At 38.8% G+C, this 239023-nt stretch overlaps 1 protein-coding gene across 2 annotated transcripts; it reads left to right on the forward strand.

The window, feature by feature from the left end:
- Positions 1 to 5199: 5199 nt before the first annotated feature.
- PLD1 (phospholipase D1) lies at positions 5200 to 197527 on the forward strand. Of its 2 annotated transcripts, XM_069472930.1 has the most exons (27): positions 45633 to 45671; positions 78047 to 78237; positions 78476 to 78603; positions 80477 to 80622; positions 80837 to 80945; positions 83723 to 83788; positions 90257 to 90315; positions 91329 to 91421; positions 99255 to 99407; positions 102060 to 102209; positions 102911 to 102994; positions 111339 to 111420; positions 118231 to 118341; positions 121491 to 121691; positions 122711 to 122924; positions 123517 to 123630; positions 131246 to 131374; positions 132081 to 132199; positions 133906 to 134019; positions 144981 to 145091; positions 148094 to 148182; positions 163309 to 163422; positions 165913 to 165962; positions 177992 to 178126; positions 185631 to 185784; positions 193093 to 193210; positions 194827 to 196639. In XM_069472930.1, exons 2-27 carry the CDS (start codon positions 78078 to 78080, stop codon positions 195049 to 195051), a joined length of 3228 nt encoding a protein of 1075 aa, XP_069329031.1. In that variant the 5' UTR covers positions 45633 to 45671; positions 78047 to 78077; the 3' UTR covers positions 195052 to 196639. The 2 variants fall into 2 exon arrangements, with proteins under 2 accessions (XP_069329030.1, XP_069329031.1); XM_069472929.1 differs by lacking the exons at positions 45633 to 45671; positions 123517 to 123630 and adding an exon at positions 5200 to 5284 and having other exon boundaries at positions 194827 to 197527.
- The last annotated feature ends 41496 nt before the right edge of the window (positions 197528 to 239023 follow it).

Genomic DNA, 239023 nt, shown 5'->3' on the forward strand with positions numbered 1-239023 from the left:
AAAGTCAGATTATGTCACTCTTCTGCCCAAAGCTTTTCACATCAGTTAATCTAAAATTCAACTCCATACCCTTAGAAACTTTCTCCCGCCACCCCTCTGACTCCATATTCTATCACTGCTCTCTTGGCGCACACCGCTCTATTCACCCTTGCCTCCTTGCTGGTATGTGAACATACCACACATTCCTACCTCATGGCCCCTGTACATCCGAGTTCCTCTGCCTGGATGCTCCTTCCCCAGACATCTGCAAGGCTTGCTCCTTTTATTCTGCTCCAATGTCACCTTCTCTGTCAGTCTCCCATCCCCATCCCGGAAGCCTTGTCTTTTATGTAATTCTGCTTTGTATTTCTTCATAAGACTCATCACCTCCTGACATATTTTACATCTGTTCCACTTCAGAAAAGCAGGGGCTTCATCTGTTTTGTACACACAGTATCCTCAGCTACTAAAATAATACCAGCAACATAGGGGCTTTCATGAATGTATGAATGAATGCATGCTTACACTTTAAAGTTGATAATACATTAATATAGTTGGATAAAATATTTCAGCTTTGAAAAATATGTTGTTTTCCTTTATTTTGGGCTCCTAGAGCTGTTACTTTCTTGAGATCATTTTTTGTTGTGAAGTTTATGGATTGTTTTGGAAACTGAATTCAGTTGCTTTTGTAGTTATTTTAATAGAATTGTAGCAACCAACTGGCATATGATTGTATTATTCTGAACAAGTATTCATTTTTTTTTTTTTTTTTTTTAGACAGAGTCTCACTCTGTTGCCCAGGCTAGAGTGCCATGGCATCAGCCTAGCTCACAGCAACCTCAAACTCCCGGGCTCAAGCAATCCTACTGCCTCAGTTTCCAGAGTAGCTGGGACTACAGGCATGCGCCACCATGCCCGGCTAATTTTTTCTATATATTTTTAGTTGTCCAGATAATTTCTTTCTATTTTTTAGTAGAGGCGGGATCTCGCTCTTGCTCAGGCTGGTCTCGAACTCCTGAGCTCAAATGATCCACCCGCCTTGGCCTCCCAGAGTTCTAGGATTACAGGCATGAGCCACTACGCCCGGCCTGAACAAGTATTCATTTTTAAATGTCTTTTTGCATGTTTGCTTGCTTAGTCATTATGCTAGTTTATGCAAATGTGCAAATCCATGAAAATGAACACAATTCTAAAAGGTATGTAAACATTGAAAATACAGAGATACTTTTTTTTTTTTTTTTTTTTTTTGAGACAGAGTCTCACTCTGTTGCCCAGGCTAGAGTGAGTGCCGTGGCGTCAGCCTAGCTCACAGCAACCTCAAACTCCTGAGCTCAAGCGATCCTCCTGTCTCAGCCTCCCGAGTAGCTGGGACTACAGGCAGGCGCCACCATGCCCGGCTAATTTTTTCTATATATATTTTTAGCTGTCCATATAATTTCTTTCTATTTTTAGTAGAGGTGGGGTCTCGCTCTTGCTCAGGCTGGTCTCGAACTCCTGAGCTCAAACGATCCGCCCACCTCGGCCTCCCAGAGTGCTAGGATTACAGGCGTGAGCCACCGCGCCCGGCCTAGAGATACTTTAAATGTCATTTGATAGGAGCAGTTGAGTCTCCTTGGGCTTGTTGGATATGAAAAAGCTTCACAGAGACTGGTCATGGGTGATGAGAAGACTCCTCTCTGTTGAAGCTGGGGCTGTAGGCGTCAGTGCGGGCCCTTTTTAGTCACATGGTGGACAGCCCACAAGATGACCGTTGCTGGGAGCAATGGTGAAACATTTGAATGGTCCACAGGAAGCTAAAATGAAGATACAGAGACACAATACTTCTGTACACTTTGCAATATCCACTCTGTTTCTCATCCTTTCTGGTCTTAGCCACTGTCCCTTTTGTTTGTTTGTTTGTTTAATTTCGAGCCTCACTAACTACACTGCCCTCATCTTTCACTCTGCCCCCGTTATGGTGGCTGAAGTGACTTACATCAGCAGGTGACTGAGGATAAAATATCTTGCTCTATACTTCCTGTCTCCAGAGAAACGTGTGCAGTGGTTCATTAATTAACATTAATAATTAGATGTTTGTGAATGAATGAATGAAATGAATGGCTGCTCATCAGGGGACTGTCAGGTGGACTAAGGACACAGGAGTCATGCCCGTTATGTCAGTGAGGGTTATTGAGGACAAACAATGAGTGCAGACTCTCACTTTCTGAAGGAAAAGGGCGCCAGGGGCTCACAGAATCAAGGCAAGGCAGGCGAACAGCAGGAACCATGTAAGTGCCAAAAGAATTTCTAAAAAATCAGGAAGCAGCCAAGTCTCTGGCTGGTCATCCTGGTTAGGGCAAAGCTGTTCTGGGACTGCCTGTCTGTGCTCAGTGAGCCCAACCCCAAACATCACCAGCTCCCTCGCTCCTGGAGATTCAGTCCACCTGGCCCCTGGGGTGAATGGGATGGTAGTGAGAACATAGAGGAACGATCCGCCCTTTGTATTAGAAGTTGCTGCCCAAAATTGCCTCTTGCCAGGACTGTGCCCATTTGGGGAAAGATAATTTTCTATAAGAAAATAGAACTGTCAAAAAAGATGATATATACTGGTATCCCAAAATAACCTAGGTGACCTGGATGGCAGTGTACATATAAAATGTACCATAAGGGAAATCTGGTGGAGCACCATTGATATGTAAATTTTATAGAATAGTGCTATTTCTGTTGAAAGCATTATTGCAAATTTAACAAAAAGAGTAATAATTTGCCATAAGAAAAAAAAGCGCAATGGACATAAATAGATCATTCTCAGTAAATGGTATAAATAATCAATGAAAAAATAATACTCAGCTTTACTAATTATCAGAGAAATGCTGAATAAGATATGATTTTGATCCTTGACATTTTCAAGTTATAAAAAATGCAACACTTAATACTGGAAGGTATTTTTGCAGCATCACACAGAGCCTTAAAAATGTTTATAAATGTTGATCCAGTATTGCTACTTTTAGGAATCTATCCTAAGAATTTAGAGATCTCAACAAAGATGACATATCCACAGTATTCATTCCAGCATAATATGTAAACTGCAAAAAAGGTCGGGAAATATCCTGAAAGCCATCAATAGATAAATGATTGTAATATTCTTCAACCATTAAAATTTATATTTTAAAGGAAATTTTAATGATGGTAAAAAATACTCAATTTATAAATATTCAGTGAGATAAGCAGGATTTTAAACTATCTGTATAGCAGTGTTAATTTTGTAACAACCCTTGATACATAGGGAAAAAAAAAGGAAATATGTGGGAATCAGAGGTGATTTTACTTAGATTTTTTTTGTGTGCCCTCTAAAGCTTTGTATTTTTGTAAAATCTAAATTTAAAAACCATTAAAAGAACATATATTACTTTACACCCAGAAGAAAAGATAAAATTTAAAAGGATTTAGAATACCACTTTGATAAAAAAAAAAAAAGTCAAATGAATATTGAGATGAATATATAGCAGAACCTCTTAGTTATTTTTTCTCGACATCTCTGAAGATATGAAAAATTTAAAAAAAAATCACAAAATCTCTCAGGAAAGTAGAAATATTATACACAAAGTTATCCTATTTCTAAAACTTAACGTTTGGCAGTCCATACCTTAAATTTATCTCTAAACACCATATGGTATTTTTCTATTTTATTTCTCTGTCTCAGGTAAGCAGATATTCAGTTATTGTGAGGGCACTTAAATAATTTTATTTCTAACTATAGTTAATAGAAAGATCTATTGTTTCAGGCTAGCGCCAAATGTTTTAATAATGACACTCAAGAATTAGGGATGCAATTTTATAGCCTGCTGCTTCTCAACCCAAAGCGTTATGATTTCTAAAGGCAAGCTTGTAAGAGTGCAGTTACTTGTGCGCATAATACTTATCAAATCATCTGTGACTAATAAAACTTGAGAAAGAGGAGAGGAAAGAGAGTATTCAGCCATTCTGTAACATGCTTGTCTTAAACTTGCCAAACTCCTCTTAGGCAATACTCTGTTTGCTCAGAGGGCCATGTGTTTAATTGTAAAAATCTGTCAGTATGATAGGATTCAAAAGACATCAATCATTTCTGTCAACAAGGAAAGAGTGATGGCTGTGTGACTCTTCTACCATTAGGAAAAGATGTGCTCAAGAGAGAAAAATGCAGTCTAGGGAGGGCTGAGCAACTATAGGTTACAGGAAAACTGAGTTCCAGACTATAATTTCACCCCCTCCCCTATTTGGGGCTGGAATATTATATTTTTCATTTCATGTAATGCCATGTGTGCCGTAAGACATTATGTAACACGGTCAGTCTCGGCTGTGTAATATCCACTAAATGCTTTAAAGTGGCTGACGTTATTGGCAGTTTGGTGTATGGGGAGGCTATTGCTTCCTTTGGCTTCGGCAGGATGCAATATTGTGTAATGAGGTTGAAATTGGCCTCTATTCAAAATTATATTCCAAAAAGGCTGCTATTCAAGCCACATGACAACTAGTTCTCTTTTTCTTAAGACTTTATTCTAAGTGGACTAAAAATGGCAAAATTGCTGTTTGGACAGTTCCATGGGTGGAATGAGAATTTTCCATGTTTTACTCCCAATTTACCATTTTATACAAGATTTCTGACTTATACTTAATTTTAGAGACATCAAGACACAAATTCCCGTCTCCTTCGATTTAAGCTTGTGACCTTAGGCTGGTTACCTCACTATTCTGAGCCTCCGTTTCCTTACCTGTAAATTCATAATAAAACTACTTTAGGGAGGTGCAAGAAGGCTTATAGATGACGTCAACAGTGCTTCTATTTTTTAATTATATCACCTCAGGCAAGTTATTTTACCTTTTGATTTGCTGTTTCCTTCCTTGTAAATTGGCCCAGTCGCGGCCACTACCTGCAGTAGCCGAGAATTAGATACTACAGGCAAAGTTCCTAGAATGGTGCCTGGGCACTTGGCGGCTCCAGAATACTGAATAATGATAATGCTAGCGAACATTCCCTGGGTTGGTGCGGTTGAGTATTGAAAGAGAGAATAAGAAACCGGGGCCAGGAGAGGCCCGCCGCAGAGTCCTGCACGGCGGGGCGGCCGGCCTGCGCCGCGACGCCCCGGGACCGGGCACCGCCTCGCCCCACCCCTGCCAAGCCAGGACGAATCCGGGCGGCGAGTTCCAGGCAGCCGCGCGGCGCGGAGTCCCCCTCCGGCTCTCCCTCCCTTCCTCCTCCTGAGCCTCCAGCTGTGCCAGCTGCGCCCGAGCCCCGAGAGCCCGCCACGATCGCTCAGGTGCTAGCGCCCCCCTTGCCCTGCAGGTAGGAGCCGCGCGGAGCCGGGCTCACCGAGCTGCCGCAGGGGCCGGGTTTCCGCGGCTCTCGCCCTCGGTCCCTCCTCCCGCCAGCCCCGGGCAGCTGGCCGCTCCCCGCCCAGTTTGGACGGGACTTTAGCAGCTGCGTCGGCGGCGGCTTCCCTGGCGTTCCCCGGGGGCCTCCTGTGCTCGCCTTCGGGCCAATTCCTGCAGTCAATGCAGACAACTTGGGCGCGCACTTTTGCCGAGGGCGGCTACCCGGAGCGCAGAGCTGCGCCGGCTCTAGGCGGAGGTTGGGGGCGTCCTCTGCAGGGTGCACCCTCGCACCCCGCTGCTGCGGGCCCCCAGTGCAGTGTGTCTGGTGCCCCCAGGTCACCTCGCGCGCCCTTAGTTCACGTGCGCTGTAGATGACTGGGATGGCGGGCGCGATGGGACCGGCATCCCGTACCAACCAGGAAGTGCTGTGTTCCAGGGCGTAGAGCCCAGCCGGCCAGAGCACTGTCCTGGGCGTGTGGCCACACAGCTGCTAGCCCAGGCACCCGCGAGGTGATAGGATGACGCCGAGGTGGGGCGAGAGGGCCCGGGGGCTAGGAGCGGGGCGTGTGTTAAGGCACTTGTTCTTCTCACTCCGGTTCAAGGTATTTGGGACCTAGGTCTCAACTCCAGGAGTGCGGTCCTCCGACCCTCCCGCAAGACTTTGTGATGCCCTTCAGAACCGCCCTTTTAGACTCAGTGCTGAGCTACTGCCACGCCTACGTTTGCTCCTCCTCCTAATCTGGGATTATTGCCTTCTTTACTTCCTCTATGGAGCTCTAAATGCAAATAGATTCTTAAGGACCGCAACACTTTCTGCCTTTGATCATCCCTAGGTCTCTACTCAGAATGGGGAATTCTGTTAAATTTATCAGCCAGGCCTGCCAGTTTCATTTAAGATAACCCTTTGTGGACCTCCGAGGGCCTCTGGGAGACTAGGTACCCAGAGACCTTTGAAGTATGTTAAATGGGTTAATTAATGGTAGTGCAAAGAAAACTTGAATGAAAAGAATCCGCGGTTTGAACTGTTAACAAACACCACATTTACACACTGCCTATTTGAGTTAGAATCTCTTTCAGTATTAAATGTTTTGTGACATAGATACAAGTGAATTTGTACACAGCCTTTAAGTGTTGTTTGGGGACTTTTTAACTAATTGTATAAGCTCTCAGTCTGTTTTTTCAAGAACCAGTACAATTAATAATCCATATAAAAAGTGCGAGTACTAAGGCTTTGAGGAAAAAGTGTCTTTACCATATTTGTCTCTGATGTTGGAATATGTACGTACCATGGTAAGTGCTGTACAACGCTTATTTAGGTTTGTTGCTTCATTTATAGCTAGGTAGTGGAGAACCCTGCTTCTTGGAAGTTGTCTGATTACTTAGTGTGCGTTTCTTAATTAAAAATTATAGTCATAAAATTCATTTACCTTTAACTCTTACAAGATTTTATAAAAAGTTTATTTCACTTTTATTGTGATAAAATACACACAACATAAAATTTACCATCCTAGCCATTTTTCAGTGTATATGTAGCAGCATTAAATACATTCACATCATTGTCCTACCATCACCACCGTCCAGCCACGAAATTCTTTCCATCTTTCTTACAGGGTTTTAATAACATTTTTTTTTTTTTTGAGACAGAGTGTCGCTTTGTCGCCCTGGCTAAAGTGAGTGCGTGGCGTCAGCCTAGCTCACAGCAACCTCAAACTCCTGGGCTTAAGTGATCCTACTGCCTCAGCCTCCCGAGTAGCTGGGACTACAGGCATGCGCCACCATGCCCGGCTAATTTTTTCTATGTATATTTTAGTTGGCCAGATAATTTCTTTCTATTTTTTTAGTAGAGACGGGGTTTCGCTCTTGTTCAGGCTGATCTCGAACTCCCGACCTCGAGCAATCCACCCACCTCGGCCTCCCAGAGTGCTAGGATTACAGGCGTGAGCCACCGCGCCCCGGCCTTAATAACATTTTAATGATAATGATTGAGTTGTAGGCTTTAGTTTTCTCACTAAGCAAGGTGTGAGTTCCTTTTCCATAGCTTTAGAGAAATGCACTTTTAAAGAGGAGAGGTAAAAAGCCATAGCCAGACGGTTCTGTAAATCTTATCTCCATGAAGAAAGGTCTAATGTAGTACTATTTGAGGATGAGCTTGTGAGCTATTTAAATTTGTGTGTAAGGGTATTGTGAGGTTTAGCTATCAAGAGGAAGGAACAGGTAAGGGAGTTATTGCTGTTTATCATTTCCTTCCCTGAATAGCCAACAGACAAATACAATAGTTTTGTCTCCTTTAGCATACAGTAGTACCTATTTATTATAAATTATGCTTGTGCTCAGGTCGTGGTTGTGCCTTTTTAGTAATTAAAAGCAGTTTTGATCAAGCTAGCTGCTGGTTGTAGCAATTTCTTGTCCATCACAAGTGTTTCCTGGAGACTGATGCTAGAGGACCCTGCACTTAAGATATGGCTCTTTAAACTTGCAGTTAGGCTGAGTCATTGTGTTCACAAGAAAAGCTGTAGCTGTGCAAGGCCTGGTTTTATGTTTATGATCCTTTAAGTCTTTGCAACACAAAATAAAATTTATTTGCTAGGGTGTGGTTAGAAGTTGTTGCAGGGTTAAAATGAGGAACGTGTAAACCTAAATTTCCCATAAGCCTGTGTCATTTCTGATTACAAAGGGAATCATACAAATCGAATCTTATGCTTCAGTGGGAACACATTCCAATGTATTAGTTTCCCTAAATTCACAGTGCGTGTGAAATCTGGATCCCAGATGTTTTAGTGCTGGGTTATTAAACAACAGTGTGTGTTATGTAAGTGTTTCATACTGTCACAGTTTTTTTTTTTTCCTTTCTGTTTTGAAGCTTTCTTAATTTTTAAATTTATTGAACAAACATTACAGTGACAGAATAAAATGACTTATTTCCTTAATAAACACTTACATGGTGCTTACTTTATGCCGGGCACTAGTCTAAGCATTTTATAAATGTGAACACATTTTATCCTTAAAACACATAAAGTAGGTAAGCTTATTATGCCCATTGTATAGATGAGATGAGGCAAGTTGAAGCACAGTGAGATCACACAACTAGTCCATGGCAGAACTGGGTTTCCACCCCAGGCAGCCTGCACCAAGAGTTTTGGCATTGCTGTCTGTCCAGAAAAACATAACTTTGAATTCCATCCCCCCAAACACATGAATTTTTTCCAGGTTTTTTAATAACCATTTTGTTCTTATTCTTAGGGATAAGTAATTTGACATAATTGCAAGCTGAGTGCAACTCAGTAAGTTCAACTCTATCAGTTCAATTCCTTTATTTCCCAGAAGAAGAAGTTAAGGTGGAGCGTGGTTATGTCCAGTTGTGGGAGAGCTGGGCCAGGGTCCTGGAGACCCTCTGTTGGGCCAGGCCTTAACTCTTGATTGGAAGAGGTTGGGCCAGGGATCCTGGGAGGCTCTGGGGAGGCCTGGGCTGTATCAGGGAGGGGGTGGGCAGTATTTGCCAACCAGGAGGGAAGCACTTCAATATTTTAATAATTGTTATGACCACACTGGAGCAATTCTGCTAAATAAGAGCCCAGGTTCTGGGCGACTCTGGGCCACAGGATGTCTTGCTTCCTAGAGCTCCAGAATCCTGGATTCCTTCCCCAGTTACTGCTAATGCCCTGTGACCCTGGGCACCCCTTTGGATGAGGGGAATATTTATCCTGTACTCAATCATTTTTTGACCTTTTGGATCTAGAGTTGGGAACCTTTTGAAAGCCACTGACGCACAAAAGAAAATCAGCCAAAAGCTACATGAAAATAAAAATAACTTTGTTTAACCAATTCTTTTGTTGAGAGAGAGAGAGAGAGAAGGAGGAGGAGGGAGGAGAAGGGGTGGAGGGAGGACGAGAGACTTCTCAGGGCATAAACTTTTGAACTATATATTAAGAACAGAAAAATAAGTGTTTGGAATTTAACAGTGATTGTTTTCAAAGTAGCTTTTACAGAAAATACATTTGGATGAAGGAGAATAGGAATAATCATGGGAAAAGGAGAGTGGTGAGAAACAAATGCAGAGCGGAGGCATTGGCAGAGGGCCACGGGTGTGGAAGATGAGGTGCTAAAACCTTTGTCAGTCCTTTGTAATAAACCCAATGTCAGTGTGTCTCTGGACAATGCCTTCAAAGTGTCAAGAGCAGTTGGAAATGGCCTTTCCTTTGGTTTATCTTGAAGTGATCTTAATGTTGTTTAAACTGTGGCTAATTAACAAGGCAAATAAGATACAAGGGAGCTCTTAGCCCCTGCTTGGGATCTTCATAACAATCTAGTCTGGTTTGGTTTATGCCACTTTTTTGTGGGAGGACTTTATACATAGTATGATATGAGATCACTGGATTGGCAATTGTTTTGTTTATTATCTGTCTTCCCTGGGAGAGGGCAAGGTCCTTGAGGTCACAGACTGTGTTTTGTTATTGTTGTGTCTCTAGTGTCCATTGTAGTACACAATGGATGTGAGCTGAACGAAAGGGTGCATTGCATGGATGAAGGGGGTTGGTGTGATTCATTTTACTCAAATATATAGGTATTTCTGGAAAAGAATTTTTAATGGTCAGTGTTTTACTTATTTTTTGTTATGCTGTGCCATTTAACTATTCTTAAAAATAAATTCATAGATGTGGAATGGATAGTCTGTGGCATTTTGGATTGGCAGCTGTACGCATTGACCCTTTTCTACAGTGTTTCCTACCCAAGTTCTGATGAAGGAGTCCTTTAAAATAAAGAGATTGAGAAGGTAGCAATGGGTTGAGATTGGGGTTCTATGGCTTGGAGCAGAAAAACGATTCCAGATGTGTGAGGCAGTGGCAGTGGTGGTATGAAAAGTGGAAAATTTGATCAAAGGGGCTAAGAATAGAAAAAAATAAATTAAAGATGAGATTTTAGATATTGCTTTTAAAGTTGCACCATTATTCCTGCTTTGGAAGAAAAATAGGTAAGCTGAGGTAAGGCAAGAGTACAGGATTTGGGGATGAAGTATATTTTTGGTACTAACATCACTGTGATGTCAAAAATATTTTTTAAAAGGCAGGAGGAATGTGTTGGAAATACAGCCAGAATCCTACTATCCCAAGGGAAAAAAACTACCTGTAAGGATATCATAAATGGTAATCATTTTAAAGCTAGGAACATGGAGCAAAGGCTCTCACCCTAACCTCCACTCCAACCGCAGTTCCACCCCCAAAACTGCTACCGCCTTGGCTGGAAATGCAGGGTGGTGGGCCAGGGACTGAGCAAGCCAAGTCTGTGAGGCTTGTAAAGGGTCAGCTGGGCTCCTCGCAAGGTCCTCGCTGGGAAGAGTAATGACCACTGCCTCAGCCTAACAACCAGGGAGCTTGCATTCAGGTTCTGAGGACTCTAGCACTGCATGGCAAGGAACATAATCCTTCTATGCCTTCGTTTCCCCACCTGCAAAATGGAGATGAATTAGTAGTACCTATCTCACAGGATTGTTTAAAGACTGAAGAAAGTAATGCCTGTAAAGTGTTTGGCATAGAGCCTGGAACATGGAAATGACACATCAAATGTTAGGGTCCCTTCTTTCACTCCCCTCTCTTCTCCACCCCAAATCCAGCAGGAGCGACACCCACAAAAATCAAGCAAACTGGATTTAATGCTAGAGTAGGTATCAAGATGTGGCTCTATGGGAATACGGAGGAAGGGGAAATTAATTTTGTCTGGGAGAAATTCTTGAGTGTGAATGGAGTTCCATGAGACCCTGGTGAAGGGAAGCAGTGGGAAGACTTCTGGAGACAGAGCTGGTTACAGCCAGAGACAGTGCGCTGTATGCCTGTAATAGTTACACTTGCAGGATATGTGTTTTGATGTTAGCCAGAAAATTTGATTTTTCTTAATTCGTAAGTACACCGTAGCATTTAATAGGAGAATCATGATCATCACTCTTTATCAATGGTGTATATATAGAGGTACATTTAAAAGATGCATTTAGACTACAGTGTGTACTCTCAAGGTTTAAGAGTGAACTAGCTCATGCTATGTTGGAAAAACACTCCTCCCGCTGCATTCTTTAGCTTCACATTAAATAAGAGGAGGGTATCCTGGCACTGTTAGCTCTATAGGGATGTGGGTAATGTATACGTGCATGAATTGCAGATGGGAGTGTAGACTGCTAATACCTTAGACCACCAGTTTCCACTTTTATTAAACAAAACTGTGGTTACTATTGCCCTTTCCTACCCCTAAGAGCCATTTTTCTGAATGAGCTCTTCTGTGAAATTCCAGTTTGTTCTTGAGGATTCCTAGATCAGCACAGCAAGCAGCTGCTTCCTTCATCGCCCCTCTCTGCCCACCTGCTGGCAGCAGTTGGCCTCAGCTGAGACCCTGGGATCCTAGGAGCAGATGTGAAGGCCCTGCTATACCTTTAGTACAGGGAACAGACGACTAAGACCCAGAAAGGGGAAAGGAAAGGAAAGACAGCAAACTGTTTTTTTAAAACTTTTGCCAGCAGTGTGCTAGAACTGGCTCACATTGAGAGCTGATTTTTGCATTTTGGGAATTTTGTGAACTCGTCATTAAACACACTGTTATTCAAAATTAAATTATCTAAAGTTTAGATTTTAAACTTACATTAAATAAATTATATTAGAAACAAAGTTAATAAATGCCCAAATCTATCACTTACTATTTTACCAAATTTACTGCTATCTCGGCTCTTTTTGTTATTTTTGACTATTGTTTCTATATGGGGAAGATACTAAAACTACTACACATCTCTTCCCAAACTGGATCTTCTAGTGATGTCCTGTCGGTAGCTTGGAATTGGCTATGGTGGGAATATTTACACCATGGAAATTGGCAAACACTACAGTTCAGGCTTCTCCTCCACTCCTAGCTGGTTGTTAAGCATTTATCAGCACACCCTGGCTTTGCCCATGTGGAACATTGGAGCTTCTCCACCCTCTCCTTCTTTCCCATTGTGACTGATGAGATGTAGCCAATGCTTTTCTTTAAATTGTCACAATAGTTCTGAATTTGGGGATGTGGTTGGGGGGAAAGGAATATATTTAGCTATGCAATGTTCTTATCTCTCTTTTCCTATTAGGTGGTACAGTTATGATTGGGACCACAAGTTTTAGATCTCACCTGCACTCAGTTTAATCCTTGATTTTATTCTTTGTGTAGAGATAGGAGTCTTCCTCCCCCCACCCCCACCCCAAAGAGCTTGCCGTCCCTCCTTCCCCATCACAGTAGTTCTAAGGTCTGGCTAAATAAAATCACCTGGGAACTTATTAAAATACAGATTCCCAGGTTCCACTACATACCTATTAAATGAGGCTTCTTGGGGGATGAAACTCAAAGTAGTGTTTTGTAAGCTCTCTTGGGATTTTGATGATCACTCCATTTTCCAGCTTGGTCCCTCCCATGGGCTCTTGCAGCCCAGCCCTGGCACCTGTGTATCTTGCTCAGCATCAGGTCACCTGGGCTGCTGGAACCTGGTCACATTGCATAGTAGCCTTGATGTTTATGCTTGGACTCAAATTCTGACCCTGTAAAATTTGGTATTCAGAGGCTGCTCTTTGCCCCATTAGCCTGTCATTCATCCCAGGGCCTGATTCCCTGTGCTCAGTTCTTTTGGAGCCTAGATTCCTACCTATGGAGACTAGCGGAGAGTCAGATGTGCTAGGTTTTATTTCCATTTTAGCATCTGCATGACCTTGATACAACTCGGTTCTCATCTTTCTGAACTACGGTTGCCCATCTCCAGGGATTGTCAGGACAGTTCTGTTTCGGGAGCACACCAAGCTCCTTCCATCTTAGGGCCTTTGCTTCGTACTGCTCCCTTTGCCTGGAGTACCCTTCTCTTAAGTTTTTGCATGGCTTGCTTTTTTTTTTTTTTTTCTCTTTGTCATTTGGATCAATGACAAAGTGGTGAAGTGTTATCTCCTTGGAAAGGTTTTCCCTGATCATTGAAATCTGCCTCCCCTCACAGTCCACATTACTCTGCCTGCTGCCTCATCCTGTCCCAGCCTGTCACCTAGGGGTATTTTCATGCCAGCACTTACTACAGTGATCTACAATTCTTCTTCCTGTCTTATTTTCTTTATCGAGTTTTCTACACGAGAAGATATGCTTCACGAGAGCGAGAACTTGCCTGATACCTTGCAGGTGCTCACTAACTACTTGTTAAATGCATGCCTCTCCAAATCACTATATAAGTGTATGATATTAGTGTGAACCCTGGGTTCTCAAGCGATTCATCTGTTTTTCTAATTGTTCTTTTCTAATCTCACAGATGTTAGTGTGTTTATGACGGTGATTCATTGCTGAGATATTACTGTACTTTGGAATGAGTATTGCTGTCAACTGACAAGAAATAAAATCTGTAGATTCCTATGTGAATGCCACCTTTTATTTTGAGGGAGCTTATCAGGACTTGTTTTAGTTGCACCTATTTGTTATGTGAGTGAATAATCTGGGATAGAATGGATTGATCAAATATAAAAGTAATATAAAATAAACATGATTGATTTGGGGAAACTCCTGCTTCCTCCCTTTTTTGAGTTCTACCAAAGGTGGTTTTTGGCGGGGTATTGGGGGCTTGAGGAGAGTGAATTACTTTGTAAGGCATCAGGAGGTCAGAAATGCATGTTGGAGACGTTTTTCCTGTCTGATCTCACTAGAAGACATGGGGTAGATTTGACTAATGGTAAAGTAATTTTTGTACATCTCTTGCCAACAAGGTCAGTAAGGTTGGCACTGAGAGGCTTCATCATGTATTTGTGCAATATATTGTCCCTGCTCATGCTGGTGTTGCAGAATTGGATTCAGCACAGAGGTTTTTGGTGCCATTAGGGTGTTCAGCATGTGCTAGTGAGTCTAAGATGTGGTTCCAGCTACTTAAAATCTAGTGCAGTCATCCAAAGGCAGGACTGAACTGTACAGCAGAATCCCGCTCGGCCACCTGAAATGGGCTGGTATTTTGTAATGATAGTATGCTCTATTAAGAGTTTTCCTTGGTAGTGATTTTCAAAGTGCTCTGTTTCAGGGGCAGTGCTATGTTCTGAATGTTTTGTCCCTCCCAAATTCATATGTTGAAATTCTCACTCCCAACGTGATGGTATTAGGAGGTGAGGCCTTTGGGAGGTGATTGGGCCATGCTGGCTCTGCCCTCATGGATGGAATTAGTGCCCTTATATTAATAAAACAGGCTGGACAGAGACTCCTGGCTCTTTCCACCATGTGAGGTTACAGCAAAAAGACAGCCATGTAGGAAGTGGGTTCTTACCAGACACCAAATCTGTCGGCACGTTAATGGAGGACTTCCCAGACTCTAGAACTGTGATAAATGAATGTCTGTTGTTTATAAACCACACAGTCAGTGGAATTTTGTTGTAGTAGCCTGAACAGATTAAGAGGAGGTGGGCTAGGATTGGAGTAGGGATTGGGGCCAGGGACGTAGAAAGTGGAATTCTGGAGCATCTCTAAACTCCACATTGAATCAGAACATCTCATTAAAAAAATCCATTATATATTTGAATTTTAAAAATTATCTATTTTAGTTTTACAGAAAAGTTGGCAAGATAGTACAGAGAGTTCCCAAGGGGTACACGGTTTCCTCTATTAACATCTTACATTGCTATATGGTACATTTGTTACAATTAATAAACAAATATTGATGTACTGTTAACTAAAATCCATACTGTATTCAGATTTCCTTAGTTTTCCTCAAATGTCCACGTCCTATTACAGTATCTTATCCAGGATACCACACTGCATTTAGTAGTCACGTCTTCTCGGGCTCCTCTTGTTATTGTGGTTTCTCAGCCATTCTTTGTTTTTGATGACCAGTTTTGAGGAGTAGTGGCTAGGTATTTTGTAGAATGTCCCTCAACTGAGATTTTTATAATGTTTTCCTCATAACTAGATTGGGATTATAGGTTTGAGAAGGAAGTTCACAGAGGTAAAATACTGTTTTCACATCATATCAAGGGCACATACATAATGTCAACATGACTTCTCACTGATAATGTTGACCTTGATCATCTGACTGAGTTAGTTTATTATTTTCTTCTGTTGTGAAGTTACTTCCCGGTGCACCCTGGCCTCTCAACACTGTACTCTTTGGAAGGAAGTCACTATGCACAGCCCACACTTTTGAAATGGGTAGTTCTACTCCACCTCCTAGAGGGAAGAGTAGTTACACAAATTATTTGGAATTCTTCTGCATGAAAGGTTTATCTATTCATTTATATATTAATTCAATTACTTATTTATATCAGTGTGGATTCATGGATATTTATCTTATACTTTAGGTTGTAATACAGTATCATTTTATTCATTTATATTTGGCTTTTTAAGGATTTTTATTTGAACAAAAAATTTTGCTGTTTAAAAATGTTAGAAAACTATTATTCTATGTATTTTTCTTTTGCTACTTTTTTCCCTTTTTTGCTTTAAATATCCTATTATTTACTTATTCATTGGGGACAATAAAAAGCAAATTACCATTTAGACTTTACATTTTTATTTTATTTTTTGCAGGTGTCAAGTTAAAATGTAGGTATTTGTTTTTTGAAGCAGAAATCTAAAGGCATTTTTTCCTCTATTGCATTCTAAGCTTGCATTCAGTACTTTAAATTATTTCTGGGATCACCTATAGAGAGACTTATAGTTATTTGTCTTCCCAAAACCTCTTAGGAAGTTTAATAACATACAGGGCTTAGAAATAATTTTTGGTCTTTTTTTCAGATTTTCTTTAAATATGCAGAAACTTTGAAAATGCTACTCAATGTATTCTACTTTTTCTTACTGCTGAAAGAATGATAGACTTGCTACAGGAGCCCCCAAGTCAGCATTCCATGCTTTCAGTTTTGTAAAACAAATTTATTTTGTGGAATTTTTTTTCTACTAAAGAATACAATTAAATAAACTTTATGCAGACTTATGTTTCAACTCTTTTTAAAGCATCTAAAAGTGTAACATATAGTACATCCTTAAATGCTTATTGGCCTGGCTTAAAATATAAGGAAAATGTCATAAAAAGATTTCATTCTTTACTTCTCTTAATATTATAGATTTTCTTTTGTATTTCATTAATTTTGTTCAAAAAACCAAAATGAACAAACACAGAAAGACTTCAGAAAGCGTAGTTGCAGGCAAGTCCCTTTTTTTAAAAAAGGAAAATTGTGGGCAATTTTACTCTGAGAACAGATAATATGGCCAAAGAGGCCAGAAAGATGCTCACGAATCAGGTGTTGGTCAGTGGCTTACTGTGTGGTGGGCTACCCATGCAGCCTTTGTGCTCCAATGCCTCACTGAAGACTCCATCCTCCTAATAAAGAGTGTGAGGCCCATCCCAGCATGGCCAAGTTCACTTGGGCCTGGGTGTGGGTCAGGTCTGGAGAGGGTCAGGTAACATGCCCAGAGCTTGGCCTTGGGTTCTAGTTGGACAGACCTGAAGAGTTTTCTGTTGTGATCAAATAAAGGATAACAGTGTTTTTTTTTTTTTTGTTTTTTTTTTTTTTTTTTGAGACAGAGTCTCACTCTGTTGCCCAGGCTAGAGTGAGTGCCGTGGCGTCAGCCTAGCTCACAGCAACCTCAAACTCCTGAGCTCAAGCGATCCTCCTGTCTCAGCCTCCCGAGTAGCTGGGACTACAGGCATGCGCCACCATGCCCAGCTAATTTTTTCTATATATATTTTTAGCTGTCCATATAATTTCTTTCTATTTTTAGTAGAGGTGGGGTCTCGCTCTTGCTCAGGCTGGTCTCGAACTCCTGAGCTCAAACGATCCGCCCACCTCGGCCTCCCAGAGTGCTAGGATTACAGGAGTGAGCCACCGCGCCCGGCCTGGATAACAGTGTTAATTTAGAACATGTTGAGAGTCACTGTTGTAATTCGTGGTAATTAAGCACAAGTTAAACATAAAGGATAAGCACTTCACATAATTGACTGTAATTAGAATTATTTCAACACAACCAAAGCAAAAGTCACTTCTCATTCTTTTTCTCTTTCCTGTGTCAAACCAAATGCCCATATTGAAAGTGTCTCCTGATTCCATCTAGAATTTATTTCTCAGTTTATTTGTTTATTCACTAAGTAATAGGCCCTTCATATTATAACTTCTATACAGCAAAGGTTTACTTACAGCCTGATTTACTAGGGCCAAGGACTCAGGAGTCTGTGAAATTTGTCTATAATTTAAAATTGACCATGTGTTCAATGAGTAGGAATGACTAGAAACTATGAATATAGTTTAACTTCTTTGTCGTGGTACACGACCAAGCTGGGCCTGGGATTGGGGAGCGAGAACATTGCTGCAGATAAGGCCTGGCCTTCCTATGGCTTTGTGGTCCTCTTGGCTACAGCCCAGAGCTGATGTGGAGCAAGTGAGTTGTCACAGCCCCAGGGTAGAAAGGTCTCTAGATCCATTGCTCAAGGCTGTAAAAATGGGTTTAGAATTACTTTAGTAAAGAAAGGTGATTGTAATTCACTGAGCACTCCCTCATCATTTAGCTCTGTATTGCATCCCACAGCATTTTAATCAGTCTTTTTTGATCCTGTCCAGCCCTCTTTCCTAGCATTGCTGATTGTACGGTAGCACAATCTTTCTTAATTATGAGTGAGTTTTACCTGGATTCAGTGGCCTAAGAACTTTTTCCTTCCCTTTAAAGCTTCTTTAGATTTCACATTTCAAGGGTCAGTGATACTAATCTTTATCTATCGTTTTACAAATGAGTCACAGGAAAATGAGTTTGGAAATTATTGTCACATGACAGCCATCATGAAACTTATAAGGGAAAATGGTACTTAGCAAGTTATAAGCCTCTTACAAATTCTAAAGATTGAAGAAAAAAGAAAAAAACTCTCAAAAAATTTAGCCAACTTTAGTCAGTTTTAAATAGGAAGCCCAATATAAATAAGTGATAAATTTAAAAATCTTATTCACATCGGTACATGCCAGCTTTTTTCACATTATTAATATATTTGCGTATACTTTGGTCAAAAGCTGCTACTTAACAAATATGCATTCAAAAGAAAGATGTCCATAATATGGTATAGTATATTTTTAAAAAGATGACCTTCTAAGTTTGCCTCTGAAACCATCCTGGGAGCATAATTTACTGTTTTATTGAATCCTGTGAGAAGTTTGAACACAAAATTCAGTGGCTAATCAATCTTCAGTTCCTCTAGGGTCTCTCCTTTTAGACAAAAAGGGCATCTCTTAGTAAATCTTTTCAGCCAGCTCAACCAATTCATCCTTTTGAAGTCATGGGTTGAAAATGACCTGATTTGTTAATTGTATAATCTGCCATTATAAGGTAATTTAAATGAATTTTCTATTCCAGATAGCTGTTTATGCATATATTCAAATAGTTTGAATTCACTATTAGAAACTGTGGACATGCTGAAAAGAACCGTAGTCTGGTCGTCCGGGTAACCCAAGTTCCGGTTTGGCTCTGCAACTAACTTAGCGTGACCCTGGGCAATTTATTTCAGGAAATTCCACCAGTGCTCTTGTCTGTTTCAGGGCCTGCCTCTGGAGCTGGAGATGAATTAACTTTAATACTGGTCACTGCTCTCCGGAGATTTACAGTCTAGTGCAGTGGTTCTCACACTCCACTGTGCACCAGGAACGCCTGGAGGGCTCATCAGTACAGAGTGCTGGGCCTCACCCTGGAGCTTCTAATTCAGTAGGTCTGGGCTGGGCAGAGAATTCGCATTTCTAACTGGCTTCCAGATAATGCTGATGCTGCTGGTTTGGGGACTACAATTTGAGAACCACTGATCTGATGGCTTAGCTGACACATCAGGAAACACAATTCAAAGATTAAATGCTGTGAAATAAGTATCATGCAGTGGGAAACAGGGTGTGGAGAAGTGGGGCAAAAGATGAATGAACAACTGGAGATCGGAGAAGGCCTGATGGAAGAGGGAGAGGTTAAGTGGGATCTTGAGGAGTGGATAAAACCTTGACAGGTGGGGCATTTAGGGGATGCAGTCTCCTGCTGGGAGGGAGCGTGTAGAAGGCCTGTGGGAGTGGGGGTGTGTCTAGCATAGGGGAGTGTAATGTTGGCAGGGAATAAGGAACAATCAGGAACAGATTTGAGAAAGAGAGAGCTGGAAAGTTAAACTAACACGTTATTGGGTTTTGGACTTGGCAGCAAGGGAAGAACGATCAGAGCTATGCTTAAGAAGGGCAGCCCTGGCTTTGTGGTGAATGGTGTGGGAAGGGAGCGAATGATTTCAGAAGAACCACTTAGGAATTACTGGGGCAGCTCAACCCAGAAGCAGGGGTGGGCTGAAGAAGAGCGTGGAGGTGGGAAGTTACAGTTGTATGATGCATCTGCAGCAGAAGCCACAGATTTGGTAGTTGATTGGTTCCTGGGAGTGAGGGAGAAGGAAGAGTAAAGGAGGATTGAGGATTTAGAATCTGAGTTGTTGGGGAAGAGTGGTGGTGGTGGCCGGATCCCTCGGGGGAAATGGGTTGGATAAGAAAACAAACCTCCTGGGGCCTTGGTTTCTTTAGGAGGAGACTGGACACTAGATGCTCTTAAATGTTTCTGTTTGTGTGATTGTAATCAATGGTTTGAGGGTTGTTGGTTGTCTGAAATATTACATAGTTGTAAAAAAGTCAATGGCTTATATATAACAGGCACTCATAAATCTGTTGATTGGTTGATCCTTGTTAATCATAAGCTCTGAAATATTTACATCTGCAAATAGCCTTCTTTTTGAGCTCTTCATTTTGCTTATGGTTTTCTTAGTGTATTGACTTACTCTTCCTCCCATTTTATGTACTAAGAATATCAACATTTTTTGGATATGTGTTCTAAGTATATATTTTAAATAAGTATAGCAGATATTTTAAACACCTCTTTGGCTGTTTCTTACATCATAATAATCATACCATGTATAGAGATATTTGTACAGAATCCTGTCTTTCCCACTGGATTATAAACTCCTTTGAGGCAAGGAACATATCCTACTCATTTTTGTCTTTCTCATTGTACTCATCATAAATACTTGTAAAAAGTGGCCAGCTAATGTTTGAGGAATTGGATTGAATCATTGAGTAAAAGTAAATTACTATCTGTTCTTTAGAGAAAGACAAAATGTCTCCGACAATAAAGAGTAATAGTTTGAAGGGAAATGAAAGTCCATGTATCCTGGGAGGTAGAAAGAGGAATCATGTTTAATTCAGTAGACTCTCAGGACTAGAACAGAGATATTCATGGACACTTTGGGGACCAGAATCAGAAGCCCATAAAAAGTAGGATAGTGTTCAGCTCTTTCCTAATTTAGCCATTGAAAACCTTGGGCCAGGCCCTTCTACTCTGGTCCTCAGTTTCCTCCTTTGTGAGATTGAAGTTGTAGTAAAGTACAGATTTTTAGAACTCGCTGAATATACTTTTGGGAAGAATTCCAAGCAGAGGGAACAGCATGAGCAAAGCATCAGAGGTGGTTAGGGGGATGTGTGTTCTTTGTGACCAAGTGTGATAAGCTAGGAAATTAAGCAGGAGAGGCCTTGTTTCAGAGGGCTGTCTATGTAAGTTAAGGAACTTGGATCCTATCTTACGGTGATAGGGAGTGTCTTGTGCAGAGACTTGTGCCAGGTGGTGTAACTGGGAATACCATCCAGGGAGCCGGGGTGAAAGACCAGGGAGAGTTAGAGGGAAGGAGGCAAAGCAAAGAAGGCATCGTTGAGGTGGCCATTGCTATAGGCAACCGATTGCTTGATTCCAAGGGTTGTCTGAGAAGTTTTATGAAATCCATGTCAGCATAGGTCACCTAGAGAAAAAAGAGAGAAGCTTTCATACATGTTTCTTATCTCCCACTGATTAAAGGTGGCCCCACTTCTGGGTTGCACCTGTCTGACTGACAGGTGGGTTCCCATGGGTGACACATGAAGCAGCAACAGAGGAGTCTAAGGGAGAGAGGCCCTGTCAGGTTGCACTTGTGTGAAGCTGACTGGATTATTCATGGAACTGGCTGCTGTAGCAATGCAGAAATAAGAGGTGAGCTTGAGAGAGTTTGAAGCTTTGCATAAAAGAAGGCCAATACAGGGAACTATTGAGAGATTTTAAACAAAGGAACACCTAATCCGTTATATAATGGTTGCTGGTAGGTGTTTAACAACCAGAAAAGTGTGTGTGTGTGTGTGTGTGTGTGTGTACATGTATACATATATCTATTATAAATTTTACTGATATAAAAAATGTGTAGCACACAATTTACAAATAATAATAAAATATACAATACTCTTTATCATAAAGTCCACATAGCTAATTGATTCTGACAGGTTTCTGTTAGTTTTTGCTGAACTCTTACATCCATAGCCAACCTATGGTTGCCATTAATGAAAGAGGGTATTGATGTTTTCCTTTTACATTATTGTCTAAGATGAAAGTGAAGCAAAAAATGTGTATCCCAGAATTTTACTTGTTCATTAAACATCTTCTTTATGAATTGGATAGCTATTTTAATACTAGAAGAATGTCTCAATTTTTTTGGTTTTGTTTTGTTCAGTGTAACTACTGCAAGGACCATACATTTTATTAACATTTTATCCATCACTTTCTTAAGCCTAGACAATCAATGAAACAGATATCAACCTGTGATTTATAGTGTTTCCCAATTTCAGCGTGAAAATACTCCCATCATGGACAATTTCAGGTTTCGGGAAATTGGGAAGAGGTGTGCAATAGCATAACATTATACAGTATTTCCACATACAGTAGTCCTTTCTTATCCAAGGGGGATGCATTCCAGGACCCCCAGGAGCTGCCTGAAACCTCAATAGTACCGAACCCTATATGCACATGGTTTTTCATTTACATACAAACTGTGATAAATTTTATCAATTAGTTACAATAAGAGATTAACAATAACTAATAATAAAATAGAGCAATTATAACAATATACCATAATAAAAGTTTTGTGAATGTGTTCTCTCTCAATCTCAAAATATCTTTTTGTACTGTATTCATCCTCCTTCTTCTTCTTGTGATGATAAAATGTCTGTGTGATGACATGAAGTGAGGTAAGCGACCTAGGCATTGTGATATAAATGGAAATTCCAGAAATAAGCAATTCATGAGTTTTAAATTGTGTACTGTTTTGAGCAGCATGATGAAATCTTGCTCTGTCCTGTTCTGTCCCGCCTGGTGGTCCTTAGTCACTCAGTAGCCACCTTGGTTATCTGATCGACTGCAGTGATATCACAGTGCTTGTGTTCAAGTAAACCTTATTTTACTTAATAATGTCCCCAAAGTGTAAGAATAGTGATGTAATATTTTCAGACCACAGTTGACTACAAGAAAATGAAAGCTTGGAAAACGATATCTCAGATATCATTGGACTACTCTAAAGATAAAATAGACATAAGTAACCTCAAGAACACAGATATTAGTAAAATGTAGTAAAGCAATAAATAAGCGATACATTTTGAATGTATATTACCTTTCAATTGAGTATAATTTATTTCATTGAGCTTATATGATTTAATTTTTAATAATTTCTACATTTAACAACTGACTCAGAAAATTCCTGAAAATGTACCAATCAGCTCTCAGGAGCCTGTACCAGTCAGCCCAGGACACCACTGGAGTTATATTTTTAGAAGGTCCCTTTGGTATCTATCTGTAGAAATATTTTGAAGTGGGGAAAGAATACTTGAGCCAGAGCTATAGTAGGAGCGAAAATAGGAGACAGATGTAAGTAATGTCTTCAGACCCTGCCAGCGTGAGAGTGCAAATGAAGTCAGGTTAATCGAGATCCTGCAACTTTCACTGGTTTGTGTTCCCACCTGGATATGTAGGACCTTTAATAAAAATCTTCTCCAGTTGTCTTTGGTGATATCTTGGGGACGTCTCACATGTGTTTTCAGAGCCCAACTCCCTTGGCGGTCTTTTGCTCTGGCTTCCTTGTTGATGACTGTGGACCAAAAGGCTTTGTGGGTGAGACCGCAGCCCGGCCATAGCTAGTGTCCTCCTGAAGAATGGGATTTGTGCCAAGGAAGTCACGTGCCAGGCCTTGTTTTCCCAAGGTTGTGAATCTGGATGCTGGGACTTGCTGTGTGCCCTGCAGAAATGTCTCTGGCTTTCTTTGTCACCAGGAGCCTGAAGTTGCTGAGTCTGTTTTTCCATGACTCACGGAGGCAAGGGGAAAGACAGCCCTCTCCACTTCTTCCTGCAGCTACTGGCTGCAGTGGCCTCAGCCATTCTGGGGCTGGGCAGGGAAACAGCCCCTCTTCCCTCTCCTAGCTTGCCCCCTGGAAGCTCAGAAAGACTTTTCTGTCTGAAAGCCCCCTGTGCCCCTTGCATAGCGGGTGCGGTTGAATGCCTGAAGGCAGGACCCCCTCATCCATCCGTACTCCCAGAGTGCAATAATCTCATTTTGGAGCCATCCAGCCTCCGCTACTCTTAGGAGATGAAATAAAGTGGAGTGGGTGAATTGACGGAAGTGGCCTGGGTGCATGGCGTGGCCAGTAACAGAAGTACAGAATATGGGGGTTGGGGCATATGTGGCTATGGGACACGGACAGAGGATGGAATTGGGATGTGAGGTAAAGAAGCCTGATCATGTTCAGATTTGGCCTGGATAAAATAGTGTCTGTGGGACAGTTCAGTGGTCCTGGGCATTCGGAAGAAAGAGAAGAAAGGAATGGTGGCATTGGGAGTAGTGGAGTCAAGTAATAGATATGAGACTCCCCTCCCCAGGAGGATGTAGAATGAGAAGAGACTTAGTTGACAGGTAGACTAGGTAGAGTTCAGAACCCCAAGGAACACCAGGATTCTAGGGATGGTGCTGGGAAAAGGAGCCCAGAACCAGAGAGGAATGTTCAGGAAACTCTGAAAGGAAGGAAATGGCACAAACAAAGGGGCTGAGGCACAAGGATTGATTGCAGTGCAGCCCATACTGTGACCAGTTTGACCCATTGTGTTTATGCTCACAGTTTCCCGAGTTTATCTATTCAGGGTTATGATTATGTTAACCTCACCTCCCCTCCTCCCTCTAAAACAAGGAGTTAAAACACTTAGCAGTATCATGGATGACCCAGGGTAAGAAAGACATCCGACACTTTTGTACCATGTCAATACCTGGATCCAACCTTTTATAGTCAGTGTGAGGAGAAAACAAATTGACTTGAGACTGAAGGTATGGGAAATGTCAGCTTTTTCCTGTTTGATATTTCTCGCTGTGTTTTCCATATGAATCACTTCATTTCCCCCTTGGTCACGGGCCTGATATTTTTTCCCCCCACACTTGTCAGCTGCCTAGTGTGTCAGGCAGCTTTTCACTGTGACACAGAGACACAATAGAGCTCAAGCTGGCAAGGTTGCTGCCAAAAGCGTGTGTCACTCTTGGTGGTCATGTTCACAAGCATCCAGAAAGCCCAGTGCTGCTGAACTGAATTACAGGCTTCAAAATGACCAAGCAGTTTGCATTCAGCAAAAAATATACCCCAGACATGTTCAAGGCTTGTTGGTTTGGGTAAAATTAGATGACTCCAACATGAAAAGACAGAGCCTATCTAAAAAGATAGTGAGTTTTTTTTTTTCTTTTCCCAGCACAAATCTCTCGAATAAGTGGATTTGGATGTAACCACAAAATTGCCATACAAAATTTTATTCCGTGGGAATTAAAGTTCATGGCTTTGTGAAGGCATTTATTGCAGGCTGTGAAAACTTTTCTCATATCCTTTTGCCAAAGCACAGAAGCATGGAGAAATAAGGATGGGCTTTGACTGTGGTTGTTTGTCTCTTCTAATACTTTTAAACACTTAATGTGTCCCCACACACAAAGCAGTGAAATTAGATATAGCTATTCCTGATAACGTAACCACTTAGATGTAGAAGGCTACTGCTAAGGGAATAGGAAAATAGAATCATTCTTATGTCAGTTAGGAATTCTGTTTTGCTATTGATACAAGTATGAGAGACTCCCAGAGAGTGGCTCTATTTCTCATGTAAAAACAGTCCGGAAATCAGCTGAGAGCTGGCATTGTGGCCCCAGGAATCATTAGCCTCTCCAGGGCTTTCCAGTCTACCATCTCCAGGGTGTGGCCCTCGCCTGAGATGGCTGCTACAGCTCCCAATGTCATGTTTACAGTACAGGCAGAGAATGGAGGAAGAGGGGAAGAAGGGTGTGCCACCTCCCTTTGTGGGACCTGCCTCATAATTCCAACACTCCCACTCACATCTCATTGGCCAGCGCTTACTCACCTAGCCACACCTCACTACAGGTGTATTTACTTCATTCCACATCTCTAAATTATAATAAATCTCATTTTTTGAAAAAATTAACTCACAGTCTTCTCTTTTCTTGGCCATTATTGCAAGAGATTGGGAGAGAGCTAGTGCTAGAGTGAGATTCTTTAGTGTCTTTCTGGATGATTTCAGGCTAAGAGGTCTTCCTCTGTGTCCTCCCAACAGTACTAACTGTAACATCATGAACCAGTCAGGGTTACGAGAAAGGCAGAATTAGTAGGTTATGTGTATTAAGGGATTTATTACCAGGAATTGGCTTACTCATTCGCAGGGCTGGCTAAGAGCCTGGAATCCACAGGGCGAGCAGTCAGGCCGGAAAACCACGAGCACGCTGGAACCCCAAGAGTAGGAGCTGAAGTGTGGAGTGTCTGAATTCAGGGAGGGCATAAGTTCTCTTTTAAAGGACTTTCAGCTGATTTCAACAGTCTTACTCAGGGTAATCTCCCTAATTAAAGCCAGCCGATTAGATACCTTACATCTGCAGAAGCCTTTCACAGCAGCACTAGATTAGTATTTGATGGTCTAACTAGGACAAGGTGTGTGTGTGCTGCCTCCCTTCTTTACTCCAGCTCTCAGGAGAACATAGCCCTTGTAGTTGACTCAACTGGAAACACACAAGAAAGGGAATTCTGGGCAATGTAGTTCAGCCCAGCCTAGTCGATTCACCACACACTATTGTTTAGTTGTCATGTAGAGAGAGACATGGGTAGAAACAAGTCAGTATTTCTTCATTCTGATATCTGGTAGAAGTGGATGATGCTATCATTATTGACTAAAATGAGGATCTGGTATTAATTGTGCACCTTATTTATTTTTCTGCTTTGTTCTCCATTTATCATAGATAGTTAAGACTTTATTTTTGGTGTTTTCATTATGTAAGTGAAGAGTTTTGAGGATCAACAGCCATTACGAACTCATCACAATTAACAGTACTTAAAATCTGCTTCTAAAACTAATGGAAAGATGTCCAAGTTTTTAATAGCACAATTTTTTTCTTCTCATTTGTGCCTTTTTTGTCTTCTGGATAGAGAAATACTAATGGACCTTTTCTTTCTTTACTAAACCAATAATAACTTCTATAATTAAAGCAAAAACCAGTAGCATTGCAAATCTGTTTTTACTGATGAGACTGAAATGCTCATTAATCTTTTATTGAAAGAGCTCTCTGTAGTCTTTGTTTTAAAAAAAATTATAGCTTTATTGAGATATAATTCACATACCATAAAGTTTGCTGTTTTAGAATATACAATTCAGTGGTTTTTAGTATATTCACAAAATTGATCATCACTACCTAGTTGTAGGACTTCTACATTCTTTCACATTAAATGTACATGTGGGTGTTTTAAGACAAGTGAAGAATTTGAAAAACTCAATCCTGTTGTCTCAGATTTAAATTCACTTGAAAACAGAAATTGGTGACTTTTGGTAAGGGTAGAATTGCAAACATTTGGCCTTAATTTTGTGAGGAGAATACATACAGGGTCTTTGTTTCATGATTTTAAACCATGTTTAAGTATATTCTTCCTTCAGATGTAATTCACAGTCAGGGCTTTTCTTCGTTTGTTCAGCACGTATTTGTTGGAGCTTTGTTTTGTGCCAGGCACTGGCAGTCCAAGTCAAGCGAGACTTTCTCAGAAACCTTGCGATCAGGTGGGTGGAGAGATTGGTGAAGCCGTTGGCCTTTCTAATGCCACGTTGACTGTACACTCGGGAGGCACGAAGCCACCAGGAGTTAGCACACGCTGTGCCAGGACCCCGTATCTGCGGATTTGCAGGAGGGAAATGACTGCATCGGTAAAAGAGATGCTGAGAACGCGTCTGAACATTCCATGAGAGACCCAGGTTTTCTTGGGGGTTGCTTTTATAGCAGATAATGGGAGACATTGCTAAGCTCTGGAAGTGGACGTGGATCCTACGGAGTGCGGTGACTGTCACTGCAGTACAGTGAAACTTGAACTGAAGGGTTCCAACTGCCCCGCAGTTTGCAGCTTCACGTCTCTGCTTCAGTGTCACCGTCTTTGACCACGTATCTGAAAAGGAATCCTGTCCTGCTGCATCATTTTGCTCTACTTTCTGTGTTTTCTGAGCGCTGATATATATTTTTACACGTTTTGTTATTGCAGCTCCCCGTCTCCCACGTCTCCCACCAGTCCCGTAAAAATGAAGGCCCGTGAGAGCAGACGTTTTGTTTTGTTTGCTGCACTCTCTCAACTACGATGTCTAGTGCAGTGTCTGGCACGTTGTCCCGTGCATGAATGAGGGTGCTAGAAAAGGTGAAAATTACAGGATTCTGTTTATATGGTCCCCTTATGCAAGCAGTAATTAATTTTCACGGTATGTACTCCAGATCTTTAGGTGTGTATTTATTTGTGGAGGATATTAGGTGAGTCTGGTTTCTCATTGCAAAACAACAGACTGAAATTTGAATCCATCTTACCTTTTCCCTTTCTAAACCTCAGTATGAAGCTGAAAATAGCAAGGAATGTGCTCATTGGCCTGATTTAAAATGGATGCTTTCCAGCCTCAATTAGACTGTAAGCTTCATGGGAGCAAAGGAATTGTCTGTTCACTTTTGTGTTTGCAAAGTCTAGAACATTCATTACCTGGCACACAGAGGGCAGCAAATAAACTTCCACACACCTCACTCTCTCTTGCTCTCTCTCTCTCCCTCTCACCTTACTCCCTCTCCCTCAACCTTGCTTCTTTCTTCTCCAAGAAAACAAGCCACAGGACTGAACTCCCTCAGCATCCCCTTAGCCTCCAAGCATTTCCATCTGCCCTTTGTCTTCTCTGTCTCAGACCTCTTGAAAATTCTTCTATGTGTGTTTTCTTTCTTTTATGGGACTTCCTGTGGGACCCTCCCACTTTCAGACATGAAGCCTTTTAATCACTTTTAAATAGTTCCCTTCAGCTTACAGAATGCCCCGGTCTCTCCCAATGCCCAGACCTCCTCTGGCTTTCCTTCCTTTTTTGGCCAACCTGGTTGAAAGAGGTTCCAGGGACTGCGGTCTCCTGGTGTATGTCAGAGCACTCTTCCTCCCTCCTCTAGTCCTCTTGAAACTGCCCCAGGCACATCCCCATGGGCTCTGAATTAGCCACCCCGTGGTCTCACCTCAGTGTCCAGCTACTCCATTGCCCATCCCCATCCTCTCAAGGTTGGCACTGTGACACACACCCCCTTTGGCTTTGCACACATCTGGCCAAAACCTCCTTGCTTAAGTAAGACATGTGGTCTTTGACCTTCCTGCCTCCCTGCACCCCGCTCCCCCCCCCAGCCCGCTGTTTGGCTGGTTACTAAATCTTTCCAAAGTGCCTTCTTCCCAATGCTGCTGTTGCCACTGCTCAGGTGGGCGCTCGCCTCGGTAACACTGCTGCTTCTGTACCTCCAGCTTTGCTGAGTGATCTTTCTGAAACACGGTTAGGTATGTTATTCCACAGCTTAAATCCTCCTATGCGCCCCATCACCTAAGACTGGATCTAAGACTCCCTAGGATGGCATTCAAGCCCCTTCTCAAGGTGGCTGACTTGCAATTTTTAACCTTATTTTCAGCCTCCCAATAAACATAAGCACATCCTCCCCCTATCTGTATCTCTATCTGTCTCTATCTCTATCTCTATCTCTATCTCTCTGCAGGGTTTTCAGTGCCAGAAAATGCCATGTGCTCTCTTGCTTGGGGATCTTTGAATAGGATGCCCTTCCTCCCTGTCTGCTTATGGATAGAAACATCCCATACCTTGGTGGAGTCTGCCCTGGCCACCGTTTTCCCTGCGTGCTGAATCATCTCTGTTCCCCTCCATGTTTGCACAGCTCTGTTTGTGCACAGTGTACTTTTGTTGCTCGGGCCATGCAGACTGCCTTCTCCATGGGTTTGCCAGCCTTTTGAGGAAAGTGTCTGTCTTATTCATTCTTGAATCCTCAGTGCCTAGCAGAGTGCATTGCATATGGTAGGTATTCAGTAGATGTTGGAGTAAAAGAATCAAATTCAAATAAACAGTTTCATTAGCACCTTCAAACTAACCCGTCTAATGACAGCAGAGAATTTAAGCTCAAACAAGTCATCAGAGTTGGCAGTCGAAGTGCTATATATAGATAGAACTTAATAAACGCTCTTCTTTGTCTTCTTAAGCCATCCATGACGGTGCAGTGTTTTTACAAATGTGGAGAACCACAGGCAGATGTGTTAGAATGCTTTTGTCCAGGAATAAACTGAGTTTCGTCATCATCTTGATAGTACTTTCCTGGGTCAGTTTTTAGAACAATTCAACAAATGTATAATAAAAATTTGTTATTTTGTGTGGTTTTTTGTTTGTTTGTTGTTGTTGTTGTTGTTGTTGTATTGCCTGTTGGTTTTGGGTTTTGTTTGGGAAGCTAATAGAGAGACAGGCTGTTAGCAAGCCAGATGCAAACTGCTTGGTTTATTGAAATACTAACTGAGTGGATTCAGTTATATGAGTGATCCAGGAATCCCATGTATTAAGGAAAAATTCATCCCTCCCACCTGTGTGATGTTGTTTCCGTCTGAACCTGGACTGGTTTTCTCAGCAGTTGGTAAACTGATAATCCCGTGTCTTACTGTATCACCCGTCTCAGCAGTGCACAGGCCCTCAAATCCTCATTTCAGCCCTTCCAAAAAGAAAATGCAGATGCACTCACAAACACAAAGGTTCATTTTGTTCTTGAGGCTGACAATCATAATAGTTTTTTAAAAATGTTTTTCTTCCCCCTTTTTTTAAAAAGTCAGTTCTACTGTTATCTAAATTTCCTTAAATTATCAGGGAAAAAATATTTTCTTTTCCCAAATGAGAATCCAGGGATAGCACACTTGCTGCTCCATAGGAGGTATCTGACCTTTAACTTGTATCAATCTTCCTTGTTTCTACCTTCCTCCTGCCAAACCACACCTATACACACCACAGATGAACATTAACAAGGGAAAAATGGCCTTAATATTATTTTCTGGGGATGGAGACATCTAAATGAGTTAAAACATATGCAAATATACTGTAGCTTCCTTTCCCAGTGGTCCATAAATCCATAACATTTTCTCTTGGGTTAATAATATGGTCATCAGGTTTTTCTTAGTTGCTGCATTTTGTACAACCTGTACAACCAGCTCTTGCAGTGTAAGAGAAGCATCAGCCACTTGGGGGCACCCAGGTATTTATTTGATGAAAAAAATAAAAAAGAAATTGCCAAGGGAAAGGAATTTGATCTCAAAAAAGAAGGGGGGAAATACTCAGGGCAGATAGTCTAGTCCAGCATAACTGATCCTGAAATTAGGCCTGTGTTGAAAAGAGATGACCATGTCTTACGGACGTCAGCGAAACCCTGGCCAGGTCCCTGTGAGTGGGTACTTCTCACAGGCATGCAGCCTCGGAGGCCTCAGAGGAGGCCAGGGGTGGAAAAGCAGAATGGGCAGTAGTAATTGGCAAGAGTGGTCAGCTATAAGCTTCCCCAGGGCAGTGACCATGTCTGTTTTACTCTCTGGGTGCCTAGCATGCTGCTGAAGAGACGTGCACTCAATAATATTGTGTAATGAATGGCCGAGTGGATGGATTGAGTGAATGTACACAGCATCTAACAAGGAACGAGTGGACACTGGGAGGTTTAAAGCGATGATGACCTATCAGTGAAGGGAGTTAGCATGAGGCATAGCTACGAGGCATTGCATGTATTGAAAGATATATTTGATTGGGTAGTGTTTGCATGAGAGACAAAAATTGTAGGGGAATTCTCATGTTACCTATTCAAGTTGAAATTTTGTCAGGTTGAGATATTTTGTTATATCTACTAAATGGTATATGTAAAGGCTTGTTGATTTGTAATTTGAGTGAGTAATCGGACAACACGGAAGCTCAAACAACATGGAAGCTCAAATTACAAATTTTATGGTACCATCCTGTACACATTTAGGATTATAATGTTGCTTGAGGCCTAAGAAATTCTGAAATGCTGTTTGAATCCTCAAATAATATTCAATTACGTTAAAAATATTTTTAGTGTTGCTAATTCTTTATCCTATTATAATTCCTTACATTAGAATAATTCTAATCCAATTAACTAATTTTCATTTTAATACTTTGGATATGCAAGTAACTGCTTAGGCAGCTCAGTTGCTGCATTTACTCCCACCGCTGGGTAGACAGGATTCTGTAATGCAGAATTGGTCTGACCAGCCGTTTCCAGATGGACTCAGGGGTGGGATGTTCCTGAGTTCAGAAAGACAAGCTTACTGGGTCTTTTATTCAGCTTTCTAGACTCAGAAATTTACTTTTCTTAATTCAGCCAGGGATGAATGAACCCTTTACATTTGCTTAAAATCAGATTCATTGGGGATTATTAATGACCACGATAACATTTTATTTGTCCTCAGAAATTATAATTTCCAAATAGTCTGGGATCGTTTGTTGGTGGTAAAATATTCTTTTACCAGGAAAATCTGCCATAAAACTACATTAACGTCACAAGATGGCTTGGAGAGAACAGAGCAGAATAAAGGGAGGCTGGTGGTCTTAATCCTAAAGTACCATTTCCAACTTGGAAATTCAATCCCAGGAGCATTTATTGAGTGCCTGCTGCATGTAAAGGAAAAGAAGCTGGCAGTTATTGAGCCCTTTCTATGTGTTGAACACTGTGCCTAGTGCTTTGACACTCTTGTTTTTTTACATGCTCGTTGCATTTAATTTCATTTAATGGGTAAATTACCATTGAGAGTGTAGGGCTCAAAGAAGCAGCCTCTGCCCTAAAAGACATTCTGGACCTGTGCTGTCCACTAGCCACAGGAGGCTATCAGGCAATTGAAATGTGCTCTGAGTGTAAAATACACACTGGATTTCTAAGACTCGGTACAAAAGAAATGTAAAATATCTCATTAATAGTTTTTATATAGGTCACATGTTGAAATTACGTAGTATTTAGGATAGATTAGGTTAAAATATCACTAAAACTATTTTCACCTGTTTCATTTTACTTTTTAATATGGCTACTAGAAAATTTAAAATTACATATGCAGCTCACATTTGTAACTCAGGCTGTATTCTGTTGTACAGTACTGCTATAGAGGTAAGATATAAACATGAATTGCTAGGATCTCTGTTCTCTTCCAATCTTAGGATGAGTATTTAAATTGGGGTAATAAATGTTTTGAAGGATAATTTGTCACTATCCCACCATCATAAAATCTGGACCTCTGTAGGAAGTCCTTAGTATTAGACACAAAACTGAGCTTAATATAGGTGCACCTAAATTAATCGCATTTAATTTTTCCTTATGATTCCCTCTAAAATATGTATTTATGTTGTCAATAGCTGTTTGCTGACTGTAATATGCCAGGCACTATGTGAGGCATCCAGTACAAAGATAAATCATATGGGGTTTCAGATTCAAATATTAGATGATTATCTCTAGGGGAAGACATTCTATAGGTATCTAGTGGGTATGATGCCAGATACAAAGTGATAGATGGCTTACATGTCACAGGTAAAGAGGCTTGGTGGTTCCGGAGGAGTGTAGCCACTGGCTTGGCGTCTGTGTCTGAGCTGGAGCCCGAAGAAAAATAGGATGTCCGTGGGCAGAGACTGTGCAGTGGGGTGGATGGTGGGGGGAGATTACCCGGGGGAGGGAGAAGCAAGAACAAAAGCCCCGAGGTGAGACAAGTGGGTCTTTAGGAGGAAAAGGGGGTAATTCATTTGGGATAAGATGTGTGTGGTGGAGAATAGTTAGGGACTGGACTTTAATAGTGGAAGACGTGCTAGGGAATCTGGACTTTTTCCTGAGTACTTAAATGCCGTTGAAAGTGTATTACCTTAAAATGATTTCTTAACTACTCAGTTAGCACTCCTTCTAAATTCTGGATGCCTGAAAGAGTGCTGGTGTCTTTTTTTTTTTTTTTTCTTCTTTCTGATGGCAAGGCATCTTAGTGCTTAACTGTTTTTTAAAAAAATAAATTCTCTTGAAATAATATTTTGAGTCTAGTTTTTGTTGGATCCTCCAAATGTGATTCTTTTGTTCCAAGTAGCAACATGTTCTCTTTAGGGGTGAGAAATATAAGATACAAAGAGATGTGCTGAGACAAGAGGATAAATTTTTCTCTTGTAGCCAATTTGTTGATATATGTGAAAAATCACACTAGCTCTTCATGTCTTATATTTACCATTCCATGAAAAAAATCACTTCTATAGAAATTATTTTTAAGAACATGAAGGCAGATAATACCCTTGGGTCTTGAAAAAGCCAAATTGTACACGAATTGTCCAAACAGAGAGAATTATAGAGGCTGGAAGTCCTGGAAATGAGGGCTAGTGTCACAGTTAAGAGGGTGGACTTAGGGGTCAGACATCTGGGTTCAAATCCCATCTATATCATCCACTAACTGTTCTCTTCCTTCTTCTAATAACCCCACATCAACAATTTTGCCCCCAATCCTTTGACTCTGCCAGCTTTTTACTCCCCATCAATGCCCCAAGGAGTCTGACTTTCCCCTTTACTCACCTTATATTCATGGTCCCTTGTGATCACTGTTTGCCTGTCTCCTCTCTCTGTGCTCCTCTCCTGCGAACCCCACTCCTGGTTAAATCAGGGTTATACAGGTGTAACTCTGCACTTTCCCCAAAATAGCTAAGCATGCCTGGAACACACACGCGCACAATTCTGATGATATTAAATTGGTGATCACTCTACGTCCCCCACCTCTACTGACACTAGCAATCTTTGGCAACCCTACCACGTTCCATAGTAAACTCAGTCTCTCACTCACCTAGGTGACTATTTCACACCTTTGCCTCTTTCTTCAAACCTCTAGCATCCCCTCCCAGACTCTCAGCTACAGATATTGCTGCTTATTTCACTGGGAAACTAGAAGCAATCGAGAAAACTACCTCATTTCCCCACTACCAAGTCCTCCCAGATCCACTCATCCTTCTGTTCCCATCCCCTGCTCTTTACTGCGGACAAACTGTGTGTTCCCCTGGTTGAGTCCATCCCACCCCAGTGCACCCGGTCTGCTGCTCTTGCCTGTTTAGAGCTCTGCTTCCTCAGTTTCCGTCCACTAGCTTTATTAAAGTTCCTTTTTTTGCTGGACCCTTCTCATTTTTCAGACATTTTATATCTTCCCTCTTTAAAAATACCGCCCACCCCTTAATCTTTTATCTCCTCCTAGACTTGCCTCATATCTCTGTTTCCCTTTAAAACAAAACTCTTTGAACAAGTTGTCTGTTCTCACTGTCTCCAATTCCTTTCCGTACACTCTCCCCCAACAGCATCTAGTTAGGAACATTTCAAACATGCAGGAAAGTTGAAAGAATTTCAAAGTGAACACCCACAAACCACCACCTGGATTCTACAATTAATGTTTTGCTTTATTGCTTGGACACACTTCTTGTCATCCTTTAACCGCCCCCCCTATCCTTTCATCAACCCATCTTATGTTTTAGATTCATTTGAAAGTAAATTTGCAGGCATTAGCACACTCCTAAACATTTCAGTGTACAATTATTAATTTGGTTCAATATTTGTTTATAGTCCTCTTTTGAAGTAAAATTTATACACATTGAAAAGCACAAATCTTAAGTGTATCATTGAATTCTGCCCAATGCATGTACCACTTCTGCCGCCCAAACCCTGGTCAAGATACAGAACATGACCATTGCTATAGAAAGTTCCTTCTTGCCCCTTCCCAATCAATCTCCAGCCCACTCTCCCATGCCCTGCCATAGGCAGTCACTGTTTTGACTTTTTCCCACCATATATTATTTTTGCCTTTCTAGAAATTTATCAAAATTGAATTATAAGTATGTACTCTTTAGTGTAGGCTTCTTTCACTCAGTATAATGTTTTTGAGATTCATTCATATCACGTGTATCAACAATTCATTCCTTTCTATTGCTGAGTATTATTCCACTATTGACTATATATCATTTTTCTATTGATGAATATCTAGGTTGTTTCCAGGTTTTGGCTTTATGAATAAACTTTCCATGAACAAGCACAAAAGTCTTTTTGTGGATATGTTTTCTTTTCTCTTAGGTAAATACTTAAGGGAGGAAATTACTGGGTTGTAGGGTAGGTGTGTGTTTAGTTTTGTAAGGAACTGTTAGAGCTTTTTAAAAAATGGTTGTAGTTTTTTATACTCCAACCAACAGTGTGTGAGAGTTCAGCTTGTTCTGCGTCCTTACCAGAATTTGGGTTTGACAGTCGTTTTAATGCTTCTGGTGAGGATGTAGAAGTATCTCATTTTGCTTTTTATTTTAATTTACCTCACGAATAGTAACACTGAGCACTTTTCACTAGTTTACCATCCTTTGTGAACTGTCCAGTCAAATCTTTTGCTTACATTTTACTGAATTGTAGGCATTCATGATATATCCTAGATATCAGTCCTTTGTCAGATATAAAATTTGCATATATTTTCTCCCAGGCTGTGGCTTACTTATTCATTTTTTTTAATGGTGTCTTTTGGCGAACAGAATTTTTTTTTGAGACAGGGTCTTGCTCTGTCTAGAGTACAGTGGCATCATCATATCTTACTGCAACTTCAAACTTCCAAGCTCAATGGTCCTCCTGTCTCAGCCTTCCGAGTAGCTGGGACTAGTCGTGTGCCACCATGCCTGGCTAATTTTTCTATTTTTTTGTAGAGATGGGATCTTGCTCTTGCTCAGGCTGGTCTCGAACTCTGGCCTTAAGTGATCATCCCACCTTAGCCTCCCAATGTGCTAGGATTACTGGTGTGAGCCACCGTGCCCAGCTGAGCAGAGATTTTTAACTTTGATTAAGTCTAATTTTCCTTTATTGCTTTCTGTACCATATCTAAAAGCTTTATAGTTTTAGCTTTTACATTTATGTCTATGATTTATCTCAATTAATTTTTGTGTATGATATGAGGTCAGGGTTGAGATTTATTTATTTTTACCATGTAGATATTTAGTTCTTTTAGCAGCACTTGTTGAAAAGCCTTTTCTTTCTCTATCAGGTTTCTGTGTCACCTTTGTGAAAATCAAATAAACGTGTAAGTGTAGGTTTATTTCTGAGCTCTTTATTGTGTCCCATTGATCTATTTGTTGAGCCTATACTGGTACCACCCTGTCTTGATTACTGTAGACTGACTATGAAATCTTGAACTCAGGTACTGTAAGTCCTTCAACTTTGGTTTTATTTTTTACAGTTGCTTTGGATATTCTAAGTTCCTTGTATTTCTATACACATTTTAGAATGAGCTTGTCAATATCTATGAAAAAGCTCAGTGAGATAATAATTGGGATTGTGTTGAATATATAGAGAGAAATTTGTGGAGAACAGACAATTTACCAATAGTCTTCTAATCCCTGAACATGGTATATCCACTTGTTTAGGTCTTTAACTTCTTTCAGCAATGTCTTCTAGTCACATCCTCATTTGAACCCACTTTTTTTAGGCTTTTGTGTCTACGATTCCCCGGAACCCACTCCTGAGGTCACCAGTGACCTCCATGTTTCTGTATCCAATGGTCAGTTCTCAGTCTTCCTCTTTCTGAATCTCTCAGCTCCTTTGACATAACCGATCACTCTCTCCTCAAAGCACTTTGTTCAACTGGCTTCTGTCTCACCATGTTCTCCTGGCTTTCCTCCCACCTCATTGGCAGCTGCTTTTTGGCCTCTTTTGCTGGATCCTTCTCTTCTTCCCTATTTTTAAATGTTGGAGAGCCCTGAGCCTCAGTCCTCAGACATCTCTCCTTTATCTACCATCAGTCAGTGTTGTGGTGAAAATGTGTTATTTAAACCCAACTACCATGTTTAAAGCCATCTGACTCCCAATTTTGTATCCCAGTCCTAAAACTCAGACTTATGTACCCAAAACCCAGACTTAAATATCCAACTTCCTACTGCTCTTCATTTGGTTATCTCAAAGTTCTCTCACACCTAACCCACCCCAAATGTGTTCTTCTTTTTTTTTTTTTTTATTTATTTTTTGTTTGTTTTTCAGCTCATTAAGGGGGTACAAAAGATCAGGCTATATACATTGCCCATGCCTCCCCATCCCCCCCAGTCAGAACTTCAAGCGTGTCCATTCCCCAGGCAGTGCGCATCGCACTTCAAGTAGGTATACACCCATCCCTTCCACCCAGCCCTGACCTCTATCCAATACCCAATTGGTGTTAATCCCAAATGTGCACTCAGGGAAACCAGTTTGCTGGTGAGTACATGTGGTGCTTATTTTTCCATTCTTGGGATACTTCACTTAATAGAATGGGTTCCAGCTCTCTCCAGGAGAACCAAAGAGATGCCATATCGCCATTATTTCTAATAGCTGAGTAATATTCCATGGTATACATATACCACACAAAATGTGTTCTTTTTTTTTTTTTTTTTTTTTTTTTTTTTTTATTTCATCTTGTTATGGGGGATACAGAATTTCAGGTTACATACGTTGCTCCTGTTCCGCCTTTCCCCCCAAGCCAGAGCTCCAGACGTGTCTGTTCCCCAGGTCGTGCGCGTTGCACCCATCATGTAGGTATATATCCCTCCCTTCCCCACCCCCCCTTCCCGAGTCAGCACCTTCAAGTGTTACCACTCCCCAAACGGTGCACAATGCACTCATTGTGTAGGCATACCCCCATCCCCTCCCCCGCCCCCCACCTCAGTCTGACATCCAATTGGTGTTGTTCCCAGATGTGTATTTAGGTGATGATCAGGGAAACCAATTTTCTGGTGAGTACTTGTTTTGTGATGTGATGCTTGTTTTTCCATTCTTGGGATACTTCACTTAATATAATGGGTTCCAATTCTCTCCAGGAGAACCATAGAGATGTCGTATCTTCATCATTCCTTATAGCTGAGTAATATTCCATGGTATACATATACCACAGCTTACTAATCCAATCATGTATTGATGGGAAAATGTGTTCTTGATTTGCGCCTAACGCTTACTGCTTCTCTTCACTACCCACCACCCACCATGTTCCTCAGCTCAGTAATTGGACTTTTCTCCCTGTTGCTCACACACTTATCTTAGCATCTTCCTTGACACTTCTCTTTCTTTTACGCTCAGCATCACAAGCCCCATCAGAAAATCTTGTTGGCTCTATCTTGATGGTCTATCTGAGATCTGACTACTCACCATTATTCTCTCCCCCCTGGACTACCGTGATGTTCTCCTAAGCAGTCTGCTTTCTTTCTGTCTATTCTTTACCTATCCAATTGAGTAATCTTATAAAATGTCACTCTGTTTCACTCCCCTGCTTAAAACCTTCCAGGGTCTTCCCATTATATTTAGGGGGGAAAATGGGGCAATGGTTTACAAAGCCTGACAAGATTAGACCTCCCTGTCCTCTCTTACTACATCCTCTACTGTTGCCCTTCCTTTTACAACACTCTGACTACACTGGCCATTTTGTTGTTCTTGAACATGACGAGTTTGTTTAGGCCTCTGGGCCTTTGCAGATTCTGTTTTCTTCTGCCTGGAACCTTTTCTCCAGATAATTACATGGTTTGCTACCTTACTTCATTCAGGTCTCTGCTGAAGTGTCATCTGCCCAGAAAGGCCTCTCTGACCACCCTGTCTAAGGAATGTGCCACCTCCCTCTCCCCATCACTCTCCAGTCCCTTGCTCTGCTTGGGGTTTCTTCACAGAACTTAGCATTATCTGGTTTTATATTTATTTGTTTTAATTTTTGATAGTTCATCCTCTAATAGAATATAAGCTCCCTGAAGATAGGGACTTTCTGCTTTGCATCATTCATACTGATAGCCATGCCTGTCACATAGTAGATGCTCAATAAATAAATATTGACTGAATGACCTTGGGCAATTTAAACTTTCTGGCTACATTTTCATCATTTGAGAAATGGGGAAAATAATGTTATTTACCTCATAGAGCAGATATGAATGTCACCTAAGATGTTGGGTGTAAGAAGATATTATGGCAATAGTGTTGCTGTTACAATTATCATTAAGTAATATAAATGATTTAAATCTCTTATAATCAATCAAATATATATATACATACATACATACATATGAATGCTATGTAAGTTGGAATCTGTCTGTTTTATGCTTTTTACAATGGTTGATTTAGAGGTATAATTAGTGACCCATAGTTATTGATAACTAGGTCGGAAGAAGTAGATATAAGTACATGAAAAGTTATATTCCATAACCAATCCAAACAAAATAGAAAAAAAGTCACAAGGCATAATTAGTTGTCTGATGAATTTGCTGCTGCTGGTTATGATTGCTGTAGGTGTTCAGTGGTTTCTTTTAAGTTGGGGGGATTTGAACCCTTTGCCGTCAGGGGGTCAGGGGGAAGGGCACCACTGGGGATTAGGGCACAAGCCCAAAGAGGAGGACGAGCCAGACAGTTAGAAGAATGAAATGAACCAGTTTGGCTGGAAGGAGAGGTCTTGTGAGAAGGCAGTTTGAGAGCAATGCAAAGAAAACAGGGTAGGAACTAAAGCAAGTGGCTTCAGGCTAACCAGCCAGGGCAACAGGAAGCCCTTCCTTACACAGATTTGGTAAGCAAGGAAGGAAGTGCTTCTGGGCAATTAGGAAAGAAGGTGAATTATCAAAGTCTTGTTGCTGCTGGGTTGAGTCCCCTCTTCCCCGACAGTGCAGATGGCCTGGTGTGCAGTGGGTGGGTGTGCTGTATCCAGAGACGGGCAGCAGGGGGGCCGGCTCTTCTGTTGCTGGGGCCCACAAACCAATTCTGAACTCTCTTTTTACCCACAAGAATTCTCACTCTACTTTTTAGGTGACTGACTAGAAGGCGAATGACAACGTATACTATGGCTCCCTATTGAAGAAAAGAAAGAAAGAAAAGAATAGGGAAACTTGGAAAGTAAAGATCCATCAATGAACATAATAACTTACATTTTAACATGCATATTAAGAAATAGCTTGTTTTTCAGCAAAATATCCTGTATTGTGTCAGAGTAGTCATATAAAGCCACGTTCTCGTTATTGTATAAAAGGAAGGCTTGCATTCTGTGGGCGAGGCTGAAGTAGTCTGTGAACTGATCATGTTATTAAAAAAGACTGGTTGTCTAGTCAACCTTGAGATAAAATTTGCTTGAAATTATACAGTTTTGTGTAAAATTACAGTAACCTAAAAGGGTGCCAGCACAAGTACCTTAGGTTTTTTTTATTGAGTTACAAAATGTTGTGACATTTTAGAGGATTAGAATAGATTTCAAAGCAATTTGTAGTAATTAAGAAAATGACCCTATAAAAGTAAGAGAAGCAAAATAAAACAAAATATAGACAGGAGCCATGACAGATGTCCCAGAATAGGGAATAAATGTGAAGACAATGAGCGCGTTGTCATTACTGCAGCCCTGGCAACACGCGTCACAGATTAAATAATGAATGCCAGTTGGTGGGTACAGAGAGGAGAGGACAGAGCGCCCATTGTTTCAGCTCTTCCATCTAATTTCAAACTAATTGTTTAAGTAAAGGTTTCTGTTTTGGTTATAGCCAATGGAAAATTAAACAGCTGAAATACTGTAAATCTTGTAATTCACCCTGGATCACCAATCAGAACTAAATAAAAGAGCTTTGGGCAAAGAAAGAAATTAAATTGTTAGCCTTGCCCGGAAATGGAAGCCTCAAGAGAAGCACGACTCAGTCATTTGCTTCTGCACCCACTGCGCCTTCCTCTCCCGGTCGGGTTCTAGCTCGGGTGGTATGAGGGAGAGGCTCTTTTTCGCACTCTTCTGTGCCCATGACCACAGCTCCATAGAGTGGGGTGACAGACGCCACCATCCACTCCGAGGCTGGCACAGTGCTGGGGCCCAAGAAGCGCTGTCTTCTTAGATGATAGCTTCTGCTGAGTTCAAGGCAGGTTTGGTTTGCCTGCGTTTTCCAATCGGGGTTAACTGTGATGAGCCAGTGAGCTAATGAGCGGGAAAGCACTTTACTTACACAAATGAGGGATTACTACTTTTATTATTTTAGGGTGTGGATCATGTGGTGGAAAAAACACAAAATCAGAAGTCCTGGGTTTGCATCCTGGATCTGAATGCTGGCTTCATCTCATACTAGGGTCCCCCTTTTTGAAATGCCATTTTTAAGTGTCTACCTGTGGCTTATTTTTCTCCCTTTTACGTCAGATGTTCCTTACTTTTTTTATGTGCCATGGGGACCTCTTTGACATTCTAATGAAGCTAAAGAATCATTCTACAGAATAATGTTTAACAGCTAAAATTAAATGCATAAAATTAAAATGCATAGGATTAAAAAGGAAACCAATTATACTGACATAAAGTTGTCAATATACTAAGTAAATATGTAATATTGTAATATATGCCCTTTATTAAAATGCATTACTTACCTATATCTAGTGGTAGGTCTAATAATTTCAAAGTCTGTAATTTCAAAGTAGTGATGAGTGAATTGATACTTTGCAATAACTATAACGTGATATGAAAAGATATTTTACTTTTCTATTAATGAGAAGTCACAGGAAGAGCTAATTTTACTGTGGATTTTTGGCCTACATTTCTAATAGAAAGAAATGATAAATTTCAGTGGGAGGTTAGTAGAAATAAAAATAAAATTTTTTTCTACCCACATCCTGAATTCTGTCTGACATTGTCAGAACCTCTTGCCTTAAAACTTCACCCTTTCCTTGTATGCCGTGCTTTCGCCAGGGGCAAGCTCTGCACCCCACTGGCCCCCAGCTGCACCTGCCCTTTCTGTGCTGGTGACTCCTAGACGTGCACCTCCCCTCTCAGAGGACCGGAGCACCAGGCCTGCATCTCCTGGGGCTTCTGGACATGCACCCTGGGTGGCCCACAGGACCTCAAACCCAGCCTCCCAAAGCAAACTCCTTGGCTTGGCCATCCCACCCCACCTTCTCCTACCAGCCTGCTCTTCCTCCTTGTTCTCTAGCTCTGTGAATGGCATCAGCCACCACACAGCTCAGCCCCAAGGGAGCGAGCGGGCACACTGCTGCCAGGGCTACGATACCAGTCTCCTCGTTAAAGCTTGTGAAAGTGTGAACTTGTACATTTTAAAGCACTGGTTTGTCCTTGCCTTTACCTGCAATGCCTTCTAATTGTTTTCTTACCCAACAAGGCCTAGCTCCTCCCACTTACCTTTTCAACCTACACATCTGGTCATTTTCTGCTTAAAAATCCCCTGATGGCGATTCTTTGTCTCCTTGATGTGACATCAGAGGACTCCTTCTTTCTTCACAGCATTTTTTTCCTGCCAGTCCTTCAGTCTCACCAAGCTCCCTAGAAGCAGTGCCTCCCGGCCCCCTCCTCAACTCCCCCTTGGGGGCTGAGCAAGTGCCTGGGGACCCCCTCCCTCCCTTATCACCCTCAGGTCTCAGTTCTGTGGCCGCTTCTCTGGAAGACCTTCCTGAGGACTGTTCCCAGTGCAGTCCTTGTCCACTTACCCGCCTCCCTTGCATTTGTCCAGGGCCTGGCAGGGTTTCACAAGTGGTACGCACTCAGGAAGACAATGATTAAAATATATAATTAGGAGCCCTGACTTGGGTTCTAATCTCAGTTCCACTTCTAACTGTGAGATCTTGGCAAGGTACTTACCCTTTGGATGCCTCCGTTTGTTCGTCTGTAAAACTGGTATAATAATAGGATGGTGAGGTTTAAATGAGTTAATACTTACAAAGCACTTTAGAACCAAACTTGGCACAAAGTAAGAGCTTAAATAATAGCTATCCTTATTTGTTTTAGTTTTAGTAATGTGGCTTGGGCTCATTCAAACCTCAATCCTACTATACTTTATTTTTGCTGGGATTTTATTAAAGAGCGTGGTCACTTTATTAAAGACTGTAGTGTAATTTGGGGCCCAGTATTTAACTGTTCTTCATCTTCGTTGAGGTTAATATCAGATACTGATATTAGCAGGATTGATCTGTATGAGACTAAAGGAAATAATTTTTGACAGAAAGAGTAGAGAAATCCTGGGGATACAGATTTTTAACATAATGATGGAGACATAGTCCCATAGCAGTTTATCTAGCTGAGTTAGGGATTTATCTATATTTCTTCCATTTCAAAGATTGTGTTGATTTCACAGGAATATTTCTTGCAGCTCTTTGAGCAGAGGAGAGAGGATTTCCCTGGGCATATATGTTTGTAAACCAGATCCTCATAAAAGGGAGGGTTTTGAATATAATTACATTTTGTGCATGAGTATTTTCTTATCTTCTAAAAATATTACACTCTGTAGGGGAAAAAAGTTTTAATGATCCTGAATCACACATGATTTTTGATCCTTCTCTCTCTCTCTCTCTCTCTCTTTTCTTCCAACATCAAAGTATTATTTCCCCCTGAGGCTTGTTCTACTCTCCTGGCCTTCTCTTGGTTTCGCCAGCAGGTGGAGTACTAGCTCCTTTTTAAGTCATCAGCCCTGCGCCTCAGGGCCAGCTTTCTCTCTGAGGGGATTGTCTTACCACCCCCACCCACCCCCCATCCCCGTCCCCAACAGCCCCCACCTTGTTCTAAAGGGCCCCCAGGAGATGCTGTTGAGCCCTGACCTCAGAGTGGCGGGGGTGGGGGGGGAGTAGGGAGGGTGTAAGGTGAGTGTCAGATCTGAAATAGTCTCTAGGGTGTACGTGGCTGACCTTCTTGAAACAATGGCTTATGTTTCATAGGTTTTGAGTAACTTGAATTTTACCAGAAATACACGTAAATCTATTTAGCAACAAGTGAATCAAGTTTTTCTTGCCGTATTTGGTCTAGTCTTATGGTTTAGAAGAAACAATAATTGAAGTTAGGAAACCTTGACTATTATGTTAAAATAGGTCTTATTTATAGTAGAAATCATGGAATCAAATCACTAGAATTGAAACTGTTGTTGGAGGTGAAAACTAGGGGAAAATTATGTTTACTGTAAACATATTGTGTTAGAAAGCTGAGCATAGATTCTTATTCTTTCTTAAGCTGGAACATTATTGACTGTGTGTTTAAGATTTAACCGCCTTAAGAAAATTTTCCATTACATTTTTCTAGAATGAAAAGTAAATTTAAATTTCTTATTTTGAAACCATAGTGAGTGATATCAAGTTCTATTTTATTTATTTTATTTTGCTTTTAGACATTTATTGTATTGTGTATTGAGGAAAAGGAATAGGAGGCAAATGCCTGCTACATGGCAAGAACATACATTTAGCTATGCTTTGCAACTTTTTATCTTCTAGGCTAGCAGTAATGACATTTAAAACAATAATTTTTGGTATGTCATGCTCCACAATGCACATGTATGTTATGGCCATCAAACATGTAAACATCAAGATATTTGGAGGAGTCTAATTATTTAAGTTCCATTTTAAAAGGCAACAAAAAGATCTATTTTTCAAAGATACATCTTAGATTACAAATGTATTCTAAATGTGGGTGGTGAAACTGAATTATAAGAATGCTTTTAAGATCTACAGACACCAAATCAGAATCAGAAGTTAGAAGATTCTTTGACAAAGTTTTCTCTTGAAAATGTATTAATTTTTGGACTTCAGTGATTTTTGAGGTTTTAGGCTTATTTCATGCTATAAAAAATCTGAGAATAGTGATAGTATGTAAGTTTGATTCTCAGAAACAACTTTATATGTCCCTCTTATACAATGTGAAATTACAGTGCTATATGTTCCATAACTACTACCCAGCTTGGACAATATAAAAGTCATTTCATGGCCCTAATGGACAGCAGACTGTATTCCCCTTGTTTAAAAATAAATCAGTCTCTTTAATACAGTATCTGAGGAAAAAGAAGGTAATGAGAGTGCTCTTTGTTTGAGTTTCTGCTACAGTTTTCGGGTTTTCTTGGGCAGCAAAAATGAAGCCTGAAGCCTTAGCTCATTCTGTACGTGGGTTTCAGTTCTCACAGCAGCCTAGTGTCTATTTAACATATGGGGAGTGGTTTCAAGTTCATTACTGAAGCTTATAGGCTAAAGTGCTTTGTGGGCTCGGCTACAACTTAAGTTGCCTTTAGGGAGTTGCCAAAACCGGGCTTGGGAACAGGACGGCTTTCCCTGTTTATGTGGGTTCTTAGGGTAGTCAGTTTTTTCCCCCTCTCAGCTATCAGCTGCTTTGGAGGTTAGTTCATAGTAAGGATTCCTTCTTTAAAGTAATATGGAGCAACTACTTTCACGGGGACACCAGGTTAGTAAATAACATTTTGAACTTTCTGCTGCATGTGTCAGATTTTCTTTCTGTGCTCATGGGAGATGATTTGACAGGCAGGATAGCAGTTTTGCTGCTACTGCATTCTTTTAGAAAATAACGTGAGTTTGTTGATCCCATGAAGGTTTGGGGCTTTATGTTTCTCCTTATAATATACGCACTGTTTGATAGTATTAAATGCAAATGGAAGCCAAGAAGAAATGACATATATATGTTGGATTTGCAGTCTAGAAGTTTGTACTCATTTGTAAGCATTTCAGTTCCTTTTTTTGTAATTATTTTGTGTCCTCCCATTAAATCTTCTAGGTGTAACTATGATTTTATACTCAGTTGACTTTATGTTTTTGAACATTAAGCAGCAGTATGTCACGCTCCAGCTAGCGATGTCATTCCTCACCACACTTGTCTGGTGTACGGTTTTCCCTTGGGCCTACTCCATGGAATTACAATGAACCAGAATATCACTTTAATTTTCTCTTTGAAAAGTCTGGCACTTTTCTAGAATGCCTCAATTGATTCGGGCAGAGTGTGCGGGTAGATTAAGTCTGGTTGAAACCCTTTGTCAGTTGTCACTGTTTTTATTCTTAAATGACTCTTCGGAATGTGAGATTATCCTAGGAGTAAATAACTGTAAAAATGGGGTGTGACTTGTAAAACATAAAAATATTGTTAATAGTAATTAAGAAATTAAGTCAATAAAATTAAGTACCAGGAAAAAATCTTCCTTAATCTCATTAATTTAAAGATCTAGAAAGCAATTTTACCTTTGTTAATCTGCACCAGAGCAGTCTGGCGTGAAATTGTCCCGTAAGAATAGTTCACTTTCATGATGTCTTAAAGTTTGCAACCCTTTATGAATGATAGCTTCTTTTGCTTTTATGTTATTTTAAGTATGCTTTGGTTCAGGGTAACGTACTAATGTTTTAAAATATGCTAATATGCTTCTCTTATTGTCATTTTATTCTCCTCTTTTATTATCCCCCTGGGAAATTTAATGTACCAGAAAGGGTCTGTTCTTTCATGTTCTCTGTTTTAAAAAAATTAAGGGAGAAAGGAGATAGAAATAGGTACTTAAAAAAATCTTGAGGTGATATGCTAAAGTTTAAGGATCCCATTTCCCATCTATGCTGAGGCTGAAGTTGTAAAGTTATGTCTGCATGGCATTTCAGGGCTACAAATTGACTGTCTTTTATATCCCTGTGACACAATTGGACAGCTATATTATTGCCCCTGCCTCCTCCGCAGATATTTTCTTTAACAGCAAATCCGTTAGGTCATTTTAGTTTTTCACAAAGTACAAAGATTGCTATGACTTTACTATGCTTTATATATATGTTGTATGTATATACACACACACACAATTGCACATACATGCTATTATGCAATTATTAATTATAAATGCTATTAATTTAAATTTTAAGGAGAAACTTTTGTCAACCTGTTTGAAGCTGCCTGATGATTTTAAGGAGAAGTGTTAAGACATTTCACTCATTAATTACTTGTTTGTGTTTAATGGGTATGGGTTAAAGTCTTTAAAAAGCTTACACAAAACTAATTTGTATCTTGTAGATCTCAGTTTCTGTGTTCCCAAGTGCTTCATAGCCTTTTCATCTAGAGATGATAACAAAGCAAAATACCACTGATTAGAAACAGAAATAAACAATGTGACAAAGGATAGGATAAGAGGGAAACTCCCTAAAATCCAGATTTTGGGGTTTTCCCAGAGCATACACACATTAAAATAAGTTTTCTCCAAAAGTGAGGAGAAAAAAATCAAGGATTGTAAGGTGTTCAAAATCTGTAAACTTGGGATAAAGTCTCTAAGCAAATCTTAGGGTATTCGTGATTTCAGGTATGGAACACACATTGCAATTCTTGTTCTCATCTTGCTGGACTGGTTTGGTTTTGTTACATCTCTGCCTTTTGGCTAAAATCAAGTAGAGACAGGCATATTTCCTATTCCTTGCCATCTAAGTTGATCTTTGTGCTGATTAATTTTTATTCAACATGCTTTCTTGTTGATATCCAAAGTGCTCTAGATGTCTTAAGCATCTCAGACAGCTTATGAACCTAGCCCGTGACCCAGTAGCATGTGATACCAATTAACCTCACTAATTTAAAGATCTAGAGAGCAATTTTACCTTTGTTAACTGCCGCTGAAGCAGTCTGGCATGAAATTGTCCTGTAAGAGTAGTTCAATTTCATGATGTCTTAAAGTTTGCAACGCTTTATGAGTGGTAATTTCTTTTGCTTTTATGTTATTTTAAGTATGCTTTAGTTTTTAAAATGAATCTGAGTTTCAAAGTTGGAGACAAATCCTTAGGTAAACTTTTTCAACTCAATTCGCTCACACCCGAAATATTCAAAAAATTGAATGGCATTAGAAGATCAAGACTCTGAGGAAAGAAATGAATAACTAAAAGTATTAATAGTTGCGATATTAGAGATGGGTTTTCTGACTGCTGAGCCTTGATAGATTTGCACCTGATCCTCAAATTCCATTCACACCCCACATCACTCCCCATTCCCATTCATAGTCTTCACCTTCTCAGCACATGGTTTGGGAGGTGTAGGCTCTTGCTCTGCAGTTCATGGCCTTGTCAGACTCATGCAGTGACTACAATGAACAGTGCCACGCCTGCCTGTTCCATGCCTCCTGGTTCTTGCCCTTCATTCTGCCCACTTATGGTGCTGGTGTGCATGGGCCTTGTGCTTCTGTATGAGAAAGTGCAGGAGATTCTGATGCTACCCACCCTAGAAATTCACTATTCTAGTGATGACAGTAAATACTAACTTCCCAGAAGGATTACAGAAGCTGAGGACAGATTATACTCCTGGAGTTTATTTGACCTCCTCAGTTCTCTGTTTCATTCTGAAGAACCCAATTTAAGTTTGACCTGCAATTTCTTGGAGGGCAGGGTGGTAGTAGGAGTCATAGTAGGAGTAGTAGAGTAGTGGTAAAAGTAATAATAAAGAATACTCAAAAGGCATTTCTGAAGTGCAATTGCTGTTCTAAGTCTCCTGTTTAATCCTCACAGCAACCCTAAGGAGTCAATTGCCTTTATTATCCCCATTTTACAGTTGAGGAAGCCATCCCAGAAAGGTTAAGTAAGTTGACCCAAGTCAGAGAAACTAGTAAGTAGCAGTGAGAGTGTTGTGCCTCAGGGGCTGTGGTGGGGAAAAACTGGTAAATTAATATTTTCAGATAATATAATGCAATATTTATTATCAAGAAGCAACTATATAGCTACTGACATCCATGCTGCTCTTCATATGGAAGATGCTCTGTTAACCTATTGCCAACCAGCAAGGCAAGCCATTTGTGTCCTTTTTCTGTTGGGAGGGGGTGGAAGGCTTGTTCTCTGCTTTCTTACCTGTTCTGCTGGTGACCAATGGCAAGAACCTGGTGACTAGTGGCAGGTAATAGATGTTGCCCCTGGTTGGTAAACGAGACCATTGGTGACCAGTCTACATGGGGAATAAGCCCACTGCTTAAGCTCATCTTGGAACTCTTGAGACTTTTTAAGGCTAAAATAATAAAGCCACTAAAGCTAAGAATTTGGACCTTCTGATTGTTTAGTTTTAGTTTGGCCTGTATGAGTGGCCTCTTTATTCCTGTTCAGAATGTCTTCCTGCTGATAATCAAAGCTCTGGTTATTTTGTCAGTCTTGTAGGCTCTCTGAAGCTTAGCGGAAAGCCAACATTATGAGACATGTATTTTCCTTTAGAAACATAAATGTGCATTTCAAAAATGTTGGGCCAATAACTTACATTAGATTTTGCTAAAATTTAAACATGTGACAAATAAGCTTGGAATCTTTAAAAATATATAACAATGTAACCTAGATAGATTAAGGAGCTAAGGCTATAAAAAAAAAAATGAAAGAAAAGAAACCAAACAATAAAAATTCTGATCTTTGGATGGGGAAGAACTTTCTCTTCCCAAAATCAATACAGAAAATCACAAAAGGAAAAGGTCAATAGATTTTAATTTTCTAGGTAGAGGTGTAAAAGCTTTAAATACAAAACTGTTCATTGAAGCATTATTTATTATCATGAAAAGTTGGAAATAATGAAAACATACAGTAGAAGATGAAAATTGCATGATGGGCTATTATAATTTTATTAATGAATAAATTATAATAGGAGGAAATGGTGATGATGGATCTTTTTTTTCCCCCCCAGAGACTGAGTCTTGCTCTGTTGCCCAGGCTGGAGTGTAGTGCTGTGATCATAGCTCACTGCAGCTTTGAACTCCTGGGCTCAAGCAATCCTCCCACCTCAGCCTCCAAAGTAGCTGGGACTACAGCCATGCACCACCACACCCCGCTAATTTTTTTTTTAATTTTTTGTAGAGACAGGGTCTCACTATGTTGTCTAGGCTGGTCTTGAACTCCTGGCCTCAAGCAATCCTCCTGCCTTGGCCTCCCAAAGTGCTGGGATTATAGGCATGAGCCATCATGCTCAGCCAGTGATGATAGATCTTTAAGTTAAAATGCTGGACATTAAACAATTTGTACTGAATGTGTTTAAAATATATCTATCTATGTATGTGTTATGCTTACGGAGACCACAGAAAGCATGATCACCTTAATTTAACAGAGGTCTAGGGGTTATTTTGAAGGTGGGATTTCTGATGGTTTATATTTTCTTATTATACTTTTCTGCATATTGGTATTTTTAAACATGATTACTTTATATTTATAAAAAATAAAGGAAATATTCATGGAGGAAAAAATGAGAACAAGATAGACCAAAATTTAATAGTAGACTTACATTATTCATAATCTATTTAAGGTAGCGGCTCTAAGAATGGTTTTAATTTCCAAAAATTTTTTGTAAGTTTAAGGTTTCCTTTTATAAGAATTCATTATTTTATAACAAAGATTAGAATAGATTAGGAGTGACAGGGTAGAGTTGAGGCAAGATCAATTTTTATAAAGGACACGATAATTTTACTTTGGAGAACAATTATTTTGCTGCACTTATACATTATGTTGGGAAACTGGCTTTTTTATTTGTCTGAATCAGGCTTAAAATTTTAGTTAGATGTTATGGATAATCAAATTATAAGGTATATAATTTATTTAACAAGGAATATGGGAGGAAGCTCACTGAAATACTTGAAACATCAGTACAGGAAAGATACCTTGAGGGATTTTCTATGTATCCAGATGTCTGGATAACACTTTTTTGGTCAAAAAGCAGTTGATGATATGTAAAAAGGGACAAGTCAACATACTAAGACAATCCTTAGAAGAGATGATTTGACTGGAATAATGAAGATGGAAGAAAACCTTGGAGTAGCTGATTTCCATCTTCTTCCTCTTCATTTTATAGATGAAGTCACTGAAGCCCAGACTGATTGAGTCCCCAAGGCCACAGGGTTCTGGTAGACTTGATTGGAGCCTTTTGGGGTCCTTTGATTCCCCCACCGATGCTCTTTATAATATCCTATTCTGCCCATTTTAACACATTTTAGTGAGGATGAATGAAATTATATTTCCATTTATCTTAGGCTGGTAAAAATTAAAAGCTAATACCATTCAGCACTTGGCCTAATGATGTTTGAGAAAAAGGCAGAAGGCTGATTCCTGCTTCCAAGGAAAACCTCCCAACTTCACATGCATGGCCATTGTTCTCACCACTGTTGTCTGAACATTCTGTCCTCGGGTATAGGTTTACTTAACACACATCTGGTTTCCATGTTTGTTCTGGAAGGCAGAAGCCACATGGAGCGACTAGAGAACACTTGATACTGAGCCCCAGAGATCATTTTTTTAGCACCTTTATTGATATTATATAATTTACAGATCATAAAGTTAACCTTTTTAAAGTGTACAATTCAATATTTTTAGAATATTTACAGTCATGTGACCATCACTATAATCCATTTTTTGAATGTTTTCACCATTCCAAAAAGAAACTTTATACCCACTCTCCCTTCCCACTTCTTTTCCTTCCCCCAGCCCTAAGCAGCCCTTGTTTCACTTTCCACCTCTCTAGATTCACCCATTCTGAACATCCCATATGAATAGAAACAGAATCATACAATGAGCAAGAATCCTGGAAATTTTAATTTGATGCTCAAAGACCACTTAGGCAAATATGACCTGGTTCCTGCGTAGCCCCCTCTTCCCAACAGCGTCCTGAAGTGTAAGATTAAGAACAAACTCAATCAGTGTTGCCACCTATTTTATTAGATTAAATGATTTGTTTTTGTCTTCTGGAGTCCCTAATTTTTTAACTATTTAAAGTTAAAAATAAAAAGGAATATATATCTATTAAGACTGCTGTAGGCTATATTGCAAAATTGTTGAGTTAGACCATTGATTATTAGTCGCAACTTTGAGCGAATTACTTGACTTCTGTAAGACTCAATTTCCTTATCTGCAAAATGGAGATGATAATAGTATTTACCTTAGAGGGTTCTTGTAAAAATTAAATGAAATAATGTATATAAAAGGCCTACCACGGTGCCTGATGCATTATGTGTTGAACGAATGTTAGCTATTGTTGTTATGAGTCATTGAAAATAACCATAGAATGTTATTTTATTTCATTTTTTATGAGTTTATTTATGCTCTGCTAAAGATTTGAATTGGCTTTTAAGAATATTTGCATACCATTAAACATATACACATATCTACACACACAGGGGAATAAAATATTAAAACCAGGGATCAGGAATGATAGTATTAGTAGAAATATAATATTAGTGGAAATAATAACAATAGTAATACTAGCCAATATTTACATGGAAGGTTTTTAATGAGCATTTCTTTTAGTGTCTATCCTTGTGAGTTGAGGCAATAGTGACAAATCAGAAATGGGTGGAAACTACCAAATGAGAGCTCCAGGCTGAGAGGGACCTTTGATGGTTTTTAGTCCACCCTCACACCTGTGCATAATAAGACTTTGCCACAGATGACAACTGGGTGTGGTGTGGCATTGGAACTCAGAGTGAAGGGTGAGTTCACCAACTCACAATATGTATAGGTACCACTTATACATATTGGCACTTAGTATTAGCTAAGTTAGAATTAGAACCCAAACTAACTCCAAAATTGTATAATTAGGATGTAAAATTGCCTACTCTAGGCAACCAGTTTCCTTGTTAACAGTTCTGTTTTATAGAATGTTCTTACACATGTTAAACTGAAATGTACACTTTGAAGGCCCCCAAACCCCCACCCCAAGAATCACAGTAGCTTCTACGTGGAGAACCAAACACCTAATTAAACAGTCCTTCAGATATCTGAAAACAGTTATCATGGCCCTCACTTTCTTGCTCAAACATCCAGTGTCACATTTATTGTTCTTTAGATACTCCAACCCACTGCACCTCTTCCTTTTTCCTGGAATAGGCTTTCCATTCAGGTGTGCTCAGTCAACTTTTAAGTGGTCTTCAAGATTTCTTTTCAATGTGCCCCACCAGCGACAAACTTCCCCAACTCCCAGATTGAGCAGCTACTCCTCTGGGTTCCTGCTACTCTTCTGTTCATACTCTGAGAATTTGCTGTGTCCTCCCCTGGACTGTGAGCCCCTGAGGGTGTGCTCTGTTTACCTCTGTGCTCCTAAACCCCTTCCCAGCACCTGACACATGGTAACTGCTCAAAAAAGTGGAAGAGAGAGTGTTGATCTTACTTTTTGTAGATGCCTAACTATGTCTGATTTTAGAGAGGTAGAAACTATAAGAAGTGTTTTTGGATACCAACTGTGTAGGCAAACCTTGATTAACTGAGAGCTGAAGCAGATAAAAAGCCTATGGCTTCTCCGAGACCAAAAGTAAACATCTTCTGGGGGGAATAAGATTGTGAAGATCTTTCATTTGGTTTTTGCATCATTTATTTTGGCTTGTAAATGAAAAAATGCCCACTAATATCCTGATGGAAGTAAAGGGCTTGTCTGTTGGGCAAGGTTGATACCTACCACACCTTTGCTAAATTTAGATTAAATGATTGTAACATTTGACAATGTGGTTGAATGACAAAGTTCACAGTAAACTTATTACCATTGTTCAAATAAATGCTGATAAGAAGATACAGTCCTAAGTTATGCTTCTGTTTTAATCTGTTTTTCATGGAGTATGTATAGAGATTTTTCCTTTAAAGCATGGACAGAGGGTTAATTTAAGAAAAAGTATATTAACTGGGACAACAAAGGAGCCTACCTACATCTGAAGGAAAGAATGTGGATCTCACCAAGGATTTGCTGTAATTCATAAAAACTGGTCCACATCTTGAATGGATTAATTAGGGGCCCAACTGGAACATTCTACATGGAATGAATCCAGGTACTGGCGGTGTTATCTGGGAGTCTCAGGACTCCCCATGTGCCTACTCTGAGAGCTGGACTAAATACCTCCCCACTCTGTGGATCTTAAGAAACACTGCTTCTTGACACCTGAGTTTGAATTTGCCAGTCCTCTCCATCCATCACAAGTCTTTGCCTCCCATCCTCATTGTTACGACACCAGAAACCTCAGTAAAGCCATCTTCTTTGCCTTCCTTTTCACCGCTCTGGTTTTGCTCTGGTGGAGGCCTGGGGGGCCACTTCTGCTCTGAGTAGTCCCCAGAGGTCTGGCCTAGATCTGATAGAGGAAGAGCCAGGTGTGGAATTTTAAAGTTGAAGGGTGTGTATTCTGAGACCAAGAAGGAGGCTGTTCTGGAGAGTGCTGATGGGGGTGACCCAGGGGCTGATGGAGCACTTTTTGTTTTAGGAAGCTCTGCATTTCCAAAGACATTTTTTTTTTATTTCAGCATATTATGGGGGTCTTGGATAGAGCTGGAACCCATTCTACTAAGTGAAGTATCCCAAGAATGGAAAAGTAAGCATCGCATGTGCTCTCCAAAGACGTTTTTTACTGTTGGATGGCTCAGTGTGTTAGAAAGTTCTCTTTTATGCTGAAGTTGACGTGGGCCTCTCTAGAATATCCAATCGTGTGTTCCAGCTCTATCCTTTGGAGCTATGGAGGAAGTACCTCCTTACACCCATAGGTCTTGGTATGTTTGAAAGGCCTCTCATTTTTGTTCGGCCTAGAAGCTCCAGATTTATTCAGCCATTTCTCAGAGTATCCTGATTTTTAGACTCTTGTTCAACCCAGTCCCTATTCTCTGACCATCTGTGGTTTGTGCTTGTTGTTGTTCTGTGGTCTTCAGACTGAACACAATGCTCTAAATGTAGACCCAACAGTGGGCTGGGATTAGTAGCTACTGTCCTGAGATACCACTTTTCTGATAATGTAGCCTAAGAATTTATCAGATATTAATAATAATATTAACATGTGCCCCTTTTTTTAACAGTTATTGTTGTCAAGGCAATGTATTAAAGTGCCTTATACATGTTATGCCATTTCATTTTCACAACAGTGCTATGGTCGGCACAGTAATGTATTTCCTTGATTCTAGGACACTAGTAATGATAAGATACACCATTAACTAAAGTTGAACTTTTTAGGGAAAAATAGAGCAAGGAAAATTCCATCACATTAAATGTAGATGTAAAATGCAATAGTCATGCCAATTTCAGAAAAGTTAAAATATGTGTGTGCTGGGCAAAGGGGGACAGAACGCACTTTTTACAATCAAAGAAACATGCTATGTCCATTTTCTAGATAAGAAAACCAACACTTAAGGAATTTGTCTGATTGCCACAGTATAGGATTCAGAGCCAGCTCTAACTGTAGCACATGCTCCAGCCACTCACCATGCTCCCTCCCAAGTAGCCCTGATGTGATGTTGGCTGACCCCAAATTCCCAGGGCTTTCTCATAAGAAGAGCTGCCAGTCTAGGTAACCACCAGCCTTTGCTTGTGTGTGTGTGTGTGTGTGTGTGTGTGTGTGTGTTAAGATGAAGTGTATATGTACATATTTATCCTGTTAAATTTTGTCTTTTTTGTTTAGCAGTGAACAACTTTGTGTATGTTTCTATCTCCATATTTTTAAAGTGTGACACCAGTTCAAAAGTATAAATGTTTTTGTGGCTCTACAAACCTACTACTAAATTTTTCATGAGAATGGTGTATCCATGAGCAATGCCACCAGAAATGAGGTTGGATTAGCATAATTGTTACTAGTTTTTAATAAGATCCATTACTGGTCTCATGTGGACTGGGAATTTGGGTCTGTTGTGGGAAGCTCATGCATGTGACTCTCTCCTGGGATTCCTCAGGCCCCTACAAGTCCCCATCCTAGGCTGTCTTAGGCCTGTGGCTTCCCAGCCAGTACTCCTTTGATAGTTAATATGTGACTCCTGGTTATAGTGGCCTCTGGCCTTTGCTTTGAGTCAGACCCCTTGGGGCTGAAATGCCTTAAACTTTGCCCTGCTTCCCACTTGCTTTCCGGCTTTGAGCATACTCACTTCCTTCATTTTCCTTTATTGTAAACCCCTGGGTCACTTGATGCAGTTTGTAGAAAATCTCTGAAACCAGAGGGTGATTCATGACAACTACAGAATAAGAGAGTTGAGAATTAAAAGCAATTCTTTTCATAGTTTGTTCTATGGTTGTTGAAGGAGGGATATCTTGCAAACTTTTTAGCGGATACCTGGATGATTAATTAGCAAGAAATCTATTCTAATTGTTCTAGTTCTCCCTAGATGAAGACTCGGAGGGTGACAGTAGAAAGTGTTAAGAATGTGTCATTCAAGGCTTTAAGGAAAAGAAACTGTCTAGTAGATTTCAAATGACAAAAAGGATAAAACTCAAAGAAGAGAAAGAATTTTAAACCGTATCCTGTGTCATTCTCTTAGTCCTGGGAAGTTTAGGGTTGGAAATAGGAAACAAATGTAATTTATTTTTCATTTTTAAAATGGGAATAAAGAAAAAAGTCGAATATACATCTTACCTTCCACTAAGTCTGCTTTGGGTTATGCATGGCTTTTACAGGTGGAGTTATTAGGGTTTTATAACTCTATTTAAATGGGTAAGAAATATTGAGCAAAATGAACTCCATCAGATGCTTCCTTAGATTCTAATAGTCCAACATAACTCGTATTTCTTGTGACAGGATGGCTACTGTCCTGTCCTTCTGAGACAAACATGTAGGCCACTTTCTGTCTGAATGTGTGCCACTTAAAACAAAAACCATAAACTTTACTGAAAAAACTCAAGTTTAAATCCAGTTTAAGTTTAAGTTAACTTTAGTGTTGTATGTGCTCGAAAAATGTGTAAATATGCAAAAGAATAAAGCAACCTTGAAAAGAATTAATTCCTGAATTGTGAAGGAAGATGGTGATATCATATAGATGTTGAGTTTTATTAATCCATAGGGCAGCTCTACTCTGATGATTCAGAGCCAAAGACTTAATATGTTTTTATTTGCTACAGGATAAAGACATGGGTTTGGAAATTTTAGAAGGGGATGGAACCATTGGTACACTCCCTGTAGATTCAGTTATTGCCTCTATCATCAGTTATCTGGGGATCTTTATAGGTGCTTTATAAATATTCTTATGTCCACTATCCAGGAGATGGAAAGTCCTGATACAGCCATAGAAAGCTGGCTTTGTTCTATCTGAGTAGGACTCTTCTGTCATATTTTCCTTCTCAGATTTTCTTTCCTGTCATAAAGGAAAGGCATCGTTTTGGAGGTAGTCTAAACCGGTATCTTTCAAGCTGATGTGCATATGCATCACCTGGATAGCTTGGTTTCTGGAGTGTGGTCAAGAGTCTGCATTTCCAGTGAGCTCCTGGGTGGTATCCATGCTGTTAGTCCATGGACCACACTTGGAGTAGCAGGGCTCTCTAAGTTTCTACTGTTAACGCATCTGTCAGGCAGACAGGTGGTGGAAAAAGGTGAGCAATAAATAAAACAAACATGAAATGGAGGAGCCTCGAATGTTCATTGATCGCTGTGATTACTTTGGCCAGTTTCCAGTCAAGTTCAGATAGGCAGCAGTGCACATTGATTAAGAACTTGGGCCCTGCAGTCCTCTGCCTGCCACCCAGCTGCTGAGTCACACGGGCACGCTACTCACCTCTCTGAACCTCAGGTTCGAATTTGTGACACGCTAGTAACATGAAAACCTGCTTGACAGGTTATTGTCATGATTAAATGATATAATGTATATAAAATACTTAGTGCTTGCTAAATATTAGCTATCATTAGTAATAATCTAGGAAGCATTTATTGAACACCTACTGCATGCCTGGCATATTAAGGTCGGTGTGTAAAGATTAAAAGCCATCTCTTTAATTTCAGTGCGTATTTAACTGGTTTATTTGGGAGTCCCCAGAGTTGAGATAAGGTCTAAAACTGTTGACTCCAAGGCCAGAGACCTTTCTGCCTAGTTCTGTTTACATGCTCATTGGCTATTTCTTATGCCAAGTAGACATATTAAAGCAAAGCTGGTTTCAGCTTTAAGTGAAACCCATGCACTGAGTCATAGTGGGTTTAACATGTTTTAGCTTTTAAAACTGAGTGACTTATATTTGGTTCCTTCTGTTCCAGTGAGTTATCTCTGCGAATGGAAATTAAAGGGCAAGTTTTCATTTTGCTTTGTTTCTTTATCAGCTGAACTGTTTTGCCTGAGCATCTGGAACTGAGCGATATCGAACAGGCACAATCCATTTCTACTCTGGTAGATCAAATTCTGAGCATATACTTGCCTTCCTCTTTTGGTATCTATCTTTTAAAGTGATTTTAAAATGATTCTGTCTTTGCACGAACTAACTTGTTTTTCTAATAAGAGACTGAAATATGTGCACCTTGCCTCTTTCCAACCATCAGCCAGCACAAAAGGCATGTGTGCCTTCAAAAAGCTGGATATTCCTGCTTTTTATCCACCTTTGGTGCCTTTCTTTAGAACCCTGGCTTGAAAAAGAAATGATCACTGACCCAGAATTTCTCTTTTATTTATCTAATTGTTTTTTCTCGTTATTGAGACTCACATGCTTTTTCTGAACTTAACACTAGTTCTTTGTGATACATACTTTTGTAATGTTTTAAAAAGATACTAGTCTGGGAGAAACTCTCCCACTGTGGCTTTTGTAATTAACTCCCTGAGCAAGGTCTTCAGAAAGTGGAAACAGTGGAATTAAAGTAATATTCAGTGTAGACATTGACAGATTGCTTTCTTTAAGTGTTTCGACAATGTCTTTTTCCTTTTTCTTTTTTATTATAAGTAGCAATTTGTCCATTTTTGTTGCAAGAAATGTAAAAATGATTTTTGCTTCTGGTTATTCCTTTGTAGGATCAAGGAAAATTACCTGCTCTTCCTTCAAATATTAATATATGTTGATTTATTTTTATAAATCTGCTATTCTTCCTATGCCTTTGCTGATATTTTTTTCTTTTCTTTTTTTTTTTTTTTTTTTTGAGACAGGGTCTCTCTCTGTTGCCTGGGGTAGAGTGCAGTGGTGTCACCACAGCTCACTGCAACTTCTAACTACTGGCCTCAATCGATCCTCCTGCCTCAGCCTCCCGAGTAGTTGGGATTATAGACATGGGCCACCCTACTAAGCTAATTTTTGCATTTTTTGTAGAGACAGGGTCTCACTATGTTGACCAGGCTGGTCTCATGAATTCCTGGCCTCAAGTGATCCTCCGGCCTCAGCCTCCTAAAGTGCTGGGATTACAGGCATGGGCCACCATGCCCAGCCTGCTTTTGCAAGTTGTTTAAAAACAACTCTATTGGGATAAAATTCACCCATTTAAAGTGAAAAATTCAATGGTTTTTAGCATATTGACAGAGTTGTCCTTCCAGATTTTTGCTAGTACATTTTTCTCTTCTCTTTCTACTGTGTATGCCTAAGACCCTCCATACTACCATTGCTTTAATGAATTTTGCTACTACTTATAGTTTTGGGCAGATACAGGTAACATAACAATTTATTTTTAAAAACTAACTTAAGGCACTTCCTGATTACATTGTGGCTTTTTATTAACTTTATATCAATGCCAGTTTGACAATGAATTAATAATCTATAAACGATGCCCATGCGTGGCATGTTCTTCATCACTTCTCTTATCTTTTCTTCTCCCTAAACTTCAACCTCTGCACACATCCAGGTTAGCTTGTTTACCTTAAACATTGAGTTGTTTCTCAAATGTGACAGAACTGAACTCTGATGGCTCCATTACAGCATTACTTCACTCGGCTGAAACTCATCTGGAAATCATCGTGCACTGTAGCAACTTTATAAGGAGAGAAGAACTGGTTTTCTATTTAGCAGAGTATCTTTATATTTGTGAGAGAACACTATTGTTTAGCTGGGTAATAAAAATAATACAAGCAAATGAAAGTGATGTTCTTTATCCTACAAAATCCTATTTTGGGCAGCCCAAACTTATTTTAACTAAAAACTTTAGCTCTAGTATCAGAGAATCAAGACCACTCTGGGGAGAGGCAAAGTCTAAATGTCTTAACATCACTTGTCTTGTGCTCTATGTTCAGGTACGTTGCACCTTTTTTTTTTTTTTTTTGGTTTGTTTGTTTTCTCAAACCTGTCTTGGTTATGGAGAAGAAATATAGTGGTCAGATGGACAAGACATTTAGAATTTGGCAGGATTTATTAATTGATTGGATAAAGAGAATTAAGGAAAGAGAATTACTAAAGATGAGTTCCAGGATTCTGATTTGTGCAGTTGGGTAGATGGTATTTCCAATTTATTCAGGAAGGAATCATAGGAAGAGGAAATGTTTTGTGGTTAGAAGATGATGAATTCTGTTTTGAGCATATTAAGTTGAGATTATTTATGGATCACCCGATGGGGACGTTCATAGGCAGTTAGATATATAGGTCTGAAGCTCAGGAAAAAGAACACAGTTGGAAACACTCCCTGAGAGTCCAGTAGACACTAGTGGCTGGCAATACAGAGGTGGCCTCTGTCTCCAGGGGGCTCCCAGTCTTCCAGGGGAGACATAGGCCAAGTGGAAAGGAATGTACTCAATGGTGGTGTCACCTGGGAGCCATAGAAGCACCGGGGAAAGGAAATATCAGCATGTATTAATATTTTAACCATTAGAGTGGATGAGATATCCCTGAGAAGTGTGTAGAAAAAGGATAATTCCAGGACCCTGATTATTAGCAAGTATATGTTGAGCACAAGAACAGCATCAAAGAAGACTCCATCTCAGTCAGCAGAGAGAGAGGAGGAAAACTAGAAGAGTATAGGAACATGGAAGCCAAGGGAAGAGACACTTAAGAAGGACAGAGTCAAGAGTTGAGCCACAGAAAGGTTAAGTGAGGTAAGAATGGGGAGGTGTCCTTCAGATTTTGAAATGTGCAGGAAGAGATGAACTTTGATGAGGGCTGTTTGGTGGAGTGTGGAGGTGGAGGCCAGTGACAGCAGGCTGAAGAGTAAGGGAGGAGTGATGAAATAGGAGCAGTAGATGACTTTCTTAGGAAGCTGGCCTTGGAAGGGGGGAGAGAGACATCGTAGGAAAGTCCTGTAAATGCCAGTCTGTGCAGTCAAGTGCTTTTCTCCAGCCATGTTTAGAAGCCTTGGGGTAGATACCAAGAAGGCGAATGGTTGGATTGGCTCGGGATTGAATTTTTCCAGATGACTACAACAGAAAGTCCATGGGACATACAAATGGAGATTTTGGGCAAGAGAAGAGAGCGTTGGGCCATGCACTCAGCCAGATGAGCAGGGGCATGAAGTGTTGAAGGGGCTGACAGAGACTTAACAGCTTGTTGGAGATACAGTGGTTGCTGGGTATCAAGGGTGTTCTTGGATGAAAGTTGCCTACACAGCTGTCCGCCAGATAGCATGGTGACTTCTTAGTTTTAATAACGAGTGAGTTACAGGGCAGATCTCTGGCCATTTTGTCATAAACCCTACATTTGAGATGTTTTGCAGGCTTGGGGGCAGTTTATAACGCCACTAATATTCATGTGCATTCATCACACCAGAAGGTAATGGAAGAGATATCTCTATCATTCTGGCTGTATTATTTCCTTTTCTAGCTTTATTTCTTTTGTTAAAATTAACCAGAATTGACTTATGTTCATTCTAATAAGTAGTTTAGTTAGGTACAAGTCAAGAGGACTGGTTTCCAAATACCAGGTTTCAGTGAGGAGAGTTTACAGAGAATTGTATACCTCTGAATACAAAGGCAGTGGAGAAAGCAGGGAACATGAAGCTCAGGGGTCAGGATTTGAGTCTCAGACCTACCATGTACACAGTATGACCTTAATCATTTTGAGTCATTGCTTCTTCAGATGAAAAGAGGGTTAAAAATAATACTGTTTGCTCTATAGGATTATTAGGAAAATTCAATTAGATGTATACATAAAAAATGCTTGGTAATCAGAAAGCATTATGCACACGTTCTTTTCTGTTCTGCCCAAATCGTGAGCCATTCTAATTCTTATTCATGTTCCTTCATTCCTCATTTGGTCCACACACAATGACTGAGAGCCCAGTAGACCAGAGTGACTCAGGATGTAGAGATGGCCTCTCCCTGAGAAGTGAACTCAGAGAACTCAGAATCTTCCAGAGGAGACAGAGGCCAAGTGGAAAGGAATACACTCAATGGATGTGCTTGGATGCCACAGAAGCACTGGGAAAAGGCATCTGAACCAGGCTTGGGTGTCAGGGGAGGAGGCTCCCTGGAGGTGGTGGCACCTGAGAAGAGTCTGAATGGACCATAGGAGTCAATCAGTGAAAGAAGAGGATTGGAGGAAAGTGAAGCTGCGGAGGGAGCAAGCAGCCTTTGAAAGGCCGAGCGGTTGGAGGGTGTGGAGCATGTCTGGTTCAGTCCAGCTGAGCAGGGAAACATAATACCTTAACAGCTTGTCTGTGAGTCACAGTGAGAGAGAAGTGACAGGTAGACGGGAACATACGTGTAATCGAGATGCTAGAGAATGTTTTAAGTGGTGAAGGGGGAAAGCCACAGGAGCAGGAAAAGTCGAGGGAGTTGATTGAAGGAGTAATGAGAGGAGGGTCAGAAACAAGCACAGGTGGGAGACAGGAGGGGCAGAGGAGGGGCCCTCTCCCAAGGTTTTGGTGGGGAAGGAGCCAAATACATGAATAAGGTGAGGGGTATTGAAAGAGTTTCACTTTTAACCTCCTTATTCAGGGTGAAGTGAAATGCATAAGGTCATTTTATATCCCCAGTGCCTAGCATGGTGCTCAGCACCTAGTGGGTGCACAGTAAATGCCGGTTGAGTGAGTTACCAGCGTCCTGAGAGGCTCTGGAGAAGCCCGGCAAAGCAGAGCGACTAGAAAGCAAGATGGCTTGTCGGTCGGCTGGCGCACGCTGACTCCTTCCAGTTCCTCAAAGCCTGCCTTTCAACTTGCCATTTCTTGTTAGCATTGATGCAATCCGTGTGCTTCTGACCTTCGGGAATGTCACAGGAGGCAGGTCTCTTGAAAATAGCTCTGTTCCTTAACACCATGCATGGAAAGGCGGTTTCTTGACCAAGGACCAAACTGAGTTCTTTCCAAGCGAGGCTGGCAGCCTGTCCACACCCACTAAGCAGAGTCTGGGTGCAGCTTAGACAAGAGCAGTTTATCCTGCCTGTCTGGTTGTCTTTCTTACACATTTTGGGGAGGGTTCAAAGCTGCATTATATGGAAAGAATTCAGCCCTGAAACAAACTTGTATAGGCAAGCAGAGCGCAAATGAGTAGCGGGTTCTAGTGTTGCCTCTGCTTTGTCTGTGTGGCTCTGGGCCTCTGTCTTGTGAGTGCATTGAAGGGGGTTGGTCCAGATGAATGCCTAGATCATCATATGTACTCGGCGTTAGTGACAGGGCTTTGTATCCATTGGTTTCCTCAGTCTTACCCTGTGTTTGCCACTAAATACATGAGCCATACAGGTTTATTGAATTAAATTGCATTAATTTCTATTCCTTCTAACACACACCCACATACCCACACAGATGCACACAAAGTAAAATAGTGCTTACTGATTATGTAATTCCATTCCTTTATTTAATTTATTTTTTCTCAACAAATACTAAAGATATGAGATAGAACAGACTAGATTTCTTTAAGAGACTGGGAGAATCTTAAAGCTTCTGAAGTGTAGGGTAGGAAGAGTTAGGGGACCTGTGCAGGCTCAGAGAAGGTAGGCTGGGATCACAGAGCAATGTTTGTTATGGGGATGGAACTGGGACATTTGGACACAAGTTCAATTTATGTTATTCTGGGTTCTCAAGGAGCTCACAACTAGCTCAGTAAGAGGGAAAGAGCTGTAAACAGATACGTGTCAGATTTGTATGAGGGAGACCAAAGGAATGACAAACCATGAAGTCCTCTTTGTACTCCTTGCTAATCATTTGCTAATTGCATTCTCTGCCCACCCTCCCTCCACAGAGGTACCACTCTTCTGAAGTTGTTGTATATCCTTTCATTAATTGCTTTTTATATAATACTTCTATATCTGTTTATCCATAGACAACATGCAGGATTGCTCTGTGTTTTTTAATCTTAAACAAAAACTTCAAGCTGGCTTTTTTTGTTGTTGCCAAACTTTGTGTTGAGGTTTATTCATGTTGATACATGTAGTTCTGATGGATTTGTTTTCTCAGCTGTATAGAATTTCATTAAGAAAATATCAGTCATTTGTCCATTCTCTGATAGATGGATATTTTCAGTTGTCCACCTTCCTTTATGGTGAACAGTACTTGAGTGCCCATTTGAGTATGTCTTTTTCTACCCCCATGGGGAAGGTGTTTTGTGAATATACTTAGATGAAGAATTGCTGGGTGGTGGGTTCTGCCATTTTCAAGTTCATGAAGATGTCACGAAATTGCCTTCTCAGTGGTTTATTTCCATTCATACTCCTACTAGCAGTGCATGAGAGTTCCATTTCCTCACCAAATTATTGTCACTTCAGACTTGCAAAATCTTTACCAATCCAATGGATATAAAATGGCATGTCATTGTTGTTTCAGTATGACTTCCCTGATTACTGGAAATGTTGAGTATGTTGAAAGTGTTATTAGCAATTTAGAATTGATCTTCTGTGAGCTGTCTATTATACTCCTGGCCTATTTTCTATTGTATTTTTGGACCTTTTTCTTATATTTACAAAAGTTCTTTATATATTCTACTTATGTCTTCTCCCAATCTGGGCTTCTTTACATTTTTTTGTTTAATTTTGCCATTTGTCTAATAGAAGTTTTAAACTTCAGTGTAGTTGAATTTATCAGCTTTTCCTTTATGGTTTGTACTTTTTATGTCATATTAATATTCCTTCCTGACTCTCAGGTCTTAAGGACATTCTTCGTGTTTTATTTCAAATGTTTAAAATTTTGTTATTCACATTTAGATCCTTAATACTAAAAAAATTTGTTCACATTTAGGACTGTAATATGGAAACTATTCTTATGGGAACTGTAAGGTGGAGAACTACTTTTATTTTATATTTCTTTATGAATTTCCAGTAATCTCAATATTATTTATTAAAGAGTCCCTTCTTCCCCACTAATTTTTTCATGCCACTCTGTTGTATACCAAGAACCCAATATTTTCATGGGTTTGTTTTGGGGGTCTCTGTTTGGTTCTATTTGTCTGTCTATTTCTTTCCCAATACTGTACAATTTTAATTTCTCCAGGTATATAATAATTCTGGATCAATCTGAAAGGGCAAGTCTTATTTGCTTATTCTTATAATTTTTCTGTTGTGAATTTTAAGATCATTGTCAAGTTCTGTGAGAAATTCTTTGCAATTTGAATTAGTAGATTAGTTTGGGGCAAAGCAACATTTATTTGTTCATTCAATACCACACTTATTGAGCTTTTAGGATGCTGTTTTACTGTTGTGTGGCCTCCATTTATTACTAATAAGAAAGTTAGTGGTCACTAGTACAGTTCTCCTAAATGCAGTAAGTTATTTTTGTCTGGCTGTTTTTTTTTTCCCCCTTTATATGTCAGCAGCTTGACTTTGATGTACCTAGGTGTGATTTTCTTTTGTATTTAGTCCTACTTGGGATTCACCGAACTCCTTCAATCTGTAAATTTATTTCTTTCACCAAATTTGATGAATTTTTTGGCCATTATCTCATCAAACATTTTTTTTTTTCTGCTCCATTTTCTCTTTACCTTGTCCTTCTGGGATTCAAATTATATGTATGTTAGGTTTTTAAAAATATATTATTACATAGGTCGCTAAGACTCTGTTCATTTTTTAAAAATCTTTCCCCCTTCTGTTTGTTCTTTAGATTGGATAATTTCTATTGGTCTATCTTCAAGCTCACTGACTCTTTCTTCTGTCATTGCCATTCTGCCCATCTAGCAATTTTTTTCCTTTTTCTGGTGGGATTTTCTATTTATTTATTCATCAAAAACATATTGTCCTTTAGATTCTTAAGCTTTATTATAATAGTTGCTTTAAAATCCTTGTCAGGTAATTTCAAAATATTAGGGTCAGTCTCCATTTCAGAATGGATTACATTTTTTTTTTTTTGTTTCTTCTATGTCTGATCATTTTAGGTAGCATTGTGACTGATATGTTGCAGAAACTCTGTATTCAGTTATGTTTCTTTCAAGAGTTTTTTTTTTTTTTTTTTTAAAGCAGGTATTTAACTTGCTTGGCTTCAAACTCTAAACTCTGTCTCTCCCATGGTGGGCAGCAGCTGAAATATCTGTTAAAGTCATTTTAGTACTAGCTGAGTTGCTTTGTAATGTACCCCTATGCCTATGTAATTCAAGGTTCAGCCAATTCAGAATTTGGGGCTCCCCCTCTACAGCTCACTCCTTTCCAGAACTTCTGACCTCACTTTTCAGCTGCTATGATTGCTGTGAAGTTTGTTTTTTGGTTCTTCAAGCCAGTAAGACTATGAATGGATTTTTCTATCTGAGTTTTAGTCACCCAAGTTGACATGGTCTGGGGCCAGTCCTTACACAAAAACAATGTCATTTATGTCTCCAAATGTAGTTTGCCCTCTAGTTTCTGCTTGATTTTGTTTGTTCTTCAAGCAGTTATTTTTTATATTTTGTCCATAATTTATAGTTGTTATCTGTGAGATGGTTGATCTAATAGGAGCTCCTCCTCTATTACTGAAAGCCAGAAGTTGTGATCATGGATACGTTTTATATAAAGTTTTTCACTTTTGATGCTATCACAATTCCATATAGTTTCTTCCCACAGCTGCTGGGTGTGGTTCTTTTACCTTCCTTTAAATAGATAGTGTAAGGCCAGGCATGGTGGCTCAAGCTTGTAATCCTAGCACTTTGTGAGGCCAAGGCAGGAGGATCCCTTGAGGCCAGGAGTTTGAGACCAGCCTGAGCAAAAGTGAGATCCCCCTCCCCCATCTCTACAAAAAAAAAAAAAAAAAAAAAGACAAATTAGCTGGGCGTGGTGGCATGTTCCTGTAGACCCAGCTGCTCGGAAGGTTAAGGCAGGAGGATAACTGGAGCCCAGAAATTTGAAGTTGTTGTGAGCTAGGATGACACCACTTCACTCTAGTCCAGGCAACAGAGAGAGAGAGAGACCCTGTCTCAAAACAGAAAAAAAAATATATATATATATTAAATAAATAAATAGTGTAGCTCTTTGAGGCTCTAGGTTTTGGGTAGAAGTTTCACTTCCAGGTCCTGCCTTCCATAGTCCTAGGGTTATATCTCCTAACAGTCGTGTTGGGGAACAGAACTGTAATCACAGACCTTTTATCTAAGATCAAAACCCTTTGGGCCCCTGCAGCTTCAATTCCAGTGTACTCATCAGACTTTAATTTGTTTCTTCATTCTTGGATACTGCGGGTTTTCCATCATGTTGTTTTTATTGCTGCTGTCACTGCTGTTATTCTTGAGTAAATATTTTCTAAAAACGACTACAATTCATTCAACAATTCTATGTTGTTTTCAGTTAAAGGGGAGTATATGTATTAGCCTAATCTATTTTGTTTCCAGAAGTCTGCGGCTGTGTTTTCTATAGTGGACAACATCAGACCGTCCCCAGGATCTATCTCTTGCTGCCAGTTCCTGTGCTTAGAAGGGAAGTAATTCTGGTATGAATATATGGACTTTGGACAGAGGTCTTATTTATGACTTTTTAAATAGCTGGAGGCATAGGAGCAACTAACATTATTTTAGTATCTTGTGTAGCCCAAGCGCTAAGCCACTCAATATTACTTCCATTTTAGGCATTAGGAGACTGAGACTCAGAGATCTGTAAATAACTTGTTTTAGCATAAGGAGAATCAGATTTCAAGTTATTTCACTCAAAATCACGTATCTATCATGGTACTATACTGCTTCAACAAACATTTTTTGTAATTATAAAGATGGGAAAAAATTGAAATTGTGCTATGTCTACCAGCAGTTGTGTCAACATTTGAGAGCTAACTAGCACTGGACCAAGTTTAGAGGAGATCACACATGTGTGTTTGCCAGATCCATTCTTCTCATAGGTGAAATACATGGGTTATCGCTGAAAACACTCCCTGTACTGCCAAAACTCACACTAACAGAGGCTGTTTGCCCGTTGCTTTGGAGGCAAGCAAAAGAAAGGAATGCATGAATATTCTATTCTTGGACATAAAGAAATTGAGTATTTATTTAACATTGAACATGTTTAGAAGTCTGACCACAGTTTTTAGCAACATTAACCACCTTTCTTTTAATAAAGAAGAATTTTCCCTTTGAGAGCCTTCTTAATTTAATCCAGTAATTGTACAAAGTTTCTCACTTATACCTAATAAACTTATTAACAGGCTTTGAAATTAGGAATGGCTGTCCAATGTTTTCTCTGCAAATACAGACGTTTATAATGTGCATTGTCATTAATAGAGGAAGGAATAAATCTACTTAGATGTTGGCTCAGATCCTCACCTAAATGCCTTTGGCAACTGGGCTGGGTTTTTATCTTCTGGGTGGGGTCGCTTAGACTGTGCTGTTTTTTCCCAACATTTAGTGATGCTGAGAGAGGAGTTTTTCTTATAATATTGCAAAGTGCTAATTAAGATATTTTTATTTTCAGTTTTTAGATGAGGAAGCTGAGCACTAACTACAGTGATTTTGCCCAGGTTAGTCAAGGCAAAAATAGGAGCAAATTAGATAGTTGACTGCCATCAGATGGTTGTGAGATTGAGCAAGTCATTTAACCTGTCTGTGCCTTCAGTTTCCTTGCCTATAAAAAGGGGATAATAATACCAGCTACTTCACAGGTCTGTTGTAAGGACGGATTGAGTTAATGCATGCAAAGCACCTGGGTCACTGCCTGGCACATAGTAAGAAAGATGCAAATTTACTTTATGTTATTACGTTAACTTCAACACAAAATGGATTTCTGCAGGAGGCAGGATGATTCAGTAAAAAAACAAACAAGCAAAAAAACGGTGAGCTTTGGAATCCTGTTCCAACTCCATTCTAGCCCAAGTTTCCTGCATAGAGCCTGAGCGAAGGTTGCATAGTAGCTTTACTGGGAGCAGCAAAAGTGAGAGGTGAAGAGAAGAGAGGCAGGGAGAATGCAAGGCGGTGGGTTGCCTGGCTGGCCACAGCTTCACAAGAAAAGCAGCCTGTTGCTCTGTCCCGTAGGGCATCTTCCAGATAGGCTGTGTGTGGTACCAGTGTGCTCAGCACAGTCAGGGCGAGGAAGCGAGGGGAGAGGCATGCATCTGCCAGCAACTTAGCTAGCCCCAGTCTCACAGGTCGTGTGACTTGGTTCCCTGTGCTCTCCCTACAACTCCCCACACCCACAACACACACGACTCCTGAGGAAGCGAGATCACACGCTCCCAGCGCAGCACGGCAGGATGAGCTAGTGCCTTTGAGGGTCTGGGCGGAAGTGAGTGCAGTCTGCCTGCCCTAAAGGCTGCGCTGAAGCTCTGCCCTCACCCCGGAGGAGGCTGAGAGGCTGAGATGGCTGGTGGTGACAGAAGAGATGACAGTGATGGTGACAGGGATCTCCTTGAGCACAGGCCAGGGAGGCAGGTGGGACAAAGTGCACCTGGGGGGTCCATGCGCTGGGACCTGTCCTGCCACTCACAACTGTGCAGCCTCCATAAGCTCCTGTGGCCCCATACCCTCGATTCTAGAAAGAGATTGTTGGGAGGACTAGAAGTAAAACGTGATATGTGCTTTTCAGTGTAGGCACTCAATAAATGACAGATAATATTTTCCTAACCACCAATACTTGAAATAGAGGTCAATTTCCCCTAATACTTGTATTTGCTTCTAGAAACAAAGTTTGAATTCAAAGATATGACTAATATAGACTAAAAGAAGCCGGTACCACTGCAAAGAGGATACTATTTAAATTTAGGACATATCAAAGGAAATGACTAAGAAAGCTCATGCCAGAGAACAGATGCTTTGGATGTTTTTAAGAGGCCATCCCAGGAGGTCAAAGGATTTAGGGAAAATCAAGAGAATCAGGAAATGATTTTCATGCTAAAAAGATGTGACTTATATCCTAATTCAGTAGGGGTAATGAAACAGCTGTCTGCAAGGTGATCTTCTCTGGAAACAATGACATCTTGTGGAATTTATTTGTTGCTCCATGTCAGAAAGCAGCCCTGGTTTTCTTGGGTTAATATTAAAAGTGGCTGTCCTCACAGCCACTTTTAGCAGAAGTATCTTAATAGCATATTTAATACTATACAGGTTGACAAGATTAGCTAATGGCAGAGATAACAGAAATTTTAGGAACCATGTAAACATTTTGCTTTATGTCATTATAGATTTGGTTTTTAGCTGGGAAAAAGGAGGACACAGCTTTCAACTCCTGTTCTGCGGGCACAATGGGTCCAGATTATTTAGCACCAATCAGGATACCTCAAAGAGAAAAGCAGCTTTAGTGTTAGGCCAAATGGAGGGTTGGATGAGAAAGCAGGAGAGAAGGATAAGTAAGTAGAAGACTACTGGGCTTTGAGGGTCTAGAGATCAGACTGGTGAGGCACTCAGAGGGAAGACAGTGTTTGGGAAGAAAACTTCTATGTCTTAGAACCACAGACATAATGGCAGGCTGGACTCATAGGCTATGGACAGTAAGAGGGGCTGTGTGATTGCACATCACAGTAGCTCCTTTTCTTGACACAGGTGCAGGTGGAAGACAGAGGCAGAACAGCTGTGTGGCTTTAGGGTCTGCCAGAGCTGGGCTGAGAGCTGGCTTGCTGACTTTCTGACTGTTGCCTGGCACAGACTGTCTCGTTATCTGTAAGGTGGGAGCAATGGTAGTGCCTCCTCATGAAGTTGTGAGGATTACTTGATATGGTGCATGAAAAGCTCTCAGCAAAAGCCTGGTACACAAGAAGAGTCGGTAGCAGCTTGCTGAGAGCTGTGATTACATTGGCAGCCTGTTTCTTACGTGTTGCACTCCTCTCAGGGGTTCTCTCAACCAGAAGCTTTTACACTTGAGAGTACCTGTGGTGTATGAGAGAAATAGTACCTCTGTGTGGCATTCACTGGATAACCTGGAGCTGGCAGGGTTCTCTGTGGACAGCTCACTGATTAAGTCACTTCGTCAACAAATATTTGTCAATCAGGTGCTCAGCTAGGTGTCTGTGGTGAGCAGTCATAGCTCTAGCCCTCCTCCCCCAGGAGTGGTCCTGCTTAGTGGAAAGATGGGCTTATCAGCACACCAGCACTTATTGGAGCTCAGTGGACATGGCTTCTTAACCTAAGGGTCTTGAGGGGACATCCATAAACCTATGAAAATATATGCAAAATACTGTTTGTGACCTCATGTTCATTTTTTTCTGGGGTTGTGCGTTCATAGGTTTCATCAAAGTCACAAAGGCGGCTGGACCCCAAAGGGAGCAGGAGCCACTGTAGTGGAAACAAGTGGACAATATTATGAAGGTGCAAAGTAAGAATTGCACAGCTCGTTGGGGAGAGCAGGTGGGTTGAGGCCAGGGAGACTTGCAAGGAAAAGGAAGGGCATTAACTGGATCTGACTGGTTAATGCCTTCTGGGATCATTTTTGCAGGGGAAGACTTACTGGTTTCTACGATCAGTAGCATAATCCAGAAATATCAGGATTGGTTGAATGGGAGAGATCCATTCTTAGAGTAGCCTCACCAGAAAGTCAGCTTCTAAGTGGTATGTTAATCCTGATGGAAGGCAGGATACTTCCTAGTCTGTCAGCCGTGAAAAATACTGAAATAAAAGAAATTCTCCTGAGATTATTTTTCAGGGGTCACCTTTTAACAGAATTAAAGGTGATACTAGCAACCAAAATTATCTTTGCCTGTAGATATATATTGATGATGACATTTGCTTCTCACAGCATCCTGAAGGAGGAAACATGGCACTATTTCCATTTTGCACATGGCTGGCACTTGCCCGGGTTACACTGAGAATAGAATGGTCGTGGGTCATCTGACCTTTCCCTTACACCACTGACACTTAATTTTCTGTCCAAGGTACATGATAGGGCCTCCATTGATAACTGTGGAAATGATGTTCTTTTTTAAAAAATTCAAAGATCAATGTAAACATCAAGAGGATTTTTTAAATGTATTTTCTCAAAATGTATAGTCTGGAATGCAAAATATGGTAATACACATTTACTTCATTCAAAGTCAGCTAAACTCAAAAAATATTTATCTAAGGCTCACTATATCATTAAGGGATTGAGTTTATACTTGAATACACATTTATGATTTTTGTGTTTCAGGGAGCATCAAGTCAGTTCCAGATAAATAATTGGCATATGATGTGTCTCGAAGGGTTATAGATTATGGATCCTCTAATTTCATCATAATGAAAAATGAGAAAAGATATCTCAATGACTCAGTTTGGTTTTAAACAATGTAATCATAATTCATTTCATATTCATATATTATGATATGATTTTTGGCTCAGGAATCCATGGCATTTATTTCTCTTGGTAGTACAAATAGCATATAGAAAAAAATGAAAGAACTTTGCATATTATGTTAGAAAGGAAGCAGGAAGTAAATCACAATTGTTTTCACAGAATGAATGTTGGTTTTTGTTGTTGCTGTTGTTCCTTTTTAAATTGTTTTACTTTAAAAATACATAAAATAAGGAGTAAAAGTCTCCCAGTGATCATCCCTCCTCCCACACCGTCCCACCTCTGGTTTGTTAAATAGCTGGACTTTGAAGTCAGATCAACCAAAGTTGATCACCAGCTCCATCACTTCCCAGCCGTGTAGCCCTGAGCAAGTTTCCTACCTTCTCTAAGCTATTCATCTTAAAAATGTGAGTTACAATGGGACTCGGCTCCTAAGGTTATTATGAAGATTAAATGAGAACATGAAATTAACCTCTTTATACAGTGCCTGGCATATAACATATATTTAGCAAATATTAGCAAATGTTAATATTTCATAACAATAATTATAGCTGATAATATTATTATTGTATTTTGGATAAGGCACTGTTTATGTATTTGCTATCTAAAAAGGAAAATATCTGCTTCTCTTTGATGTTCTACTTCCCAATCTTGTCGAAAATTGAGATCAGAAGAAAACTCTAGATGTCTCTGATTTCATCACTGAGTAACTAGAGGTCATTAAATGTTCCCTGCGAAGATTTTTAATTCTAGTATTCAAAATCAGAAAAAAAAAAAGCTCTTATTTTCTTCCCAGATACAGATGCAAACTGAAATAAAACACAGCTGCTCTTATCTCTCCATGGCACCATCTCTTCGTGGTACCGAGAGAGATAATGATCTTGCAGTGTAATTTCATAAGGAGGTAACAAAATCAATTACATTATCTCAAGTGTAAACACTGCAGGCCTTATCCCATTGCTGGTTAAGATAGGCTGTAACTGTGGCAGCTGCTCACTCCCATTATAGATTATTTTAGATGAAAGAAAACATTGACTAAAAAATGAAGATTTGACAATGTAGGAGTGTAGATGGTCTTACAGCTTGCTACTCAAGAATGAAACCAGCAATACACTTGTTGGATGAAAAGTCAGCACAAAACAGCCAGGGATGCAAGTGAAGGTAGAGATGGACAAATCACTTGATTCGTCTTCTATGATTAAATGGTAAAGTCTTCACAAAAGCATGAACAAATCTGCAAACGCTTTGAGTCCATGAAGTTTCATGTGATCTTATACAATTTTATGAACCATAAAAAAAGGCTAAGAAGAAATTCAGGACACTATTGAGATATGTTGTTTTCATAATTGTAATAACTATGTGATTAATATGATCCCTTCCAAGGTATGCTGATTAGATAATCAAGGTGATTAAATCTTTTGTTGTTACAGAACCTAAACTTTATATAAAATATTAATTTAAATCTATAGACATACAAGCCCATCAAATAAAATCAATAATTATGAACCTCTATAACCAAGAACATAAGATTTTAGAGCCAGACAAATCTGCTTTATAAACTCCACACTGATGCAAGTTGAGTGACCTTGGATAAGTTACTTAGCTAAATCTCTCAGAATAATCAAACCTACCAGATAGGGTCATGGTGAGCACTAAATAACATAACGGTACTAAAACTGTATTTAGCACATAACGAACACTTGATGATAAACGATAAGAATCTTTCTTTGTTTCTTTTCTCACTCTTCCTTAAATTTAACACAAGTTAACATAGTTCTTTTCTCTCTCTCTGAAATAAGATATTTATTTAAGCTTGATCCACTGGCTCTGTGCTATTTATCCCAATTTGTCTTACAATGTTTAGGTTGGTCTCTGTATATCTTAAAATTAACACACATTTTTAACATTAGAATTTTGTCCAAAAGGAAGGTCATTTCAAGTAACCCTTGTTTTTCTTCACTAACCTAAGAAGGTTGGCAAGGTTAACCATAAGTCTATTTAATCAATAAAAAAATACCTAAAGTCTTTAAAAATTAACAAGCAGCAATGATATAATTTCTTACTTGTTTTTCCTTGTCTCATTTCCTCTAAAGTTTTCATTACCTTATATTTTAAATAAAGCAAAATCTGACTCATGGTTGGCATCTAATAAGTGTTTGTTGAATAACAGGAAAAGAAATAAATATTTTAATTGTGACCAAAGTCAATGGCTCCTCCATGGAGGCTGAAAAGAGACCTTAATTAAATTACCCAGGTTAGAAAAACATTCTGCCGCCTGCTTTTCTTACTTGAATGCAAAATTATTTGGATTAATTTCTTGGGATAGGGGAAGAGTTAAAGAAATTAAATTATAAGGGGAGGCTGAACAATTTTATGGCATCTTTTATCTACAATTAGGATTTTAGTGTTAAAGGGACCTTAAAGATGAAATGGCACAAACTCCTTAATTTACAGATGAGGAAACCAAGACCTTGGGAGTTTACGTGGCTTCATCCTGTGGTGTCTGAGCTGCAGGAGGAGTCCATTTCTTTGCATTAGAGTTAGCTCCTAAAGGGTCTTGTCCCAGGGTATTTGTTAATCTCAACACTTCTGTCTATTCCAGGGTACTTAGTATCCACAAAAAATAGGCAGCAAGATAAAGCCTGTGGTTGAGAACAATGGCCTTTGGGTCAGAGAAACCTGAATTCAAATCCCTTCTCCACCACTTACTAACTGTGTGACCTTGTACAGCTGTGGTCCCCAGACTCCAGGCCACAGATGGGTACCAATCCATGGCCTGTCAGGAGCTGGGCCACACAGCAGGAGGTGAGCAGTGAAGGTGAGCAGCGAGTGAAGCTTCACGTGTATTTACAGACACTTCCCATTGCTGGCATCACCACCAGAGCTCCGCCTCCTGTCACATCACTGGTGGCGTTAGATTCTCACAGGAGCATGAACCCTGCTGTACACAGTGCATGTGAGGGATCTAGGTTGCGCATTCCATGTAAGAATCTAATGCCTGATGATCTGAGGTAGAGCCGAGGCAGTGATCCTAGCGCTGGGGAGTGGCTGCAAATACAGGCTATCTTTAGCAGAGAGGTCTGACTACACGGAGACCATAATAAATCGCTTGAAGACTCATATCAAAACTCTATCAGTGAGTGGCAAGTGACAAGTAAGCCACATCTGGTGGCAGGCTTTATAGTGGCAAGTGAGTTGATGTACTGCAATTGTACAGCTGCATCTTGTAGCAGGCTTTAAGTCAGAATCCGACACTTATTTTAGTCCGTGCATGGCCTGCCCATTATTTTATTGAAGACTTCCACCCACGCCTCTTTCCTGCACTGTTGTGCACTTGTCTCAGTCACAGTTTTGGTAAGCCCACAAGCTAACCTTAGCAAAAATGAGTAAAAAACAAACGTCACTTAAGAGCTTCTTTGAAAAGGGGAAAAGACCCAATGATGAGACAGCAGAAGACTCCAAGACTGCCAACAAAATGAAAGCTGCATTTAAAAGAAAATATCAAGAGTCCTACTTAAATTACAGGTTCATTGCAACAGGTGATTCACATTCTCTAAGCCCACTTTGTATAATATGTGGTGGCCAGCTGTCCAGTGAAGCCATGAAACCTTTAAAACTGCTTTGCCACATGGATACCAATCACCCTGCATTAAAATACAAATCTTTCAAGTTTTTCAAAAGGAAGAAAGTGAACACAAAGAACAGAAGCAATTATTGAAGGCCACCACTTCATCAGCTGTGCCTGCACTGAGAACATCATGCTCAGTGGCTAACCGCATTGCTGAAGCTAAGAAGCCTTTTCCTATCTGTGAAGAGTTGATCCTGCCTGCTGCTAAGGACATTTGCCATGAACTCTTAGGAGAGGCTACAGTTCAAAAGGTGACACGTGTTCCCCTTTCCACTAGTACCTTAACTAGATGAATTGATGAAATAGAGGATACTGAGGCACAATTGTTACAGAGGATTAACAAGTCACTGTGGTACACAATCCAGGTTGGCGAGTCTACCAATGTTGACAACGAGGCAACAATGCTTGCTTTTGTGCGATATACGTATGTCTGGCCAGCCAGGACTGGCCTCCTTCACTTCTATCTTTGAATTTTCAAATGAGATCTTTTCCTACCAGACATAGGACAGGTTTTAGAGACCTGTTGAGTTATAGTAAGCGCTGTCCATGTTTGCCTAAGACTCTTTCTTAGTTAGCATTTCCCTCATAGCCACCTAGCTTTTCCATAGCACCTGTGGGAGAGAACCCAGCTAAGTGTTACCCCTCAGCATATTCCATTCTCAGGAAGCTCAAGACCTGGGAAGAGGCCAGGGATGAACGTGGGGTTATGTAGCTTATTTCCCTCACTCACATCAGGCACTCCTTGATCACAGGGTCCCTCCCGCCTCACTTGTCTTTACATTTTCGTCCATTGCATCTCACACATCGTGGACGCTCAGTAAATATTTGTGTTCGTGGTCATAAATGAACATGTGCCGAAGAGTTACTGGTCTGAGAGTCCTTTCGTTTTACAGCCTGGTTGTAACAGAGATATTTCTACATCAGGCAATACGGACTTTTCATCCAACTCTGATGACAGTGTGCAAAGCTTAAATCTCAGTATTTTACGTGAAAAATAAAATCTATATGAATTCTTTTGCCCTGGGTACTGATGTGCAATGACTTGTGTTATTAAATGTCAGAATGAAATAGAACTAGTTTTCTTTTAAAAAGGTGAGAAATATAATTCTAGCACCTCAGGTATCTTTCAGAACAGGTGTATTAATCATTTTCCTTTCAAGACATGTATGTCAGGATACTTCATGTAAAGTCGTGGCCAAAATCTCATATCTCAAAGAGGTAATATAATATACAGTTTGCTTGGAATATTATCTACAGAGAAAATGTAGAAAGGTTATGCTGTCATAAAAATATTTCTAAATCTGCATGTTGAGATATGTGAAATATCCTAATTTTCTTTAGGAAATATTTAGAGTTGCTTATTTTACATGATATTTTGTCTTTATCTCTATTTATTACAGGTAAGAATCAATTTCTTTCTCTGAATAAGCATTCCCAAACTAATCTCCCTTGAATCTCTCCTCAGTTATCCAAGTTAATAAAATTGAATGAGAGAAATGTTGACATTTATTCACTATGGTGTTTCTTTTCCTTTCTTGTTTGTTCAATTAAGTGCTTTATTCCATTTTAATTTACAAGCTAGGAATCCTTTAAATGTTGAACAGGAACATGAATTAAAAGATTGTTTGGGCTGGGCATGGTGGCTCATGCCTGTAATCCTGGCACTTTGGGAGGCTGAGGCAGGAGGATTGCTTGAGGCCGGGAGTTCAAAATCAGCTTGAGCAAGAGTGAGACGCTGTCTCTATGAAAAATAGAAAAATTAGTCAGGCGGGTGTCACACGCTTGTAGTCCAAGCTATTTGGGAGGCTGAGGCAGGAGGATTGCTTGAGCCCAGGAGTTTGAGGTTGCAGTGAACTATTATGATGCCACTGCACTCTAGCCTGGATGACAGAGCAAGACCGTGTCTTAAAAAAAAAGAAAAAAAAAAAAAGATTGTTTGGGATAACTGAGGCTCATCCAGAGCTAGTTGAATTGCTTCTATCTGCTGTACCTAAGCCTAGATTCAAATTGGGTAGCAGGGTTTTATTTGACCAAAATAAAAAGCCTTTGTAACCCTTTTCTTCTTTCCTAGTCCCTCTGCTTTTACTCTATCAAAAGCTAACATGTCGCTGAAAAACGAGCCAAGGGTAAATACCTCTACACTGCAGAAAATTGCTGCTGACATGAGTAATCTGATAGAAAATCTGGACACACGGGAACTCCACTTTGAGGGACAGGAGGTGGAATACGATGTGTCTCCCGGCGATCCCAAGACACAGGAAGGTAAAGACTGATGATCTGAGGAGGAAGAAAACAGTTCATTGGGGTTGGCTGGCAGAGCACAAATTTGAAATAACCAGCAAATGATTGGTATTCCTTGCAGGTATCATAATCCTGGGGTGAGAGAGTTTTATAAGAGGCTTACTTGTTTTAACACATTATGATTCTTAAAAGAATGCCTCTAAAAGGCAAGTTATGCTAATATTACATATTGCAATAACTTTATTTACTTATTTTTTAGTGTATATCCCTTTTTCTGCTATTTATAACACTCAAGGATTTAAGGAGCCTAATATACAGACGTATCTCTCTGGCTGTCCAATAAAAGCACAAGTTCTGGAAGTGGAACGCTTCACATCTACAACAAGGGTCAGCGTTTATGGACTCCCTTTTTATTTGTCAATATATGTGGATTAGTACATTGCCTCCATTTTCCTTCTTCCTAGCTATGACCATATTTTTAGGCTTTTGTTTGTTTTTCTATCCCTTCTAAGTCCTTATCACCTCCCGAGTTTTGCTTCCTTCCCATTTTACCTTTATTCTCATACTCCTCTTCTTCCATTCTGGACAATACTCTTCCTTTTTAAAAGACATTTAAGGCAACTTATCAGTTTAATAAGTTGCAAAGTGCCTCTCCTAATCCTCTTCTCTCCCCAATTTTCTGTTTCATTTGGATTCTTGAGGCATGTTCATTCCACCTAGAATGGCAGGTAGGGTCACAAGGAAAAGTTTAGCATTGCTAATGCTTGTTTAGCAAGAAAATGTTAGTGTTACCTGGCTCTTAAAAGAAAAAAAAAAAAAAGCCAGGATGCTGAATTGGCCAGTGCCGTTACCCAAAAGTACTGCTGAGAGCATTCTGCTGGCACACCCTGCCTCTGTGACTTGTTCCTAGAACGCCAGCCTTTAGTCCTCATTCAAATGTTCTTTTCATCGGACACCGAAAAGGCACTGGAGTAGAATGTCTTCAACAGGCACAGCTATGCCCTTTGAAATGGACTGGAGCCAGAGAAGCTATTGGGTAGTTACGTTTGCTCAGTTCCTGCCTGGATTTCGTACTTGTCAAGTCTGGAGGCGGGAATGTTGCTGCAGGGTGGTGGCCTTTGTCCCTTCAGGTTAAGCTCTAACCCTGGTAGAGTAAGACCACTATTGGCTGCTGCCTCAGCCAGTAATAATAATAACCTCCTGTCAGGGGCAGGCTTTGCCTTCCCGTCCTCCGTGCCATTTGGAGGGTGGCTTGTGCTGCCCTGTTTTCCTGACAGTTTTGCCGGATACTCTGTCCTGACCTACCTGTACGTGCACTGACTCCCAATCACTCCCACCGTGGTGTCTGGCCTTTGCCTTAGGCTTTTCTTATGAGTTGTGTCATGTCTCCCCGATACACCACTGAGCACAACCCAGCCCGAAAGCTCTCTCAGATCACCTTTGTCTTCTTACTTTGCCTACCAACTTTTAGACTGAGAGGCAGTAACATTTGGGGTTAAATGCACAGACTAGAGCAAGACTGCATGGTTTAATTCCTGTCTTTGCTTTGTGATCTCGGGAAAGTTATTCAATCTCTCTGTTTCTCAGTTTCCTCATCCAAATAATGGATAAAGTAGTGCTTATCTTATAGGTTTGTTATGAGGATTTAATAATAATAATATATAGTATTATATTATACAAGTATGCCATATATACTCATTACTACAGCATGTCTCCCCACCTACCCTTCCTGAACACAGTGGTGCCTCAGTGTAGGGGGGCAAGACTGGACCTTGAAGTGTGTTTCAGAAGTGGAAGGGGAGGAGGCATGTCATGCCATTTGTGAAGGACAAAAGGCCCAATATAGTGTTCTTGGCGTCCATTACCTCCTGCTTCTCTGTCACCCCCACCAATTGCCTGTCCACTCCTGGTATTTGTGGACTAGAGCCCTGAAGGCTAATTAGGGTCTTCGCTCATTGTCTCCTTTACCTGGCTTCTGGTTTCAGGGGTGTGTGTGTGTATTAGAAGGATAGGATTTGTAGTAGTTTGTCTTTGATGTGATTCAAAGTTTGTCTTATGTAATTTATCAGGCGAACATTTAAGAGAATATTATTTATGTAATCAGTTGTTTTTGAAAAAAATTGCTTAAGTACCTACATAAAATAAGTAAGCTAGACTTAAGTATACTTCCATGTTACTTATTAATTAACTGTTGTTCATTGAGAGCTTTGGAATTTTTGTTGTTATCTAAAATACCAACGATTTTTATTTATCACTGTAGGTACCGAGTGTCAATCTTTATACTATTGAATTAACACATGGGGAATTTAAATGGCAAGTTAAGAGGAAATTCAAGCACTTTGAAGAATTTCACAGAGAGCTGCTTAAGTACAAAGCCTTTATCCGAATCCCCATTCCCACCAGAAGGTAACCGTTTCAGAATTAATTATAAAGTTATCCTGGTATACAAGTTGAATGGAAAGTGTATTTCACTCATATTATAGTCTAACTAGTCCATTTTTGGTAGATATTTTTAATTAAATAAGCTCTTTTAAAAATAAGCCATATCATGAAAGATATAACAAGAATCATAGTCCAAGAATAATCTAATAAATGTTTGCATTGTGTGTGTGTGTTTTAGACACACATTTAGAAGACAAAATGTTAAAGGGGAGGAGCCCCGAGAGATGCCCAGTTTGCCCCGTTCATCTGAAAACCAGATTAGAGAAGAACAATTCTTTGGTAGAAGGGTAAGTCCTTTCACTGTTCCGTTGTTTTTTTTTTTTTTTTTTTCGCTGTTTCTTTTTTTTTTTTTTTTTTTTTTTAATTTTTTGTTTGTTTTTCAGCTCATCAAGGGGGTACAAAAGATCAGGCTATATACATTGCCCATGCCTCCCCATCCCCCCGAGTCTGAGCTTTAGTTGTGTCCATTTCCTAGACAGTGCACATCACTCTCATCATGTAGGTGTGCACTCCTCCCCTCCCCCCACCCCATCCCCCCCCAGAGAGAACTTCAAACGTGTCCATTCCCCAGGCAGTGCGCATCGCACTCATCAAGTAGGTATACACCCATCCCTTCCACCCAGCCCCGACCTCTGTCCAATACCCAATTGGTGTGAATCCCAAATGTGCTCTCAGGGAAACCAGTTTGCTGGTGAGTACATGTAGTGCTTGTTTTTCCATTCTTGGGATACTTCACTTAATAGAATGGGTTCCAGCTTACTCCAGGAGAACCAAAGAGATGCCATATCGCCATCATTTCTGATAGCTGAGTAATATTCCATGGTATACATATACCACATTTTGCTAATCCATTCATGAATCGATGGGCATTTGGGTTGTTTCCATATCTTTGCGATTGTGAATTGTGCTGCTATAAACATTCGGGTGCAGGTGTCTTTTTTATAGAATGACTTTTGTTCTTCTGGGTAGATGCCCAGTAATGGGATTGCTGGATCGAATGGTAGGTCTACTTGAATCTGTTTAAGGTATCTCCACATTGCTTTCCACAGGGGCTGCACTAGTTTACAGTCCCACCAGCAGTGTATGAGAGTACCTGTCTCTCCACACCCACGCCAACTAAAACAGGACACACAGCTCTCACCCCTCACAAAAATCAAATCACGGTGGTTAACAGACTTAAACCTTAGGTCAGAAACTATTAGAATTCTAGAAGAAAACGTAGGAAAGACTCTTACAGACATTGGCCTAGGCAAAGAATTTATGAAGAAGACCCCTAAGGCAATCACAGCAGCAACAAAAATAAATAAATGGGACCTGATCAAATTAAAAAGCTTCTGCACAGCCAAAGAAACAGTCACAAGAGTAAATAGACAACCTACAGAATGGGAAAAAATTTTCGCATACTACACATCAGATAAAGGACTGATAACAAGAATCTATTTAGAACTCAGGAAAATCAGTAAGAAAAAATCGAACAACCCTATCAAAAAGTGGGCAAAGGACATGAATAGAAATTTTTCAAAAGAAGATATAAAAATGGCTAACAAACATATGAAAAAGTGTTCAACATCTCTAATCATCAGGGAAATGCAAATCAAAACCACAATGAGATATCACTTAACTCCAGTGAGAACGGCCTTTATCAAAAAGTCCCAAAACTATACATGTTGGCGTGGGTGTGTTCCGTTGTTTTGAACATAATTTTGCAGCACTGTATGCAGCGTTGTAGAAACACATCATCCACCGAGGGGTGGAGTCGGTCTGGCTGCAACTTCTCTCACTCGCTGGTCAATCACCCAGCCTGGTTTAGTTTTTCTGGAACTACTTAGACATCCCCTTCCTCCCTAAGCCATGGAGAGACTGCATTTGTCTAGAAGAGGAAGAGTGTTGTTAGAGCTTAGGTTATGAAGAAGCCGCCCGCCTTGCAGGAACCTCCCCAGGCTGGTTGTGAGTCAAAGATTGAACTCATCGTTGTGAGTTTTGAGATCTACCTTTTAAAATCATATATTTCCATACATTTGCTTCAGTATTGGTAGTAACTCATCGTAAATATATGTAAAACCTCATTCCTAAACTGTGGGTGGGGCGGTTTGGGTCTGAGAAGGGCAGGATGGAGTACGGCCATACGCAGCTCCAGGACAGAAGGTACAGGAGGAGGGACACTTTGCCCGCTCTGCTTCAGTGACTGGCCCTGCCCCGGGTGGAAGATTTTCTCTTTTTCACTAGAAAATTTACAAGTAATCTGGTAATTTCTGTCAGCTCTGTTTTATAATCTGAAACTTCCATGTTTCAGACAGGATGTTGGATTTCTCCTTTGTAGTTGTCATCTTGTTTAAAATCTTTTCAGGAGTTTGGACCAAATATTTTCCAAGTTACCTAGACATATAAAATGATACAGTTTTGGGTTACTGTGTGCACATATGTGAGTTCAACTGAAAATGACTATGGCTGTTAACACTTAGAGATTCAGCAAAAAGATGCTGGATTTTGTGTCATGGTCAATATGATTGACATATGTTGCTCTACAGTCCCAAGCCTCATTTCTCCCCTCCAAACACACACACACACACACACACACACACACACTTTTACATATATAAAATTCAGTGCATTTTACTAGAAAATTTTTTTTTAACCTCTCCCCTTTTTTTCCTGCAAAGCTGTTTATAGTGTATCCTCCAGTAAATTTAATGTTAGAGTAGAAAAAAATACAAGTTTTTGATAAAATCAACAAATGGCTTAAAACTACCTACTTTGGGCAAGTCCTGTTCTAATAGCTATGGAGGATTAAAAGAATATGTAGTTCAGGGCTGGTCAGCAGTTCACAGAAGACCTAAGCATGTAGAAAGTTAAATAGCAAGAAGAGATTTAAATGATAGTTCAAGAGAACTATGGAAATCACACCTTAAGGTATTCAGGATTCCTTTTCCAGTGATTATATTAATCAATAATTGAATAACTTACAGAAGTTAAGATGAAATGATGATCTCATTATTGTCACTGCTGTTTTGTTTTTTAATGAATATGAGCCTGTTAACCATTACCTAAAATATTTGCATTACAGAAACAACTGGAAGATTACTTGACAAAGATACTAAAAATGCCCATGTACAGAAACTATCATGCCACAGTAAGTACTAGTGAGTGATTTAACTTTGAAGTAATTTGTAATGTAGTAAATTGACAGCTAAATTTTGGATGTTTTTTTTAACATAAGTGCTTGTATCCACCTCTACACTATTCCTTGAATTAAAATAAATTAAATGAATACAAAATTGATTTGACGGTAAAGATTCAGTCTACGGTGATATAATGCTATTTTAAAAATTTTGAATAGAACTTAATATGTCTGTAACAGTAGATTTAAATCAACTTGATATGCTACCATACGCCAGATTATCTAGAAATCAACCTCTTCTCTCTTCAGCCTTCTAGAATAATCCCCAAAAGCATTTCTAGCTCCAAAGAACAAATGTTGAGCAGTAAGTGATGAAAACAGTTGGGCAGAGTTGAATGCCCAGAGATTATGTGGCACAGGGCGGTCGCCATCTGATTGGCCTGTGATGCCTGTCAAAGGCCTGTCTTTTTTTTTTCTTTTTTCTCTTCTTTTTTCTTTTTCTTTTTCTTTTTTTTTTTTTTTTTCCGAGACAGGGTCTTCCTCTGTTGCCTGGGGCTAGAGTGCAGAAGCATCATCACAGCTCACTGCAACCTCAAATTCCTGGGCTCCAGCCATCCTCCTAAGGCCTGTCTTTTCATGTGAAAGTGAGAAGCATGGGAAAAGCTGGGGAAAGGAAAAACTTTTGAGAAATCTGAGAAGAGAGAAAAGAGGTGGTGGGGCTTAGAAGAGCCACAGAGATTAAGCTTGGGAGGCACACAGCGGGCAAGCAGGCGGGAGCGGACTTTGCAGTGTCAGCAAACAGTGAGCTCTGCCCTCTTAGAGGCCCTTGAATGGGGGCGGGGAGATGTTTTTAAACGGTTAGTCTTCAATTATCCAGAGGTCTGTATAACTGAGAATATACTAGATTATTATATTTATGTCTGCATATATATAACTTGTGTTGCCGTGGGGGTTATATGTGTGCATACAATGTATGTGCAGAACTCAAGAGTTGCTGCAGTTGTGATTTGGCCTCTAATGTAGAGAATGGCACCACATGAACACATAAACAGAAAGAGGGAAGACCTCAGTGTATTTTGGAGAGAAAGGGAGGGTGCCCTGGCTCTGCAGAGTTTCTGGAGCAGGAGCTGCCCTCCTGCAGCGTGTTATTTGGAGGCTGGTTCCCTTCATACACAGCTGACCTGGGTCCAGCCACCGCCTGTCTTCTGCAGCAGCTCGGCCGGAACGTTCGAGGGACTTGGAGGAGCTTCTGTGGCTTCGTGATCCTAGAAAAGAGTTTTCTCAGAAAAATAGGAATTTGAGTTCAACCAGAGGATCTCAAGAGAAGGATGATAGGAGGGGTTTCTACCCTTCTATTAATAGGACACGGGAACTCGCAGGGAACTCGTATTGTATCGTTGAAATAATATAATGAATAAGGATTCTACTGCTATTGTTTCTAAAAATGCTGCCTCCTGTTGTGTTCTCTGAAATCCGACCTGCTGTTTTCTTTAATAGGGAATTATTTAAATGTGTTCTAGTGCCCATATGCAATAATTTTCCTTTTCTTTTACTTTTCTGCCTTCCTGTGACTTTACTTTTACTTTTTCTTTTGGCTTTAGAACAATACTTGGTGAGTTCACTCTTCTCTTTCCATGTATGTTACTACATTTTGGATTCTAATGTTGACTAAAGAATGTTTACACTGTTAAAATGTTCATTTTAATAACTTTTCCAGTCATAAAAATCTTTTCAGAGTGAAGCCATATTGTATTTAGAAATCCCTGAGTCCCTTGCAGACGTTTCCTTTGGACAGGAAAGCCTCTCTGGCAACTGGCTGAATAGATTTTCCTCCTCATTTTCGATGCCTACCGAGATTATTCTCTCCAGAGCTGAAGTCTCCAAATGATTCAAGCATAGGATACAATTTGACACATACTATTTCTCTAACATTATTTTTCTTTCACACTAAATGTAACCTGACCTCATATTTGTGTAATTAGATTGGCATCTATGTATTTTCTTCAATAATTGTGAGAACTTTTAAAAATCCCATCTGCAAAAAGCACATTAAAAAGTTATTTTTACATATACACATATAATACATTTATACTTTATAAGTATGAAACAAACCTATTTTAAATTCATTCAGGTCCTTAAACAGATAGAATCATTGATCACAGGTCAAGGGCCTGTATAGATATGTCCTTAATCTCTCTGGGACCATCCAAATCTGTATTTGGAATATGTACTTTTACCAAATAGCTCAGGTGATTTTCATCATCAGGAGAGTTCGAGAATTAAACTAAAATGTTATCGTCAGCTTAGAAATGTCTTGGTAAAGTTGCACCACTTTAAGAAGTAGAGATAGATTTATTATTACAATATTTGTATAATAGGATTTTCTCAAAAGGAATTGGGTTTAGACTTCAAAGCACTATTTTTTTTAAATGGCTTTTAAAAGCCATTGTTCCTCTCACTTTCATATGGTCATTGGTTTGTACCCAGACAACTACCTTTTTTTCCAGGATTATGAGGACTTCCTTTGTTTTTAATTCCTTTTATTCCTTCTCGTGAGAGTATCCAGGTGTTTTAGTGTATTGAGCATCAGTTTCCTCAGTGATTATTGGTAATTCGTTCAGTTTTCTTTGCTCATTTGTAAAATTGGGACAAATGTATTTCACCTTTTCTCTAAGCATAAATATATATAAAAAAATACAGCAATATCTGAGTTGTACGATATCATAAAAAAATCTCAGACAGGAATTCCTTTTGTGTTCTGAAATTGTGTTAGTGGTGGCTACAGTGAAGAGCCCACTAGCTGGGCATTTTAATTAGTAACTGGAAAATGTTTATCTTTCAGGGAATTAAAAGGAAGAGGAATAAGGAATAGAAAATATACTTTTTTCTTACTTAAGATTAAAATCTAGAAATGGAACAAAATGCACAATTTCCAAGAGCAGGGCCTTAAACTGATAGGATCATATCCCTACCTTGAAGTAAATAATTTAGCTCCCTCCTATGACTCAGATTCCTAATTTCCAAAATGGTGATTAGCTTGAAATCTTAATACAACATCCCACAGATCAATAACACTGGGTTAACCTCACTCTTGTTTTGTAGGATGAGTAACTTTAACGGAGGAAAGAGTAGGTAAAGAACAAAGATGCACACAGTGTTTCCATTCCCGCAGAGAAAAGCTGTAGGGAGTAACCTTGGGCCTTTGTCCAGCCTCCCAGTTTCCCCCATAGATTAGATACCTTCTTCTTTCCCTGCCTTTCCTGGAATAGCAGAGTCCACCTTCCACCCTCACTACAAGGGAATTGCCCAACCCTATACTATTGTCTTCCTCATTGGAAGATAATTTGGATAATTTCCAACTTGGGCACTCACTTGAATTTTAGCTACCTGAGAAGTAAAAGGAGGCTTTGAAAGTCACTGTCCCTTTATAATACAAAGATGAGTGGAAGGGCAGTGTGTACAGGATTGCCAAGTAATTGCTAGGGTTTGGTGTCACTGCCAGAGTTTGTTGCTTTTCTCTTGGTATGGAAACTTTTTTGCTTCTCCGTTTCTCTTAACTTTTTTAGCATCCAATTCGTAAGTCACATTATAATTTTTTACTTGAGACCACTTTCCACCTAGTGCCAAGAACATTATTAAATTGCATTTTCCACAAATTCTTTGCCGAAAAACAAAGACAAAAAGGTATTGATTAGCACATTACTCAAGACATAAATGGAAAAGCCCTATGAAATACTCTTAGTCTAAATTTGATCTTTAAATTCTCATTCCTGAGAATCACCTCCCCAAATGGAGAATGGAACTCTTATCACTGAGAAGTTTGGACAACACTATCTTTGTTAAATTTCAGACTTTTAAATTGGTTTTTCCTCTCAGTTATCTTTGACACATTTACTTTCAATTTGATGAATCTGTTTTAGAACAATGTTTATTGCCAGAGATTTTTTTTTCTATAATAGGGCTATTTTCTTCTTGAAATCTCTCTTTAGTCAAACTTTACTAAGACATTAGGATAAATTAAATTTCATAGTAATGTACAATTTTTAATTTTCTATATTACTAGTGTATGATTTTTTATGTAGATGAAATTCTTTACACTTAGCAATTTTGTTATGATATTCTAAAGTTAAAATTTCTGAATGATTTCAGAGACTATTTCTGTTGTTAACTATTTGATGATAAGAGCTAATGTGAATAAGAAAATACCCAGATATTAAATAAGTGGTTTTCTTGATTTTTGTTTTCATTTCCTATTCTCCCCAATTGTTCTGTGACTTTGCATAAATTATTTACACCTCTGTAGTAGTTTCTCCAAATGTTAACTAGGATTGACATTATCTGTCTGCTCCCTAGAGATAAAATGAGAAGCTATGGTTTAACATTTTAAAACATTTTGGACTCTATGGGTGACAGTCTGAGCATCATTTCTAATAAATCATGGGTTACTACATCTTCTGATTAGAAAGGATTTTAACAAATTAGATAAAAAATGCATGGTACTGAATGAATCATCATGTTTTATATAAGAAATGAAATTTAAAGATCCTGACTTTTAAAATCCTTATTTTAAAAAATGCCTTGTGAAATTATGTTTGATTTAGGAATTTTAAATATATTTAAGTCCTTTTGAATTTTAAAAACTTACTTTCTGCAAGTAACCTTAAGGAAAGAAATGCAAGCATTTCATTGACTCTCCCAAGGACTGACAGCTCTGAGGTATTTGTAATGTTTTTACAAGTTTAATATAATATTAGATATAGCCAATCAAATATAAAACTTTGAAGGAAAACTTTCGTTTTGTTAATACCATTTACAAGCCTGGATCAAATGTCCCTTCCTTTGTGACATCATATCAGTTAGGAGATGGTCACTGTCCCGTTACTCTATCACTCTATAATTACTTTCACATGTAACTGGTGTGGTTCCCCCACATACCTTTGTTGAGGCGGAGTGTTTTCCAAGTTCAGTCTCCCCTCTGTCTGCTTCCTGAGGCTGGGAGAATATCTTTTTTGTCTTTGTGTTTCTATCAAGGCTGTTACTGACATAGGGTAGGGACCATCGGAAGATCCGAACTTACTTAGGGCTGCTCTAAAAAAAATCTGTATATTGGGAACAATATGGTGTTTAACTCTAGTTGTTTCAAGGATTGTTGAGGTAAATCCCCTGCATATGCTAAGCATTACATAATGTTGATTTTTTTTTTTTTTTTTTACCTCCATGCCCTCACTAGTTAGAATATTCAAGGAATTTAATCTGAGTAAGATAAATGTTAAATATCTTTTCGGCTTTGCAGCTTAGCTTTGAGGTACTGACTTTGGTCTAACTTCAGATTGAATCTATCCCTTGTTAGTTATGTCATTTTGGATAATTTACTTAACTTCTCTAAACCAGGGATTGGCAAATTAGGGCCCATGGACCAGATCTAGCCCATTACCTGTTTTTGTATGTTCTGTAAGCTAAGAATAGTTTGTATATTTTTAAGTGGTTGAAAAATCAAAGTAAGAATAATATTTTCTCATACATGAAAATTAGGATATATTCATATTTTCTATCTATAAATACGGTTTCGTTGGAGCTCAGCCACACTCATGGCTGCTTTCATGCTATAATGAAAGGGTTGAGTAGTTGCAACAGAGACTGTATGGCCTACAAAAGCCCAAAATATTTGCAGTCTAACCCTTTGCAGGAAAAAATTTGCCTACTCCTGCTCTAAACCTCAGTTTCCTCTTCTGTACAATAAGTAAAATAGCACGTGCTTCAAAGGGGTTTGTGATAATGCATGAAAAATGCTTAGCACAGTGCCAATACATAATAAGCACTCACTAAATATAGCCATAGCTGTTGTTATTATAAGATTTATAGTTTTTTATCTTCTAGTGATTTATACAGTGAAGGGGGGCCTAACATTCTCTTCATTTTCACTCATTAAAAAGAATTCTTTCAGTTAAACTTGTTCAAAGATCTCCCCAGTCTCTTTTCAACCTGCATTGCTGCTTAGTTTTCCATTACTCTCCTTCATCTTATTCACTGTAGCCCAACTGTACATCCTATCGCCTTCTTAGACCTTCTGTTCCATTCCTCCTTTCATCTCCATTTCCACATGCCCAAGTTCAGCCCATCTTCCAGAGCCTGCACCAATGTCACTCCCTCCTTGAATTCTTTTACTATTTGTGTGTACACTATGCCACACAACCCCCTCCCCTCACAACAAAAACAGACACAAAAGAATAGTGGGAATAAACTCTCTCTCTCCACGACATTCTTATCTCTATATCTTAGGGCAATATCACTTTCTTTGATGTCTTAATTATTTATATGCTTCTAATATGCACTCTTTCAGGGCAATACCGTTATTACTGGTAAGTGTAGTCTGTAGAGTATACCAAATAGTGTTGACACATAACAGTACCTAATAGATTTTTTTATGCATATATTTTATTTTTCTGCTGTCTCAAGTTGGATTTTTTTTCCTCTTTTCAGACAGAATTCCTTGATATAAGCCAGCTGTCTTTTATCCGTGATTTGGGACCAAAGGGCATGTAAGTTCCAAGAAACCTTTAAAGAGAAATGTGAAAAGCTGATCAGCATTAGCATGTGATTTGGTGGCATGCCATGGTGATGGGGCCTCCCTGGCTTTACTGCCGGCTTCTTTTCTCCCCGATAGAGTTAGAGCAACTGAGTGGGTCTGTTCATACAAAATAGAGCATCTTCTACAATGGTAGCAACTACTTCACTGTCTTTCTTGTGGGCTTTCAGCACAGATTCCCTCTAACCCAATACCGGTAGCAAGTGTGGTATGTGGGAGAATGCATTAACAATTGAATATATAAAATCTCTCTTCTAATCGCTTACGAAAATTAATTGTTTGTCACTCATTTTGATGACTATTTAAAAATAATATGATATAAAATATATGTTGAGTAACCAGATGGAAAATACTTAATAATTATTTTCCTTCACAGTATTAGAGCTTGATAATATAAAGAGCTCAACTTTTACAATTTTGTTCTTTTTGTTCTTTAAGAGCATTGTTAGTAGTTATTTAAAAAAAATTTTTCTTTTGTTTAGCCATTGTTATTGCTTTTCCTTGTCACATCTTTCGAAATCAAGATTTTACGACCTTCAAGGCCAGTAGCTTTGTTCCACTTCCTTTGGCGTGGCTCAGTTGCTAGAACTCTATGTGAAGGGATGCAGCAATGCCCCGCCATGGACTCAACAGCAGCTCAACCATGCCCATGCAGACATGTGGAAGGGTATGGGGTCTTTTAGAGCCATGAGCCAGGATGCTTAAGGTCCTGCGTTGTGCACGACAGAATTATGCTGCCCCAAATGGCAAAAAAGCTATTTCTGACCAAGATGCTTTAAGATTAGTTGCTAGAGTACCCAGACTAATAGATATGACACTAAGTTAGCTGAGGGTGAAGGAGGAGATTGTGGGGAGAAAAGTCAAGCAAGAATGAGATGGTTTATTTAGTCACAAATTGTGAGGCTGTGCAAGCAAAGTGAGAGCTGGAAATTTGAAGATGATAAGTTAATTTGATGTCTCTTTCAGAGAAGGTATGATAATGAAAAGATCCGGAGGACACAGAATACCAGGTTTGAATTGCTGTGGCCAGGGAAGAGCCTGCTACAGGTGGTCAAAAAGGTAGGATTTAATGAGTTTGGGTGTTTGTTTGTTTTGATAAACTGGGTATTTGGGAGAGGTTTACATACCAGTTCTAAGTTATAAATCCTCTGAAATCCATGGTGAGCAAATTTTTAATTATATTTTAAAATCTAAGTTCCATTATTCATTTAAATATTCTATGTAAGACTGGACTTGTAGGTAGAGAGTACAGATTATTTACATAAAACCCAATGGACATAGAACTCAAAAGCTGGTCTGCCAAAAAAGATGTACAAATGGCCAATAAGCATATAAAAAGATGCTCAACATCAGTAGTCATTAGGAAAATGTAAATCAAATCCACAGTAAGATAGAATTTTACACCTACTAGGATGGCTATAATAAAAAAGATGGACAATAACAAATGTTGGACATTGGAACCTCAGATATTGCTGGGGAAATATAAAATGGTGTAGCCACTTTGGAAAACCGTCTGGCAGTTCTTTCAAATGTTAAACATGGAGTTACCATATGCCCCAGCAATTCTACTCCTAGGTACTCATCCAGGAGAATTGAAAAAAATATGTCCACACCAAAATTAGCAGCATTATTCATAATAGCCCCCCCCAAAAGTAAACAACTAAACAACTAAAATGGTCATAAATTGGTGAATGGATAAACAAAATGTGTTACTTCCATACAGTGGACTATTATTCATCCATAAAAAGGAATGAAGACTACTGATGGGTGGGGTTTCTTTTTGGAGTGATGTGAAAGTGTTCTGAAATTAGATGGTAGTGATGGTTGTACATCTCTGTGAATATGCTAAAAACCATTGGATTGTATACTTGTAAAAGTAAGTTTTATGGTATGTGAATTACATCTGAATAAAAATTTAAAATTTAAATTAAAAAGGGAATGAAGTACTGTTGTGTGCTACAACATGGATAACCTTTGAAAACATTATGATAACCAAGAAAAAAGTCAGGTACAAAAAGCCACATATTATATGATTCCATTTATATTAAATGTCCAGAATAGACAAATCTGTAGAACAGAAGTAGATAAGTGGTTTCCAGGGGCTAAGAGGAGGTTTCTTTTTGTTAATTTAATTCTGCTAATGGGCATGGGATTTCTTTTTGGGGTGATGAAAATATTCTGGAATTAGATAGTGGTAATGGTTATACAACTTCATGAATATACTAAAAACCAGTGAACACACTTAAAAAAAACTAAAAAACAGCTAAAATTGGGCAGACTTAGGGATAATTTTAGAGTTACATTTGTGAAAAATGTATATCATGGTAAGTGTGATATAGACAGGAAACTTTATTTTATAACTTATGTCTTAACCAACTGTAGCCTCCTTAACGAGTAATATTCTCATCTGATCCTTATGTATGTCCTCCAAGTCTTGTACATAATAGACAATAACTATTTGTTACAATAATAATGTACTGGGATTTGGAAAAACTATTAAAACACTATTAACAAATAAGATATAAATACTTTATATCTATATATAATATTTCCCCCAACTTGAAGATAAGTGAATTTATGTGTAAAAATGGAATTGAGCTATGTATATATTAAAAAATATATAAAATTAATAGTGGGATCTACCGTTAAACATACTGATGTAAAATATGCTACCATTCCATGTCTAGAGAGCTTGAAAAGAAATATGTTACCAACAAAAATACCATTAAGTTGGGCTTTTACTGTGTGGACTTTGAAAGGATAGAAGAAATTACAAGGAAAAGATCAGAAGATTAAGCTCAAGAAAATGAAAATTTTTGTTACAAAAAACAATTTTACTAAAATAAAAAGGGAAATGATATACTAGAAGAAGTATTCGCTTTCAAATAAACTTCTCTAACTTGTATAAACTCTGGGTATAAGGAACATCACAGGAAATCCAGAGTCCCACTTGAGGCATCTTCTCACCACAAATTGTACAGAGCCAGAGAATACCCAGACCAAATGCCAAGCAGGGAGAGAATGGAATATAAGCCAACCTGCTCCTGCCCCTGGTTCTTGCCCCATACGGTGCCTGTCTTGAGGCTGGTCATCCTAGCCCACTGGGCCCTGGCGCAGGTTCCTTCTGACCAGTGCTCCCCAGTCATTAACTGCCCAAGGTAGCTGCAATGTGCCAACCACAGCGTTTCCGACTTTAAGCACCTGTGGTTCTTTGACCAAAGACTCTCTGGGCTGCCAGAGCCCTCCTGCATGTGTGCAGAGCAGCCTGGAAGTGTCAACAACCCCAGGCCAGCAAGTCCTCAGCCAAGAGCTGACAGGAGCCCAGCTCCCTGAGTTGAGACGATTCTGCAGCATATTGGGCACTATCTCTCAGAGCTCCCCAGCTGGCTTATAGCCCCATTGCCTATAATAAAATGCATGAAAAAACTCCATTTGGGGCTCCCTTCCTTGCTTTTTATTCTTGTCTTTCTTCTGATCCCTACTGGTGCTTCTTGGCACCATCTCCCTATTAAGATTCTTCATAAACTACTTTATACACATACTTCCTTATCTGAGAGTTTATTCTGGGACAACCCAACCTAAGGCATCTACTCAAGGAATGGAAGCCTTGGTCTGGTTCATTCAGACATTTATTGTCTAATGTATGCCAGGTTGCATTCCAGGTACTGTAAAGACAGTCCCTGCCCTCATAGAATACTATTAGAGGCGAAATGCAGGCACTAAGCCGACAAGCAATGTAAGTGATTAAATTCAGGTAGCAATAAGAGCTTTGAAGAAAAAAATGGAATCATAAGGGATATGGGATTGGAGAGGGTGACTTAGCTCCAGAGGTCAAGGAAAGGCTCTCTGAGGAACTGACTTTAGAGTCTAACCTCTATAAGCAGAAGCAGTCAGGAAAGATGGGGGGAAATTTTTGTTACATAAAAGAAATATGCCTCCTCTTTTTTTAACTTTGGATTAAATCATGGTTCAACAGGATAATCTAAAAAGATATGATCCTCTCTGGAATGAAATGTGCCATCATTTTAAATTGTGTAAATCTTTCTGTGAAGATTAAAGCCTTGGTTGGTTCCATATGACAAGTATTTCCTGAATCACATTTGTGGAATTTAAAGTATCAGAAATCACATATAGACGATACCGTATAGCTGACAAAACTAGTTTAGAAAGTTTCTCACCATAGACAACTATTGTATTAATGTCTAAATAGGAGTTACTTTTAAAGGTGACACCTGTTCGTAACTCCATTTTTCTTCTTTTGTTCCCATAAACAACATCCTGATCATTTTTTAATTTATTCTATTTTGACAAATTGAGATAAGGGAAACAGGGTGATTAAACTTTCAATCAAGTCTCATGATGACCTTATCTCAGAGATGAGTAAAAAGAAGGAAAAAGAAAATAAGACACACAGAGGAAACATATCTTCCTAAATGGAAAACATCTGCTGAAACAGCACATTTATTGAGAAAATTCTCTGTACCTGGTAGTGGGCTAGATGTTAAGTTTCTCATCTCAAATAATGTTTTAAGAGAAAAAGGTATATAGATGTTAAGAAATAAATTTAGCATTTACTTTACTGAACTATGAGCTATACCAAGAATTAAAATTTTTAGGTAGTGGCAATGTCTAAATGGTTTCATTTACCCTCTGAGACTGATTGGTGCAACCATTATTTGGGTGGCATGGTGGCTTTGCCTGAAGACTTGCTCTGGGCTGCTAGATTATTTTAGGCACTGGGCAGATAGTGGTGGACATGACAGCCACGTTCCCTGTTCCCATGGATCTTACACTCTAGTGCAGGAGACAGACAATAAATAAGCAGACACGTAAATACTTCCAGATGTGCTACAAAGAAGCTAAAGCAGGACAACATGATGGAGTAAAGTTGGGGTGGGGAACAGTCGAGGATCTGGAAGAAAGAGTTTCTAAGCAGAAGACCAACAAATATAGAGCCCCAAAGAGCAAGCTTGGCAAGTCTGAAGAACAGTCAGACCAATATGGTGGGAGAGAACAGCAGGAGATGAGTCTAGGAAGGGGAGGGCTGGTTCAAGTGGGCCCATCTGCATTTTAATGCCATGGCAAGTAGTAGCACAAGCAGGAAGCATCTTGTTAGAACAGACCATAATCTCCCATGGTTTATAAAAAGGGTAGTCATAATAGCTCACATTTATTGAGGCCAGGCACTGTGCTAAGCAACGTGCATGAATCATCTCAGTTAATCCTTTACAAATCAATGGGACATTGCTGTCATGTCCTCATGTTATATGTCCCATATTATTCTCATGGTATAGATTTAGACATCAGGCTCAATTGCCCAAATACACACAAGCATGAGAGTGGCAGAGCTGGAATTGGAGCCCAGGGAGGCTGACGTGAGGGTGGGTGCTTGATCCCTGTGCAGCTGATGCTGACTCTCAGAACACTGTTGACAGATTCCTTTCTTGATGCTTATCTTCCTGTTAAAGAAAAAAAGAACTATTGACAAAAGAGAGAAAGGGAAGAAATCAGAGGAATTTTCATGAATGGCATAATTAAGAAGACCTTTAAGTAAAGGCCAGGGGTCAATTTACCCCTATAGCTAATGACTATTAAGAGGACAAATCCAAAACACTAATGAAAGAAATTGAAGAGAACACAAACAAGTGGAAAGACACCATATGCTTATGTATTAGAAGAATTTATGTTGTTAAAATGACCATACTATCCAAAGCAATCTACAATTCAATGCAATCCCTATCAAAATACCAATGACATTCTTCGGAGAAATAGGAAAAAAACCCTAAATTTGTGTGGAACCACAAAAGACCCTGAATAGCCAAAGCAATCCTGAGAAAAAATAACAAAGCTGGAGGCATCACACTACCTGATTTCAAAATATGCTACAAAGCTATAGTAAACAAAACAGCATAGTATTGGCATAAAAACAAACACATAGAACAATGGAACAGAATGTAGAACCCAGAATTAAATCCATGCATTTATAGCCAACTCATATTTGACAAAGGAGCCAAGAACATACATTGGGGAAAGGACATTCTTTTCAATATCTAGCTAGGAAAACTAGATATCCATTTGCAGAGAATAAAACTAGACCGCTGTCTGTCAACATATACATAAATCAACTCAAAATAGATTAAAGACTTAATAATAAGACCCAAAGCTATAAAACTGCTAGAAGAAACATAGGAGAAATGCTTCAGGACATTGGTCTAGGCAGGAATTTTATGGCTAAGGCTTCAAAAGTACAGGCAACAAAAACAAAAATAGAAAAATGGGACTATCTTAAACTAAAAAGCTTCTGAACAGCAAAGGAAACAATCAACAGAGTGAAGAGACAACCTGTAGAATAGCAGAAAATATTTGCAAATTATTCATCCAACATCCAGGGACTAATATCCAAAATATGCAAGGAACTCAAACAACATCAAAAAAACAAATAATCCCATTGAAAAGTGGGCAAAGGATCTGAATAGACATTTTTTGAAAAGAAGACATATAAATGGCCAACAGGTATATAAAAAAATGCTCAACATCACTAATCATCAGGGAAATTTAAATCAAAACCACAATGAGATATCATCTCACCCCAGTTGGAATGGCTATTATCAAAAAGACAAAAAATAACAAATGCTGGTTAGGATGCAGAGAAAAGGGAGGTCTTGTACACTGTTGATGGGAGTATAAACTAGTTCAGCCATTATAGAAAACGGTATGGAAGTTTCTCAGAAAAATAAAACTAGAACAATTACTTACATATCGTCCAGCAATCCCACTGCTGGGTATTTATTAAAAGGAAGGAAGTTGGTGTATCAAAGGGATACCTGCACCCCCCTGTTTATTGCAGCACTATTCACAATAACCAAGAGATGGAATCAACCTAAGTGTCCATCAACGGATGAATGTATAAAGAAATGTGATGTATATACCCAATGGAATATTATTCAGCCATAAAAAGAATGAGATCCTGACATTTGAAGCAACATGGGTGGGACTGGAGATCATTATGTTAAGTGAAAAGCCAAGCAGAGAAAGACAAATATCACATGATTTCATTCATTTGTAGATTTATCATAGATTTATTTTAAATCCTGAGTTCCCAGGCTATATTTACAATATTCAGGTGTTCCAACCTTACTAGAATACATAATATAGAAATACATAGAGTGCTTTACTTTGGCATGTGATATTACTTTATTTAGTTATCGATCAATTCATTTGATCGCTATACAATTGCAGGTAAATATGAATACATGGTGTTACATGCAGCATGATAAAGTTACCATTTGCATTCACTTTAAATGGATCCTATCTCTGTTCGCTTGCTCTTGTCATGTCAGCATCATGCCTGTCATCTATAATACACCCTTACTCATCAAAATGTGGCCGTTGCATAGCCATCACCTAAGAGCTTGTTAGAAATGCAGTCTCAGGCTAGCCCTACTGAATCAGAATCTATATTTTAACAAGATCCCCAGGTGATGTATATGCACATTAAAGTGTGAGCATAGCTATTGTGTATCATTGCAGCAAATTGCTAACCTGCCACACTCTGTCACTCTTTCTTGTGGTACCTTTTTTTCTAAAACATAGTTCCAATACCATTTTTGTCCTATTGCCTAGCCAGGGCATGAGGAGTCCCTTATTTCATAAGCACCTTGGTGTTTTCGTTAAAAGCACAGATTATCAGACCGTTTCAAAGGATCTAGGGTGGGGCTTGGGAATCTGTTATTTTTAAGAAGCATCTCAAGAGATTCTGACTATTAGGCAAGCTTAGGAAACACTGGTTCCATGGTATGAAATCAGCCTCCTTTGCATGGCTTTCAGACCCCCTCAGCGTGGCCTTTGCCCATTTCCCCCTCTCTCTTACTCCCTGAGCCCCTGGCCACACCAAACTGTTCTCTCAACACATGCAGCATTTCCACACCTTAGTTCCTGTGCCAACTCTTCCGTCCATGTGGGATGGACACCTTGGCCCTCCCCTGCTTTGGGCTCTAATCGTTGGGCTCCTTCAGACACCACCTCTTCTGGAGAATGCCACTAGCTCATCCTTTCAGAAGTAAAGACTCCCTCTTCCTTGCACCCACCACTTTTTGCTTTTCTCTTTTAGTACCAGTCCTGTTCAGCATAGAATTACTGTTTAGTGCCCTCACTAGCCTTGTAAGCTCCTTTGAAAACGTAATTCCATGTCTGATTTGTCTTTGTGCTATTCCCAATTTTACTCTAACTCTCAGCTTATCACTGTACATTTCCATTATGAAGCTCTTAAGTATGTATTAAATTGAATGGAAAATGCTTTTAAGAGATGTTCGCATCCAGTTAAAGGTCCTTAAGTCCACAAAAATTTTGAAATGAACAACAGGACATGTGGAATATTGGATGCTAACTGGATTTTTTTAAATTTTTTATTGATACATAATAATTGTACATAAGGGTGGTGGGAAGGGGTAATGAAGAGGTGTTGGTGAAGGGGTAATTCTGCTAACTGGATTTTTTAAAGGGAGATTTTACTTACCAGTAGACTTATTTGCCTCTTGCATAATAGCAAACATCAGCCCATTCCATTCTTCCAACAGCCAAGGGGCTCCTTTTATACATCCTGAGAGCACTACTTGCCAGTACCAGAGACATTCTTCTAGGTGTTACCATTAGTGTTTAAAGAGCTACTGAATTATTTTGACTTGTTTGGTGCCAGTACATCTTAGAAACACATAAAAGAAAAGTTTTGGTTTGGTTTTTTCATAGTGATTTTTAAAAAATAAATCCCCTATGTAAAAAGTGAATTTATGTCTACGGTCTGCTAGAGTGATTACTTAAGATTTGTCATTATAATTAGGTCATTTGTTTCAGTTATTCAATACAATTTTAAAAGTACTTCTTGCTTTCTTACAGATGGTTAATAGTAAAAGATTCCTTTTTACTGTATATGAAACCAGACAGCGGTGCCATTGCCTTCGTCCTACTGGTAGATAAAGAATTCAGAATTAAGGTGGGGAGGAAGGACACAGAAATAAAATATGGACTCCGAATTGATAATCTTTCAAGGTAGATATTTCAAATATTTAAAAAGGATTTCTACAAAAATCTCTTAAAAACAAAGTTTTTCTCTAAACCTTAAGTAAAGAGGTAAAATAATTGAAATGCTAGAAAATTGTAATTTAGAACTCATCCTCAATCAAAAGTGATGAAACTACTTTTTGCCTCTTTAAATTTTTAAGAATAGAATAGCCTATGTGCAACAGAGTCAGAATAAACAATCCCATGTGTAGATGGATGCCTACCTTAACAAAATTACTACTCGATTTGCTGAGTTACCAAACAGATAAATTAGAGTGGCAGTTTGCATTTAAAAAAAATAAAATACAATTTTACCTTATAAATCAGTACGCTTTAATTAACAAAACATTTAAAAAGTGATTTGATTTACAAAAATTCTTTTTACATACACATTGAAGAAAGATATCTTAAAAGAATACTCATGTACATTGTTTATAGATATTTTTAATCTATAATTTTTTAGTGAGTAATGTGCGTGTTTTGACATATATGTTTCTCTCTGGAAGATTGTATGTGTGTGTGTATATCTCTCTCTATATACATATATGCATTTGCCTCTACATAGTTCACCCTAATGTACATGAACAAATATACATTTCTCTTTTTACACATAGTTACATATATATATATATATATATCCCTACTAATATTTGTGTGTGTGTGTGTGTGTGTGTGTGTGTTGTAAAAAGATGCTGAACTTCCTAACATTCTCTGAGAGTAGAACGTTCAGGATTGTTATTGGAAATGCAATGGCACTGCCATTAAACCCTCCTCCTGGTACTGCATTCCTATTTTCCAGCAAGGCACACAAGTCAGGCCACACTTCACGTTGGTCCCTGTCACAGTTCCTTTATTGGCCACCTTCTCTGCATTTCCCACCCTCACTCACTTGTGGGCCATTGCCAAATGAATCCGTTCAAATCCATGTTTCACCAGCATCCTTCCTGATATAAGTGCTCCCTGTCATTTTATAAAATAAGCCCAAATTCCTCCATTTGTAATTTAAGGGCATTTATTTCTTTATTTTCAAACCCTCCCTAATGCAGCCTTTCCTGTTCTATGGAGGCAGCTCTCTCTACCATCTCTTCTCATGTATTTTTTTTTCCTGCCTCTTCCCCTTTACTCTTCCTATCTTCATGTTTGGAATGTTCTTTTTTTTTTCCCTTGACTCTGATTCATATCCTGTGATAGGGCCTCTGCTTGTCATTATCTCCTCCACAGAGTCTTCTTCTCAAAACTGATTTTCAGAGGCATTTCCACTCAGTCGAAGTAGTGTTTGCAAGATGGTTCAAGCCCAGGCCCCTTCCGTGCCCTCTTGCCTCAGCCCCAGAAATTCATGCATCCTTCACCATACCGGATGGGGGACACACCTCCCCTCTCAGCTCCAACATGTCTCACCTCCCCTGGCCCCACACGCCAGCAGCATCGGCTTTGGACAAAGGCCAGCATCCATCTCTGGCATATGGAGGAAAGCAGTTTGGACATCTCTAATCTTTATAAATGATTATTTTAGAATCTGTGGACACAGCCCCTTCTCTGTTTTCTCAACAGGATCATTGCAAGTGTCTTCGAAAAAACAAACTCTCTCTCCTCACCCGCAGTCCTCTTCCTATTTTGGTGTGGAGTAGATTTCTGCACACATGGCAGGGATACAGCTGGCTCTGATACCCCATTTTGCTTTGAACTTCAACTGTGGATAACTTATTTTCCCCTGTTGGTATTAGGTACCAATTCTGATGTTGAGCATCAAGAAAACTTTCTGTAATCTACTAATCTACTGAGTTTTCTGTTTTCAGGATTTGTAAATCTGTAACAGTTTAGGATAGTTTAGTCATCAGTGACAGAAAAATCCGATGCAAACTGGCTTATACCAGAGAGTGAATCAGCCACCTTGGGCATGGCTGATTCTGATGCTCAAGCTATGTCATTGAGACATGTTCCCTGCCATTCTCAGCCCTGTCTTCTGTGGATCTGCTCTGTCCTCAGACTGGTCCCTCGTGACAGCAAGATGGCTGCCTCCCACACTCACACCAAATTCAGCGGAGGGGAGAGTTTCTTCCTGGCATTCCTGAACAAGTCCTTGGATTCACTCTCACTCATTGGGTGGAACTGGCTTATGCACTCATGCCCGAACCACTTTCTGGGATCTGGGGGATGGAATATGCCATTTTGCTTAGCTTTGGTGGACTCAGAGAAGGGAAGGGATGACTCTATTAAAGCACAATCAGAATATTTCTGGAAGCCAAGGGAATGCACACTAGACAGCACAAGGGGAAATGTCCTCTGGAGGAGCAAATAACTCTAACTAACACTTAGAAGTAGGAACTTGCCATACACCGCTGTCATTGTCTTCCTTGTGCCTGGCACAGCTCTAGGGCTGTAATAAGTACCTTTACGCATGTTTGCATGAGTGAGTGAGTGAATAGGTAATTTGAACATTTATTTTTGTTATATTGAATATTTTTAGAAATCCTGCCAAAATTTTTTAGAAGCCTACTTTTTTGATACTCTTTGCCTAAATTTTTCAATTTGTGTTTGCTACACTACCAAATAAAATAGAGAACATTTAATCCTTAAATTTGTTTTGGGAGATAGGACACAGAGTGACCATTCTTTTCCACATTTTGCCTTTCTTTATAGGACACTTATTTTAAAATGCAACAGCTATAGGCATGCTCGGTGGTGGGCAGGGGCTATAGAAGAATTCATCCAGAAACATGGCACCAACTTTCTCAAAGATCATCGATTTGGGTCGTATGCTGCTATCCAAGAGAACATTTTAGCTAAATGGTACGATATTTTTGCTCTAAACCTGTTAAGGTAATCATAGCATCTAATATTATAGTGGTCTAAATTCACCTGGAATCAATTTTCAAAACTGTGAAAAGATACTATGCATTATACTTAACAAGAAACTTTATTTCGGAGGCAGTTATGGTACTACCTGATCATAGATTAGTTTTCCAAGTTTATTTTTATTTCCACAGTGAGGCTAACTAGCTTTGGATTTTGAAGTTTGATTTTTAAAGCTAACTTCATACATTTTCTTAATGATGCAAATGGAAGGTTTATTTAAGTTATTAGCCATAATTTTAGGAAAAAGCATTTACTTATTCGATATTTCTTTTAAATGCAATCGTGCTTGGCAAGTTTTTCTACCCATGGATTGGAAACTGGGCTGTTTTCATTCTCAGAAGAAAAACCGTGTGTGAGTTCAACAGGATGGGAGAATTCATCAGGCCCCTCTGATGATGGGTTCAATTAATTCCTTGTTCTCTAAGCAGAGAAGAATCAGTACATCTGTCTAGTTACTGCCTTCCTAGGTAGCAGAGAGAAGGTATTATTTTCAATCCTTGTTTACCAGCTACATGAAGTAACTGGTTTTGTACAGACTCTAGGCAGTAGCTTCCACGTTCTGCTTTCCCATAGGATATGTTTCTTTTCTTTTTCTTTGTGAAAAAAAAAAATGAAACAACAAATTTGTCTTTCAGGTATGTTAATGCCAAAGGATATTTTGAAGATGTGGCAAATGCGATGGAAGAGGCAGAAGAGGAGATTTTTATCACAGATTGGTGGTTAGTATTTGCCCATGCGAATTCTGTCTGGAGTCTCTATGTTTAGAAACGTACAATCGTGTAGTGTTGTTCAAGAATCATGCAGTATTAAAACCAGCAGTACCTATGGGTGGTTTGGCCAAAATCTCAACCAATTAACTAGTAGCCTTCAATGAAAAGCCTTTTCAAAAAACTTGACCTCCAAATATATTCTTAAAATATTTAGCTTGAACAATTTTGTTTTTGCCCTTGCATTTATAAGCAGACATCTAAATATTCATTTTAGTAAAGGTTATGCTGCAATGCAAATATAGTTGTACAGGTAATGGAAAATAATCTTCTGTGGGTATCTTTTTCTCATTTAGGTATGTCCATCACCAGACCTAGTGAATATACTTCTTCTGAATTGTCCCTTTGATGTTGAAATAGTTCCATTTGCCTTTTACTATTAAAATGTCCTCTGTAAAGACTAGGCCTGGTCAGCTCTTCTACAGATACATCAGGTTTCAATTTCTGACCCCCTTAAAAAACATCCATGAGACTTATGATGCTTATTAAAGTTACTGGAAGTCTTGTATCTAAAATTAATTTAACTCTCGGGAAATTTTAATCCTGGAATTGGTGTAGGCTTTGTAGTCTTACTTCAGTTCCAATTACCCATCTGCTTGGACAGTTAAAACCCACTGCAGATGCTAACATTGGCTACAATGGAAATGAAAATGTCTAAAATGTGCTTTCCTTCTAGGAACTCAGTTGCCTGAAATGCCCCCTACTTTTTTCTGTCCTGTTTCCTTCCACAGTTTATATACCATATATATAAACTGTGAATAGATCATCATAATTCTCTTTTAATTCTAGATTTTGGAGGCAGGGGATAGTAATAGGAATATGAACCTATCTTCTTCCACTGTTTTGTTTCACTGATATGGAAATCTGTAATTCTAGGACATGCTTACTTGACCTTGGCAAAATGGACATTTTTAGCCAGATAATTATTTGCTGGGGGTGGGGGGGGACAGTTTCCTGTGCATTGTAGGATGTTTAGCAGCATCTCTGGCCTTTACCCATTAGATGCCAGTAACAAGCTCCCAATGTGACAACCAAAATGTCTTCAGACATTGCCAGATGTCCCCTGGTTCGAGCTGGGGTTGGGGACCGAATCTCTCTTGGTTGAGAATCACTGATCTGTAGTCAATAGATAAAGTACGTAGTTGTCAGCATGCTCCTCTTTTTGGAGGAGCTTAATCCTGGTCTTTATACTCTTGCCAAATTTTATCATTTCAGTCAGTTACCAGGAAGAAAAAAGTTTCATACTTAGGAGCTATTTCTGTGAGTACATATTTTGTAAACACTTATGAGAATAAATTCAGGCTTAATGTAGTATTATATTCTTTTAAAAGTATTTCTGAAAGTTTGGTGAAGACATGAGAGAAGCTAAAAATAGTTTTTCCATTGAGCCCATATTGTCATGAAAATAATATCTCTTTTCAAGGTTCTGAACACTAAAATAGGGACTCTCATTTAAAGAGCTGAAGAGATGGAACTCTGAATGTTTTCTCTCCTACTTTCAGCAAGAGAATTAATCAGGCAGGGGGTTATTTCTTTTCCGTGACTGAGCTAGGATAACATCTTATTACAACACACCCTTTGAAATAAAGCCTTCAGAGTAAGTTCCCTCATAACAAGTGAAGAAAATTCTTGTCATGCAAAGACAAAAGTGCAAAAGGGAGTATTCAGAAACTTAACCAAACCCCATTATGTTTAGATCTGACAGTGTGAGGCTGTCTACCACAGCTTCTGTACTGAGTCTGTATGTTAAATGTGTCCAAAATAAACAGGATTAATAAAACAGAAGAACAGAGAAGAAAAACAATGAACAGAGGTATTTAAAAGAGGGAATTTGTAAAGGGAAGAAAAACAGAAGAGACAAAGGTTGGGCTGGAGACAAAGATTATAAAGAAAAAATCAGCATTGTATTATTGACTGGCTTGCAAGCAGAAAATTCTAGGTGAAAGAATACATCTTCTAAATGTATTTAAGTTGGTTTTAAATGAAACTTTAAGTTGATTTTGATGTTATTAGTGTTTTTCAAATGGGGGGTTGAGCTTCTTTAGTAATTATTTATTAAAATAATTTTGTGGGTTTTGACCAGCATTGTTTTTTAAGACTGGCATGGGATAGAAAAGAGAAGGGTAGGGAAGAGAAAGGAAGGGTGCAATGTAAGCATGAGTAAGGGTTACTAGCTTTCCAAACCTTTATTTCAGTAATAGATAGATAGATATGCAGGGTGTTGGTTTGGGTGTATAATGTATTTCTTTCTGTGGGTCATGGCCCAAAAAGTTTGAAAGCCATTGACTTTCAAAAATTTGAAAAAGTTTTTTTTTGTAAAGGACCAGAGAGTAAATATTTTAAACTTTTCAAGTCATGAATGGTCTACAAAAAACATTCTTTGTTTTGGTGAAACCCTTTAAAAATATAAAAAACAGTCTTAGCTCACAGGTTCTACTAAAACAGTCTATGGGCAACATTTGGCTTGTGCACTATAGTTTGCTGGCACTTATCTTAGAATGTAGATTTAATTTACTATATTTTATCAATGTTAAGAGATAAATGTGTGTTTAACTTTTTAAGAAACTGACAATGTGTTTTCCAATGTTGTACCATTTTACATTCCCACAGGCAATGTATGAGAGTTATGATTCTTCCACATAATTGCTAGCACTTGGTATTGTGAGTCTTCATTCCAGAGGGTATACAGCAGTATATTTCATTATGATTTTAACTTGTATCAGCAGCATCTTTCCATGTTGAGTATATTTTCATACAGTGTTTGGACATTTGTCTAATTTTTTTGGACATATATTGCTCAAATCTTTTCCCTCTTTTCTTTATTGGATTTTTTTGTCCTCTTACTCAGTTGTGAGAGATCTTTATACATTCTAAAGTATTTGTTCCATTTTATTTGGGTCCCCATGATTTCTGTCAAGAAATTCTCCGTCACTTGAATGACTGTTCCCCTATAAGTAACGTGTTATTTTCTTCTGAGTGCTTTCCGCATTATTCCTCTGTCTTGTTGGTTATGATGTTTGAGTTTATCCTGTTTGGATCTCTAAGCTTCCTGAATTCATAGTTTTATATCTTTTGCCAAATTTGAGAAATTCTCAGCCATTATTTCTTCAGATATGTTTCCCTGAACTTTCCTCTTTCTCCTTTCCTTCTGAGTCTCCAATAACACAAACAGTGTCTTTTAGTATTGTCTCCCAGTTTCAGAGGCTCTGTTTCTTTTTTTCCAACCTTTTTTCTCTTTTTTTTTTTTTTTTTTTGAGACAGAGTCTCACTCTGTTGCCCAGGCTAGAGTGAGTGCCGTGGCGTCAGCCTAGCTCACAGCAACCTCAGACTCCTCGGCTTAAGCGATCCTACTGCCTCAGCCTCCCGAGTAGCTGGGACTACAGGCATGCACCACCATGCCCGGCTAATTTTTTCTATATATATTTTTAGCTGTCCATATAATTTCTTTCTATTTTTAGTAGAGATGGGGTCTCGCTCTTGCTCAGGCTGGTCTCGAACTCCTGAGCTCAAAACGATCCGCCCACCTCGGCCTCCCAGAGTGCTAGGATTACAGGCGTGAGCCACCGCGCCCGGCCAAACCTTTTTTCTCTTTGTTGTTCAAATTGGATAATTTCTATTTATCTTTCTTCAAATTCACTGACTCTTTCCTTTGTCGTTTCCATTCTGGTATTGAACCTATCCAGTGAGATTTGTTTGTTTTTCTTTTCAGTTTTTTTTTTTTTTTTTTTTTTTTTTGGTATTTGTGTTTTTTTACTTTGAAAATTTCAATTTAGTTCTTCTTTATATCTTTTATTTCTTTCATAGGACTTTCTGTCTTTCCATTTATTTCAAGAGTGTGCACCCTTATTTTGGGGGGGACATTTTAATAATATCTAATAATTATTTGAAGTAGATAATTCTATATATTCATGTCATCTTGCATTGTCATGTGTTGGTTCTCTTTTCCATGCGAGATGAGATTTTTCTGGTTCTTTGTGTACCGAGTACTTTTGAATTGTATTCTAGGAAATTTTAATATTATGTTATAAGAGTCTGAGTCTTGTTTAAATCCTATGGAGAATATTGAAATTTTTTTTCAAAAATAGCAGGCAGTTTACCCGTTTAAGTTCAGGCAGAAAGTGCTAACCAGCCTTTTGTGGGTAGTGTTTTAATGTCAGTTTCGGTTTTTTTTTAAAGCCTTCGCAGTGCTATTCAGATCCGTCTCATAGCTGTGCCACCTAGTGGCCAATCTGGGACATAAGTGGTGGTCTATTTCTTAGTTTAGTTCTCAACCTCTTTAATGTGATGTTTAGGATCAAATCCAGCTACGAAGTGAGCCAGAAGATCATAAATAACTTTATGAGATTGCTTTCCGGAGCTCCTCCCTCTCCTTTCTAGTTTCCTGTGGCTTCCTTCTTTAGTCTTCTAGCTGGAACAGTGGGTTTTATTTATTCTGCTCTGCCACATGCTTTCTGTGTGGGCAACCATGTCCACAGCCAAGCCATGAGTATTTACATCACTCTCTTGGGAATCACAGCACTTCCAGCTGGAGAGAAAAGCTCCTCTCTCTGAGAGTTTTTGGTGCCTGTGAGCCCTCCACTAGCAACCCCTGTCACTGCCAGAAGATCCTTTTCTTTCTCCTCAAGTCTGACCTAGAGGACTTTTGGAGTTTTCTATGTGCCAATGCCCAGTTCCAGATTTTCCCTCTAGGCCAAGGAAGCAGAGAGAGAAAAATGGCAAACTCACCACTGGTTATGTAGTACTTCAAATTCTGTTCTTCTTCAACATTAAGTCTTCCAATTCATGAATACTATGTATCCTTCCATTTATTCATCTTATTTAATTTTTCTTGGCAATGTTTTGTATCTTTTTCTGTATAGGTCTTACACATATTTTGTTAATTTATCACTGAATACCTTATATTTTTTGTTATCATTGTAAATGACATTTTTAAAATTCATTTTCCAGTTGTATATTGCAATTATACAGAACTAGCAATGCAATTGATTTTTGTGTGTTGACTGTATATCTTGTGACCTTGCTAACTTCACTTATGAGTGCTAATAGCTTTTTGTGGATTCCTTAGGATCCCTATAGATGATCACGCAATCTAGGAATAAAGACAGTTTTACTTCTCCCTTTCTAATATGTATTCCTTATATTTTATTTTCTTTCCTCATTGCATTAGCTAGTATCACCAGTAAAATGTTAAACAGAAGTGATGAGAATGGACATCCATGCCTTATTTTCAATCTTAGAATGCAAGCATTCAGTTTTTTCCCTTATGTATGATGTTAGAGGTAGGTTTTTTACAGATGCCCTTTAATATACTTCTGGAATTTGTTTCTATTTATAATTTGTTGAGAGTTTTTTTTAATGTGAATGGGTATTGAATTTTATTAAATTTTTTTGCATTTAGTGAAATGATCATTTTTCTCCTTTTTATTTAATGTGAATTACACTGATTGATTTTCAACTTTTAAACCAACCTTATTTTCCTAGGATAACCCCACTTGATCATGATCTAGTATCCTTTTGTAAGCTATTGAGTTTTTGGTAAAGATTTTTTACTTCTATGATCATAAAGGATATTGTTCTGTAGTTTTCTTTTTTTGCATTGTCTTTGTTTGGTTTTGGTATCACAATAATGCTGGCCTCATTTAATGATAAAGTAAGTGTTCCCTCTTCTGTTGTTTCCTGAAAGAATTTTGGTAGGATTGATATTATTTCTTCCTTAAATATTTGATAAAATTCACCTTATTAAATTGTCAGAGTCTGTAGTTTTCCCTGTGGCAAAGTTTTAACTTATGAATTCAATTTTTTAGTAGATATAGGGTCAGACAGACCCTATATGTAATAATTTCTTTTTATTTTCATTTTGGAAACATTTTATTCAAGACATTTGTTCATTTCATCTAAAGTATCATAAATATTGTCCTAAAGTTATTTAAAATATTCCTTATTATCCATTTAATACCATTTTAGTGTCTATAGGCCCTACAGTAATTTCCTGTCTTTTACTAATATTTTCATTGTTCTTTTTTTTTTCTTAGTCTTACTAGAAGTTTACCAATTTTATTGATATTTCAAAGAGCTAACTTCTGGTTTCATTGAATTTTTTTGTTGTTTTTCTGTTTTATATTTCATTGATTTCCACTCTTGTCTTTATTATTCCCTTTCTTTTTACTTTGGGTTTAATTTGTTCTTCTTTTTCTATCTTTTTAAGATGGAAGCTCTGGTCATTAATTTTAAATAATTTTTATATTTTTCTTATGAGCACTTAAAGTCATAAAATCTTCTAAGTAGTGCATTTATTTAGATGTATGTTTTAACATCTCTGAAATCAAGATGCATCTTATGCTTAATAACATCTTACAGTTCTAATTGTCATAATTTTTTCTTTCTTAGTTGTATATGCAAAAATGATGCCTCTTATAATCATTGGTGTCCTAGACTCAGTGAAATGTTCTTTTGCACTTTATCTAATAATTGCTTAGTAAAAATCCTGACATAATCATGCTTGGTGAGTTACAGCTGCTTTCTCCTTGCCTTGTGGCCATGCTTTATGGTTTGTTTATAGCATGAATATCAGTTTTGTTTATCAGTCATTATCCTCAAAATTAAGGGCTCCTTGAGAATTATCTTAAAATTCTACAAAATATCTAGTAGAATGCTCTGCATACATTGTACACAAGGCTTGTAGATTAAACACAGTAAATGATGAAAAAGACTTAATTGCACAATATAGTATTAACAGTACCCCCAAAACTGAGGCTCTCTGAGTTTATAATTGATGTGCACATCAAAAAATTTTAAGTGTGTCTATGTTGTCGGATACCCCCCACCTTCAGTGAATTAGCAGTGCACAGTGATGCACTTTTCTACTTAAAACAGACCTCTTTTTAATTGTTCTTTGAACTTTTCCTATCAATTGCTGTGTTTTATTTATTTGTTTGTTTAGACATAGATTATCTTTGAGTTTGTTTCCTACTCTAAATTAAATAAGCAAGTATCACTGTACACATTCCTCCATTTGTCTGTTTCCTTATTTATCTTACCCAATATGTGTTTCCGTTAGAAACTTATTTCTGCATTTTTATTTTTTTAAACTGAATTAAATAGAGCATAAAAATGATTTCTTTTAATCTCTTTAGCTCCTTAAAACCCTGTTGTTTTCACATGCTAGAGGACTTCCTGGCAAGGTGATATTCCAGTCTAGAATCCTGTAAGGCTTTAATCCTTACACAGTCTACTTCTGCTCCCCCAGGTATAGCAGATCAGCAGAGGAAGGTTTTTTTACTGTTCATGTTTCTTCATTGTAGGGGAGTTACATCACAGATAGATTTAACTCAGACACTGACCTTAGAAGCCAATCCTAGGGGAAAAAGTGACTTCGCTGTACTCTTAGCTGCCTTATGGAACTACTAAAAGTAGAAGAGCCCAGGAGTTCATTCTTGCACTGGATACATTTTATATATCAGCATACCTTCCTTCTTCCCTGCTCAGAAAGCCCCAAGTTCCCATGGACATGGCTCCTTGGTATAGAAAGTCAGCATGTATGTGTATCAGTTAGAATGCTTTCAGTTTGGCGTAACAGAATGCTCAACTGAGAGGGCTTAAACAAGGAGGATTTGTTTGTCTCATTTAATGAAAAATACAAAGTTAGGCAATCCTAAGGTTGGTGGAGTGATCTAGTGATTCTGGGCTATGGTTTTCTCCTTAGAATTTCAATTTTGCTGCACCTCTCTAAGCATCATGCTCTCATATAACGTCCATCCTAAAGCTGGAAGTATGGCAGGGCTTTCTCCTTGGGAGTGTGTGTGTGTGTGTGTGTGTGTGTGTGTGTGTGTGTTTCATCAAGGAGGAATAGCTTTCCCATTAATCTCATGTGTACCTCCTCATGTATCTCATTGTCCAGGATTGTGTCACATCACACTCTAGTTGCACAGGAGAAAGCAAGTATGTAGAATATTCAGACTCTGTAGTGGGAGATGGGCTCTGACAGCAAGGAAGAGAAGACGGAGAATGGCTATTGAGTGGGCAGTCAGCAGAATCTGCATATGTGTATATGAGTACATGGGTGGGCAGGAGAAAGAGAGAGAGACAGAGAAAGAGAGGAGAAATCAAGATTGACTTTTTGTATGGACACAGACTGTTTCCCATATGAAGTTGTACTTGGATCTGTAGCAAAACTTTGAATGACCCACCACAGTGAAGAGTAATGGCATTTGGGGAAAAATTGCCTTTGCTTCCTATGACACAATCAGAACTTTATATTCCGTTTTAGTTACTTGAAATCTTGGTTTTGTGATTTCAGGCTGAGTCCAGAAATCTTCCTGAAACGCCCAGTGGTTGAAGGAAATCGTTGGAGGTTGGACTGCATTCTTAAACGAAAAGCAGTATGTACTTTCCCAACAAATGCTAATATAATTTTTTAAATATTCATTGCCTCTGAAATACCTTTTCTTCTTAAAGCCATTTTGAAAAGAAACTTTGTATCTTAGAGTTAGACAAAAAGTAGGATAAGTAATGTTTTCCAGTTCATTTGGTTCTATTTTTTTCCTATTACTTTTTTTTTTTTTTGAGACAGAGTCTTGCTTTGTTGCCCTGGCTAGAGTGAGTGCCGTGGCGTCAGCCTAGCTCACAGCAACCTCAAACTCCTGGGCTTAAGCGATCCTACTGCCTCAGCCTCCCGAGTAGCTGGGACTACAAGCACGCGCCACCATGCCCGGCTAATTTTTTTCTATATATATTTTAGTTGTCCATATAGTTTCTTTCTATTTTTAGTAGAGACGGGGTCTCGCTCTTGCTCAGGCTGGTCTCGAACTCCTGACCTTAAACGATCCACCCACCTCGGCCTCCCAGAGTGCTAGGATTACAGGCGTGAGCCACCGCGCCCGGCCTTCCTATTACTTTTGAATGATAAATATTTTAGCTTAATTCACAGCATGGATTATGTTAGCATCTCTATTTTTTGTTTCTTAATCAGTTATGGGCAGTTAATTTTATAGGCAAAAAAGTTGTAATAAAATTTCATCAGTGAATAATAGAGGATAAAATTAAACATAGCATTTCATTTTATTCATTATTTTGCCATTTAAGCAAAAGACAAAGTCATCTGGAGAATGGTTTCAGTCATATGAGACCAAGCTGGTATAGAAGAATATCAAAGAGGGGTGGATAGTAACAATTGGTGGTGTTTTGGTTCCAGTTTTCAGAAAGTTCATGGTAATAATGTGGAACTGTTTCCTGTGCAGTTGACCCTGTACATTCTAGGTGAGCACTGAGTGTGCTTTTTAAATTATAAAAAGTATATAAATGAGCAATATAGGCTCACCAGTGACTACGTTCATATTTCTCGTGATTTTTCCTAATGTAATGGACCCTCAACCAAATTAAATTAGGTTAAGTTAGAAATAGATCTATATGTATTATTAAGCAGGTCCAAATTAGGCAGTGCTAAACATTTTACTATTAATATTATTTGAAACTATCTTAACCTTTTTTTAATTCTATCATTAAACATGCTAGCAGAACTTGTAGATCCTGAATAATTGGGAATAGCAGCATTTTTCTATTTCTCACATCTTTCACTCATTTCTTCTTTCCTATCCTCTATATTCTACTACACTTTTCCCCACTCACTTTCCCCTTCTTTTTCAATGTTTTTGTCCCATGCCTTTACTTTAGGATTTCTGGGAGTGGCCGTAGATATACTCAGACCCCGCTGCTAATATTGAGGGCAAAAGAAGTTGATAATCTTTATCATTTTGAACAACATCACTTTGACAGATAGTATAATATGTTGTATCAATAGAATTCCAGTTACAAAATTGGAAATTCTGATTCTGAAAACATTATTTATATATTCATTAGATAATTCAGTACATGGTGATTAATACTATCTCTTATGGGCCAAGTACTACATTAATCCCTAAGGATGCCACAGTGAATAGGATTCCAGCTCAGCCCATGGAGAGCCTGCTGAAAGACTCATGTCCTGGGCTCAGTCCTAACCTTGCCAAACTTCTTTCTACCTATTGAATGGGCTATAACTTTCTCCATGTTTCTCTCTGTGAAATGGTACCTTTTCCATTTTCCCTCAAGATTCCATTTTAGTAAGTTTTTCCAGCCTTGCCTAGCAATCTTCACTCATACTAGTAAACTCTCTCCTTACTGTACTTAGTCAATACTTCACTGTTTTAGGTTTCAGTCAAAATGTGCTTATTGAATGTCTACTATGTGCAGGGCATTTGGCTAATCGTATGAGGATGTATGTAAATAAAAGTCATGATTCTTAAGTGGAAGGAGCTTAAAAGTCGACACAAGTATCAACTGGGTACAGTGGCAGTGCCACAATTCAAAGGCAGGAGAGCACTGGGAAGGTCTGGTCGGGGAGACTCTCACAACATGAGGGGCGTAGGACATTTAGGATAGGCAAACATTTTTAAAAGGGAAGGAAGAAATTTCTAGGTGTGGTAAATGTTATGAGGAAACAGGAAGATGACAAGGTTGATTACACCTGAGTGTGAGCATAGGCAGGACTGGGGATCAAGTTGGAGCAGCTGGTTGCAGCTAGGATGTGGGGGCTTTGTGAGTCAAGCCAGTGGTTTGATCTTTAGGGCAGACAGTGGGGAGACACCGTGGGGGCGGGAGGTCTGGTGAAGGAGGGGTGACCTGATCAAAATGGTGCATTGGGAAGTTGAATCTGGTAGTGAGAACAGGTGGAAGAACTCAGATTTGCAAAGCTAAATTTTGGAACACTTGAGTGTGAGTTGTCTACAGGTCATATAAGTAAACTTGAGAACGCTAGTAAACGCATAAGCAGCGCTCATAGGTATAGGAAGATCCTGCAGGATAGCTCACCTCTTGTTAGCTGTGTTTGTCTCCTGTTGGCGTATCTATCTGGTCTGCCTTTTCTATCACTAGTGTGGCTTCTCCTTGCCTTTATGGTCCATGATCCCTGGCGAGGTCCCTGATGAACACTGAGGCCAAGTAGACATTACTGCCTGATGACAGTGCTCCGTTTCCATTTCATCCACTTCCTGAAGCTTGTCATTTTTGAGTTGTGGGTAATGATTTTTAAAATTTCCTAAAGAAATAGTAATACTATTAAAGATTAATTTCTCGGTGGTACATTTAGCGGAATTGCTCTTCCTTAATCTCACTACGCCATATTATTACTTTGGTCATAAATTTCTTAACACTCAGATCATTCCAAATTGACATTTCATATGCACATAAACACTGCATCACATAAATAATTTAGTTTCTGAAAGCCATGCACTAGCTTCGCAAAGTATGAGATTGAAACATAGATTGATTAAAATGAATGATTTCTTTTCCCTTCTGATTGTGCAGATTTTTTGAGAGGAGTTTAGGAAGCATCTCTGCCTCATTGCCAACATAGAGGCATACATAATGGCTGTTTCTTAAGAAAAAATACAATATTTTGTTACTCTGGTAATAACTATGTTGATATTTTCCTATTTCTTTGACCTTCTGATATGTGATGTCACTATTTAAAATAGTAAGCCAGTTTTGAGAGGCAGATTGTTTGCAATTCAAAGAAATCAGCATCCCAGGGTTTTCCACAGTTCTGCACTTATTATACTACGAGGTGAGGTAAGTTGCATCATAGCTATGATAACCGTATCCTTGCACCCCAATTGTGTATATTTCAACCCTGGAAATATGTGATATTTCTTATGAGATTTACACTGAAAGGATCTTCAAATGTAGTAATCTGGAGACTAACAGAAAAAGATTTAGGTCCTCAGGGGCATTTGCCTTAAGGTTGATTTCTTTCCATCCTGGACCACAAGCCATACACTAGAGTTGCAGTTGATGACCAGTAAGAGGGAAAGATGTCCAGGTTTGAGAACAAGACAAATCTTTTACTTTTAATTTTCCTAATATATTACACCCTCTGGAGAAGTCCTTGGCAAGTGATAAAATTAGTGATTACACTTGGGGGTGGGGGGGTGAGCTATCCTCAGGCAGTGGACAGACTTGGCTGCGTTTAGAAAATATTTTGACCACACTACTTGGAACAATCAGAGAAAAACCTGGCTAAGAAACAAAGTCTCTTCGATTTCCACTGCAAAAAAAAATTTATTTTCCATTATCTTCTGATGTATTTTGTATATCTAAGACAACTAAAAATTCCTACCATTGATAGTGTTAGGTCTGCTCTACTTGATGGGAAACTAATTAGAAAAGAGGACAGAACTTCATCTTTTGAAACTCATGTTTCATGAAGCTTATTGTCTGGAACCTTTGGGTCAGTTGAGTTCAGCAGAGATAAGAATCATGGCATTGCACAGTCAACTCCAGGCCATCTGTTTTCCTACTTCTCCTATTGATATTTACTTCCCTTTCTCTAAGAAAAAAGTAATTTTCCCAGAGACACTAGAAGGCATTAGTAAAACATGGAATGTTTCAAAAGTATATTTTTAAAATTACAGAATTAACATTGGTCCTTTTTTTTTTTTTTAAGTTGGCTTTCATTTTGCAGGAATATTTCCCACATTTTATATAAAACTGGGCTATTGCAACCTGGCAAATGCCTTCATTCCTAAGGAATGATTTTCCTTTGCTCTTTATAGTTAGAGTTTACAATAGGGTTATAATACCTTGACCAAAAGAAGAGAAATTTATTGTTTCATTATCACAGAAATCTTGTCATTAATTATTTATTGTGGCTATGGGTATAAGTAAATACCTGTAAACCACATAAAAATGAACTTTTTATATTTAATTACTTCCTTATTAATCATTTGTATTTAAACTAAAAAGACTTAAAAGTCTCTACCCTGTTTCCTTTAGAGTTAATTTATTTCAATGAGAAAAGACATAGCATAGAGGAATATGTCCGGTATTAATAAGTGGAGAGTAATAATATAATTCATTAGTGTTAACATCGCTATTATTTCAAAAATCCATTAGTTATGCAAGTGAATGAAAAACTGTAGGATTCAGGCCAAGTTCCTAATTTGCAACTACTACCCTTCATGAGTAACAATGTCTCAAGCCTAAGAAGCAGAATTTCATCCATTTAAAACAAATGAATCATGATAAAAGATGTCAGGTGTAATGTTCTATAATTTAGGTTGAAATTTTAGGTTTTACATTTTGTATCCTGTCTTTTAATGGGAGACTGTTTTTTTGTAACTATTATGTAGTGCTGAATCCTAAAATATTCAGATAGCAAAATAGATCTGAACCATAGAGGCAAAAAATAAAAGAATCTTCTATAATAGTTTTCCTTTAGAGCTCTCCATCAGTGGTTCATTTTAGAGTACTCACTGGCCAGACCATTAAAATTAATCTTTTCACTCCTCGCTTACACTTTCTTATTTCTTTACTCAAAGCTGTACTTACATACTTGATTGCAATAGTAGTGGCATAATCATAATAAGTAATACGGTTCAAAGGCCAGCTGTTAACCAGAGAAATAGAATGACATATACATTCTTTTTGATCCCGTATTATTCAGACAAGAATGAGTTTTCTCCACCTACTCAAATCCCCTGAATGCACACCAGAATGTAAATCTTGTGTGTCCCTCCAAAAATGTATACATTTTTCAGATATTATTACTAACCCCAAGAAAGACAGTGTTAGTATTTTGAAGTGATGTTTTATTGTAAGGATTTTAAAAGCCAAAACATGCTTGTTGGTATTAGCAGAATATTATCGGGAAACTACAAGTGTGTTTGGTTTGCTCCAATATCTTATATCCTGTGATCTAGATTCTAAAACCTAAAAATATTAACTCCTATGTTATTTCACATTGTATAGAAAATTACAAAATTTTTCAGTTTAACCCCGTAAGAGTTCTTAAATTTTGGTTCAGATTTCCATTATGAACAATGAGTAATTACCATGGATTATTAGTTTAAACTGTAACTAAAATACTCTTTGTCATTTTAGTTTATTGGATATACCTGCATCTGTTATATCTAGAAACTATTGTGAAAAAATTCTTGCCTTTAATCCCTAGAATATTAAATGTCTAGGTATACTTTAGATACATAATCCAATATATATGCTATATATTTCAGAATGCTTTCAGAGCTGCTGGGTAAAATGAATGCAAATTAAAATGGTTCAATCTGCACAGAAATACTGAGGATTCACACTAAAAATTAAAAAAGCAATCCACAGAATGGGGGTAAATAAGACAGTTTCCTAGAGGAAATATGCTCTGAACTGTGTGTTGGTATGCTGGGGGGATCCATATGAGTGAGCAGGGAGCAGGGGAGGAGCATTCTGTGTGGGACAGTTTAGTGAAGGCTAAGAGCCTGTCACCAACCAGAGCTAGTATGGAAAATACTAGTGCTTTTCTATACTACCAGCTACTGGACATTGTCATTTTGATGATTAATACTAATAATGTTTTTTGTATAGCATGTGAGAGTCTCCCAGGTACTTTTGATTTAATTTGACCCCATTAAATGGGTCACAATGGCCTTGTCTATTTTCTTTTAGGTCCATCATCTAAGGGTGGATCAATGTTAATTTGTGTGTCCATTTTATACTGCTAAAACTCAGGGATTTTTGAATATTAGACAAGCTTCTGAAAAAGTCCTTTCACTAGTGAAACAGGCATTGATGATCTCATTTTGGGTTAAGAGGATGAACCAGCACATTCATCTTTGAAAATTAAGAAATGTTTTATTCCACTTAAATAATTTTTTTTCAATAAAGAAAAATTATATGAACAATACCCCCTGAAACATTTAAGGGATATTTAGCATAATTTACCGCATCAAAGTTTCTCATCACTGTTATTTCAACTAGTTGAGATATAATATGAGTAAACACGCAAAAGAACTCTAATCCTGTAACATGAATCTGGTCAAAACTTAGTGTGTTAGGGAATGTTAAAAGTTGTAAGACTCTCAGACACTTTTAGCGACTGAGATTACAATTTCAACATTCTGGATCTACAATTAGTCAAATATTGACTCTCTTTCTTGGTATGACAAGTTGTAAGAATGAAAGAGAGGTAAATTTTTATTTTTGATATTAGTGTTTCAGTGCCCACTTACTTATGTGTCCCCTCCTTGTATGGCCTTTTTTATTAAATACTTTATTATACTTGTTTATAAAAGAAAGTACAGTGCAGAGAAAGGAAAAAGAAAATGAAAATCATAGCTTCCTTCCAGAGATACTCATTCCTCCATGTGTTTTCCTCATGACAGCAACAAGGGGTGAGGATCTTCATCATGCTCTACAAGGAGGTGGAGCTTGCTCTTGGAATCAATAGCGAATACAGCAAGAGGACCTTAATGCGTCTGCACCCCAACATAAAGGTACTCGGGTTAATCCTTGTGACCAGTGTTTTTTCTTTATTATTCTGCAGGACTTTTTCAGATGTGTTTTTCTCTAACAGTGGTAATCTATAGAATTCCCTAATGTATGTTTGAGAAAATAGCATTGAGTTCTCAAAAATAAAACACAATATACTTTCTTATACTCCCTACATTGATGGGAGTCACGTTTTTGTTTCTCTGACCCTGATAATTGAAAGTGACAGTTTAGCCAAGAACATACTTTTTGCAGTTGTTTTAATATTCAAGAGACCTATCGAGTTCTCACACTCTTCATTAGGATTATCCTGGAACCTCTTAGCTGTGATCTCCCTGTGACATCCCCTCATCACTGATAGCAGCAAAGAGATCTCTTCTAGGATTTAAAGTGCTTTATTATTATTTGTTTTTTAGAATTCAATAGAACCTAGTGTAAAATATTAATGAAGTAAATAAACATGATAAGCAATTTTAAAAAGCTTTGCTATTTTATCAAAGACCTAAAACTTATCAATAGATATCACCCAATCATTGAGATAGAAGACTTAATGAACCAATAAATCTCCAGCAAACTTAAAATATATAACAATCATGTATTTCACTTGGTTAAAAAAATGAAAGTGTTTTTCCTCCAGAGAATGAGTTATTGAGTTGTATAATTTCTAAACATTATTCATTCACCAAATTTCTATCAAGCACCTACTAAGGATGTAATTTTGTGACATCCACAACCAAAAGGGGTGAGGATGGAGCTGTTAAAGGAGCAGAGTTTTTGTATGTTATTGAAGTTAAGCTAGCATAAGTTTGAATTGAAGTGTTACAACTTTAGGATGTTAAATGTAATCCCCATGGTATCCACAAAGAAAATAGCTATAGAGTATACACAAAAGGAAATGAGAAAGGAATTTAAATATTTCACTACGAAAAAATCAACTAAACACAAAAGAGACAGTAGTACAGGAAATCAGAGACCAAAAAAGCTATAAGGCTTATAGAAAACAAATAGCAAAATGATAGAAATAAGTTCCTTCCTATCAATAATTATTTTAAATGTAAATGGAATGAATTCTCTAAGCAAAAGATGGAAACTGGTAGAATGGATTTATAAAAACATGATCCCACTATGTGGTATCTGCAAGAGATTCACCTCAGATGCAGAGTCACAAATAGGTTGAAAATGAAAGACGGAAAGGGTATTCCATACAAATAGTAACCAAAAGAGAGTAGGGGCGGCTAAACTAATACCAGACAAAGTAGATTTTAAGTCAAAAAAATTACAAGAGACAAAGAAGGACATTATATATTAATATAAGGTTATATATGGCAAGAAGATATAAAATTACAAACATTTATGTACCTAATAAGAGACCACCAAAATATACGAAGCAAAAATGACAGAATTGAAGGGATAAAAAGCTAGTTCTACAACAGCAGTTGGAAACTCCAACACCCCACTCTCAATAATGGATAGAACAACCAGACAGAAGATAAGTAAGGAAATAGAGAATTTGAACGACAGAGTAAACAAACTAGATCCAATGGATGTACACAGGACGCCCTACCTGGTGATAACAGAATACACATTCTTCTCAAGTGCACATGGGACGTTTTCCAGGAAAGACCATCTGTTAGGCCATCAAATAAGTTCTAATAGATTTTAAAAGGTAGAAATCATACAACATCTGTTTGACCACAACAGGATGAAGGTAAAAATCAATAACAGAAAAAAAAAACTAGAAAATTCACAAATTTGTGGAAATTAAATAGCACACTGTTAAACAATGGATCCAAGAGAAAACACAAAGGAAATAGAAAATACTTAGAGACAAACAAAAATGAAATAATGTACCAAAACTTAGCACACAGCAAAAGCAGTGCAAAGGGGGACATTTATAGGTATAAATAACTTTACAACTTAAGGAACTAGAAAAAGAAGAACAGACTAAACCCAAAACTAGCACAAGGAAGGAAATCAAGGTTAGAGCAGAAGTAAACAAAATGGAGAAATAGAAAATCAATAAAACCAAAAGTTGGTTCTTTGAAAAGATCAACAATTGACAAACCTTTAGCTAGATGGACTAAGGAAACAAAAGACTCAGTTTACTAAAATCAGGAATGAAAGTGGGGACAATTACTACCAATTCTACAGCAATAAAAAGGACCCTAAGAGATTACTATAAACAATTGTATACCAACAAATTGGATAACCTAGATGAAATATTCAAATACCTAGAAACATGAAACCTACCAAGACTAAACCATAAAGAAATATAAAATCTAAATAGACATATAACTAGTAAGGAGATTGATAAGTAATCAAAAATCTCCCATAAGAGAAAAGTCCAGTACCTGATGGCTTCACCAATTAATTCTACTGACCATTTAAAGGAGAACTAACACCAATGCTTCTCAAACTTTAAAAACTGAAGAGGAGGAAAGACTCTCTAACTCATTAAGTGTATTCTTAAAACTAGTTAAGGTGGTAAGTTTATGTTATGTTTATTCTACCACAATTTTAAAAAGTGTTATTTTTTTTTTTAAAAAAAACAGTTGCCAAAGTTTTTGTAATCATTCTACTTAAGGGCATGAGATAGAATAGGTCAGACTAGGGTCATTTAGAGAATTCTGTTTAAATGCAGGAGATTACTAGCTTCTCAAAATACCTTTTAAATAGATAGCTGCCAAAATATCTCTATGCCTATATTTGTATGCTTAGTATTTCAACCCAATGGCTGCCAAAATATCAATATAATTTATTAAAAATTTCCTATACATAAATTTTGGTTAAATATTTTTAGGTTTTTTTTTTTTTTAAAAAATACCAAACATAACATAATCCTTATAGGAGGAAGAGGGAACCAGCTATCAGATTGAGCTGACTTGTATCTAATGTGTCACTACACTTCAAGCTAAGTGGCAGCCACCCCCCCAAATACAGTGTCTGGGCAGGGTCTTAAAAAGTAAACAGGAGTCTTCCTGTACTAAATACTGAGAATGAAATTAGAAGTTTGGAGGATTTTCTTTGGTGTATACATTGCACATTTTGGTATTTGAATTGTAGAAAATGCATTCAGGAAGAAAGCAGATCTATTTTATTATGAGAGGAAAGGCCTTTTAAAAGCATATTACAGTGAGATTTTTTCCTTCTCAAGGTGATGAGACACCCGGATCATGTGTCGTCCAGCGTCTATCTGTGGGCTCATCATGAGAAGCTTGTCATCATCGACCAATCAGTGGCCTTTGTGGGAGGGATTGACCTGGCATATGGAAGGTGGGACGACAATGAGCACAGACTCACAGACGTGGGCAGCGTGAAGCGAGTCACTTCGGGACCATCTCTGGGTTCCCTCCCAGTAAGTAAGCTTCACCTCTCTGGGACTGCATAGAATGAACATAATTTGTATAAGTATGTATTAATAGCATGACTGATTGATTAATTGAATAAGAGGTGGCATCTTCCTGGAGGGGTAAAGAACACTGAGTCAAAGGTGAGGCAGACCTGGTGTCTAATACCAGCCTCACCACCTAGCTAGCTGTAGCTCAGCATCACTTAGTCTGTTTCTTCTAAGAAGAGAAAACGGATTCAACAGGATGTTTGCTATCACATACTCAGCTCCTTTGTTTTGCATTTAAATTAAAGAGTTTCTATTTGGAAAACGTTCATAACCAAAATGTGTAGCAATCAAGATTCGGGTTAAATAACAGTAAAAAGTCTTATTAAAAGTAGTTGCCAGGGTTTTTGGAGACTTTCGACTTAAAGACATGAAAAATCAGCATAGGTCAGTGTGGGGTCATTTAGAGAGAATTCTATTTAAGCAACAAGTGAATAACTTTTCAAAGTACCTTTTAAATCAAGAGCTTGCCAAAATATCTATATGTGTATATCAGTCTGCTTGCTGCCAAAATATGAATACACTTATTAAAAATTTTAATGGTCCATCTTATTTACTGCTGGATATATTGGTGACTTTTCTGGGAAAATAGCAATTTATTAATAGTAGGTAATAGGGAAAATGATCAAGAAAAGACACATTGTTCACTTGATGTTTATCAGAGGAAGACGTTCAGGAGCTCAATAGTGACCATAGGTCATGTAATTGTATTTGAGATAAAAAGGTTAATTGGGATAAAATTTTAATAATTTGGCCTACTGAAGGACCACAGTGCAACTCCTGGTATTCCTTTGGTAGTGCTTTAATAGCTCACAAGAATTCACCACTTTCCCGTAGCTGACCTCGGACATTATTGCATGTCTGTTATAGAGTCTCCATCATTTGTAAACTTTATACCTCAGCTCTACTTGAATTTCAGAACCACATTGCAGCATATCTTATGCAGTGTCCTTTTTTAAAAAAAAAAATGATTTTCTCAGGCTGCAACAACACAATCTATGGAATCCTTACACCGCAAAGATAAAAATGAACCTGGTAAAAGTCTGCCCATCCTGAACAGTGTTGATGATATGGATTCCAGACTGAAAGGAGTGGGAAAGCCAAGGAGGTTCTCCAAGTTTAGCCTCTACAGGCAGCTCTACAAGCACCACCTGCACGACGCAGATAGCATCAGCAGCATCGAAAGCACCTCCAGTAAGTCATGGCCTCTGCCAGAATTTACCTCAACTACACTCTGTTCCTCCATAGCCAGACACTACATATCTGATTTTAAAATCTCTTTTTCTATAACGGAGTAGAATGAGCAATGTTGAAAGGTCGTTGTATCATCCTATTCAATATCATGCCATTTATGGCTTTGTTTGCCTCATTTTAGAACAGATTTATTGTTTTATTCACACAAAATAGTCATAACAAGCACAATTCATGCTTCTGTTGGTAGCAGAATGACTAAGGGTTTCTAAAATATGCCAAGCTATAAAGGCAAAAGAAAGGTATTAGATGTACTTTATAAACTTTTCTTAGAAGAAATTTCATTTCTCTTCCCATCCAGAAATACATCAAGCTTATATCATCAAACATAAGATTTTCTACACCTTATAAATTTACCAGTCTTTTAAAATCTGTCTTAAAGCCCTGCAACTTTCTGTTGCACAGAATCTCATGACTGATTTTATAGCTCTGCCTGGTTGTAAAAATGATCAAGCTTGCTTTTCAGTTTAGAAAACTTGATATATATATGTATATATTTCTTGGTAAAAAAAAAAGAACTTCTCAATTTCTCCAGGTTATTTTAATCACTATAGAAGTCATCAGAATTTAATCCATGGTTTAAAACCGCACTTCAAACTCTTTCGCCCTTCCAGTGAGTCTGAGCAGGGGCTCACTAGACCCAGCGTTGGTAAGTGCTGTGTGAAGTGGCAGAACCTCCTTAGGCTTGAGCTTTTGTTGCATTGTGTGCTGCATGGGCATAGTGAGTGTGTTTCTGGACTGGCTTTGTGTTTGCACAGTTTTCATGCCACGTACATTATTGAGAGCCTGCTCTGTGCAAAGTATTGGGTAGTACACAAGATCCCTACTTCCTAAGAACCCACACTCCAGCAGTGAAGATAAAACATGCCTAGTAACTGAACAGTGCATGGCACACGCAATTAGGTAGTGTCCTGCAAGTTCTGCGGAAGGTGGCAGGACTTCCTCTGAGACGATCCAGAAAGACTTTTTGACGAAGGACATTAGGTCTGGAAGTAATTTGATTGGGGTAGGTGAGGATAGGAAAACATTGCTGGTGAAGGAGATGAGTCGAGCAAAGGTGCTAGATTGGGAAGGCACCAACTGCTTTTACATATTAGAAAATACATCATCCAGCTAAGACACAGTTTTTGATGTAAGACTAGGAAGATATATTATACAATAGTCACATTGGGGAGTTGGACCTTTATTTGGTTAAAAATCTGGAAGGCCTTTGAATGGTGGTGTCATGCATGCTCTGTGAATTTTCAGAAATTATAATCTGATAGCCTTTTGTAAGAAAAACCAGGCACTTGAGGAGTGAATTAATTAGAGCCCAAATTGTGGTGGTGGGAATTAAGAAGGATTTGGTAACTGATCAGATACAGGAATATGTAATCATCATAATAAACAACTATAGTAAAATTATAAGCTAACGTTTACCAGGTGCAGACTCTGCCTATTGTTGCCCGAGCACTTGCAGTGCCTGATAGTAATATTATCTCCTTTTTACACATGAGGAAACTCAGGGTTAGAGGTAATAAGTGAATTGCCCAATGACGTTCCCACTCTTCAGTCTCCCAGTGCTCATGATTCAGCTTTGTGATTTAGGAGAAATACAGATTACTGTAGCGTGACCTTTTGGCTAGAAGCCAAGGCCAAGTTTCTCATGTACTGTTTAGGAGATGAGGGAGTTAGAGCCCAACTGATGTGCATGGATGTGGGTCATTTGTGGCCAACAGGTGCTAATAAACCTGATAAATAAAGCTGGACCTTAAGGAGTGGTTCCCAGAATTCTTTAGTCTAGGAATCCTGTGTTTTCAAAAGTTCATTAATTAATACATATAATAAACTAAATCTCTAATGTAATTATTACATAAATCTGTATTTTATAAATCATAACAACATTTATATACATTTTAAACTAGAAAACATGTATGAGGAAACATTTTATTTATTGAGAACATAGTACTTGCTGCATATGTGGATTCAGGGACAACTCCTGGTGATTCCTATGCTCAATGGAGCTTCACTGTCCTGGGAACCAGGAAACCTCTGGGAAGTCCAGGCAGCCAGGTGAAGGTGCACGCAGTTGCAGACATTAAAGGTAAAGGGTTATAAACAGGTCCAGATGGTGCCTTGTCATTCCAGTGTGTGGCTTTGCTGCTTTAGAATTGAAATTAAGAATGAAATGGAGGAATGAGGTTGCCAACCCATGAAGTTAAAGGGCCTGAATTATGGCTGAGTGTTAGTGTTGCTGACAATAGGACTGGACGCAAGCGGAAAAGATGTGAGTCAGGTGCTGAATACACGAAGTAACTCAGGCCAACATCAGGCTCAGAAGGGTGATACACAGTGATCAGAGGACACGGACGTGTATGGTTGATGGAAAGTATCCTTGACATCTATTCACAATCCCCTCACTAATAAACTGTATACAAGTCTAGTGCAGCATTGTTAGAGAGAGAGACAGAGAACAGCCTAAATGTCAATGAGTAGGGGAATGGTGAGGAACACAATGAATGGTTAATCCCTCTGATAGAATTGGGCAACCATTAAAATCTGTAATTAGGGATACAAAAATAAATGTAGAAGATTCATTTATTTAAGTATTTATTGAGCTCCTGTAACATGCCAATCACTGTTCTAGGTGCCAGAGATGTAGCAAACAAAATGGATGAAATGCAGGTAACTAGTTGTGGGGTAGGGATGGGAACTGTATACACAAACAGACGGTCAAACGCAATATACTCTGTGGTGATAAATATCATGGAGAACAACAGATCAGGATCAGGGAGGAAGGCAGAGGGGAGGAGTTACTATTTTATAAAGGATGGTCAGAAGATGCTTCTCTAATGGGGTGAGTTTTCAACAGAGATTAAAGGAAGAGAGAATAAGAAACTGTCTGGCTGGGGGAGGGCGTTGCAGACAGAAGGACTAGCAAGTGTAAAGGGCCATGAGGCAGGAGGGCTGTGTGTTCCAGAAATGCGGCTGTAGCGGGGTGGGCTGGGGGAGAGTGACGGAGCAAACTCAGGGAGGTGGGCCTGGGGGATTATGTGAGGGCTTGCGGACGTTGTAAGAATGTGGGCTCTGAGTGAGATAGGAAGTCATCAGATGGACTTGAGCAAAGGGCAGACCGGGTCTGACTTACATTTCAACAGGATCATTCTTCAGAGCAGACCAGGGTGGCAAATAGTGACCCTGCAGGTACTGAACACATTTTGAGGGTCACACTGACCACATTTGCCAATGCCCCAGATATGGGATGTGAAAGAAGGAGAAGACTCCAAGCCTTTGGCCCCACTGGAAAGGTGGAATTTCCATGAGCTAAAATGGGAAGGCTGCAGGAAGAACAAGGACAGATCAGGAGTCTGAGGGTGATTACCACTGTCAAAATATGCACCTGAGAGAGGCTGGCAAAGGATGCTAAACGATGCTGTGTTAGGAAGGTGGAACTTGAGGTGATTTATTTTTTTTCCATTTTGTTGGTACTGTTTTCATATTGCTCTTACAATCAAACATAAATACAAATTTAATTTTTTAATATAAAAGTTAATTTACTTGAAAAGCCAAATGATGGCAGGGACCTTCTAGAGCAGTGCTTTCCAGAGTCTACTCCTTGGCCCCTGGAGTTACTAGAAGGCTCTGCAGACATCAAAGCAGGTGGACTGCAGGATTCTCCCACTGCTGCCGGTACCTGCTTCAACCAGAACAATCCCGTTTGTATCTGCTTTGTATACTGTAGTTCCTTGGGAATTTGTTTTGGAAAAAAGTGTAAGGTTCTACTGAAAATAATGAAAGCAGTTTAAAGAGCAAGGCTCTACATTTAAATCATGTCATGACTTAAACACATGTTGCCTTATAAAACTTGAAGCCCAAATCAAGCATGGAGTAGCTCTTCATTAGAAATCTAAGACTGAGTATTACCTTGAGCTAATGACTTCCTTTCCTGTGAATGTGAACAGGGTTAGCCTCTCTGCAGTGTCTGCTTCACTTGACTGCGAAAGACCATGTGGAACTGGGCTCCTAATAAACCTTCCCGGAGTTACACAGAAATCAGTGCAGAGTGTGCATGCTACATCACTGTAGGTTTCTAAGTAGAAAAACTGCACTGAACATGTGGTTAGTAACCATAGTAGATTTTTGTGATATATATTTTAATTCAAAATCATTCAGCGATCATCAAAGATTTTTTTTTTCTTTTCAGAATTACGTAGGAAGAGGGAGAATTTCGGATTGACATTGCTTTTGGTACTATCTATTTTAAAAGGATTGAATTTTACTCCTCTTATATTCAGCAACTGTATGCTGATCTTTTCCTTTTAAGCAATTTAAATACATAAGTGAGGGGAAAATTATTTTTGCAATTTAATTGAGGCAGGTTTTTCAAATTTGAATATCTGATCATAAGGGATAACCAATAGTAAGTTAAGCCATTGCTAAACTCTGTTCTCAGGGATGCAGTGTATGGGACTCATTTTGTGTTGTCAGAAATCTTATTTTCTAACAAGTGAACATTAGTTTTAAATATTTTACAAACCTAGTACCTTAGTAATTCATCAAGGGAAGACACTGCTGCTGCCAAGAGTCATCGGTGGAGCCTCCCCACAGCTGTAATACAGGTCCATAAAACCTTACCCACAATTCCAATATCCAGAAAGTTTTGAAAACAAAAAAATTTTTTTTTTAATATAACTCATTGAGGACCTGTATTAGAACTGGCCTTGAACATAAGTAGAAATTCAGCAGGTAGAGACTGAGAAGGGAGAAAAACAGATATTTCGGGTGGATGTTATATATTAAGGCACAGATAGAGGAAATGGCAAAAGTATTTATTTCAGCACCTCAGACCTGAGTGTGGAATGTGGTGAGTACATAGAGGTCCATGATCTCTTATACAAAGTCGTTGGAATCAGATGCACTTCAGAAACCAGAAGGTTCTGGATTTTAGAAAGGTAGTACACGACCCAAACCCCATATTATGTTATGCTCCCAGCAGGGTCCAGGAAACACCTGGAATGTATGCAAACCATTTATATTTGTGCAACACCAAGTGAGATCAATAAAGATAATCAATAATCTCTTGTCAGTTCAGGTCAAGTTTTGCTAACACATGAGCTATGAAAAAAGGTTTGGATTTTCAGAGCTTTTGGAGTTTTGGAATTGTGTTTGTTAAGGGTTAGCTAATTGTGTAGATCAAGGTGGTAGGGTATACCCATACCAACTTATGGAGGGCCTTGAAAGTCAGGCTGGGACATTGCAGCTCATCCACTAAATGTTGGAGAATCCCCTGGGAGTTGGGGTTTGAGGGTGAGATTTTACAAAGGTTGCACTAGAGACCCAGGGAGTCTGACCGGCTTGTGCCATTGGGCCCAAGAATGAAGGCAATGGGAGGAACTTTCTCTAAAAGAAGAATAAGCAGAACTTCAATATGATTTGGGTGGTGGTGCTGGGGAGGTGGGTGGAGAAGTCAGTGCAGAAGGGAGGGGCCGAAGGTGATGCAGAGGTTTGAGCTTGGGTGACTGTGAGTGGAAAGCAGAAATCTCAAGGAGGGACTTGATTTTGTGGGGATGATAATAATTTTCGCATTAGATATAATTTTAAAATCCTGGTGGGACAACTAGGTAAACAATGTCAAGTGAGGCACTGGATGTGACTGCAGATCTGGGGCCCCAAACAAGCCAGGCCTAGAGGTGTACATTTAGGGATTGTGTTAGGGAGTGAAATAGTCTATTAACAGGCCACCTTTCTGATTGTATAAAGCCAGGAGAAAAAGGAAATCTTGTTAGTGAGCAGGGGCTAGGAAGAAAGAACAAGAAGAGTAGGCTGGAGAAATGGTTAGAAGAATGGAACCTTGGAAGCCAAGAGAAGAGAAAAGGAGGAGGACATGGCAAGGTCAGAAGACACCAGGCAAGGAGTGGGAAGGCACCCTTGTCATAAACTTTAGCAGCCAGAATCTGGGCCCCTGAAAGAGGAGGATGCAGAAAATCGGCATAACAAACCTGTGTGAAAAGACAAGGCAGATGCAATTATGAAATCATCTGGGAGCCAGATACAGCCTAACGAGAGACTCTCGGGTCCGAATTACAGAGGCTAAAAGTCTTCTGGACCTGCTCACAGGTGCTTATGCAATGCTGAGCACTCATCGCAGGGGCTAGTATTTGGCTCTGTTGCCTTAAGAGTTAATTTGTCCTGAAGAAGACCCTGATTTATTTGGAAGAGTTGTTAGGACATGGCTAAAAACAAGAAAAAATTTGAATGATGAGCTGGTTGAATTTAATTAGTACCAAGATAATTTTCTGACACCAAGAATTTGCTTTGTTCTCTTTTCCTTGTCATAACCAGTCGTTAGGTGAAAGTTAATTTTTAAACAAGTGTAGGTGTGTTTATGTAAAGCCTTAGCTTAGAGTTTCTCAATTGATGAAAACAAATTTTATATATATATTTTTTCTTAATTTGGAATTTGACCCATTATTTATCTCATTTTTTTGTTCTTTTTCTCACTTTCTTTTTTTTTTTTTTTTTCTTTTAACAAACTTCCATGCTTACTATAGAGAGCCTACAGGTGAACAAACAGACCTACCTGTACTTTGGTCTTTCAGTCTTACACAGCAGGAAAATAATCACTGGGAGAAGTCAACAGATGTCTGTTTTTAACATTATTTGATTTTGCTAATCTTTGGCACATTAAGCCATTTTTCTTTTAGAGAAAATTTCAATAACCTTTGAAATGTTAGTTATTCAGTTTGAGGTAGATCACGTGTGATCATTGCATAAAAACATTTGTTCTGCAAATGTTTATCGATTGACTTGATGCCAGGAGCTACACCAGGCAGTGGGGGGATACAGTCCCCACTCCTGGGGATGTTATAGACTAATGGGGGTGGGGGGCATCCTTACAAAATTGTATCCCAGAGTCAGAGGCATTGGGGTGTGCAGTTGCTAATGGGACGACAGCAGTGCTAGTGACTGCCTGTCCCCACAGGGATCTGGGAGGTCTCTCTAGGGCAGGTGGTAGCTAATGTGGCTCTTGGAGGATAATTAGGAGATTAGGCCAAGAGGGAGGAAGAGCATTCCAGGCAGAAGGAGTAACATGCCAACTGCATGGAGGCATGACAGAGCAGGCCTGTCATAATACAGTGAAAATGTACAATGCATGGGGCCTAGGGTTAGGTTTGTTTGGAGAAACAAAGCCCAGAAAGATGGATTGGTGCCAGTTTGGGAAGTGCCTTCTATGGATACTAAGCCCCTAGGACTTGAACCTCCTATAGGCAGTAGGTGATCCTAGAAGGCTTTTAAGTAATGAGATTGCATTTTACAAAGACAGTTCTGGGACAGTGTTGTGGGGAGGGGGGAGTCAATGCAGTCCTCTCACTGGCTACTGCAAGCAGTACCATTCATTCATTCAACAAATGTTTTGCATCCAATGTCTACTTGTTAAGCACCTGTTTTGTGCCAAGTGCTGCCTTTGTGATTTGTAGTTCTGCTGTTTTCCCACTTCATTGTCTTTATGGTCAGCATAGTCCCTAAACTTAAAAATTGTTTTAGTCGAAGTGTTTACCCTTAAGTAAAATGGTCTTGGCAAGTTCTTTGTGAAATGCTACAGTAGATTGCTGCTTTTGCACCTATATCATAAGCTTCTGCCTGCTGTTATAATTTTTATGAATGCCATTTACAATGAGGGGAATATAGAATGTTTGAGCCCAAAGGACCTTAGCTGTTATCTAGGCCAAATTCTTCCTTTTACACATAAGCAGTTAATTCCAGAGCTGGAACCTGGAACCTGTCTGTAAATTTGAGGTTCTTGCTTTATGAGATGTAAAAGACAAGAATTATGATAGCATTGGGTATGCATCATACTGGCTTAGGAAAGAGAAGTGGTATGACATCTTTCTTGCCTCTGCGTCTCAGGTTTCTCCACCCTCACCTGGCTTTACTGCTCTCTCATAGTCCTGTCTCATGAGTCCTTTATTCACAGTTAATCCTGTGATTGGTTCTCCCAGTGATCTGGTGGGTGGTGAGAATAAGCTGCTCAACTGCCTGAGAAGGTTAAATTTCATTATCTAATGAGAAACCTTGTTATGGCCCCAACCACCCACTAAAAATAAACTTGTGAGAGTTGTAAAACCTTTTTAGCCCTAACCTCTATTAGAACGGATGGATGCTGCCCTAGTTATGAGTCATAAGAAGTTAAGAAGTTTTTAGATGTTTAATAAACGAGAGGTGAGCCCTGCTCTCTGGGGCCCACCTGAACCACAGTCTCTGAGGGGGTCTTGCTGCATTCACAGACACGGGCTCCATCCGCAGCTTACAGACAGGTGTGGGAGAGCTACACGGGGAAACCAGATTCTGGCATGGAAAGGACTACTGCAATTTTGTCTTCAAAGACTGGGTTCAACTTGATAAGCCTTTTGCTGGTGAGTATGATGGTGGTGGGGTACTGGTTGTATTTTGTCTTTTTCTTTTGACCATCTCAACAAGTATGCATGTATATGATCTAAATGCCTTTTGTTTTACTTTGTTTTTATTTTTGAAAATTTTGTAAAACTTTGGAGACATAATTTAGTTATTAGTCATAAACTTAAGGACTTGTCCTTGTAGTTACAATAAGAAAAGAACACAAAATAGAGCTGACCTGTCTGAAACCTCCAGGTTTCTTATAGGCATATTTTGGGGGTTATAATTTATAATTCTCCGAGACATGGTAGCCTTCCTTTGATCGTCTTATTTTCTGCTAATCCTCTCCATTCTCCAGCATTAAAAGGGCATATTTCCAGATTATTATTGTGCTTAATATGTCTAAGAGAAGATGGAGATTGCACTGCCTGCCACTGTTTCAACAGGATAAGCAATCTATATATATAATATCAAGTACACAGCCTTAGATAATTTGTACCAACTCACACCTTGCTTTGTCTAGTGATTATCTAACACTAAGTGACATGGAAATATATTTGAGGCGGGTGCCTGGGAGACTATATAAATGTTGTTCTACCCAAGCTAAGAAATATACGCCTACTAGGCATTAACACATTTCCTGTTAGGTATCATAGTTGGAGCCAGAGGGCTTCTGTCCCCAGCACAGACGTTAATGGCTGACCCGTGCCTGGCACATCTGGGCAGATTTCATTGACAGGTACTCTACCCCCCGGATGCCTTGGCATGATATTGCCTCTGCGGTCCACGGGAAGGCGGCGCGTGACGTGGCACGCCACTTCATCCAGCGCTGGAACTTCACAAAGGTACTTGGATGTTGTTGTCATGATTCAGTCCGCATGAAGAGAGTGAGGTCTAGCCAGAGACGTCAGAGGGGTAGAAGAAGGGGCTGCTGTGCCCACAGCTATGCCACCATCTACTGTTGTGGGCATCGCTGTCAGGGCGGCTGGGCCTCTAAACAAAAACGGACACATTCCTGAACTTTCACATCACAGACAATTCAGAGTACAGAGGGGTAGATATCAGGGCCTATCTTTTTAATCCTTTTAACATCTTGGATTCTTAGTGTTGATTATGCATTTAGTGGCCTGGGCTCAGGAGTCAAGTGGAGGGCTATTATAGGGAGCCTGGTTTAGAGGAGAGGGCTCAAGCCTTAAAGTCCCTCCTAATCCAGAAATTGCTCTAGGTTCTTATTGGTCCAGGATTTGAGAGTTGGTTCTGAGCAAAGCAAACAGTAAAGGAAGGTGAAGCCATTTTTCTTTTCTCCAGATTGTGTCCTCATTACTAGTCAGAACTTAACCTAACTTAACTAACATTCCTAGTTGAGTAAATATCATCCGGGTATTGTTAAGGATCCACTTTATTTATTTGAAATGACTATGAGCCATTTTCCCCCTGATAATTTAGAAAATGGTTTAGTGTGATCAACAATTTAGAGTTTCACTTTATTTTTCATTCTCATAAACAGTATAAGGATTTAGTAGAAGCTCTAATGGAAATATTTTGAACAAAAATTTAGGGGAGATGGGTGAATAAAAGGAATGCTACTTTTAACCTACTGTACTAGCAAAGATAAAAAAACTTCTACATTTACAGCTGGGCTTGGGGATTTTTGTGATCTTTTACCCTGCTCCCGGGAAGATAAATTGGTACAACACCAGTAAGTTTTTTTTAAAGTATGCAACCTTTGATCCAGAAAAACATTTCCAGCTATTCAAGCTAAAGAAGTAATCCAATAGGGTAACTTACTTTTATATTGTTTCTAATAATTCAAGTGAAATTAGAAATAACTGAAGTGTTCATTAATAGAAATTTATTAAATAAATGATTCTTTTATACCATTTTACTATGTAGTTATTAAAAACAATGATGTAGTGCTATATTGATGTGGCAAGATATCTACAATATAGCAAAAATTAGTTTATAAAACAATAATCCCATATTTGCAATTATATGCCTCTATAGCTATAGATTATCTTTAATCCTTCTTTACTAATGTAGAATTATATACACTTGCTACAAAGGTAAAAGAAGGAAATATGGGAAATAGAAAACAAATATAAATGATCTATAGCCCTTCACTTAGAAACGTCTACTGTTAACAGTTTTCTTATTCTTTTTCAAATGAACAAAATTTCTTTTTCTTTTTTTGAGACAGAGTCTCATTCTGTCACCCCGGCTAGAATGCAGTGGCATCATCATAGCTCACTGCAACCTCAAACTTCTGACCTTGAGCGATCCTCCTGCCTCGGCCTCCGAGAGTGCTAGGATTACAGGCATGAGCCACCGTGCCCGGCCCCGAATTTCTCTTATAATCACAAAATAGGGAAGAATGGATCTCTTTTCTCATTTGAATTTTTTTTTTTTTAAGACTAGCCAAGTGCAGTAGTGAGGAGCAGGGAAAGTACAAGGACAAGGAGTTCAATCTGTAACTGTGAACAATCAAGTGAGATAACTCACTACTTTCGGACCAGCCTCGTTTGAATTTTTTATCTCTTTTTCTTTATTTTAGATTATGAAATCAAAATATCGGTCCCTTTCTTATCCTTTTCTGCTTCCAAAGTCTCAAACAACAGCCCATGACTTGAGATATCAGGTGCCTGGATCTGTCCACGCCAATGTACAGGTAAGTCTGGCTTTTCTTTTTGACAAAGTGCCACTAGGTAAAATTACTCTTATTGGACTAAGTGCCTATTACATTGGCTTCAGGTTTTTCAGTGACAACTTTTCCAAAACAAATCTGGATGGACCTTTTAGAATTCAGTATTATATTTCCCGTGTTAATTGAATTTAAATCACTCTCTTTAAAAAACGCTTTTGTAAATATAATAAATTCACATCCTCAGAAAATGCCATAGTCAAGGAAAGGCTATTCCTCTAATTCCTGTTGAAGTGACCCTGGCAACGTGATACACAGTAAACTTGAGCCTGATACTGCTTAAGCACCAGGAATGCAGCTGAACCTTAGCAGCTAGGAAGCTAGTTATAGTTCAGTCTAATTTTAGTTCCTAATTAACCAAATGCCTTTTAGAGGCTCTTTTAATGGAATAAGGAATTTACTTAATAGAGTCACAAAATTTTACCGCATCCAATTTAACCATCTCAAACTACAAAAAAATAACAGTCAAACCCAGTGGGGCTCTGAGGCTTATCCAGGTAGTTATCAATAGTGTTAGAGCTTGAAATTCTAGTCTAGCCTAGTGTTACCCAATCTGCTCCCTTTACCAACTACAGTTCAAGTATCTTGAGGACGGGTGAACTTTGGCATTGCCTTTTGTTCAGAGTCATCACTCCCAGCATCGAAAGCATTGTGTAAATGAAGATCCAGGAGTCTGCTACTGTTGCATGTCACCAATATGAGCTTATGTCATGCAGACCGGACCTTACTGAATGTAATTATGTAAATGAAGTGCATACATCAGTTACTTTGCACCATGTGCAAGTAGAGGTGTGCATCTATAAGAAATACAGACATTCCAGACCATAGATCAAATAATAGAACATTAAAAAAAGAGTGATAAACCAAGAGAAGTACCCGTAGCGAATATTTAGTCATCCCAGACTAAGAAGAAAACTAATTTAAACTTGGAGGCACAGATAGCTGTGATTTATGTGTAAGTTGATAAATATTTTATGAACCTGTTTAATTTTATTCCACATGGAGGAGGAAAAATTACCCGTGCTAGAAGATAAAATAAGAACCTTGGTATTAGAAAAATATTAACAAGAGAATTTAAGATTTGAATTTGCATTAAAATTGATGTGGTAGTCAAGTTATCAACATTAGCTGATGTTAATTAAGTATCTGTTGAAAACATATTGCAGGGAATTGTGTATTTTTATGATCGATGAAAGATGTTTCAGCCTAGTGCTGCATATGCATATATTTTCCACGCCACTGCTGGTAAAGCCAGGACTTACATATTCTCATCCTGCTTCCCTGGTAAGGCAGATAGATGCTCTATAAAATGCTTCTTTTTGTTCATCTTCTCCATGTCACTGGATGTCATGTCAGAGATGGGACTAGATCAGATGATCCCTTCTGATAAACTCCTATGTTTATCTTTGGTATGTTCAGGTGGCCTCGACTCAGAAATCTACAAAGCCAATTTATTTAAAAGGACATTTACCAAGACTCACGCATTCATTCATTCAGCCAACATGTTTATTAAGTGCCATCTGTTTGCACAGTGAAGCCATCAAAGCACATTTGGGTGCTGAGGGGGCAGACGGAAAAGAAGTTCTCTGCCTCTGGAAACTTAGTTAGCTGGGGAGAGAAAGCTGTGATGTTGAATAGTTCAGTTACTAGGGCAAGGCGTAGTCTTTGACTCAATGCCAGTTTGAAGGTATGGGCCCCCACACTGTGAGAGTTTGGCAAACCGGAGGGACAGATCTGGGTGTACACTCTCAGGAAGAATCTCACCTGCTCAGAAGACAGGAGGATCCACTGCAGCAAACCATGTGCTCTGGGAGAGGGGGTCCATGACGTTAGATGGCAGAAGGCCAGATGGGGGTGCCCGGAGTGCTAGCCAGGTGAATTTGGGCCCAGGCCTGGTCTTTTTTATGAAAACTAACCTAGGACAGAGTTTTCCAAACTGGATTTTGCCTGTGAAATACTGATAACTATTCCACAAAAAAGATTTCTATGGACAGATAAGTTTTTGCAATGGACTTCTTAGTGTTTTTGTTATGCTAATGAGTACTACAAAACCACTAGGAGGGGATGTGGTGTGAGCACTTCCCAGGCTTATTTGACAGAGGCTCTCTCATTTTATTTCTTCTCTTCTGCTTCCATCTCTCTGAACAAACATTTTGGGACCAAAAGCGTACACACATGAAGAACTTCTTAGACTAGAGACAGAATGAAGGCAAGGGGACGAGTGAAGAGGCCGTGACAGCAATGCCGGCTTATAGCTAAGGCCGACACTAGAAGTGAAAGGGAGGGACAAATAGGAGGGATTTTTGAGGAAAGAGACAAAGCAGCATAGTGACTAGAAACTGACTGGAAATTTGGGCAGAGGAAGGAGTGTAAAGATAATTAGTTCAGTGTCACTGATGGAGTCTCCAGAGAAGCACAGCACCTGTAGCATGACTGCCGGGTCAGGGCCCTGACTGACCCCACAGAGGAACTCAGGTAGCTCCTGTAGTACATCCAGTTCTGGGTATATACAATTTGCAGCATGATAATGTGTATCATAAAGAACCTGAAAGTGTCTCTAGGCAGAGCTTCTGGAAATATAGGAAAATTGTCCAGCTAAATATAATAAAATACATTCTAAAACTCTCGTGTCAGCAAAGCACAATGTGGTGTGTGTGGTCTGAAGATTCTACACAACATGTGGCCTCAGCAAGTCATTTCCCCTCCCTGAGCTTCGTTCTCTCATCTGAAAGGTTTGTGTTGGTGTGAATCAGATCTGAGGGCCCTTCAGTATGTAAAGGGAAGTTTCGCACTCAGTATTTTAATAAATGAGGTGCTATTAACGTTGTAAGTATTAATTACCTCTTAGTTAGTCCTACTGATATAATTGTAATCCCTCAAAAAATAAAACTCAAATGTCCACCACAGATATACCTCTTAATTTTTTAAGTAGTTATTATGATGTTTATTACTAAATGGAAATAGAAGCCATTGCTCAGAATTTGTGCCTTGATAATCAAGCTTATTTCTGTGGATCTTTGAGAGCAAGGAAAAACCTCTAAGTAAATTAAAACATAATAGCTACATGTAGTCATACAGCAATGATAAGACAAAAATTAGAAGGCAGGGTAAGAGTTAAGAAAATAGGACATCACGGATGAACACTTAAATTCCAAGGGTATAAGATTATAATTTCTTTTATCCCTCTGGTACTCAAAACCTAATGTTTCTATAGTTAACTTTTTATTATCTTAGTTCATAAAGTAAAATCTACCTCTAGACTGACTGAGGTTAAGGCCTACCAGGTAGGGAATGCGCTGCACACTTTCAGGAGCCGACGTTTGTGGCCCACATTAGGCCATAGCTTAGCTTTAGGACTCTCCCGTGTCTAGACCCCTTCAAACCTTTACCTAATTTTGTATTTGTAAATTTATATTTCTTTTTGTTAAAAAGGCCTCCCTAAATTTTAAAAATGTTACTCCCAGCAAACCCTGGAGCCCTGCTCATTTTCAGTAGACGTTTTTCAGAAATGCTGAAATAACTCTAGTTGTGAAAATGGTGGACACAGCCAGGAAATACATCTTTTTGAAGACAGGAAAGTCTGAGATGGCTAGAAGCTTTTTTTACAAAAAAATTACCCTGCTGCATTTCTTCTTTTCTATAAAGTTTTGACCATTGTTTTAATTTCTTCTTATTATTTACTAGCTCTAAATGTTATTTATGTTGTTCCAGACTGTATGTCAGGAATGTATGGTGCTTAGAGGGTGAGAGGGTAGAGGGTAGAGGGTAGAGGCTTAGAGGGTAATCTAGTCCAATCTCTGATTTTCCAAAAAATCCAAAAGTGCTCAGGGAAATAGAGACCTGACTATGTGGTAGGCTACTTAATTTTTAAAGGGTTTATTGTCACATTTTCAAACATTTCACTCTTAGCTATCATGTGGCAATAACTAAATGATTGTTATACACTCAGTTGAGAAATGTAATAAAATTCTTCCTTCGGTTTATTGTTCTTTAACATTGATTTTAACATAGTTTTTTTAAAGCCATGCTAAGAGATATGTTTATTTTTTTATTTACCTTTTATTAATACATAATATTTGTACACATTTATGGGGTACATGTGATATTGGTTACATGCATAGATCCAGTCAGGGTATTTGGGGTACCCATGACCTCGAGTATTTCTCATTTCTGTGTGTTGGGAACATTCAGTTCTCTTTTCTAGCTATTTTGAAATATATAATACATTGTAGTCAACTATAGTCACCCTACTCTGCTATCAAACATTAAAACTTATTCCTTCTATTTAACTGGATGTTTGCACCCATTAACCAACCTCTCTGTATAGCCTGCCCCCACCCACACACCCTTCCCAGCCTCTGGTATCTATCATGCTGCTCTCTACTTCCATGAGATCAACTTTTTTTATCTTCCACATATGAGTGAGAACAAGATTTTAACATAGTTTTTAACATAGTTTATTATGCATAACATAAATTAGAGACCTTGGCTTATATAATTGTAAAGGAGCAATACAATACAGCAATTAAGAGGTAAATTCTAGAGCCAGACTGTGTTATAAAACCCCAGCTCTGCTACATACTAGCTATGTAACCTTTCGAAAATTACTTCACTTCTCAATATGTGTTTCATTCATCTATAAAACAAGGATAATAATAGTATCTGCCTCATAGGATTGTGGTGATGGTTAAATAAACTAATACATGCAAAGCATTTAGAAGAATACACTAGTTTGCGTTCTGCCAAAAACAGACTTCAAGTTTTCCCTAGTGTTTCAAAAGTTTGCAACAAAGAAGTTGACATTTCTCTGGGTAGGTCACCAGGCTAGTTCTAGATAAAAATTTTTATACCACGTATTTATGGAAATGGAGAGAAAAGGCATTTGACATAATAAAGTACATAATAGACAAAATTCAAGTTATTCTTTCATCTGCAGAGTGTTTTAATATGAATTCATGGGGCGCACACTGCTGGTAATTCCACAGCCAGCCAGGGAGAGGGGAGCCAGGCAGAATGGGTGCCTGCTCTCACCAGCACGAATTGCTGCTTCTGAAAAAGTCATCCAGACCTGCGAGCTGACTTCAGCAGCTTCTACTGTACTTTTAAAATAATCTTGGCTGTTTCCCCTCAATGCTGGGCATTCTCAGAAGCCTGCCAAGAGCACTCAGAGAAGACACGGCAGGAAAAAGCTGGAGTAAGAGAGGAAGTGGGAGAGGTGGTTGTGAAACTGCAGAGTATATAAAGGAACTTGTTTTCTCGCTAATAAGAATAAACTAGGTTTCCAAATCCTCTCATTGCCATTTAAGATGCATTACCAAGTCAGAGGTTATTTGACATGTCTATTAAGGTGAAAGAAAATGCCTGATGCCATGTCAGCATCAACATGGGAGCAATCCTTTTTATTAAATTGGATAGCTTATAGTAGGCACCATTCCTTAGACAATCATGCTGAGAATGCCAACCTATACTGAGGAAAATATCTCCACTGGAATCATGTCTTCAATTGTGTAGATATGAAAGGAAGGAAGGGAGAGAGGGAAGAAGGAAAAAAAAAAAGAAGAGAAAATTTATGGGCAAATGTAAATGGCATCCAAATTATACTACTGGAAAAATTTGTTCTGACACTTGGGCTAAATGTCCAAATGGCACTCCAAAGGATCTATTAGATTTCAAAGGAGAGAAAAATGTTTCGACTGCAGAACAGTGTGAGAGAATAAAGTGAGTAGGTGGGGGAAAAGGAATCCACTTTACTCATTTCCATGGAAGTGACTTACCATGGGAGGTGTTTTCCACGTGGGACCAGGTCTTCATTGCCCTAACAGATGTATGAGTGTCACCACAGGTCCCAGCTGGCGGAAGCTGATATGGCGCTTACTCTGTGCCCAGCACTGCGCTAAGTTGTTTGTGGATTATCTCATTTATATTCACCAGTCTATGAGCTGTGCAGCCCCAGTTTTTTACAGACGAGGAAACCAAGACGTTGAGAGGGTAAAATAACAGTAAGTGGTAGGGATGAGACATGACTCTAAGCAGTAACTATAACTACGGAGGCAGTTTTCAGTTAGACCAGGATGGTTGTAACCACTCAGGGTCTGACAAAGCTGCAAGTCGTGTTTGACTTTTGGTATCATCTTCTGTTGCCACAGCCCCAAATCCCCTCTTGCTTCTTTCTGGCTCCCAGGAGCCCCCAAGTCTACCAGTTTTTCTTTCTCCTTAAGTACTTGTCTTCAAAAATTTTCTTTCTTTCCATCAGCCTCAAGCACTTCTCCCTTTTGTCCAGACAAAAGGATCATCCTGTGTGAATAACTGCACACTGTGGTATGAATGGCTGACGCTAAACTATAGAAAAGTGGTTATTGAAAAAAGAGCTTGGTAGGATGAGGCAGATTCCTGAACTAGGTCAGTTTCATAATGTTCCTTGCCTGCTGTTCTCCTCAATACAGACTGGAAGAATACGGCCCAACGATCTGAGTACTTCCCTTCTCTCCCTTCTCTCCCCGACCCACCTGTGAGTGTCTGTACAGATGCCAGCCTCTGCTTCAGGGGCATATAAAAAAGTGCTTTTGTCCTAAACAGTCTATGTTTCATGATTGACTTGGAATCTTAGAGAAATAACAAGGAATTAATGTATGTGCTGAATCTGTAGGGAATAAAAGCATTATAATAAAAACATTGCGATAAAAGCAAGGAAAGGAATTTAGGACAAATACTAAGAAAGTTCTGGAAGTTCCTCTTCAGTAAGATATTTCTGTTATTTGGCCCATAAATATAACTCAGCCCCTAGTACGGAAGGGGATTAGGACTTGTGGTTAAAGAGAGGCTATATTTTAAGTAAAAAAATAGGACACAGTACAAAGGAAAATGACTGGTCCAAGTTACAATTTTGAGGCTAGACCGTAAAATCAGAAATATGCCAATTTTTTATACTTTAAAATTATGTATTCAAACTCGAGGTTTGAAAAGTATGGGTTAGGGCCGGGCGCGGTGGCTCACGCCTGTAATCCTAGCACTCTGGGAGGCCGAGGCGGGTGGATCGCTCGAGGTCAGGAGTTCGAGACCAGCCTGAGCAAGAGTGAGACCCCGTCTCTACTAAAAATAGAAAGAAATTATATGGACAACTAAAATATATATATACAAAAAAAAATTAGCCGGGCATGGTGGCGCATGCCTGTAGTCCCAGCTACTCGGGAGGCTGAGGCAGTAGGATCGCTTGAGCCCAGGAGTTTGAGGTTGCTGTGAGCTAGACTGACGCCACGGCACTCACTCTAGCCTGGGCAACAGAGTGAGACTCTGTCTCAAAAAAAAAAAAAAAGAAAAGAAAAGTATGGGTTAGATTTGAATCTCAGCACATTTGGGACAGTAAGATAAGCCACATTTTTGTATGCGAGGAAGGAGTTTGAGGCTCATCTCAGTCACATTGTTTTAAAACAGAAATGCAAGACTAGTTGGTCAGGTCAGTGAAGAAAAAGAAGAGAGTAAATCTTAATATTTAAAACAAACAAAAAGTCAATCAAAGTGTGTTTGACTTGTTTGACTATTGATAAAACTTTCTAGACCATCAAGCATTCAAAGCAGTTCAGTTGATTTTTACATAACCTCAGGGTTGCATGGTGTAAGAGTGCAGGCAGAGCAAGAAGGAAATTCATATTTTCAGTTTATCCTGTGGTGACAGGGAATTTTAACTAATTAGAATCATAGTGAATAATAATCCCAAGTGGGTTTTTTTTCTGTGTTGCTTAAAAGATATGTTTCAAGTTTAGCCAAAAATAATGACTTTTTAAAATTAAATGAGTTTCATTGTGAGTAAAGGATATGGGTTCAGACTCAGACAGTGAGACGGATGATGCTGATGCCCCCCAGGAGGTGGCCCCCCTGTCACAGACGGCCTTACAGGCATCGGGGAGGCCCCTCCCCTTTTACTTATGCTGTTCCACAGGCTGATACATAAAATGGTCTTCTTTTGGCTGACAGTTTTGCTTATTTTAAACATTTAAATGCTTCCAGAAAGGGAAATGTTTATTATTGTCCTTCACAGGGAAAATGTCAAATCCATGACCTTCACGCTTCTGCTTTCATGCAGCCATTGGTAATCAACCTCAGATTCCTCCCCTAGTCTTCCAGGTTCTGAGAATCCTCCTCAACATGGCTGTCCAGGAAGCCACTCTGAATCCATTGGATGTGACATGCGAGTCAACACCTGCTTAACACTCCTAATTTACGTCTTATGTGAATGAGTTTATTGAATCTCTGAAGCAGAGCACATCTCGAGAGTGAGAAAGGAAAGAAACTGTAAGGGTTTTGGATTTGGGGGAAAGACCCAAATGTTACCAGGGCTGTTTATAAACTTTGCCTATAACTTTACAGAGGTAGGCATACCATGGATGGAATATCTAGTACTAAGTGCCACATACCATTGTTAGCACTTTGTGTTTGTTATGCCATTTCTTCTTCGCAGCAGCTTTGGGGGAGGGGGACAGAGAGAGAAAGAGAGAGAGAGCGAGAGCAAGAGAGAGGAGTTTTCAGTATACAGTGGCGGAAACTGAGCCTCCGTGATGTTGAAATGACTTTTCCAAAGCGAAAGAGCTAGTAAATGCAGAGCTATAACACAGATCTCCAGAGTGTCTATCTTTCCAGTATACTCAGCAATTATATACGTTGTTTCCAGGTTATATAGAATTAGATCAGGATGCGTGGTTTGTGGCATAAAATCTTCTCCAGCTGACTTGCATTTTCAGAGCCCTGCTCCTTAGCAACAAAACTCAACATTGATTTGAATGGACTAAGAATTCAAAATTCTATTTGTTCAGCCTTTGTTATTTCTGCTGATGAATGATAATGCAGTTCCTTAGAGATGATGTAAAATCAAGATATTTTTCCAGTATGGATCATATTTATCTAAATTTTCCTTGTGAGTATTCTGTGATATTTAACTATTCATGTTCATGATTAAATTTTGAAATATCATTGCACATATTCATCTGATAAAATCAAATAAAATGCTTTGAGGGGAGATTCTTTGTAATAAGGTAACTGGATAAAGAAATAACATAATTGAGGATGGCACAATGAATGATTTTTAGTAAGTACTAGGTTAGAATTTCAGTAGCGTTACTGATGCAATTTTAAACTTATTGATTAAAGCAAGAATTTTACCTGACCTTTTTTATATAGCAGACATAGAGCTGATTATGTGTTGGATTACTTTGTATATTCATAATAAGTGTGGGGCCATTGTTTTTGTTTTCAATTTCAGTTGACCTGATTAGGGACAGTTTCAACATTCATTTCAAATTAGGACTAGCAAATCTATTCCTACAGTGATTCTTCTGTGATGTCATGTTATTGTTTAAGGACCTACTATATGCCAACATCATACTGCAGTACTAGTTAGATTACAAAAAAAAAAAAAAAAAATGACACCAAATGGTTGCTTGGTGTTGGGAAAGCCTTCCTTCCACCTCCTCTAGTCCTCACTCCCTTGCTTAGCCATGGTCTGCTCTGACATGACCCGCCACTGTTCAATGAATCCTCTAATGCTCTCATTAATTATAACATATACACTATGCTTAATAGGTGCCAGGCCTCCTGCTACACATTTCACAGTAATTCATTTAATTGTCTCTACAGCCCTATAAAGTAGAACTCTGGTTTATAGAACAAAAATCTGAGGCAACAAAGAGGTTAAGAAACGTGACCATGATCAACATCCAGTAGGTAGTTGAGCTCAGCTTTGAACCAAGGCAGTCCTGCTCTGCATCAGTGTCTTTAACCTGTATTCAGGTGTCTGAGCTGGAAACTTGTGTAATCCAGGTGCAGTAGATGAATGTCTGAATGGAGGGATACAGTACAAGTGCTGAGAAAGGAGAAAATCTGACAAATCCTCCAAAGAATAAACAGAATCAGATGTGAGACTGGATAGAGACTCTGGGAAAAGAGGCATACCAAAGACCCCCCAAAGGTCACTTCCTTTAAAGACTGATAAAACGATGGTACGCCCCGGGCCCATGGGGTATTTGAGATGGGGAATGGGTTAGGGAAAACAGTCATGAGCTCAGCTTTGATCCATTTAATCTGAGGTGATGGGGTCAACTCCAAATTGACTGGTATGACACACAGATCTGATGAAATGGCAAAACACTGTGGCATGGTGAATAGACATGGGATATGGAATGAGAAGAGACAACTTCAAAGTCTGATGCCTGTGTTAGTACCCCGTGACACCACGCAAGTTACTTCACTTCTCTGAGCCTCAGTTTTCTTTCTTACGATTAGTTTCCTACTGTCATCACCATGAGAAAGTTTAGGTTAAAGAGACATGCCAAGAAACAGACAGCTAATTAAAGGCAGAATAAAGATTACATGCCTAAATGAACTATCTTTTAGAATGTATTAGTCAGAACAATGTCTATTGGAGAGAAAAAGAATAATCACATTATTAAGTCAGAGCTAGGATGACAATACCACATGGTCCAAACCAGGATCCTTTTCAGAGTGAAAGTACTATTAATAAATACACCAGAACAACAGGCATTCTGGTGTAATTGTGGGACTGTCACAGTAAAAGAATACAAATGGTCACCCTACTCATAGCCACCAGAAGAGTTACTTTTGAAATATTCTTTGTAGAAATCACACCCAGTGGTTTCCAGTTTTGGATGAAAATAATCCTGGTGGAAGAGGGTATATTCAGGATGTGCTTTCCAGCTGGGCTACTTCCTTGTGGACTGTGTCCAAGGACAAGTTCCTTTCTCACCTCTTCCTCAGCAGCATTCCCCTCACCCCTACTCTCCCTTGGCTCACGCATCACACTAAAGCCACTGTAATCATTCAGTTGTGTCTGGAAGAAAAAGAGTGACTTTATTGCATTAAGATGTCCGGTGTCATCTCCATTGTCTTATGTTTGTTCGTTTTTGATTGCTGCCTTGCAGTTGCTCCGTTCTGCTGCTGATTGGTCTGCTGGTATAAAGTACCATGAAGAGTCCATCCACAACGCTTACATCCATGTGATAGAGAACAGCAAGCACTATATCTATATTGAAGTAAGTCCTGCTGGCGTAAATTCATGTGAGAAACTGCCTTCCCATATATATCACACTGGGACCGCAGGGTCCCTAAACGCAGGACCTGCCATATTAATAAGCTTATGCTGAGATGTGAAGAAGTGCTGATTCATTCATATCACCTGAATTGTGACCTCCCCAGCATACCTGAAATTTGCTCTGCATTGTCATTAACTGGACTATAATGAGAGTTTCCCAAATCCTTGCTATTAAAATGCAACTCATTATAATATTATTAGCCAGAAGTACCTCAGTATGCTGAGGTTTTGATTTGGCTTAGCTTGGAGAGTTTAACACATTAACTGCCATGTGAGTTGTATTTAACTCGCGACAGTTTTGAGCCTGGGGCCTTGTGAAGCATATGTAACTCACATGTCTCTTCACCTTGGGAACCATGCGAACTAATTTTCAAGTTGCATATAATTCATGCACAGAAAACAATAAAAAAATAACAAATTTTTCATTAAATTAGAAAGGATCATTTTATTTTCAAAGTTTTTCTTCTATTTTCGTAATGAAACACCATGGTCCCAGGGAAAACTTTTTTTTTTCTAGTGCAGGAGTTAATATGTTAAGTGTGAGGCATGTGCTATTTCAGGAGAGCACACACAGGAGTAAGTTACTAAAATAGAGACCACTGGATGACTCTGATTTGGGGATGGTAGAGTAGGAAGAATGCAGGGAAAAAAACTAGGAAAGGAGCCAGGCACGGTGGCACACGCATCTATAGTCTTAGCTACTGAAGAGCCCAGCAGTTCAAGGGTGCAGTATTCAAGCTTGGGTGACAAAGCAAGACCCCTTTTCTAGGAAGGAAGGGAGGAAGGGAGGAAGAGGGGAGGGGGAGGGAGGGAGGAAGGAAAAGAAAGAATGTGAAAACATTAAAGGCAGGTACCACTGTCTTCAATCCTGTGTGAAGTACTGTTCATGATAAAGCTTTTTCAGATCCCAGAGTTTGTGTTCAGAGCATATGAGAAAATCTGGGGACACTGAGTTTAATTTGGGAACTTAAATTATGCTTCAAAGCAGATATAAAAATAGTTCAGAGCACTCAGAAAACCCTGAGAAAATAAAAATCACAATAATGGAAAAAATAAATCAGAGCACGTATCCTTTCTATATTCTAGTCTTTGCTTTCCCATTGAATTATAAAAAATATATAGGGGAGATAAATTAGCTGGGAAAATCATTCTAGTACTATTTTCCTTGCCCCGAGTCCTGGCCCCCTCCCCCTCTAAGCAGTGACAATTCGTTAAATTGAAGCTTTGTTTATTTCATGGGCCTGGAGTGAGAAGGTTAATTAAAAATATTAGCAGGCTCAATGCAATGTGGTATCCCAGATGGGATCATGCAGTAGATATAGGACATTAGTGAAAAATTAGTGAACTCTGCATAAAGTCTGGAGTTTAGTAATACTATTAGTATTACATATTTTGACAATTATACCATAGTAATGTAAGATGTTAAGGCTGGCTCCCCCATTACCCAGAATCATTTTGCTTTATCTTTTTTTAGTAGCATTAATATCAGCTTTTCTTTTTAATGTGATCATAATATTAAATGAGGATAGCAATGCCATGTAAGTACACATGGTTGGGGTCATAGACTTGGTTGACACCCCTCTAGCCAATGTAAATGTTCAGCATTCACCCCATTCTTCCAAAAAAGGAGAAGTAAAGGACAGTCCGTGTTTGCAGATGCTGAGGAATGCTAAGCTTCTTTGTAGTATGAATTCAGAAAAATAATCATGGTTTGGTTACCACTGAGATTTTGATTGTTTGATGCCCTAAGGAGAGACACATTCTCAAATGAGTTTCTGCACTGTCTTCTTGTAAGTTTGTCTTCTGGAGGCATTTTACAGATTTATGCACTGACAAGTAAAAACCTGCATAATCATAAAAATGGTAATGCTGCAACGGGAAGTGATACTCATATTTTGAGTTATTGTTTATATATCCATTTACTTTGAGATAATTAGCAAATATTACTTGTGCCAATTGTCCTTATAAATTACAGATGTATTAATATTGTAACAATCTGTATTCCATTTGAACATATAATATTTATAATATCCATACCAATTTCTAATATTCCTTTATGCTGCAACAAAATCTTTTACACCATTATGATAATGTCGTACCTGGTTTTCTATTAATAGTAGCAGTTTTTGAAGAATTAATCATAGAGACATGATTCTCTAAGTACTGCTACTATTCATGTATCTGTAAAACATTCTTTGAAACAGTTACTAGAAAACATTTATTCATAGGTACATGAATAGCAGCAGTACTTAGAAGAAACAATTAATAAAAATATTTCTTTTTCCATTTTATTGGTTTATATATATTATAACCATCCACAAAAGACCACATATTGTACAATTTCATTTATGTGAATATCCCCGTGTATAATACATATATGTGCAACATACAAAAGAGATTTGAAGCTACTTAAAATTGAAATACAGAGATAATAATAAGAGATCCAAACAAACATGACAAGGTTAAAGCACATACTAGGAAATAATGGAGAAAGTATGAAGAAAATTAGACCAGGCTTCTGCCATCTACCCTGTTAAAAAAGAAAACTAGAATGTTTGCCAATATAGAATTTTAAATCATATGTATTTATACAATGTGTGAATCTAAACAAACTTAATTTCCCTCTTGATTAAATTTGGAATGTTCCTAAGCATTCTAAGAATGTCATTCTACAAGGAATTCCCATAGTGAAATAATAGTGTAGGCTCCCAATTGACTAAGATGTTATAAGTGATATGACCTGGAAATGCTCGAGACCCGGAGTGAGACACACCTGCTCTTATTCTGGCATTTATTTTCCTGACATGATTTCAGTGATCTGAACATGTTTGCTGTGTGAAACATTTTTTAAAAATATCAATGTATTTTTTATTTATCACATTTTCCTTATATATGTACTACTGAGAAAAAACTTACATGTTTTGTCCTATTTATTTCTCATAGAACCAGTTTTTCATAAGCTGTTCTGATGACAAAGTCGTGTTCAACAAGGTAGGCGATGCCATCGCCCAGAGGATCCTGAAGGCTCACAGGTAACGTTTTTGGCCCTTGGTTAGGAGTTGTTGGGGCAGATGCTCTTGTGTTTACTACTAAAATGACTTTTGAAAGCCCATTTTTAAAGTGCTGCCACTTCCTAGCAGGGTTGAATTTGGTTCAGCTGGCAGTATGTTATTGATTCCTTTAATTTGAGTCAATTACTGAGAATTTTTGAGTCCCTTTTTGAGGGAATTTAAATTCTTCCAGGGCACAATCATTTTTTCCTGGCCGGTCTCTTTCCCATGCATGAGGTTTATGATTTGATTTATTTAATGGCAGACAGTGAACTGTGTCCACTTGAAAAACAAAGTGAAACAGACATAATATTTTGCTGTGGGTTATATTTAAATTCTTGTTACCATCTGTCTTATTTCTTCAGCTCATGGGATTATTTCTTTAATAACAGTTTTATTGAGATTGAATTCACATACTGTACAACCCACCCACTTAAACTGTGCAATTCAATGATTTTTTATTATATTCACAGAGTTGCATAACCATCACCTAATCAATTTTCAAATATTTCCATCACTCTAGAAAGAAACCCTATTAGCTGTCATTACCCCTCCCCTCCTTCCCTTAGCCCCTGGAAACCACTAATATACTTTCTTTTTCTATAGATTTGCTTGGTGTGGATATTTCATATAAATGAAATCATGTAATATGTGGTCTTTTAGGACTGACTTCTTTCATTTAGCATAATGTTCTCAAGGTTCAGCTATGTTACAGCATGTATCAGTATTTCTTTCCTTTTTATTACCAGATAATATTCCATTATATGGATATACCACATTTTATTTATCCATTCATCAGTGGGTGGACATTTGGGTTGCTTGCACTTTTTTGGCTATAACGAATAATGTGGCTATAAACCTTCTGTACCAGTTTTTCTGCAGGCGTATGTTTTCATTTTTTTAGGGGTAGAATTACCAGTAACTCCATGTTTAACATTTTGAGGAAATGCAAGACTGTCTTCCAAAGTGGATATACCATTTTACATTCCCACAGTGTATATGTGCTCCAATTTCTCTGTATCATTGCCAATTATTATTATTATTGCTCTGTTTGATTATAGTCAACATAGTAGATCTTAAATGGTATCTCATTGTGGTTTTGATTTAAATTTCCCTATTGAGCATCTTTTTGTGTGCTTATTATCTATGGAGAAATGTCTATTCAAATCCCTTGCTCGTTTGTTCATTGGGTTCTTTGACTTTTTATTGTTGAATTGTAAGAGTTCTTTACATACTCTGGATGCAAGTCTCATATCATATATATGATTTGAAAATATTTTTCCTATTCAGTGGGTTGTCTTTTAACTTTCTTGATGATATCATTTGAAACACAAAAGTTTTTTATTTTGATAAAATCCAATTTATTTATTTTTTTAATCACTTGTGCTTTTGGTGTCACATCTAAGAAACTACTGATTAATCCAGGATTATGAAGATTTATGCTTCTCAGAATTTTATAGTTTTAGCTCTCATACTTAGGTCTTTGATAGATTCTGTTGCTTTTTGTGTATTATGTGAGTTAGGGGCCCAACTTCATTCTTTTGCATGTGGATATAGAGTCATCCTCGCACCATTTATTAAAAAGACTATTCTTTCCCCATAGAATTGCTTTAGCACCTTTTTATGGCTGTAAAAGTAGCAAAATACACAAAGAAACAAGAGCATTATGTTTCATTATTCTAAGTCATTGAATGCACACAGTCAAGAATAAATACATACACATTTGGGAATTAAAACATTTTTCGACTTCCAGTGTCATGTGGTTTTTTGATATCTTTCTTTCACATATGTGGGGATTTTCAGACTTAAGGACATTTTATAACAGTAACTATCAGCATTTTATATGATTCATAGTTAATACCTACATTATCTCACTGAATCTTCACAACTACTCTTGAATGTAGGTCAAGTAGTTGTTATTGTTGTTGCTGTCCTCATTTTTAGAATTTAAAACTGAGATTTAAGAGGTTATGCGACTTGTCTAGGCTAACAGAAATAGGGAAAAACAGCTTTGAGCCCAAATCTTTGGATTTTTGACCCAGTGCCTCCCCTCACACCACGTGACTCCAATTCATTGACGGGTGGAATTAAAGACTTATTCAGCGTTTCCCCAGGCTGAGGCAAGTGTGTTGGGCCTTCCTCCACTGACCAGTCTTTGGATGCAGGCTGACCCCCGGGAGAGAGAATGACCTTGAGTGAGGCAGGTCCCTCTGGCCTGTGGAGGGCAATACCTGGAGAGGACTTCACTGTGAGTGAGTCATTGGCAGCCAACACTCTCAGCAGCTGAGAGGATGGCTGTCTTGACCCTGTGGTAACGGGCTCTAGCAGCAAACCACACCATCCACCACATTCTTCAGGGTGTACAGGGGGTCTCACCCTTGACTACACATCAAAATCACTGTTGGACTTTTACAAAATTACAGAGAGCTTGACTCAGCTCCAGGCTTACTGGATTATAATTTCCTGGATGGGGCCCAGGCACCTGTATTTTATAATGTTCCACAGCTGACTCCAGGGCACAGCCAAAATTGCTTAGTCCTCATCTAGAACAGTGTATGTATATGGCCATAAATATTAATCATGGTCTGTGATTTTACAAGTGACTTTTATCCTTTGCATGCTCATATCTTTTTTAAATTTCAAAATATTGATATTAAGGGAGTACAAATGTTTTTGTTACATGGATACCTTGTATAATGCTTAAGTTGGGGCATTTAGTGTGCCCATCACAATAATAGTGTTCATTATACCTGATAGGTAAGTTTTTATCCCTCACTCCCCTCCTAACCTCCCCACTTCTTGGTTTCCAATGTCCTTTACATCTCTTTGTACCCATATGTGCCCACAATTTAGCTCCCACTTATTAGTGAGAACGTGTGCTGTTTGTTTTCCCATTCCTGAGATACTTTACTTAGGGTAAGTGAAGTTCCATCCAAGTTGCTGCAAAAGACATTATTTCATTCCTTTTTATGGGTGAGTAGTACTACATATACCACACTTTCTTTATCCACTCATGAGTTGATAGGCGCTTAGGTTGATTTCTTATCTTTGCAATTGTGAATTGTGCTGCAATAAACATTCAAGTACAGGTGTCTTTTTTATAGAATGACTTCTTTTCTATTGGGGAGATACCCAGTAGTGGGATTACTGGACTGAATGGTAATTCTACATTTATTTCTTTGAGGAATCTCCATACTATTTTCCATAGTGGTTGTACTAATTTGCACTCCCACCAATAGTGTATGAGCGTTCCTCTCTCTCTGCATCCACACCAGCATCTATTGTTTTTTGACTTTTTAATAATGGCAATTCTGATAGGGGGTAAGGTGGTATCTCATTGTGGCTTTAATTTGCATTTCCCTGATGATTAGTGACATGGAGCATTTTTTTCATATATTTTTTGGCCATTTGCATATCTTCTTTTGAAAAAGTTCCATTGATGTCTTTACCTACTTTTTTTTTTATTTCAGCTTATTATGGGGGTAAAAAGTTCAAGTTATATATATTGCCCATGTACCGCCCATCCCCCTGAGTCAGAGCTTCAAGCGTGTCCATTCCCCAGACAATGCACATTGCACTCATCATGTAGTTATACCCCTATCCTTTCCCCCCACCCCCCATCTCCCCGAGTCAGCACCTTCAAGCGTGACCATTCCCCAGACGGTGCTCAACGCACTCATCATGTAGGCATACACCCATCCCCTCCCCCCACCCCCCACTTCAGTCTGATATCCAATTGGTGTCATTCCCAAATGTGCATTTAGGTGATGATCAGGGAAACCAATTTGCTGGTGAGTATTCAAGTAGACCTACCATTTGATCCATCAATCCCATTATTGGGCATCTACCCAAAGGAACAAAAGTCATTCTGTGACAAAGACACCTGTAGCCGAATGTTTATAGCAGCACAATTCACAATTGCAAAGATGTGGAAACAACCCAAATGCTCATCAATTCATGAATGGATTAGTAAATTGTGGTATATGTATACCAAGGAGTATTACTCAGCTATAAGAAATAACGGTGATATGGCATCTCTTTGGGTCTCCTGGAGAGAGTTGGAACCCATTCTATTGTTTAGTATCCCAAGAATGGAAAAACAAGCACCACATGTATTTACCTACTTTTTAATAGGATTGTTTGTTTTTTTCTTGCTGATTTGTTTGCATTCTTTGTAGATTCTGGATATTAGCCCTTTATCAGACATACAGGTTGCGAATATTTTCTGGCATTCTGCAGGTTGTCTATTTACTCTGTTGATTATTTCGTTTGCTGTGCAGAGGCTTTTTAATTTAATTAAGTTCCATTTATATATTTTTGTTATTGGTGTAATTGCCTTTGGGGTCTTAGTCATAAATTCTTTGCCTAAGCCAATGTCTAAAAGAGTTTTTCCTATGTTTTCTTCTAGAATTTTTATGATTTTTTGCCTTACATTTAAGTTTTTTATCCATCTTGAATTAATTTTTGTATATGGCAAGAGATAGGAATCCTGTTTCATTCTTCTGCATGTGGCTATCCAATTTTCCTGGTACCATTTATTGAATAGGGCTTCCTTTCTCTAGTGTATGTTGTTGTCTTCTTTGCCAAAGATCAGTTGGTTATAGGTACATGGGTTTATTTCTGCATTCTGTACTTTGTTCCATTGGTCTATGTCTCTACTTTTATATCAGTACCATGTTGTTTTGGTTACTACAGCCTTGTAGTATATTGTTAAGTCCAGTAATGTGATGCCTCCAGATTTGTTCTTTCTGCTTGAGATTGCTTTGGCTGTTCAGGCTCTCTTTTGGTTCCAAATGAAGCTTAGAAATATTTTTCTAGATCTGTGAAATATGACATTGGTATTTTGAGAGGGATTTCTTTGAATCTGCAAATCACTTTGAGCATTATGAACATTTTAACAATGTTGATTTTACCAACCCATCAGTGTTTTGTAGCTCTCCTTGTAGAGATCTTGCACCTCCTTGGTTAAGTATATTCCTAGGTATTTTATTTTCTTTGTAGCTCTTGTAAATGTTACTGACTCTTTGATTTGATTCTCAGTTTGATTGTTTTTAGTATATAGAAGTGCTACTGATTTATGTACATTGATTTTGTAATCTGAGACTTTGCTGGATTTATTTATCAATTCTAGGAGTCTTTTGGAGGAGTTTGGGGGATTTTCTAAATACAAGATAATATCATCAGCAAACAGGGCTAGTTTGACCTTCTCTTTCCCAATTTGGATACCCTCTATTTCTTTCTATTGCCTGATTGGCTAGGACTTCCATCATTATGTTGAATAGAAGTGGGGACAATGGGCATCCTTGTCTTCTTCCAGTTCTTAGAAGCAATGCTTTCAACTTTTTCCTATTCAGTATGATGTTGGCTGTGAGTTTGTCATATAAGGCTTTTATAATTTTGAGGTATGTTCCTTCTGTGCCTAGTTTGTTAAGGGTTGTAATCATGAAAGTGTACTGGATTTTATCAAATGCTTTTCTGCAGCAATTGAGATGATTATGTGGTCTTTGTTTTTGCTTCTGTTTATATAGTGAATCATTTTTATTGATTTGCATATCTTGAACAATCCCTGCATCCTTGAGATGAAACCCACTTGATCATGGTGAATTCTCTCTTTGATGTGCTGTTGAATTTGGTTTGTTAGTATTTCATGAGGATTTTTGTATCTATGTTCATAAGGGATTTTGGTCTATAGTTTTTGTTGCTGTGTCCTTTCCTGACTTTGGTATCAAGGTGATTCTGGCTTCACAGAATGAGTTAAAGAGGATTTCCTTCTTCTTGATGTTATGAAATAATTCTGTAGGATAGGTGGCAGTTCTTTGTAGGTCTGGTAGAATTCAACTGTGAATTCATCTGATCTGGGCCTTTTTTTGGTTGGGATATTTTTTTTTTTTATTACTGCTTCGATCTTGTTCCTCATTATTGCTTTGTTCAGGATTTTTATTTCTTTCTGACTTCTTATCTTTTTAAAGGAAATTACCATAGGATCTGTTTCTGAGATGACTTAAAAACAGTCTTGTTTACAGCTAAACATACATGTACACACAGAAATTTCTCAAATCTTTGCCAGTCTCTCAATTCTATGGGGTAATTTATGTCTAATTTACAAAATTTTGTCTGATTTACAAACTTACATTATCTTCCTGTCAAATCCTCCATTTTCATTTATGCAGTTGTATCTACTTTATCTATAAAGGACATTTGGCAAAAGAGAAAAATATTTTTTTATGAAATTTAAGTAAATCACAGAAATACATTAAGTTGACAAATGAGCTCTTTGGGCTGAGCAGTGAATCATGAGCTTTGGAGCTGTGATCAGCTCGTACATGGAATAGGATGAATCTCAACTTCACCTATCCCAGTTATTAGTTCCCTATAGTGCATGGCTTAATAAGTACCTATGAGGTTTGTTTTTAATGTGTTGAGGAGCCTGAAAGATATTTTTCTTTAGCATATTAATATTAAAATAAGGAATATATAAATATATTTTTAATTAAAACATTTCAATTTATAGCACAAATATTAATTCTGAAACAGTTGATTTGAATATTGTACTTCTTTTTAAACCTTGCTTACATTTAGAGCGAGTAGCATATTTCTGGATGATGAATATCCTGGAGATGCTATGATAATTTAAAAATCTGGATTTCTTCTAAAAATCATAAAATCTTAGTATTTGCTGGCTGACAGGAACTTCAAGATATTTTCTGATTGAACATTCCCCAGTGATCCTGTGAGCTGCTTCTGAAAGGAGAAGGGATCTGTGATAAAAGCGTATGGTGAGGTGGCACCTGTGGAAGATTGCATCTCATGCTGGGAGGTTCTCAGAGCACATTAGAGACTCTGGCAATTTCAAGCTTACTTTGTAGAAAATGGGTAATGAGGCCACCAATTTTCAAATTAACTGTGTGTCATTTAGCTCTGCTCTCTCAATAGTTTCACTTTTTTTGACAGTCACATTTCAAAGTGGTACATACATCACATGTTCAGACTTTTATTGGATACACACACATCCTGAAAACGTATTTTATGTTTTCCCCTTCTTTGCATGTACACATTATTGCTCATCTCCTATGTTAATTGTGGCTATAAAATATTATCTTCACTTAATTTCAAACCTGTGAGCTTATGTTCCCAGGCAAGATAAAGGCTGAATTAAAAAGCTCATTTTGTGGTTGCCTGTAGGGGGCACTTCTTTTTCACTAATTTGGGGTCATATGTCATACTCAAGCTAACCCCTTTCTTCCTTCATAGATTTCTCTGCTCTCTACTCTTCTGAGACTCAGAACTCCCCTGCCAAAGTCACATTCTTAGCAACAAGTATAATTTGGCTGTTGAAGAAAAAAGAATAGAACACAGCACGAAGCAGATGGAGGGAAATGACGGCAGTCGGCAGGACAGACCAAAGAACACAGGCTCTCTTCCAGGTCCCGCCCCACCCCTGGAGAGATCTGAGTCTTTACAAGGCCAACTCCCTCAGCTGGGCTGTCTTTATTTTTCCACCAGCACTGGAGTCCAGCCTCACACCAATTCCCCTGAGCAATTTTTCTGTTGCCTTTACTTTCTCCTCTAGTTCCTTCTCAGAAGCCATAATTCCTTACAGAAACAGGTTTTTACAAGTCCTCCATATTCTGATCCATGACCTAGAGCCTCAGACAGATGTTCATCCTGTGCTGAACTCAACAGCAGCCAAGGGAATCACTGCAGAAAACAAAATCTCTGCTCTAATAAGTAAAACTGTCTCAGAGTTGAGACCAGCTCCCAACCCACTTGAAACTTGTCTTTGACAACTTGAACATAATGGATCAGGGAGGAAAAAATCATAATCCGTAGTCTAAAACTGTTTTATACCATGTTTGAATAAGCCAAAAGATAAAATAGGACCAACTGATTTAGGTAGAACATTTTAAAACACTGTTTGCCATGAATGAGTGGTTTCTGAAGATGATCTCAGGTCTTTGCTTATGAAAACTTGACATGCGTCATTTTTTTGCCTTGGTAGAAAGTCAGGAAGTGAGAAAGTACATTTTACGCACTATTGTCACCAAAAAGTTGACACATATGATGAAAATAGGCAGTTGACTTAATGTCTGTGGGTTTTAATATTAAACCACACTGAAAAATATACTACTAAAATACATTAAAAATAACACAATTTTGTAAATTGCTCATGCTTCTTATCACTGTAGAAGAGCTACAGTTTGACCATAAGTGGGTGGTATGGGGACTACCCTACTGGGAAATCTGAAATTATTGGAGATGTGGGTCTCTGCAGCCCTGTTATCCACAGATATGTGACCTTCTGAGCTTATGAGTTTGCTTTTCTGACACTCTGTTTCATCACCATCGAGGACAATAATAATAACTGCCCTACCTAGCTCATATGGATATATGTGAATGCAGTTTGTAAATTGTAAAGCACCAGTTCATGTAAGAAATTATTACAGCATTTCCAGGATATTCATCATCTGGAAATATGCTACTCACTGTAAATGTAAGCAAGGTTTAAAAAGAAGTACAATATTCAAATCAACTGTTTCAAAATTCATATTTGTGCTATAAATGGAAATGTTTTAATTAAAAATATATTTATATATTCCTTATTTTAAATTACTAGGTGGCTACTGCTGGATAAGAAAACTTGCTTTGGTTTCTTTCCACTGGCTCTTGTGCATCCTGTGACAGGGACAGGCACATGATAAAAACACTGCTTTCTAGAGATGTCCTGCCAGGAACCTATAGCTGACTCCTCCTAGGAATCAAATTTTAGATTCCCCATTATTGATCTGATAACCATCTCCCCCAAAAATAGAAAATAAAATAAAAGGTATTCTGAGTTCAGTGTTATTTTGTTTTGTTTTAATTTTTATCACTATTTACTTTGTTGTTCTTTGAAGGTATGCAAGCTTTCTAATTGAAATCACTGGTTGTTAATCAAATAAAAATGTTACCAGATAGTTTTTGAGTCTTTCCACATGATAAGTGCTTTACCTGTGTTACTTCATTCAATCTTCATATCAATCTTATGGGGTTGGATGCATAATTACCCCATTCTACAGATGAGGCAGCTGAGGCCTAGTGAGGTTAAGTGGCTTAGCCAAGTCATATGGCTATTGATGGGTGAAACTGGGGCTAAAACCTAAAAACCATGTCTTTAGGACTTCAACATGTGTTTTTCACCTGTAAGATACAAAGCTTCCCTCACTCCAAGGGAAGCAGAAATTTTCTAATGCTAAGCCTCCTAGAAATCTATGAATAATATTTTACTTTAAAATTTAGAAAATCAGGTGAATGTTTTATTTTTTTAAAATAATTGCTTAATAGGTAAAAATTTCTTAGGTTTAAAGAAAAAAAAAATCTATGTATCCTATAATCACCATATCCTATAATTTTATACCAAGCTGAAAAGACATGCTGGGCATGTTTCAGAAGCATTATCTTAAAGAAATTTAAACTTCAGTTATAATAAAAAGAATAAAAAACCTTTTAACTAAGTATACCAATTACTGGTTTCACATTTTTTCTTACGGAGATAACTTCCAAGCTCTATAAAATTCCTAGAGAAGAGGTTACATTGGGCCACAGATGACAACAGATCATGGCAAGAGAACTTTTGATTTAGATCATTTAATTGCTTTTAATCTGTTCCAAAAATTGTATAAATGATAATCTCAGCAGATAGAGACATGTAAAGATTAACACAGGGCAGGGGCCAGCAATCATCTTGAGCCTGAGCATGTGTGCTGGCAGAGAGAGGAAGGAAGAGAGAGATTCAGAAAGAAAAATGAGAATGAAACTGGCTAGGTTTTATATGACCTTATTTGGGGGCCACTAAGGGATATATATCTCTCCCAAAGGTTATCAAGTCCAGGGTGAAGTCTAAGTCAAACATGCGGGGCTAACCGTCAGCACTCTCACATTTGAAAGCTAGCTATTTTCAAAAGCTAACCAGTGAAAACATTATATGTATGTTTCTACAGCATATATTATATGTTATGATCTATAAAGTCACACAAATAATAATTTGGTGCTAAACAGAGCCAGCATTTCTAGTGGACTAGCAATATAGATAGGGAAACTGAAGCCCTAAAACATCTGCATTTAAAAGATTTGCCAAACACAAAATAAAAAGGGTTATGTCCCAAACCGCTAAGAAGCTACAGATCCAATTCCAACACAATTGATACCACCACAGGATAAAGTTCTCTTTATATACACACAAAAATACCCACTAAGCCCTAACCACAATTCTTATTTCTGACAGTATTCACTGCTGCAAAATCTACAATGAGAAGATTTATAGCAGCTCTTGAAGTTTATGGTAATGAAATATGACCTATAAATCTCAAATTCTCAAAAAATAAAGTGTCTTGTCACGAGAGAAGCACGTTGAGCTTCTTTGAGACCTTACAGATCCTGAGACCCAGTCGTGAGTGGACTGTGCTTCCCCTAACTGCCCTCCATGCTGGGAGGGACCAAGGGGTGAAGGAGGCAGGGGCTTGCATGTCACCACTCTGACCCATCTACGTGGTGAATTAGTTCTCTGCTTTTAAACGTACAAGCAGCGTTAAAAATACTAATCTTAAAAAGCCCACACTCTCAGCACACCCCAAAAAAATCACTCTTTTTAATTTTATATTTCCTTTTTTGACCAAGTACATATTTCTCTCTTCTTTTGAATTGTGACTTATTTTCTTTTCCTGTAACTCACCTGAATTTCTGGCTCAAGTCTCATTTCCACACAATAGGAGAAAATTTAGTTTAGGCACTTCCTGATAAATGTGGCCAAATTCAGTGATTTCTCATTATTTCTTCTTGGTATTCAGGATCCTTGCCTCCCCTCCTTCCACATCCCCATCCTTGGGCTAGATGCTGAGGGGCCCTATGTCTTTGGAAAGGGCCTTCCAGATCTTAGTATTGCTTTCCTCAGCCTGTTCGGCCATCTGCTTAATGTAACTTGGGGACATAAGACTTCTCCTTTCAGACTTGCCTGTCTGCCATTTCTCCTGTGTTCCTGCCACAAGCATGTGCTGCTGGACTGTACCCTCCATGTTTCTCTGAGGCTCACCTAGAGGCAAGGCTCAGACCTTCATGGCTCTCATAGCCTCACATTTGAAGGGGAGTGGGATCTTCCTTAGTTTCCCTGGAATTCTGCTTGAGGCCAAAGGACTGAGTCCCTGCACTGAGTCTTGCTCTTATTTCTTTACACTCCTGCCTCGGTTTAGAGAATCTCTCTCTAGTTCTCTGAATCTAAGAAGTTGACATCTTTGTGCCCTGGTTCCTTTGTGAGGGGGCCACCCAAGGAGTAATGCCTGCTTCATATGTCCAGGCACAGCATGGGGGATGTGAACACATTTAAGGGGAAAATGATTTAATATTTCATAGTATCAGTCTGTTACACTTGTATTGTCTTATAATTGTAACTTTGCATTGGGGCCATTTTAACACAGTACCAGGAGTATTTTGCAACTGAGCCATCATAGTGGTCCTTCTCGGTAGTTGTAAAATGCTCATTCCATTGAATGACTATAACATAATTTAGTTATCCATCCCTCTATTATTGGACATGTGTTTCCAATTTTTAACTATTATATATAGGACTGCATAAGAGTTAGTGAAATTTGAAAGAATTACTTATATTAACAAGAAGCCTGAAAATTCAATTTTATAAAATTGCTCTGAATTAATCTGGATGAAGCAACTGCCTGCATGATGGTATTTACCTGTGACTTAGTGATTATTTATGATCTTAAAAGCAAGATCGTAAATAATTTTGCGCATTGGAGGCTCGGGTCCCTACCCTAAGCCGACTGCTATCATTTGCACAGCCCCAGTGGGGTGAGGACACAGTGTTTCAGAAGGAGATTAGAATCCCCAGCGGCTGGGACCGTTGCCTTCTCTGGGTTGGATCAAGGAGGCAGATCGGACATACTGTCCCACAGAATTTTCTCTTTATTGGCTTACATTCAACCACAACGTTAATGGTTTGAAATTCCAGAGCCCTTTTTTCTACAGCAGTAAAAAAATCTAAAGAGTTTCTGCTAGTTTGCTGAACACAGTTTAAAATTTTCATCATTCAGGAAATTTATGAACTACTGCATTGCAAAATAGCAAAGTCCTTGATATGGAACTGAAAGTCCTAATAACAAGAAAATATGAATATTCTTATTCCTATAAACTAAAATTTGCAAGAATGTTTTATAAGATTTTTATAGGACATTTCTCAACATCCCACATATGAGATCTCCATTTTGTAGTCATTTTCGCTTCAAAAAAACACAGAGATAAATGGAACCATCTCTTACAAACAACATCACAAAGATTTGGTGTTCAAGACTAGCAATACCACTTCTAAGATTTTTCCAACAAATGTAAAAAATGACATATGTGAGTCAGTGTAAATATCAAAATAGTTAATTCAAAATAGCAAAAAACTTGGAAACAATTTAAATGCCTATCAATAGAGAACTGGTTTAAATATTAAGGTACAGACATATGGCAGAATACTATGCCCCTGTTATTAAAAAATAAGTAAGTCTTTATGTTTTGATGTGGAAGGATTTCCAAGATACCCTGTTAAATGATAAAAATAATGTTCAGAAAAATGTTTATAGTGTCCTAACAGTTGTGTAGGAGGAAAGAATATCTATATATGCTTATAAATTCATAGATTGTTTCTATAAGAACATCGAAGAAACTGGTAACAGGAATTGTCCTCAGGGAGGGGAAACAGGTCCTGGGGACAAAGGAGTGAAAGAGATTTTTTTTTACCATATAATCTTCTAACTGTTAAATTTTTTACTATAAGCATATGTTACCCATTAGAAAATAATTTATTTGGCAGTCCCTCAAAATGCTAAATGTAAAATAACCATATGACCCAGTGATTCCATTCCTGAGTATATACCCAAAAGAACTGAAAACAGGGAGTGCAGCACATACAATTCATTGATATTGATAGCAGTATTATTGTTATATTATAATTATTATATTATAGTAATAGTAATAATTACTATTATCACGATAGCCAAAAGGTGGAAACAACCCAAGTGCCCATGAACAGATGAATAAAATGGAAAATTTTGTATTATATATTTTACCACAATAAAAAATTCAAATACAATGTAAATTAAAGAAAAAAGTCCTGTGCAGTTTCCCCTCTTCTCTGCCACAGATTTTCCCAGAAACATTCTTCCAGCGTGACCCCATACTCCCAAAACAAATAGTGCTGAGTGCATGGTATGTGCAAGGGTCCTCCATTGGGCACTGCTAAAAACAGACAGATATGTGGACAGGTGGGCTGTGTTTCAAGGGAGCTTATCACATAGACCAGGCAGCAGACGGAGGTAAAGCAGAAAGAGTGCGGAACAGACGTTCTGGCCGTGAGCTACGAGTGCAGAGGTGAGAGTAAACCAAGTCTGACGGGAAGATCCAGGATGGCTGGACAGAGGAAGTAGCCTTGAAGGTGACCTGGGAGACGTGGGATTCATTCGAGGCTCAGAGAGCTGATGAGCCGGGTTGCCCTGGTCTGGAGGTGAACCTCTGCACAAAGGGCAGAGTCAGTCTCCTGCTGCTATGTGCGCAGGTGAGGGTCCCTCCGTAAGATGACTCTGGAAAGGGAGTCGAGGCCCAATGCTGTCAATTTTGAAGTGTCCGGGCTTTTAAATGCTGGCTGTGGGGAAATAGCTTAGCTATTCTTTCTGTTTTTTTCCGCTATCTTATTTACCATTTACCTTTTACCCTTACCCTGTAAGCCTTTTACCCTTATCAAGCAGCAACCTTTAACAGTTTACATGTTTTTATTGTTTTCTTTCCAACTCAAACTATGTTTGCCATCTAGTGATTAATCCATGTCATTACAACGACCTACTTAAAATTCCTTGTTTCTTAGCACTTCAGCCAAACTCAGTCCTCCAACTTTCCATTCCTTTGGCAGTCGCTTCTGCCCTGAACTTCATTTTCCACATGCTGTTATATGTACATTGACAAGCAGAGACATCAGTAATAAAAATCTGATCCCTCAGAGAGTAGTAATAATATTCACATGAAAAAGATGTAGCTGTTTAGGAGAAAATGAGCTTTAAAAACTAAGTACTAGGAAAAGTTTAAGTAGGCTCAGATTTAAAAATTAAGTAGCAGCAACACCTTTGTGTGAGTATACACCACTCAGATACACTGGCAAGATTCGCTAACCACAGTGGATAGCACATTCATTTCCAGGCTTTTTCTTCTTTCTGTATATCTTAAAAATGGATACAAAGACTCTAATGTTTCTGACTCCAAATAACCAGTACCTATTAGAACATAATTCTTCAAATTTCTGAATTTCTGAATGCAGGTCAAAGTGGGGAGCTATATTTTCTTCTCCTGTTGTTATATCATTAGGTAGAATTCCTTTTCCTTCAAAGATTGCCATTAATCAATTGGGAGAGTGGATCATGAAATAATGTGTTATATGTGCAAGGGATTTAAAAATAAACATTAGTCCCTCAGAATTCTTAAAGAGCCAAGGGTAATATTTTACAGCTGAAACCTCAGAGTTTCTAAATACATAATTTTGGAAAATATACTAGATCTAGTATGTCCTTTTTCCTGTGAGATCTAGGCTGTGGGAACTCATTTGCTCAACAATTATTAACTGAATGCACACTATTTGCCAGACTGATTTTGGTACTGTGGATATAACTTGTTACACATGTTTTTTATATATATATATATATATATATATATATATATATATAACTATTATGATACCATCTTTTTAAAAAACTTTGTTATAATCTCCCTCCCCTTTTGATGAGATCCAAGCAAGGCTTCCTTACACTGAATTTTGTCTTACAAAGGATTATGCTATAGAAAGTTAATGGGTAAAGTTTCTGCTTTACTGTCAAGTTCAGCGTATTGTTCAGGCTATGAATTGATAGCCCCGATAATAGCTTCTGGCCTCCACTCCAACAGCACCCTCCCCCTGCCCCAAGCCCTGAAATGTGATAGAATGTATTGTAGGAAGCCATTCACTCAGTCTCTAAAACTGTGTGAACCACTTGGCTGTCATTTTAAACTAATGCTTTATCTTTTTTTGGTGAATTTCTCTGCATCTGAATGTTTTAGGGAAAGCAAGAAATACCGTGTGTATGTTGTGATACCACTTCTGCCAGGATTTGAAGGGGACATTTCAACCGGTGGAGGAAATGCTCTACAGGCAATAATGCACTTCAACTACAGGTACCAAAATTCTAAATTGTCTGTTTTGAGCTTTCAATCAGTCATGCATATAAGCAGGTGAAGGAAACGGCAATGTTTCTTCACATCCATTCAGTGGCGTGTTGAACAAATGAACACCTTTTATTTTACTCCCAAATCTTGTCCTATTTCCTAGTTGATAAAATTCAAATAAAGCCTAAAATTATAAAATGGTGGGCCTAGTACACATGACAAATACAAAGTATAAAAACTAAAACAGTAGTCTGCCTTTATGTTCATTGTCTATTTATGTATATGTATTTAATATAATGTTGACTTTATCTTTAAGTGGTTAGTTACTGAGCGTTACATATTCTTTGCAGTAAGTAGAGAAAAGAAAAAAATTAAATGCCTAAAATGGTATGATTTGCATCTGTTTGGTTATGATGGTTTAGACAGCAAGTCCTCCAGCAAGGTTGATAATGATAGCCTCTGTTAGTAAATGAAGCATGAAGAGTCTTTCCTGTCTCTTGGCATTTTCATTCTTTGTTCACTACCACATCTTTGTTAAGATTTTAGAGGAAATCCTGTGCTTGATATTTTAAGAAGCCGAGTTCTCATATTCAATAAAAAAAGGCACACTTGGGTTCCCCTGAGGTTTCAGACGTGGCCAGTGGAGCACTGTGAAGAGGGTTGGGAGGTACCAGCAGGGCAGCAGGGGTAGAGTAGCAGCGTAGAAGGGCACAGAAAGGCACTGGAAAGGGAACAGAAGCAAAGAAGTGAGTGGGCAAGGCCTGGGCATGAATCCAGCTCCCAGTTAGAAGCTCTGGGTCCTGAGATATGAGAGAGCCCAACTCGGTAACACACTCTCAGTAAGTCAGAGCAAAGACTAGAACCTGGATGTTTTCTTTTAATATCTCTTGTTTTTCTGAATGGCCTGTAGTTTCTCACCTTTCTAATCACATCCTTTTGAAAGGTGGGAGAGGAAAAATGAGACCTTACAAAAAAACACTCCGTGTGCAAAGCAGATAAGGGTTCAGGGCCTTGGTCAAATTGGGGGTGGCAGCTTAGATGCCCTCCTACTTGGAACCCCTTGTCAAAAATACCCCCTGCAGAATCTGTGCACCGTTTGAGTGCACCGTTGTGGTGGAATTTTTTATTTTAATCCTCTTGTTTCTCACCAACTTTTCAAGTTTGTATTCATCTGTCTGCCAGGGTTTCAAGTAAAGTTTTTTTTGTTTGTTTCCTCTAGAATAATTTTGCCTGGTTACAGTATGAGAGAACTTTAACTGTGCTTTGGTCGAAGATTTGCCCATTTCTAATGTTATCTGATTTGTAACATGACAAACAAAGCTTTCCAAGTATTTAAGGCACTGACATGATGTTTAATTGAATTGTGTCCACTTCATTTGCCATTCTAATATTAATTTTGGAATATTGTCAATTATAATTATTTTCTATGACTATTTTCTTGAGTTTGAACCAGCTGAATGAAATACCATGTTTGGCTTTTGTTCCGCAACCAAAACTATAAGCTTTTATTATGCAAAAGCATCTCTATTTGCTGGCATCATCTTTAATAATATCAGCATTTCCCAGGCATACCTATATTTTTGATTACTTTTATAGAGCAAGCACATGGAACATAGAATTTTTGGTTTTGTTAGGCTTTATAATTCATTGACTATTATCAAAGTCTTAAGAAACAAAATCATTAGCAGAGTGAGTTCAGGCTGTATTTTTCACTTTTAAGGGGTTTTGCTGGGCCGGGCGCGGTGGCTCACGCCTGTAATCCTAGCACTCTGGGAGGCCGAGGCGGGTGGATCGCTCGAGGTCAGGAGTTCGAGACCTGCCTGAGCAAGAGTGAGACCCCGTCTCTACTAAAAATAGAAAGAAATTATCTGGCCAACTAAAATATATATTTACAAAAAATTAGCCGGGCATGGTGGCACATGCCTGTAGTCCCAGCTACTCGGGAGGCTGAGGCAGTAGGATCGCTTAAGTCCAGGAGTTTGAGGTTGCTGTGAGCTAGGCTGATGCCACGGCACTCACTCTAGCCCGGGCAACAAAGCGAGACTCTGTCTCAAAAAAAAAAAAAAAAAAAAAAGGGGTTTTGCTGACTTTACAGAGACAGCCCATTATAATAGTTTAATTCCTAAATTATTCTGCTAAGTGTTTGCCCTTTTTACCTCTGAAAGCAGTGTGATTCTGAAAGTATTCTTATCTACTGACACATTCTAAATTTATCTTTGCTGTCACCAAATTTTGTAAGAGGGAAAGTTCATTCATAACCTATCTTTTTTTCTAATAGCTTCTGTTTCTGAAATCTAACATCAATTTTATAACTTTTCCATTTATCCATCTCAAAACAACTATCTTCTCTCATCAGTAACATTACAAAAGTGATATTCATATAATTTTTTTTTGGCTTTTAAAAATGTATGTAATATCTTCTCATAGAAGTACTTGTTCTGTTTTTACTTGTCTTGGGATTAAACCTAGAGAGATAATTATTTCTTTCCATATTTTCAGAACCATGTGCAGAGGAGAAAATTCCATCCTTGGACAGTTAAAAACCGAGCGTAAGTAACTGCTCTTTTTTTTTCCTCATATGGTTGTTTTTCAGTACGAATATGAGGTATCCATAATCATTAATGTTTTCAGTGTGATTATAGAATTCTGCTCATAAAAGGTACCCCACAAAATAATCAACTGAGATAAAGCTTTTATTCTCATTTAGTTGCCCAAACTAATGTTCAAATGAATACACCAGGACTTGAGATGTATACATAGGTCGTAAAAAATTAGTGTCTTCATAATTTTTATTTATTTTTTTATTATTTATTTATAACAATTCTGTTGCTGATAACTGAGATTTGTGAGGCATTTAACAGAGACCCTGCATGTGTATTCTCCACTGATCCTGTACCATAATCCTGGAGAGTAGGCAGGACAGGTGTCATCCCCGCTTTAAAGATGAGGAAAGAAATGCTATGTGGTCACAGGTATTTATGTGGCTTCCTATATATGCAGAAATTCCAGAGGTCTTACAACACTTTTTTATATTTAGGGAACAAAGCCTATCATACAGCTACTTTGCTGCCACCCACATTTGACTAACCTTTAAGAGTTTTGTACTAGAAGTAGATAGGGAAGAAAAAACAACAGAAATATCTTTCACTTCCATAGTTCTTCATACTTTTCAAGCGGAAATTTCTCAGATATCTTCTTAACTGATCCTCCTACCTAAGTCTTGGCTACAATATATTGTAACTACGGGTTTACTTCTCTATATCTCCCTGAGTTAACTGAGTTCAGCAAATAGTAGGTGCTCAATAATGGTCTGTAATCCTGTGTGGTAGGTACAAACTAACCTGGAGTCAGAACCCAAGTTGAATGACTTCCAGTTCAAATTGGATCCAGATTATGAAAACTTGGGCAGCTACACTAAAAAGACTAGATTTTACCTAGAACACAAGAGGAGACTGGTGGAAGCCTCTGAGTCCCTGGAATGAACTCATCAAAATGGTGTTTATATGACGATTCACTTACTCTCGGTTAGCAGGGTGGAGAGAGGCTCATGGCAGGCAAGAGACAATGGTGCATTGGTAATGGAAAAGGAGGATCATGTGTGGATCAGACTCTGAAGGAAGACTCTGAGGGGATGTGGGAGCAGGAGAGTAAGGGAAGTGTCAGATGATTCTAAGAGTTTCAACCCAAGTGACCAAGAGAATGGAGCTCCGCAAAGAGTTCTGGAGAAGCCAGAAGGAGCCGTCATAATCACATGATGCCATGTGATATGGCCTTCAGATATGATATAAACCTCAATTGAATTTTTTGAAGAAATATTTTGTTTTATACTGGTAGCCCCTAAATGGGGTACACTGGATAATGTATTGAAATGTGGGGAGAAAATATTAGACCTTCCAAGTATGTATATTTTTAACTTAAAAATAAGGAATTCGGTCATTAGCAGGAATGGCAGTGTAAGGATCTCTAAAAATACACCCCTCCATAAAAGCAACAAAAATATTGGCAAAAATTATCAAAATCAACATTTTCAGTTTTCAATTTTCAGTTGATTCTGGAAATTAACCAAAGATTTGTAACAATACAAGGAGTTAATTCAAGAAAAACAACTGAATCTCAGTGAACAGCAGACTTTGTGGCATTTTTACTTGCCATAGACCCACACCCCCCTCTCCTCAACTCCATAATAGTCTTAAAAATCAATTCCTGCTCAATCATGATGAAAATCAGACACCCAGCAGTGCCTAGCCATCGGAGAAAGCAGAATAGGCTGGAAGCTTCCATCCCCAGGCAATTCTCAGAGTATTATCGTTATTTGACCCGGTCTGGCAATTCTCTTTAAACCACCATTCAAAGAACTAGTATTTATTTCACCTGACTCAGAACTTGCTTAGTATAAATAGCCTTTTGCCTGGGTATTTATCAAAAACAATCAGCAGCAACAATTATTTAACATCACAGCTGCCTGAGGCAGTGATAACAGTTGAGCGAACAAGAAGCTGACTAAAAAAACTTAAAAGGAAAAGCTGGGGAAAGAGAATCATAGGGGCCATTAGAAAGCTCCAACATATTCCTGGGAATGTAAAAGGCTATGGGTAAGGGTAGGGCTGTGTGTATGCCCAGGGCTATGCACATGCTTAGGAAAAACTTGAGAAGGCCCTAAGCTCACACCTCTGGCTAACTTTGAGGCATTGTGCAAGCAGAAAGTGAAGCCTAAGGCAGAATTATAAACTGCATGCCTGAGCATTTTTAAGGCAGGCCCCGCTCCCCACATACAGAGACCCTCAGTAAAAGTGTGAGAGACTCATTTGCTCCAGGCATTGAAGAAATCATATAAAGTAGGTCTCTGGCCACAATGGTATGAAATTATAACAAAAGGAAATTTTGGAAATTTACAAATAGGTGGAAATTAAACAACACACTTCTAAATAATCATAGAATCAAAGAAAATACTTCAAAGGACAGTAGAAAATATTTTGAGATGGATGAAAATGAAAGCATATCAAAACTTATAAGAGACAGCTAAAGCAATGCTTAGAGGGAAATTTATAGCTATCAACATTTGTATTAAAAAAGAAGAATGATCTCAAATCAATAACCTAACCTTAAATCTTAAGAAACTAGAAAAAGAAGAGCAAACTAAACCCAAAGCAAACAGAATGAAAGAAATAATGTAGATTGAAGGGGAAAGAAATGCGATAATAGAAAAACAACAGGGAAAATCAGAGGAACCATCATGACCCAAATGAGGTTTTATCCAGGAATGCATGATTGGTTTAATGTCTGAAAATCAATCAATGTAATGCACCATGTTAATAGAATAGAGGACAAAAACCACACATGATCGTCTCAGTAGCCACAGAAAAAGCATTTGACAAGATCCAAAACCTTTCATGATAAAAAAAACCTTCAACAAACTAGGGATAGTTTATGAGGTTCTCAACCTCATAAAAGTCATCTACAAATAACCCACAGCTAATACATCTTAATGATGAAAGACTGAAAGTTTTCCCTCCTATGATCAGTGACAAGATGAGAATGTCCACTCTCAACATTGTACTAGAGGTTTTAGCCAGGACAATTGGGCAAGAAAAATAAATTTTTAAAAAATTGGAGGAGGAAAGGGAGGAGTAAAACGATCTCTATTTACAATTGACATGATATTGTACATAGAAAATTCTAAGGAATTCATACACACAATTACAGATAATAAATCAGTCTAGCAATATTGCAGAATAGACGATCCACATACAAAAATCAGTTCATTTTTATACACTAGCAATGAATAAGCTAAAAATGAAATTAAGAAAACAATTCAATTTACAATGGCTTCAGAAAGAATAAAATACTTAGGAATAAATTTAACAAAAGTAGTGTAATATTTGTACATGGAAAATTACAAAATATCATTGAAAGAAATTAAGGCAAAGTTAAAGAAATGGAAGGATATTCTATGTTAAGGGATTGGAAGACTTAACATTGTTAAGATGGCAATATTTCCCAAATTGATCTATAGATTCAGCACAATCCCTATCAAAATCTAACAGCCTTTTTTTGCAGAAATTGACAAGATAATCCTAAAATTCATGTGGAATTTCAAGGCAGTTAGCATTTCCAAAACAGTCTTGAATAAGAAGAACAAATTGGAGGACTTACACTCCTGACTTCAAAACTTGCAACAAACCTACAATAACAGATCAGTGGAGTAGCACTGAGAATCCAGAAAGAACCCTTATGACTACGGTCAATTGGATTTCAGCAAAAGTGCCATGACAATTCAATGGAGAAAGAAATCTTTCAACAAATGGTTCTAGATACAACTAGAAATCCACATAAAAAACAAAATTGAAGTGTACCCCTACCTCATACCATATACAAAAATTAACTCAACATAGATCAAAACCCTTAATGGAAGAGCTAAAATTATAAATCTCCTAGAATAAAACACAGGAATAAATCATTGTGACCTTGGGGGATTAAGCAGTGGTTTCTTGGTTTTTATATCAAAGGCCCAAGCAAACATATAAAAAATAGATAAATTGTATTTCATCAAACATGAAAGATTCTGTGCTTCAATTAATATAACCAAGAAAGTGGAAAAAAAGCACACAATAGGAGAAAATGTTTGCAAATCATTTATATAATATGGGACTAGTGTCCAGAATATATAAATAATTCTTCCAATTCAATAATAAAAAGAAAAATAACCCAATTAAAAAATGGATAAAAGATCAAATTAGACATTTTTCCAAAGATACCTAAATGGTCAATAAACACATGAAAAAAACATTCAACATCACCAGTCATGGGACAATTCAAATCAAAACCACAGTGAGGGGGTGGGGGGAGGGGATGGGTGTATACCTACATGATGAGTGTGATGCGCACTGTCTGGGGAATGGACACGCTTGAAGTTCTGACTCGGGGGAATGGGGGTGGGGGGAGGGGATGTGTGTATACCTACATGATGAGTGCCATGTGCACTGTCTGGGGAATGGACATGCTTGAAGCTCAGACTCGGGGGCATGGGGGGACATGAGCAATATATATAACCTGAACTTTTGTACCCCCATAATAAGCTGAAATAAAAAAAAAAAAACCACAGTGAGATAAAACTTCATACCTTCACATCCACCAGGATGGCTACAATAATAATAATATAAAGTATTGGCAAGGATGTGAAAATAGTGGAACCGCATATATCACTGTTGGGAATGCAAAATGGTACAACTTCTTTGGAAAAACAGTTTGGTAGTTCCTCAAAAGTTAAACAAAATTACCCTGTAACTCAGCAATTCTACTCTTTAGTGTATACTCAAGAGTATTGAAAAACATATGCCCACACAAAAACTTGTATATGAATGTTCATAGCAGCATTATTCAGAATAGCCAAAAAATAAAAACAACCCAGTGTTATTAACTGATGAATATATAAACAAAACGTGGCATATCCATACAGTGGAGTATTATTTAGATATAAAAAGGAATGTACTGATACATGCCACAACATGCATGAACCTTGAAAACATTACACTAAGTTAAAGAAACCAGGCACAAAACGCCATATATTGTCTGATTCCATTTTTATGAAATGCCTTTAGTAGGCAAATTTGTAGAGGTAGTAAGGATTAGTGGTTGCTAGGGTCTGGGGGAGTGGAATGGGGAGTGACGGTTGAGTATGGGATTTCTTTGGGGGTGATAAAATGTTTTAAAATCAGGTAGCGGTGATGGTTATACAGCTTTATGAATATAGCATTTTTAAAAACCTATTGAATTGTAAAGGAAAGAATTTTATGCTAAAATTTATAAATTTTAAGAATTTTAAAATTCTTTGGAAGTTTTAAAAATAAGGACAAACTTTTAGTACATGTATATAATTTTAACATATATATATACACACACGTACACATTGGTGGTGTTTGTTCAGTAATTTTCTACTGATGGTCTGCTCAATCTATAAAACTTCAGAAAACCACTTTAAACCTAAGACATGTACATCACCAATAACAAATGCTTCCAAAAGCTGTATCTAATTTTATCCAGGACAGAGGAGATTACCATATTATTCTCTCTATCTATATTTTCTAATGGGTTAAAATGAAGATGACAGTGAATGAGTAAGTCTATAAAAGACATATTGATAAAACAAAATTGGGAAAGTCATTCAGTGCTGGCAGTGGCTTGTAAAAATGTAAAGGTGAGGTTATAGGAGAATAAAAAGTCAAAACAAGCTTATTATTTAGTTTCTTAACAATAAAAAAGTCCTGAGCTTGATACAAAGCATTTCCTTTGGCCCTGGACTCTGTTCCAAGCCTTTGCCTATTCAGGGGGAAAAAAGTGGATTTTAATGCAAGAAGTAATTTCAGTGTTAAGCCCATTTATGAAAAGATTTCCAAGTACCCTGGGAACAAGTCAAAATAAGGCATCTCAGTGGGGAAAATGTTCACATTCTAAACATGGAGAGAACAGATTAATTACATAATGCCCTTTCCTGAAGTACAAGGTTGTATTGTTTTGTTTTTGTATAAGTAGTGGGTTTTAAATACATGAACTAACTAATCTCTAATTGGATAGAAAAATATAGTTCTCTACTGTTTTAATTATTTAGAATAACAAAACTGCTGCAACGAATATGTTAAAATTCCCGAAAAGAAAAATAGCAGCTATTAATGTATAATTATCTGATACTCTAGTCTTCAGAGATTTAATGTTTAAAGCATTTCTTTATCGTTTTTATAATTTTTGTGAATTATAGCATTTTAGCAACCAATTTAGTACAATTTAAGATAAGGGCCACAGGCCTTTAATCAGGATTAGGAATGTACATACACAAAGTGTTACAAGTTTTCAAGTAACAACTGTAAAAGCTCTTGATGTCCTTCCACAAAATCTCCTTATCAACATTGAGTCTATTGTACTGAATTTCTCTCCATCTGAGGTACACATATACCAGTGCTCACAACATATATGTCCTGGGACCTGTGTAAATCTCCAGATTCTCAAAATACCTCCATGACATATAATTGGAACTCTCTCTGCTACTTGCCCATCTATTGTTTTATATGTTTTTTCATTTTTTTTATTTCAGGAAATTATGGGGTACAAACATTTTGGTTACATGTTATGACTTTGCCACACCCCAATCATGATTTGAGATGTGCCCTTTCCCCCACTTCAATGCTCACTGCATCCATTCATTGTGAGTTTACCCACTCCCAACCTCCTACCCCCAAAGAATATTACTACTGTGTGAGCACCTTAGTGTTGATCAGTCAGCGCCAGTTTGATGGCGAGTACATGTGGTGCCTTCCATTCTTGTGATACCTCACTTCAGAAGATGAGTTCAAGTTCTATCCAGGAGAATATTAGAGGTGCTAGATCACCATCGTTGCTTATAATTGAGTAGTATTTCATTGTGTGTATATATATATATATATATATATACCATATTTTATTAACCCACTCATGGACTGACGGGCACTTGGGTTGTTTCCACATCTTTGCAATTGTGAATTGTGCTGCCATAAACATTCAAGTGCAGATGTCTTTATCATAGAATGACTTTTGTTCCTTCGGGTAGATGTCCAATAGTGCTATTGCTGGATCAAATGGTAATTCTACTTATAGGTCTTTGAAGTGTCTCCAAATTCTTTTCCACAGAGGTTGCACTAATTTGCAGTCCCACCAGCAGTGCTAAGAGTGTCCCTATCTCTCCATATCCTCGCCAGCATTTGTTGCTTTGAGATTTTTTTTTTATTTCAGCATATTATGGGGGTACAAAAGTTTAGGTTATGTATATTGCCCATTTCCCCCCCAACCTACCCCCCTGAGTCAGAGCTTCAAGTGTGTCCATTCCTGCTTTGGGATTTTTTGATACAGGTCAATTGACTGGAGTTAGGTGATATCTCATTGTGGTTTTGATTTGCATTTCCCTGATGATTAGAGATGTTGAGCTTTTTATTATATGTTTGCTGGCCATTATTCTGTCTTCTTTTGAAAAGTTTCTGTTCGTGTCCTTCGCCGATTTATTGATGGGGTTGTTTGATTTTTGCTTGTTGATTTTTTTGAGTTCTAGATAGATTCTTATTATCAGCCCTTTATCAGATGTGTAGAGAGCAAATATTTTCTCCCATTCTGTAGGTTGTCTATTCACTCTAATGATAGTTTCCTTGGCTGTACAAAAGCTTTTTAACTTGATGAGGTCCCATTTATTTATTGTTTTATGTTAATGTTTGTATACACTCCTGGCTTTCCACATTTTCTTTAAAAGGCACTTATTTCCCCAGAATATCATCAACATAAATTAACATCACCAACTTTGTAACAATTACATGTTGAGCTAGTTTTCTTCACAGAATAAAGTACTGGCCAAAATATAATATTTTCTCAATTTGCTTTTTCTTCTTTTCATGTAAAGCGCGTGGTGGATTCTTTCATGTCGTAAATGGGTACCCGCATTGCATTTGACAGACCACACTTGTGAATTCATCCGAAATGTTCAGTTTCTGGCTAGGAACCATTATCATCTTTCTTTCACATCTGTTGTTAGTACTAACTGTTAGTTTTCTTCCCAAGGCCATTTCTCACAAAGAAATAAAGATTGTTTCACTTCATAAAAGTTACTGCATAGCCAAGGATGAGTGGGAAGTAGGTATGGACTGAGAGACCCTCCGACTAACACGCCTCAATTTGACATACCCAAATTGAAATATATTCTACAGAGTAACTGAATAGATTTAGATTATGCATTTTGGGCAGGAATATCAAAAAACCGATGTTATGTACTTCTTAGTATATCCTATCAGGAGGAATATGATGTTGGTTTGTCAATATTACTGGTTATATTAACTTTGATCCACTTGGCAAAGGTGATGTCTGCTGGAGTTCCTCACTATAAAGCTTCTATTTTCCCTTTGTAATTAATAAGTATTTTGTTGGAAAACACTTTGAGTCTATATAAATATCCTGCTTCTTATCAAGGGGATGGAGGTGTATATTTAGGATAAATTTGTAGAATGGGATTGCTGAGTTAAGAGGTGAACACATAGGGAGCTTTGTTAGATTTTGCCAAATTACCCTCTAAAAAATTTATACCAGTTTACATTTTCATCACCAATGTATGAGAGAGCCTACTTCAACCCAAACTCACTAACAGAGTATGTTGTCCTACTGTTTATATTTACTATTTTGCCAGTCTCATAAGTAAGAAGTCATTTCTCAGTGTAGTTTTAATTTGCATTTTATTATTATAAGGATGAATATCTTTTCAAATGTATCTTTTGTATGTGTGAATTGTCTGTTTATGTCTTTTGCCCATTTTTCTATCAAGCTATTTATCTCTTTTCCCTTCAATTATTGAGTTCTTTATATGTTAGGACTCTTATTACCTTTTTATCTGTGATATATACTGCAAATACTTTCACCCAGTTTGCCTTTTGCTTTTGTTTACAGTGTTTTGTGTCATGCAAACATTGTTTTTGTTTTAATCTAGCCAATATTATCAATCTTTTCTATTATTGCTTCTGGATAGCTACAAAGTCTTCCCTATATTTGGGGTATACAGAAATTCACCTTATTTCCTTCCAACACTTGTCTGGTGTCATAAGCATGCATTTCTATCTCTGATCCGTTTGGAGTTTATTCTTGATAAAGTTATTGGAGTTTTGTCTTTGTCAAGTGTTGATGCAATTGTACTAGCATCTTTTATTTAAAAGTCCTTGTCCTAGCCATTTCAGATGCTGTCTTTATCATATACAAAATTTCTATATGTACTTGAGTCTCTTTTGGGACTTTGTATTTCATTCTCTGGCTTGTCTATCTATGTATGTGCCATATCTGCACTGCTTTAATTTTACAGACTTTATAGTGTGTACTAATATCTGATAGGGCTAATGCCCCCTCATAGCTTTTCTTTTCCATGTTTTCATAGTTATTCTTGCGTGTTTATTTTCCCATAGGAACTATAATATCACTATGGAGTATAACCCTATAAAACCTTGTTGGTATTTTTACTGAGATCACATTAAATTTATAAATTAACCTAGGAAGAGTTGACATATTTTTAATGTTGAATTGTTCTATCCCAGAACAACAAATTTCTTTCCATTTGTTCAAGTCTATTCTTGTGTCTTGATAATGTTTTAAATGTTTCTTTATAAAAGTTTTGCACATAGACTATTAAGTTTAAGCATTTTATCTTCTTAGTTGCCATTGTAATGGGGCTTCGTCTGTTCTTATATTCTCTAAGTGGTTATTGTTTGTGTGTTTGAAGGCTATTGATTTCTATATGTTAATATATATCCTGTTACTGTACTTAATTCTTTTATTATTTGATATAATTTTATCATTGATTCTCCAGGTATGCTATCACAGTATTTGCAAATGGAGGTGGTTTCACTTATATAATTTCTCTTGTCTAACTGTATTGGCTGACACCTCTAAGGCAATATTAAGTAGTATTGAAGATATATACATGCACACACATAATCGTATATCATACACTATATATAATACACATATTATATATTTTAAGCATGTATTCATCATTTCCTAGTTTCTTCATTGCTTTTATCAGGAATGGATACTGAATTGTGTCAAAAGTTCTTTAGCATCTGTTGAGATAATCATATGATTTTTCTCCTTAGATTGGTCAATATGATATCTTATAATGGATTTCCTCATATTGAGCAGACTTGCACCCCTGGAATGCATCTCACTTGATGATGACATATTATTTTTCTTAATGTATATTACTAATCTTAAATCTACAAATACCAAAGGTCTTTGGCAGTGTCATTCAAAAACAATATCCCTTAGGGCACTTATCAAATTGATTTCTGCTAAATCAGAATTCTGGGAAGGGTCATAGGAATCTGCCTTTAACAAGTCCCATAGAGGTGGTCTTTATGCACTCTGAGAACCAGTGGTCTACTATATTCAGTGTGAATTTTTAATGGGAAATTACTGCAGAACCTGTTTACTTTAGTACCAGGTTTGCTCCATGATTCCTTTAAAAAGCTGCTTTGTGTCTTAAAATTATAGATTCTAGATCAAGAGCCAGCTGTAGGAAAGTAGATGATATGAAGAAACTAAAACCTAAAAAAGTATCTGCTACTTTATTTATCCATTGATCCATTCACTCATTTATTCAACTTTTTTTTAGCACTATGCAAAGATGAGGATACCAAGATGTATAAGACATAGTTCCTGTACAACAGTAGGAGAAATTAAGAATTACATAAATATTTGTAAAATATTAGGCATTATATTAGAAATATTTTCCAGGAATTTTATGCACTTGAGGGACTTAATAGAGGAAATGGATCAGAAAAGATTTTTAAAAGGAGGTACTGCTTTAGATGAAGCATCTTTCCAATATAACATTAACAAATGGGGGAAGAAACGTATTGCAAAAATCTCATTTACATGAAACATTTTAGAAGTACATCTCTTATACATAATGTGTTAGTACATCAGCATATCAACTCTTGTTAAACAGAACTATATAAGATCACTCATCTATATAAGGGAAGAGTTTAAAAGGAGGAATCTGTATATAACCTGTGAATGAATTTCTTTCCAAGATATCCAAATTTAATAGAAACATTGAATAACATCAATAGCAAAATAGAAAACATCAGTAATAAATGGAAACTTCAGCAAATGGAACATGAAATACCATTGCTTTTATTAATATGCTTCAAATTCTCTTAAAGAAAAAAAAAGATATGTACTCTCTTTCCATTAGAATTTGTGATGGTTTGGTTCCACTCCATTTATTCCTAGTATCAGACTTTGCTTGTTCAGGACAACTGCTGTGTGGGCATGGGACCGTAAAATCCTGTGACTAACACTCACTCCAGGGTAATGATTTTGGATTGGCTTGGTATGGAATGCATTTCTTCTCATCATATGAGTGGCCTTCACATGATGAGATGAGAGGACAATATTTGAAAGTACAAACCTGGTACTGCACGCTCTGAATAAAATTCTCCTAAGTCAAATGTAGTAAAGATTCTTTCATTTCCTAATTTTAATGATCTAGAAGAAAGAGGGGTTTTTAATCGCCAACATTTTTATTTACTCAAAGTCTGTACAATTTACTGCCGCTTAGGACTGAATGTGCTACAAATTATGCATGCATCAGGTGGCTTTGGCACATACCTTGCATCTGAATTAAACTTGAGCAGGTGTCAACTAAGATAGAAGCAAGTGTCACACTGAAGTCTTGGTTTATCCATTCTGGCTCAGCTTTAACCAACACTCCGCAGTTACCCACCAAATCATTAAAATAAAATGTTCATATTTGAATACCTTTTGGGATTTCCTTGGCAAAGAGAAGACAGAAAGCACTTTAATATGATTTTTTAAAAATATATAGCCATCCAGATTAACAATATAAAATTTGGATAGCAAAAATATATCCTGGGTGAATTTTGAAATAGAAAAAACATATATATAATATACAATTTATTCTGAATAGCCTGTTTAAGTAGTATATTTGTTTTGAACAAATAAAATTTAATGTGCCTTTATTGAGCTTGGCCATATTAATTTTAGTAATTTCTTTATTAATTTACAGTTGGTAATCAATGGATAAATTACATATCATTCTGTGGTCTCAGAACACATGCAGAGCTTGAAGGAAACCTTGTCACTGAGCTTATCTACGTCCACAGCAAGTTGTTAATTGCTGATGACAACACAGTTATTATTGGTAAGTATAGTATATGGTCCATAATTGTATTCCTTGCCAGCTGACTCACCCCATGCAAAAATCTGTGCTGCGCTTCCTCCCAAGCAATAGCACAGTATCTAAACCCCTTCTGAAGCGATCATTTTTTCTTCATTTCTAACCTGTTTTTACCTATGAAGAAGCGGAGGGACAGAGCAATTAAATGGACTCTGCAAATCACAGGATCCAGAGGCAGTGAGTTAACCCAGCACTCCAATGATTTACCTGATCTTAGCAATTCTTTCTTGTTCCTTTATTTCTATTTTGAATCCAAATGGCTAGGTTTCAGGGATTGGCGAGGGGATACAAATGGGGAGGGAAAGTGTGTCATAAGCAAGTATCTTGTAATTTGCATGTGTTTACACCATGACCACCTAACCATCACCACAAACCTGAAGTTGTGCAAAAGTCAAATCAGAAGGATATTAAAATATACTGCCTCTATGCCGACCATTATTTTTCCTAACATCTATGTTTTGGGTGTCATTAATCAGGATGCAGAGCAGTCCAGCTTTGTTGATACGTGTGTGGTTGAGAGAATCGTGTATTAATGATAAAATGCAGCTCTGTACAAGGTCTGCAGTTTTCTTCTTGTTAAGGATCCCAGTAGATTTCTCCAAAGCTTCTCCCCACTGACAGATTCAGGAGAGAGTTACTGGTTTTACATTCTACCCAGATTAGATTAAGTTGGCCGGAAAGGTGGATGTTCAGCTTCATTCTTTTATACACATGGAAAGCTTCATATTTCCATCATTGAATCGTTTTGCATTCTAATATTATGTAAAATGAACATTAGAAGGTCAGGATAGAAACAGAGTATTAATAACCAGCCAGATATATGAGGTAACCAGGATTGGGGCATATTACCTAGAGATAGGATGTGTCCCACTATTGAGAATTCTGCTCATCTGTTTTAAATAAAATGTAGTTTCTCAGCTATCTTAAGATACTTTCGTATTCTTTAAGAAACTAAATATTATGGAGTATTTTGACTTTTTGGCAATAAATATAATCTCTATCCTCCGCTGAGGAAAGAAAAAAAAAAAATCTCATATCTAGGAGTGATGACATTGCCTTATATGGAATATGACTTTAAAAAAAAGGAAAAGTAATTCTGAAGCCAGAAGATGTATAGACCACAGTATGGTGAAAGAGAAAGACACACACACACACACACACACACACACACAGTCTTTTAATACTTGAATAAGGCATTTAAGAAAACTATCTTGTTCTTTGATCTTTTTCTCTATAGGGATTGAAACTCTTTAGGGCTTCAGTATACAAGGTATCTCTTATTTCCCCAGGCTTCTCTGGCCTTGCTCTTCAAAAGCCAACCTCAGAATATTTTTATATTAAATTTGGCAATGACAGTAGGAAAGAAAAAATATTGATGTTTGCTGAAATGGAAAAATAAACAAACAAAGCCAAGTAAAATTCAGTTGGCCTCTTCAACAAGATTTCAGAACTCGAAGTCAAAATTGACAGATGTAAATATTTTCCTTTGAAGGTCATTTTGACTTTCAGCCTGCTTTACATAAAGTATAAATGCAAAGTAGTTTTCAGCAACAGAGCTAACAGTTAAATAGGTTAGTTCAGCTTTTTAATTGACTTATTTTCTAGAAAGAACTCTGAACCCTCAAAGGCTACAGTTTCTTTAGGCTAGCAATAATTGATCAATTGGACACACTGTTCATATCCACTCTCTTGAAACTGGAGAGGTGGCCCTGGGAGTGTGAAGAGGTCTTACTTGCTAGTACTAACAGGCTATATTTCTCTTTTCTTTTTTTTTTCCTTCTCCAAGGGCAATGTACCTTAAAGAATAGATTTCTCCCAAGGAAAAATACAAAGATTCTTTTGTTCTTTTTGTCTCTGTGGAAATTCTAAAAGTAAGCAGGTTTATTGTTGCTTCCCTGACACATCCACCTTGTTTAAGTTCATAGCACAGAGAACAAAGCTTAAAATTCTCAGAGAGGAGTTTGAGTAGTTAGGCTGAGAATATTTTTACAGGTGTTAAAGGAAGTTAATGTAACCTGTGACTAATTTTTCTAACATGACAAACTTATGCCCAAATTATTCAGTAATTGACATGAGAAAAATGACTAATTGTTCATCCTCATGTTTTTCCTCATGAGGAAATATTTGTTTTCTGACACTGAAGGTCTCTTTTGTGGATGGATAGCTTTAATTACCTGTTGCCCTGGTTAATCTGGTTGGTCGTGAAATCTGTGACCAAATTCAGTTTTCTAACTCATCTTAATTTTAGCACTTCACCAAACCAGCATTTATTTGCTGCCCTAGACAAAGAAAAACTACACTTTAAATAAAATTATAGTCTATCCTGTTGACTACGTGAAACAGTTGTTTTCAGTGTTCATTAATCCACAGCAGAGCACAGCAGGGAGACGCAAAACATGAATAAAACAGCGCCACTGCCCTCCCAGAGCTCATGGGCCGCAGTAGCGGCAGCTACTCCATCCACCTGACACCAGAAACATTGGGATGGATATTGTGAAACTGGAGCAAGAAGGTCCCGAGGCAATCAGTGAGGGTGTGTGGATGGGGAAGCCATGTAGAGGTCATGAATAGCAGTATTTAAAGGGCAGGCTTGATGTGGCTTGTGAAGGTCTATAGTTGAAATGCTGCCTCAGGAAAGAGGATTGTGTTTATTTTAAAAAGTTCTAGTCCAGGCCGGGCGCGGTGGCTCACGCCTGTAATCCTAGCACTCTGGGAGGCCGAGGTGGGCGGATCGTTTGAGCTCAGGAGTTCGAGACCAGCCTGAGCAAGAGCGAGACCCCACCTCTACTAAAAATAGAAAGAAATTATATGGACAGCTAAAAATATATATAGAAAAAATTAGCCGGGCATGGTGGCACATGCCTGTAGTCCCAGCTACTCGGGAGGCTGAGACAGGAGGATCGCTTGAGCTCAGGAGTTTGAGGTTGCTGTGAGCTAGGCTGACGCCACGGCACTCACTCTAGCCTGGGCAACAGAGTGAGACTCTGTCTTAAAAAAAAAAAAAAAAAAAAAAAGTTCTAGTCCTGTGGGTCTCAACTCTGGCTCCTGGGGAGCTTTAAAGGTATATGTATATCATTTAGTGGGAAGTTTCTTCATGTCTGCAAATTTACTTTTAATTGGATCAAAACAAAAAGATGAAGTAATGATAGATATGGAAACAGAGCAGTATACCAATGCCTACTTCCAGAAATTCCAGAAATTCTGATCTAATTGGTCTGGTTTTGGGCCTGGACACTGGGTGATTTTTGTTTTTGTTATCAAATTTGAAAGCGTCCTAGGTCATGCTAGTGTGCAGTCAGAGCTGAGAACTTCTGTTCTGGAGGCACAGGGAACACAGCAAGTGGAAACTACAGAGTAGCCTAGTGGACTCAATAGAAGAGTTTCCTTTAAAACAGGGTAGAGTTGGTATGTTGGTTTTCTATTACTGTTGTAACAAATGACCACAAACTTAGTGGCTTACAGAAATACTAATTTATTATCGGACACTTCTGTAGATTGCAAGTTCACCATGGGTCTTACTGGGCCAAAATCGGGGTGTCAGCAGGGCTGACACATTCTTTTCTAGGGGCCCTCGGGGAGAGTCCGTTTCCTCTCCTTTTCCAGCTTCCAGAGGCTGCACACATCCCTTGGCTCATGGCCCCTTCCTGTATCTTTAAAGTCAGCAACATTGCATCTCTCTGAAAATTCCCTACAGTCTCAACCCGTTCTTCCGTACTAACATCCCCCTCCGACCTTCTTCACGTGTAAGGATCCTTGTGACTATATTGGGCCCACCTGGATAATCCAGGATAACCATCCTATTTTAAGGTTAACTGATTAGCGACCTTAATTCCACATGCAGCCTCCATTCCCCCTCGCCATGTAACATACCGTATTCATAGGTTTCAGAGATTAGGACGTGGACATCTTTAGATGTCCTATTATCCTACCACAGAAGGATTCACAATTTCTTAAACAAGACACACCAAAAGAGTTCAAACCGCAAAGGAAAAGAAAGATAAATCTAACTATTAAAACTCAGAACTTTATTCATTAAAAGATACTATAAAGAGAATAAAAAGATAAACCACAAACTGAAGGAAGATATTTGCAACACATTTAATACTCAGAATACATAAAGAACTTCTATAAATCAGTAAGAAAAGACAAATATCCAAAGAAAAATGGGCAAAGCAATTATATGGAAACTTCACCAAAGAGAACATACACAAAGGCCCATAAACATATGAAAAAATGTTCATTCTCATTAATAAAACAATTAGACAAATAAGAGTTTTTAAAAATACCAGACTGGCAAAAATTAAAAAGTTGGGCAATCTAAGTATTGGCAAGGCTGTGGAACAATAGACTCCCCTCCACTGCTGGTGGGAGTGTGAGTTGGAAACCACTTTGGAGAACATTCTGGCCTTACCTAGTAAAACAGCAGTCTCCTCCTGCATGCAGAGCCGAGGCAAATTCTCACATGTATATACCAAGAAACAAATACACAAGTATGTAGAGCAGAAATGTGCACCACAGCAAAACTCTGGAAGCAACCCAAACATCCGTCAATAGTAGAATGAATAAATAAATCCCTGGTGTGTTTATTCAAGGAAAATGAATATGTTACAATTATGCATAGATAAATCCCAAAGACATGATATTGAATGAAAAACTCTCAAAAGATTATATGCTATATTATTCCATTTATATAAATTAAAAAGTCAGAAACAAATTATTTTTTGTTTAGGAAAACATGTAGAGAATGGTGAACACAAAATTCAACACCAAGTCTCCCTCTGGGTTAGGAAATGGTTTGCATGGGAAGGTGCTGGAGGCCTTCTGAGATGTGGTGATAGTGTCTTCAGCCTGAATTCAGCAGACTCAGAATAGATCATTTTCTAAAAACTAAGTGGTTTTAAATGATCAAACCACTTTTGGCAAACTGTATTGTGCAGTTACCATAAAAATTAATATGTGAATACAATACATATTGGTTGTAAACAATTTAAACTCTAAGGATTTATAGGGAGTAAAAGGTCAAAGTTCCCCTCATTTTCCTCTGTTCACTGGAAGGCACCTACACTGTTAACAGTTCGGTGTGTATCTTTCTAGATCTCTTGCTCTCTCGTCTTCCTCATATGTTATATGAAAGTAGGGTAATACCATAGCTGCTGCTCTGAATTTGATTTTCAGAATACAGGAACATTTAACAACAAGAATGGAGTTAGCATTTATATCCATCAATATCTCATTGTCAGCATCTCATTTATTCAGTTCATCCAAAATTTTTTCATCCCTTTCTTCACACTCCTATTAAAGAGTAGCCAGCTCACTTATCCAATGTGGTTGAGAGTCAGTGCTCTGGGTAACTCCATATTGGCCCTTAAAGAATCAGAATTACCGTCTCTCTAAGAATTCCAGCTCAGAATGACAAGAATGCCAGGAATGTATTCCTCCCCTCCGGAGTGTGGGGGCCTACTGTGGTGGGAGGGGTTAGGGGCCCGTGTGTGTGTGTGTGTGTGTGTGTGTGTGTGTGTGTGTATGTGTGTGTGTGTGTGTGTGGCTTTCTTACTCCAGGGGAGCTAACTTCCCAAGTTCTCCTGACGGTGAACAGAGCAGCCACGTCTGCCCAATCCAGCAGCTCCCGCCTGACAGCGGCCTCTGCTGGGGCCAGGGGATAGTGAAGTCCTAAAGCAGCACTATGGGAACTTTATCCTTTGAGTTCTTACAGTGCACATATGGGGTGATTTAGCCAGACTTCTTTGATGCAAATGCTACATTCCAGCAAATTGTTCCTTCCTGTGGCACTGTTCTCTGGTGCAGATATTATAGAGTTAATAAGTATGTAATCATAATGCCACTAATTAACATTTGTAGAGCAGTTTATAGATCAGTGTTTTCACATGGTCTTTCTTATTTGCCAGAACAACCCTACAAGGTCTATATTATTATCTCATTTTATGAAAGATTATATTAAAGCTGAGAAAGATTAAATGAATTGCCCAGATTAATGCTAGGCCAACAGTCAAGCCCAAAGATATAGCTGCAAATTTTATAGCATAACCAAAATGAAAGTGTATGTGTAAAGGATGATTTGCTAACAAAACAAAGCATTTCAAAGGTTCCCACCTTACAGCACTCCAATAGCGCCCCCACATTTCTGTAGGGTGAGCCTTCCTTTCTCTGTCACCCAGGGCCACCATGAGGCACCATTCACATCCATAGTCACCATAGATTTGTATATTAACTATATGATAATATCCTGGCATATGGCAGCAAAGTCTCTTCCAGAAAGGGCAGATTTTTCTCATGCAGAAAATCTCGCCACTTGGGCTGACGCAGGGCTGCCATCACCTTACAGCTCTGGCTGCCCGAGTGACCGAGGGCCGCCAGTGCGGCTGTCCAACCCGACCCCTCTGCTCATTGCGACTAGGGCAAGAGGAGCAAGAAGAAAAGAGTCAGGCCCCTTCTGTAGTTTGTAGGACGCCTGAAGGATTCAAAGTTTGAAGGCTCACTGATTAATACAGAAAACGTGATGGGGTTTCTGAATACACGGCAGTGGACTGCAAAAGCACAGGTTGAACTAATAGCAAAATATTTGCCCTTCACATGTGAAAGTCAACATTCTCGCCTCATTTGGATTTAAAAATAGAATGGAGAGAAGTTGATATAGAAGCTATTGGCATGCCACACAAGGGGGGCAAGAGGGTGGAAAGCCCAAAGCCACAAATGACAATCTGTATTTGAGATTATACTCTATTGATTGTGAAGGTACTCTTGGGTTTTGACATTCATAATTATATGACTATGAGTTAAAATCTGCAGGGAATCTGATTCTTAACTGTAAAAGCAAAGTCATCTTCTCTATTGAACTGGTAAACATGCCTTTTTTCTTTAAGTGCTGGATGATTATATCAGAATCCTTTGCACCACAAGGTAGAAAATTCAACTAAAAGTGTGTAAAACAATAAAGAAAATATATAATTTCACATAACAGAAGGTCAGAAAGTTCAAGGGTTGAAGACCCTTCTTTCTGCTCTGCCATCTTCAGCTTGTCTGTTTGTCCCCTAGTGGTTGCAAAATGGCTGCAAAAGCTCCTGAAATCATGTCATCAAACCCCTCAAGCCAAAATATCCAAAGACTGGAAGAGAAAGCATCCATTTCTTGTGTCCCTTTATACAAAGGGGAAAAACTTTCTCAGGAGCCACTAGAAGACTTCCCTTCATGTCACATTCACTAGAACCACATCAAGTGCCTATTCTTAAGCCAGTCACTGGGAAAAATAATGAAATTACTATGGCTGGCTTAGACTGATCGAGATTCACCCTTGGGTTAGGGAGGGCCCCACCTCCCTAAAGCACGTCTTCCTTAGATAACCTGAACAAAATTAGGGTTTTGTTAGCAAGGAAGAACTGAGTGGAGGGGTCAATCAATGGTGTCTGCCACAATGAGAAGGTTGTTTAGTTTCCCTGTTTTCTCCTTATAGGTTCCGCCAACATAAATGATCGAAGCCTGCTGGGGAAGCGTGACAGTGAAATGGCTGTCATTGTGCAGGATACAGAGACGGTCCCTTCAGTAATGGATGGAGAAGAGTACCAGGCTGGCCGGTTCGCCCAAGGACTTCGGCTACAGTGCTTTAGGTCAGCCCTTCAAAGCTGTGCCTCTTTGACGGAGTTCAACTGCCACAGGCACCGGGACCCAGCCCTGCCCTCTGGCCCTTAGACACATGCTGTCCAGGTTCTTCCTTGTCTAAAATAGTGTCCCCCTGAATATATGATATATGCCACCAGTAGTATGTGAAAGAACTTTGGGTGGTACATGAACATTTTTAATAGCTTTTTATTATTTTTAGGTGCAACAGAAAACACTAGCGTTTTAAATATATTAATTGCTTTAGGACCAGACCAGGTCAAACCATCTAGTGTCCATATAAGTTTTTAAAAATGAGTCCAGCCTTAAAAATCAAAATAATTCCAGTAATAGCAGAATATAATAAAAATTATTAAAGGAGTATGCCAGTGACTACTGGTATCAAATTTAAATGAAAGAACTTCTGTTCTCAGGTTTAAGATGACTCCAGATGTGGAAGATCCCTGATCTTTGGCAAGAAGATGTGAGTTTTAAACAAATCTGTGGTCAAGCAGAGAGCACACTGGTCTAGGAAGCTGGTCTCATTTAGGCTGTGTAACCCTACATGAGTCCTTCATTCAATAAAGTGTTATTAGTTCTTTCTAGGGCTGGGCTCCGATTGTCCCCAGCCCCTGTTGTCTATTCTCAACAGAGTGATCCTTCTAGAACCTTCTAGATCACGGCACTCCTCTGCTCACTACTGTCCAGTGTCTTCTTATCTCCCAAGTAAACACGGAACAAGTAAAATCCTTGTTGCTAACATAACCTCCTCTCCTCTCCCTCTTTCTCTTGCTCACTGCAGACACACTGACCTCCTCGCTGTCTGTGGAACACGCTGACCACTCTCCCACTGCGAGGCCATTGCAGGAGGCCCACGATTTTATGATTCTAGAACTATGTGTGCCATGATGTGATTTCAGTGTGGCCTCTCTAGTGAGATGCAGCGAGTGGCCCTGGTATAGTTAGAGGCAGTGCATTATGCTATTTGGGGAAGGGCACTGCACGGCAGCACTGTTACTTTGATCCTTTATGTGTAATGATCCACGTTGGAAATGGACTCCCTTGCAGACAGGCACATAATAAGCACTTTACTCCCTGCAAACGTGGAGGCCATTTCCCTCATTCCTACCAGTCCAGATTCTGGCTTCTGAGACCAACATAAGCTTCAGTTCTAGAGACATTTGTTCTGTTCTCTGTGCCCAAGAAGCTCTGCAAATCCATCCCTCAAAATCTGTCAATACCTTCTAACAACTTTTATTGCTTTATTTACTGCCTTTGTTATTAATTGTTTTGCCGTTAAGAATATTTTCAAACCACTGATATTTCAATAAGCTTCTAATGTTAATTTGTTTCATTTAGCAGGGGAGAATGTAAGAGTACTCTGCTAATCAGCCCATTGATTGCCTACTGCAGAATATATAAGGAAACAAATATTTCCTTTTGTAAGCTGGAAATATATGTCATACATCTTTTCAGTTTCCTGAGAACTTAAGTATTCTCTTTAAAATGGTGGGCTTGTATATAACTTTTTAAATGTATAATAATTATAGAGGTAGAGAGTTCTGATTCCAACACATTTTTGTTGTAGAAATTCGGCAAATACAGAAAACCAGTAAGATTATATTCACCTGTAATACTGCCACCCAGTGCTAACAATTTAAACATTTGATACATATCATTCCACTTTCTTCCATACATATATATTAATACACTGTATTTCTTTTTTAAAAAACAAAATTAGAATCTCACAGATCTACAATGTTTTTTTATTATTTAAATAATGTTACACATGTTTTTCCATGTCGTTAATTATTCTTCTATATGTTAAGGGCTACATTCTAGTTCATTGTATGTATATGCCATAATTCCTTTAGCTAATACCTCATTGTTTGGCAGATTTTTTTGCTGATATAAAAAAATGGGTATGTTTGTAAATACCATCTTGTTCACCTTCTTAATTGTTTCCTTAAACTAAGGAAGCTTCCTTTGCTCTCTAACTTACTACATCACTAACAATGTTTTAGAGGGTTTATTCCCTCTATCTTTACTGAGTTCTACTATTTTATTTAATCTTTGCCCATTTGTTGGATTTCAAGTGGAATTTCATTATTTTAATATGCATTTTTATGGCCAGGCACAGTGGCTCACGCCTGTAATCCTAGCACTCTGGGAGGCCGAGGCGGGTGGATCGCTCAAGGTCAGGAGTTCGAGACCAGCCTGAGCAAAAGCGAGACCCCGTCTCTACTAAAAATAGAAAGAAATTATCTGGCCAACTAAAATATATATAGAAAAAATTAGCCAGGCATGGTGGCGCATGTCTGTAGTCCCAGCTACTCGGGAGGCTGAGGCGGTAGGATCGCTTAAGCCCAGGAGTTTGAGGTTGCTGTGAGCTAGGCTGACGCCACGGCACTCACTCTAGCCCGGGCAACAAAGCGAGACTCTGTCTCAAAAAAAAAAATATGCATTTTTAGGGTTTTTTAAAAGAATGTGTTTGTTAGCCATGTGTAATTGTTCGTTTGTAAACGGGTTGGGGAACCTACGACCTTAAAGCCACATGTGGCCTTCTAGGTCCTTAAGTGCAACCTTTTAACTGAATCCAAATTGTACAGAACAAATCCTTCTATTAAAAGTGATGCAGCAGAGAAAGACGAAGTTTTTTGCTTCCTTTGGTGTTTAAAAAAGAACAATCTTGAAATCAGAAGGCCGCGGGTCCCCCACCCTCTTCACCCAGTACGTTGGGATGTTTAACTTTCTTTTAATGATTTATAAGTGCTTTAAATATGTAGGATGCTCATTCCTTTGTCACATGTGTTGCAAATTTGTTTTGTCATTTGCCTTTTAATCGTATTTACAGTAATTGGGGTAAATATTTCAATTCTTACTAATCAAATCTGTTTATTCTTTGTTTTTCTCCTCTTTTATGTTTAGAATAGCTTCCCCAGGATAAGATCAAACACTTACTTATATTTTCTTCTAGTACTTGTTTCATTTTACTTTTTGCATTTAACATCTGCAGTTTATTTTAATGTAAGAAATGAAGTAGGGACTGTAACTTTTTTCCCCAACTAACGAGCTGATCGAGACCTGTATGATGTGCAGTAGGGTTCTTTGCCTGTCCAGTCTGCAGAACCCCTTGGTGATACACTGAACTGCCATAGGTGCTGACCCATCTCTAGTCTCTCTATTCTACCAAATGGAAAGTCTGTGTGCTTGCACACCAGTGTGATGCTATTTTAATTACTGTGGTTGTGCATTTTAATACTACTTTTTGCCATACTGCTTCCCCATACTAGTATTCTTTTTCAGAATAATCTTGGCTATTCATAAATATTAATTCTTTCACATGAACTCTTAATTGTCTACTCAAGTTCTCTCAAATCCTAATTATATTTTTTATTGGGATTATGGCAGATTTATAGATTAATATAAAAAGAATTGACATCTTTATAATATTGAGTCATCCTGTTGAAGAAAAGGTATGCACTTCAATTTATTCAATTATTTAATTGTTCTTCAAAAAAGCTTTGGTCTTCATGATTGAGGGGGAGGAGGTTGTTATTCAGTAAATCATTTCTTTTTTTTCTTTTATGCTGATCCTATACATTTCATGCTAACTTTATTCCTAGGTACTTTATTTTTCCTGGCAATTTTCAAACTGTCTGAAAGAGGTAGTTGTTCTTAAACAATTATTTTCACTTTGCCCCAGTGGCAAACACAGATAATGTATTTAAAAGCACATAAAAACCTTGTGTCAATTGTAGCCTCTTTTTGTTAAGAAATGTTCCCAAAGATAAATGTTACGGCTTAGAGCACAGCCATTTTCTCAGCTGAAAAAATGCAGCTTCAATCCATTTTCCATCTGAGCTATTTCTGAGTAGAAATAGAGAGACACATCTCAATGTGAAATCAATTCTAAATCGAGACAGAATCAACCATCAGAGTACTGTACTGAATGTCACAGCTATGAGCTGATGAGTTCAAGTCCTAGAAAATTATCCAAACTTTACAGCTATAACTATCACTCAACAGAAACCATTATCCATACAAGTAGAGCTCAGAATCATTCAAAGTGATAGATATGAGGAATGGAAAGAACAGAAATAATTTTTTGTGATTTTCCTACTGTCCCACTTTTTGAATGAATAAGCAAAAATATTAAATAATTGCCATTATACACATCAACATAAAATCAAACTAGTTTTCTCTCAAACTTTAGTCCTTAAAAGAATACCCAAAGTACTTCATCTTATATTTACTGTGCAATTTAATATAAATTTCTTATAATTAAAATACTGACAGGGAAAATAATTTGTTGCTAAGTATTGCCTGTTATAGACTTATTTAAATACTTTTTCTACAAACAGGCCCTTTAACTGATATCTTGGTGGACACATTGACTCACCTCTTGTTCTAATTTAAAAGACAAGTCACAAAAAAACGCTTTTTTGCCTAATTTTCAGCACCTTAGACCTGGCCCAAATCAAAGATATTATTATAATTGACTTATTGTCATCACTTGCACTATCTTTCAGATTTGGAGCAATAACATTTTGCTTTCGGTCTTAATTAGCAGCCAGCATCTATGTGCGATCATCATTCCTTAAATCTTTTTTTAAAAGTTATTCACATATAGCCTAAAGGAGGTATTATTTGAAGTAGAAATAGAATTTTGAGGTTAAAAAACTCAAGAATCCTACTTAGCTGATGGTACCAGACCCGTTTTAAAAAATTTTTTTATGTCCTAGAAAAAGTACAGACTAAAACTAAAATGAGTTGCCCTTTTATCTCTGACAAATTGAGCTTTTTAAAGAGTTGATAATGTTGGAGATGACTGGGAGAGCAAGCATGGTTAATACTGTTGTGTTGGTACAGCATTTCTTGGAGTAATTTGTCATATTCTTCAATCCAAGAATTTTAATTCTAGAATTTCTCCTAATGAAATAATCATAGAAATTCACAAAATATTATATATGATGAATAAGTTCTGTTTGTGGTAGCATTGCTCATAACAATGAAAAATTGGAAACCACCCAAAAGTCCATAATAAAATAATTGGTTAAATAAACTTTACATGATGGGAAACTCTGCAGCCATTAAGAATGTTGATGTAAATTTACTTATGTTTATTTAAATAGAAACAAAGAGGGCCATGATGTGATGCTGTCCGGTTGCTAAATCCAATGACCAGTGCTAACCTGAGTTTGATACGGTTCTCCTTGACATGCTTCCTTGTAGGTTTCAGGGTACCACACCCCCGGCTTCTCCCCAGCCTTGCTGGTTGCTCCTCCTCTCCCCTGCAGCTGGTGTACACCCGATCCTCTTTCCGTCTATACTCACTCCTTGGTGAAGTCAGTGAAAACCATATGGCTTTATGAGCATATGGATGAGGATAATTCTCAGATTTATATCTCTAACTGAGCCTTCTCTCCCAGCCCCAGATCAGCTCATCCAACTGCGTGCTCAGCATTGCCACTTGGATCCTTAATAGAAGGCTCAGCAGGCTCAGAACTGAATTTCTGGTCTTCTCCCACAAACCAGCTCTCCTCACAGAAGTCCCCATCTCAGCTAATGGCGACTACAGCTGTACCTTCTTCTAGTTGCTCACAACAGAAACCTTTCAGTCTTCTTGGATGCCTCACTTTTTGTCACACCCTACATTCACTCTATCAGTAAAACCTGTTGGCTCTGTCTGCATATCCCCTGCCACGCAGGCCTGAGCCACCATGGTGTCTCACACAGATGACTGCAGTAGCTGCTAACTGGCCTCACTGTTTCCACCCACGCCCCCCCCCCCACGCCCCCGCCCAGTCTACTCGCAATGTAGCAGCCAGTATTTTAGTTCGTAAGTCAGATCCTGCCATTCCTCTGCCCTGATGTCCACAGTGAGTCTCCGTTTCGCTCAGTGTAAAAGCCAAAGCCCTTGCAAGGCCTGTTTTCCCACTGCTTTGCCCAGTATGCACAGGCCTTTGCGGTATTCTTTGAACCCACCAGTTATGTGAGAAAAAAGCTTTGGACTCTGAGTTCAAGCTCAATTACTGGTGTGTCTCCATACTTTAGTTTCTCATCTATACAAGGGGAATCATCTGTCTCACCTACTTCACAGGATTAAGGTGGAAGTGCTTTTTAAATCTAATGGCTTCTACAAGTACAAGGGTTATTATAATTTTCAAATATCACTTCTAAAACATGGCTTGCTTTGCTTGAGAATGTTTTGTTATGTCTAGTCCCTTGATTACATATGATCAATTCAGACAACATCTAGTACGTGGCTTCTTCTACGGCAGGCATGAGGATATGGGGACATGAGGGTAGCCATGTCATGCTCTCTTGAAGAATTTGCACTCTAGAAGTGGGAGGTGGACCTATTAAAAACAAAAAGTGCATAAAATATTGTAGGTGCTTTGATAAAAACAAAATATCTATAACGTATATTAGGGAACAAAGGAAGAATGTTCAGATATCCCAAGATTAACTGGGAAGGATGAGAAGAGGGATCCATGAAAAGTGCTATAGAGCTGAGCCTCTGCTGAATCCTGAAAGATAGCAGGTGGGGTTAGGTAAACAGGTGGTGAAGGAGAATTCTCCCTGACCACTCCCGACTCACGCTCTTAAAGCACACCCTGTGAATTATTTATCACGACTGTAATTAATTCCATTCGTGGGTGATTACTTACTCATTTTTGGTCTCACCCATCAAATTTAACTCTAACCAGAGAGACACCATGTCTATCTTATTCATTCTATACCCTAGAGTTCAGCATAGTGCTTGGCCCAAGGGAAGAGAAGGGGAAGGAAGGGAGAGGGAAGATAGAGGAGGGAAAGAATGAGAGAAGGTAGGAAGGACAAGAAGGAAGGAAGAAAAGAAGACCACATCCTGGTTAGGAGCACAGAATTGGGAGTTAGTTGGTCCTGGTTGGAGTCCCAGATCTACCACTTAGCAGCTGTATGACCTTGAACATGTTATTTAATCTCTGTGCCTTAGTTCCCTTATCCATAAAATGAAGACAATAATAGTTGCTTTTTCAGAGTTGTTGAGGATTTAAGGACATAGACCTTGGAAAGGGCTTATGTTTTGAGTGCTAGTCCTATCTCCAAGGTTCTGACCACCTTAGGCCAAACTACAGGATGCTCTTAGGACAAAATTAAAGTCTTTCTTTCCTTCTGTCCAACAGTTAAAACATTCAAGCATCAAAGCAACTTCGGTTGTTTTGTTTTGCAACTTAGGAGATGTCGGGGTGTGTGTGTGTGTGTGTGTGTGTGTAGCCTACAACAAACTGCTTTATCTTGGTTACTCAATCTGAAGGACACTTGTGTTTCAGGGTTGTCCTTGGCTATCTTTCTGACCCAAGTGAGGACATTCAGGATCCAGTGAGTGACAAATTCTTCAAGGAGGTGTGGGTTTCAACAGCAGCTCGAAATGCTACAATTTATGATAAGGTAAGGTTCACATATTTCCCCCTTTTTTATTGAATCTCATCACAAAAAGTAAGAAATTATTATTATTTCTGCATATTATTGATACAGAGTATTCTTAATGAACATCAAAAATCAATATATTTCCCGGTTGTAGTAAAATACCTGTTTGTAGACACTGAAAAACAAAGACAAAGAGCGTCATGGACTTTGGTGTAAGAAAGGCTTTAGAGTCATGCTGGTCTCTCATCTGATGCAGGAATCCCTCATGAACATCCTCAGCATGTACTCACCCAGCCTTCGTGCATGTCTGGTGGCAAAAGGAAGAGACGATGATGGGATCAAAAAATGAATTGGAGCTGAACCCAGCTCACCCAGTTGCTGGTCTTATAACCTGTGTATAGTGACTTGACTTTCTGAGTCTACCTTTCCTCACCTATAAATTGGAAGGGATGTTGCTAGGGTGGTTATGAGGATAAAGAGTAATCTACTAAATGTATTTAGCACATAGTACAGAATAAACAGTCTCCATTCTTATGATGAAGTGTATTAATAATGAGACATGTCCTTTGTTGGATAGCTCTAATTTTAGAAAGATGTTTTAAAACCAGTTCCATTTGATGCATATCAAATGCGTCTCCTGTGAAATCTGTGTACTGATTATGATAAAGAATGTACAAGAGTTAAGAGTTGTCTAACAGTGGAGCAGGTTACCTCGAGAGGTTGCCGGTTTCCCATCATGGAAAATATTCAAGCTGAGATTCCTTGACCATCTATGAGAAATTGGGCAAGAGTGTGTTGTTCTTCATGACGTCCAGAGTCCCTTCCATGACTTCATCGTTCTTCATGAAACATGACTACTATCTGCATGGCCTTATTTCATACTGAAGAGTCAAGGCTATGGTCAAATAGGTCATTTGCATAGAGTCTTTAAAATGTAATTTTACAAACGCAGTACACAATCTTGTTTGAGTCCTGGGTTGGTGGGAAACATCTATAAAAGACATTTGGGGATAATAGGATAAATCTGAATACGGACCATAACTTAAATGACATGGAATTAATTTCCTTAAATGTGAAAATAGTACTGTGATTATATAGGCACATGTCCTTATTCTTAAGAAATAAATGCTTTAGTATTCAGGGATCAAGTGTTATGATGTCTAAAACTCATTTTCAATCAGGAAATTGTGTTACATATTAACAACTGATAACTCTAAATAAAGGTACAGATATGCACATCTTTCAAGAAAAGTTAGGGAAAATATAATATGCAATTTTCTTCTTAGACCAGAACTTCCAGTAAAATTCAGGGGTGATTATTACCCAAAAAGTTAACCTTAATGTGGGGTAACATCAGTGAAATTCCTTACCACTAGCTGGACTTTATCCTGAAGTTAATGACTTGTGTAGAGCAAATATTAGGTTCTAGCTATGAGTTTTTTAAGGGAAGCAAATCTACCTATTTGTGGTATATAAGATAACCAATTCTTCAATCAGGTCTGTGCTGTAACACAAAACTAACAACATGTGTTTCATAAAACAAAAATCTTGTCTGTTGAAATAATTGTTTTCCATTAAGGTCTTTTGGAGGTTTCTTTTAAATTTATCACTTGATTTTCTATTTATGTTCTAATCAGGTGTTCCGGTGCCTTCCAAATGATGAAGTACACAATTTAATTCAGCTGAGAGACTTTATAAGTAAGCCCATATTAGCTAAGGAAGATCCCATTAGAGCTGAGGAGGAACTAAGAAAGATCCGTGGGTTCTTGGTACAATTCCCCTTCTATTTCTTGTCTGAAGAAAGCCTACTGCCTTCTGTTGGAACCAAAGAAGCCATAGTGCCCACGGAGGTTTGGACTTAAGAGTTTTACTCATTTGCAGCTCAAAGACTTCCACCCTGAAGACCACACTGCACACAGTGACTTCCCGGGGACATCACAGCCAAAGCCAGGCCTGATGCACTCCCATATGCAACCCATGGACCCTTTGGAATGACTGGGAAGGGCTGCAGTCACGCTAAAGACACTGAACATCAGCAAGGCTTTATAAATCCTTCTGCCTAACCTCATGAAGGAGGGGCTGCAGTCTTATTGGTAGCAGGTACTCAACAACTTAAAACACATACTCAGATTCCATGACGTATGCCAAAATCCATTTCCTCCGTGACAATAATTTACCTGTAACTGTGACACAGGTTGCCAAAAGTTGCCTGAACCTCCTTATTCTTCTCTGATCTTCATTTATGCAGCCAGTGTCTGCTGGACCTGCCCTCATCTTGTAGTCCATACAGGCATTATTTGCAATACTGTTTATTACTAGAAGCTATTGTGATTCTTCAAGGTTACATGGAATGCCCCTGCCCATCTGATGCTACAGTAGTGTTTGCCCAACCAAGGACTTATTCATTATTCCTTTTCAGTCACTGTACTGATAGGACAGACTTTATGCAGCAGCCTCTGTTAGGCACTTCTGATAACGTTGACACCGTATCTTGACACCACAGAGCAACAGGAAGGAATTAAATTCCAGTATTAAGGCATAGATTTATTTCACTTTGCTCCCAAAGGCACTGACAAGATGTGTCCTTGTGATTAGACCCACCTGATCAAATTTGAAAGCGTGCACAGGATATTTGATTACACAGCAACCAGATAACACTTAGAGCATGCAACCTCAGAAACCTCCCAGGTGTCAGTGGGGATCTGATCCAGATAAGAAAAGAAGATTCCTTCCAGTCCTATAAAATTTCCTGTCATCCTCAGCTGCTGGATTGATTGAAATTTCAGTGTCTACATTTCAAAATCAAGCCAGTGAATATAATTTGTCTTTCAAGAGACTCAGAAGCTTCACAACTCCTACCAAGTTAATAAGCATGAGTCTAACCTTGTTTGACATTCAGCTCTCCTGCTATGTTATCTTCTTTAAGAAAAATTAATTGATTGTAAAATGTGCTACTTTGCTTGCATTATTAAATACACACTAACATTCCACCAAAGCACCTAAAGAAGTTAGGATACTTACTAATTTACATTGTCCTAGTCTGTGAATTGTTCCGAAAACATGTTTTCCCTCTTCAGATGTTATGGTACCCTTTAGTAGACCAAAGTTCTAATGTTACTAAACAGAAGTACTCGCACAGCCTGAAGAGCTAATGTGGGTTCCAAAAGGCCTGTGCCCATAGAACATGGTGCAGGTGCAATAATTACACATGTGTACGGATTAGCCGGACAGACTCTCGTTTGGGTTGTTCTTCAAAGAAGCGAGCACTCCTTTCCTGCTTTCATGGAGTTAATACTCCAGTCAGAAAGGTTAAACAAGAGCACAAAATCAGTGATACGGGTTAGTAAAAGAGAGAAATGGTGGCACATTCAGGAGAGGATTTCACGGCTAGGGAACATTTCACAAATGAGGTGGGATTTGGGAAACAGCAATGTAAATGAATATTTTTATGAGTAAATAACTTCTTATATGGCTAAAGATGGTAAAATGACTTCATTCTGTAGCAATTGTAAATAAGACATTTGCTATTTATAAAAGAAGTTTAGATTGGCATGTGAGGTATTAAGTGTATGTGGAATACCTAAGGATTTCTTGTATTTTATTTTAAAATATTTTTTAAACCTTAGAAGAGTTAACAAACTGGCTCTGGATTTTGTGCAAAATGTTCCCATAAAACTGTGAAAAATAAAAGCCTGAAAGGACCCTTTCCCTTAATAAGTCATTTAATCCAATCCCTCCCCATTTTATAGATAAGGAAACCGAGGCTCAGATTGGATGAAGGACTCACTTAAATCCACTCAATACAGATGGTAGAACTGGGACTAGCAAAATTGCTGCAGTCTGTTGTTAGCCTCTCTTCATCATTGTCCTAAAATGAACCTGTGTGGTAGGCAGATTTCAGACAGGATATCTCTAAGCTATTTTGAACCCTATGATATTATGTATTTGTATGTTTTTCTGTCTCCCCCTACTAGAATGTAAGCTCCATGGGGCAGGGACTTTACTGTATTTTGTAAAGTGTATCCCCAGAGCCTGGAACAGTGCCTGGCACATAAGAGATGTCAATAATGTTAGTAAAATGAATAAACAAGGTGGAGGAGAGAGCTAATGAAATGAAAAACTTAAGTCTCAGACAAAAGAAATCTTACTGCTGGTTTTTATGGCAAGTTCCTTTTTTGTTGCATTTTCTGTTGCATTTGCATCCTCATCTGCAAAGAGGCAATAAAATTTACTTGGAGGGATTTTTAGAAAAGTCCATGAAATAATTGCCTCCTTTGCTCTAGCAGTTTACATAGTGCAGCACTCTGCAAAAATCGCATGGAATGTGGACATGAGATGAGGAGACATGAAGGGTTCTCTTCACCCCTGCTACAGAGGGTGGCAGGCAACCGAAAAGGCTCAAGTATCATATCATATCGTGGAAGTTAAAGAGAGCAATGATGGCTGTGAAAAAAATAATTATTTTGTCAGACACTTTTGAAAGGACACATTCAGTCTTTATTTTACTAGACATCTCTGAAGCTTCCTTGCCTTCTAGATCACTGGTCACCTTTTATAATCATCGTGGGGTCCCGTCTCCGTTTCATTTCATTTGGTTCTGGCTTGTGCTGGCATCTCATTCTATCCAATGCCCAGGTGACCCCCATGGTGTCACTGCCATCTGCATGCTCACCTATAGCACAGATCTCTCTCCTGAACTCCAAACACATATCCGAGATCAGATATCTCCACTAGCTTTTCCCACGTGCACCTCAGACTCAGCAGCACAGCCTACCCAGGATGGTGGCATCACAGCGCTCCCGGCCAGCCCCCAGCAAACGCCCCCACAGGGCTCTTTCTGCTGCTCCCCATGTTAGGAAACAGCCCCACCATCCACCAACTGCCAAACTGGAACATGATTATCCTTCTTGATTCCTTTCTTTCTCTCACTCTCTCATCTGATTAGCCCCAAGTCTATCGATTCCACTACCTAAGTGTCTCCCAGTTGCTTTCACTTATTTTTCCTCCCAGTGCTACTTCCTAGTTCACCTTGTTCACTGTCACCTCATCTGGATTAACTAGTCTAACTCTCAAGGTTGGTCCCTCCCAAATCCATTCATTGCAGTCAGACGTAATGTTTAAATGTAGATCTGGTCACATCTCCTCCAGCTTAAATTCCTTTAAGAGACTTTATTTTTAGGTTAAAGCTCTAATAAGGTTTTACAGGCACTTTATAGACTGGTCTTTCCTAAACTCTTAGTGGAATGGCTCCCAGATACCACTCTTCTTTGGAGCAATACTAAATTTGGCTCTTCCGTATCCCTTGCCTTTGGCTTCCACAGAGGCTAATTTCTCTGCTAAGAAGCTTTCTTTGACCTCCCCAAGTCTGGCTTAGTGCCATGGCCCCCTGGGTGCCTCCACTGCGTGCTATACTTTTCATGGCATTCCCATACTGGAGATGATGCCTGCCAAAGTAACACCCTGGGCTGTAAGCAATAGGAGGGCATGAACCATGATGTCTTGTGCATTGGGGCACCCCTGGACCTAATATACCCCAGATATATCAGATGCATGACAGTTGGTGGAGAAAATGAATAAATCTGAAAAACAACATGGTGAAAAAAGAGAAAGATAGCAGATTGCTGGGCACCTGCCAAGATCTAGGAAGAATAGAAGTATTTAGACTTGTCACTGCATGAGCTAGAAAGGCCAAACTTAAACTGGAGATGAAAAGGAGAAGGCATATAGGGGGGCTGTCTGCCATAGCAACTTCATTCTCAGCCAGTCTCTCACGTGGTCAAGGGCAACCAGCAAGAAATTAGGCAAGTGGGGACCTGTGCTGACTGCATGGGTTTTATGCCTTGTTCCATCACTAGGGAGTTGGGAAAGGGTAGCAGACCTCGAGAGGAGGGAAAAGTTGTGGGCTAGTAAAGGAAAAATTTTGTTTTTACACATCTCTGCATTTGACTGTACTGTGCCTGATATGTTTTGTTTGGGTTCTCCCCGAAGCAAACCCCAAGACAAAGACTTGAGTGGAGGTAGCTTACTTAGGGTGCGTTCTTAGGAAGCACATGTGTGGGAGAGGGTAAAGCAAGACTGGGAAGGGCAAAGCCAATAAAGGGTGCACTAAAGAGTACCACTGAAGGCAACAAGGCTCCATCCCAGTGGGGCCTCTGAGGGGTAGGGAGACTGAGGTTAAAGGTCACCCCTGGTAGTGTCAATCCCAACACTTTTGGAGCTTTCCTGCACACAGATTTAGCCAGCTGCCATGGGTCAGAGAGAGCCTGTAGAGAAGAAGAGAGAAACCCATTAAGGGTGAAGCTGCCTGCATGGGGGGAACTGCCCCCTGCAGCTACAGGTGAACTCGGAGGCAGGCTGAGGTTTTATGTAGTTGAGCATCAACACTACCCTGTAGATTGAGCCTCTAATTTTTCATGATAGTTAGTATAGCCATTATAGAAAATATTATGGAGGTTCCTTAAAAAATTACAAATAAAACTACCATAAGATCCAGCATCCATGATATGCCATGGCAGGTGGCTATATATCCCACTTTCGGATACATGGCCAAAGGAAATGAGATCAATGTCTTGAAGAGGTATCTGCACTCCCATGTTCATTGCAGCACTATTCACAATAGCCAAGATATAGAATCAACCTAAGTGTCCACTAATGGGAGAATGGATAAAAAAAAAAAGTGGTGTGTGTGTGTGTGTGTGTGTGTATAACACACAATATTATTCAGCCATAATAACGAAGGTAATTCTTCCATTTGTGACAACATAAATGAACCTGGGGAACATTAAGCAAAGTGAAAAAAGCCAGGCACAGAAAGACAAATACTGCATTATCTCAATTTTATGTGCAATCTGAAAAAGTTACACTCAGAAAAGCAGAGAGTAGAATGGTGGTTGCCAGAGGCTGGGGAGGTGCAGGATATGGGGAAATGGTGCTCAAAGGGTACAAACTTTCAGTTATGAGAAGAATAAGTTCTAGGGATCTAATGTATAACATGGTGACCACAGTTAATGTATAATATAATTTAAATTTGGTAAGAGAGTAGATCCTAAGTGTCCTCACCACATACACAAAAAAGGGTAACTAGGTGAGGTGATGTATGTGTTAATTAGCTTGATTATGGTAATCATTTCACAATGTATACATATATGTATGTATACCAAAACACATATCTTAAATATGATATAGTATTTCATAATATAGTAATTCTTATCCATTCTAGAAGCATGTGATTTTCCCAAAGATGGGGATCTTCTAACTTTTTTCATATTTCATATTTTGAGATTATCACAATGCTGAGCGTATTTTTCAAGTTTTGCAAAAATTGGATGGAAAAATTGGTACCTCCACGCTCTTCCTCTAAGGTTTCCTGTGCTTGTGAGATTCATTAGGCCAATTCATGAAGCTTGGAGAAGAACCAAAGAAATAAAAGCTGTTTTTATATTAGAGTGGTACAACAAGAAGTGGATTTCTAAATTTTCCCGTGGTATTTATAAGATCTCAATTTTTTTATAAAATATAAAATACAATTAAAGCTGTTATACAATATAAAATACAATTTAAGCTGTTATAATGGAACTAAATGTCAGGTCAAACTCTCATTTGAAAGATTATAGAAAGTCAAAATTAAATACTTTTTTTCCTATGATATTTGGCTATTCTCTTTCTGGACAATAGACAAAAGGGCTGGTTTAGAATTGTACCGGCTAACTCAGTAAGCAAACACTGGTGATTTATGAGAAACAACAAAAGAAGAAGAGCACTTTTTTAAAGTCTTTGAAAATAGATACTATTTTCTGGGCTGCTTCTTCATAACCCTTCTTCATTCACAGGAAACTTTATATTGTAATGCATTCCCTAGATACAGATGCAGGGATCCCATGGTGGAAGCCAAAATAGGAAGTTCGATTGGCAGGTTGAGTCACCGAATTCTTGTTTTCCCAGGTAGATATTTGTGTGGGTTTTTTCTCTGTGCTTTGCATAAGTTGATTATTTGTGTGGCAACTCTGCTTTCCAGGAGCTGTACACTACCTTCCTGTGCTTGAAAAAACTCTAAAACCTTTTGTTTTCTCGTCCACATTGAGTTCTATTACAAGAATTGTCTAATGGCTGCCAAATGCTGTTAATAAAAAGGGAAATCATGATAGGTTTCCAGCACCTAGAAGAGAAGCCCATCATATTCAAGGACCTGAATTTTCATTAAGCCATGTTAGTTTTTGTTCATTTAAGCTAACCTCAACTCTTCTTTCTATTGTTGTAAGTAGTGGGATTTGTTTCAATTGATTTTATTTTTTTGGAAATATAATCTCAAATAACATGTATATATCTCATGTACATATTAGTGAGATAACTGGCCTTTTATTAGAAGTCAGAAGAGATATAGAAGGGAGAAACGTCCTCTTCAATGCTTTTATAGGTCAGAGCAACTACAACAAAGGATGATTTCTAAACAAAATGTTTTATTACAAATAGAAAATGGTCATTTATAACAACTCTGAAATGATACTGCACAAAAAACCAAAAACAATAAATATTCATTTTCTTTCTGCTAGTCTGTGGCTCTTCATGGCATCATAAAGACATTGATGTACATCGAATAAAAGATCTGCATGAATAATAGTACAATGGGGAGCCAAATATTCTTTTTTCATTAGGGAAAATAAAAACCAACGTAAATTTATCCTTATCATTTTTTATTTATTGAAGCAAAAATGTCTTTCAGCACAAATGCAGCATTACCATCCAAAGTGGGAGGTACATGAGCACTGAGAGTCCAGAGGGAAAGGAAAATCACTCAACCTGAGTGTTTCTCTCATCACATAGGCCAGAGAGAGAAATTATTTACTGGGGACCCCACCTGGGTTTGTATATTTGCCATGATTGAGAGCCCCAGTACAGAAGCAAACAACTACAACATAATTTTTATCTTGGCTATTCATTCTTTTTGTTTGAAGATGCTTAGTGTGTTTGAGGGCCTCAGAAAGTTCTTTGCTCTTATGCTGAAGTAATCACACAACAGATCATTAACAGCCTCCTATGGGAAACCTGCCTCTAGGTAAGCGGTGCATGACTCAAAGCAGAGAGACACGTGCCAATGATCCACTAATTTATCCCCTTCCCAGTTGGTGCTGAAGCCAGTAAACCTCAAGGAAGACTAAATAGATTTTTTTTTTTTTTGCCTTGCTTGATCTTTCCAGAGATTTGTAGTGAGGAATAGAAATTTGGAGAACTCAAAGAGAAATAATATTAATGTATCATCCATTACAGGCCACACTTCTGATTTTACTGTTGTGGGAACTGAAGCTAGGACTTGTGGTTAGGAATACATGAGTCAATAAGTAAAAGTGCTCTGAAAATTGTAAAGGCCCATATAATATAAAGGCCCATATTTCTGTGCCCAAGGCCAGAAATAGCTTCAGGACTGCTGCCTTGGGCTCGGCAATTCCAGATAGCATGTACCAGACTCAGACACTCTGAATTTTCTCTAGGAAATATATATCTTCTACCTGAAAGCAAGGACTTGGGGCCAGGAAAAAGTTTGGTCCTCCGATGATACAGGGTGGTGCGTGGCAGATATATTCTCCATAGACCATGCTGCTTTTCCTTCACCCCTTCAGAAGTTTCATTCACCACAGCATGCCAGGGACACGTCACAGATACTGACCAGGTAAGCCTACAGAAGGCCGACATAATACCATCAAATAGCCCACCCTTCCCCAAAGACCTGCAAGCACTTCCAAGTATGATACCTCCTTATAGCACACCACAGCAGCCCCTATTTTCTCATATTTTATAGAGCAGTGAAGTGAAACAATTAAATGACATGGATAAGGTCTGAATAACGAATGGAAAGAATGGAACAGAACTCCCAGGTGCTTAGCGCTTACTGAGTTAGCCCCCACTGCCCACTGTTGAGGGAGTGAGCCTAGCAAAAGCAGCCTGTAAGTTCCTTCTTATTCAGTCCTGCTATCAGACTATAAATGACATTAACTGCAGCCCAGGTTTAAATGCTTCATTGACCTTCCCTGACCTTCTCCATTCCATTTCCAAAAATTCCAGTGATCTGTTTCATTTTCAGATCTTATCCTCAAAGTATTTGGAGAATTTTTTAAACATATACAAATGCAACTCTGAAAGAAAATATAAGTCTATTGGCTTAATCAGTCTTTAGACGAAGGCGGTATGGTTTAATAGTTAAGAGAACCCTGAAGCCAAATACCAGCATTGTAAGTATTTTACTGGGTATCTTTGGTCAAGTTATGCAATTACTCTGAAACTTAGTTTCCTTTATTACATGTACTAGTCAGGGTTCTCCAGAGAAACAAAACCAATAGGATATATAAAGGTATATATAAGAGATTTATTATGAGAATTGGCTCATCTGTTTATGAAGATCAAGAAGTCTCACCATCTGCTGTCTGCAAGCTGGAGAACGAGAAAAGCCAGTGGTGTAACTCAGCTGGAGGCCAAAGTCCTGAGAACCAGGGCAGAAGGTAGGGGTAGGGAGTACTCCTGTAAGTCCCAGAATCCCATGTCCAGAGAACCAAGAGCTCCAATGTCTGAGGGCAGGAGAAAATGGATGTCCCAGCTCAAGGATGGAGAGCAAGAATTTGCTCTTTGTCTGCCTTTCTGTTCTATCCAGGTGCTGAGGGGATTGGATGATGCCTGTCCCCACATCAGTGAAAGCAGGTCTTCTTTAGTCTGTTTACTGATTCAAATGCTGACCTCTTCCAGAAACACCTTCACAGACACACCCAGAAATAATGTTTTACCAGCTATCCGAGCATCCCTTAACCCAGTCAAGTTAACACATAAAATTAACAAACATGCTACACAAATATTTATTGAGTACATACTACGTGTGAGGCTCTAGTCTATGTTTGAAATAGACTATTAGGGGAAACTTTCTAAGGAAACCTAAAATGAACAGTAAGATTATTGAATTGCCATTGAAGTTAACAACTCAATGAATGTTAGATCTGGAGGGATTTGGGGGAGCCATTTAAAAAAAAACTCTAATGCTCTAATTTTATATTTCTTCACTCTCTACCTGTCATCTATCAATCCTATGGTCACTCCCACCCAAACCACAAAGATTTTCCATTTGTTTGGTTTTTACTCTTAACTAGGTTCATTTCATCGACCATATAGGCAGTTTTTCTAGTACCTTGACCTCTCCACATCTTGACCCCTGACTCTAGTACTCATAAAGTTCATGTTTACTCCACCTTAGTCATCCCTACTATGACTCACAGGTGTGATCCAAAGTGAGCTCAAGTTTTTAAACTATGTGCATCTTTATAATCATCTTTTTTATTTATAAAATATTTAACATGGGTCTACAAGGTCACGGGCACTATTCTGTGGGATAAAGTGGTGGTCAAAACAGACTATCCCTTACCCACAGAGTTAAAGGAGACCTACAATAAGCAAGTAAAAGCAGAAGATAATTTCAGATGGCGTAAAGTCCTAAAAGAAAGATGCTCATAGTGTGAAACAGTAAAGGGTTTTCAAGTCCTGGAAGACAGGGTGTGATGTTAGTTGGGGTGGTTGAGGCAAGTCTCTCTGAAAAAGTGGCATCCCAGAGAGATCTGAATGTTGAGAAGGAGGCAGCCATGTAAAAATGTGGGTGGAAATGCTGTGGACAGAACAGCAAGTGCAAAGGCCATGAGACAGGGATGACCTTGGTGTGATTAAGGAATAAGTAGAAGGCCAGGGTGGCTGAAAGTGAGAGAGGAGACAATAATGGGAAATGACATTGGGGACACAAGCCAGGGCAGGCCAGGTAGGATTTTTAAGCCTCATTAAGGAGTTTGAATTTTATTCTAATTGTTAAGAAACCGTGGGAGATTTTAAGTAGGGCAGTGACTTGATATAATTATATTGTTAAGGGATCATTTTGGCTGGTGTGGAGGAAAGGAAGGCATAGAAAGGAGCTGAAAATGATGCTTACTTGTCATAGTTGGTGTTTTTCCAAAAGTAGACCCTGAAGAATGGACTTGGGTGCAGGTAATTTATTTGGGAGTGACCTCAGAAAGCACAGATGGGGCAGTGGGGAAAATGAGACAAGGAAGAGAGAAGTGTCAATAGAGAAAGTGCCTCAGTAAACAGGCTACCACTGTGGGCAACAGGGTTCAATCCTACTTCAGAAGTATCATGTGAAACACAAACTCCTGTGGCCTAAGAAAGCCCCCAGGAATAGTTACAGAGATGCTTTGACACCTGAAGTGAGATGCTCTCAGACTGTATGGGAACTGTCTACCACCGCTTTAAGGGAACTCAGGGTAGGCTGTGATTGTCAGTTTTATGTGTAACATGGCTAGGCTACAGTTTCCAGTTATTCAATCACTCATCTGGGCATTGCTGTGAAGATATTTTGTAGATGTGATTAAAGTTCATAATCAGTTGACTTTCAGTAAGGGAGATTATCCCTGATAACCTGAGTGGGCCTGATTCAATCAGTTGAAAGGCGTTAAGAGCAGAACTGAGGTTTCCCGGAAGAGAATAAATTCAGCATGCAGATAGGAACTTCATCTCACACCAGAGAGTTTGGGTCTGTTGTTCCTGGTGGCTTGCCCTACAGATTTCAGACTTGCCTTGCCAGTCCCCACAATCACATAAGCCAATTTCTAGCAATACATCTCTGATGCCTTGCAATAAAATCTCCTACTAATTCTGTTCCTCTGGTTGAATCCTGACTAACAGGAAGAGAGAAAATAAGGAACCAACCATATTGATTATTTAACAGAGAGCATTTAATATAAGGATTGGCTGAAGTCATTGGAGGACTGGAAAGGCAGAATGGGAACACTGATATAACATAGTGATTGTATCTGTAGGAAGCAGCTGGGGCTGGAAGAAGAAAAGAAAGATGGGTTTTTTAAAACTTAGAAGCTTGAAGGGGGTAACCCACAGAGCTGGGAACCAGGCCTCCAAGGAGGTGGCACAGTACTGCTACTGATAGGCTATTGGAGGGGGCTTAATAAGGCTGCTCCTCTTTCTCAATGTAGATGCAGTAATTTGTCCATTTTCTTAGAGGGGATGTCCTAGCATGCTCCAGACTATTGGATCCCTAAACACTTTACAAATTGGAAAAACCCCTGGATCTTAGTAAGGTTTTTCTCACACTCTCTGACACATGTCTCTCTTAACAGGACATCCAGAGAACTTACCATTTTCTGCGCACCAAGTCTGGTTAACTTGATGTGATTGCTATAGTGGAGTACTACATGATGTTCTGCAAACATAAAAAAGCAATACCCTTTGGACTATATTTTATAAAAGAGGGAAAATGAACTTAGCCTTGGAATAAGAAAGTAAAGGTGTCCTACTGTCCTTCCTATATAAATTAAAACACTTTTCATCCTCTTTTAAAACAGCAGTCCTCAGGTGGGTGTAGTAGAGTTACTAAGAGTGAGCCTCCATAACTTATATCACATCCGCTACCCTATGCTATTATCCTTCAGTGCTGTAAAGTTTTGATATTGAAAGAATAGTATGGACCAAAGCTTTGCTTCAACTTGGAAGGTGCTTGAAATATAGGATGTTTGGCCCCAGTGAATCAGAATCTGTACTTTAACAATTCCTGGGTGATTTGTATGAACATTGTATTTTAATAAGTACATTGGAATCACATGGAAAGATTTAAAATTCACTGATTTTAGGGCCCACCTCCAGAGCTTCTAATTTAATTGGCTCAGGATGTGGTCTAGGCATCTGGATTTTTTAATTTTTTTTTTTTTTTTTTTTTTGGTAGAGATGGGAGTCTCACTATGTTGCCCAGGCTGTTCCTGAACTCCTGAGCTCAAGTGAACCTCCTCCCTTAGCCTCCCAAAGTGCTGGGATTACAGGTGTGCGCTAGCAGGCATCTGGATTTTTAAAATCTGTCCATGTGATATTAACATGCAGCAGTATATTTTGCAACTGCTTTATAGATATGTAATTCACATACCATGCCATTCATCCACTTAGAGTATACAATTGAATAGTATTTAGTGCACTCACAGATAGGTGCAACTGGCACCACAGTCAATTTTAAAACACCTTCATCCCTTCAAACAGAAAACCCTTACGCTTTAGCTGTCATCCTCCACACACCCACCTCAACCTCCCACCCAGCCCTAGGCAACCACTAATCTACTTTCTATCTCTATAGATTTGCTTTTTCTGGACATTCATATGAATGGAATCACATACTCTGTGTTCTTTTATTAATATGATTGGCTTCTTTTAGCATAAGGTTTTTGAGGTTCATCTATATTGTAGCATGTATCAGTATTTCATTTATTTTTATGGCTGAGTAATATTCCATTATGTGGCTACACCAAATTTTGTTCATCCATTCATCAGCTGAGGAACATTTGGCCTATTTACACTTTTAACTATTATAAATAATGCTGCTATGAACATTTCTGTACAAAGCTTTGCAAAGACATATATTTTCATTTCTCTTAAGTGTGGATATAGAAGTAGAATTGCTGGATCATGTGGTAATTCTACTTTTAATGCTTTAAGGAATTACCAAACTGTTTTCCAAAGTGGCTGCACCATTTTACATTCCCATCAGCATATATAATGCAAATCTCACCAACACTTGTTACTAGCTGACTTTTTAAATCATAGCTACCCTAGGGGGTGTGAGGTACTGTTTCACTGGTTTTTTCATTTGCATTTTCCTGATGACTAATGATGTTGAGCATATTTTCATATGCCTATTAGCCATTTTATTCTCTTCTTTGGGAACATGTCTATTCCGACCCTTTGGCCATTTTTTAAATTGATTTGCCTTTTTTGGGGGGGTTATAAGAGTTCTTTATATATTCTAGACACATGTCCTTGTCAGATATATGATTTGCAAATATTTTCTCCTATTTTATGGACTGCCTTTTCACTTTCTTAATGGTCTCCTTTGTAGCAAAAATCTTTCTAATTTTTATGAAGTCCAATTTATCTTTTTGTTGTTGATTGTGCTCTTGGTGTCACATCTGAGAATCCATTGACAAATTCAAGGTCACAAAGATTTATCTACACGTTTTTCCCAAGAATTTTATCATTTTGGCTTTTTTTATTGGGGGGAAGAGGAGACTCATTTTGGTTCTTAACATTTAAATCTTTGGTCCATTTTGAGTTAATTTTTATATAGGATGTGAGTTAAGAATCCAACTTGATTCTTTTGCATGTGGCTATCCTGTTGTCTCAGCACCGTTTGCTGAAAAGACTATATATTGAATTGTTTTTGTAGTCTTGTTGAAAATCAGTTGCCATAGATACATGAATTTACTTCTTTTCCATTAATCTATATGTCTATCCTTATGCTAATACCATATTGCCTTGACTACTGCTGTTTTGTAGTATGTTTTGAAATTGGGGAGTGAGGCTTCTAGTTTGTTTTTTTTTTCCAAGATTGTGCTGGCTACTCTGGGTCCCTTGAGCTTCCATATGCATTTTAGGATCAGCTTTTCAATTTCTACGAAGAACCAGCTGGTATTTGGATATATATTGTATTGAATCTATAGATCAGTTTGGAGAGTATAGATAGCTGTCTTAATAATATTAAATCTTCTGACTCATGAACAGGGACGTCTTTCCATTTATTTAGATCTTCTTTAATTTATTTCAGCAATGTTTTGTAGTTTCAGAATTTAAGTTTTGTATTTCATTTGTTAAATTTAACAATAAATGCTTTTTTAGTATAAGTATTCCTCATGCACTCTTATTCTAAAATATGGGACATACTTATATCAAAAAAATTATTCACTGTTACTGTGAAATTCAAATTTAACTGGCCGTTCTGTATTTTATATGGCAACCCCGTATTAAAAGTGACCAGAGTAGAATGCAGCACGTGCGCCTAGAGCTGTGAAGGGCATCTCTGTATCCAGGGACTGGAAATGAAACAAAGATAATTAGAACTATACAAAAGCAAATATTTAGCTTGTAGGAGATTATAACAGTTAAGCAGCAGTAAGCTATTTTGTTCCTAGAAGTTGTTTTACTTTAAACTTTACTCTAAAATATCATGTTGCTTTGAAGAAGAAAGTAAACATTTTGAAAATGAGTGCCATTAATCTGAGCTTTCAAAAAATAATATTTTGTTATCAAGGTTCAACCCTGAGCTGTGTCTGCTAGTCTCATCAAAGCGGTCTCCATTCTATGCACAGAAACTTTTAATGCCCATGAAGCCTATGTAATACAGATATGATGTGATGTGGTGCTATAGTTATACACTTGAGCCCTTGTTGGGATTGTTTCGTTTTTGAGAAATTGCTTTTTCAGCCTAGTGGCTATTAAAAACTAACTTCTTATGTCAAAATCCTGCTCTGAGCATTACCAGAATTAACATGACTGTAGAAGAAAACAGAGCCAGCAAAAATGGATTTACGACAGGACAGAAAAAGCAGATATGCAAAGAGCACTCATAGGAGAGAAAATGCATTTTTGGAGTAATAAGTGGCCTAATTGCAGCAACTTTTGCAGGGTAGATTTGAGAAGGCAAAGCCACGTTAGAAATCAAATTAGAAAACAGTACTTCAGCTTGAAGTATAAGAGATGCAAAACCTATGAATAATAATGGCTCTGATACAAAGATGCAATATCCCAGCCAGAGCAGCCTAGGTCAAGTCTACCAGGAGACTCACAGAAACGAGTCAACAGAACTAAGCAGTGTTCTTCAACAGGGAATATACTGGACCCTCAATGGGAATTCTCTAAGTCGCACCAACTAAAGATTCTTACTACAGTTTTAGAGAAGGAACATTCTATATGGTATAAAGTCTGTGTGCATTCTATATGCATGCTCATATATATAAATATGCGTATGTCGACTTTACAGTGGGATTTTATTTACATATATATAACTTACATGTATGGAAGGGCATGTCCCAGGGCATGAGATGGCTAGCTATTTGGGGCCACATCAGGAAATGCCAGGCACGTGACAGGTTCTTCTTTTCCACTAGATTCCACACGTTTTGCAGGCTGCTGTCATAGCCAGGTTTACTCATGTCCCGGTGTGCCACCTTCACATAGACCCGAATGCCTAAGACAGTTCATTTTCTCCCACAGAACTAGGTTTTCAGTCCATATTCTAGTTCAGTAAGGGAGAGTTCCAAACAAAATATCAAACTTTAAATACAAGTTTTAAGCTATAAGTAAGCAGAATGGGCGTGGTGGCTCACACCTGTAATCCTAGCACTTTGGGAGGCCGAGGAGGGAGGATTGCTTGAGGCCAGGAATTTGAGACCAGCCTGAGCAAGAGCGAAGACCCTGTCTCTGCAAAAAATAGAAAAATTAGCCAGGCGTGGTGGCACATGCTTGTAGTCTCAGCCACTTGAGAGGCTGAGGTAGGAGGATAACTTGAGCCCAGCAGTTTGAGGTTGCAGTGAGCTATGATGACGCCCCTGTACTCTAGCCCAGGAGACAGAGCAAGACCCTGTCCACCCCCCCCCCCAAAAAAGTAAGCAAACATTTAGGCCTTAACTTCTATATAAATTCTAACAAGAGGTAAGTAAAAGTGAATTTGCATCTCAAATAAACCACACTGTGTCCACCTTTTTGAAAATAGACACTTCTTGAAAATATGTATAACTGGATTTCTACCAACTGAATATTGCAGGTAACTAAATTAGTCAAATTAGTCAAATAGAAAATAATCTTGAAAATTTTACTAGATGAAGGAAAAAAATTATTAGATGAAGATGATAAAAACAAAGCTAAGATATACAGAAAAATTTCAGAAGATCCAATACAGTTATATTAGGAATCCTAGAAAGAGTCAGAGCAGAGGCCATAGCCAAAGAATTAACAGAAGAAAACTGTCCTAATCCAAAGAAAGATCTGAGTCTATAAATTGAAAGGACACACTAACTACCAGGCAAAATAAATTAAAAGAGATATGTATCCTAAACCAGGGTTTCCAAATAGGTACTCTGTAGAGTTTTATAAGATTTTAGTAAGTTTCCATGAAAAATGTTTTGTGGCTAGAAAATTTTTGATTTAAGAATTTCTTTACTGTAAATTTTCCCAGAATCTTAATATGATTATGAGATTATTAATCTGTAAGAGAGGGACATAAAATACAGTGTTTTTCAAATTAGTGTGCCATGGAACTCTTTTTCTCACAGAATACCTTTTAATGTCTCATGAAATACATCTTAGGGAATGCTGATTTTTATTTAAAAATCAACTTTGTTTAAGAAATATGTATTTCCAGAGAACAAAAAAAAAGATTAGAATTAAAGATAGCAAAAAGTTAGTGGAGTTTATCTCTCAGTGGTGGTCTTATTTCTGCTTTTATTTTTTCTTCTTTATGCTTTTCTGTCTTTCCAAAGTTTTTATAACACTTTCAGAATCATAATTATAGGGTTTGTTAATTTTGTTAGATGATGGAATTAAGATATAGGGGACAGCGATAGGAAATACTGGCCTCACAAGCAATCAGGAATGGTTAGAGGTCCAGCTCAGAACTGACCTCAGTCTTTGACTCAGTTCCTGCGTGCAGTCAGCTCTGTCAGGGATTCCCTGGGCTGCTGCAGGACTCTGACACTCTCTCCCCTCTTGCTTTAAGTCAGAAGGCCTTGCCGGCTCCCAGGGGTACTATAGACTTATTCTATAAGGCTGACAAACGAGAACTCATGCAACACAAAACCTGGCTAGATTTATAAAGGGAGGGTTTCAGGTGAGAAAACACAAAACTTAAAAGTATTCTCACTCCCAGGCCTCTGACATTTGAGGAGGGAGGGTATAAAACGAGGAGGAAGTTCTTCCGAACGGCTTACATGAAGTAGAATTAATTATCTAAATAAAAATCAGAGCACATTTTCCCCCAGCCCCTCGCCGACATTAGTCAGTGGGGAAATTGTTTTGTTGGTTCCCAAACAGCACAACTATCAATTTTAGATATAAGATATGCTCGGGTTTCTGTAGAAAATTTAACTTTCTATTATCCATACAGAGTAAATGTGAACGTGAAGATCTGATAGTCCTTAGATTTAGGTTCTTTCAGCCTCCTTTTCAACTAACCTTATAAAATAGCCATCTATATCAGCTACCTATTGTCACAATAATGCTACTTGCCAACTTCAAAATCCAGCAGCTTTCAACAACACACATGCATTCTTGTTTATGTATCTGTGGGTTGGCTGGAGGTCAGCTGATTTAGGCTGAATGTGAATCCAGATCTGCTTCCTGTGTCTCTGTTCCTCATCCTTGGACCACCAGGCTGATGGGAGAATTTTCTTCTCATGACAATGGCAGAATCACAAGATGACAACTGAAAACATAAATCCTCTTAAGGACTAAGCCTGGAATTGGCACATGGTCACTCTGCTCATATCCCATTGGCCACAGCATGCCATATGTCCAAACCCAGCATCAGTATCTCCAGTAGAGGAACTTGAAAGTCACGTGGCAACAGCGGTGGCTATAAGGCTACAAAAAATGGAGCCAATAAGTCAGTATACCAAAACACCTAATAGGATTGCTATTCCCTTTACTTACAGTATATATCACTAAGTCAATAGTATTAACATTTGGTTTGCCCTAAGGTGCCTGTAGCACTCTAAACCCACCTGCATTTCCTTGTTTGCCTAACTGAGCTGCATTCTGGTGACAAACAAGCACATTTAATGACTGCTTCCTCCTGAGATTCTAGTTTACCTCAACAGAAAGATTTCTGGAACTCGTGACCTCAGCCTTCTTAATTTACAGTAAGGGTGAATATATATGCAGCTCATGGAAGACTTGTCTGTTCTGCCCCAAATTATATAGGAGTAGTCAACTTTTCCTGGGGAAAAATCTCCTGATTTAAATACTTTTGACTATCTTGTTTTGTTATTTTAGATATTATGGTTTTGTTGAGTCTTTGACTATTTTACTGTAACAGAATATTCCTTTGTTTTCCCAGAGATTTAATATGGTTTAACTACAAATCAGGGCACACAGGCTGACAAAGAAAGACTCTTTAAAACTGGCAATTACTGCATTTGGCATATTGCCTATTACTGAAAATTTGTATTCCTCATATTTCCCCTTGCAAGGTATTAAATTTTGATTAAACCCAAGGACCTCTGACTGTCTTCCATAAATAGGGAGAAATCTGTAGAGTTCTAGCAACATTTTTATATGCAAAATGAGTTACCAGCCTATCATGCTAATTGTTCTGGTGCTGAGCCCCCTAAGTCCTAACCACTCCCTTGACATTTGCACTAAATCTTTCTACCAGCCTATAAATTCTGGGTGATGAGCAATATTTTTTATGAGGTTCCACTTCCACAAACATTGTATCACCTCTAAAGGAAATTTATACCTCTGTTTGCCAGGATCTTGGGCCAGAAACATCCAATGAATAAAAGTAAAATGTTTTCAGGAATAACAGAGGTCAAAGTCATTGTTTCTGGGTATCTCAGGCATAATCCAATCCTATAAAAATAGCGTCAGATCTCACTGTGTGCCAGGCCCTATGCTAAGTGCTTTACATACATCATATTAGGAAGTCCTCACAGCAGCCCTGTGAAATAGATGCCATTGCCTTCTAGGACACAGATGAAAAGTCTGACCTGCCAAGGCCTTATAGATATTGGCAGACCCTGGATTTGGACTCAAATGCATTTAACCCCATTGTTTATTTTTCACTTTTAAAAGGTCCCTGTCACCTCCGTCTTCACAACAAGCGGGGATTATAATGGGACTCCAATCCTCAACCTCAAATGTGTTACCAAAGTCTGCATCTGCTACATATTGTATTGATATAACAAAAATAAATTCCTTAAGAACTGTCTTTGAATCCTGCTAATCCATCAGAGAAAATCCTGAATAATTTTCCCCACACACTTCTGTGCTTCTGCAAGAATGTGGTTCCAAAATCTCCTAGGCTTCTTGGTACATATTGAACCCAGGAGCCAGATGCACTTCCCCTTGGGCATCTCCAGGTTGTTTGTCCTAATTTTTCTCTCCAACACGCATAATCTATATAATCACTCTTCTTCTACGTGTTTTATTCACTGTCCTGTTTACTAATGAAAGTTTCTTGCTTAGAAAGACAATGTCCATGCAAATATTCATAGCTGCATTATTCACAATAGCAAAAAAACTGGAACCAACCCAAATGTCCATCACCTGGTGAATGGACAAATATAATGTACTATAGCAATGCAATGAAACACTACTCAGCAGTCAAAAGGAATGAAATACAATGTGGATAGACCTCAAAAACATTATGCTAAGTGAAAGAAGCCAGATGCAAAAGAACACATTGTTATAGGTTTCCATTCATATGAAGTGCTGACTGCCTGGGGCCAGGTGGGTAGGGGGATTTATTGTAAAAGAGATCAGAGGGATTTCGTTGGGGTAATGGAAATGTTCAAAAACTGGACTAGAGTGATTGTTGCACAACTCAGTAAAAATTCAATAAATTCACTAAGAATTATATTGAATTGTACATTTAAAATTGGTATATTTTACAGTATGTAAATTATATCTAAGTAAAATTGTTTAGAAAACAATTTTTTCGTCACACAAAAAATTGGTCAAATTCTTTGCACAGTAAGCTGCTGAGAGATGAATTTTTTCATCAGTACAATGACAATGGAAATTCCTACTTCAAAGACAATTACCTGAATATCCAATCAGATACTAAAATTAAAGTGCTTTGAAAACTTAAAAATGGTTAATAGATTAGATTTCCTAGACTCAGCAGGGAATGGAAATTATCTCCTTCTCTCCTCTAGGTGGTGCTAGAATCTAAACATGAGCAGCCCTCTGGTAAACGTTGCCGCTTTGTACAAAATTACCTTTCCCTGAGAGGTTACATCCATAAAGGGAGTTTTCAGTCCAATTTTCTCTGAATCCAGAGCCTTCTCCTGAATTAACTTTAGGATAACAGACAACCAACCTCAGTTCCAGTCTTCTAGCCATGCTTACAATTTTTTAAATTAATTTCACATTATATGTATGGTTTCCTCTTCATCCTGTTGAGCCACATTCATCATCCATTTCTTTCCACTTTTATGAAAACTGTAGTTTCCTTCAGAATTTACACTTCTTTTGGGTTGCATTTTCAACACTCTCAGTGCTTTAGTACTTAAATGGAGATGAGGGAGGTGATTTGTCAAATCATTTGTAAAATGTCTCGAAAATAAACCCAAACATAGCAAACACTGGCCACATCAGTGAAAAAAATGCAACTAAAGGGCCCCTTCCTGTCCATGACATCTGTTAGTGGTAGAAACAGTTGATGTGCTGTTACTTTGCTGTATGTTGTGCAGCTTTATATATAAGAAAGTTCATGCATCAAAAGTTGTAATAAGAACTTCCATATCATGTTCAAGACTTCATTGTGAGCCCAGCCCTATTCTTCCACCACACACAAAAATAATAAGAGGTTTATAGATTGTCTTTTTGACCTTCATCTGATAGTTTCTAAAAGCATTTGGACCAAGTAGGAAAGCCAAGAGTCCACAACACAAGTCATGTGGGCCCCGCTGTGCCACAAGGACACTTGGTGTCATTATCTGAGCCCCTGAGCACAGTTCCCATGGGCGACAGGGCTGGTCCTTCAAGGCAGTGTGAAAGCTGAAACTTGTGTCCCATGATGTGTCTTGCAAAAGGAAGGATACAGACACAGTATGGTAACATCCACTTGGGAGTTATGCAAACAGATAGCTCATTACTGAAAATTCCTCACTGGTGAAAGTACTTTTTGCACAAGGAGATGGGATTAAAAAACAACTTGCCTCCTGGAGCCTTCTCTGCAGCGCAAACAAATCAGCTTTTAAAATACAACACCATAGTGGCTTCAAAAAGTGGTATTTAAGCAGCATTGAAATAGCCTACGAGAAATTAATGCAAAATCAATTCAGGCACATAATTTACATCTGCTACGTTACCCAGAATGGCTTTTCTATAACTGGAAATCTATAGACCTAATTCTAGCATGACTGGAAGGAGTTTTATGTCTTCTGGGACGTAGCTGAGCAATCTGTCACCAGAAGAGAAAACCTGTAACCCTTCATGGCCAGCAGAAGCTAGGGCCCTGCCCTAATGTTAGAAAAATACACGCTTAATATTAACACCCAACAAAATAGGTGATGTTCGCAGACCTAGGCCTTTAAGTCCAGCCCTCTGCACAAATCTGCAGTCTCGCCATGCCCATGGGGTCTTGTCCTTCCTCAATATAGCTCCTAGCAAACCATGAGCTCCTGTATTGAGGGTTGATGGTAAATGTCCAGAAGAGACACAGCCAAACTCATCGCTGTGCGGAGCTGGGATCCGGGCTTCTCACTGGATCACTGGGCAAGCTCAAGGCCTGCAGTGGATCTTCCTCTCTCAGTTTTCCCATCCCCACACTGGGCATGACGCTGATTTAGTTCATCAGAACCATGTGAGTTAATTATGAACAGAGTACATTTTAAGTTTCAAGTTTTGAAATTAATTATAATGAAAGAGCCTGAAAAGGAGCATTGGATGAGTAAGAGGAGAATGGGAAAAAGAGTGGTCTCAGGAAGTCGACCAAGTTTTAAGAAAAGGGAGTTTCAAGGAAAAGGAAGTTGGTGAAATTGTTAGATGCCACACAGAAGGTGAGTAAGATAAGGACTCCCTGTGCCCATTAGGCCCAGCCTTCAGGGGGACACTGTTCACCTTAGGAGACAGTTTTGCAGAGTGGGCAGGGGAAGCCGCGGGTGGAGTGAGGAGAACAGAAAACAGGTGTTGGCCTCGCTGCCATCTCTTGTGAAGGGAAGGGAGATGGGAGGCGCATTGCCTCGTGGAGGCATTAGAGAGGGTTTTTTTTTTTTTTCATATTGCAAAGACTTTCTTGTAGCGTTATGTGCCTCTATCCAGTGCTGAAACCACAGACTGGGAGCTCATCCTGCCTGAGGTACCGTCTCCCTGTGAATGGCTCACAGTACGGTTTCAATAAATATTTGTGACAGGGAGCAAGGCTGCACTCTCAGATCGGCTTATATGCAATTGATATTGAAAGTGGACATCCTTCTTAATCAAATTAAAAGATTTCCAGCCCTTATTTTTTAAGGTTTTGCACTAGTTGTGTGGCCTTGGATTAGTCACTTCACTTCTCTGGGCCTCAATTTCCTCACGTATAAAAGTGCAAAAGTGCACGGCTCATGTGTAAGAGCGCATCGTTCCGAGTAAGCAGATGACACTATTTAATAGCATTATTATCAGAGCTATTTGTCATCCTAGGCCTAGGGAAGGCAAGTACTATCTGTACTACATATCCAAATAACTCACAAAATATTTTTGTACAAGGAGAAGAGTTTAAAACACAGCTCCTGCCTCCAGAGGTCCTCCCTTTGGTGAAAACAAATTGGCTTTTTAAATACAATACCGTAAGAAGTATTTTAAAATTTCATATTCTAATACCAAAAAAGTTCTTAAATTTTTCTTTTTTAAGTCTGACAGTGGTGCCTTGCCCAGTTGTGTCTGTGAAAGAATAAAACCAAGACATCGAGTCAGGACCATGGCCGCCCACCTGTGCCGGGACTGCCAGGCTCTGAGGGGCCCAGGGGAGGGCCGAGGTGGGTGCACGCCCAGGGCCAGGGCCAGGACCAGGACCCGGACGGCACCTTGTGAGGTACTGACCGACGCCACAGCAAGACTCTGTTGATGTTCCCGCACTGTTAGGACATAGGGGAGCCCCCGGGGAGACTCCAGGTCGGATGCCTGTCACAGCCCAGGACCAGTTCTCCCACCCGTATCCGTGACGAGGCAAACTGAGGGGCTTGTCAGGAAACACCCGAAATGAGACAGAGTGGCACTCTCACGGAAGCAGGCTTTGCAGAAGGCGTAGAGGCAGGGGTGCCAGGAGGTCACTGTCCTGCCTTAAGAATCAGGTATGTCCAGTTTGAAAGTTTGGCCTCGTCACTTATCTGTATGTCCTTGGCAAGCCGTCTAACTTCTGACCCTCAGCTCCTCATCTGACAAATGCGGATGACAACCAGGCCGGCTCAAGGGGGTGAGGGGAGGGTTTCAGTGTCCGGCTCTTCCCACCTTCTGCTTTTGTCCTTCATGGAAAAGCAACATTTCTAACAGTTACTGCCAATTCCTGACGTTTCACCTGCTTCTAGGGGGAGTAACAATTTCCTTCCTTGTTCTCACAAAGATCCAGGATTGAAGTGGGGGAAGGGTGATGATAAAATTGTTTTTCTTCTTTCTAAAGGGCAGAGCCTAAGTTCATGTTTCTCTCACTGGTTTCTCTTTGACTCATCTTAGTGCCGGAAGCAGATCGTATATTTCCTGTCTCATTTTCTGTATCTGAAAAATGGGCTTTATTTGGTCATTTTCCCTCTCGATCTTTTAGCACAACCTTACTGTTTTGAGATGATAATCTGCATGAACTGCACTCACATGTTCTGCTTCTGATTTCCTCTTTCAGGAGCTGTTTTAGATTCCTTTCCCGTATCCTGAGCTTCCTCCCTATAGACGGACATAGCACTGGATGATCTCCACGGCTCAAATCTGTGACTGACAACTGTCTGGGCAATTTGAATGACTAACCATCCTACAAGAAAATCTCAGTGTGAGAGGAGAACCCTAGTAAAAAAAAAAAAAAACACACACACATTCACAGCTTATTGGTATATAGTGAGAAAAAGAGAGATGTTTATGTAGGTGTGTGAATATATGGAAATTCAAGGAATGGGGGAAATATTTCTCCCGTGGTATCACTGGAAAACAATGCCATAGAGAGGAGGTTTTCAGTCCAGGTGATTTTGCCCCCCTAAGGGACATTTGGCAATGTCTGGAGACATTTTACGTTGTCACATCCGGGGGTAGGGGAGCAGGAGGATGCTACTGGCATCTCGAGGGTAGCAGCAAGGGATGCTCTAAACATCTTGTAATGCACAGAACAGCCTCCCACAACAAAGATCACTTGGCCTAAAATGCCAACAGAGCCAAGGCTGAGAAACCCTGTTATGAAGGGTCTTAGTATGTTAACTTTTCTCATTTACTTTTTGTTTCCTTTTACATTGTTGTCCTTGGTCTCAGGTCCCTCCCTCTCCCCCCTCTGCAAGCCTCCCCCTCCTATTTCCTATCAATCTTTCTACTCCTCCCTCCTCTTACCACTAAATTCTTTTCATTCTATCTTCTCCTCCATCATTGTTTAGTGTTTCCTTTAAACATTAACATTGTTTAGCATTTAGTGATCCTCCTTCAAAGTTGTTGGCCTTTGGCAAATATTCTTGGAGTTGCCATTCCAGTTCAGTAACTAGTTAGCTGTGTGCCCTTGGGTCAGTCATTTCACCTCTCTGGGCCTGGGCTTCCTCCCTTGTAGATGGGCATGGCACCAGATGATCTCTGAGGCTCAAATCTGTGATTGACTAAGAATCCTACAAGAAAATCTCGGTGTGAGAGAGGGACCCTGTGAAAAACATGTTGAGAGTTTGTTGCTATATAGTGAAAAAGAGAAAATGTTTATGCAAGTGTGTGAATATATGGAAATTCAATCCTGCCAAGGCAATTGGAATTAAGATAAAATATGCAGGTGGCTAAAATATTCAAAAAAATCTCTGGGAAAATGTAATGAGCTAAAATGATATTGATTATAGCATTATTTATAGTAATAAAAATTTCCAACAATTGGGGATTGAGACAAACAAATTATGGTATATTTAAATGATGACATACTATGCAGCTGTTAAATATAATAATTCTGAAGTTATTAATAACATGAAAAATGCTTAAATTCAGGTCACAAAGTTGCATATAGTATATATTCATATTTAGAAAAAAACAGTATCATATCCTATAATGAACACATTTATTTATATTAAATAATTTTGTCCTTTCTCACTTCACAGGTAATACATGCTTATTTATAAATAATTTCAAAAACTTAGATAAGAAAAGGAAAATAAAATTTTCTGTAATCCACCAGAGTTAACCCCTGAGATATCTTACAGCCTTTTTCATTCTTTTTTTTTTTTTTTAATGGGGCTATACTGTTACTGTAACCTGCGTTTCATTTCCTTGTCATTAAATAGTCCTCTGCAAAGTAGTTGTATAGTAGTCCTTTGTATCTGTCTGTACTGGATCTAATTGAGGGTAAAGAAAATAAACTTTAAACAAGTGAAGAATGTCAATTCACAGCCAGCTACCTGCTGGGCCTGAATTATTGATGCTTTTCCTCCTTGCTAATCTTCATGAAGCAGAGACGTAATGTTAGCTTATTAGCTCCTGTCATAGAATCATGCATTGGCAAGGCTGGGTGTGGACTGTGGAAGAAAGGGCCCATCCCTCCTTCTCCCCACCTCCCCCCTAAATGGCTGAGTAGGGTCCCGATCTTCCCACTGACTTATTACCTGTATACTTGGTGTGATCATCCCAGAGCAGAAGAATCACTTGTGTGGGGTCTCTCTCTCATCCAACCTCCCCCCACTTCCCCACTCCATCTAGTTGAACTGAAGGGGCTGCCTGTTTCCCAAACCCTTTCTCCAGAATAAGGGGACAAGTCATCAAGTTCCCATGACACAGGCTCAGCCAGAGACGTTCCTCCCTCTGTGATTTACTGCCAAGTCTGCATTCTACTTTCCTGTCTGGGGATGTTATGACACCAGATTTATCTGGTTAAAGAAAAAGTGCTTACCAGCTCATTTCTTTACTGGGACCCAAGGGCTACTCTGAAAATCCTCTAAGGTTCACTTAAGTTTCATCTCCAAATTCAAATCCTGGAAGCCCACAGGAATGACTGCTCTGGTCAAGGCCCACCTGGACAGAGCAAAATTCCACAGGAGACAAAACTGTCCTTTGTTCCCATGACTCCTCCCTCCGAGTCTGCATCCCATCTCTTCCCGAAGCTCTCCCAGGAAGCAGGAAATACTGGATAAACTAGTTTTCCCATATTCTTTGGAGTTTCAGCACACTAGCATTTGTAAAGAAAGCTAGAAAGGGGCAATGCTTAATCCAAAGGCTTGACTGGGTAACCGTGGGCCCTCAGGCGTCTCTGAGGGGCTGTTTGACCGCCTGGTGCTTCCACAGCTTTCCTCAGAGGCTGTGCCCACAGCAAGGGTTGGCGTAAGGAGGAAACCAAAATTCATTGAGTCCCACAGTGTGCCAAGTGCAGTGGCAAGTGTTTTCTGTAGATTCCACATTTACTTCTTACAACACTGTTCACTAGGCATTGTTATCCCAATTTGAATATAGAATAACAGAGACTTCAAGAAGTTAAGGCATTGATCCAAGGGGCAGAGCCAGGATTTGAACCCTGGGCTGTTGGTTCTAATGTTATATCATAACCTCCCCTAAGACTAGGACCTATAATATTCAGAGGGAAAAAAAAGCCCTAATTAGTGTCCTTCTGTGCTCTGACTTGTAGGTTAATAGGAGTGTCTGCACACAGTAAATATCTCTAACTGAGCCGTTTTGCCATAGGTTCAAATGACAAGAAAAGTGTCCTCCAATTCACTTGCTTTGATTGTATTTCTTGTTTCCCCTGCCTTCCTTGTCCCTTCGCAATTGCTTCTGTACAGTCCCAAAGGTGAACTGGAGGACCTGGAGCAGCAGTTCTCAAAGTGTGTTCCACAGACCAGCAACATCATCATCTGCTGGAAACTTGATGGAATTCAATTTCTTGGGCCCACCCCAGACCTGAATCAGAGATTCTGAGAGTGGAGCCCACAATCTGCATTTTAACAAGCCCTCCAAGTGATTCTGATGCACTAAACCTTGAGAACTACTGACCAAGAGAATGTCATTGGCATAAATCCTTGGCTCCACCTCCGCATCCAATTAGTTCCTAAGTTCTGCAAATTCCACTTCTACCTCCCAGTTGGCCCACCCCTAGTTCAGGCCCTGTTGACTCCTCCCACCTTCACTGCTCCCCACTTATCGTCCCACTTTTTCCAGTCCATGTCAACTCTCTGCTCTACGTTGTCATGCAACAGTTGGAATAAAATCTTAACTCCTTACCTAAATATTCAAGATCCTCCAAAATAGACATCCAACTTTTATTTTTAATCTTATTTTTTACTTACCCTTCCCTTTATGCACCCTATACCCAAGTCATACAAAACTACTCACTGTTCACTGCAGATTAAAACTTTCTCCCTTCTGTGCCTTTGCTGATGCTGTTCCCTCTACCTGGAATTGCCTCCCACTCATCCCCAGCTCAAAGACTCTGCTATGAGCCTTCCTTGATCCTTCTAACTGCAAAATCCCTCCCCTTATCCTCTCATAGAATTTGTCTTTACTTCTCCTCTGACTCTTACTAAATTATATTTACCTGTTTACTTGTAAACATGGTTTATCTCCTTCCCTACTAGGTGGTAGGGGACAGAGCTGTGTCTCTTTTCATCTTGGCATCTTCTACAGCACCCACCACAGTGGCAAAGCCCTTGTTGAATGAATGAATGAATTGGATCACATGAGAAACTGAATCCCGAGTTATAGACTCAGTTATGTTGGATTCACATTAAAAAACTAATTTTCCATCCCATTTTTTCTAAAAATTCCTATCAAAAACAATGATATTGTTGTTATTGTTCTAGCGAAGTATTGCCCATTTTATCTCCTCTGAAAACCAGGCCAGTTAGAAGGCACAGATTACAACAAAAAGTTATCAAAGACAACAATGTCAACAGAAACAGATAGTTGTTCCCACAGTATCTGTGGCTTAAGTAACAACACAGGAGAAGGAAATCACATATTTTGTTGCTACCCTTCACCTTGAACAGCATAATGGAGAGCCAACCCCTAGCAGCTTCTCTTGGTAAGAAAAGTAAGAATAAAGCAGAAACAACTCTCAAGGAAACACTTGCTGGAACCTTGGAGGTCCTCAGTTACAATTTCTGGCCTGGCTTGATTCCAAAGTTGGGAAAGACACCTTCCACTCAGACAAAATTTGTTATGTAGGTAGTGAAATATGCTCTGCTGCATCTTGACATCTGCATTCACTGATGGCCTTCCTCCATATGGGCTAAAAAGGATGGCAAAGGAACATTTCTCAGGCCCTCAGCCATAGAGCATGTGTGTTAAGCACTGAACAGAAACCAGAGCAGAGGTCCGGGTTTACCTTCCAGCAGGGAGCCCGTTGCTATGGAGAGGCAGAGTTGTCTGGTGTGCCTCAAGAGCAGTCAAGATTGTGGCAGGGTTTAAATGTCCTAGAAATCCAAAAGCTGAAGATGCAATTTCTCCAACCACAGGCTCAGGGCCTTCTAACTCTGTGTGGGGCTTGCCTTGCGTCTTCTTTCTAACCCAACAATTGTCTTTTCTTACTAAAGACGTTGTAATCTTTCTGAGCATTCGCTTTCCAAGAGGGCAGTGGGGCCCTTTCTACCCAACCCCACTGGGGCAGAGGAAGAGACAGGGAAATGGCACAACCCCCACAGAGTTGTGCTGGTCGGCACGGCTTGACCTGAGTGAAAATGGTGCTTCTACCTCACTAAGCAGAACGACACCACGGTAACAAGCAGTCCTTTGTGCTGTCATCTCAGCCCTGGGACTTGCCCATCACATGTGCTGGCTTTGAGAGGTGAGCCTCTGGGTGGTCCTCTGCCATTCTTGCTTTATTTTCTGCTGTGTGGAGGTTCTCATAAGAAGCACGTGTATCTCCTAGGCCTGTGGTTCATTTTGTGTCTATCTGTGAAAATTTCTTTCTGCCCAGGCACCTCCTTAGCAGAAAGCTCAGTCGCCTTAATAGGGCAGTCCATGTTGAAGTTGGTGTCACTGTGAGGCAGCCGTCTGGCAGTGCCAAAAAGTGCTGTTCTGAAGGAATGAATAGTTTATAACATGGAATGATGACCATTTTGTATTAAGTATAAAATACAGGTTACAAAATAATTAACATTATGATATACTTTATATACTTGCACACAAATATGTGTAAAAAAAGGCTGAAAGGATAAATATTAAGTATTAACAGTTGTTATCCCTAGTAAGTGTGTGGTTTTTCTCTTTTTCTTTATTTTTTATCCTCCCGGTACCTACCTTTATTTTCCAAGTTTTCTACAATAAACAGATCTTATTTTGGTGATAAGAAAAGACAAGAAAATATATTTTCAATTTTCTAAATAAATGAATATCTCGATAAATAAGTCATCGGGAAAAAGAAATTTGGATCAGTACATCCAAAAGGAAGATGGATTAGTATATCTAGGGGTTGAGGGACACAGCATGATGCTCTGCTCTTAGCAATAGGGGGCAGGGAAGCAGGGGCTGCTGGGACTTGGCACACGCCCAACCCCTGAGGCAGGGGAGGTTCCATCCCATTCCAGCCACAGTTGACACCAAGGAGCCCCCCAGGTATCAGGCAATCCTCAGGAGCCAGGCACATGCGCTTTCTGCCTCAATCAGATCTGGCAACTCAAACTACAGGGGAGGAACAGCAGTGGCCCCCACTCTGAGGACTGGGAGAACCATGCAAGGAGCCAACGAGGGGCCTTGCCTTCCCCCTCTCCTTACTGTGAGAAGTGTATTTAGGTACACTCTTCTTCAGGGAACAGGCCTGCAATGGTGACTTCCCTTCTCTATCTCTTTAGGCACAACAATGTCTCCCGGAAAGCCCAGTTATGTTGTACGGATAGTGCAATGCTGTCTGCTCCATCTTTACAGCGCTACGCACTGAAAACCCTCCTAAAAAAGATGACAGAGGAATATTTTCAGATATTCTCATTCTTTGCATGGAACAATTCTGGAATCCACAGCCCAGTCATGGAGAAAAGGGTTACCACAGGCTTCCTTTAGCGTCAGAACAATGGAAAGTCAGCACCACCTGCTCTGAGGAAAGAGACTGCTGGTTTGATGAAGCCTAAATGAGAGGGTAGCTCCACCGCGATGACGGGCAGTTGGGCAAATTGGGAAGCATAGGTAGAAGTGAGTGTGATCCCTGCAGCACGAAGGAACATGAACTTTTTATGAGGGACATGGTGGAAGACATTTCTCAGAATTGGGCACCTCTGAGCATATAATTATTAACATTTATACCAAATTGACCCATTCTAAATATAAACTCCTTTCTAAAAAGGTCTAAACCAACTTTAATGAGGATGTATCACGAGGACTAATTAATCTAATTAATCTCTAGGGATGGGGATTGAGCATGCGTATTTTTACAGTCCTCCTGCTGACTCCACAGGGCAGCCAAGGCGGAGAACGCTGCTCTCGACTCATAGCAGGTACTCTGTTGAGTGGCGGTGGTGGTAAGCGATGAGATCGGGGTGCTGCTCCTGTCCGGGTAATTTGGTAGCCAGGTATAACAGTTCTTATCCCAATTCTGCAAAACCAGCCAAGATTTAAAAAGTAAATTTCTTTTCTATCTAAATCAGCTGGAATCATTTTCTTTTCACTACACCTGAAAACACTTGACGGCTAAAATCTCCAACCTCTATGTTGTCAGAACCAAAGGTCCCTTCTCTGGCCTCAGCTTACTCAGCCTCTCAAGCAACATTGGACACAGTTAAGCCATTACTGTCTTTCTGAAACACTTCCAGAGCACTTGGCATTTTGTGACCGCTCCAAATGCTGCTCCAATGTCAGTGGCCACTCCTTCTGCCTCCTTTCCAATCCTCCTGTGCTCTATCTCTAAATGGTGGGCTGCCTTCTTGACCCAAGGTGATCTCACCCAGTCCCATGGTTTAAAGCCACTGACATGTATATATCTCCAGCCCTGACATTTTTCCCGAACCCCAATCTCATACATGACATCTAATCATACACAACACCTACTATGGGATATCTAATAGACACCTCAAATTTGGCATGTCTGAAATGAAACTCTCGAGTTTCCTCTCAAAACTGTTCTTTCCCAGTTTCCTCGATTTCAGCAAATGGCTTCAACATCCACCCAGTCACTCAAGCCAAGAATGCAAGAGTCAGGCCTACTTTTTCTCTTTTTCTCATTCCCCACATACACAAAGTATTGGGTCATCTCTGCCCCACCATATAATCCTAATCCTGTCTACTCTTTCTGTCTCCACAGCTCCCCCCTGGCCCAGGCCACTACCAACCTCTCAGAGCCTTGTAGCTGACCTTCCTGTTCCCACTCTTCACTCCATGTTCCAAATAGTAGCTGGAGTGATGAACAAGCAAACAAACACAGATCAGATTCTAAACCCTTCTAGTGGCTGAGAATGAAATCTGAAACTCTTACATAGGCCTCTAAGACTGCCATGATATTTCTACCTTTCTGACTATATCTTACATTACTTTCTCCCTCTATCATGTTTCAGTCACCCTGGTCACTTCCTGTTAATCTAAAATGTCAAGCTGTTTCAACCTCGGGGCCTTTGCACTTGCTGCCTGCCTGTCCCTGGAGTGCTCTCTCGCCAGATACTTGCGTACTTGACTTCTCATCATTCAGGTCCCAGCTCAAATCATACTCCTCAGCAAGGCCTCCCCTGACCACCTTATTTAATGAGTCTTCTGACTTCCACCATTTTCTATTAATGTTACATATACCTTTTCTATTTCCTTCATAGCACTTATCACTTTCTAAAATCTTAAATATACATTTGTTTTTCTCACTGGAGTAGAAGTTCCATGAGATCCTTCAGGATCTTACCTGTCTTGCTCATTACAGTATTTCCTGTACCTAGAATGGCATATACAGAGGAAGGTTTCAATATATGTTTTTGAAAATTAATAATTTACCAGAAAATCTTTTATTTCATCACCTGGTGAATCTTATTAAAAAGTGTCAGCCTCCCCTCCTGCCTAGTGATACATTATGTGATGAACAGCACTTTTATTTCTCTCATATCTGGACATCTTGTACTGAGTAAGGGTCATTGTAACCAATCAAATGACCACATGAGAAAGGGAAAGGTCTCCTAGCCAAATCTGGATTTCAGTCTTGTTGTCACCTTTCATTCCTTCCACCCAACAGAAGATGTGGCAGGGGTGGGGAGTGGTCAGTGTATGGTTAATAGTTGAAGTCATGGACATAGATGAATGGAGAAAAGAAAGGAAAGGCAAGGCAGACGCCCTGCATGGTGTCAACATGTAAGGACTGGGCAAGGACAGAGTTTCCAATCAAGTAAGAGCATTGTGTGGTCAACCTACCGAATGCATGTGAGAAGCCTGGTGAGATAAGGACTGAGACTGTGGAATCAAATATATTATTTTTAAGAGTGCAGATGACTTAAGCCTACATATAGGCTGAAGAGGAAAACTCTGTGATATGGACAATTCATTTCCCTCTCAAAATTCATTTCCCACTTTGTATAATGAGAATCTGTGCAGCTGTCAAATAGAATGTGTTAGGTCAGGTCTTCCAAGACCATCAGACATGCAAGAGAATTATCAAGAAGAGCACCTGTGAGGGAAAGGGGAGGAAGCTGGAAGGGGCTGGAAAGTCATCAAACGAAGATGCAGGTCTGAGCCCTGTGGAGGAGAGAGGAAAGGATGGAAGATTGGGTAGGAAGCAACTCTTACAACACTTCGCAGTTCTAAGAAGATTTCAGCAAGGCCAGTGGAGAGTCCTCAGTCCCCCAGGAGCAGGTCTGCCTTTGCATCCCTGCCTAACTCAGTCCTTGGCTCAGAGCAGGCTGTGGGGCATGTGGCTTCACTGAAACAGATGCATTTTAGAGCACAGCAGCTGAGGCCAAAGGTTAGTTAAGCTCCCACACTCTGAGATCTGAGAGATGCATTTTAAATGGCCACTAGGTAAGTTAAGAGATTTCCTTTTTAAATTGTGAAACAGGTGACAAACCCAAGCTGTCATGTTTAATCAACAAGGGTTTATTCTTGGTTCCTGAAAAGATAAGAGAAGGAAAGTACTCAATTTCTGTACTCAAGTTGCTTAAAATAAATGAAGGGACATTCCCATTCTACACGCCAGGAATAAAGGTAAGGAGATCAGTCAGAGTGGTTTGTATACTAACCTCAGGGTAAGTGTAATAGGGTTAGAATATTTTAATTCCCAACTTTTGTTTTCTTATCATGTGCTCTTGACCTAAAATCAGCATGTGACTAGAATTTTAGTTAATAGAGAGTTAAAAATATTTGACTGCTGGTTAACAAAAATTTGGGCCTTAATGTCAATTGGACCCAGTAAATCAAAATAATTGTTATCCATATTTCAGCAAAGCTCTTAAGCATTCATGCCCCCAGGGCACTATGTCCACTTAGTAAATGCCCAGTTTCAGACAAAGCACTTGTTTTTCAAGGCCTGAACAAACTAGGTTCTAAGCATCGTGAAAGCTGTCATTTGTCCTGGCTGTTTGGGAAAGTTCGCATAATTGCACTCTGCTTCTTTCCTGATAAAGCAGCTTTGCATTTCATTTTCCTTGCCTCCTTTGTTGCACTAAACTGCTGAGGGGGTCAGCGATGCTCATCTCTGTAACTATCCATGGAAGGGCAATCACGGGTGGTTCTGATGCATGTTCTAATCAGGGAAGACAAAGAGCCCTGAACACACAAGCACCCTCAAGAGCTGCTTTGTTTGACACCATCATGGATCTCTACACCATGAATTTGAGATTGGCCAGGCTGGAGCAGAGCAAGAACTGGTACCCCTAGGATAGCTGCCCCTCTTACAGAATTCCCCAACTAGTGTTCATCTTGGAATCTCTTCACCTAGAAGATGAATATAACAAGGAAAGTACGTTTATGGGGTACTATCTCTCTTGCTAGAGCTTATATTTTCTAGATGGTGCTACCCAGTGTGTTTAAAGCTTGAGTCTGAACATATGGTCATTTAGCATGAACTTCTTTTTCATTTATTTTTAACACTGAAAACACTTATTACCTTTTCCTTCCCTTGTGTGTACTCCCCCCACTGAAGACCACTTGTTTAAAGTCCCAAGGCAAAATGTGGGTATATGTTGAGACTTCTCCCAAGGTTGCTTTAAAATCTAGTGGTTCCAAGTCAAAAGAGATTTTCTGGGAGATAATAATAATAGGAATAGAGATATAATTATTTTCCTAAGTATTTTTATTAATAGTGAATCTGAACAGACAACAAGAAGTCATATCTAAGATGTATGTGGGCAAGAATTTGAGATTTGGGTTGCATGGCTTAAGTCCAGTAAAACTGTATCCCATGGTATTTTTTAGGATGTGTTGAATATGCTTTCTGAGGCCGGGAGTAGTGGCTTAGCCTGTAATTTTAGCACTTTGGAAGGCCAAGGTGAGAGAAATGCTTGAGGCCAGGAGTTTGAGACCAGCCTGAGCAATATAGTGAGATCACATATCTACTAAGAAATAGAAAAAATTAGCTGGGCATGGTGGCGCACCTGTAGTCCCAGCTACACAGGATGCTGAAGTGAGAGGATCGCTTGAGCCCAGGAGCTTGAGGTTGCTGTGAACTATGATGCTGCTGCTACACTCTAGCCTGGGCAACAGAGCAAGACCATCTAAAAATAAAATAATAATGTGCTCTTTCAATGCCTAAAACTTGTTGTCCTGGACAAATGTTGCCATCTCCCCTAAACCACTGAAAATTTTATTACAAATAGATTAAATTACAAAAGGCTTTTATCCTCCCTCAGAGAGATTTCATAATGTTCTAAAAAGGAAAGTGTGACTTTAAGAGATGAGACGAGTATGATCTCAACCACATTCTAAATGATATTCCTATGCATAGAAAAAATTCTCCAGAAAATGTGCTAAAATGAAATCTTTGGGTGGTAAGTCTACGGAATGACTGATATTTACTCTCTCTTTTTTCCCCACAGTGGATACAATTGGCTTTTATTATTGGGGGGAAATTAACTATTTAAGAAAGTAGAGTTAATTGCTAAACCACAATAATTATGTGGCTCATGGAATCAGCTTCCTCATTTTTATAGTCAGACAAACTCTACACGTAGGCAAATTGATCTGTCGTTAGGTTCTCTTCTACTCTTGCCTCATCTGTTTGGCCAACAGATCCTTGAGGACACACAACTGCCTGGGTAGTGTTTAAGAGAAATATGTTTTTTCAGCTACAAAAGAAAATTCCAGTTGTCAGGGAGCCGACACTTATAAAAAGAAAGCTTTTAAGAAAGAAGCCATTTTCCCCACCCTTTGTGCATTCCACCGGGTGACGGAGACTGTGTTAATGACAGAACGCCTGTGTGTGGACATGTGTGAGGAAGTTCCTACAACACAGGGTTGCTTTGTACGGACAGCCTGTACCCCAGAGGCCCACGGCAGCTGTGTGCCCTTAGGTCAACATGAACAAATTCCCCTGCAGACACGGAGCCCTGCCAGATCGCTAAATGAAACGGACTCAACTAGGAAAGCGCTCATTAAAGGCAAGAGCATTTGCATTTACCTTTTCTCTCCCACCTCTCCCCCACCACTGATCCAGTCTTGCTCCTAATAAGAACTTCTTTGCCCTGTAGGTGATATTTCTTAGCTGGCCTCCAAGAATTAAGGAGAGAGAATCAGAGAGTAAGTCAGGGACCTAAACTGTGTGACATCACTTAGTATGGACGGAGAGAAATATAGCCACATACATTCTGTGACCGTAATGGAGACCTCGGCTTCAGCAGGATTATACGAAGAGGCCTGGGAGATTACACCATCGGCTCTCAGTTGGAAGAGTCTGGAAAGTATAAAAAACGAACTCTAGAACTTCATAGTCCTGTATTTCTTCTCCTATCTTACTGCTGAGGCTCAGTATCCTCCTAGGATCTCAACTCTCTGGGTATCAGAGTTGAAAGCAACATCAGAGATTACCTAGCCCAGGAATTACAAACTCAAATGTCTACAGGAGCCAGGGAAGTAACATAAATGAGTGAAGAATGCTGACTATAAGATAATAAGAAATGATAGGAACTACAGCAAACCAGAAAGCATATGCCTTTTAAAAAAACACCAACGTGGGCCAAAAAACCCACAACTACTAGCTGATGTTGTCATGCGGGTAGCCCATTTGTAACATACAACTAATCCAAACTAATTTTGTGAATGAAGAAATAAAGGCTCATAGAGATGAAGGTCACTGAAGGTCACACAGACAAATAGTGGAAGAACCAGAAATGGCAGCCCAGTTCCTAGACTCTTAGGGAGAGCTTTCCCCCCACACCATGCCAGCTCTCTGCCTGCACCTTGGGTCACTGGAAAGAGCACCTCACTCCTATTATGAAAGCTGATATTGGGCATTTTAGTCTGGTTTACCTAATGGCTCATGACAGCTGTAAATGCTACCAGCATTTATGGCCTCTCTCGCACTCTGAATTTCTTCCTTTAACGGCATATGAAGAGGTTCCTTCTATGAGGTCCCTTCTGGGTATAGTTTGGGAACCACTTGTTCCTCAGTCCAAGACTTCTGGCAATAAAGCAATGATCTGGCTCTAAAACTTCTCAGTAAGGTATTCTGAGCATTAGTGCAAGTTTTGCTGAAAGTTACCTTTAAATTTGTCCCTAGGATGCTGAGGAATTAATTACTAGTTACAAAGCATTTTGAAAATTGGAGATGAAAATATCCATGGATCCACAAAATAATATTATAATTCATGCATACCTATCAATAAACTGTGATTAAGAATAACGGGGATTCTTCACAGGTTATCAAGTTGAGGCATTGTTCACAATTATATTGCCAGAAATGGTCTCTTTATAATTTGTTCAGGGGAGTTTTGTCCCATGAAAAATAGTATATTTTGTGCTTTTAAGAAAAAATCATTGATGATTTTATATGCCATGAGTTAGTAACAATGGATAATACATACTTAATTTCCCTTTATAGTTTCTTACCCATGAGATCTTTTTCAAATTTCCTCAAGCTTGGTTTCAAGAAAAATCTTGAGTTTTCCCCCATCTAAAAACTCAGTGCCTTTCTGATTTTCCGTCTAGGAGGGACTCTTATGGTGCATAAATGTCAAACACCATGAAGAGCTCGGGGTCTATGCATAATAAATGCCCAATAAACATGTTGACTGAGTGGGTGACAAGCCCCAGCTGCCTGAATCCAGTTTGGGAGCATGGAGAAAGTGAGCTGTCTATGGGAGGCCACACTGGCTCTTCGGGGAAATGAACAGACTGTCCTCTGGTAACAGGAGCTGGCTGGAGACCTCGATTTCTGAGGCTTGGTTTGGACGTTCAGTCAACTGCTCAAGCCCATGTAGCGACTGGCAGTGGCCTCACTGCTCAGTGGTGATAGAGACTGGGTTCGTAACTTCAGTTCATTTGCTTGTGGACTGTGTATAAAAATTCCAAAGCTACTGGGCCCGAAGACAGAACAAAGTAACATTCTATGGGAATTCCCTTGAGGCTCACAAACCACACAGGTGCAGCTTTGAACTAGACATATTTAGGTTCAAATCCTAGCCAATAATAATAGCAACATTTGAGCAGCAATTACATTATGCCTGGCACTATGCTAAGCACTTTTCATGCATTATCTCATTTAATCCACACAACTATTTTATGAGGCAGATACTAATGTTATACACATATTTAGGTTGAGAAATCAGATACAGATTAGTAATTTACCCCCAAATTACATTGATAAGCAGCAGCATTGGGATCTGGGCTCAGGTATGTCTGAGCTCTTACTCTTTATAACGTATTTCTTCTCATCAATCACAGCTTTGCCACCTCTGTATCTTTAAATAAGTCCCTTGGCCTCTCTGGGACTTGGTTATCTCATCTTTTAAATGAGGATAGCCATATCCACTTTTCAGAGTGTAAAGCCAAACATCAGCCTTTTTTTTCTTCCTCCCTTTGACTCTAACCACTCTCACACTTTCCCATGCGTGACTCCATTGATTTGGCCAAAGAATGAGCACATGACCTAGAGATGCTCAATCAGAGTTTCCTATCTCCTTGGCCATAGTTTTTTGACTCAAATCAGGTCAATCAAGCCCCTCTTTAGGATGTTTCCACCCGGCATGGGAGAAGGCAAGCCTCAGCCCCTTGGTAAAGCAGAGATGGGAGCCAGGCTATGTTTCCCTGCAAGTGGAGAAATCCTGTCACCAAGACTGAAACCAACATAAACACTGAAGCAGAGGGAACCAACAGAGAAAAGGCCTAGGTCTGGACACCCCCAGGTTCTAGTAGCTCTGCTGCCATTTCTCCAGTATGGTTATGGAGCTAATAAATCCCTATTTATGCCCAAGCTAACATGAGTTAAGTTTTCTCTTACTGGCACACACACACACACACACACACACACACAGAGAGGATCCAAAAAAGTGCATGATATTGGGCCTATATAAGTCTATATAAAAACATGTATGTAAATCTATTTATAAAGGATCCAGATTTTAGACATACCATTTTTGGGCTAAAGAGGAGTCTTGGATAAGTTGTATCAGTATTGGGAATGATGTCCACTGGAGTTTACAAGACATAACCTTTGTGCTTCAGTGCCATGTAAATGAGGGTAACGCCTCCCAAAACTTTATACCTGGCCCATCTCCTCCTAGTATAAACTTACTGCTCTTGCCATGGGCCTTTGGAATCTCAGCTTTAATAAGCAGTCATGTTTTTCCACAGAGCTAGTGTCAAATATCAGAGAAGCATAAATTAAACGCAAACGAAATGTTCAAAAGGTAAGTAATGATTTTATTCAGGATTTTTCAAGATCATAAAATTATCAATGTCTTTTTGTTTAATTCATTTTTAGGATCCAACTCCTTAAATATACTTTTAGGATACATTTTTATTCTTGTCTCATCTGTGCCTAGAACTTGAACACAAATGTTCTATACCATTTTAAACAAACAAACAAACAAACAAAACCCAGTGAGATGTTTTCAAGCAAAGATTCAGAGATAGTCCTTTTTATCTCAGCCACTTAGCATGTTATTTTTCATAACTGTTCCCTGCTGGAGGTAGAAAAACAATGCAATTTTTTTTCTAATTTTATAAATGAATAATTAATCCAAGAGGCTACTCTTCAGTCACAGAAGTAATATTAAGGGTATAATCCATGGTATTGTCTTACAGTTATTAGTCCAGTAAACATTAGTTATATACACATTATACACATACACGTATCTCTTGCTTTCCAAACTATCATTCTTTGAACTCAAGGACCAAATAGATATGTATGAAATTTCTGATCTATGCCTCCTATCCTGATTATTTCCCCTTTGCTTTCCAGATTCATTTGCCACTCTCTGATGCCTCCACTATGCCCCAAGAGGCCAACACCCAGGACAGCATCCCCTGGGTTGCCTTGCGTCCAGCTCCTAGTTGGGCGTGGCCAATGGGAGATCAATGAAGAGTGTGTTTGGGGTATCTTCGTCCCTCCTCCCCTGTGGTGAACACTTGGTACTACACCCACACGCCTGTTTCTCTGTGTCCATCTCTTAGTTTCTACGTCCTTTGCTTCGCTTGTTTGCTGACACCTGCAGCTTCCTCAGAAGACCACTTTTGGGCCACTGGAGTCACTTCACCCATACAAGTAGAGAGTTGTGAGGGCCTGAAATTTTGTGTCTCCCCTGGAGATTAGCCAATGACTGGTAGGAGAGGATAAAAGCCAAGTTCCGATGTCTTGAGGTGGGACAAACTCTGAAGTGTGACAACTGTGACATGATTTCACTACAGAGCAACTTCTGGGTTTGGGCTGGGGCTGTGACTGTGCTCTTGCGAAGCTTTCTCCCTTTCCCTACCTTGGTTCCCCTATTCTCTGCAGTGTGTCTCCCGAGAGCGCTTCCTCATTATTCATTCACACACAAATCCTTGTCTCAGTTCTGCTTCTAGAGAACCACAGCTAAGACCTCCCTGCATCCATTCCCCCAGAACTCGGCCACAACCCAGCAGTGGCTAAGTCCCTCTACAGCCACAAATCCCATTGGGTGGCCCTGGGAACAACATTCCTTCTTGTCCCTTTAGGTCTAGCGATGTTCATTGCTTCCCACTGGTGCTAGTGTTTGGGTTATTTTTGGTTCCCTTAATCTTGCCCACCACTCCCTAAATAATGTTTTCCTTTACTCCTCTTTCATTTGAATGTACCCTTTGAACGTACTATTTCTTTCTGACTGAGACCCTGACTAAGAATTCTCTCTTCTCCCAACTCTGCTACTCACTAGCTAAAAGTTAAGAACTAAATTGGGCCAGAAAACAAGGTATCCCTTGTTACCCAAACTCTTTGTTAAGAATCTCTTCATCTGAACTCAGGCCAGGGATCTAACAGATTTTGGGTAGTGAGGATAATTATACACATACTCATACATACAAACACACATATGCACAGACATACAGACAGACACAAATACACTTTCTTTATATAATTATTTTGAAAGTTATGTTGAGGACACTAAAAGACGAGAAGTGGTAGAAAATGCCTAAAAAATGTTAAGTTGATTTCTGATGCTGCTCCTGAAGGATTAACTGCAACAGAATTACTCCCTTGACATATACAACTAGAAAACCAGAAAAATTACATAAAACAACTGTTTGCAGACTTTGGACAGAAAGCAAAGCAGGACCGTAATCTCTGACAGTGGGAAACACATGGCATGGGCCCTCCCTGTGATCACCCCAGTTACTGCCTGGAGGCAGTTTTCAGGCTGCAGGGCAGGAAAGGGAAAACCCAACCCGGTACAGCAGTCTCGTGAGTGAGGTGATGGAGATCAGCTTCAGGGAGGCCAGGGCAAAGTACTAAAAATGAGGAAGATGCACAGTGAGAACACTCTGGAGCGCTACAGAAGGGCCCCTTCCAATCTTTGCCCAATACTGACCTGTTCATGTATGGGGTGAAACCACAAGGCTGGGGGGAGGGGGGAGCCAGAAATAAGTAAGCAGAACAATTCTTGCAGTTTACACAGGGCCAGGAGATGTTCGCTTTCTCATTAGTCACAATAGAGAGACCTCATAATACACAGGACATTGGGTAGAGTCCTCAAAGGTAGTGCCTTCTTAGTTGGGCTAAATTAACCCTAAGACAAAGGCTTCTCTGGACCCAGCCTAACAAGCTTAAAAGCAAGCCTTGAAAGAATTGAACTTTCAAGTAAAATCAAACTTTCAACTTTTTAAGTTCCAAGTAACTTAACTGTATGTCAGAACAAAGTCCACAATTATTTAAAGGAATACAACAAAATCTTGCACCCATAAACAAAAGAAAACAAGACAAAAAATCCATAATGTCTGTCAGTTAATGAAAAATTACCAGGCATGAGAACAAACAAGCAGGAAGATGTGGTCCATAGTCAGGGTAACAATCGATAAATATAAACAAAACTGGAAATTATAGAGATGATGGAATTACCGAGAAAAGACCATGAAACAGTTACTAGAAATATGCTCTATGTGCTCAGGAATATAAAGCAAAACATGAATATAACGGTAAGAGAAATGGAAGATATAAATAAAGGCTCAAGTGTAACATCTGGGATGAAAACGTAATCTTTTAAGTAAAAAATACACTGGATAGGAGTAACAGCAGATTAATACTACAAAATAAAAAATTAGTGAACACAAAGAACTAAGAACAGAAATTACTCAAAATGAACCACAGGAAGAAAAAAAAATTTTAAATTGAATAGAGTCCCAGTGACATTTGGGGGAATATCAAGTTGTCTAACACATGGTAAATAGAGTCTTAAGAGGAGAGGAGAGAGAGAAAACAAAATATTTGAAGAAATAATGGCTGAAATTTCCAAAATTTAATGAAAATGGCAAATGCATAGACCCAAGAATCTCAACAAACCTCAAACAGAATAAACACAAAGAAAAATACATAAAAGCACATTATAGTTAAATTGCTAGAAAACCGTGATAAAGAGCAGCCAGAGAAGAAAAACCCCTTTACATAATGAGAAATAAGACAGAATTAGGCCGGGTGCGGTGGCTCACGCCTGTAATCCTAGCACTCTGGGAGGCCGAGGCGGGTGGATTGCTCAAGGTCAGGAGTTCGAGACCAGCCTGAGCGAGACCCTGTCTCTACTAAAAATAGAAAGACATTATATGGACAACTAAAAAAATCTATATAGAAAAAATTAGCCGGGCATAGTGGCGCATGCCTGTAGTCCTAGCTACTCGGGAGGCTGAGGCAGTAGGATCGCTTAAGCCGAGGAGTCTGAGGTTGCTGTGAGCTAAGCTGACGCCACGGCACTCACTCTAGCCTGGGCAACAAAGTGAGACTCTGTCTCAACAACAACAAAAAAAAAAAGACAGAATTAGAGCATATTTCTTGTCAGAAACTCTGCAACCCAGAGGGCAATGGCACTGAAGGAAAAATCAATGATCAATGTAGAATTATATTCCCATTGAAAATATCCTTTAAAAATAAAGACAAGACTTTCACACAAACAACAACAAAAAAAGACTTTCACGAACAGAGGCCAGTGGACCTTCACCACGTGAAATGTTAAAGGAAGTTCTTCAGGCAGAAGGAAACTAATGTGAGCAGGGAATTTGGATCTAACAGAGTAAAGAATAATGGAAAATGTGTAGGTAAATACAAAAAACATTTTCTCTCATTCTTTGTGGCATATCTCTCATATGTAGAAATAAAACAAGTGGCAATAATAACACCAAAGACTAAGGGAGAAATAGGTGAAAGAATCTCATAGCATATGTAGAGTATAAGGTAGACTATGATAAGCTAAAGATGTATAATGTAAATCCTAGAGCAATCACTAAACATAAACAAATAAGCAACAACAACAAAACTAAAGAAGTACAACTAAAAAACCAATAGTGAAGATAAAATGAGATCATAAAAAATAAAGTTAAAAAGGGAAAAAAAGAGAAAGAAAGAAATAAAGAACAGGACAAATAGAAAACAAATAGCAACATGGTATATTTAAATCTAACCATATCAATTATTACATCAAACATAAATAGTCCAAACATTCTAATTAAGAGACAGAGAGTGTCAATTTGCATAAAGAAGCAAGACCAACTATATATTATCTATGAGAAAACAACTTTAAATAAAACAACACAACTAGATTTAAAAAGAGAATGACAAAAGATGACTATGCAAACACTAATAAAAAGAAAACTAGAATGGCTATATTAATATGATATATCAATATTTTATATTAATATATATTATATCTACATATTATATTGATATATTATATCTATATATTATATAAATATCAAAGCCCTTTACAATAAGGACTATTGCTGAAGATGAAAAGGAACACTACATAATTATTATAAACAGGCCAATTCATGAAGTTGTCATAACAATCCTTAATATGTATTCATCCAATAATAGATCCCCAAAATACATGAAGCAAAAACTGACAGAACTGAAAAAATAGACAAATTCACAATTATATTTGGAAATTTTAATAATTCTCCCTTAGGAATTTATAGAAAAAGTTGGCAAAACTCAGTAAGTATATAAATGACATGAACAACACCATCAAACAACTTGACCTAATTGATGTTTATAGAATCCTTCACCCAACAACAGCAGAACCATTCATAATTATAGAACATATTTGGGGCCAAAAACAAAAAAAGTGGAAGTTTCAATGAACTAAATAAATTTAAAAGAATTCAAATAACACACAGTATATTTTCTGACCACAGTGGAATTATTCTAGAAATAAAACAGCAAGCCATCTGGAAAATCCTCAGATACGTGGAAACAAATACACATTTCTAAATAACCTATGGCTCAAAGAAGAAATCACAAGAGGAAATTACAAAATATTTTAATGGGATGAAATTAAAAATATAACACATTGAAATCTGTGGGATGCAACAAAAAAGTGCCTAGAGAGAAATTTATTGTATTAATTACTTACATTAGAAGAAAATAAAAGTCTCAAGTCAATGGTCTAAATGTGTCCACCATAATAATTTAGAAAAACAAGAGTAAATTAAACCCAAGACAAGGAGAAGAAGGAAAAAATAATAATGACAAGAACAGAGTTCAGGGAAATGGAAAACAGAAAATAATAGATAAAATCAATGAAACCAAAATTTAGTTCTTTGAAAAGATTAATAAAATTATAAACTCCTAGCCAGACTGATTAAAAAAAAAAG

The sequence above is a fragment of the Eulemur rufifrons genome, chromosome 7 (assembly GCF_041146395.1).
Source record: "Eulemur rufifrons isolate Redbay chromosome 7, OSU_ERuf_1, whole genome shotgun sequence".
Taxonomy (NCBI): Eukaryota; Metazoa; Chordata; class Mammalia; order Primates; family Lemuridae; genus Eulemur; species Eulemur rufifrons.

Coding starts and splice junctions, on each gene's coding strand:
- PLD1 (XM_069472930.1), top strand. CDS start 78,078: ATGTCGCTGAAAAACGAGCCAAGGGTAAATACCTCTACACTGCAGAAA. Junction 80,946..83,722: donor AACAATTCTTTGGTAGAAGG/GTAAGTCCTTTC, acceptor TTTGCATTACAG/AAACAACTGGAAGATTACTT. Junction 90,316..91,328: donor GATTTGGGACCAAAGGGCAT/GTAAGTTCCAAG, acceptor TGTCTCTTTCAG/AGAAGGTATGATAATGAAAA.